We start from the raw sequence: 272,335 nt of genomic DNA on the forward strand, positions 1-272,335 counted from the left end.
ATAAATTTAGCTTTCAGCCCGGCTATGCCCAGGGGAACGACTTTCACAACTGAGGCAAACTTTATATTTCACTGGAAAGCACTTATCGCTTTCATGAGGTTTCCATAACTGTTACTTTTATCCTCAAATAACTATGCTATGCTATATCTCTATCAGTGTATTTATTTTTATATAAGCTTTTTTGTTTCCATACTATTTCTTTGTGTGGAGAAAATTTGTGCGTATGACACCGTTTCCAAAAGATTACAGCCTGCTTGATGAAACTTTGAGCGTTTTACAGGCAACTTAAAGACAAGTTGCAACTTAGCAAAACATTTAAGCCGCTTCCATTTTAAATTCTGACATCTCAAAACACTTTTTTTTATTCAATTGACCTTACAGATGTGACGTCAAATTCTTTATTGAGACAAAGCATGTATTGTTTTTTTTAAGGTGGCGTCATTCGCCATCTTTTATCAGGATGTAATGATTCCAACTTACCGCTAGGGGGAGATAGTCGTTAACCTCATCAGCGGAAGCTGCCGCTTCTGGTTTTGATTCGGAGGTTGTTGACATGCTGCGGGTAGACAGCTGGTCCACAGCATGACGGAGGAGCGCGGTGTGGATTTGAGCGGCGGTTTGGAGGATGTTCCTGTTTTATGTGAAGCTCTGACACGTCCGACATTCAAGGTAATGACACCCGAACCCTTTTCCGCAGATGAATACCCAAGATGGCTAACAGTAACTGAATTATTACTTTGAGGTAGGAAAAGGAAAGCGCAGAATTGCCGTTTTTCGCTCTCGGAAGTGTCGTAACCGGAACAAAATTGCTTACAACTTAACGTTTATAGCTGCTGTTGTGAACACTAAAATAGTTTTAATATTTGCTTGGTCTGTGAATGAAGTAGACATTTACTGAGTCCGGGGTATTTCTATTTTATTTTATTGTTGTTATTATTTTATATGAGTAATAAAGCATAATACCTTGTGGGTATTAGATTAAATGCCTTTTAAACTAACCATCTGCTCTGAGAAGCCTCGCCTCCATCAGCTGAAATGCCTTGTTTCACCAGCAGGTGTCAGTAAATCATCACTGCAAACATAACCTGTCTACAACTTGTAGCGAGTCAAACAATGCTTCCTGCTTCCTTTCTGCAACCTTAGTAGGAGGATGTAGACTGATTTATTATGCCCACAGGTAGGGTTACGTATTCTGTAAGCTGATTACAAATGAATGACAGTTATAGCTACCGATTATGTTAAATAGTGATGTATTGCAGATTTATTTCCTTTTTTATTTCCTGTTGCCTACAATCCCTAAAAGTGACCTCTGCACTTGTCTGAAAAAGCATGTGAAACATTAGCACACCTTTTGTTAAGAAATAAGCAGTAACATCTTTGAGCTATGAACTTGTTTGACTTATTCACTGACATGAAAATTCATAAATTTCATGAATTTTTATTTCTAGTTGCACTCTTTTTACACGTAGAGTGCCTTGCAGAAGTATTCAACCACAAACATCCACATATTTTACGCAACAGCCTATTACAAAGAAGCATGCTATTGTGGTACAGTTGTAGCATTGTAGCCTTGAAGCAAGAAAGTCCTGGGTTCAAATCCCGACCTTTCTGCGTAGAGTTTGTATGTTCTCCCTGTTCATGCAGGGGTTCTTCCCTGGTACTCCAGGGTAAAACATGACAGCTAGATTAATTGGACTCTCTAAACTTCCCTTACGTGTGTGTGTTTGTGTACGCATGGTTGTTTGCCCTGTGGTAGGCTAGTGACCTGTCCAGGGTGTACCCTGCCTCTCACCCAATGGCCACTGGTGATAAGCACAGAAGGATGTATCTTTTTCTACCCCTTTTACTTGTATACACCACATTGTGTTAATCACACAGAAATCCCTACAAAGCATAAGTTTATGGATGTAAAAATTCAGAAATTATTCAAGTCATATGGATATTTTTCCAATTTTTATTTTTTTTTATGAATCTGGTGCAGCTTCTGTAGTTTTCTGTTTTTCTCCAGTATTCCACAGATAACGTTCAGGGCCCAGGATGCTCCGTAGATCCAAGTGAAGTCACCCTTTCTGGTTGCTCCTGTATTTCCCATTCCTGCCACCCCGAGACCTGCTCTTGCCTTCAAACGTCCGGCAAGGCCTATGACGACACGGGCAGGCTGCTGAACCTCGACGGACCTGAATCCGACTACTCTTCCCCTGTGTTTGAGTGCAATGCCCTTTGTACCTGCAGCGACACCTGCTCTAACCGTGTGGTAGGGAGGGGGCTCCGGCTCAGGCTGGAGGTCTGCCGCACCAAGAGCAAGGGCTGGGGAGTACGAACGTCGGAAGAAATCCCTCGCGGGACGTTTGTGTGCGAATACGCAGGGGAGGTGATCTCTTTCGCAGAGGCTACACGCAGACAGCTCAGCCAGAGAGCCGAGGAGAACAACTACATCATCGCCGTCAGGGAGCACGCGGGGACGGGCTCCGTCACAGAGACGTTCGTGGACCCCGCTTGGGCGGGAAACGTGGGCCGCTTCCTCAACCACTCCTGCACACCCAACCTGTACATGCTTCCTGTTCGCGTTCACTCTGCCATACCGAGGCTGGCGCTGTTTGCCAGACGGGACATACATGCACAGGAGGAACTGACGTTTGACTACTCGGGAAGATATGGTGCCCAGAAGCCCGTAGAGGCTCTATCCAACGACGGACTGAAGAGGAAGCAGTGCCACTGTGGTTCTGTGAACTGCGCGCGCTTCCTTCCGCTCGATTTATCTATCCTCAGCTGAAATAAAGTTGTTTTTAACTCAACTGTAAAAAAAACCAAACAAACAAACAAAAAAAGTAGTTGGTCCATGATGAGTTTCCTTGAACCCTCGGTCAGTTCAGCAGCTCATTAAGACAAGACTGTAGAGCGCATCGGCAGTTTCCAGCACAATCGTTTGGATGAGTCATGGCTTCGCTCGTCACTGTTTCCTGTTTGGTTCCCTTCTGATTCTCCCCCTGTCTTAATGCTGCCTCCCACTCGCTGTAAAAACAGATCTGAATAAGATAAGGAATAATAATAATAATAATAAAAAAAGCTTTATTTATCTAAGGGAGTAAACCTGTTGTTATTTCAACCCATTTCACCTGTCATGGAATATTTATTTCCACAAATAAATATTGGTTGTGTCCCAACAGACTTGCAGTCTGTCTCCTTCCATTTTTCACACCACAAGAACTGGTGTTTAATAGGTTTCTTTAGACAGACACAAAGGCTTACACAAATTAGAAGGCAGAAATTCCTGTTAGCTGTAGATATTTATGTGTCTATTGGTTCAACATTTATCGTTGTGATGTGTATTTTCCCATTTCCTTCCATATTTTCTCTGCTTCTCGTGGTGCTCGATCACGAGAGGTGGGACCGTTGTTTTTGTTTTTTTTAAAGGACCGCGGGAGTGGGGGTACAAGTTTATATAGAAACCAACTTTATTCCCCCGGCAAAGGAGGGGCGAAGGTGTCCTACTTTAGCGTTAACGTGACCATTCTGAAATCAGGACCATCTCCTCTCAATCTGCCCCATTTCTAGTCTAGACCTGCTTTCATCTTATTAATATCCACATTTGGGTTAATTAGGATGGAGACCAAGTTTCATCCTGAAATGAGACCAGTGCTGCAGCCACATCGGGGTGGAGAGGAGGGTGGTGGCGGAGAGATGGCACTGAAAACCTTCTGTCGATCGGAGCGCTGTGGCGAGTTGACTGGATTCTGCAATTGTGGTGTCGACCTACAGTAAATTCCCTCCCATCTGAGTTTTATCTGGGACTAGTTTATCACGTTCTAGTTTATTTGAAGGTAACAAAAAGTACCTTGAGAATATTTTAGGGGTGCTTTCACACTTGGGTTATGCTTCAAGGCAATGACCCAAAGCACACAGACAAGTCCAACTCTTAATTAAAAGAAAATTTTAAGATTTCGGACCTTAAATTTTCTGCATGACCTTGATTACCAAAAATCCTCCAACGCAGCTGAAATGAAGCAGTTCTGTAAGGGAGACAGAGCCACAATTCCTCCACATCGTTGTGACAGGCTCATTGCCGCCAACAGGGTTGCTCAACAAGTCATTAGGTCTAAGGGCAATTACTTTTTCCTCGTAAGGCCCTCATGGAAACATTTGTGTGACAAAAAAGATGAATATGGAAGAAATATATGAGAGGAGTTGCATACAATTTGCAGCCAAGTCAAAGGTATTTGATAGGGTGCAATCAGAATAATCAGAAATGTTCAACCTTCATGTGGAGAAGTGTAGCTTGATGCTCTGGTCTTGTAGGAAAGTAGGGCAGGGAAATGGGAGAAAATTAACACTGAAACGTAAGTTCCAACTCCTAATTCAATCGTTGGATAATTCAGATCATTTTTAGCTCTTCTGTTCATTTGTATTTACTTATGAAGAAATGTCATTGGTGATAAACCTCATTCACCTGTAAATGAGGGATATTTCCTTTTGCCTTTGGATGAATTCAATTGAATATTTCAAACATCAGTGTAAGAAGAAAAGCTTTTTTTTTTTCTTTTTAATCCATGACTCATGTCATTCTTGAGTCAGATGTCCCTGGAATCCCCATGACAACCGGCGGTGTGTACAGGAGGTGATTTGGACAGAGACTGGCTGATTCGGGAGGCGCGCGAATGCCGATCTCAGATCTGCCCGGCAGAACGGCTGCAAACAAGAGCGGCTCCTCTCCAGCTCTGTCACCTAGCAACCGGCACTTAATCACAGGAGGTGAACTTCCCTGCAAAACTCCCTGTGTACCCCCCCCCCCTGCCCAAAATCCAACACGAGAATAAGGAAAATGAAATGTGTTCAGAGCAGGAGGGTGTTTTAGTCAGGATGTGATTGGATTTTGAGAGGCGCAGCGGTTCTGCTCTGGCCTTTGCTAAATATCATTTTCAATGAAAATGTTTTCATTGTTGGTACTCGGTGGAGTTGTCGTAATATAATCTTCTCATACCAAAAGTGACAGGTACTCACGTTTTGCTGTGTTCCCTTTAAACCACACTTACTGTGGTTTGAAAACCTGCCCAGAGCCTTTTAGTCATAAACCCTTGAACTTTTCCACACTTTTTTTCCAGATTGCAGCTACAACCTTTTGTGTCTTTTATTGAAATTTAATGAAATAGACCAACACATAGAAGTGCGTAATTGGGAAGTGGACAATTGTTTTCATGATTTGTTTTAAAAAAAAAAAAAAATCTGTGTGGTATGCATTTAAGTCAGTACAGCTGTATGTGTTCAACCAGTTTAAAGATTGAAATTGTTGTTCATTCTTCATAATACAAAGAACACAATGGACAACGCTGAGCATCCTCCTTATGAGACTTTTACACAACTATAATGTCTTTCAGTCAGAGACTTCATCAGACTTGCTGGAATACAGACTGCTACAGGAGATCTTTCCTGCCCAAAGACATAAGCATCAACTTTAACTTTCTCCACGACATTTTATACAGTGTGTTTTGTTTTGTTTTTATGATGCTGTTTGTTCACTGAAGTTCTCTTTACGAATCTTTAGAGTCTTCAGATTACAGCTGGATTTCGACTGACATGAAATTACACCAACTCTGTTCATTAATAAGGTGGCTTCTGTTGGTACCGGATTCAATTTAATAAATTATAAACCTAACTGAATTTGCTTGGAGCTGTAAGAACTGAAATCCAGGAATGGCCGCATTAAAAAAAAAAAGCAATTAATGCATCACATGAAATGATCGTATGGCTAAATATTAATTGATTGGGCTTAATCAAACTTTGCCACTATGTCTTTTCAAACTACGTTTCAAAGGGGTACAGATGACAAGATGCAGCTTGATTATGTGTCACATTGATAAAGGGCCCTGACTATTTCGGGGTGAGTGACCAGCGGAGAAATTACTACTTTCAGTCGATTTGTTCTAAACTGGAGCACGTCTCTGATGAGGGAGCAGATGTCCTTGCCTTGAATCCTGCAGCCAAATTAAAAAAAGAAAAAAAAAAACTGAAGGCTTATTTTCAGGGTCTCGGCTGGCGAAGACATTTTACACGTTCCAGTTGAAACATTTGCCCCACTTTTGTTGATTTATTTTAGTTTTTTTTTGGTCAGCTAATACAGAATCATCAGTCCATGAAGCACTCCACTGAATTTGTGTTTGGTTTTTTTCCCCCCCACGGGGTAAGCCGTAGAGCGCCGTGCCTCATCTCTGCTAAGAGAGGATGGTGTGAAAAGGGTTTCTCACACTGACTCCTCCCATCACAGATGTTAAGTTAAATTTGGCCCAGGACACCTGCACTGGGCCCAGCAGGAAGTTCTGGAGTGCAGGAGGCGCCCGCCTTCACAGGCTGCTTTTCACGCTGATCGTTTCTTCCACATGTGAGAGTTTATAGATACAGTGGTGTGAAGAAGTGGGTTTCACATTGTCAAAAAGATGTTAATACCGGACAAAAATGACCTGAGTTAAATATAAAATGCTGTTTTGAAATGATTATTTTAATTATTACAGGGGGGGGGGGGGGGGGGGGAGGGGTATCAATCGAAAACCAATCTGGTCCTTTGTGAAAATATAATCTCTCTCTCTCTCCCTATTTTGACACATGCTTCTTCAAATAATTGTTGTAATTCAGCTTGTCAGTTGGATTTAATGCCTGACTTTAACTTCAAAACTTTCTGAATCATTAAGAAATCATTGCATGTGCATTTCTACATGACCAAAAACGCTTTAGTTTCGCCGGGTGATGGGCAGGGATTTTCCTTTTTGGACGTTCTGGAATAGAGAGCAGAATTCAATACTTTCTCAAATTAAATCAAAGTCGTCCAGGCCCTGAACCAACCCAGACCATAACAACAAGCCCCATGTTTGACTTTTAAGATGTCCTTCTGGCTCTGTGGAGAGAAATCATCTTGTAATCTGGAAATTGTCATCTTGATTTATGTTTTCCTTGGTGAAGCACTTAGCCCCAAATTGCCTGCTGATCTGCATATTGGTGTCTGACTGTTTGAGTGCGATTGATGAATGTAGCTCTAGTGTAAAGTGCTTTAGTGGTCAGCATAACTACAAAAGCTCAATATAAATTCAGTCCGTTTACCATTTCATTAATGTTTAAGCCCTATGTTAGAAGTAATAGGATGCTTTAAAACTCTCCTCTGGATGCTATTTTTCCCATCATCTTTCTTATGAATAATGAGCCCTAATCTCAGCTGAGGGAAGGGAATGTTGATGTTCTGTTGCAGGAGTTATGATATGCTGGTGATATATGAGAAGGTTCACCATTGGTCCATGTTTTCTGTGGTTTCCAAACTGATGCATGTCATTGATTTTCTCACCCGTTCTTCAATTTCTTCAGATTGGAGGAGAATGTGGCTATTTAAGACGTTTTGCCGACTTCGTGTTGTCAGAATGGTTCTATTTAAGTTACTGTACTTCTTTTTTTATTTTTCCACAGGACTACGTGTAATCAGTTCTGGGTTCTGTTGGTGGAATTGGACCAAAATAATGTTCCCTTTTTTGGGTCTTGTGCAAATTTTGTTAATGTAAGTTCCTGGTTGTAAATTGAATATATGACTCTACAGTTAATTGTGTTTAGCCTAAAGTGACATTCTTCCATGTTGTCTTCCATGTTTTTTGTTTTAATAAAAATGTTAACATTTTTATTTATAGAAAAATTGTATAATTTTTTTTTAGAAAAATGTTTTAGTCTTAGTGGTGTAAATCATGTGGTATAAGAATAATGGAAGCATTCCTACAGCTAAATATGGGTTGTAGCTAAGCTATGCTAAAGTAAACTAAGCTGAGCTAAACTTAAGTTAGCTGAGCTAAGCTAAACTCAGCTAAATCATTAATCTGGCACAAACCAAACTGATTAAAACATTTGCCACTTTATGCTGTACATTGTATTTACCGCACTCCTGTTACCATTTGAGCTAACACATCACAGGGTAAGAAAATGTGTGAAATAAATACATAAAGTAGAACAGTGAAGTATTTTTAAAAATGTCAAAACAGACTAAATAGGGTAACAATGCTCCTAACTGCATGTAGTGAGAGAGCTTTCTTCTCACTGATCCTTTTGGATTATCTGTTGTTAAAGCAGCTTATCGAACTTGTTGGACTCCAGGTTAAACAGATGACTTAAGGCCACTGCCTCCACCTCAACAAAATCAGCTCCAACAACAAAACAAAAAAAAAATTTGTTTCTTGATGGGCAACAGTGTCAAAAAATTCCCACTCGTGTCTGCCGGCACACATCCGACACCTGTCCCCCCTATCCAGACACGCACACAGTCCCTCTTGGCATGATCTGTCACACTGATTATGCCGTAACCAAGGGGACGTGGTGAAGTGATCCTACGCTCTGCGGACATGTTTACGAGGAGGAGACGAGCTGAATTTGTCCATTTATGTAAACATCTGCGCCAGGAAATGAAGGAAAGGCGCGCACACCTGCAGCAATCACGTCACTAGAAAAAAACCTTCCCTCTCGAAACGCTCCGGCAAACGTCTGGCTTCAGCTTAAACGCAGCCAAATCCAACTTATTTTTCAAAGTTCTGCGATAAAAATCAGAAGGCCTAATTAGAATATCTCTGCAGCTGCTCTAATCAGACTATTTCCACTGGGAACATGGAGGCCATTAAACCAGCATAATTGTATTTTATTTTTAGAGAGGTACATCATGCTACCTCATGCTGGATTGTCTGATGCCATGAAGGCAAGAACATGTCCCTTTTTTTTAGGGACTCGGATATAAAACAAAGTAATTTCCCATTCATGGTGGTAAATCTGTTTCTTTTCCCTCTGCCTGTTTAGCAAAGATGATTAGGATTGGATGACAGTAAAGGACAATACAGCAGGTTGAATAGACTTTTCCTCCACAAAGTTTTAGGCTAGAGGGAATATCAGTTGACATATCTCACACTATTTGTGTGTGAGTGCGTAAATTGATGTTCGTCTAGATTGTATCTAAGGTGTGATGTCATGCTACTGAGGAAAGCTATGAGATCTAGTGTAAAAAAGTGTAATTTGTCTTTTACATCACTTTGAAAGATTTCATGTTCCTCAAGCAATAGAAAACTTTTATTTCCACAGCTTTTAACGTTTTCATAGTCCTTAAACTTTTCCAGTCAGATTGCATGGACAACGCCCAATTTCAAGTCTTCTCATGGATTCTCAGCTTGATTTTTTTTCTGGACTTTGACTAGTCCATTCTAACACTTAAACCACTTCTAGCTGAATGTTTTTGTCATTTTCCTGCCTATTTGTAAATGGTATAAATAATTACATACATATTGCAAAGGTATTTCTCCACAGCCGTCTGCCTAGCCACTCTGTCCCTGCTAAAGAAAAACATCCCCACATAATGATTCTGCCAACACCATGTTTCACCATGAGGATGTTGTGTTCAGTGTAACATCAGACCAGAGCAGCTACTTCCACATATCTGCTGTGTTCCCCCTGTGTAAAAACTTGAAATTAGTCCCCTTCTGACTTTCTTTGGACTTTTAAATTTTTTTTCCACTCTTTTTTTTTTTGAAGGAGCTTGAGGGAGTGCCGGCCTGATTGTTTTTCTGGTAACAGATTGTCCCATTAGAGCAGTGAATCTCCTTAGCTTCTCTGGCATTAACATGGGCCTCTTGATTGCTCCTCTTCTTGGCAGCCTCTCCGGTTAGGTGGACAGTCATGTTTGACAGGTTTCTTGTGTGCCATTATCTTTCTGTTTTGTGTTCATCGGTGTTCATGACACAGTTCATTCTCTAATGTTTTCCAAGAAACCTCTAAGGTTAGCCAGGTCATTGCCTTCCTACGCAACCTGCTCGGCCCTGCTCCCCCTTTAGTGCTCTGTGTGGCATTTTCCCCAGTGAACTCAATTTCTCCGGTTGAAATTCTACCGGTGAACAGAAGCAGAAGTTGTGAACGAAGACGTCGATTTTCTGCGCTGTTTCAGAATTGTAGTCTGCCTGTAGTTATAGCAATGACAGGAGAGGAAGCGATCGAAGCCGTCCAGTCTGCGTTGGCCACTCTTCCAAATATTGAATAAATTTTTGCATCCTCTGCATTTTGGCTCTGCACTTCTCTCTTTGCTGTTGGAGATGGTTGTTCACAGCGCAGGTAACTTCCGGTAAGCTTCATAGCGTCGTACTGGTGCATTACATACGCCATCGCTAAACATTAGCGATTGGGTGAAATTTAAAACTTCAACAGAGTCCACACCTCCAGGAAGCAATCGTTTCTCATTAGCCAAGAGTTTAGACGCTCTGAATGAAGCAAAGTGTAGAACAAGGGGCTGGTTTTTACCAGTCCACTCTAAGGTCTTCACAGTTATATTCATACTAAGACTTTATTTAGTGACATCAGAATGAAGAGTGGGGAAACTTTTGAAACTATAAATCATTGTCTTTCCACTTCACAATTACGTTCACCATTGTGTTGGTCAGATAAATTTCCACTAAGATCCATTGAAGTTTGTGGGTGTATCATCATGACCAGATGTGACGCGTTCAAGAGGTACAAAAGCTTTTGTAAAGCACTGTGATTCTTTCCTCCAGTTGTGTTTATTACATTTAAAGAAAGCCATGCTGCAAATAGGGAAGTAAAAGAAGTTCTACGAGTATGACAGCTTGGCTTATAATTGCTAATACATATGGTTTTTACCATACATATTGTCTACGTATGGCGTTTGCCCCAAATGCCATACGTTTGGGGCATGTCTTTAGTTTTTAGTTTTACAATTGCTCTCAGAGAACAACAGAACCCTCCATGTCACCTCTTAACAAGCTCAGACTTAATATAGAGTGTCCAGCGAATCATGATTCGGGCAATATTTACACAAAAAGATTAGCTTTGCACAAACTGGCCCACACTGAAAACCATCTATGCCTCAAAGATTCAACTGTTTTGCCCACACAGAGCTGCCAAGGGAAGGGCCTCGGCCCGCTAACTCTGGACCGTACGCGAGGATGACTCTCGGCCCGCTCTCCTACACAGATGGTTACAGCATTCTGTCATCCCACTGTCTCCTTAACGTCCTGAACATGCAGATGTGGCGTTGTTTGACGGAAGCAGCTTTCCGTGTCACTTTTATGTCAGACGACCACTCAGGACGCGCCGTTGCTGCCTCCCACTATGTTTGTGCTCATGTTCATGAGCCCTTGCGGTATAAAGGAAATCAATCCGTTTTCACACTCCTCTCCTCATATGAGGCGCCGCTTCTCTTTTACTCATGCTTCATGCTGGGAGACAGCAGACATCGGGTTATGGTGGGCCACTGGAATAAAACGCTGATCATAATACCCTGAGAGGAAAGACCACAACAGGCTCCTGGAACCTCAAACCAAGTTTCACATCTACACTATTGCTTTTATCAAACACAGCAGCAGCAATGTCCAGTTTTAATCCTCTTTTCTCTGTGTGGAAGCCTTATCGTCTGAGAAGTGTATCCATGACAACTGAGTACTAAATAATCTGTATTCAACTTCACTTCATGTCAGTTTGCGCCTAAGTCTGGAAATAAAAAAGGTTTGCGTGATATTATGACATTACACATCCCATTTAGAGCAACAGGTGTTGATGTGCAGAAACAAAGCATCTGTTTTCCAGCCTTCTTTCAACAACGGGAGGAGCATTATCTGTTTTTTTAATACAAAAGCTTGTTGGAAATATGGTTCCAATGTCCTCTACTGATCAATCCATTTTCTTTTTCTTTTTCAGACCCAGAGGGGAGTCTCGACTTACCAGCAGCGCAGATACTGGACAGGCCAACCACTGCTCACAAGCCCAAGACAGAAAAACTTAGCCCAGCTGTTACATTTAAGCAACTGATTAATGCAGTTGTTTGTTCTTGTACAACAGAATCCAAGAAACTATTTTTCTCAGGCATCAGTGCAACGCTGCAAAAAAAAAGAAAAGGAAAATCTTACCAAAAATTTTGTTGTTTAGTTTCTAGTGCAAATATCTTAGTACACTTGAAAAACTAACTTGTGACTTTTAAGCAAAAAATAGGAGCTTGTTTTAAGTCAATAATTTCTTGGTATGTAGCTTTTATTTAAAAAAAGAAGACGTTTTTTTTAACGTATTTGTTAAAACTGTCAATATGTTGTGACAGTATGTTATAAGACAGAATATCTGTGAAAAAAATCAAACACCTCCTTTCTGTGCTACTATTGCCGTCTGAAGAAATGCACCGCTATCGGTCAAAAATAACCAATCAAAGCCAGGAGGAAGTTCTTAGCGTTGTCAGTCATACTCCAGTTTGCAGGGCCCAATGTGCTAATGGCGGAGAAACAACTTACTCTCCAGAAAAACCATTTATCCACTCATTGGTGGCTATGCTAACTAGCCTCTGCATTCATGACAAGCTCTGCTGACGGGATGAAGCTATACCGCAGCACAGAGCAGTATGTGCACAAGTATGATTGACAGCACCAAGACCCTCCTGTGACCAAGCTGTGTATTTCTGTGTAAGTCAGATTATGTCACTTATAGCTAGCACTTTCTCATCAATATTAAGGAATTATTGACTGTGGATTCAACAAGAGACTGTGTTTTTGTAGGACATGGATACTGATGACTGATTATCTGGCATCACTGACAGTGTTGTTACCTGCATATTTATTGTTTTCCACTGGTTCATTCTGGCCCTGTGTTTTTATGTCTGCACCAGGAGACCTTTAAAACACACAGTGTCCACTACTGAAGGTTGTTCTGAACGGGAACACTTGGCAGGTATTAACATCTCAAAGAGAGTGCACAGTTAAAAAAAAAAAAAAAAAAAAAAAAAACATATGTGGAAGGTGGAAATAGGCCATCTTTTATGATCATGGTTACTTATCATTTTTCAAATACTCCATTCTTACCATCTCTCTGGATCCTGCAGCTAAGAAACTACATTAAGAGCTAATTAGTGGGTCTGATGAATGCAATTGAGCCCATTTGAGGGAGGAAAGTGCTTCTTTCTTCCCGGGTGCCACTCAATTTTCATTCATATTGTAATCATGGATGATTATGGATGATGAAGCTTTTATGCTATGTTTTATATATATATATATATACATATATATATATGTATATCTTGGTATTTTCACATACAGTTTATTGGTGTACTTCTGACTGTTTCAGTAGATTCCTGTTTCTTTTCGCGCTCCTCTAATTAAATATGCCACGCCTACTTTGGCTGAATGGTTTTTGACATTTAACAAGCAATCAATCAATCAATCAAATTTTATTTGTGTAGCACATTTCAGCAGCAAGGCATTTCAAAGTGCTTTACATCGTATCAAACACAGAAACACAATGCAACATAGAGTCAACAATCAAAACACGGCATGAAGTCAGGTTCCATCAATAAATTTGTAATTGATTACGTTTCAAATACAATCCTAGACAGGTGGGTTTTTAGTCGAGTTTGCATCCATAAAAGGTTTACCTGTTCCACTCCTACTGTGTTATATGGAACAAAATACCTACTGCTATTTTTATTCCCACTCACGCTCACAATGACACAGTTTAAAACGATGTAAACAGCATTTTAATGGGCTTCTGGCAAACAGCAAATAAATGTTTTTAAAAGGGCGGTAGGCTATTATGTATTTTCCAGGCACCTGATGCCATTTTATGGCTCAATCAATTAACTATGTCACCTTCAATTGTTATAAAAAATGCTGACTTAAAGGAAATTTGAATTTGATGTCGTAATTTAATACCTTGAAATTGGACCTCTGTCTCTTTAAGAAGCTCCTGCTCTTTCTGAAACTCCGCCTTCAGCTAATCGTCACAACAATGAAAGAATCAAGCAACACTCCAGGTATGTTTTTGGTGTGGGAATAACATAATAGCAGAATGTAAAGCTCAAAAAGGTCAATTTTACAAAATATTTCCCCTTTAAAATCAAATGTCTAATTACATATATTTTTTCAGAGTTATTCATTTATTAATTAAATATCTCTGAGGGTAACATAACTTACCTGATTCAGAAATCCATTCCTGACTGCCAGTGTCAGAGTCAGTGTTTCTGACAGGAATACTCCCTACACAATTGTCTTTATTTTGTCTCTTTCACACGCACAGCTTGAGTCCCTGTTCATGAGACGGTGGGCTTCTGGTTCTGACATTACATACATGGTATAAAGTCCACTGACACATCCACCTATCTAGGTATTTGAGACAAATTATGCTTTCTGTGTTTGCCGGCACACCTGCTAAAGATTTACAAGGATAAAATGTGTAGCTGCAGTGGGATCTCTACATGAATAGATTTTTAAAATGTCAAAAATTGTCAATTTGAGTACATTTGATTAATAATTAAAATAAATATGATAAGAAACAAGAAAATCTAAACTTTTTTTTTAATTTTTCCAAAAAAAAAACTTTTTTATCTAAACAGATTTAAGACAGTGTCAATAACTTTTCTGAGTTGAAAAGCGGCCATAAAGCTTCGGTTCAGAAATGTCAGAAGACCGAAGGGATTTTTGCAATGCCAAAATATTGTTTTGTCTCAAAGTGAAGCTTCAGATTAAGAACTACAGTACCCAGCAAGCTCTGCCGAATATAAATAGTAACTGAATGGGCGTTCCCGTGGTGACATGTGGAGGAGGTAAGAAGAGGATTGTTGCCGAGGACGCATTGAGCTGTCGGAGATAACGCCGCTCATGCGACTCTTGCCTACCTGGAGTTTCACTGCCATGGACTTAACCGAGGACAGCGCTGTGGAAATTATCCCGTGCTGACCCACTTCTCGCGTTTTTCTCTCGTTGTCCTCTGACGCCTTCTCTCATTCCTGCCAGGTATGAACTCCTTCTCTGTGTGTGTAGTTTTCCAGCTCGCGCATTGTTCATTTTTTTTTTTTTTCCCACAGAGATGACAGCATCCCTGTCGAGGAAGTAGCCCACGCGCTCATTTGTTTCTGTCGCTGGCTGCTGCTCGTGCGCTAAAACGGCATAAAAAAAATTAGCCGAGGGAAAAATGTACTCTGGCTTATGTTTATGTTTACCTGTCCGCGGTTTAACGTTATTCCCAGGCGCTTAAATGCACTCACGTTTACGTAGTTTTGTACGTAACAGAATGCAAAGTTTATATGTGTGTAGGAAGTTCAGTGGGCCGTCGGGATATGGGTTAATGTGACCTTTACCGTAAGACGTGCAGTTTCTGTTAACTGTTTACATGTTTTACGTGCTTTTAGTTTATTATATTGTGTAATGTGTCAGAGTTCTGTTTATTAACACAAAGCTATTCGTAATTTTAAATTGAAGCCGAGTTATTTTGACCAAAGAACACTGTTTAAATGAAACAGAATATTTTACCTGCATAACTACTGCTGGCTTTATGCTCGAAGCTTTCTGAGTGGTGACCCAAATTTAGGATGAACTGGTTTCACGCAGATGACAACAACACAGTTCACACAGAAAGTAGTTTTCTATTTCCCAGCTGTACTCCTGTAAGGGCTAATTTCTAACCCTTGAAGCTATTTTTGCTGGGTGTCAAACCTGACTGAGCAGTTTACTTCGTTTTAGCTTGAGGGTTTTAATGAAGCCTCTACCACTTTGTTCCTCCTCTTTTAGTTATTACTCTGTGAACGATGTCCAGTGCCTGTTTTAATACCTTGCAGCTTGTTTAAAAGCAAAGTAGATCTACCCCGTAGAGTTTCCAGCAGGTGGGTGTAAAATATATTTACTATGTCCCATTTTTGTTGCCTTGACCACTGTTTTGAATATAGTAGATGCCACGGAGAAACAAAAAACAAAAACATTTTCAGTAAAATTATTTTAACTAATGTAGAATTAATTCTGACTCAAAACAGCTGCTGTCTGAATTGTATATTTAGCTAAATTTTAGAAATGGTTTTAGCTTCTGATACCAAATTTGGGTTTTCTTGGGGGGGGGGGGGGGGGGTATTTCCATAAATTGTAAATTTATGGAAATCATTAATGTCTCCATAATTTTTTTTTTCTAATGGCTGCAGTAGTGTTTTTAAAAATCACTCAGAAATTCAAGGGATGCATCAAAACGTGTCTATACCTGCATTTGCATTTTACTAAAAAGGCATCAGACGTGCTATTTGTTGTTGTGTTTTTGAAGAAAAAAGTTTGGAACTATTCAGTTTAATGCGTTAAATGAACATGGGGTTAGGGGGAGTCATTCAGTCAAGAGTGTCTTGTCCTGGAAGATTGATTTGGTACATCAATATGTAATTATCATTATTTATTATTCCATGAGTGCTTGAAATAAATAAATAGTTTGTAAGTAATTGCACTCTTCACTGTACATTTAACATTTCTGATTTATTATTATTATTTTTTTTGTAGGTGAATTAACCCAGAGAGACCATGTCAGACAAAATGTCCAGTTTCCTCCATATAGGGGACATTTGTTCCCTGTATGCGGAGGGCTCCACCAGTGGATTTATCAGCACTCTGGGGTAAGAGCTTTCATTCATACATCACTACATCCACTTTCCACTTCCTTCATTTCACAAAGTACCTGTAAGGATTCCTCCAAAGATAAAACCTTAGGCAGTGTTGTGCACTGTCCATAGTAAAGCAACCACAGTGACACACGATGCGAGTAATAACACAAATACATTTTCATCTTTTTTCTGCGCTTGAATTACGTTTTGGTTAGCGACAGCTTCTCTTAACCAAAGAATTCACTCTAACCATTAAGTTAGTGTGCTTAAAATTCTGGTTATTTAAAATTACGTTGTAATTCTTTTTTGTAATGCCTCTTTTTCTTATTTTTGAGATTCGAGATTGGCTTGTTGCTGTGTTCCTTTTCGTCCCTTAGATTACTCTGTGTCTGAACGGCATTTAGGTAGGTAGTTGGCATCTCCCCTCCGCCCTAATTGTAGGCGCAGAGTTAAAAGTGCGTCTCATTATATGAAAATAGAACAAACTGTGTCATGCAATTACCGGTCAGAAGTAGCAACAAGGAGGAAGAGGGGAAGAGTGTGATTTCCAATATCTCTAGTTTCTTTCTTACTTCTTATCCAAATTTTTTTTGTCTCTAAAGTGCATTCTGCATCTATATTGTCCTCCTTCACCTTCTTAAGGAAAGACAGGCAGTCTGTTTTGTTTTTTTTCTTCCTGCTGTGTAGCAATTTTATTTGCCACTCAGAAGTGGCCGTGCCGTGGCCCTGTTGTTTGCAAGACCTCAGAAGCCACGCTCTTTCACAGTTTGGCGCTTTACAACAACCGCCATAGCAACAAACGTGTTCACAGCTTTGATGAGCGCTAACAAGACATCTCTCATTTGTTAAATTTACGTCCTCTGCTCTCGTGCTTGTGATCACCCACTGCTGCTGCGCCGTGTGTTTAAAGAGGAAAGCATGAAGGGCGTAGCTAAAAATAGCAGCATTGTTTCTGTATTCAATTTTGCTTGTGCTGTCAGAACTCTGAATGTGACCCCTGACAGACACCTGGATCCACCTGGTGCACTCCTGGCAGCCTAAGCTTTGATGCAGAAAGCAGAAGCAGCATTCTCCTTGACACAGGATAACAGGGAGTCTTGAAACACCTGTTCCCTTTTGGACCTTGGCCCATTATTGCATCATTTTGATCACACACAATGGATCCATTTGTTGATGATACGTAAATTCTTTCAGCATTACAGAAGTGGTCAATGGTCAGTGGGTTGCAAAAGGATGCAGCTTTTTGGAGTATGCTTAAAAATTCTTTTAATTGTATTTATCTACTAACTTATATAAAACAATTATTACGTCATGCTAAAATGTAGTTTAACAGTAAGCATTTTGCCACGTACAGTTCAAACCAAATATTTACATATAACGCATTAAAGTCTGGACTCTTGGCCACTGAGAAAAGATTGCTTCATGGAGGTGTGGATGCTGTTTAAGTTTAAAATTTTTCCCAGTAGCTAATGTTTGGCCATGACACATGTAATGCAGTGAGAAGAAAGTGCAGAGCCAAGCCAAATGGCTGTTGAAGCGAATGTAATATTTGGATTGCTAAACTACAAAAAGGCGCAGAAAATCAAGGTCATCGTTCGTAACTTCTCCTTCCGTTCGTGGATTGGACCGGTCGAAATTCTACCGGAGAAATTCAACTCAATGGAAAAATCCCAGACAGAGCACTGAAGGGAGGTGAGACTCGAGCAGAATTGCATCAGAAGGCAATGGCCAGGCTCGGTTGGTTAGCTTTGTAAAAAATATCCTGACAAGATCCGTCCTTCCATCCATCTGTTGTCTTTCAGTTATCCAAGATGGGGTCGTGGAAAACATATCCATCCCAGAATCTAAGAAAAATACCTTGTACAGACCCTGCACTGACATGGGCTCAAAGTCCTCTCAGAGAGGAAGAAGGCATGTACTCTCGGACAAAGACCAAAAGTTCTGTGGGGTGTTAAAATGGGTTGACCGTAATGACCGTCATTACATCGGTAGGAAAAAAAGAGGGAACCTTGTAAGCAGTCATCCTGACTGAAGTACTCAGGGCACTGCAACATGCTATAATGAATGTTTTGGTTCAGGATAGACTGGTAGAGTCCAGAAAACGGATGATGATGGCATCATGAGGACAGAACATTACCTTGACATATTAAAACAAAATTTCAAGTCACCACATGGCCAACACAAAATACAATCAGTAAACTCAACTCTTACTCCTGCTATGTTTTTATCCTACATTAACAGTCATTTGATCTGAAGTCCTACGCTAAAGATACCATGTTTACACTCATTTTGTCTATGACTCATGAGTACTTAGATTTGAAAAATATTTCAATGACGTTCCAGTTAATTGTGGGTGTACAAAACCTTCTGGAGTTCTGTGCTACTTCACTTTGTTACTTGTAAGTGGCCTGGTCAGAGGTGGATCCCATGACAAAGACCAAACTTTATTGTAAAGTTTGTAAAGTGCAAAAAACACTTGGTTTTTTAGGGAAAATCCAAATATCTGATATTCAAAAACATTCAAAAATAATCCAAACATTCTATAAAACTATTTTGGGAGCCGTCCACAGAGTCATAGACTGATTGTTAAAAGTCGGCTATACAAAATTCAGCCGCTCCCGGCAGGTGTGGCTGACAGTCTAAGACAATACATTAACACAAATTAGCAGGCCAATACCTGGAATCGGATCAGAACATCCCTACTTAGAAAAACAGCACAACACGGGGAGGTGGTTGCTAAGTAAGTAACTTTGGTGGGGAAAAAAGGCTTGGTTTTAAGGTTGGGCATTTATTGCATCGATTATGATTTATCATGATAAAATTCTTGTCAATCACCTTTTTATTCAACTGTAGCTGCGTTTCCATCACAAATGTAACTTGTTGATATTCTGCTAATGTCGAAAAAGCACAATTTCGCAATTGCGGTGTTTCCACGAAATAAGCACAATTAAAATCACACTTGAAAAAGTTTGTTCACATAAGTCATTGAAAAACATGCTGCGTCATCATCCTTCAACTACTTCCTGTCGTCGTCTTCTTCGTGGTTTGCGCCAGTGGCAACATCTGGTTGTTGATCATGTAACTCGTGTGATGTGAAAAAAGTTCTTCCATTGCAGTTTTGCTAAATAAACCAACTTCAATACAGCCAAAAAAAAAAAAAAAAAACATCTCAATATAGTGTAGGATCAATGACTAACATTGTGGTGCAAGACAACAGTTGCTCCAGTTTCTGCATGTTCATATGGATTTGCCTGTCAGCAGAACCTGTAAGACAGGAAGAGGCCTCACCATAGGCGTTCAGGATGCCTGAAGGATAAACTCCTCGTCTCCATTGGTAAAACTTTGATGTCTGGAACCAACTGAACCTTGGAGACTACTCAGAGTTATGTAGCAGCGAGAGGAGATTGTGCAGCTAAGCATGAAAATTATTAATTTATTCAGATTTATATGTAAAATAATTTTCATTCAACAGAAACACTAGTTTCTGATAGAAAGTGAGAGACACCTCCTAGGGGAAAAAAGTAGTGTCAGCTTTGCTTTTAATATATGTTTTATTAGAAAATTAAATTTAAAAAATTCTTCATAGAAATAGATTTTTTATTTTTTTATTTGGAATTTCGGGAATCTAAGCCTTCTTATATTTGCTGATCATTTTTGTTTTGGATGATTTCACTGGAATTTTGTTATGAAATACCAGTGAAATCATTATCCTTCCAAAATGCTCCTACAGCTTCCAACCAGAAGAAACATGCTGGGTAAAATTAAAATATTACATTAAACTTGCGCATGCCTGAGATATGACTAATTTTAGGCCTCAACTAAAGAAGTAATTTGAACACATAACCAAATTAGGTTTTATATACATGTATAGTTGATAGATTCGAAACACTTTCCTGCATCCTGCTTGCTGATAAGTTAATTTTTTATTTTTAAAGTGATTAAATCTGGCTTTCTATGCCCAGTGTGGCGGCAATTAAATACTGTATAAATACGTAAAAGATAGACAGAAATTAGTATTTGAGTTTGTCCTTTGTAAATATTTCCATTTGTGATGATGAGTCGGCAGTAAAGGATTTGAAAAGTAAAATTTAATTGGATCATAACATTAAATGTTTAATACAGCTCAGCAGCAGTTGTCTTGCATTTTTTCATTTTTTAGTCCTTACTTGGTTTCTTTTGGAAAAGGAACTAGACTGAAAACAACCCTTTGATGAAGCTGTCCTGAAACGTTGTGGTTTCAGGACATATTAAAAGATTAACTGTCAAAATTAAAACCTGAACCTGACTAAAGACAATTACAATTCTTACATTAAATAGAATCCATTTCACTTAAGTAGAAAAGCAACCAGCTGTGAATGTGAGCTCTCTTCATGAATTAATTCACATGGATTTGAATGGGGACATATATATATATTTATATTGATGTTATATTTATTCTACAGTGAGCCAGCATTTAGTTGAACCTGTCGAACGTTATTCTGCATCATAAAAACTGTTTAGTCATTCTGATTGTGACCTACGTGTTCCCATGCATTAAAAGCTGAATGTGTCGGCGCTCGTTTTATGAACCTGTCACATTCACTGTAAATGTCAGGCACTTAAAACACAAATTGCCAGTGGTAAATTTATTTTTCCAGTAATCTATCCGGTGCTGTTGACTGATGCAGCCTCTGAACTTCAAGAGTACAAATAAAAGTGCCATAAATATAAATCTTAATGATTAGAGATCATTCAGTCTCTAAAATTTAAAAGTGTACAAGGAAAAACTCTACTTTTCCACTAACATAGTGATTAAATTATGAGCTGTTAGTGAGTCTGTTTTTAATTTCTGGGGAGCTTTGCAACAATTATGATGCCATTATCAATATAATTGCGTTAAGTTGGGTGTGTCTTCATTGGATTTGACAGTATCATTACCCAACAGTCATGTGATATCTCTGTGGTTCTCAGATGCACAATTCTGTGCGGTTTCCAATAAGGAAGAGAGAAACTAATAGAATCCATCTCAACATTTGGTTTGGTCACTTAATGGGTTTTGAGTTGCCTTCTTTCTTTTGTTGGAGCTAGGAGAAAAGCAAGAAAAAAAGGATGCTATACATATTGTTACTTCACAGAATAGTTTACCCACTTAAGCCTGATAAATTTTCTGTTCACTGTTGTTGGTGAATTTTGATTTGCTTTTTTTTCCAGTTAATGCATCGTGATTAAAATATAGTCCTCATAAAGCACAGCTGTAGAAGCTCAAAACCTTTCCTAACAAATAACATTCATGCAGCAAAAATAATGTGCATCCCATCTCATTTGTAAAGGAAGTAATGCTAATTTAGAATAGACTAGAGACTTTGTTGTCACATAGAGAATGAAATGAAGCGCCATCAGCCAGTGCAACATGCATGTGATTAAAAAAAAAAAAGAAAATCTGCTGGGGAAAAAAAAACAATACAGAAATCCATATGATACATGCACTGATTTATTAAAAATAAGTAGACTTTAATGTTGTGTATGCTCTATGTCTTTGCCAGGTTTAAAGAAAACCAGCATTTTATACAATCTTGCCGGAGTGGCGGGGCGATACGGCTTAAAAGTAAAATCTGATATATATTTTCTTGTTTGAGTTCTGATTTTAATCAATTTTTTTCCTCACATTTTTTCTTAAAAAAAAAAAAAGTACAAATGACAGATAATATCTTTAAAAACTCTTTTATCTCAGTCACTCTTTTTGTGAGTTGACCTCGGTTCAAAGCCAAAATAAATAGAAGCTGTAAAACACGTTTGTCAAATAAACGTAGTTCTTAGATGGGGTAACAAAACCAAAATATTAGATTTAATCAAGAAAATTTTTAAATGTGTTGCCCATTGGATGTGCTGTGGTGGTCGCAGGTTCGATTCCCGGCCTGGCTACCTTTGCCGCATGTCTTCCCCTTCTCTCATTACCCACTTTCCTGGCAATAAACTATCAAATAAAGGCCACTAGAGTCAATAAAACCTTTAAAAATAAAAAAAATGTGTTGCCCAGCTCTACTTGCAGATTTCAGTGCCACTGAAACTAAACAAACTAACACCAAGCAGATTCTGATTTCTAGCTCTTCAACTACCCCGACCAGAAGAGACGTGTAGAAATAGACTTTGAGGATCCTCTGGGGTCGTAGCGATGTATTCTTTTGGCTTCTGTGTTTTGTCCTTCTGAATTGGTCCTCAGACTGGTGCTTTGGGAATTTGGCCAGGAAACTATTTCAGACTCCTGTCATATTATTTGACCCATTTCTTAGCAACTTTTGCATAACTTTAATGTGGTGCTGATATTGCGTAAATAATAATTCAATTCTTGCAGTGTTGCGGTCTATCGCTAATATTTGGTTATTGAAAAACATAAAAAGTGGTTAAAAGGTATTTTTAGCTTTATACCCTCACTCATTTTGAACTTGGAAAATATATTCACATTAATATCCGTGTGTTCAGGCTTGTGGACGACCGCTGTGTCGTACAACCAGATGCAGGGGACCTCAACAACCCACCCAAGAAATTCAGAGGTAAGGACAATTCATGTCTGAGTTTTTCATTGTTTAAGATTTACTGCCAGTTTTGTTTGCTCTATGATGACATTTGTTTGGTTTTTTTTGTTGTTTTTTTTAAAGGCATTCTGACGGATTTTATTTTCTTGTTTCTTTTCTTTTAGTTTTAGACTCATGCTGTTTTAAAAACGGACAAAGCAATCATTTAGAAACTCCACAAAAAGTATCCCTTTTACATTAGGACCGCTTAGATTTTTCAGGACGGCTTGAGTTCTCCGATAACCTCAGACGTGTTTAGAGCTGAAAAGCTGCATTGATCGATTCATGCTGGTTCGATAGTTATAGACCTTAAACCTCACATTCATGCTGTGAAGGTCCAGTATAACCTTTAGACCTTTGTTTTGTCAGAAAGCAGTCAGGCCCACTCTTAGTGTTTTTTTCATTTTGAAACCATAGTGACTTTCTAAAGGCTGTAATGTGATATTACCTGGTTTGAGATCTCCTGCCTTCAAATATATTGCTTGGATTAGAAGGGAAAGATTTGCTTTATACCTGCTTAGTTTATTAGAGAACCTCCTAAAAGTGTGTGGGTCATCCACCATGAAGTACTATGTATGTATGCTCATAACTGCACTCAGTTTTCATTGTTTTTATTTATTGTAAACTGAGCATTACTCTCTTTTGAGAGGGTTATGAGGGGAAATGAAGTGTTGGTTTGCACCAAAGTTAAAGTTTTTTCTATTTCTTTATGGCCTAAAGCACTATAGTTTCTCCTTGGCATATTAAAGATGAAGCAAATACTCATCTACTTTGTCCTTCTGCAAATTTCTGAGATTAAAAATTCATTTGCAACACACAGAATCAAGTTGAATATATCAATAAGAAACAGAAACATTTACTCTAACATTTGTCATTAAATGTCAACATATTTAACTGACTTGCATCATTAAATGTACCAAATTAATGATGTAAGTCATTAATTACATTACAGACATATTGAGCATGGTTATGAATGATTTCTGAAAGGATAAAGGAAATGTCAAAATGTTGGCTTTAAGTTTATTCCTATTCTGTCAGAATATTTGCTATCAGTAATCTAATCTTTATTGTTTTAGGGGCATCGTAATCTGGTGATTGGCCATGTTTTTTTCCCATCAATCGGTACCAATATGTTTCTTTCTGCTTATTCACCAGACATGTTTCAAAACTATCTGTGAAAGTTGAATAACTCTAAATGTAAAATTCTTTGGCAACTGATTTGGCTAATTATTTTTCATTCACTCCATAATTATATTCTTTTTCTGTTTTAAAATATATATGATTAGGATAGAGAAAGTGGACTTTGGGGCACTATCTCTGCTCATACATCTGCTGACTTTAACGAAGTCTCATCTTGCTGTTTTCATGTGGTTTGATGAAGTGCAAGGATAGCATTAGCATGTTTACTGTGTTTTGTTTTAAATACACCTCATTGGTATGGTGAATATGGTTTGGTTGTGTAAAATTTTCTGATTTGGTTAGAATGTCATAAACATAATGACTAATATTCCAGCTGTGGTTTTGCTCTTTCTCCAACACCTGGGGGTATCTGTGGATATCTGAGTGCAGCTGACCGCAGATTACATTGACACAGACAGACTGGCATTAACTACAGTCAATAATGCCTTTTTCCCCCAAACATTATTGTAATCTGTGTAAAGTGCTTTAATTCTATTGGGGCAAACCCAGATTTCACAAACAAAATAAAGTCGTGATTGTTATGAATTAGCCATATTGCAACAGGAAGTGTTGTAAGCTGAGCTTCGTCTGGGACTTTGGTCATTTAAAAGCGGTTTGATGGGGAACCAAATACAATACATCTGATAATATAAACATTATTTATGTTTTATGTTAATGAATTTGGAAAGAAGAGATATTGAACTCTGCTCAGAGGAATATTTGCTAAAGCTTTATTGACGAAATGATTTATTGTTTCATGAACTCTTTGACTAGTGATGAATTGGCAACTAAATTTAATTTTTTTAAAAACCAAGTTTGAGTAAAGTAATAAAGTTTACTTTAGGTGGCTAATAGAAGCTGTGGTCTCGAGATGGACCAATACTTGCCGGGAACTCTAAATGTGGCTCTCCTTATTTTTCTGATGCTTTTAGATGTTTCACATTTTAAATTTACTGAAGTTAGTTGTTTATTGTGGTCTGGTTGTGGTTTCTAACACGGTTATTTTCTGCTGCTCAGTGGTTGACGAGCACAGAGTGGCTGCTCATCGGAAGAAAGGCTTTTAGCTCACATGGATTTTTCCAGGAACTGAGACGGCTTCATCCTGCGTATCGGAGAGAAACACAAATCCTTCCCAGATTTCAGCTCTAATTTTGACCAATTCTGCACCAGAAAGTTTTTAACAAAATTATTATAATTTTTTTTAGATTCTTTAACTCAAGTTTAACTGAACGTGTGAGGATGGAGTCTCCGCCCCAGCAGGCTAGTGCCTGAATAATTTAGCCTGGTGTGCTACATGGCAATCTATGTATCTATGTATTATCTATGTATTAATTGTTTTTATCTTGTAACCAGGTTGCTATGTATTGCAAATTTTTTGCTCAGGTCCCTCTTGAAAATGAGATCTAGATCTCAACGGGGTTTACCTGATTAAATAAAGGAATATATATGGGGCAGCAAATCTAAACACAGTTGCACAGTCGAGTAGTGTGAAGTCAGTAATGTTTAAATAGAGGACAACAAAAAAACTTGTTTAATTTTAAACTATTTCAAACAAGTTAACCTGTTTTTAAGTAGGTTACTACATTAACTACTTCTTGTCAACGGTCTTGAATGTCCTGGTCAAATTAGGCAAGGCAAGTTTCGTTGCAAAGCACCTTTAATACACAAGACAATTTATGCATAACCTCCACAATGTGACACTAAATTAAACAGTGTAATTTAATAAACAATTGTAATATCTTTCCAATTTTATTTGAAACATGTTTGAGACTATGTGTTTAAGAGAGATTCATTCACGCTTGATACGTTTGGAAGAATACTTTAACAGACAAGACAAAAGTGGAGCTCTTTAGAAGGCGAGGAATCCTAAAAGACTAATTTCCAGAGATGCTCATTAGGTTTAGGAGGTAATTAGTTTTTCATAGCACTGCAAAGTCAGATTTATTATGTAAATGAAAAGTTTATTTCAGTAACTGTTCACTAATGACTTGCTGTTTAAAGTAACACCACTCATGAGTGTTTTCAGATCTTTGTTTCATTGAAATATGATTTCTGTTTACGGCTCATAAAAACACATTTCAGATTATAACATTACATCAGACCAACAAGCAAAACAATTTCTATTTTGAAGTGGTACTAGACTCATCACAACAAATATTCTAACTCCTTCGATAGCGTGTGCTGTGTAAGTTCATATCTGCTGGTCTCTATTGTTCATTAGACATTTTAAGGAATTTTTTGTTTTACTTGCATTTCAATGTGTTTTTGTAAGCACAAATTATTTAGCGTCTTGTACTGTCGGTTTAAATGGTAAATGTAGCATTAAGAAATGTTTTGTCTTATCAACACTTCAGGAGTTTGACACAATTTTTCCGATTCCATCCTGTGGAGATACATCTGTGAGCGATTAGTTAGGACTGGTCACTCGGTCACTACCTGGTCGCCGTTTCACAAGGCCTCTTCTTCCTAGTTAAAGATGCAGAGAAGTGACCTGCTCGCTTCTAACTGAGCTATTCAAATGATATTCAAAAGTGTGGTTTATCGCTACACTGCTGTAACTGCAGAGGCACACTGACTGAATTTCTCACTGTGTTGACCTACGGCACGCTTTAGTTACTGCATCATACTACACATAATAATAATTCATGTTTTGCAAATGTTGATCCTTGTCGCCAAATTGGTTTTTGGAAAAGCAGCTCGTTTACCTCAGCATTGCGAAGTAATTGTTAATCCGTCCACAAAAAAGCCCCATTGTGTCAGCCACCAGGGTTAATCAGAAGCGTTGTAACCGGCCTGCAGCCTCTTTGTGGAGTATTAACAGCACTTGAACGTTATATAAAAAGTCAGTTCTGCAGGGAGCGAAGTTCTTAATCTAGCTTGTCTCTGATTTGGGGGGCTAATGGATGAAATGATCAGTTCATGTTTTGTACATGCAGGTTGTATTTATTCTCAAAAGTACACAATAAACTGAGTATGAAATCAAACCATCCACATTATGAGCACAGTTCCTGTGCAGAAATATCACGGTTTCATAGCGTCATTGCAAAGATCAAGAAATGGAAAGAAATGTGAACTCTGAGAACATGCAGACTTGGGTGTTAATTGAAGACTGAATCGCAAGCAGAGAGCATAACTGCTCGCAACACATTTCAGGGTATTTTTGAATTTATTTCATAAAGGACCGGGCATATTAATTAACATGAGTACATTAAAACGACCATGTAAATATGCTAGATTTAGCCACAAAAGCTAATTTCTATCGGTAGTCCTCTGGCAGGTTGATGGTAAAAAGAAAAGAATATTGAAAATATTGTAATTCTGCTTCTTCATTCTGTGTTTGAAATATCCCTATTAGATGCAAAAGGCAATCCACAAGTTTCCTAATATCTAATGAGAAAATCACAACATGGTTAACTTTTAAAACTCATTGACCAGTTCATGTTCTAAACCCCCTTTTTGTTATTGCTGCACCTGTATGTTGCAATAACAAAAAGGAAACTGGGATGTAAAGCAAAAAGTGTATAAAGTGTTCACACCGAGGGCTGACAGTCTTTATTATTGATAGCTGATATCCATCGCTGCCTTATCTTTCCTCATTAAAAGTTGTGAATGACAAGTTCGGTTTTTCTCCTTGTCTGTTTTTGGCAGTCGATCGCACAGCATCCTATGACAATTTTTAAGGTGAAATTGACTAAATAAAAGCGATATTAGGCTATAGGTGTCTGCTCTTTAACAGGCTTTAAAGGAGCACATAGGTTGTTTTTACATCCGTCGTGGCGGAGCGGGCAGAGGTCTGAAGCGGTGACGTCACGTGCGAAGGGTCAATAGTATCTTTGGGGTTGATCCACCACTGGACTGTCATTGGTTTTTCTATTTTTTGTCTATTTTTATTAAGCAAATTTATTTTTGAAATGTCAAATTCTGCAATTGTGGAAATGCAGCTTTTGATGACAATGAGGTTGAAAGTCCAACAGGTGTTTTATCTTTAGTAGATCTGTTGTGTGAAGATTTTGCAGATGCATACTGTCTACATTTTGCAATTAACTTTTTAGTAAATACCTTTCTTCTGTAGTGGTAAGCCACGGTATTTTTCTGCGTTTAATAGCCATTATTGCCCATTTGCAGCGGACAAATGTTCTCCCAGTGCCCCGATTTCTTTTTTTGGGTCTTTGCCCTCCTCTTTCCTGCCCTGCTTCCTCCTCTCCAGGCTGTGTGATGGGTAATCCCCTCGACACTCTTTGCTTGCTTTTCTGAGTACGGTAGCCCAAATGCGTATTTTTATCTGTGTTATTTCTCAGTGGAGTTCTAGTTGACACTTGGAATGCAGTAGTTCATAATAAATATTTGAACGGATGAGTCAGTCTATCATTTTACAACTCACAAAGTTTTTTTTCTAGTTGTATCTTGTATATTTATCAAATCCGATCCAAATCAAGTTTGTGTTTAGGACAGACTGAGCAGAGTAAGTCACCCAAACATCTCCCTCTCTCCTTTGGAGCGGACACTGATGTATTTTGTTATAACGTGTTTGAAACCTTTCCCAAAAGAGTGAGGTGGGTGTCTTTTTATCAGAGGCACAAACCAGCCCAGATTGCTCCTGTGTAAGGAGCAGAGCACTTTCTATATTCTCTGCTCCTTAAAATAGCTGTGAACCTCACGCTGTCCATAAGACTGAATCCCCATTTCAGTCAGAGTTTTTCTTTTATGTTGTGCACATCAGGACTGGGCAATAAATTGATTTTATCAATTAACTAAATTTTCTGGTTTTGAACATTTAATTCTCTGAAAAATCTGGATTATTGTTTTTTTTCTCCATTTGAGTTTCCATAGTTCAGATTGTCAACCCTCTAAAGAGCTACCATCTGGTTTGACAAACATGTTTTACAGCTTCTTTTTTTATCCCTCTCCAACTTTCAACTCAGGTCAACTCTGAAAGATTGATTTCTTTTTTTAGACTATTTTCTGTCATTTGTCATTTTTTTAAGGAAAACAAATTAATTGTAAATCAATTGTCAAGTCTGCATAGGAAACGGTTGGCATAAAAGAGCTTGTTTTTTGTGGCTCAGTACTCTATTGCATGTAATATGCCAGTTTCCTGCTAAACTTTATCTGAACTCATGAACAAGAAACTTCACCTCCACCACTTGACTCAGCAGCTCCCTCCAAACTTGGAGTCAGTTCTGTTTCATGGCTGACATTGGTGCGTCTTTATTTCCATCCCTCCAGTCACTGTGCAGCATCAAAATCTGTCCTTACAGTTTAACAAAGACGTCTGGGCTGTAGTCGGGGCTACTGATTCTGATTTTTGCTGATACTGAATTAACAAAAAAAAAAACTATAACTGACTCTATCAGTTGTTGTTATGTATAATGTATTGTGACATACATTTTAATGTTCCAATGTTCTTCTTTTTTGTGAAAAACATTGAACAATACCTGTGAAACAATCCAGGCTTATTCGAACTGCTCATGAGGTTGGGCGGGTCCGTCAGTCTGCCCTCTCTCATGCCAGATGGAAATTGATTTAACTTGATTTAACTTATTGTTATCTTTGAATAAAATATTTTCAGAAGATTATATTCCATTAATGCAAGTCTAGGTTTGTTTGTTTTTTTTTCCTTGCATGGCCAACATTTATTCTTCAAACCTGCTGCTGGTGAAACAGAATTCCTGCCATTTCTTCATTCTCGTAACTCTCGTCTGTGAATCCCCACATATCCTTAAAGTTTTGTTATGAGCGAGACCGAGTAGAGGCCATTCCGCTTCTGAAAACGACTATTTTTAGTCTCAGTGTACCACTTTCCCCAAACTTGGCTGCGTTTGCCGAGGTCAGGACGCTGGGCATGAGTGCAGACTCTTACGATAAATTATGAAACGTGTGTCTTTCTGTTTGTGCTTTTAGACTGCCTTTTCAAGCTGTGTCCAATGAACAGATACTCGGCACAGAAACAGTTCTGGAAAGCGGCAAAGCCCGGCGGCAACAGCACAACGGACACGGTCCTGCTCAATAAACTTCACGTAAGATCTATTTCCATCCTCACAAACCATAATTGCAGTGTAACTACATGGGCGATTTCCGACAGTGCGTGTTTGTGATTCACTCCGTGTGCTCTGTCGTGACCTTCCAGCACGCCGCAGACCTCGAGAAGAAGCAGAATGAGTCTGAAAACCGCAAGCTGCTGGGAACAGTCATCCAGTATGGAAATGTGATTCAGGTGCGCTGCGGCCGACGAGATAAGGGGCTTTGCTGAAATGAACTGTGGCGCTGTGCGGCACGCTTATAGGATGCTGAGCGCTTGATAAAACTGACCAATAATCTGAAGAGTTTTAAATAATTGCCACAGAACAAAGAAGTCCTATAGGGTCACCGTTAAAAGGTCTTTTCCTTCGCTCATTGCTCATGAAGGTTTTGCATTCATGTGCGTTTATCTGAGAAACTTGCTGTGTAATGTGCATAAGGGAGATAGTGTGGGATGTCCTGGCTGCACATACCTTATATAATTCAACTGCTGCTTGGGAAATATACACTTAGAAGCTTGTTAGGCGAAAACCAGCTGTGACTAAAGTTCCCAAAGTAACCCCTTGAATTGTCAGTCTTGCATGACCTAAAAAAAAAAGACAACATCAAGCATCTCTGCTGTAAAGTTCATTTAAGTTGTCTCGATGGCCTCTGTTGCACCAGTTTTTCCACATTTTTCTCAAGCTGTGTAACATTTTTCACGTCTCTTGCCAGAGAAAGAGAGATTGAGTGGTCACGTCTCCTGTAACCGTATGACTTGTTGTGCCAACAGTTGCTGCACCTGAAAAGCAATAAATACCTGACGGTGAACAAGCGGCTACCTGCGCTGCTGGAGAAGAATGCCATGAGAGTGACTCTGGACTCGGCAGGGAACGAGGGATCCTGGTTCTACATCCAGCCGTTCTACAAGCTGAGATCCCTGGGAGACAGTGTGGGTAGCGCCGGGTGTGGGATTCCAGTTAATTATGCCCAGCAGAAGGAATCTAGCGTGTATTTTTAGACTTTACACGAAAACAGAAGTCACATGCACTCGCCACATCTGAGCCTCCAGTTCAGGCTCGGCGCCGTTTGTTTTGAAATGTTCAACTTGTCAAGAATGAGGAACTGCAGATAAACAATGATCTGTTCGTGAAAGCGAGTCTGTCTGGTTGGATCAGAAGCACTGTGTATCCAAAGTCTTTTCCGGTGTGTTTTTACAAGCTCAGATGAAAAGCTGGACGATGACGGGCTCTCGAGGCATCAAGATGAAGAACATAATTGATACAGAGCAAAGAAACTAGGCTGGTTTCACTAAATACACTGTGAAAATACAAAAAGAAAATGGTTGTTTTAGTGAAATAATCTGCCAGTGGTTATTAGAACTTTTTCATCTATATTAAAGAATTATATTCTTACAATTATGACTTAAAACATTCCCATAATTACTAAAAAGCTACTTGTAAATTAGCTTTGTCTTATTTCAAATGTACTAAAATATTTTCACTAGAAACTAGACCAAAAAAAACCACACACTTGGTAAGAGTTTGCGTTGTCGCAGCGTACAGTAAAACAGAATCTATTAATTACATCTCTCTTAATACCTATGCTGCTATAATCCGATGTACTGACCTGCGGTTTGATCCAGAGAGAGCTGCAGGAAATGAGACGCAGTGTGAGAATTCATTTCGAGTGCAGCCAATTTCCTCTGTGCTTGAAAAAAAGGAAACCACAGGCTGTAGATACGGATCCATTGAAGTTATGCTCATGTTGTCAACTTACAAACACAAAATGCAATGTATTTCATTGGGATTTGATATGATGGACCAACAGAAAACAGACCAAAATTATGAAGTGCAAAGAAAAGGATACATAAGATGTTTGTTTTCAGATACCATAAGACTTTTTCTTTGTAACAGGTCAAAACACACAGAGGAGACTCCAGACATGTGGGAGAAAGGTTCCCATTTGAGGGACAAATGGGAAAATAACATATATGCAAAATATGGCCAATACTGGAAAAGCCATTGTAGTTGAAAATATCTGAATATAAAGCAGCGGTTCCCCCCAAAACTCCTCTTATAAAGTCCTTTTCCAGTCAAAGTAGAAACTGAAGTCTAAGCAAGGATGTTTAGCAAAACTTGAAATTTGATAATCACAGGCATCCAGGTGGAAACTGAGGTGTCTTTGATTAAAAATGGATAATATGTACAAAATTAGAGTAATTTTCCAAGATAGTTGCATTTTTAACTGCAGCGATACTGATTAGACATACAAAAGGTTTGGTTCATGGTTTAAATTTTAAAAACTATACATCACTTTCATTTCTTTCCCCAGTTATATGCCACGTTATGTTGGTCTGCTATATAAAATATGAAAGTATGTTAAAGTTTGTGATGGCAACACAAACTCATTAGATGTGAGAAAGTCTCTGGTATGAATGAAAATGGCAGCTAGACACTTAGCTTAGCACACCTGTTCTGAGTTTGTCAAGATTTTCTTTTTTTTCTTGAAGCAGAAAACACACCCATTTTGTCTAGAGTGCTTATAAAAGCAACAAGTTATAAAAGAAAATAAATGGAGTTTTCTTGGTAATAGGTTATATAAAGCTACATTTGCGTAATGCTTTTTGAAGGGACGTCGGAGTGGCTCGGGTAAATGGAGCATACCTGAACGTAACCTCTGCTGCTCAAGCTGCGGTTTCTAATCGTGGCTAATGGGAGGTGATAGAGTTAAGCTGGCTGATTGGCTAATTAAGTTCCACCTAATTAATCCCTTTGGGAAGATTTGTCCTCCACACTTGATTCATCCTTTTAAAAGGACCAAGAGTCACCAGCCTTTCTTTCAGTCTGACCAGTGTCTTGGTCAGCAGCAACGACCGCAAAACCTCAAAATCTGTTTCTTTGAGAACATGCAGATTTACTCTCTGTGGCACAAATGTTTGACTTTTGAAATCAAATATTTAAAGACGGTTACTTTTTAAGGTGAATTCTTCCACCGCTTTGAAAAGTTGAGTTCAGCTTGTGGTGCATGTAAATAATCAAAGCTTTGGCTAAATCACTGTTTGTCATAAATTAATGCTTGAGGGTTTTGTATCTCATGTAGGTAAGAGACAAAAAGGGACTCTAGCTCCACCTAGTGTTCAAGAGATGGCATCTATAGTTAGAAACAAATCCAAGATTGTAGAGTTTTTATTTGATTTATAAAATTTAGGTCACTTTTGTAAAATGATTAATTTGTTTTTATCATATTTTAAGGTTTTCTATGTTTATCTCTTGCTTCTAAGCAGTGTGGTCTTCCTCTGTAAATTTGCGTTGCTCCTGCAGGTGGTGATCGGAGACAAAGTCGTCCTCAACCCTGTGAATGCAGGGCAACCTCTCCATGCCAGCAGCCACCAGCTAGTTGACAACCCGGGGTGTAACGAGGTACGACTGTTACTGCATTTATGGTAAAATGGAAACATTTGTAACAACTCTATAATACATGTGTTAGAATGGTCAGACATCATTTCTCTATGTGTTTTTTTTTTTGTTGCCCTTTTTCTTCAGGTTAATTCTGTAAATTGCAACACAAGCTGGAAAGTTGTTCTATTCATGAAATGGAGTGACAACCTGGAAACTATACTCAAGGGGGTAGGCACCGACACGATTACTTGATATTACTTGATTTCACAACAGTAAAAATTGACATTTACTTGATCATGTCCTATGGGCTTTTTTGTTTTTGTTTTGTTTTAGGGTGATGTTGTGCGGTTATTCCACGCAGAGCAGGAAAAGTTTCTAACTTGTGACGACCACAGGAAGAAGCAGTACGTTTTTCTCCGAACCACCGGTCGACAGTCGGCGACTTCGGCCACCAGCAGCAAAGCACTGTGGGAAGTGGAGGTTGGTGAAACGTGTTCCCAAAATACAATCCGTCCCCCTGTCAATTAAATGCTGATCCCTGGTACGGAAACAATGCTAGCTTTACTTTAAATGCCGTTTCTTTTCTCATCACCAGGTGGTGCACCATGACCCATGCAGAGGAGGCGCAGGCTATTGGAACAGTCTGTTCAGGTTTAAGCATCTGGCCACTGGGTGCTATTTGGCTGCAGAGGTGGGTGAGGTGTGTGTCGGTGGATTACACCCTTTTTTTTTCTTTACGGTTTACTAATTTAGACAAACATTAAATTTCTGAGCTGGCAACAATAATTTAACACCAAGAGACATCTAATTTACAGAGTTTTTCATGCACAACAAGAGCAACACAAAGTATTTTAGGGAAGATGAAAACAAAAGGTAATAAAAGAACATATGGAAATAATAATGCAAACAAGGAAATTATGTGGAAAATATCAGAATTGTTCAGATAACGGAGATAAGTGTTGTTTTTAAAGACTCTTGAAAAACAGGTCTGTTAATGAGGAGGAGACGCTAAAGGTCGACATGTAAATATATGATGCACAAATCCTAACATCCTTTAAAATATTATAAAGTCCTGATAAGTGTTGGTTTGATTGGTGTGTATTTTTATATGTTTGTGTTGTGTTTGAGTTTTACTGTAATCTTTACCAGGTGAATTTTGTCACCTTCTGAAAATAATAACCCAAGTCTGTTTTTGCCAAAAAAGAGGTGATGATTTTTTTTTTTTTTTTTTGGCAAACTTAACTTCTGGCAAAAAAAAAAATCAAAAATTATATCATCAGCATGACTTTATTGGAAAAGCTACATATGATTAGATCTGCTGTTTTGGCAAAGAAACGTCTACATGTTCTGCTATGATAAGCAACTAGCATCACCAAATACATATTATTGTTGTAGAGAGCCCAACATTTGGCTGATGCCAATTGTAGTTCCAACAATTCTTTGCAATGTTGTTGTGATCAGTAATTTTGCAAAAGCAATACATTTTAGATAGTTCTGCTTAAAGGGCATCAAAACCACCTTATATCTATTCTGAAATGTCCAGGAAGCAGCGATTTCAAAATTGCAGTTATTTGTGGTGTATATATGTGGTATATATTTTATTTAAAGAAAATAAGTACATCATTATCAAGTGAATGATTCATTGGATAATGTTTTTCAAATGGATTTTCCAGGTGAATCCAGACTTTGAGGAGGAGAGCGCTGAGCAGCGATCTTCTGTAAGTCAGATTTTCTCTCATTGTTGGAGCTTTGCCTCCGCTTCATTCTTGGGCTTTTTTAAAAAATCTGCTCTGGGTTTCTCTTTGCTGCTCTAGGTGGTGGACTTTACACCCTTCAATTTTCAGGTATTGTCACACCATCCATAGATGTTGTTTGGTTGCTATGTCAGTGTGAATTTGTGTGCATATGCATATAAATTAAAATCTGTACTCGAATCCAGATTCAGCAGAAAATCTCGTCATTTGCTTTGTGTGTGTCAGTAGCACCTGACTACCACAAGGTGTCTCTGTGTAATCATCTTAGTTGATGCACAGCAGTGCTGGTAGTTATTGAATAAGAATATATTTTGTTTTCTTTAAGAGCACAAATACAGCAGTTCAGCAAATTCCAGCGTCATCTTAGAGTAGAAGGCTTAAAAAACACAGGATGCTTGTAAATGTACATAAAATTACTTAGCAAATTTAAAGAGCTTCAGTATTTACATTTGCTCACTTGGCATGGTGATTTACCTTTATGGCTGAGTATTGTTGCCACTGATTCTTAACTCCTGTACAGGTTTGTGCAGGGGATCCTTTACTGTATTTTTATTTTTATTTTTAGCTGGATGCTGATAACGAGGCTCTACGAGGCCGCCTCCGCGCTCCACAGGAGAAAATCATGTACACCCTGGTCCCTGTACCCGACGGCATGGAGGTGTCCTCCATCTTTGAGTTGGACCCCACCACCCTAAGAGGAGGGGATTCAATGGTTCCCAGGTATGGCACGTAAACGAAACCTGGTCCAAACTGTGAATAAGTTCAAGCTTCTAAAATCCCCACGTCTGAAACGCGTGTTACAACCAGGACTGGGTGACCTGGCTTAAAACTTAAGACTCACATTTTTTCAATTTAAAATTTTAATCTATTTTCTTTCCCTCATGTTTTTTTTTCCTTTAAAGAAATACCAATGACAGAAAATATCTAAAAGAAAAAAAGAACAACAACTGGATTTTATTTCCCTCAGCGAGTTGACCCGAGTTCAAAGTGGAGATAAAAAGAAGTTGTAAAACATGTTTGTTATGAGTTAACATCCCTCTGGAAACAAAAGAAGTCCATTGGTGACAAACAATTCCAGATTTTAAAAAAATTAAATCTTCAAAAAAAAAAGAAAAATCAATTTATTGCCCTCACCTAGTTGCAAACATTTTACATAACAGCCAAGCTTGATTGTGAGAAATTATGTTATAACCAAATTTGGCATTTGAGGAGCAGCAGTATAAAACAAAATCTCGGGGGGACGGTGACCGAGACCTGTTTGTAATTTGCCATTATAAGACAGCAAATATGTAGAATCAAAAAATATTCGTATCTTAAATTGGCCCCATCAAGATCCAGACCTAAATCCAACTGCGAATCTTTAGGAAGACAAATAGTTTTTCATGGATCCTCTCCAACCAATCTGACTGAGCTGGAGCGATTTTCAAAGATGAATTAAAACAAATAAATACATCCGGTTTCCTAAATGTGCAAAACTGGTAGAGAGGAAACCTGAAAGACTTGCCGATGTAATCATCTGCTACTTGAGAGTGCTTAAACTTGGAGCAAAATCATTTTATAAAGGGATGAAAAATAAGCAAAATTCAAGACGCAAACTTTCTTATAGTCCTGAGCTCTACGACACATTTACTTTCAATGAAAACAGTACTGAAGGAATCTTAAAGTGCCGGGCAAAAAAAAAAACCTTGATGAATGACAACTATGTTGACGAAACACTGTCCCTTCATGAAGACCACAGTGATGTCAAACAACTAAATTTCAAAGAGGAAAAACATGAGTCAAGTGTTTTTGTGGAGGGGGAATTTAAAGCATCAGTCGAAACTAGTTTCTGTGGTATTGAGTTTAAAAGTGGGCAACTGTGGACACGGACCAGTTTTGTTATGTGCTGTCTGTTCTGACTGTGCGATCACTCTGTTTTGACTAAAAGCAAATCTTTTAAACACAAGAATGGTATTATAAAGACAAAACAGGAAATGTGTCAGGCTTGCCTAGATGAAAACAAGAAAGGGAGAAAACTCCCAGATTTCAAAATATCAACATAATTATTAATGTTTCTATGCAAGAATACAAACCACATATTATGTAACTTTTAGTGGGGATGTTTTGTAATCTGATCTGACCTTGAATTTCTGGTAGGTTTAATAGAACAAAGCTAATGGAAACCATTCAAATGGTGGGCATTAAGTAAAATTGACCTTTTTTTGTTTTTTGTTCTAAAGTTATTCCCTCATCAGAAACACACCTGCATGCTTCCGCTTCACAGAGCACACCTTTCCAACTCAGCTCCCCCACATTTGTAATAGAAACACAGTTATAGTTACTTGACTGTGCTACCAAACGGCACTATGTGCCTGGAAAATATATTACACCGCCCCTTTAAACAGCAATGTTCCTGCCTTTGTTGACTGCAGTCTTGTTGTCATCTGTGTTCAGGTTTTGCTTTTTTTATGACTTCTCTTTAACTGCATGGTATGAAGGATGAAACTTTAGTTCTGAAAGTGCAATGGTGTACTTATCCTTGTGAGATGAAAATAGAGGCTACACAGTTTGATTAGAGCCTTTACAATGTCATGCCCTTTGTGTGACTACCTGTCACTTTAACCTGATATAATCTTGCCTCTCAGACTTTAGCCAGGCCAGCTAATTAGCACCTGACAGAACTGGCACACAAAGGTTAGCTTGTTAGCCTCAGTTGCCAGTTACATAATCTTTGCTAAGAATGTGGCTACTATCTGCGTGGTGCGCCTGAGGCCAGGCTGATGACACAGACGGTCACACATGGGGCAGGCCGGGTGATGTTGCAGTGAAGCGAGCCTTTGGCGTAGAAGTTTAATACGTGCTTACAGGAGCAATAAGGCCACACAAGCCAACGCTAGCTAATCTCTACACATGCAACACAGTTCACCGGCAAGGCAATAAGGTTGCAACAGACACTGACTGATTATTATAGTCATTTGTTATTTATTAGGTGTGCCTTTTTATCACAAAACATTGTGCAATAAATCCTGTTGTTGTGCACTTTCCTCTCTGTTTTACTTGGCACTGTTTCAGGGAGCTGCTTCTTTTTGGTGTTTGTTTTATTGTCAGGTGCTGCATTTCATTGCTTTAGAGGTAGTCGAGCACTTGTAACAAGTCTCGAGTTGTCTTGATTGACAACTCAACAATTCATAAAGCTATCTAGAAGATACCTCTAGGCCTCTATATGTATGATTTACGAGTTGTCTCCTTCACACAAAAACAGGATGCTTAAATTTAGGTTTTGAAATCAAAGAGAGACCGTGGAAGGAGTTTGTTCCAACCCAATTAGTATATGAGTTCTGTTTTTAGATGTGGCTATCCACATAGACACAAACATGTGGAAGAACATTCTCTGGTCAGATGTTGCATGAATTGACATTAGGCCTTCAAAACAACATGCCGCCTTCAAATACCATCCCCAGCAATGACATGGGAGCTTGTCACAGTTGATGGGAGGATAAATATATCTAAACGCTGAACAATCCTAGAGGAAAACCTGATGAAGGCCACAAAATACTTGATTCTGGGGAGGAGGCTCAGCTTCCAGGAGGACGACCACAAACAAATCTATAGCATATAAAATATGTTATAGATCAAACCATATTTTCTGTGTTAGTGTGGTCCAGTCAAAGTCCAGACCTAAATTCAGTTGAGAAGATTTGAAATTGTTCAGACATACTCCACCCAAACTGACTGACTGACCTGTTTTTGCAAAGACGAATGAACAAAAACGTCAGATCTCTAGATTTTCAAAACTAGTAGAGGCCTACACTGCAAAAACACAAAATCTTACCAAGTATTTTTGGTCTAGTATCCAGAGCAAATATCATAAGACACTTGAAATGAGACAAAACTAACTTACAAGTAACTTTACAGCAAGATATAAGAGCTTGTTTTAGGTTAACAATTCCTTAAAATTAATAATAAAAAACTATTGGTTCCACTGACATTTTGCCATGTCATAAGGGAAACAATCTCCCAGTGGAACTAGGACTTATTTATCAATATTAATAAATTTGACTTAAACAAGCTCCCATATCTTGTTGAAAAGTTACTTTTAAGTTAGTTTTGTCTTATTTCAAGTGTACTTGTTCATATTTTGTGTTTCTTGTGGTGTACTGGAAAGGCGAAATTTCTTGGGAGATTGAAAACAAATAAATACTATGTTTTTGCCAAAATTTTGAAAAACATCTATTAATTCTGCTTTGTAATTATTCATTATTTTTTGTTGACTTAGAATCATTGTCCTTCTGGTGTTTTTTTTTTTTTCTTTCTTTCATTTTTTTTCTTAAACAACTCTCTTGACTTTCAGGAGTTCCTACGTCAGGCTTCGACACTTGTGCACCAACACGTGGGTTCATAGTACCAACCTCCCAATTGACAAGGAGGAGGAGAAACCCGTCATGCTACGGGTGAGGGGTTTGCCTACTGCCATCAGTTGACCAAGTGTAGCATTGGTCAGTCTTCTTTGACAGATGGACGTTTTGCTTCATTTTCCAGATTGGAACATCGGCCGTGAAAGAAGACAAGGAAGCGTTCGCCATAGTCCCGGTGCCACCATCAGAAGTGCGAGATTTAGACTTCGCCAACGATGCTAGTAAGGTGTTAGCTTCTATAGCCGGCAAGCTGGAAAAAGGAACCATTACGCAAAATGAAAGGAGGTATGCTTCTCAGTCCGCCTTACTGTGTCTGGTACTGTGTTATTTGAATTTATCATTCGTAAACATGGGAGTATGATTTAACAAAAATCTCCTCGAGTGAAATACTTTCATCTTCACTTTCCAGGTTTGTGACAAAGCTGCTAGAAGATCTAGTTTTCTTTGTGGTGGACATCCCCAACAGTGGGCAGGACGTATTAGAGATCATGGTCAATAAACCCAATAGGGAGAGACAAAAACTGATGAGAGAGCAGAACATCCTTAAACAGGTAGGCCTTTAACTCTGTAGACTTCATATTAACTGGCATAAGATTACCGCTTAACCAAACGTTTGAAAGCGACAGCTTATTGGTTTTCTTTCCAGATTTTCAAGCTTCTCCAAGCTCCTTTCACAGACAGCGGGGACGGTCCCATGCTACGACTGGAGGAGCTGGGAGATCAGCGCCACGCTCCGTTCAGGCACATTTGCCGGCTCTGTTACAGAGTTCTCCGCCATTCCCAACAGGATTACAGGAAGAACCAAGTAAGCTGCAAACTACTTCAATAAAAACTCAAAATCTTGATTTTTTTTGTTTTTGTTTTTGTCATAAGCAACACCGTTTTTATTCTGTTCGCAGGAATATATAGCCAAACAATTCCGCTTCATGCAGAAGCAGATTGGGTACGACGTTCTGGCAGAAGACACGATAACAGCTCTGCTCCATAACAACCGGAAGCTCCTGGAAAAACACATCACCGCTGCTGAGATTGACACCTTTGTCACTCTAGTGAGGAAAAATCGGGAACCGAGGTGATGTTTTCAGATGAGCCGAGTGCGATGAAAGCTGTTAATGTGACCAAGATTTGTTTGTAAGGTTTCTAAAATAATGTTATTGGCTATAAATATATTAACCGAGGAAAACCTGTCCAGTTGTTGTAATTCTTCCAGGTTTTGATCATGTTGAGTTTTGTTAAAGGGGCAGTATTATGTAAAATGTATCTTTTTGAGCTTTACATCATGTTATGAAGTATACCTGGAGTCTTGCCTTGATTTTTTTATTTTTTTTCATGCATTTTTGAGGAATACTTTAATCTCCCATGGCAACCAACTTTAGAGACGTAACTCCTCTTCAGACTTACAGTGTCCAAGCCCTCACTCTCCCATTTTCCCCCTCAGCTCCTTCAGACTAGCCAGCAGCAATTAGCAAACACCTGGTGGAGCTGTGGGTCTGCTGAGCTCATTATGGGAAACGGTTAATAGAGGAGCCATGTTGTGATGACTTCCTGAAGACGGAGTTTCAGAAAGAGCAGGAGTTTCTTAAAGAGACAGAGGCCCAATTTCAAGGCGTTAAATTACAAAGTCAAGTCATATTTAATATATGTAGCATTTTTATAATAAGTAAAGGTAACATAGTTACTTGCCTGTGCTATAAAATCATCCTGTGTGTCTGGGAAACACATAATGCTGCCCCTTTAACAAAATTTGAATGTATCTACGATGCATGGACTTTATTCCAGATATATACCCTAAAATTAAGATACATAAAATAAATCCATGTTTTGCAGCCTTAGCTTCTCCAGTACTTATAAAATAATCTGTTCACAGATTTCTGGACTACTTGTCAGATCTCTGTGTGTCCATGCACAAATCCATCCCAGTTACTCAGGAGCTCATCTGCAACGCAGTGCTGGACAGCAGCAACGCTGACATCCTCATTGAAACTAAGTAAGACACTCGTTTTAAGAAAGGGAGAGAATTGGAGGAGCAAACATGAGCACTAAAAGAATACGATTGCTTTTCTACTTGCCACCAGATTAGTGCTGTCCAGGTTTGAGATTGAGTCGACGGCAAATGGGGAGGATCCTGTAGAGGCGGAAGAGGTGGAGGAGGTCTGGTTGTTCTGGAAAGACAACTGCAAGGAGATCCACAGTAAGAGCGTTCGGGAGTTGGCCCAGGATGCAAAGGAGGGTCAGAAGGAGGACCAGGAAGTGGTCAGCTACTACAGGTGAGATGTCTTGCATGAAAAGACTATTAAAACATTAGAAGTGCCTTCAAAAAGTGATGATACTTCATGTAAGTTTCCACATTTTGTCATGTTACAGCAAAATACAATTTAGTTATTGGGAATTTTAGGTGACATGCGTCATTTTAAAGTAGAATGAAACGTATGAATGGTGTGGTGTGACTTTGCCTTCAGAAGTTGCCTCTTTAATAAATGGAGTCAAACTTTGTGGAATGTAAATTCAGTGTGATCTCTAAAGGTTCCTAGAAGTTGGAACATTAGAGGATAAACAATATCCCAAACTTGGAATATCTCTTGAACTCAGTCCATTATTTGAAAATTAGGAGACTATTAGGAGTTGCATTAATTACCAGGACATGACCATCTACATAAACTTACAGCAGAACTTTGATCAGCAAAGAGGCCTTTGGTAATTTTGAAGAAAGCCACGTAAATCCAGAACTCAGTTGGCAGAATCTGTTAACAGGACAAATATTAATACAGATTTTATGCCCATCATGTATCAAATCATTTATTGGATAAGTGTTACTCTCCCAGGTTTGATCCCTCTAACGCTCCCATCTCTCTCCATCCAGGTGCCAACTGAACCTCTTTGCTCGGATGTGTTTGGACCGCCAGTACTTGGCCATCAACAAGATCTCTGGTCAGCTTGATGTCGATTTGATCCTGCGCTGCATGTCCGACGAAGACCTGCCCTTTGACCTGCGGGCCTCTTTCTGCCGCCTGATGTTGCACATGCACGTGGACCGGGACCCTCAGGAGCAGGTCACGCCGGTCAAATATGCTCGTCTGTGGTCCGAGATTCCATCTAAAATCGCCATTGACGAGTGAGTGTCACTTCTGTGTACTTTTAATTGCTCGTGTCAGAGACATCTTCAAATGTCTCTGACACGAGTCATGGTCGTGTTAAACAGCTACGATAACGACGGGACCACTAGAGATGAGATCAAAGAGCGTTTCAGCCTCACCATGGATTTCGTTGAGACCTACCTGCGAGAGGTGGTGTCACAAAACATTCCCTTCTCCGACAAGGAGAAAAACAAGCTCACCTTTGAGGTAATTATTTTCTTTTGAGGTTTGTGAGCAGATGAGAGCTGAATAAATATGTTCAAACTTTATTATTTGCAGGTAGTAAACCTGGCCAGAAACCTCATATACTTTGGCTTCTACAACTTCAGTGACTTGCTACGCTTGACAAAGATCTTACTCAACATTTTAGACTGTGTACACGTCAGCACTGTTTTCCCCATCAACAAGATTGAGAAGGGGGATGAAAGCAAAGGTAAGCAGTTTGTTTCTGGAGCCCAACTTGTCCCATTTTACAACCTAAGATATTCCTTGTAGTAATACGAAAGAGACACAAAGCCAGTTTGTCTCAGATCGTCATTATTTGCTTTAGTTTGGATGTTGCTCTGTGTTCTTCAGGTGGTAGTAACGTAATGAAGTCTATTCATGGAGTGGGGGAGTTGATGACGCAGGTAGTGCTGCGAGGAGGGGGCTTACTGCCCACCACACCAACCCATCAGCCTGAAGGAGACGTGGTGAAAACGCAGACCGAACCCGAGAGAGAAGACATCATGGTCATGGACACAAAGCTCAAAATTATCGAGATCCTGCAGGTACGTGTCGGTGAAATGTCTAATTGTTCCGGAACAAATATTAGTTCGTGCTGTAACTTTTTTTCCCCCCTGTAGTTCATTTTAAATGTGCGGCTAGACTACAGGATTTCATGCCTGCTCTGCATTTTCAAACGCGAGTTTGACGAGAGCAACCCTCAAGGAGACAACGCTGTCAGTGCAAACGGAGGCAACAACATTACAACTCAGATGCCTGGTACAGAACCACATTATTTAACAAAGCAGATTTTTTATTTGATACTTTGATTTGTAGCGTTGGTAAAAGTGTCTTAACTCTGAACTGTAGGAAATCTTGACTTTGAGAACATTGAGGAACAAGCAGAAGGGATCTTTGGTGGAAGGTAACTCAGGATTCTCTGTATTTCCAGACTTTTGGGGGTGAAATCTCAAATGGAATGTTACAAAAAGATAAAGTTTTTCCATATTTTTGTTTTTCCCAAAGCGAGGAAAACACTCCTTTAGATCTGGACGATCACGGTGGTCGGACATTTCTGAGGGTCCTGTTGCATTTGACGATGCACGACTACCCGCCGCTTGTGTCTGGAGCGCTTCACCTGCTCTTCAGACACTTCAGCCAGAGGCAGGAAGTCCTCATGGCCTTCAAACAAGTAAACCATACCAGAGTTCACTTTTTTTGCTTCTCACAATACATTTCCAGGGTATTCTGTTGAGTTAATATGTTTAACATATCTTTAGAAGTTTGGGTTTTGCTGATAAAACGGGTTAAAATTGGCAACAATGCACATACAATTAATTTCACTAGATTTCAATTTGTATTTCTGAGTAGAATTACACAGAAATACACAAATTGGTGCCCAATGTTCACTGAATTTCTTAAAGATGCCTTAGTGAATCCAAATCTCACCAATTTTTAAAATATGATTACTCAACTAACAAAAATTATTTGTATCAATTTCAACATCTGGTTAGTGGTTCATGTTAAAACGAGATAAATAAGAGCTCATTTGTGAATAAAGCATGTAAACATTTAGCCCAATGAGGCACTAAATGTTAACTAGCAACAACTGCCTCAATGTTAATAAATGCTTGCTAGCAATCTTTTAGCATTAGCACTGTTGCTAAGCTAGCTGAATCTGAGCACAAAGTTAAACTCTGGCTCTAACACAGAAACCTTTTCAACCACAAATCTTTTGACAGTCCTTATCTTTAACAGAGTTGGTTTTTAAGTCATGATGCAAAACATTGGACTACACATATATCATTATTACTGACAGCAATCATGCAACAATTTGCAATAATAGTAGCCTGAATCTACTCCAACTGAACACCCATTCAGTAAGATGTTAACAACCAAATATTCTTCATTTTTATCCATATGTTATTTTATCCTAAATTAATTTTACAGTGCTTCCACTATGTATAGGTTCAGCTGCTTGTTACCAGTCAGGATGTTGAGAACTACAAGCAGATTAAGTCCGATCTGGACCAGCTGCGGTCTATTGTGGAGAAATCTGAACTCTGGGTTTACAAGAGGCAAGGAGAGGACGGGATGGATGGAGATGGCCCTTCAGAGTCTGACAACAAGAAGAAGGTTGCCTTAATATTTCCTAGGCTGCTCTCAGTATTCAACTATAAGATTTAATAGGATCCAAAAATATGACCAAGTAATTGTTTTTGTCTCCATACAGGGAGATTCTCCTGGTTCAGACAAGAAGTCAGAAAGCACCAGCAGCTACAACTACAGAGTTGTGAAAGAGGTGCACTTGTTTTTGTATTTTGATCAGCAAGTTTAAAAGGCATTTTATTCTAATCTAAGTCCCACTTTGTTTCCACCTTGCTTAGATCCTTGTACGTCTCAGTAAACTGTGTGTCCAGGAGGGCATCTCAGGGAAGAAGAGCAAGAAACAGCAGCAGAGGCTGCTGAGGAACATGGGAGCTCACAGCGTGGTGCTGGAGCTGCTACAAATCCCCTACGAGAAGGTTCAAAAAGTCTAACTCTCTAGTGAATTAAGTGAATACTCATAGCGGGATCTTGAAAGATTTGCATAATTTTTACTCAATCTGCATCCACGTCCTTTTCGTTTTTAGTAACTAATAACTACGTTTTTCGTTTTGACTCCAGGGTGAAGATGTTCGAATGCAGGACATTATGAAATTGGCTCATGAATTTCTGCAGAATTTCTGCGCTGGGAACCAGCAAAACCAGACTCTTCTCCATAAGCACATTAACTTATTCCTCAACCCAGGAGTGAGTGTCATCTGAGAGTTTCATTTTACACAGAAGATATTCTGGGAAAGCTGATTTTTTTTTCTTTTTTTCCACCCTTCTTTTCATCCTCTTAGATCCTTGAGGCTGTCACCATGCAGCACATCTTCATGAACAATTCGCAGCTGTGCAATGAAATCAACGAGCGTGTCGTTCAGCACTTTGTCCACTGCACCGAGACACACGGGCGACATGTTCAGTACCTTAAATTTCTTCAGACGATTGTTAAAGCTGACAACAAGTTCATAAAGAAGTGTCAGGACATTGTCATGGCAGAGGTAAGTCTGTGGAAATCGAGTCAATTTAGATTTTTGTTGTTTCTTTTTTTAATCCTCCTCATTTGGTGAATTGAATAAATTTCTACGGTCTACTGGAGTGGAAAATTGCCTTTGGCTCTGAAACATACAAGAAAAAAAAGGCAAAGAACTATAAAAAGGGATGCACTGATCCACTTTTTTCACGTCCGATAAAGATATCTGAGGTTTAGTGTTGGCCGATGCGGTACAGAAAAAGTGCTGAATTGACTTAAAACGTTTTGTTTAAACACAGATATAAATGTACTGAATTACAAATTTATTTGACAACTCTGCACCAATGCAGCACAGTTTAATACTCCAAAGTATTGTGAAGATAATCACAAGTTTGGTCAAACATGTAAAAACAGCACAACTTTAATTTGTTCAGACTGTAGTATTAGGAATACAGCAGCCAATAAGAAATAAATAATAACGAAACTGAAACTGACAAAAACAGTACGTTCACTACTTTGGTCAAATGTAAAAATAAATTGCAGCAAACCTTCTTTCAAACAGTTCAGAAAGTATAAATAGGAATTCTAAATATAAAATAAATAACAAAGCATGACGTCGCTCAGATCTCAAAGCATAGAATTAGACTGAATAGATCTACCCACATGCATCGGGAAGATTGTCACCGATACCCAATCTAGAATATTTTTTCAATATCAGGACCAACACAGATATTAACATCGGATTGGTGCATCTCTACTTTTTAATCTACTCTGATTCGTTTGACCCTTTCAGGCTGTTGCTGTAACTTATTTAACTGGTATACATCAGAAATGTGTGTAGATAGTTTGTACCAAACTAATTATCAGTAATTTGACATTTAAAAAATAAAAAAAAGTAATCAATATTGGTAAGAACAAAAGTGATGCTATCCAGGTAGTGATCTGATGTGGAATCTCAACCATCACCCCGTTCTTCTGCCCAGCTGGTGAACTCTGGCGAAGACGTCCTGGTCTTCTACAACGACCGTGCGTCCTTTCAGACCCTCGTCCAGATGATGCGGTCGGAGCGGGACCGGTTGGACGAGAACAGCCCTCTGATGTATCACATCCACCTGGTGGAGCTGCTGGCCGTCTGCACCGAGGGAAAGAACGTCTACACCGAGATAAAGTGCAACTCCTTGTTGCCCTTGGATGACATAGTGCGGGTCGTCACCCACGAAGACTGCATCCCAGAGGTGTGAGGGAAAAGATTTCTAATCATTCCCTCTGAAGAGCAGTTCAGTTAAACTAGCTGTATTCCGATTAGAAATGCGATGTCTAATTGTGGTTTCCAGTTGTAAAAGTTTGACCTACTGATAAAGATTTGAGTCAATTCCAGTTTCTCTTTAAGCCCTACGTTTAACAGCGTTGAAAGTTTTTCTTGTGAGCCGTTATTACCCATTTATTTTGAGAAGAGGGGCAACATCACATGGAATGTGAAAGTGGTTAAGTTTGTAGAACATCTGAAATGGATAATTACAGTTTTTTGTGGTTAGCATTACAGTTAACGGTCTCTGTGTGTTTCCTCGAGAACGTAGGTCTTTACCTTTTACTCTGAGATTAATAGAAGCCTGCCTACATCTCCAAATCCCAGAATTTTACTCAGCAGATTGAGATTAAAAGCTGAACAAAATTAAACAACTTGTTCAATCTTCCTGCTATAAGCTGAAGTTTTCAGTGGTGTCAGCTGGAAATTAGCTAAATGATCTGATGATAAAGTGACCCTAAACAGACAACCTGAATTATTTACTGACTTTAGTTTGGAACGTCTGGTTTGGTTCTTAACTGTATGGGGACTTTAGGATCATTCACGATTCATTTTCAGTTTAGAGGCTCACTGTTCATTGTGACATTAGTACCTGCTGTGTATGTAGCGGTGAGGTCTGATTAGAAGAGGTTGTCTGTGAGTGTGTGTGTGGGTGGTAGAGTGACTTACTGTTTGGTGTGAAAAGGAAGCGCAATTTCTGCTGTTTTTTGGTCAAATCTTCCAAAAAAGGCAAAAAATGTCATAAATTTCTTTTTGTGAAAGTTTTCTGAATATTTTTTAATGGAATCACTGGAAGGTTCACTCTGCTATAGTAGTAACCTGAATGATGCTTAGACGTATCATAGAAAATGCAGTTTCCTTTAACAGCTGCTTTGGCGGGTTCTGTTATTTAATCTTGAACTCCTTAGTAAAAGTGAAACCAACTCTCTGAGTTTCTTTATTTCAGCACTGAAGAGTTGTTGTGAGTGATTACACATGGTGCTTTTATGGAATAGAAGAAGAACGGATTCCTGAATCCCCCGTTGATGGGTCGACCTGAAAATTGCCAGATTTTCAGTGCAACTCTGGAGGGCACCAGCGAGATCCAGAGGCTCTCGCTGGATCTCGCTGCACTAAATGGGCACTTCATCCTGGATGAAATGCAGTTTTCTAGTTTGTTTTTTTCCTCTCATGTTTCTTCACCTGTGACCTTTGCTGTACATCTTTCCGGCTATGATATGAGAAGGTTCAAGGCTCAAATGCTGCCAAAGAGGGTCAGATTTTAATGTCTGACCCTCTTACATGTGACAGATAGGTTGTGTCTGGAGTCGCTTGCTTTTTGTAGAGATGTTTTTGCAGTTACTATTTCCATTGGTTTGTTTTTTTTTTAACTACAGTTTATGATAATTGTTTCAAAAGAGTTCAAGTGCATTGGAAGGAGGAGAAACATATGATTCAGTTGACATTTTGAACAATGAAACTGAGCTTATTTTTCATCTTGAGAATTAAAAAGGCCAATTCTCACTGCTGTGAAAGTAAAACCACAACACAGGCAACTGAAACAACTTTCTGAAGTCTTTTCTACGTTTTGCTCCTTCGCAGGGCCGTTGTGACTGGTTTTCTTTCCTGTTAGCGACCACTAATGTGTGTTTTTTACAACCACACTTGACGTACACTATAACCACACGTTCTGATGACTGTGCCTGCCAATTCACTCACATAAAAAGATAAAGTTTATCGAATTCCCCTAAAGTTCCTTTCTTGCGCAGTAACATACCCCCCCAAAATGAAATCTTATTTGTATAAATAAAGAGCTGTAGGCGCCTTTTATTCCGCTCTAAATATGCATTTTTTTTCCTCCATCAAGCATTTAATAAATTAGGCCACTAAGTCATGTCCTTTTAGGGATGAGTCATATCTAAATGTGTGATGAAAAATAATTATATATCTGTATGGCATTGCTTTCAGCAATCACTTGCTTTCTAGAAATCTCTTTTTCTTAATCTTCTTTATAAAAATCTTTGATTTATCCTGAAAGGTGAAGATTGCCTATATCAACTTCTTAAACCACTGCTATGTGGACACCGAGGTGGAGATGAAAGAGATTTACACATCCAACCACATGTGGAAGCTGTTCGAGAACTTCTTGGTGGACATTTGCAGGGTAAGCCAACAACTATTTGACATTGTTGAAACAATGAAAATAAACTTCTGGTAGATGTTTTTTTTTTAGGTCCGCAAAGCAATTGGTGCACGTTTGTTACCCGCCTCCTACATCCAGGAAGTTGGGTCCTGTTGCCTTGCCTCACGCTAATCTCTCTCCTGTGTGGTTTCTTAGGTGTGCAACAACACCAGCGACAGGAAGCATGCGGATACGATCCTGGAGCGTTACGTAACCGAGACGTCATGAGCATAGTCACGTGTTTCTTCAGCTCTCCTTTCTCTGACCAGAGCACCAGCCTGCAGGTAGTGGAAGCTAACACGACTGATTTCCGATTTACATAACACGAGCAGGCTTGCAGGTGTGTTTCTTAGGTTGTTGCATACAGTCAACAACTGTTGACTGCTGCAGTCAACAGTCAACAACCTTTCTCCAGCTTAAGAGAAAGTCTCCTTAAAGCTGCGGCATGCAACTTTTATATAGCGTTTTACATGTTTGTTAAAACCGTCACCAGGTCGTGACAATATTTTATGAGACAGATAAAATGTGAAAGATCCTCCCTGAGCTACTATTGCTGTCTGAAGAAGTACAACCAGTCAGAGCCAGGGGGAGGGTCTTAGTGCTGTCAATCAATCTTGTGTACTTACTAGTGACAGAGAAGCAACTTATTGTTACAGGAAACTGTTTGTCCGCCATCATCGGTGGCTATGCTAGCAAGCCTTAGCATTCACGACAGGCTTTGATTGCCACCGTAGCAGAAAGCATGGGGAGGTCACAAAGGGGAATGAGCAGCGCTACATGGAGAGTGATTGACAGGGCTAAGACCCTCCTCCTCCTCGTTGTGATTGGTTGTTTTCTTGTTAGCCCTGGGTGAAGGCATATTTTTTTCCACATTTTGTCTGTCTCCATACCTCACTGTTACAATATACTGACAGTTTCAACAAGTATGTAAAAAGATACTTTTAATAAAAGTTTCAAACTGCAGCTTTAAAACTGACCCACATCACCTGTGCTTTATTTCATTCAAGCTGACTTTTTCCCTTTACACAGATGGCTCGCCATATGTATGTAAGTAGAGATAACTTCCCACCATCGTCTCCAACCCCCTCCTCCACTCCCAAACTTTTGTTTGTGTTGCTGAGTCACTGGCTCTGAATGCTGAGAATTGTTCGCTGTAGTTTCAACTGTTCACTGCTTAGTCAGCACGTAGACGTCTTCCCAGATATGAATGTGAAACACGAGGTTATTGTGGGATGTGGCGTGTATATGAAACGTTGTTGCTATGTGGTGACCTCATAGTAATCCATGTCTGGAATTCTCATGAGTTTTCCTGGGAATCAAAGACTTAAAAATCCCCTGAAACTGTATTTTTTTGTGTGGGTGGGCGTGTGTGTGTGTGGGTGTGTGTGTGTGAAATGCTTTTGTCCCTACTGAATATCCTGATGTTTAATCTATGAGTCTGGATGTCTACCCTTGTAAAACTCAGAGCAGAGGTTTAGTGATACATGATGACACAGCAGCTACCTTTTTCTCCTGTGACAGGCAGCCATTCTTGGAAAGATAACGGAGGTATTTATTGTACAGTTGGGCAGCTGGCAGATAGACACCGTTTGTGCTGTCGGTAGGCGTATGTTGTACATGTCGTGTTGGGTAAGCGTGTGATTATCAACAGCTGGCCTGATGGACCTGAAATGTTTTGAGTTCATCCAAACAGAACCTCTGGTTGTGGATTAAAACAAAATAAGAGATGCACCAATCAAATATTAATGTCTTATTAATATCTGTGTCAGTCCTGATATTTTTTTAAAAATTGTAGATTGGGCACATTGTCACCAATAACCAATCTATTCAGTCTAATTCTATGCTTTGTGCTCTGAGTGATGTCATGCTTTCTTATAAATTTTACATTACATTTAAAAATCCTAACTGCACTTTCTGAACCATTTGAAAGAAGGTTTGTTGCAGTTTATTTTCACATGTTTGACCAACCTAGTTAATCTATTGTTTTTGTCAGTTACAGTTTCTTTATTTCACATTGGCTTCTGTACTCCTAATTAAACTGACTGAAAAAATTAAAGCTGTTGTTTTTACATGTTTGACCAAACTTGTGAAGCTGTTGGTGTGTGTAAGTGTGATTTAGAAGTGCAAAGTTATCAGATAAAATTTCAATCAAGTACATTAATATCTGCATTTAAAAAAAAAAAAAGAAACAAATGTTTTTAGTCAACTCAGCGCTGCTTTCCTGTATCGGATCGGTATCAGCCAATACTAAACCTCAAATATCGGTATCAGAAGGGGAAAAACGTGGATCGGTGCATCTTTAACAAAAAACTACTCATGTTCCCTAAAACCTTTTCATATTGTTTCATTACAACCACAACATTTTATTGTGGTTTTACAGCAACATAGATTAGGCCATAACTGTGAAGTGGAAGGAAGTACATGGTTTATATGACGCCTTTTTTTACAAATAACAATCTGAAAAGTGCGGTGGTGTTTACTTTTTTAAAACCAACTTTCGATGAAATTGGTCCTGAGAGTCTTCAAATCTGAAGATGAAACTTTTTGCGACATTTTCTGTCGACTCAGTCAGCCTGGATACAAGAGCACATGTGAACAACAATTTCAAGTCTTGCAACAGATTTGGATTTAGACCTGGGCTTTGACTGGACCAATTTAACACAGTTTCATCTAGGTCTGCAACATTTATAACCTTTTTTAAGCAAACTTATAAAAGGCCAAAAATGCCACACGACTTTTTGAATAAAGATATCTTAGAAATGTAGATAAATACCAACTTTAGAACATTTACTGTCATTTTTAAAGAACCCAAATTTTATCTCTATTTTTGGATCTCAAATAAAGATAAACTTAACATTTTCAAATAGAAAATGATGTGAAATAAAAAACAAGCTCATATTCTGACCCAATGACAAGGAAAACAAATCTGAAGTGTCATATTTTGAGGGACAAGACTAGTGAGTCTGCGTTGTTGTTCCAAATCCTCAAATACAAAAAAAATAGAGCTGTACTCCATTAGACAAACAACGTAATATTCTGTCATTAATATCAGCAATGTGGCATTGTAATAAAAATGTTAATTATTTGCCAAGTACCAGCATTTCCCTCCCTCTTTTCTTTCTGTTGTAAATTCATTATGCTTCTGTATGGAGTTAAATTTGGGCCATAAAGTTTGTTCAAACGAATAAAAGAATCTGAAACTGAAATTGTTTTTTCCAGTTTCAGATTTTGTTTGATGTTCAAAACTACTTTTCAGATTCAAGTTTTTCGATTTCAATCTGAAATCAGCAGATTTAAGTAAAAACAAGGATTTCTCCCATAAAAATACTTTTTCAGATTCTGAAAAGAAGATTGAACATAATTTTTTTTTAGTTTAAAGATTTTTATTCAGTTTCTATTTCTTTCCAGTTTCGCGTTCCTTTTTCCGCTTTCAAATCTTTTTCATTTAAATTTGCTTTTTCAGTTTCAAACTTTTTTATAAATAATTTCATAGATCTATAAAATTAGTTTTAAACTGAATAAAAGTTGGAAACTGAAAAAGAAAAAATTATTTTATAGGCCAATAAAATTATTTTTAAGCCCCAAAAAAAAAAAGTTTGAAATTGAAAAAAGTTTGAAGCTCTTCAAACTTTTTTTCAGCTTAAAAATATTTTTTCAGAACATTTATTTTCCTTTTGAACAAACGTATTGGCCCCAATTTATCTCCATACTTTTGCTCGACATAGCAGAAAAATTCACCTGACGCTGCTGGTCTTATGCAAAGCTGCTGGAAGGAAACAAATGAAAGCATTTAGTTATTACTTACGGTCTACATCTATCCTCTTCACATCCTCAGCTCTTCTTCTACTGACTGCTTAGCTGATTTCTGAACCCAATCAGAACGTCAATAAAAGAAAACAAGGATTACTTCCATATTCGATGCTTGCAAAGCTGCTCTCGACCTTCATCGCTCATGGATTTTCAGCCACTTCCCAACAGCTCCCATCCATAATAAACCAAATAAACTAAATGCAGAGTATTACCTACTAAGTCCCACCTGAGCTCCTTTAATTCCTCTCCTGCAAACCAAACGTTCTCACCGCAATCTGTGGAGTTTTCAAGAATCATTTTAAATCATTTTAAACTGTGTTCTCCACTGAGGCTCTTATTTTTCCCCCCCCTCATCTTTAGCTGTGCACAGGAAGTCAAGTTTAAGTTTTTACACTGACAGGAAATCCATCTTATTCCTGTGTTGGTAAAAACATACAGATGCAACTTTTTCAAACGCAATTGTGAGAAATTGGAGTCTCATTGTTCCCATAGTTCCTATTTTAAATGAGATTCACGTCGGCCTCGCCTCATCGATCCGGACTAAAGCCTCCCAGCCCTGCTTGTGCCGATACGGAGATAAAAGCCGACGTCTTCAGAGACGCAGCAGCTGGGATAGAAACCCGAGAAATAGATCGGCTACCACATCTGGAACAGACAGAGTCCCGGCCTTATATGCTTTACATCTAGACTGAAAATCATAATGAAATATGCAAGAAAAAAAATTCTTAATTACACTTTTACCATTAGAAAATACACATTTAATCAAAGTAAGGGAGAACAAGCAACACCTCAAACAGTTAGAGTTGAACAATTTAACTTATTGTTTTTTAAGAATTACCACAAAGAACTGTCTGGATAACAATACATCATTATTTAAGCTTCGTGCATTCATGCTCTGCATGTCTGTATTATATTCAGCAACACTTATTTACCACAGCATAGAAAAGTGGTAAGCAGTTTTATTTTAAGAGTAGCGTGTCAAAAAATGTCCCGATAAACATTTCTCTGATCCGACTGAAAATTCTCATAACTGCTGCAACATTTCAGTTCTCTGCTGTTTCTAACGTTTTCACTTCCTTATGTCGCCTCGGTTAAAACGAATCACACCTAATAACCATTCCATCTAAAACGAATCGTCTTTGATTTATCGCTTGAGTCATTACAGAGGAATGTGTTGAACTGTTTCTCAAAATCTGTCCATTCCACACGGTTCTTGTTCTTGTTTATATGGAACAAGGCTGCCAGGACTTGTCATTTCGGTGACACTGACACTTTCACCGATGCTAATATTTGCTTTTGAGGATCGTGTCATCCATTCTGAGCAAAACTCGGATGAATGAGTCGATTCGGAGTTTGTGCAGTGTGTGCTAATTGCTCTGGATGTTGTGCAAATGTTAACGGTGATGTGAGGAATCCATAAAAGTGGCTGGGAAATACTGTAAGTCTTCAGAACGTCTCTACTATGAAGTTTCATTTTATTTTAGATTAACAGACTTGAACACTGCTCAAAGCAAATCATCTTTGAAATGGGACAATTTTACTTTTTCAGATTGCACTGGCTGTTGTGTATTTGGGAGAAAAAAAAAACAAAATACTAACGTCACTTTTACACAGAAGTTCCCACCAGTCCCATTCATTTTGTTTTGCAGAAAATAACTCAAAACTGAGCCAATTTACTTTTGTCCTATTTTGTCTACATAATGTATGCTTGCATTACCGTATTTTCCGCACTATAAGGCGCACCTTCAATGAATGGCCTATTTTAAAACTTTTTTCATATTATATAAGGCGCACCGCATTATAAGGCGCATAGAATACACGCTACAGTAGAGGTTGGGGTTACGTTATGCATCCATTAGATGGAACTGCGCTAAAGGGAATGTCAACAAAATAGTCAGATAGGTCAGTCAAACTTTATTAATAGATTACAAACCAGCGTTCTGAAAACTCCGTTCATTCCCAAAATGAATAAACAGCTGCTTTATTATTTTCCCCGAGGTAAAGTCAGTGACGTGGTATTTTCGTGACACAGTTTATCTTTTAACAACAGCAAGTTATATATAGTGGAGGGGAACTTTTCCTCGATTCAATAAACACGTAAAAAACAGTCTGATACTGTTACGGTAAATCAAACGTTGTGCAATCGCAAATATATCCACTTCCGCACCATTGATTCGTTCATGTTAAGTTTCTCGCTGCTGCTCTATTTCCGTGTTCTACTGCGTGACTGATCGCCTTGAGCTTAAACTCTGCGTCGTAAGCGTGTCTCTAATAGGAGCCATTTTGGGGTCTTTACACAAAACCCAGTGTGCACCGCGCGCTTCTTCTTCTACGGGGGAAAATGAAGTTGGGGCTGCTTACCGTAGTTGCGAGACCTGTTATGGCTCAATATTGGTCCATATATAAGGTGCACCGGATTATAAGGCGCACTCACGGCTTTTGAGAAAATTGAACCTTTTTATGTGCGCCTTATAGTGCGGAAAATACGATACTTTATAAATGTGAATAAAAAGTATACCTGACTATACCTGTCAAAAAGGTGGGGCTTTTCTGCATGCAAAAAAAGCATTAAAAGCCTCATAATTTCTTTAACATTGACCCAGAGTTCAGTGTTGCACATTATCCAAAGAAAATGTCCAATCCCCATCATAAAAGTATGCAAATACTTTTACTCCAAGGGAAGCAAAAAGCTGTGAATGTGTGTGTAACGCACCTTTACAAAGCTCACAGCCATTGGAAATGAATCTGGATAGTTGCTGATTGTATGTTTCAAAATAAATAATAATAATAAAAAAGAATAAGCTGTACCCAGGCTTTGGGCCTGTACCGTTTAAGAAAGTGGCGAAACACAGAGAAGCATGGAAACGTAGCACACGTCTGTGATGTTAATCATCTGTATGATGCATAATAAATTGTTCGGCGGATTGTTCTGGTGTTTTCTCTCAGGGCCCAATTAAAGGAGTGCTGCGTATTGCCTGGAGCAAACTGCCAGGCTGAGTGTGTGTTCGGTCTCGGCGCTGACACGGACGCTCGAAGCTCGTTTTTACTGTATTTTTAGACGGAGCTCGTTCTGTAACCGGCGGTGGCTTTTCTCCAGCAGAAAGCGTTTTGTGTGTGAGCGTCAGTAAGACTGATCATCTAAACACACACAAAAAAAAACCAGCAGTAATAAGATTATTGAATATGATAACCACTCAGCTTCATTTGCTACGGGGGGACGTAGCTGCAATGGTAGCGAAAGTGAAAAGTTGACGGGACAAAAGCAGAGGAGATTTCTTGGCATCAGTCGGTTTCCAGGGCGATTATTAAAAACAACTCATTGTTACCGTGACTACTTCTGCGGGTGTACGCTCCGGGCGAGCACAGCAACATTTCGACATATCTCGGTTTGATTCACCGCTCTGTGCCTCTGACTTCTCCTCCTGCAACAAGAATGACATTTGAAGCAGGCTGGAAAAGGTCAGCCAACGAAACCCAAATGGGCCTCACCTTTATAGAGTTGCTCATTTGCTTCACAGCATGAAAGATAACAAGCGGGGAAACGTTTAGGTCGGCCTGGTATCTTATTAGAAAGTTCTGTGGGGGGGTTTATTCTGGAAAATACAAAGTGCTGTGAATTCAGTGAAGTCAAACATAAATAATAGGGATGTGCTGATGTGAAAACGTGGGCCTAAATCGATATCCAATATTGGTACCTTGACTAAAACGACCATACCGCTGACTTCACTGCTGGTTTGGTTAAACTTCCCACAGTCCTGCGCTGCATCACTATCGCTGTCACATGACCAACCTCCTCCAGACACAAACTGCAATAAGATGAAGATAAACATCGGCACAGTTTTATTTATTCGACCAACTTCAATCTGTTACAAAAAAAGGACTAATATCGTCGATATATCGTAAATCCTTAATAAATAAACTTAAAGTCTTGAACAACAGCAAAGGTCTGGAAAACTTCTCGAACCATTCAAAGATTTAGCAAACAGTCTGAGTTCCCACACAGACACGCAAACACTGTTTCAATTCATTGTGATATTTAGGTAAATGAGAAGTGAGCAAAAGTTTGAAAAGTAGGATTTTCTTTTCTTCTAGCTGTGTAGAGTCTCGCTCTGTTATACATTTCTATTTTTCCAAAGCTCGTCAGGAAGCTTGCCTTTGGGTGCTGGTGAACACCTCTGACTCCATGTGTAATTAGCTTGCATTACCTTGTGGTATGGATAAAAACGTTAACCCTGCAGTTAGCTGACAGCCAAACTAAACTTTCCAAAAGTGACATGAGGCGACTCCTGCAGCGTAGGCGAACGCTGAGTCCGTCCTGAACTGAACCCTGCTGTGTTCACCTACCTAGAGCTTCTAGTAATTTCCACGTCTGCCTCCCAGCTCCATTACACGGCTAATCCTTGTAGCAACCCCTCTGGTGTTTCCCTGGTCACCGCCGTCATTATATTTCTCGAAGTTGGCAAGGCAGATGAGGGAAAGCTTTGAAATTTCTTTTGTTCTCCTCTGTCCTCCTCAACACAAGTCTCCTCCCTGCAGCCTGGGAGAAGCATCACAGCCAATTTAAGGCCAAGTCCATCAGCGCGGCATCAGACGCAGCAGTGGGCAGTTGTTGATAATATCTGCAGAGAACGGGCTCTGATGGGCTTTGGGTTCCTTAACTCTCCAACCAATTGCAGCACAGCTTCAGAGTTCAGCATCGCAGTGTGTCTGTTGTCATCAAACTCCCAAGCATTCCTAACAAGTAAGCCTGTTGAAGTCCTCCAAAGACATTCCAAACAAGAGAATAAGTATCACTCTTGTCAGATGCAAGTACAATCTCACAATGTACCACAACCTAAATGGGGAGGCCATTAAAATATTGCAGAAATTATAAACCGTGAAATATTCTAATCCTAAAACATTCATGTGGATTTAAACCGTTTGATGATCTTAGTCCTTTTTGTGATCGTGGTGCCTATCTCCAGCAAACGTTTTGGGCGAGAGGTGGGGTACACCCTGGAATTTAGAGGGACCAATTAACCTCACAGTCATGATTTTGGACCGTGGGAGGAAGCCGGAGTACCCGGAAAGAAACCCACGCATGCACAGGGAGAACATGCAAACTCCATGCAGAAAGACCCCGGGCCGGGAATCGAACCCAGGATCTTGTTGCTGCAAGGCAACAGTGCTACCAACTGCGCCCCTAAAACCAAATCAGTTTGGATTATTTTGGAAACCCAGTTACATGCCAAAAATGGACTGATTCAGCCCAAGGTTAATTCAACACTAAAGGGTCAAGTTCTCAACCCAAATTTAAAGGTTAAATTGATTAATATTTAATTTTAAGGCTAGGTGGCTAAGCTAGGTGTGCTAAGTAGCTCTCCAGCTACTTAGCAAAACGGGGCTAATGTTATCTTAAGGGAACAAACTCATTGATTTTGTGTGAAGTTATTTTGGAAACCCAGTTATTTGCCAAATATGATCTGATTCAGTCCAGGGTTAATTTAACACAACAGGTTATCAACCCAAATTCAAATGTTAAATTGATTAATATCCAATTTTGAAGCTAGGTGGCTGAGGTAGCTGCTTAGAAAAAAAAGGGCTAATGTTATCTTAAGGGAACAAACTCTGACTTTGTGTGAAGTTCTTAACACAACCCACTGACAATAACAATTATACAACATATGTTACCATCTCCCCGTTTATGTTTCCATCCTATGGAAAAAATTCAGAGAAGTTTAGTTTTGTCTGACCTTCTAGCTTCAGGACTGCATTGTCCTCTCCTGGTTCAGTCACCGTTGCAGCATACAAGATCAAAAGGTATTTGCACGCTGGTCAGGTTAGTAGCCCCAGCAGACAATTTTATTGATGGAGAATGTTTTTAGTTATGCTGACTGGTTTGAATATTAAAGGAAAAAAAAGGAAAAAATACACTAGTGTCCCTGCATGTTTGGTTTACTGATACTTTTGTCTTTAAGGTCTCAAAGACTAAGTGTTAAAGTTTTAAATATCCTCAAAGATTTCTAATGTTTATGCATTACGTTCACCTAACCACAAATATTCCTGATTTTTATTTATTTTTTTAATCCTCTTGTTATTCCTTCTTATGTGGAGAGCACGCCCCCTCGTGTTCAACATACAGAGATGCAATCACTTTACCAGACTTTCCTGCAGCGATTTTCTTTTCCTGAAACTTTGAAAAAGAAAACTTTCTTTTTGTAACAATAGTAACTTTCTATTTAAATTTTTTCAATCGCGCAACGTGAACAACCAACAGTTACATTTAACAGTCAAATATTTCACTGAATGAATCTGAGGTTCATTTTCTGATATGAGTGAAAACAAATATGTATACTTTTTAATAATTTTGTATAATTACAAAAATAAGTAAAAAAAACAACAAACAGCTGTTTTCATGTCAGCCTCTTTTTCTCACCTTTTCTTAAAGCCAATCAGATTTGTTTCATCTATCGTTTTAACAATGTGTCACTTGTGCAAAACCAATTAGACTCTTTAAATAATAGTAATAATTTTATTCTCACATTGCATTATATCAATTATGTAAGTTTCCTTATTTTTTTATCTACAGTATTAAGAAGAAGTTACCAGTTCCTATTTATATTACTAAATTGTGTTTTCCTGAAATACTTTCCTTTGGACCATGTTATAACGGTAGAAGTTTCCTTATAGATTTATTTGTGCATTTATTGTGTATTCCCCGAGTTTTTAGGAATCAGACTTGATTTTTGATAAATTTAGCTTTCAGCCCGGCTATGCCCAGGGGAACGACTTTCACAACTGAGGCAAACTTTATATTTCACTGGAAAGCACTTATCCGCTTTCATGAGGTTTCCATAACGGTTACTTTTATCCTCAAATAACTATGCTATGCTATATCTCTATCAGTGTATTTATTTTTATATAAGCTTTTTTGTTCCCATACTATTTCTTTGTGTGGAGAAAATTTGTGCGTATGACACCGTTTCCAAAAGATTACAGCCTGCTTGATGAAACTTTGAGCGTTTTACAGGCAACTTAAAGACAAGTTGCAACTTAGCAAAACATTTAAACCGCTTCCATTTTAAATACGTGGTGTAGAATAAGATTCTGACATCTCAAAACACTTTTTTTATTCAATTGACCTTACAGATGTGACGTCAAAATTCTTTATTGAGACAAAGCATGTATTGTTTTTTTTAAGGTGGCGTCATTCGCCATCTCTTATCAGGATGTAATGATTCCAACTTACCGCTAGGGGGAGATAGTCGTTAACCTCATCAGCGGAAGCTGCCGCTTCTGGTTTTGATTCGGAGGTTGTTGACATGCTGCGGGTAGACAGCTGGTCCACAGCATGACGGAGGAGCGCAGTGTGGATTTGAGCGGCGGTTTGGAGGATGTTCCTGTTTTATGTGAAGCTCTGACACGTCCGACATTCAAGGTAATGACACCCGAGCCCTTTTCCGCAGATGAATACCCAAGATGGCTAACAGTAACTGAATTATTACTTTGAGGTAGGAAAAGGAAAGCGCAGAATTGCCGTTTTTCGCTCTCGGAAGTGTCGTAACCGGAACAAAATTGCTTACAACTTAACGTTTATAGCTGCTGCTGTGAACACTAAAATAGTTTTAATATTTGCTTGGTCTGTGAATGAAGTAGACAATTTCTGAGTCCGGGGTATTTCTATTTTATTTTATTGTTGTTATTATTTTATATGAGTAATAAAGCATAATACCTTGTGGGTATTAGATTAAATGCCTTTTAAACTGTAACCATCTGCTCTGAGAAGCCTCGCCTCCATCAGCTGAAATGCCTTGTTTCACCAGCAGGTGTCAGTAAATCATCACTGCAAACATAACCTGTCTACAACTTGTAGCGAGTCAAACAAGGACTGCCTTTCTGCAACCTTAGTAGGAGGATGTAGACTGATTTATTATGCCCACAGGTAGGGTTACGTATTCTGTAAGCTGATTACAAATGAATGACAGTTATAGCTACTGATTATGTTAAATAGTGATGTATTGCAGATTTATTTCCTTTTTTATTTCCTGTTGCCTACAATCCCTAAAAGTGACCTCTGCACTTGTCTGAAAAAGCATGTGAAACATTAGCACACCTTTTGTTAAGAAATAAGCAGTAACATCTTTGAGCTATGAACTTGTTTGACTTATTCACTGACATGAAAATTCATAAATTTCATGAATTTTTATTTCTAGTTGCACTCTTTTTACACGTAGAGTGCCTTGCAGAAGTATTCAACCACAAACATCCACATATTTTACGTAACAGCCTATTACAAAGAAGCATGTTATTGTGGTACAGTTGTAGCATTGTAGCCTTGAAGCAAGAAAGTCCTGGGTTCAAATCCCGACCTTTCTGCGTAGAGTTTGTATGTTCTCCCTGTGCATGCAGGGGTTCTTCCCTGGTACTCCAGGGTAAAACATGACAGCTAGATTAATTGGACTCTCTAAACTTCCCTTACGTGTGTGTGTCTGTGTGTGTGTTTGTGTACGCATGGTTGTTTGCCCTGTGGTAGGCTAGTGACCTGTCCAGGGTGTACCCTGCCTCTCATCCAATGGCCGCTGGTGATAAGCACAGAAGGATGTATCTTTTTCCACCCCTTTTACGTTTATACACCACATTGTGTTAATCACACAGAAATCCCTACAAAGCATAAGTTTATGGATGTAAAAATTCAGAAATTATTCAAGTCATATGGATATTTTTTCAATTTTTATTTTTTTTTATGAATCTGGTGCAGCTTCTGTAGTTTTCTGTTTTTCTCCAGTATTCCACAGATAACGTTCAGGGCCCAGGATGCTCCGTAGATCCAAGTGAAGTCACCCTTCCTGGTTGCTCCTGTATTTCCCATTCCTGCCACCCCGAGACCTGCTCTTGCCTTCAAACGTCTGGCAAGGCCTATGACGACACGGGCAGGCTGCTGAACCTCGACGGACCTGAATCCGACTACTCTTCCCCTGTGTTTGAGTGCAATGCCCTTTGTACCTGCAGCGACACCTGCTCTAACCGTGTGGTAGGGAGGGGGCTCCGGCTCAGGCTGGAGGTCTGCCGCACCAAGAGCAAGGGCTGGGGAGTACGAGCGTCGGAAGAAATCCCTCGCGGGATGTTTGTGTGCGAATACGCAGGGGAGGTGATCTCTTTCGCAGAGGCTACACGCAGACAGCTCAGCCAGACAGACGAGGAGAACAACTACATCATCGCCGTCAGGGAGCACGCGGGGACGGGCTCCGTCACAGAGACGTTCGTGGACCCCGCTCGGGCGGGAAACGTGGGCCGCTTCCTCAACCACTCCTGCACACCCAACCTGTACATGCTTCCTGTTCGCGTTCACTCTGCCATACCGAGGCTGGCGCTGTTCGCCGGACGGTGCATACACGCACAGGAGGAACTGACGTTTGACTACTCGGGAAGATATGGTGCCCAGAAGCCTGTAGAGGCTCTATCCAACGATGGACTGAAGAGGAAGCAGTGCCACTGTGGTTCCGTGAACTGCGCGCTCTTCCTTCCGCTCGATTTATCTATCCTCAGCTGAAATAAAGTTGTTTTTAACTCAACTGTAAAAAAAACAAACAAACAAAGAAAACAAACAAAAAGTAGTTGGTCCATGATGAGTTTCCTTGAACCCTCGGTCAGTTCAGCAGCTCATTAAGACAAGACTGTAGAGCGCATCGGCAGTTTCCAGCACAATCGTTTGGATGAGTCATGGCTTTGCTCGTCACTGTTTCCTGTTTGGTTCCCTTCTGATTCTCCCCCTGTCTTAATGCTGCCTCCCACTCGCTGTAAAAACAGATCTGAATAAGATAAGGAAGAATAATAATAATAATAAAAAAAGCTTTATTTATCTAAGGGAGTAAACCTGTTGTTATTTCAACCCATTTCACCTGTCATGGAATATTTATTTCCACAAATAAATATTGGTTGTGTCCCAACAGACTTGCAGTCTGTCTCCTTCCATTTTTCACACCACAAGGACTGGTGTTTAATAGGTTTCTTTAGACAGACACAAAGGCTTACACAAATTAGAAGGCAGAAATTCCTGTTAGCTGTAGATATTTATGTGTCTATTGGTTCAACATTTATCGTTGTGATGTGTATTTTCCCATTTCCTTCCATATTTTCTCTGCTTCTCGTGGTGCTCGATCACGAGAGGTGGGACCGTTGTTTTTGTTTTTTTTAAAGGAGTGGGGGTACAAGTTTATATAGAAACCAACTTTATTCCCCCGGCAAAGGAGGGGCGAAGGTGTCCTACTTTAGCGTTAACGTGACCATTCTGAAATCAGGACCATCTCCTCTCAATCTGCCCCACTTCTAGTCTAGACCTGCTTTCATCTTATTAATATCCACATTTGGGTTAATTAGGATGGAGACCAAGTTTCATCCTGAAATGAGACCAGTGCTGCAGCCACATCGGGGTGGAGAGGAGGGTGGTGGCGGAGAGATGGCACTGAAAACCTTCTGTCGATCGGAGCGCTGTGGCGAGTTGACTGGATTCTGCAATTGTGGTGTCGACCTACAGTAAATTCCCTCCCATCTGAGTTTTATCTGGGACTAGTTTATCACTTTCTAGTTTATTTGAAGGTAACAAAAAGTACCTTGAGAATATTTTAGGGGTGCTTTCACACTTGGGTTATGCCGCAAGGCAATGCCCCAAAGCACACAGACAAGTCCAACTCTTAATAGCTCTAAAAGAAAATTTTAAGATTTCGGACCTTACATTTTCTGCATGACCTTGATTATCAAAAATCCTCCAACGCAGCTGAAATGAAGCAGTTCTGTAAAGGAGACAGAGCCACAATTCCTCCACATCGTTGTGACAGGCTCATTGCCGCCAACAGGGTTGCTCAACAAGTCATTAGGTCTGAGGGCAATTACTTTTTCCACGTAAGGCCCTCATGGAAACATTTGTGTGACAAAAAAGATGAATATGGAAGAAATATATGAGAGGAGTTGCATACAATTTGCAGCCAAATCAAAGGTATTTGATAGGGTGCAATCAGAATAATCAGAAATGTTCAACGTTCATGTGGAGAAGTGTAGCTTGATGCTCTGGTCTTGTAGGAAAGTAGGGCAGGGAAATGGGAGAAAATTAACACTGAAACATAAGTTCCATCTCCTAATTCAATCGTTGGATAATTCAGATCATTTTTAGCTCTTCTGTTCATTTGTATTTACTTATAATGAAGAAATGTCATTGGTGATAAACCTCATTCACCTGTAAATGAGGGATATTTCCTTTTGCCTTTGGATGAATTCAATTGAATATTTCAAACATCAGTGTAAGAAGAAAAGCTTTTTTTTTTCCTTCTTAATCCATGACTCATGTCATTCTTGAGTCAGATGTCCCTGGAATCCCCATGACAACTGGCGGTGTGTACAGGAGGTGATTTGGACAGAGACTGGCTGATTCTGGAGGCGCGCGAATGCCGATCTCAGATCTGCCCGGCAGAACGGCTGCAAACAAGAGCGGCTCCTCTCCAGCTCTGTCACCTAGCAACCGGCACTTAATCACAGGAGGTGAACTTCCCTGCAAAACTCCCTGTGTCCCCCCCCCTGCCCAAAATCCAACACGAGAACAAGGAAAATGAAACGTGTTCAGAGCAGGAGGGTGTTGTAGTCAGGATGTGATTGGATTTTGAGAGGCGCAGCGGTTCTGCTCTGGCCTTTGCTAAATATCATTTTCAATGAAAATGTTTTCATTGTTGGTACTCGGTGGAGTTGTCGTAATATAATCTTCTCATACCAAAAGTGACAGGTACTCACGTTTTGCTGTGTTCCCTTTAAACCACACTTACTGTGGTTTGAAAACCTGCCCAGAGCCTTTTAGTCATAAACCCTTGAACTTTTCCACACTTTTTTTCCAGATTGCAGCTACAACCTTTTGTGTCTTTTATTGAAATTTAATGAAATAGACCAACACATAGAAGTGCGTAATTGGGAAGTGGACAATTGTTTTCATGATTTGTTTAAAAAAAAATAAATCTGTGTGGTATGCATTTAAGTCAGTACAGCTGTATGTGTTCAACCAGTTTAAAGATTGAAATTGTTGTTCATTCTTCATAATACAAAGAACACAACAACGCTGAGCATCCTCCTTATGAGACTTTTACACAACTATAATGTCTTCAGTCAGAGACTTCATCAGACTTGCTGGAATACAGACTGCTACAGGAGATCTTTCCTGCCCAAAGACATAAGCATCAACTTTAACTTTCTCCATGACGTTTTATACAGTGTGTTTTGTTTTGTTTTTATGATGCTGTTTGTTCACTGAAGTTCTCTTTACGAATCTTTACAGTCTTCAGATTACAGCTGGATTTCGACTGACATGAAATTACACCAACTCTGTTCATTAATAAGGTGGCTTCTGTTGGTACCGGATTCAATTTAATAAATTATAAACCTAACTGAATTTGCTTGGAGCTGTAAGAACTGAAATCCAGGAATGGCCGCATAAAAAAAAAAAAAAGCAATTAATGCATCACATGAAATGATCGTATGGCTAAATATTAATTGATTGGGCTTAATCAAACTTTGCCAGTATGTCTTTTCAAACTACGTTTCAAAGGGGTACAGATGACAAGATGCAGCTTGATTATGTGTCACATTGATAAAGGGCCCTGACTATTTCGGGGTGAGTGACCAGCGGAGAAATTACTACTTTCAGTCGATTTGTTCTAAACTGGAGCACGTCTCTGATGAGGGAGCAGATGTCCTTGCCTTGAATCCTGCAGCCAAATTAAAAAAAGAAAAAAAAAAAACTGAAGGCTTATTTTCAGGGTCTCGGCTGGCGAAGACATTTTACACGTTCCAGTTGAAACATTTGCCCCACTTTTGTTGATTTATTTTAGTTTTTTTTTGGTCAGCTAATACAGAATCATCAGTCCATGAAGCACTCCACTGAATTTGTGTTTGGGTTTTTTTCCCCCCCACGGGGTAAGCCGTAGAGCGCCGTGCCTCATCTCTGCTAAGAGAGGATGGTGTGAAAAGGGTTTCTCACACTGACTCCTCCCATCACAGATGTTAAGTTAAATTTGGCCCAGGACACCTGCACTGGGCCCAGCAGGAAGTTCTGGAGTGCAGGAGGCGCCCGCCTTCACAGGCTGCTTTTCACGCTGATCGTTTCTTCCACATGTGAGAGTTTAGATACAGTGGTGTGAAGAAGTGGGTTTCACATTGTCAAAAAGATGTTAATACCGGACAAAAATGACCTGAGTTAAATATAAAATGCTGTTTTGAAATGATTATTTTAATTATTACGTTGGGGGGGTATCAATCGAAAACCAATCTGGTCCTTTGTGAAAATATAATCTCTCTCTCTCTCTCTCCCTATTTTGACACATGCTTCTTCAAATAATTGTTGTAATTCAGCTTGTCAGTTGGATTTAATGCCTGACTTTAACTTCAAAACTTTCTGAATCATTAAGAAATCATTGCATGTGCATTTCTACATGACCAAAAACGCTTTAGTTTCGCCGGGTGATGGGCAGGGATTTTCCTTTTTGGACGTTCTGGAATAGAGAGCAGAATTCAATACTTTCTCAAATTAAATCAAGGTCGTCCAGGCCCTGAACCAACCCAGACCATAACAACAAGCCCCATGTTTGACTTTTAAGATGTCCTTCTGGCTCTGTGGAGAGAAATCATGTAATCTGGAAATTGTCATCTTGATTTATGTTTTCCTTGGTGAAGCACTTAGCCCCAAATTGCCTGCTGATCTGCATATTGGTGTCTGACTGTTTGAGTGCGATTGATGAATGTAGCTCTAGTGTAAAGTGCTTTAGTGGTCAGCATAACTACAAAAGTTCAATATAAATTCAGTCCGTTTACCATTTCATTAATGTTTAAGCCCTATGTTAGAAGTAATAGGATGCTTTAAAACTCTCCTCTGGATGCCATTTTCCCCATCATCTTTCTTATGAATAATGAGCCCTAATCTCAGCTGAGGGAAGGGAATGTTGATGTTCTGTTGCAGGAGTTATGATATGCCGGTGATTTATGAGAAGGTTCACCATTGGTCCATGTTTTCTGTGGTTTCCAAACTGATGCATGTCATTGATTTTCTCACCCGTTCTTCAATTTCTTCAGATTGGAGGAGAATGTGGCTATTTAAGACATTTTGCCGACTTCGTGTTGTCAGAATGGTTCTATTTAAGTTACTTCTTTTTTTATTTTTCCACAGGACTACGTGTAATCAGTTCTGGGTTCTGTTGGTGGAATTGGACCAAAATAATGTTCCCTTTTTTGGGTCTTGTGCAAATTTTGTTAATGTAAGTTCCTGGTTGTAAATTGAATATATGACTCTACAGTTAATTGTATTTAGCCTAAAGTGACATTCTTCCATGTTGTCTTCCATGTTTTTTGTTTTAATAAAAATGTTAAAATTTTTATTTATAGAAAAATTGTATAATTTTTTTTTAGAAAAATGTCTTAGTCTTAGTGGTGTAAATCATGTGGTATAAGAATAATGGAAGCATTCCTACAGCTAAATATGGGTTGTAGCTAAGCTATGCTAAAGTAAACTAAGCTGAGCTAAACTTAAGTTAGCTGAGCTAAGCTAAACTCAGCTAAATCATTAATCTGGCACACAGTTATTAAACCAAACTGATTAAAACATTTGCCACTTTATGCTGTACATTGTATTTACCGCACTCCTGTTACCATTTGAGCTAACACATCACAGGATAAGAAAATGTGTGAAATAAATACATAAAGTAGAACAGTGAAGTATTTTTAAAAATGTCAAAACAGACTAATTAAGGTAACAATGCACCTAACTGCATGTAGTGAGAGAGCTTTCTTCTCACTGATCCTTTTGGATTATCTGCTGTTAAAGCAGCTTATGGAACTTGTTGGACTCCAGGTTAAACAGATGACTTAAGGCCACTGCCTCCACCTCAACAAAATCAGCTCCAACAACAAAACAAAAAAAAAATTAGTTTCTTGATGGGCAACAGTGTCAAAAAATTCCCACTCGTGTCTGCCGGCACACATCCGACACCTGTCCCCCCTATCCAGACACGCACACAGTCCCTCTTGGCATGATCTGTCACACTGATTATGCCGTAACCAAGGGGACGTGGTGAAGTGATCCTACGCTCTGCGGACATGTTTACGAGGAGGAGACGAGCTGAATTTGTCCATTTATGTAAACATCTGCGCCAGGAAATGAAGGAAAGACGCGCACACCTGCAGCAATCATGTCACTAGAAAAAAACCTTCCCTCTCGAAACGCTCCGGCAAACGTCTGGCTTCAGCTTAAACGCAGCCAAATCCAACTTATTTTTCAAAGTTCTGCGATAAAAATCAGAAGGCCTAATTAGAATATCTCTGCAGCTGCTCTAATCAGACTATTTCCACTGGGAACATGGAGGCCATTAAACCAGCATAATTGTATTTTATTTTTAGAGAGGTACATCATGCTACCTCATGCTGGATTGTCTGATGCCATGAAGGCAAGAACATGTCCCTTTTTTTTTAGGGACTCGGATATAAAACAAAGTAATTTCCCATTCATGGTGGTAAATCTGTTTCTTTTCCCTCTGCCTGTTTAGCAAAGATGATTAGGATTGGATGACAGTAAAGGACAATACAGCAGGTTGAATAGACTTTTCCTCCACAAAGTTTTAGGCTTGAGGGAATATCAGTTGACATATCTCGCACTATTTGTGTGTGAGTGCGTAAATTGATGTTCGTCTAGATTGTATCTAAGGTGTGATGTCATGCTACTGAGGAAAGCTATGAGATCTAGTGTAAAAAAGTGTAATTTGTCTTTTACATCACTTTGAAAGATTTCATGTTCCTCAAGCAATAGAAAACTTTTATTTCCACAGCTTTTAACGTTTTCATAGTCCTTAAACTTTTCCAGTCAGATTGCATGGACAACGCCCAATTTCAAGTCTTCTCATGGATTCTCAGCTTGATTTTTTTTTTCTGGACTTTGACTAGTCCATTCTAACACTTAAACCACTTCTAGATGAATGTTTTTGTCATTTTCCTGCCTATTTGTAAATGGTATAAATAATTACATACATATTGCAAAGGTATTTCTCCACAGCCGTCTGCCTAGCCACTCTGTCCCTGCTAAAGAAAAGCATCCCCACATAATGATTCTGCCAACACCATGTTTCACCATGAGGATGTTGTGTTCAGTGTAACATCAGACCAGAGCAGCTACTTCCACATATCTGCTGTGTTCCCCCTGTGTAAAAACTTGAAATTAGTCCCATTCTGACTTTCTTTCGGCTTTGAAATTTTTTTTCCACTCTTTTTTTTTTTTTTTTTTTGAAGGAGCTTGAGGGAGTGCCGGCCTGATTGTTTTTCTGGTAACAGATTGTCCCATTAGAGCAGTGAATCTCCTTAGCTTCTCTGGCATTAAATATGGGCCTCTTGATTGCTCCTTTTCTTGGCAGCCTCTCCGGTTAGGTGGACAGTCATGTTTGACAGGTTTCTTGTGTGCCATTATCTTTCTGTTTTGTGTTCATCAGTGTTCATGACACAGTTCATTCTCTAATGTTTTCCAAGAAACCTCTAAGGTTAGCCAGGTCATTGCCTTCCTACGCAACCTGCTCGGCCCTGCTCCCCCTTTAGTGCTCTGTGTGGCATTTTCCCCAGTGAACTCAATTTCTCCGGTTGAAATTCTACCGGTGAACAGAAGCAGAAGTTGTGAACGAAGACGTCGATTTTCTGCGCTGTTTCAGAATTGTAGTCTGCCTGTAGTTATAGCAATGACAGGAGAGGAAGCGATCGAAGCCGTCCAGTCTGCGTTGGCCACTCTTCCAAATATTGAATAAATTTTTGCATCCTCTGCATTTTGACTCTGCACTTCTCTCTTTGCTGTTGGAGATGGTTGTTCACAGCGCAGGTAACTTCCGGTAAGCTTCATAGCGTCGTACTGGTGCATTACATACGCCATCTCTAAACATTAGCGATTGGGTGAAATTTAAAACTTCAACAGAGTCCACACCTCCAGGAAGCAATCGTTTCTCATTAGCCAAGAGTTTAGACGCTCTGAATGAAGCAAAGTGTAGAACAAGGGGCTGGTTTTTACCAGTCCACTCTAAGGTCTTCACAGTTATATTCATACTAAGACTTTATTTAGTGACATCAGAATGAAGACTGGGGAAACTTTTGAAACTATAAATCATTGTCTTTCCACTTCACAATTACGTTCACCATTGTGTTGGTCAGATAAATTTCCACTAAGATCCATTGAAGTTTGTGGGTGTATCATCATGACCAGATGTGACGCGTTCAAGAGGTACAAAAGCTTTTGTAAAGCACTGTGATTCTTTCCTCCAGTTGTGTTTATTACATTTAAAGAAAGCCATGCTGCAAATAGGAAAGTAAAAGAAGTTCTACGAGTATGACAGCTTGGCTTATAATTGCTAATACGTATGGTTTTTACCATACATATTGTCTACGTATGGCGTTTGCCCCAAATGCCATACGTTTGGGGCATGTCTTTAGTTTTTAGTTTTACAATTGCTCTCAGAGAACGACAGAACCCTCCATGTCACCTCTTAACAAGCTCAGACTTAATATAGAGTGTCCAGCGAATCATGATTCGGGCAATATTTACACAAAAAGATTAGCTTTGCACAAACTGGCCCACACTGAAAACCATCTATGCCTCAAAGATTCAACTGTTTTGCCCACACAGAGCTGCCAAGGGAAGGGCCTCGGCCCGCTAACTCTGGACCGTACGCGAGGATGACTCTCGGCCGGCTCTCCTACACAGATGGTTACAGCATTCTGTCATCCCACTGTCTCCTTAACGTCCTGAACATGCAGATGTGGCGTTGTTTGACGGAAGCAGCTTTCCGTGTCACTTTTATGTCAGACGACCACTCAGGACGCGCCGTTGCTGCCTCCCACTATGTTTGTGCTCATGTTCATGAGCCCTTGCGGTATAAAGGAAATCAATCCGTTTTCACACTCCTCTCCTCATATGAGGCGCTGCTTCTCTTTTACTCATGCTTCATGCTGGGAGACAGCAGACATCGGGTTATGGTGGGCCACTGGAATAAAACGCTGATCATAATACCCTGAGAGGAAAGACCACAACAGGCTCCTGGAACCTCAAACCAAGTTTCACATCTACACTATTGCTTTTATCAAACACAGCAGCAGCAATGTCCAGTTTTAATCCTCTTTTCTCTGTGTGGAAGCCTTATCGTCTGAGAAGTGTATCCATGACAACTGAGTACTAAATAATCTGTATTCAACTTCACTTCATGTCAGTTTGAGCCTAAGTCTGGAAATAAAAAAGGTTTGCGTGATATTATGACATTACACGTCCCATTTAGAGCAACAGGTGTTGATGTGCAGAAACAAAGCATCTGTTTTCCAGCCTTCTTTCAACAACGGGAGGAGCATTATCTGTTTTTTTAATACAAAAGCTTGTTGGAAATATGGTTCCGATGTCCTCTACTGATCAATCCATTTTCTTTTTCTTTTTCAGACCCAGAGGGGAGTCTAGACTTACCAGCAGCGCAGATACTGGACAGGCCAACCACTGCTCACAAGCCCAAGACAGAAAAACTTAGCCCAGCTGTTACATTTAAGCAACTGATTAATGCAGTTGTTTGTTCTTGTACAACAGAATCCAAGAAACTATTTTTCTCAGGCATCAGTGCAACGCTGCAAAAGGAAAAAATAGGAAAATCTTACCAAAAATGTTGTTGTTTAGTTTCTAGTGCAAATATCTTAGTACACTTGAAAAACTAACTTGTGACTTTTAAGCAAAAAATAGGAGCCTGTTTTAAGTCAATAATTTCTTGGTATGTAGTTTTTATTTAAAAAAAGAAGACGTTTTTTTTAACGTATTTGTTAAAACTGTCAATATGTTGTGACAGTATGTTATAAGACAGAATATCTGTGAAAAAAATCAAACACCTCCTTTCTGTGCTACTATTGCCGTCTGAAGAAATGCACCGCTATCGGTCAAAAATAACCAATCAAAGCCAGGAGGAAGTTCTTAGCGTTGTCAGTCATACTCCAGTTTGCAGGGCCCAATGTGCTAATGGCGGAGAAACAACTTACTCTCCAGAAAAACCATTTATCCACTCATTGGTGGCTATGCTAACTAGCCTCTGCATTCATGACAAGCTCTGCTGACGGGATGAAGCTATACCGCAGCACAGAGCAGTATGTGCACAAGTATGATTGACAGCACCAAGATCCTCCTGTGACCAAGCTGTGTATTTCTGTGTAAGTCAGATTATGTCACTTATAGCTAGCACTTTCTCATCAATATTAAGGAATTATTGACTGTGGATTCAACAAGAGACTGTGTTTTTGTAGGACATGGATACTGATGACTGATTATCTGGCATCACTGACAGTGTTGTTACCTGCATATTTATTGTTTTCCACTGGTTCATTCTGGCCCTGTGTTTTTATGTCTGCACCAGGAGACCTTTAAAACACACAGTGTCCACTACTGAAGGTTGTTCTGAACGGGAACACTTGGCAGGTATTAACATCTCAAAGAGAGTGCACAGTTAAACACAAAAACAAAAAAAAAAAACATATGTGGAAAGTGGAAATAGGCCATCTTTTATGATCATGGTTACTTATCATTTTTCAAATACTCCATTCTTACCATCTCTCTGGATCCTGCAGCTAAGAAACTACATTAAGAGCTAATTAGTGGGTCTGATGAATGCAATTGAGCCCATTTGAGGGAGGAAAGTGCTTCTTTCTTCCCGGGTGCCACTCAATTTTCATTCATATTGTAATCATGGATGATTATGGATGATGAAGCTTTTATGCTATGTTTTATATATATATATATATATATATATATATATATATATATATGTATATCTTGGTATTTTCACATACAGTTTATTGGTGTACTTCTGACTGTTTCAGTAGATTCCTGTTTCTTTTCGCGCTCCTCTAATTAAATATGCCACGCCTACTTTGGCTGAATGGTTTTTGACATTTAACAAGCAATCAATCAATCAATCAATCAAATTTTATTTGTGTAGCACATTTCAGCAGCAAGGCATTTCAAAGTGCTTTACATCGTATCAAACACAGAAACACAAAGCAACATAGAGTCAACAATCAAAACACGGCATGAAGTCAGGTGCCATCAATAAATTTGTAATTGATTACATTTCAAATACAATCCTAGACAGGTGGGTTTTTAGTCGAGTTTGCATCCATAAAAGGTTTACCGGTTCCACTCCTACTGTGTTATATGGAACAAAATACCTACTGCTATTTTTATTCCCACTCACGCTCACAATCACACAGTTTAAAACGATGTAAACAGCATTTTAATGGGCTTCTGGCAAACAGCAAATAAATGTTTTTAAAAGGGCGGTAGGCTATTATGTATTTTCCAGGCACCTGATGCCATTTTATGGCTCAATCAATTAACTATGTCACCTTCAATTGTTATAAAAAATGCTGACTTAAAGGAAATTTGAATTTGATGTCGTAATTTAATACCTTGAAATTGGACCTCTGTCTCTTTAAGAAGCTCCTGCTCTTTCTGAAACTCCGCCTTCAGCTAATCGTCACAACAATGAAAGAATCAAGCAACACTCCAGGTATGTTTTTGGCGTGGGAATAACATAATAGCAGAATGTAAAGCTCAAAAAGGTCAATTTTACAAAATATTTCCCCTTTAAAATCAAATGTCTAATTACATATATTTTTTCAGAGTTATTCATTTATTAATTAAATATCTCTGAGGGCAACATAACTTACCTGATTCAGAAATCCATTCCTGACTGCCAGTGTCTGAGTCAGTGTTTCTGACAGGAATACTCCCTACACAATTGTCTTTATTTTGTCTCTTTCACACGCACAGCTTGAGTCCCTGTTCATGAGACGGTGGGCTTCTGGTTCTGACATTACATACATGGTATAAAGTCCACTGACACATCCACCTATCTAGGTATTTGAGACAAATTATGCTTTCTGTGTTTGCCGGCACACCTGCTAAAGATTTACAAGGATAAAATGTGTAGCTGCAGTGGGATCTCTACATGAATAGATTTTTAAAATGTCAAAAATTGTCAATTTGAGTACATTTGATTAATAATTAAAATAAATATGATAAGAAACAAGAAAATCTAAACTTTTTTTTAAATTTTTCCAAAAAAAAACCTTTTTTATCTAAACAGATTTAAGACAGTGTCAATAACTTTTTTGAGTTGAAAAGCGGCCATAAAGCTTCGGTTCAGAAATGTCAGAAGACCGAAGGGATTTTTGCAATGCCAAAATATTGTTTTGTCTCAAAGTGAAGCTGCAGACTAAGAACTACAGTACCCAGCAAGCTCTGCCGAATATAAATAGTAACTGAATGGGCGTTCCCGTGGTGACATGTGGAGGAGGTAAGAAGAGGATTGTTGCCGAGGACGCATTGAGCTGTCGGAGATAACGCCGCTCATGCGACTCTTGCCTACCTGGAGTTTCACTGCCATGGACTTAACCGAGGACAGCGCTGTGGAAATTATCCCGTGCTGACCCACTTCTCGCGTTTTTCTCTCGTTGTCCTCTGACGCCTTCTCTCATTCCTGCCAGGTATGAACTCCTTCTCTGTGTGTGTAGTTTTCCAGCTCGCGCATTGTTCATATTTTTTTTTTTCCCACAGAGATGACAGCATCCCTGTCGAGGAAGTAGCCCACGCGCTCATTTGTTTCTGTCGCTGGCTGCTGCTCGTGCGCTAAAACGGCATAAAAAAAATTAGCCGAGGGAAAAATGTACTCTGGCTTATGTTTATGTTTACCTGTCCGCGGTTTAACGTTATTCCCAGGCGCTTAAATGCACTCACGTTTACGTAGTTTTGTACGTAACAGAATGCAAAGTTTATATGTGTGTAGGAAGTTCAGTGGGCCGTCGGGATATGGGTTAATGTGACCTTTACCGTAAGACGTGCAGTTTCTGTTAACTGTTTACATGTTTTACGTGCTTTTAGTTTATTATATTGTGTAATGTGTCAGAGTTCTGTTTATTAACACAAAGCTATTCGTAATTTTAAATTGAAGCCGAGTTATTTTTGACCAAAGAGCACTGTTTAAATGAAACAGAATATTTTACCTGCATAACTACTGCTGGCTGTATGCTCGAAGCTTTCTGAGTGGTGACCCAAATTTAGGATGAACTGGTTTCACGCAGATGACAATAACACAGTTCACACAGAAAGTAGTTTTCTATTTCCCAGCTGTACTCCTGTAAGGGCTAATTTCTAACCCTCGAAGCTATTTTTGCTGGGTGTCAAACCTGACTGAGCAGTTTACTTCGTTTTAGCTTGAGGGTTTTAATGAAGCCTCTACCACTTTGTTCCTCCTCTTTTAGTTATTACTCTGTGAACGATGTCCAGTGCCTGTTTTAATACCTTGCAGCTTGTTTAAAAGCAAAGTAGATCTACCCTGTAGAGTTTCCAGCAGGTGGGTGTAAAATATATTTACTATGTCCCATTTTTGTTGCCTTGACCACTGTTTTGAATATAGTAGATGCCACGGAGAAACAAAATACAAAAACATTTTCAGTAAAATTATTTTAACTAATGTAGAATTAATTCTGACTCAAAACAGCTGCTGTCTGAATTGTATATTTAGCTAAATTTTAGAAATGGTTTTAGCTTCTGATACCAAATTTGGGTTTTCTTGGGGGCGGGGGGGATTTCCATAAATTGTAAATTTATGGAAATCATTAATGTCTCCATAATTTTTTTTTTTCTAATGGCTGCAGTAGTGTTTTTAAAAATCACTCAGAAATTCAAGGGATGCATCAAAACGTGTCTATACCTGCATTTGCATTTTACTAAAAAGGCATCAGAGGTGCTATTTGTTGTTGTGTTTTTGAAGAAAAAAGTGTGGAACTATTCAGTTTAATGCGTTAAATGAACATGGGGTTAGGGGGAGTCATTCAGTCAAGAGTGTCTTGTCCTGGAAGATTGATTTGGTACATCAATATGTAATTATCATTATTTATTATTTCATGAGTGCTTGAAATAAATAAATAGTTTGTAAGTAATTGCACTCTTCACTGTACATTTAACATTTCTGATTTATTATTATTATTTTTTTTGTAGGTGAATTAACCCAGAGAGACCATGTCAGACAAAATGTCCAGTTTCCTCCATATAGGGGACATTTGTTCCCTGTATGCGGAGGGCTCCACCAGTGGATTTATCAGCACTCTGGGGTAAGAGCTTTCATTCACACATCACTACATCCACTTTCCACTTCCTTCATTTCACAAAGTACCTGTAAGGATTCCTCCAAAGATAAAACCTTAGGCAGTGTTGTGCACTGTCCATAGTAAAGCAACCACAGTGACACACGATGCGAGTAATAACACAAATACATTTTCATCTTTTTTCTGCGCTTGAATTACGTTTTGGTTAGCGACAGCTTCTCTTAACCAAAGAATTCACTCTAACCATTAAGTTAGTGTGCTTAAAATTCTGGTTATTTAAAATTATGTTGCAATTCTTCTTTGTAATGCCTCTTTTTCTTATTTTTGAGATTCGAGATTGGCTTGTTGCTGTGTTCCTTTTCGTCCCTTAGATTACTCTGTGTCTGAGCGGCATTTAGGTAGGTAGTTGGCATCTCCCCTCCGCCCTAATTGTAGGCGCAGAGTTAAAAGTGCGTCTCATTATATGAAAATAGAACAAACTGTGTCATGCAATTACCGGTCAGAAGTAGCAACAAGGAGGAAGAGGGGAAGAGTGTGATTTCCAATATCTCTAGTTTCTTTCTTACTTCTTATCCAAATTTTTTTTGTCTCTAAAGTGCATTCTGCATCTATATTGTCCTCCTTCACCTTCTTAAGGAAAGACAGGCAGTCTGTTTTGTTTTTTTTCTTCCTGCTGTGTAGCAATTTTATTTGCCACTCAGAAGTGGCCGTGCCGTGGCCCTGTTGTTTGCAAGACCTCAGAAGCCACGCTCTTTCACAGTTTGGCGCTTTACATCAACCGCCATAGCAACAAACGTGTTCACAGCTTTGATGAGCGCTAACAAGACATCTCTCATTTGTTAAATTTACGTCCTCTGCTCTCGTGCTTGTGATCACCCACTGCTGCTGCGCCGTGTGTTTAAAGAGGAAAGCATGAAGGGCGTAGCTAAAAATAGCAGCATTGTTTCTGTATTCAATTTTGCTTGTGCTGTCAGAACTCTGAATGTGACCCCTGACAGACACCTGGATCCACCTGGTGCACTCCTGGCGGCCTAAGCTTTGATGCAGAAAGCAGAAGCAGCATTCTCCTTGACACAGGATAACAGGGAGTCTTGAAACACCTGTTCCCTTTTGGACCTTGGCCCATTATTGCATCATTTTGATCACACACAATGGATCCATTTGTTGATGATACGTAAATTCTTTCAGCATTACAGAAGTGGTCAATGGTCAATGGGTTGCAAAAGGATGCAGCTTTTTGGAGTATCCTTAAAAATTCTTTTAATTGTATTTATCTACTAACTTATATAAAACAATTATTACGTCATGCTAAAATGTAGTTTAACAGTAAGCATTTTGCCACGTACAGTTCAAACCAAATATTTACATATAACGCATTAAAGTCTGGACTCTTGGCTACTGAGAAAAGATTGCTTCATGGAGGTGTGGATGCTGTTTAAGTTTAAAATTTTTCCCAGTAGCTAATGTTTGGCCATGACACATGTAATGCAGTGAGAAGAAAGTGCAGAGCCAAGCCAAATGGCTGTTGAAGCGAATTTAATATTTGGATTGCTAAACTACAAAAAGGCGCAGAAAATCAAGGTCATCGTTCGTAACTTCTCCTTCCGTTCGTGGATTCGACCGGTCGAAATTCTACCGGAGAAATTCAACTCAATGGAAAAATCCCAGACAGAGCACTGAAGGGAGGTGAGACTCGAGCAGAATTGCATCAGAAGGCAATGGCCAGGCTCGGTTGGTTAGCTTTGTAAAAAATATCCTGACAAGATCCGTCCTTCCATCCATCTGTTGTCTTTCAGTTATCCAAGATGGGGTCGTGGAAAACATATCCATCCCAGAATCTAAGAAAAATACCTTGTACAGACCCTGCACTGACATGGGCTCAAAGGCCTCTCAGAGAGGAAGAAGGCATGTACTCTCGGACAAAGACCAAAAGTTCTGTGGGGTGTTAAAATGGGTTGACCGTAATGACCATCATTACATCGGTAGGAAAAAAAGAGGGAATCTTGCAAGCAGTCATCCTGACTGAAGTACTCAGGGCGCTGCAACATGCTATAATGAATGTTTTGGTTCAGGATAGACTGGTAGAGTCCAGAAAACGGATGATGATGGCATCATGAGGACAGAACATTACCTTGACATATTAAAACAAAATTTCAAGTCACCACATGGCCAACACAAAATACAATCGTCTGTAAACTTAACTCTTACTCCTGCTATGTTTTTATCCTACATTAACAGTCATTTGATCTGAAGTCCTACTAAAGATACCATGTTTACACTCATTTTGTCTATGACTCATGAGTATTTAGATTTGTAACTTATTTCAATGACGTTCCAGTTAATTGTGGGTGTACAAAACCTTCTGGAGTTCTGTGCTGCTTCACTTTGTTACTTGTAAGTGGCCTGGTCAGAGGTGGATCCCATGACAAAGACCAAACTTTATTGTAAAGTTTGTAAAGTGCAAAAAACACTTGGTTTTTTTAGGGAAAATCCAGATATCTGATATTCAAAAACATTCAAAAATAATCCAAACATTCTATAAAACTATTTTGGGAGCCGTCCACAGAGTCATAGACTGATTGTTAAAAGTCGGCTATACAAAATTCAGCCGCTCCTGGCAGGTGTGGCTGACAGTCTATGACAATGCATTAACACAAATTAGCAGGCCAATACCTGGAATCGGATCAGAACATCCCTACTTAGAAAAACAGCACAACACGGGGAGGTAGTTGCTAAGTAAGTAACTTTGGTGGGGAAAAAAGGCTTGGTTTTAAGGTTGGGCATTTATTGCATCGTTTATGATTTATCGTGATAAAATTCTTGTCAATCACCTTTTTATTCAACTGTAGCTGCGTTTCCATCACAAATGTAACTTGTTGATATTCTGCTAATGTCGAAAAAGCACAATTTCGCAATTGCGGTGTTTCCACGAAATAAGCACAATTAAAATCACACTTGAAAAAGTTTGTTCACATGATAAGTCATTGAAAAACATGCTGCGTCATCATCCTTCAACTACTTCCTGTCGTCTTCTTCTTCGTGGTTTGCGCCACTGACAACATCTGGTTGTTGATCATGCAACTCGTGTGATGTGAAAAAAGTTCTTCCATTGCAGTTTTGCTAAGTAAACCAACTTCAATACAGCCAAAAAAAAAACAAAAACATCTCAATATAGTGTAGGATCAATGACTAACATTGTGGTGCAAGACAACAATTGCTCCAGTTTCTGCATGTTCATATGGATTTGCCTGTCAGCAGAACCTGTAAGACAGGAAGAGGCCTCACCATAGGCGTTCAGGATGCCTGAAGGATAAACTCGTCTCCATTGGAAAAACTTTGATGTCTGGAACCAACTGAACCTTGGAGACTACTCAGAGTTATGTAGCAGCAACAGGAGATTGTGCAGCTAAGCACGAAAATTATTAATTTATTCAGATTTATATGTAAAATAATTTTCATTCAACAGAAACACTAGTTTTTGATAGAAAGTGAGACACACCTCCTAGGGGAAAAAAGTAGTGTCAGCTTTGCTTTTAATATATGTTTTATTAGAAAATTACATTAAAAAAATTCTTCATAGAAATAGATTTTTTATTTGGAATTTCAGGAATCTAAGCCTTCTTATATTTGCTGATCATTTTTTTTGGATGATTTCACTGGAATTTTGTTATGAAATATCAGTGAAATCATTATCCTTCCAAAATGCCCCTACTGCTTCCAGCCAGAAGAAACATGCTGGGTAAAATTAAAATATTACATTAAACTTGCGCATGCCTGAGATATGACTAATTTTAGGCCTCAACTAAAGAAGTAATTTGAACACATAACCAAATTAGGTTTTATATACATGTATAGTTGATAGATTCGAAACACTTTCCTGCATCCTGCTTGCTGATAAGTTAATTTTTTATTTTTAAAGTGATTAAATCTGGCTTTCTATGCCCAGTGTGGTGGCAATTAAATACTGTATAAATACGTAAAAGATAGACAGAAATTAGTTTTTGAGTTTGTCCTTTGTAAATATTTCCATTTGTGATGATGAGTCGGCAGTAAAGGATTTGAAAAGTAAAATTTAATTGGATCATAACATTAAATGTTTAATACAGCTCAGCAGCAGTTGTCTTGCATTTTTTCATTTTTCAGTCCTTACTTGGTTTCTTTTGGAAAAGGAACTAGACTGAAAACAACCCTTTGATGAAGCTGTCCTGAAACGTTGTGGTTTCAGGACATATTAAAAGATTAACTGTCAAAATTAAAACCTGAACCTGACTAAAGACAATTACAATTCTTACATTAAATAGAATCCATTTCACTTAAGTAGAAAAGCAACCAGCTGTGAATGTGAGCTCTCTTCATGAATTAATTCACATGGATTTGAATGGGGACATATATATATTTATATTGATGTTATATTTATTCTACAGTGAGCCGGCATTTAGTTGAACCTGTCGAACGTTATTCTGCATCATAAAAACTGTTTAGTCATTCTGATTGTGACCTACGTGTTCCCATGCATTAAAAGCTGAATGTGTCGGCGCTCGTTTTATGAACCTGTCACATTCACTGTAAATGTCAGGCACTTAAAACACAAATTGCCAGTGGTAAATTTATTTTTCCAGTAATCTATCCGGTGCTGTTGACTGATGCAGCCTCTGAACTTCAAGAGTACAAATAAAAGTGCCATAAATATAAATCTTAATGATTAGAGATCATTCAGTCTCTAAAATTTAAAAGTGTACAAGGAAAAACTCTACTTTTCCACTAACATGGTGATTAAATTATGAGCTGTTAGTGAGTCTGTTTTTAATTTCTGGGGAGCTTTGCAACAATTATGATGCCATTATCAATATAATTGCGTTAAGTTGGGTGTGTCTTCATTGGATTTGACAGCATCATTACCCAACAGTCATGTGATATCTCTGTGGTTCTCAGATGCACAATTCTGTGCGGTTTCCAATAAGGAAGAGAGAAACTAATAGAATCCATCTCAACATTTGGTTTGGTCACTTAATGGGTTTTGAGTTGCCTTCTTTCTTTTTTTGGAGCTAGGAGAAAAGCAGGAAAAAAAGGATGTTATACATATTGTTACTTCACAGAATAGTTTACCCACCTAAGCCTGATAAATTTTCTGTTCACTTTTGTTGGTGAATTTTGATTTGCTTTTTTTTTTCCAGTTAATGCATCATGATTAAAATATAGTCCTCATAAAGCACAGCTGTAGAAGCTCAAAACCTTTCCTAACAAATAACATTCATGCAGCAAAAATAATGTGCATCCCATCTCATTTGTAAAGGAAGTAATGCTAATTTAGAATAGACTAGAGACTTTGTTGTCACATAGAGAATGAAATGAAGCGCCATCAGCCAGTGCAACATGCATGTGATTAAAAAAAAAAAAAGAAAATCTGCTGGGAAAAAAAACAATACAGAAATCCATATGATACATGCACTGATTTATTAAAAATAAGTAGACTTTAATGTTGTGTATGCTCTATGTCTTTGCCAGGTTTAAAGAAACCCAGCATTTTATACAATCTTGCCAGAGTGGCTGGGCGATACGGCTTAAAAGTAAAATCTGATATATATTTTCTTGTTTGAGTTCTGATTTTAATCAATTTTTTTCCTCACATTTTTTCTTAAAAAAAAAAAAAAGTACAAATGACAGATAATATCTTTAAAAACTCTTTTATCTCAGTCACTCTTTTTGTGAGTTGACCTCGGTTCAAAGCCAAAATAAATAGAAGCTGTAAAACACGTTTGTCAAATAAAGGTAGTTCTTAGATGGGGTAACAAAACCAAAATATTTGATTTAATCAAGAAAATTTTTAAATGTGTTGCCCATTGGACGTGCTGTGGTGGTCGCAGGTTCGATTCCCGGCCTGGCTACCTTTGCTTCATGTCTTCCCCTTCTCTCATTACCCACTTTCCTGGCAATAAACTATCAAATAAAGGCCACTAGAGTCAATAAAACCTTTAAAAATAAAAAAAATGTGTTGCCCAGCTCTACTTGCAGATTTCAGTGCCACTGAAACTAAACAAAGTAACACCAAGCAGATTCTGATTTCTAGCTCTTCAACTACCCCGACCAGAAGAGACGTGTAGAAATAGACTTTGAGGATCCTCTGGGGTCGTAGCGATGTATTCTTTTGGCTTCTGTGTTTTGTCCTTCTGAATTGGTCCTCAGACTGGTGCTTTGGGAATTTGGCCAGGAAACTATTTCAGACTCCTGTCATATTATTTGACCCATTTCTTAGCAACTTTTGCATAACTTTAATGTGGTGCTGATATTGCGTAAATAATAATTCAATTCTTGCAGTGTTGCGGTCTATCGCTAATATTTGGTTATTGAAAAACATAAAAAGTGGTTAAAAGGTATTTTTAGCTTTATACCCTCACTCATTTTGAACTTGGAAAATATGCTCACATTAATATCTGTGTCTTCAGGCTTGTGGACGACCGCTGTGTCGTACAACCAGATGCAGGGGACCTCAACAACCCACCCAAGAAATTCAGAGGTAAGGACAATTCATGTCTGAGTTTTTCATTGTTTAAGATTTACTGCCAGTTTTGTTTGCTCTATGATGACATTTGTTTGGTTTTTTTTGTTGTTTGTTTTAAAGGCATTCTGACGGATTTTATTTTCTTGTTTCTTTTCTTTTAGTTTTAGACTCATGCTGTTTTAAAAACGGACAAAGCAATCATTTAGAAACTCCACAAAAAGTATCCCTTTCACATTAGGACCGCTTAGATTTTTCAGGACGGCTTGAGTTCTCCGATAACCTCAGACGTGTTTAGAGCTGAAAAGCTGCATTGATCGATTCATGCTGGTTCGATAGTTATAGACCTTAAACCTCACATTCATGCTGTGAAGGTCCAGTATAACCTTTAGACCTTTGTTTTGTCAGAAAGCAGTCAGGCCCACTCTTAGTGTTTTTTTCATTTTGAAACCATAGTGACTTTCTAAAGGCTGTAATGTGATATTACCTGGTTTGAGATCTCCTGCCTTCAAATATATTGCTTGGATTAGAAGGGAAAGATTTGCTTTATACCTGCTTAGTTTATTAGAGAACCTCCTAAAAGTGTGTGGGTCATCCACAATAAAGTACTGTGTATGTATGCTCATAACTGCACTCAGTTTTCATTGTTTTTATTTATTGTAAACTGAGCATTACTCTCTTTTGAGAGGGTTATGAGGGGAAATGAAGTGTTGATTTGCACCAAAGTTAAAGTTTTTTCTATTTCTTTAAAGCACTATAGTTTCTCCTTGGCATATTAAAGATGAAGCAAATACTCATCTACTTTGTCCTTCTGCAAATTTCTGAGATTAAAAATTCATTTGCAACACACAGAATCAAGTTGAATATATCAATAAGAAACAGAAACATTTACTCTAACATTTGTCATTAAATGTCAACATATTTAACTGACTTGCATCATTAAATGTACCAAATTAATGATGTAAGTCATTAATTACATTACAGACATATTGAACATGGTTATGAATGATTTCTGAAAGGATAAAGGAAATGTCAAAATGTTGGCTTTAAGTTTATTCCTATTCTGTCAGAATATTTGCTATCAGTAATCTAATCTTTATTGTTTTAGGGGCATCGTAATCTGGTGATTGGCCATGTTTTTTTCCCATCAATCGGTACCAATATGTTCCTTTCTGCTTATTCACCAGACATGTTTCAAAACTATCTGTGAAAGTTGAATAACTCTAAATGTAAAATTCGTTGGCAACTGATTTGGCTAATTATTTTTCATTCACTCCATAATTATATACTTTTTCTGTTTTAAAATGTATATGATTAGGACAGAGAAAGTGGACTTTGGGGCACTATCTCTGCTCATACATCTGCTGACTTTAACGAAGTCTCATCTTGCTGTTTTCATGTGGTTTGATGAAGTGCAAGGATAGCATTAGCATGTTTACTGTGTTTTGTTTTAAATACACCTCATTGGTATGGTGAATATGGTTTGGTTGTGTAAAATTTTCTGATTTGGTTAGAATGTCATAAACATAGTGACTAATATTCCAGCTGTGGTTTTGCTCTTTCTCCAACACCTGGGGGTATCTGTGGATATCTGAGTGCAGCTGACCGCAGATTACATTGACACAGACAGACTGGCATTAACTACAGTCAATAATGCCTTTTTTCCCCAAACATTATTGTAATCTGTGTAAAGTGCTTTAATTCTATTGGGGCAAACCCAGATTTCACAAACAAAATAAAGTCGTGATTGTTATGAATTAGCCATATTGCAACAGGAAGTGTTGTAAGCTGAGCTTCGTCTGGGACTTTGGTCATTTAGAAGCGGTTTGATGGGGAACCAAATACAATACATCTGATAATATAGACATTATTTATGTTTTATGTTAATGAATTTGGAAAGAAGAGATATTGAACTCGGCTCAGAGGAATATTTGCTAAAGCTTTATTGACGAAATTATTTATTGTTTCATGAACTCTTTGACTAGTGATGAATTGGCAACTAAATTTAATTTAAAAAAACCAAGTTTGAGTAAAGTAATAAAGTTTACTTTAGGTGGCTAATAGAAGCTGTGGTCTCGAGACGGACCAATACTTGACGGGAACTCTAAATGTGGCTCTCCTTATTTTTCTGATGCTTTTAGATGTTTCACATTTTAAATTGACTGAAGTTAGTTGTTTATTGTGGTCTGGTTGTGGTTTCTAACATGGTTATTTTCTGCTGCTCAGTGGTTGACGAGCACAGAGTGGCTGCTCATCGGAAGAAAGGCTTTTAGCTCACATGGATTTTTCCAGGAACTGAGACGGCTTCATCCTGCGTATCGGAGAGAAACACAAATCCTTCCCAGATTTCAGCTCTAATTTTGACCAATTCTGCACCAGAAAGTTTTTAACAAAATTATTATAATTTTTTTTAGATTCTTTAACTAAAGTTTAACTGAACGTGTGAGGATGGAGTCTCCGCCCCAGCAGGCTAGTGCCTGAATAATTTAGCCTGGTGTGCTACATGGCAATCAGAAGGTAGCCTGTTTTTATGGGGCAGCAAATCTAAACACAGTTGCACAGTCGAGTCGTGTGAAGTCAGTAATGTTTAAATAGAGGACAACAAAAAAACTTGTTTAATTTTAAACGATTTCAAACAAGTTAACCTGTTTTTAAGTAGGTTACTACAGCAACTACTTCTTGTCAACGGTCTTGAATGTCCTGGTCAAATTAGGCAAGGCAAGTTTCATTGCAAAGCACCTTTAATACACAAGACAATTTAAAGTGATTTACAGCAGATCAAAGGAAAGGCAAAAAAAAAACCAACAACACTATTTTGACTAAAGTTGTGTTCATGCTAAATGCATAACCTCCACAATGTGACACTAAATTAAACAGTGTAATTCAATAAACAATTGTAATATCTTTCCAATTTTATTTGAAACATGTTTGAGACTATGTGTTTAAGAGAGATTCATTCACGCTTGATACGTTTGGAAGAATACTTTAACAGACAAGACAAAAGTGGAGCTCTTTAGAAGGCGAGGAATCCTAAAAGACTAATTTCCAGAGATGCTCATTAGGTTTAGGAGGTAATTAGTTTTTCATAGCACTACAAAGTCAGATTTATTATGTAAATGAAAAGTTTATTTCAGTAACTGTTCACTAATGACTTGCTGTTTAAAGTAACACCACTCATGAGTGTTTTCAGATCTTTGTTTCATTGAAATATGATTTCTGTTTACGGCTCATAAAAACACATTTCAGATTATAACATTACATCAGACCAACAAGCAAAACAATTTCTATTTTGAAGTGGTACTAGTCTCATCACAACAAATATTCTAACTCCTTCGATAGCGTGTGCTGTGTAAGTTCATATCTGCTGGTCTCTATTGTTCATTAGACATTTTAAAGAATTTTTTGTTTTACTTGCATTTCAATGTGTTTCTGTAAGCACAAATTATTTAGCATCTTGTACTGTCGCTTTAAATGGTAAATGTAGCATTAAGAAATGTTTTGTCTTATAAACACTTCAGGAATTTGACACAATTTTTCCGATTCCATCCTGTGGAGATACATCTGTGAGCGATTAGTTAGGACTGGTCACTTGGTCACTACCTGGTCGCCGTTTCACAAGGCCTCTTCTTCCTAGTTAAAGATGCAGAGAAGTGACCTGCTCGCTTCTAACTGAGCTATTCAAATGATATTCAAAAGTGTGGTTTATCGCTACACTGCTGTAACTGCAGAGGCACACTGACTGAATTTCTCACTGTGTTGACCTACGGCACGCTTTAGTTACTGCATCATAGTACACATAATAATAATTCATGTTTTGCAAATGTTGATCCTTGTCGCCAAATTGGTTTTCGGAAAAGCAGCTCGTTTACCTCAGCATTGTGAAATAATTGTTAATCCGTCCACAAAAAAGCCCCATTGTGTCAGCCACCAGAGTTAATCAGAAGCGTTGTAACCGGCCTGCAGCCTAACCTCTTTGTGGAGTATTAACAGCACTTGAACGTTATATAAAAAGTCAGTTCTGCAGGGAGCGAAGTTCTTAATCTAGCTTGTCTCTGATTTGGGGGGCTAATGGATGAAATGATCAGTTCATGTTTTGTACATGCAGGTTGTATTTATTCTCAAAAGTACACAATAAACTGGGTATGAAATCAAACCATCCACATTATGAGCACAGTTCCTGTGCAGAAATATCACGGTTTCATAGCGTCATTGCAAAGATCAAGAAATGGAAAGAAATGTGAACTCTGAGAACATGCAGACTTGGGTGTTAATTGAAGACTGAATCGCAAGCAGAGAGCATAACTGCTCGCAACACATTTGAGGGTATTTTTGAATTTATTTCATAAAGGACCGGGCATATTAATTAACATGAGTACATTAAAACAACCATGTAAATATGCTAGATTTAGCCACAAAAGCTAATTTCTATCGGTAGTCCTCTGGCAGGTTGATGGTAAAAAGAAAAGAATATTGAAAATATTGTAATTCTGCTTCTTCATTCTGTGTTTGAAAGATCCCTATTAGATGCAAAAGGCAATCCACAAGTTTCCTAATACCTAATGAGAAAATCACAACATGGTTAACTTTTAAAACTCATTGACCAGTTCATGTTCTAAACCCCCTTTTTGTTATTGCTGCACCTGTATGTTGCAATAACGAAAAGGAAACTGGGATGTAAAGCAAAAAGTGTATAAAGTGTTCACACCGAGGGCTGACAGTCTTTATTATTGATAGCTGATATCCATCGCTGCCTTATCTTTCCTCATTAAAAGTTGTGAATGACAAGTTCGGTTTGTCTCCTTGTCTGTTTTTGGCAGTCGATCGCACAGCATCCTATGACAATTTTTAAGGTGAAATTGACTAAATAAAAGCGATATTAGGCTATAGGTGTCTGCTCTTTGACAGGCTTTAAAGGAGCACATGGGTTGTTTTTACATCCGTCGTGGCGGAGCGGGCAGAGGTCTGAAGCGGTGACGTCACGTGCGAAGGGTCAATAATATCTTTGGGGTTGATCCACCACTGGACTGTAATTGTTTTTTCTATTTTTTTTTCTATTTTTATTAAGCAAATTTATTTTTGAAATGTCAAATTCTGCAATTGTGGAAATGCAGCTTTTGATGACAATGAGGTTGAAAGTCCAACAGGTGTTTTATCTTTAGTAGCTCTGTTGTGTGAAGATTTTTGCAGATGCATACTGTCTACATTTTGCAATTAACTTTTTAGTAAATACCTTTCTTCTGTAGTAGTAAGCCACGGTATTTTTCTGCGTTTAATAGCCATTATTGCCCATTTGCAGCGGACAAATGTTCTCCCAGTGCCCCGATTTCTTTTTTTGGGTCTTTGCCCTCCTCTTTCCTGCCCTGCTTCCTCCTCTCCAGGCTGTATGATGGGTAATCCCCTCGACACTCTTTGCTTGCTTTTCTGAGTACGGTAGCCCAAATGCGTATTTTTATCTCTGTTATTTCTCAGTGGAGTTCTAGTTGACACTTGGAATGCAGTAGTTCATAATAAATATTTGAACGGATGAGTCAGTCTATCATTTTACAACTGACAAAGTTTTTTTTCTAGTTGTATCTTGTATATTTATCAAATCCGATCCAAATCAAGTTTGTGTTTAGGACAGACTGAGCAGAGTAAGTCACCCAAACATCTCCCTCTCTCCTTTGGAGCGGACACTGATGTTATAACGTGTTTGAAACCTTTCCCAAAAGAGTGAGGTGGGTGTCTTTTTATCAGAGGCACAAACCAGCCCAGTTTGCTCCTGTGTAAGGAGCAGAGCACTTTCTATATTCTCTGCTCCTTAAAATAGCTGTGAACCTCACGCTGTCCATAAGACTGAATCCCCATTTCAGTCAGAGTTTTTCTTTTATGTTGTGCACATCAGGACTGGGCAATAAATTGATTTTATCAATTAACTAAATTTTCTGGTTTTGAACATTTAATTCTCTGAAAAATCTGGATTATTGTTTTTTTTCTCCATTTGAGTTTCCATAGTTCAGATTGTCAACCCTCCAATGAGCTACCATCTGGTTTGACAAACATGTTTTACAGCTTCTTTTTTTATCCCTCTCCAACTTTCAACTCAGGTCAACTCTGAAAGATTGATTTCTTTTTTTAGACTATTTTCTGTCATTTGTCATTTTTTTAAGGAAAACAAATTAATTGTAAATCAATTGTCAAGTCTGCATAGGAAACGGTTGGCATAAAAGAGCTTGTTTTTTGTGGCTCAGTACTCTATTGCATGTAATATGCCAGTTTCCTGCTAAACTTTATCTGAACTCATGAACAAGAAACTTCACCTCCACCACTTGACTCAGCAGCTCCCTCCAAACTTGGAGTCAGTTCTGTTTCATGGCTGACATTGGTGCGTCTTTATTTCCATCCCTCCAGTCACTATGCAGCATCAAAATCTGTCCTTACAGTTTAACAAAGACGTCTGGGCTGTAGTCAGGGCTACTGATTCTGATTTTTGCTGATACTGAATTAACAAAAAAAAAACTATAACTGACTCTATCAGTTGTTGTTATGTATAATGTATTGTGACATACAGTACATTTTAATGTTCCAATGTTCTTCTTTTTTGTGAAAAACATTGAACAATACCTGTGAAACAATCCAGGCTTATTCGAACTGCTCATGAGGTTGGGCGGGTCCGTCAGTCTGCCCTCTCTCATGCCAGATGGAAATTGATTTAACTTGATTTAACTTATTGTTATCTTTGAATAAAATATTTTCAGAAGATTATATTCCATTAATGCAAGTCTAGGTTTGTTTGTTTTTTTTCCTTGCATGGCCAACATTTATTCTTCAAACCTGCTGCTGGTGAAACAGAATTCCTGCCATTTCTTCATTCTCGTAACTCTCGTCTGTGAATCCCCACATATCCTTAAAGTTTTGTTATGAGCGAGACCGAGTAGAGGCCGCTTCTGAAAACGACTATTTTTAGTCTCAGTGTACCACTTTCCCCAAACTTGGCTGCGTTTGCCGAGGTCAGGACGCTGGGCATGAGTGCAGACTCTTACGATAAATTATGAAACGTGTGTCTTTCTGTTTGTGCTTTTAGACTGCCTTTTCAAGCTGTGTCCAATGAACAGATACTCGGCACAGAAACAGTTCTGGAAAGCGGCAAAGCCCGGCGGCAACAGCACAACGGACACGGTCCTGCTCAATAAACTTCACGTAAGATCTATTTCCATCCTCACAAACCATAATTGCAGTGTAACTACATGGGCGATTTCCGACAGTGCGTGTTTGTGATTCACTCCGTGTGCTCTGTCGTGACCTTCCAGCACGCCGCAGACCTCGAGAAGAAGCAGAATGAGTCTGAAAACCGCAAGCTGCTGGGAACAGTCATCCAGTATGGAAATGTGATTCAGGTGCGCTGCGGCCGACGAGATAAGGGGCTTTGCTGAAATGAACTGCGGCGCTGTGCGGCACGCTTATAGGATGCTGAGCGCTTGATAAAACTGACCAATAATCTGAAGAGTTTTAAATAATTGCCACAGAACAAAGAAGTCCTATAGGGTCACCGTTAAAAGGTCTTTTCCTTCGCTCAATGCTCATGAAGGTTTTGCATTCATGTGCGTTTATCTGAGAAACTTGCTGTGTAATGTGCATAAGGGAGATAGTGTGGGATGTCCTGGCTGCACATACCTTATATAATTCAACTGCTGCTTGGGAAATATACACTTAGAAGCTTGTTAGGCGAAAACCAGCTGTGACTAAAGTTCCCAAAGTAACCCCTTGAATTGTCAGTCTTGCATGACCTAAAAAAAAAAAAACGACAACATCAAGCATCTCTGCTGTAAAGTTCATTTAAGTTGTCTCGATGGCCTCTGTTGCACCAGTTTTTCCACATTTTTCTCAAGCTGTGTAACATTTTTCACGTCTCTCGCCAGAGAAAGAGAGATTGAGTGGTCACGTCTCCTGTAACCGTATGACTTGTTGTGCCAACAGTTGCTGCACCTGAAAAGCAATAAATACCTGACGGTGAACAAGCGGCTACCTGCGCTGCTGGAGAAGAATGCCATGAGAGTGACTCTGGACTCGGCAGGGAACGAGGGATCCTGGTTCTACATCCAGCCGTTCTACAAGCTGAGATCCCTGGGAGACAGTGTGGGTAGCGCCGGGTGTGGGATTCCAGTTAATTATGCCCAGCAGAAGGAATCTAGCGTGTATTTTTAGACTTTACACGAAAACAGAAGTCACATGCACTCGCCACATCTGAGCCTCCAGTTCAGGCTCGACGCCGTTTGTTTTGAAATGTTCAACTTGTCAAGAATGAGGAACTGCAGATAAACAATGATCTGTTCGTGAAAGCGAGTCTGTCTGGTTGGATCAGAAGCACTGTGTATCCAAAGTCTTTTCCGGTGTGTTTTTACAAGCTCAGATGAAAAGCTGGACGATGACGGGCTCTCGAGGCATCAAGATGAAGAACATAATTGATACAGAGCAAAGAAACTAGGCTGGTTTCACTAAAAACACTGTGAAAATACAAAAAGAAAATGGTTGTTTTAGTGAAATAATCTGCCAGTGGTTATTAGAACTTTTTCATCTATATTAAAGAATTATATTCTTACAATTATGACTTAAAACATTCCCATAATTACTAAAAAGCTACTTGTAAATTAGCTTTGTCTTATTTCAAATGTACTAAAATATTTTCACTAGAAACTAGACCAAAAAAAACCACACTTGGTAAGAGTTTGCGTTGTCGCAGCGTACAGTAAAACAGAATCTATTAATTACATCTCTCTTAATATCTATGCTGCTATAATCCGATGTACTGACCTGCGGTTTGATCCAGAGAGAGCTGCAGGAAATGAGACGCAGTGTGAGAATTCATTTCGAGTGCAGCCAATTTCCTCTGTGCTTGAAAAAAAGGAAACCACAGGCTGTAGATACGGATCCATTGAAGTTATGCTCATGTTGTCAACTTACAAACACAAAATGCAATGTATTTCATTGGGATTTGATATGATGGACCAACAGAAAACAGACCAAAATTGTGAAGTGTAAAGAAAAGGATACATAAGATGTTTGTTTTCAGATACCATAAGACTTTTTCTTTGTAACAGGTCAAAACACACAGAGGAGACTCCAAACATGTGGGAGAAAGGTTCCCATTTGAGGGACAAATGGGAAAATAACATATATGCAAAATATGACCCAATACTGGAAAAGCCATTGTAGTTGAAAATATCTGAATATAAAGCAGCGGTTCCCCCAAAACTCCTCTTATAAAGTCCTTTTCCAGTCAAAGTAGAAACTGAAGTCTAAGCAAGGATGTTTAGCAAAACTTGAAATTTGATAATCACAGGCATCCAGGTGGAAACTGAGGTGTCTTTGATTAAAAATGGATAATATGTACAAAATTAGAGTAATTTTCCAAGATAGTTGCATCTTTAACTGCAGCGATACTGGTTAGACATACAAAAGGTTTGGTTCATGGTTTAAATTTTAAAAACTATACATCACTTTCATTTCTTTCCCCAGTTATATGCCACGTTATGTTGGTCTGCTATATAAAATATGAAAGTATGTTAAAGTTTGTGATGGCAACACAAACTCATTAGATGTGAGAAAGTCTCTGGTATGAATGAAAATGGCAGCTAGACACTTAGCTTAGCACACCTGTTCTGAGTTTGTCAAGATTTTCTTTTTTTTCTTGAAGCAGAAAACACACCCATTTTGTCTAGAGTGCTTATAAAAGCAACAAGTTATAAAAGAAAATAAATGGAGTTTTCTTGGTAATAGCTTATATAAAGCTACATTTGCATAATGCTTTTTGAGGGGAAGTCGGAGTGGCTCGGGTAAATGGAGCATACCTGAACGTAACCTCTGCTGCTCAAGCTGCAGTTTCTAATCGTGGCTAATGGGAGGTGATAGAGTTAAGCTGGCTGATTGGCTAATTAAGTTCCACCTAATTAATCCCTTTGGGAAGATTTGTCCTCCACACTTGATTCATCCTTTTAAAAGGACCAAGAGTCACCAGCCTTTCTTTCAGTCTGACCAGTGTCTCGGTCAAGCAGCAACGACCGCAAAACCTCAAAATCTGTTTCTTTGAGAACATGCAGATTTACTCTCTGTGGCACAAATGTTTGACTTTTGAAATCAAATATTTAAAGACGGATACTTTTTAAGGTGAATTCTTGCACCGTGTTGAAAAGTTGAGTTCAGCTTGTGGTGCATGTAGATAATCAAAGCTTTGGCTAAATCACTGTTTGTCATAAATTAATGCTTGAGGGTTTTGTATCTCATGTAGGTAAGAGACAAAAAGGGACTCTAGCTCCACCTAGTGTTCAAGAGATGGCATCTATAGTTAGAAACAAATCCGAGCTTGTAGAGTTTTTATTTGATTTATAAAATTTAGGTCACTTTTGTAAAATGATTAATTTGTTTTTATCATATTTTAAGGTTTTCTATGTTTATCTCTTGCTTCTAAGCAGTGTGGTCTTCCTCTGTAAATTTGCGTTGCTCCTGCAGGTGGTGATCGGAGACAAAGTCGTCCTCAACCCTGTGAATGCAGGTCAACCTCTCCATGCCAGCAGCCACCAGCTAGTTGACAACCCGGGGTGTAACGAGGTACGACTGTTACTGCATTTATGGTAAAAGGGAAACATTTGTAACAACTCTATAATACATGTGTTAGAATGGTCAGACAGCATTTCTCTATGTGTTTTTTTTTTTTGTTGCCCTTTTTCTTCAGGTTAATTCTGTAAATTGCAACACAAGCTGGAAAGTTGTTCTATTCATGAAATGGAGTGACAACCTGGAAACTATACTCAAGGGGGTAGGCACCGACACGATTACTTGATATTACTTGATTTCACAACAGTAAAAATTGACATTTACTTGATCATGTCCTATGGGCTTTTTTGTTTTTGTTTTGTTTTAGGGTGATGTTGTGCGGTTATTCCACGCAGAGCAGGAAAAGTTTCTAACTTGTGACGACCACAGGAAGAAGCAGTACGTTTTTCTCCGAACCACCGGTCGACAGTCGGCGACTTCGGCCACCAGCAGCAAAGCACTGTGGGAAGTGGAGGTTGGTGAAACGTGTTCCCAAAATACAGTCCGTCCCCCTGTCAATTAAATGCTGATCCCTGGTACGGAAACGATGCTAGCTTTACTTTAAATGCCGTTTCTTTTCTCATCACCAGGTGGTGCACCATGACCCATGCAGAGGAGGCGCAGGCTATTGGAACAGTCTGTTCAGGTTTAAGCATCTGGCCACTGGGTGCTATTTGGCTGCAGAGGTGGGTGAGGTGTGTGTCGGTGGATTACACCCTTTTTTTTTTCTTTACGGTTTACTAATTTAGACAAACATTCAATTTCTGAGCTGGCAACAATAATTAAACGCCAAGAGACATCTAATTTACAGAGTTTTTCATGCACAACAAGAGCAACACAAAGTACTTTAGGGAAGATGAAAACAAAAGGTAATAAAAGAACATATGGAAATAATAATGCAAACAAGGAAATTATGTGGAAAATATCAGAATTGTTCAGATAACGGAGATAAGTGTTGTTTTTAAAGACTCTTGAAAAACAGGTCTGTTAATGAGGAGGAGACGCTAAAGGTGGACATGTAAATATATGATGCACAAATCCTAACATCCTTTAAAATATTATAAAGTCCTGATAAGTGTTGATTTGATTGGTGTGTATTTTTATATGTTTGTGTTGTGTTTGAGTTTTACTGTAATCTTTACCAGGTGAATTTTGTCACCTTCTGAAAATAATAACCCAAGTCTGTTTTTGCCAAAAAAGAGGTGATGATTTTTTTTTTTTTTTTTTTGGCAAACTTAACTTCTGGCAAAAAAAAAAATCAAAAATTATATCATCAGCATGACTTTATTGGAAAAGCTACATATGATTAGATCTGCTGTTTTGGCAAAGAAACGTCTACATGTTCTGCTATGATAAGCAACTAGCATCACCAAATACATATTATTGTTGCAGAGAGCCCAACATTTGGCTGATGTCAATTGTAGTTCCAACAATTCTCTGCAATGTTGTTGTGATCAGTAATTTTGCAAATGCAATACATTTTAGATAGTTCTGCTTAAAGGGCATCAAAACCACCTTATATCTATTCTGAAATGTCCAGGAAGCAGCGATTTCAAAATTGCAGTTATTTGTGGTGTATATATGTGGTATATATTTTATTTAAATAAAATAAGTACATCATTATCAAGTGAATGATTCATTGGATAATGTTTTTCAAATGGATTTTCCAGGTGAATCCAGACTTTGAGGAGGAGAGCGCTGAGCAGCGATCTTCTGTAAGTCCGATTTTCTCTCATTGTTGGAGCTTTGCCTCCGCTTCATTCTTGGGCTTTTTAAAAAATCTGCTCTGGGTTTCTCTTTGCTGCTGTAGGTGGTGGACTTTACACCCTTCAATTTTCAGGTATTGTCACACCATCCATAGATGTTGTTTGGTTGCTATGTCAGTGTGAATTTGTGTGCATATGCATATAAATTAAAATCCGTACTCGAATCCAGATTCAGCAGAAAATCTCGTCATTTGCTTTGTGTGTGTCAGTAGCACCTGACTACCACAAGGTGTCACTGTGTAATCATCTTAGTTGATGCACAGCAGTGCTGGTAGTTATTGAATAAGAATATATTTTGTTTTCTTTAAGAGCACAAATACAGCAGTTCAGCAAATTCCAGCGTCATCTTAGAGTAGAAGGCTTAAAAAACACAGGATGCTTGTAAATGTACATAAAATTACTTAGCAAATTTAAAGAGCTTCAGTATTTACATTTGCTCACTTGGCATGGTGATTTACCTTTATGGCTGAGTATTGTTGCCACTGATTCTTAACTCCTGTACAGGTTTGTGCAGGGGGTCCTTTACTGTATTTTTATTTTTATTTTTAGCTGGATGCTGATAACGAGGCTCTACGAGGCCGCCTCCGCGCTCCACAGGAGAAAATCATGTACACCCTGGTCCCTGTACCCGACGGCATGGAGGTGTCCTCCATCTTTGAGTTGGACCCCACCACCCTAAGAGGAGGGGATTCAATGGTTCCCAGGTATGGCACGTAAACGAAACCTGGTCCAAACTGTGAATGAGTTCAAGCTTCTAAAATCCCCCCGTCTGAAACGCGTGTTACAACCAGGACTGGGTGACCTGGCTTAAAACTTAAGACTCACATTTGTTCAATTTAAAATTTTAATCTATTTTCTTTCCCTCATGTTTTTTTTCCTTTAAAGAAATACCAATGACAGAAAATATCTAAAAGAAAAAAAGAACAACAACTGGATTTTATTTCCCTCAGCGAGTTGACCCGAATTCAAAGCGGAGATAAAATGAAGTTGTAAAACATGTTTGTCATAATTCTTGGGTGAGTTAACATCCCTGTGGAAACAAAAGAAGTCCATTGGTGACAAACAATTCCAGATTTTAAAAAAATTAAATCTTCAAAAAAAAAGAAAAATCAATTTATTGCCCTCACCTAGTTGCAAACATTTTACATAACAGCCAAGCTTGATTGTGAGAAATTATGTTTTAACCAAATTTGCCATTTGAGGAGCAGCAGTATAAAACAAAATCTCGGGGGGACGGTGACCGAGACCTGTTTGTAATTTGCCATTATAAGACAGCAAATATGTAGAATCAAAAAATATTCGTATCTTAAATTGGCCCCATCAAGATCCAGACCTAAATCCAACTGCGAATCTTTAGGAAGACAAATAGCTTTTCATGGATCTTCTCCAACCAATCTGACTGAGCTGGAGCGATTTTCAAAGATGAATTAAAACAAATAAATACATCCGGTTTCCTAAATGTGCAAAACTGGTAGAGAGGAAACCTGAAAGACTTGCCGATGTAATCATCTGCTACTTGAGAGTGCTTAAACTTGGAGCAAAATCATTTTATAAAGGGATGAAAAATAAGCAAAATTCAAGACGCAAACTTTCTTATAGTCCTGAGCTCTACGACACATTTACTTTCAATGAAAACAGTACTGAAGGAATCTTAAAGTGCCGGGCAAAAAAAAAAACCTTGATGAATGACAACTATGTTGACGAAGCACTGTCCCTTCATGAAGACCACAGTGATGTCAAACAACTAAATTTCAAAGAGGAAAAACATGAGTCAAGTGTTTTTGTGGAGGGGGAATTTAAAGCATCAGTCAAAACTAGTTTCTGTGGTATTGAGTTTAAAAGTGGGCAACTGTGGACACGGACCAGTTTTGTTATGTGCTGTCTGTTCTGACTGTGCGATCACTCTGTTTTGACTAAAAGCAAATCTTTTAAACACAAGAATGGTATTATAAAGACAAAACAGGAAATGTGTCAGGCTTGCCTAGATGAAAACAAGAAAGGGAGAAAACTCCCAGATTTCAAAATATCAACATAATTATTAATGTTTCTATGCAAGAATACAAACCACATATTATGTAACTTTTAGTGGGGATGTTTTGTAATCTGATCTGACCTTGAATTTCTGGTAGGTTTAATAGAACAAAGCTAATGGAAACCGTTCAAATGGTGGGCATTACGTAAAATTGACCTTTTTTTGTTTTTTGTTCTAAAGTTATTCCCTCATCAAAAACACACCTGCATGCTTCCGCTTCACAGAGCACACCTTTCCCACTCAGCTCCCCCACATTTGTAATAGAAACACAGTTATAGTTACTTGACTGTGCTACCAAACGGCACTATGTGCCTGGAAAATATATTACACCGCCCCTTTAAACAGCAATGTTCCTGCCTTTGTTGACTGCAGTCTTGTTGTCATCTGTGTTCAGGTTTTGCTTTTTTTATGACTTCTCTTTAACTGCATGGTATGAGGGATGAAACTTTAGTTCTGAAAGTGCAATGGTGTACTTATCCTTGCGAGATGAAAATAGAGGCTACACAGTTTGATTAGAGCCTTTACAATGTCATGCCCTTTATGTGACTACCTGTCACTTTAACCTGATATAATCTTGCCTCTCAGACTTTAGCCAGGCCAGCTAATTAGCACCTGACAGAACTGGCACACAAAGGTTAGCTTGTTAGCCTCAGTTGCCAGTTACATAATCTTTGCTAAGAATGTGGCTACTATCTGCGTGGTGCGCCTGAGGCCAGACTGATGACACAGACGGTCACACATGGGGCAGGCCGGGTGATGTTGCAGTGAAGCGAGCCTTTGACGTAGAAGTTTAATACGTGCTTACAGGAGCAATAAGGCCACACAAGCCAACGCTAGCTAATCTCTACACATGCAACACAGTTCACCGGGGAGACAATAAGGTTGCAACAGACACTGACTGATTATTATAGTCATTTGTTATTTATTAGGTGTGCCTTTTTATCACAAAACATTGTGCAATAAATCCTGTTGTTGTGCACTTTCCTCTCTGTTTTACTTGGCACTGTTTCAGGGAGCTGCTTCTTTTTGGTGTTTGTTTTATTGTCAGGTGCTGCATTTCATTGCTTTAGAGGTAGTCGAGCACTTGTAACAAGTCTCGAGTTGTCTTGATTGACAACTCAACAATTCATAAAGCTATCTAGAAGATACCTCTAGGCCTCTACATGTGTGATTTACGAGTTGTCTCCTTCACACAAAAACAGGATGCTTAAATTTAGGTTTTGAAATCAAAGAGAGACCGTGGAAGGAGTTTGTTCCAACCCAATTAGTATACGAGTTCTGTTTTTAGATGTGGCGATCCACATAGACACAAACATGTGGAAGAACATTCTCTGGTCAGATGTTGCATGAATTGACGTTAGGCCTTCAAAACAACATGCCGCCTTCAAATACCATCCCCAGCAATGACATGGGAGCTTGTCACAGTTGATGGGAGGATAAATATATCTAAACGCTGAACAATCCTAGAGGAAAACCTGATGAAGGCCACAAAATACTTGATTCTGGGGAGGAGGCTCAGCTTCCAGGAGGACGACCACAAACAAATCTATAGCATATAAAATATGTTATAGATCAAACCATATTTTCTGTGTTAGTGTGGTCCAGTCAAAGTCCAGACCTAAATTCAGTTGAGAAGATTTGAAATTGTTCAGACATACTCCACCCAAACTGACTGACTGACCTGTTTTTGCAAAGACGAATGAACAAAAACGTCAGATCTCTAGATTTTCAAAACTAGTAGAGGCCTACACTGCAAAAACACAAAATCTTACCAAGTATTTTTGGTCTAGTATCCAGAGCAAATATCATAAGACACTTGAAATGAGACAAAACTAACTTACAAGTAACTTTACAGCAAGATATAAGAGCTTGTTTTTTTTAGGTTAACAATTCCTTAAAATTAATAATAAAAAACTATTGGTTCCACTGACATTTTGCCATGTCATAAGGGAAACAATCTCCAAGGGGAACTAGAACTTATTTATCAATATTAATAAATTTGACTTAAACAAGCTCCCATATCTTGTTGAAAAGTTACTTTTAAGTTAGTTTTGTCTTATTTCAAGTGTACTTGTTCATATTTTGTGTTTCTTGTGGTGTACTGGAAAGGCGAAATGTCTTGGAGATTGAAAACAAATAAATACTATGTTTTTGCCAAAAGTTTTGAAAAACATCTACAGTATTAATTCTGCTTTGTAATTATTCATTATTTTTTGTTGACTTAGAATCATTGTCCTTCTGTTTTTTTTTTTTTCTTTCTTTCATTTTTTTTCTTAAACAACTCTCTTGACTTTCAGGAGTTCCTACGTCAGGCTTCGACACTTGTGCACCAACACGTGGGTTCATAGTACCAACCTCCCAATTGACAAGGAGGAGGAGAAACCCGTCATGCTACGGGTGAGGGGTTTGCCTACTGCCATCAGTTGACCAAGTGTGACATTGGTCAGTCTTCTTTGACAGATGGACGTTTTGCTTCATTTTCCAGATTGGAACATCGGCCGTGAAAGAAGACAAGGAAGCGTTCGCCATAGTCCCGGTTCCACCATCAGAAGTGCGAGATTTAGACTTCGCCAACGATGCTAGTAAGGTGTTAGCTTCTATAGCCGGAAAGCTGGAAAAAGGAACCATTACGCAAAATGAAAGGAGGTATGCTTCTCAGTCCGCCTCACTGTGTCTGGTACTGTGTTATTTAAATTTATCATTCGTAAACATGGGAGTATGATTTAACAAAAATCTCCTCGAGTGAAATACTTTCATCTTCACTTTCCAGGTTTGTGACAAAGCTGCTAGAAGATCTGGTTTTCTTTGTGGTGGACATCCCCAACAGTGGGCAGGACGTATTAGAGATCATGGTCAATAAACCCAATAGGGAGAGACAAAAACTGATGAGAGAGCAGAACATCCTTAAACAGGTAGGCCTTTAACTCTGTAGACTTCATATTAACTGGCATAAGATTACCGCTTAACCAAACGTTTGAAAACGACAACTTATTGGTTTTCTTTCCAGATTTTCAAGCTTCTCCAAGCTCCTTTCACAGACAGCGGGGACGGTCCCATGCTACGACTGGAGGAGCTGGGAGATCAGCGCCACGCTCCGTTCAGGCACATTTGCCGGCTCTGTTACAGAGTTCTCCGCCATTCCCAACAGGATTACAGGAAGAACCAAGTAAGCTGCAAACTACTTCAATAAAAACTTAAAATCTTGATTTTTTTGGGTTTTTTTGTTTTTGTCATAAGCAACACCGTTTTTATTCTGTTCGCAGGAATATATAGCCAAACAATTCCGCTTCATGCAGAAACAGATTGGGTACGACGTTCTGGCAGAAGACACGATAACAGCTCTGCTCCATAACAACCGGAAGCTCCTGGAAAAACACATCACCGCTGCTGAGATTGACACCTTTGTCACTCTAGTGAGGAAAAATCGGGAACCGAGGTGATGTTTTCAGATGAGCAGAGTGCGATGAAAGCTGTTAATGTGACCAAGATTTGTTTGTAAGGTTTCTAAAAGAATGTTATTGGCTATAAATATATTAACCGAGGAAAACCTGTCCAGTTGTTGTAATTCTTCCAGGTTTTGATCATGTTGAGTTTTGTTAAAGGGGCAGTATTATGTAAAATGTATCTTTTTGAGCTTTACATCATGTTATGAAGTATACCTGGAGTCTTGCCTTGATTTTTTTATTTTTTTTCATGCATTTTTGAGGAATCCTTTAATCTCCCATGGCAACCAACTTTAGAGACGTAACTCCTCTTCAGACTTGCAGTGTCCAAGCCCTCACTCCCCCATTTTCCCCCTCAGCTCCTTCAGACTAGCCAGCAGCAATTAGCAAACACCTGGTGGAGCTGAGGGTCTGCTGAGCTCATTATGGGAAACGGTTAATAGAGGAGCCATGTTGTGATGACTTCCTGAAGACGGAGTTTCAGAAAGAGCAGGAGTTTCTTAAAGAGACAGAGGCCCAATTTCAAGGCGTTAAATTACAAAGTCAAGTCATATTTAATATATGTAGCATTTTTATAATAAGTAAAGGTAACATAGTTACTTGCCTGTGCTATAAAATCATCCTGTGTGTCTGGGAAACACATAATGCTGCCCCTTTAACAAAATTTGAATGTATCTACGATGCATGGACTTTATTCCAGATATATACCCTAAAATTAAGATACATAAAATAAATCCATGTTTTGCAGCCTTAGCTTCTCCAATACTTATAAAATAATCTGTTCACAGATTTCTGGACTACTTGTCAGATCTCTGTGTGTCCATGCACAAATCCATCCCAGTTACTCAGGAGCTCATCTGCAACGCAGTGCTGGACAGCAGCAACGCTGACATCCTCATTGAAACTAAGTAAGACACTCGTTTTAAGAAAGGGAGAGAATTGGAGGAGCAAACATGAGCACTAAAAGAATACGATTGCTTTTCTACTTGCCACCAGATTAGTGCTGTCCAGGTTTGAGATTGAGTCGACGGCAAATGGGGAGGATCCTGTAGAGGCGGAAGAGGTGGAGGAGGTCTGGTTGTTCTGGAAAGACAACTGCAAGGAGGTCCACAGTAAGAGCGTTCGGGAGTTGGCCCAGGATGCAAAGGAGGGTCAGAAGGAGGACCAGGAAGTGGTCAGCTACTACAGGTGAGATGTCTTGCATGAAAAGACTATTAAAACATTAGAAGTGCCTTCAAAAAGTGATGATACTTCATGTAAATTTCCACATTTTGTCATGTTACAGCAAAATACAATTTAGTTATTGGGAATTTTAGGTGACATGCGTCATTTTAAAGTAGAATGAAACGTATGAATGGTGTGGTGTGACTTTGCCTTCAGAAGTTGCCTCTTTAATAAATGGAGTCAAACTTTGTGGAATGTAAATTCAATGTGATCTCTAAAGGTTCCTAGAAGTTGGAACATTAGAGGATAAACAATATCCCAAACTTGGAATATCTCTTGAACTCAGTCCATTATTTGAAAATTAGGAGACTATTAGGAGTTGCATTAATTACCAGGACATGACCATCTACATAAACTTACAGCAGAACTTTGATCAGCAAAGAGGCCTTTGGTAATTTTGAAGAAAGCCACGTAAATCCAGAACTCAGTTGGCAGAATCTGTTAACAGGACAAATATTAATACAGATTTTATGCCCATCATGTATCAAATCATTTATTGGATAAGTGTTACTCTCCCAGGTTTGATCCCTCTAACGCTCCCATCTCTCTCCATCCAGGTGCCAACTGAACCTCTTTGCTCGGATGTGTTTGGACCGCCAGTATTTGGCCATCAACAAGATCTCTGGTCAGCTTGATGTCGATTTGATCCTGCGCTGCATGTCCGACGAAGACCTGCCCTTTGACCTGCGGGCCTCTTTCTGCCGCCTGATGTTGCACATGCACGTGGACCGGGACCCTCAGGAGCAGGTCACGCCGGTCAAATATGCTCGTCTGTGGTCCGAGATTCCATCTAAAATCGCCATTGACGAGTGAGTGTCACTTCTGTGTACTTTTAATTGCTCGTGTCAGAGACATCTTCAAATGTCTCTGACACGAGTCATGGTCGTGTTAAACAGCTACGATAACGACGGGACCACTAGAGATGAGATCAAAGAGCGTTTCAGCCTCACCATGGATTTCGTTGAGACCTACCTGCGAGAGGTGGTGTCACAAAACATTCCCTTCTCTGACAAGGAGAAAAACAAGCTCACCTTTGAGGTAATTATTTTCTTTTGAGGTTTGTGAGCAGATGAGAGCTGAAAAAATATGTTCAAACTTTGTTATTTGCAGGTAGTAAACCTGGCCAGAAACCTCATATACTTTGGCTTCTACAACTTCAGTGACTTGCTACGCTTGACAAAGATCTTACTCAACATTTTAGACTGTGTACACGTCAGCACTGTTTTCCCCATCAACAAGATTGAGAAGGGGGATGAAAGCAAAGGTAAGCAGTTTGTTTCTGGAGCCCAACTTGTCCCATTTTACAACCTAAGATATTCCTTGTAGTAATACGAAAGAGACACAAAGCCAGTTTGTCTCAGATCGTCATTATTTGCTTTAGTTTGGATGTTGCCCTGTGTTCTTCAGGTGGTAGTAACGTAATGAAGTCTATTCATGGAGTGGGGGAGTTGATGACGCAGGTAGTGCTGCGAGGAGGGGGCTTACTGCCCACCACACCAACCCATCAGCCTGAAGGAGACGTGGTGAAAACGCAGACCGAACCCGAGAGAGAAGACATCATGGTCATGGACACAAAGCTCAAAATTATCGAGATCCTGCAGGTACGTGTCGGTGAAATGTCTAATTGTTCCGGAACAAATATTAGTTCGTGCTGTAACTTTTTTTCCCCCCTGTAGTTCATTTTAAATGTGCGGCTAGACTACAGGATTTCATGCCTGCTCTGCATTTTCAAACGCGAGTTTGACGAGAGCAACCCTCAAGGAGACAACGCTGTCAGTGCAAACGGAGGCAACAACATTACAACTCAGATGCCTGGTACAGAACCACATTATTTAACAAAGCAGATTTTTTATTTGATACTTTGATTTTTAGCGTTGGTAAAAGTGTCTTAACTCTGAACTGTAGGAAATCTTGACTTTGAGAACATTGAGGAACAAGCAGAAGGGATCTTTGGTGGAAGGTAACTCAGGATTCTCTGTATTTCCAGACTTTTTGGGGTGAAATCTCAAATGGAATGTTACAAAAAGATAAAGTTCTTCCATATTTTTGTTTTTCCCAAAGCGAGGAAAACACTCCTTTAGATCTGGACGATCACGGTGGTCGGACATTTCTGAGGGTCCTGTTGCATTTGACGATGCACGACTACCCGCCGCTTGTGTCTGGAGCGCTTCACCTGCTCTTCAGACACTTCAGCCAGAGGCAGGAAGTCCTCATGGCCTTCAAACAAGTAAACCATACCAGAGTTCACCTTTTTTGCTTCTCACAATACATTTCCAGGGTATTCTGTTGAGTTAATATGTTTAACATATCTTTAGAAGTTTGGGTTTTGCTGATAAAACGGGTTAAAATTGGCAACAATGCACATACAATTAATTTGACTAGATTTCAATTTGTATTTCTGAGTAGAATTACACAAAAATACACAAATTGGTGCCCAATGTTCACTGAATTTCTTAAAGATGCCTTAGTGAATCCAAATCTCACCAATTTTAAAATATGATTACTCAGCTAACAAAAATTATTTGTATCAATTTCAACATCTGGTTAGTGGTTCATGTTAAAACGAGATAAATAAGAGCTCATTTGTGAATAAAGCATGTAAACATTTAGCCCAATGAGGCGCTAAATGTTAACTAGCAACAACTGCCTCAATGTTAATAAATGCTTGCTAGCAATCTTTTAGCACTGTTGCTAAGCTAGCTGAATCTGAGCATAAAGTTAAACTCTGGCTCAAACACAGAAACCTTTTCAACCACAAATCTTCTGACAGTCCTTATTTTTAACTGAGTTGGTTTTTAAGTCATGATGCAAAACATTGGACTACACATATATCATTATTACTGACAGCAATCATGCAACAATTTGCAATAATAGTAGCCTGAATCTACTCCAACTGAACACCCATTCAGTAAGATGTTAACAACCAAATATTCTTCATTTTTATCCATATGTTATTTTATCCTAAATTAATTTTACAGTGCTTCCACTATGTATAGGTTCAGCTGCTTGTTACCAGTCAGGATGTCGAGAACTACAAGCAGATTAAGTCCGATCTGGACCAGCTGCGGTCTATTGTGGAGAAATCTGAACTCTGGGTTTACAAGAGGCAAGGAGAGGACGGGATGGATGGAGATGGCCCTTCAGAGTCTGACAACAAGAAGAAGGTTGCCTTAATATTTCCTAGGCTGCTCTCAGTATTCAACTATAAGATTTAATAGGATCCAAAAATATGACAAAGTAATTGTTTTTGTCTCCATACAGGGAGATTCTCCTGGTTCAGACAAGAAGTCAGAAAGCACCAGCAGCTACAACTACAGAGTTGTGAAAGAGGTGCACTTGTTTTTGTATTTTGATCAGCAAGTTTAAAAGGGATTTTATTCTAATCTAAGTCCCACTTTGTTTCCACCTTGCTTAGATCCTTGTACGTCTCAGTAAACTGTGTGTCCAGGAGGGCATCTCAGGGAAGAAGAGCAAGAAACAGCAGCAGAGGCTGCTGAGGAACATGGGAGCTCACAGCGTGGTGCTGGAGCTGCTACAAATCCCCTACGAGAAGGTTCAAAAAGTCTAACTCTCTAGTGAATTAAGTGAATACTCATAGCGGGATCTTGAAAGATTTGCATAATTTTTACTCAATCTGCATCCACCTCCTTTTCGTTTTTAGTAACTAATAACTACGTTTTTCGTTTTGACTCCAGGGTGAAGATGTTCGAATGCAGGACATCATGAAATTGGCTCATGAATTTCTGCAGAATTTCTGCGCTGGGAACCAGCAAAACCAGACTCTTCTCCATAAGCACATTAACTTATTCCTCAACCCAGGAGTGAGTGTCATCTGAGAGTTTCATTTTACACAGAAGATATTCTGGGAAAGCTGATTTTTTTTTCTTTTTTTCCACCCTTCTTTTCATCCTCTTAGATCCTTGAGGCTGTCACCATGCAGCACATCTTCATGAACAATTCGCAGCTGTGCAATGAAATCAACGAGCGTGTCGTTCAGCACTTTGTCCACTGCACCGAGACACACGGGCGACATGTTCAGTACCTTAAATTTCTTCAGACGATTGTTAAAGCTGACAACAAGTTCATAAAGAAGTGTCAGGACATTGTCATGGCAGAGGTAAGTCTGTGGAAATCGAGTCAATTTAGATTTTTGTTGTTTCTTTTTTTAATCCTCCTCATTTGGTGAATTGAATAAATTTCTACGGTCTACTGGAGTGGAAAATTGCCTTTGGCTCTGAAACATACAAGAAAAAAAAGGCAAAGAACTATAAAAAGGGATGCACTGATCCACTTTTTTCGCATCCGATAAAGATATCTGAGGTTTAGTGTTGGCCGATGCGGTACAGAAAAAGTGCTGAATTGACTTAAAACGTTTTGTTTAAACACAGATAGAAATGTACTGAATTACAAATTTATTTGACAACTCTGCACCAATGCAGCACAGTTTAATACTCCAAAGTATTGTGAAGATAATCACAAGTTTGGTCAAACATGTAAAAACAGCACAACTTTAATTTGTTCAGACTGTAGTATTAGGAATACAGCAGCCAATGAGAAATAAATAATAACGAAACTGAAACTGACAAAAACAGTACGTTCACTACTTTGGTCAAATGTAAAAATAAATTGCAGCAAACCTTCTTTCAAACAGTTCAGAAAGTATAAATAGGAATTCTAAATATAAAATAAATAACAAAGCATGACGTCGCTCAGAGCTCAAAGCATAGAATTAGACTGAATAGATCTACCCACATGCATCGGGAAGATTGTCACCGATACCCAATCTAGAATATTTTTTCAATATCAGGACCAACACAGATATTAACATCGGATTGGTGCATCTCTACTTTTTAATCTACTCTGATTCGTTTGACCCTTTCAGGCTGTTGCTGTAACTTATTTAACTGGTATACATCAGAAATGTGTGTAGATAGTTTGTACCAAACTAATTATCAGTAATTTGACATTTAAAAAATTAAAAAAAGTAATCAATATTGGTAAGAACAAAAGTGATGCTATCCAGGTAGTGATCTGATGTGGAATCTCAACCATCACCCCGTTCTTCTGCCCAGCTGGTGAACTCTGGCGAAGACGTCCTGGTCTTCTACAACGACCGTGCGTCCTTTCAGACCCTCGTCCAGATGATGCGGTCGGAGCGGGACCGGTTGGACGAGAACAGCCCTCTGATGTATCACATCCACCTGGTGGAGCTGCTGGCCGTCTGCACCGAGGGAAAGAACGTCTACACCGAGATAAAGTGCAACTCCTTGTTGCCCTTGGATGACATAGTGCGGGTCGTCACCCACGAAGACTGCATCCCAGAGGTGTGAGGGAAAAGATTTCTAATCATTCCCTCTCAAGAGCAGTTCAGTTAATCTAGCTGTATTCCGATTAGAAATGCGATGTCTAATTGTGGTTTCCAGTTGTTGTAAAAGTTTGACCTACTGATAAAGATTTGAGTCAATTCCAGTTTCTCTTTAAGCCCTACGTTTAACAGCGTTGAAAGTTTTTCTTGTGAGCCGTTATTACCCATTTATTTTGAGAAGAGGGGCAACATCACATGGAATGTGAAAGTGGTTAAGTTTGTAGAACATCTGAAATGGATAATTACAGTTTTTTGTGGTTAGCATTACAGTGAACGGTCTCTGTGTGTTTCCTCGAGAACGTAGGTCTTTACCTTTTACTCTGAGATTAATAGAAGCCTGCCTACATCTCCAAATCCCAGAATTTTACTCAGCAGATTGAGATTAAAAGCTGAACAAAATTAAACAACTTGTTCAATCTTCCTGCTATAAGCTGAAGTTTTCAGTGGTGTCAGCTGGAAATTAGCTAAATGATCTGATGATAAAGTGACCCTAAACAGACAACCTGAATTATTTACTGACTTTAGTTTGGAACGTCTGGTTTGGTTCTTAACTGTATGGGGACTTTAGGATCATTCACGATTCATTTTCAGTTTAGAGGCTCACTGTTCATTGTGACATTAGTACCTGCTGTGTATGTAGCGGTGAGGTCTGATTAGAAGAGGTTGTCTGTGAGTGTGTGTGTGGGTGGTAGAGTGACTTACTGTTTGGTGTGAAAAGGAAGTGCAATTTCTGCTGTTTTTTGGTCAAATCTTCCAAAAAAGGCAAAAAATGTCATAAATTTCTTTTTGTGAAAGTTTTCTGAATATGTTTTAATGGAATCACTGGAAGGTTCACTCTGCTGAACTCAGGAACCTGAATGATGCTTAGACGTATCATAGAAAATGCAGTTTCCTTTAACAGCTGCTTTGGCAGGTTCTGTTATTTAATCTTGAACTCCTTAGTAAAAGTGAAACCAACTCTCTGAGTTTCTTTATTTCAGCACTGAAGAGTTGTTGTGAGTGATTACACATGGTGCTTTTATGGAATAGAAGAAGAACGGATTCCTGAATCCCCCGTTAGTGGGTCGACCTGAAAATTGCCAGATTTTCAGTGCAACTCTGGAGGGTCTCCAGAGGCTCTCGCTGGATCTCGCTGCACTAAATGGACGCTTCATCCTGGATGAAATGCAGTTTTCTAGTTTGTTTTTTTCCTCTCATGTTTCTTCACCTGTGACCTTTGCTGTACATCTTTCCGGCTATGATATGAGAAGGTTCAAGGCTCAAATGCTGCCAAAGAGGGTCAGATTTTAATGTCTGACCCTCTTACATGTGACAGAAAGGTTGTGTCTGGAGTCGCTTGCTTTTTGTAGAGATGTTTTTGCAGTTACTATTTCCATTGGTTTGTTTTTTTTTAACTACAGTTTATGATGATTGTTTCAAAAGAGTTCAAGTGCATTAGAAGGAGGAGAAACATATGATTCAGTTGACATTTTGAACAATGAAACTGAGCTTATTTTTCATCTTGAGAATTAAAAAGGCCAATTCTCACTGCTGTGAAAGTAAAACCACAACACAGGCAACTGAAACAACTTTCTGAAGTCTTTTCTACGTTTTGCTCCTTCGCAGGGCCGTTGTGACTGGTTTTCTTTCCTGTTAGCGACCACTAATGTGTGTTTTTTACAACCACACTTGACGTACACTATAACCACACGTTCTGATGACTGTGCCTGCCAATTCACTCACATAAAAAGATAAAGTTTATCGAATTCCCCTAAAGTTCCTTTCTTGCGCAGTAACATACCCCCCAAAAATGAAATCTTATTTGTATAAATAAAGAGCTGTAGGCGCCTTTTATTCCGCTCTAAATATGCATTTTTTTCCCCCATCAAGCATTTAATAAATTAGGCCACTAAGTCATGTCCTTTTAGGGATGAGTCATATCTAAATGTGTGATGAAAAATAATTATATATCTGTATGGCATTGCTTTCAGCAATCACTTGCTTTCTAGAAATCTCTTTTTCTTAATCTTCTTTATAAAAATCTTTGATTTATCCTGAAAGGTGAAGATTGCCTATATCAACTTCTTAAACCACTGCTATGTGGACACCGAGGTGGAGATGAAAGAGATTTACACATCCAACCACATGTGGAAGCTGTTCGAGAACTTCTTGGTGGACATTTGCAGGGTAAGCCAACAACTATTTGACATTGTTGAAACAATGAAAATAAACTTCTGGTAGATGTTTTTTTTTAGGTCCGCAAAGCAATTGGTGCACGTTTGTTACCCGCCTCCTACATCCAGGAAGTTGGGTCCCGTTGCCTTGCCTCATGCTAATCTCTCTCCTGTGTGCTTTCTTAGGTGTGCAACAACACCAGCGACAGGAAGCATGCGGATACGATCCTGGAGCGTTACGTAACCGAGACCGTCATGAGCATAGTCACGTGTTTCTTCAGCTCTCCTTTCTCTGACCAGAGCACCAGCCTGCAGGTAGTGGAAGCTAACACGACTGATTTCCGATTTACATAACACGAGCAGGCTTGCAGGTGTGTTTCTTAGGTTGTTGCATACAGTCAACAACTGTTGACTGCATGCAGTCAACAGTCAACAACCTTTCTCCAGCTTTAAGGAGAAAGTCTCCTTAAAGCTGCGGCATGCAACTTTTATATAGCGTTTTACATGTTTGTTAAAACCGTCACCAGGTCGTGACAATATTTTATGAGACAGATAAAATGTGAAAAGATCCTCCCTGAGCTACTATTGCTGTCTGAAGAAGTACAACCAGTCAGAGCCAGGGGGAGGGTCTTAGTGCTGTCAATCAATCTTGTGTACTTACTAGTGACAGAGAAGCAACTTATTGTTACAGGAAACTGTTTGTCCGCCATCATCGGTGGCTATGCTAGCAAGCCTTAGCATTCACGACAGGCTTTGATTGCCACCGTAGCAGAAAGCATGGGGAGGTCACAAAGGGGAATGAGCAGCGCTACATGGAGAGTGATTGACAGGGCTAAGACCCTCCTCCTCCTCGTTGTGATTGGTTGTTTTCTTGTTAGCCCTGGGTGAAGGCATATTTTTTCCACATTTTGTCTGTCTCATACCTCACTGTTACAATATACTGACAGTTTCAACAAGTATGTAAAAAGATACTTTTTAATAAAAGTTTCAAACTGCAGCTTTAAAACTGACCCACATCACCTGTGCTTTATTTCATTCAAGCTGACTTTTTTCCCTTTACACAGATGGCTCGCCATATGTATGTAAGTAGAGATAACTTCCCACCATCGTCTCCAACCCCCTCCTCCACTCCCAAACTTTTGTTTGTGTTGCTGAGTCACTGGCTCTGAATGCTGAGAATTGTTCGCTGTAGTTTCAACTGTTCACTGCTTAGTCAGCACGTAGACGTCTTCCCAGATATGAATGTGAAACACGAGGTTATTGTGGGATGTGGCGTGTATATGAAACGTTGTTGCTATGTGGTGACCTCATAGTAATCCATGTCTGGAAGTTCTCATGAGTTTTCCTGGGAATCAAAGACTTAAAAATCCCCTGAAACTGTATTTTTTTGTGTGGGTGGGCGTGTGTGTGTGTGTGTGTGTGTGTGTGTGTGTGTGTGAAATGCTTTTGTCCCTACTGAATATCCTGATGTTTAATCTATGAGTCTGGATGTCTACCCTTGTAAAACTCAGAGCAGAGGTTTAGTGATACATGATGACACAGCAGCTACCTTTTTCTCCTGTGACAGGCAGCCATTCTTGGAAAGATAACGGAGGTATTTATTGTACAGTTGGGCAGCTGGCAGATAGACACCGTTTGTGCTGTCGGTAGGCGTATGTTGTACATGTCGTGTTGGGTAAGCGTGTGATTATCAACAGCTGGCCTGATGGACCTGAAATGTTTTGAGTTCATCCAAACAGAACCTCTGGTTGTGGATTAAAACAAAATAAGAGATGCACCAATCAAATATTAATGTCTTATTAATATCTGTGTCAGTCCTGATATTTTTTTAAAAATTGTAGATTGGGCACATTGTCACCAATAACCAATCTATTCAGTCTAATTCTATGCTTTGTGCTCTGAGTGATGTCATGCTTTCTTATAAATTTTACATTACATTTAAAAATCCTAACTGCACTTTCTGAACCATTTGAAAGAAGGTTTGTTGCAGTTTATTTTCACATGTTTGACCAACCTAGTTAATCTATTGTTTTTGTCAGTTACAGTTTCTTTATTTCACATTGGCTTCTGTACTCCTAATTAAACTGACTGAAAAAATTAAAGCTGTTGTTTTTACATGTTTGACCAAACTTGTGAAGCTGTTGGTGTGTGTAAGTGGGATTTAAAAGTGCAAAGTTATCAAAGAAAATTTCAATCAAGTACATTAATAACTGCATTTAAAAAAAAAAAAAAGAAACAAATGTTTTTAGTCAACTCAGCGCTGCTTTCCTGTATCGGATCGGTATCAGCCAATACTAAACCTCAAATATCGGTATCAGAAGGGGAAAAACGTGGATCGGTGCATCTTTAACAAAAAACTACTCATGTTCCCTAAAACCTTTTCATATTGTTTCATTACAACCACAACATTTTATTGTGGTTTTACAGCAACATAGATTAGGCCATAACTGTGAAGTGGAAGGAAGTACATGGTTTACATGACGCCTTTTTTACAAATAACAATCTGAAAAGTGCGGTGGTGTTTACTTTTTTAAAACCAACTTTCGATGAAATTGGTCCTGAGAGTCTTCAAATCTGAAGATGAAACTTTTTGCGACATTTTCTGTCGACTTCAGTCAGCCTGGATACAAGAGCACATGTGAACAACAAATTTCAAGTCTTGCAACAGATTTGGATTTAGACCTGGGCTTTGACTGGACCAATTTAACACACAGTTTCATCTAGGTCTGCAACATTTATAACCTTTTTTAAGCAAACTTATAAAAGGCCAAAAATGCCACATGACTTTTTGAATAAAGATATCTTAGAAATGTAGATAAATACCAACTTTAGAACATTTACTGTCATTTTTAAAGAACCCTAATTTTATCTCTATTTTTGGATCTCAAATAAAGATAAACTTAACATTTTCAAATAGAAAATGATGTGAAATAAAAAACAAGCTCATATTCTGACCCAATGACAAGGAAAACAAATCTGAAAGTGTCATTATTTTGTAGAAATTGAATCCAAATATTGTAAGGGGGGGAAAAAGAAAAACTGTTAAAGACCCAAATTTGTTATTATATCTGTATTTAAGACATTATCTGCTACTAATAATTTTTTAACCACAGTTAACTAAGAGTTATTGTGGAAGGTCCAAAGCATAAATTAGACAAAGCTGAACTCTAAACAACAGGTGACTTCTGAATACACGGAATTTTATTTAGGGTGTTCAGCATAAAGGGGGTTGGCAGATACAAACCACACTTTGTTAGACTTTGATATATATATATATAAAAAACTGTTATTTTCCTTCCACTTCACAACTATTCATTACCTTGTGTTGATCCATTGTTTAAAATGTCAATAAAACCCAATGACATCTTGAGGTAGTATTGTAAAGTTCCAGCGGTACGAACTCTTGTAGTACTTGCTAATTTTATTCTTCCTACTTGGATCTGTGCGTCTCCTGTTCTCATTCTGCCCTTGCGATGATTTCTTACATGAATTGATTTCATCTTTGCCTTACAGACTCGTCAGCCAGTGTTTGTACAACTGCTGCAGGGAGTGTTCAGGGTCTACCACTGCAACTGGCTGAACCCTGCCCAGAAGCACTCGGTGGAAGGGTGCATCAAGGTGCTTTCAGACGTGGGTGAGTAGCTAAACGCGACGCTCACGGCCGCTCTCCGCGTGAGACTCGTTAAAGTCGCCGCGTTCATCTGCCTTTCCCAGCCAAGAGCAGAGCGATCGCCATCCCGGTGGACCTCGACAGTCAGGTGAACAACTTGTTCGTCAAGCCCAATAATGTGGTACAGAAGACGCTCCTCAACTGGAAGCAGTCGGCTAAGAACACGTCCAGGCGAGAGTCGAGCCTTTGCGCCTCTAAAGACTACAGAAACATCATTGAAAAGCTGCAGGTTGGTAGCATAGCTTACATTTTGGACCTGAAATGTTGCCTAACAGCTCAGATGGAGAAAATGACACAAAGGAAACAACAAAAAAAGCATAAAAATAAAAGCAATTTGAAAACAACAGTGACACTGTTGTTTTCCACAACATTCAAAATATTGAATGTTGTGGACTTTTTTTTCTTTTTTTAGTCTAAAGATTTTTTTTTTAAATTTGTTTTATTTTCAAGCTGTTGGGGGTGCTGTGGTGGCATGAGGGTAAAGCACAACCCACCTAAGGAGGTGGGTTTTTCCTCTGGGCAAAAAGATACTTATAAACCGACATGCCACCATCGATTATGTTAAATATGGCAAGCTGTTTTACGTACGTGTACATATTAAACCTCAACTTTGTTGACACACGGGTAGAGAAGAAGTGGAGAGACTGTTTAGCCAATCTGAATGCAGAACACAATGCACGATGCAAATCCATGAAACAGCGAGACCGTGAAAGGTGAACTGCGAAATAGCGAGGGTTCACTGTACTTGGGGTGTCTCATTGACCTTTTAAGTTAAATTATCGCCTTGTTTCTTTTGACTCATAATTCCTCTTGTCCTGTCCTGGCATTGCAGAAAGAACAACACTTTCATTCTCAAAATATGGCTTTATCATGTTAATGGTTTTGAGAACCACAGTCGTATTTTTCTTGACTACATGTTTCCGCCTCTGCTTGAACCTGGAGCTCAAACATAGTAGAAAAAAACCCCAAAATCTCAGCCGACAGCCGCGGTTCGTGTTGAGTAGTCTGACTGGGCCACCTGTAAATAATTAAGACTTCAACGTTGGTACTTCCCAGGAGTGGCGTCATGCTTTTTGTAACTCTGTCTCCTAGACGGTTCTGTAGAAGTAGCCTGACGAGTCAGCCATAAAAATTGGGCTTTCAGTGATGGGAAAAGTTGCTACACCCAATTACTTTCAAAGCATGACTCAAAAATTCACTGGAAGTGTGCAAAAACAACAAAACAAACAAAAAAAACACAGTCGGTGACCTCCCTGGTTCAGGTCAGCTGTTATCCGGGACACACACAGGAAACTCTGTTTGGCTCAGGCATTCATTCTTTTCCTGATAAAGCAAACAGACCCTATCGTGACAGGAGGTCTGTACTGTTCTGTTATGATGCTCAGAGCAGACTCTGGTTAGTCACTGACCTCCTCCCAGACAGTACATTTCCTCTGGTTTTAATTGTCTTCACTTGATGCTACTCCCTTCTGTCATTTCCCAGCTGTACATTTAGTTTTTTTGGTTTTCCTACATCCTAATCAGACGGCTTGTTTAATAATGACCTAAACCTGCAGTTAGAATGATAAAACATTGAAGTTTTTGCTTTTGCAGGCTCCATGTACATAAAACTGTTGACTTGCAGTTTAGTTGTTACCAAAGTCATTTGTATACATATGAAATGTATTTTTGTTTAATTATTTGAAGCTTTTGGTTCAAAAGGTTGACTAAATTGTATTTGTATTTTTTTTAATTAATTTATCCATCTTTCATCAATTTATAGATTAAAAAAATCAATAGCATAGATTACATTATTTTCTTTAACTGCACATAATCTGTAGTGAATATAAAAGACCCTAGTTAATAGGCTGGGCCATATGGCTAAGAAATAAAATCTGATGTATTTTTTTTGTTTTTTTCATACCAGATCCAATTTCCATTTTTAATCTTTTTTTCTCATAGCCTTATTTTAAAAAAAGAAGAAAGAAATTACAAATGACAGGAAATATTTTCAAAAGTCTTTTATTTCAATCGTTCCGCCTGTCATTTGACAACAGAGTATTAGGGCCAGGCTACGAGATCTTTTGTTCATTTACGAGAAGATAGTCGTACTAAAAGAGTAGATGCAATTGTACCTGAAAAAAATGACGTAAAATGACAAAAAAGTCATTTTTAATGAGGCAAAAAGTTGCCTCAGAATTGCAGGTCTGACAGGACCAGCTCAGTCCAGCTAGTTCTTTCTTCCAAGCACTCCGTCATTTCAAAGTCCAGCTGCTGATAATACTTAATAATTTGGCACTGATGTGTTAAAAGATGAATTATTGATAAAGTATTATCTGTAAATCTGATACCAAAGTATAACATCACAACATGCACAACACTTCTGAATTAAATTTAGTTTTTTGTGTTGGAGTAATCCTAAAATTACTTAATTCTTCTAATATTATAACTTTACTCACATAATATAAAAAACAAAACAAACTGTGTTAGCCCGGCCCTAATATTCCATCACATGAATTGACCTGAATTCAAAGTCCAAATAAATAGGATCTGTAAAACAGGCTTGTTAGGCAAGATGGCCGCCCTGGGCGTGCTGACATCGCAAAGAACTATGAAAACACAAGGAGTGCATTGGTGAAAACATTGAAAGGTGTGCATATTAACTCTAACATATAGTGTCAAAAACCAGATTTAGTAACTTGCCATACATTAAAATGTAAAACCTTAATGATTAAAATTAGAATTTAGCTAAAAAAATTTTTTTTAAAAAGTCAACATGACGCTAAATCTTTAGACAGTCTTGTTTAATTCACTGTAGGTTCCTTTTCGATAACTTTCCTCTCGTGGCGTTACGGCCACTTTCTGCAGGACATCGTTTCCGCTCTGGAGGATCGACTCAGGCCGCTGGTCCAAGCCGAGCTCTCCGTCCTGGTGGACGTCCTCCATCGTCCCTGAGCTGCTCTTCCCCGAGAACACGGACGCTCGCAGGAAATGTGAAAGTGGAGGCTTCATATCAAAGTGAGCCTTCGAGTTCTGATAGAAGTTGTGCGTTTAGCGCATTTTGAATGTTTCGTTTTGCTGCATTGAACGGTTTTATCTACAGTAGTTCTGATTTTATTACACAACTCAATGAGATGATTTTTATGGGTAAGCAATGCAGCTTGCTAAGACTGAGTCATAGCTTGTATACAACCATAAACTGAAGTGTAATTCAGTTTAGATTATGTAATGTTTGTATTTTTGTCATTTGTCCAGCTGCACCAGCTTGTTGCACAACATCCCACATTAACAGAATGTTTGTAGGTTTTCCTTCTTTTTTGCTAAGTGACCAACTCAGAAAGTTGCTGATTTTTCTTTTAATGTAGTGTTAAGAAATCCAACTATGCACATTGTATTTATTCAGTTTAATTTCCTAATGTTCTATCTCAAGATGTTAGGAAATGAACATGTTGATTAAATTTACCCATCCAATCCCAAAAGCCTTTTTTGTCCTCTACTGCTAATTAAAACAGCATTAGAGCCACAAATATTACCTGACCTTCTGAAAAAAACGTCACCTTCGAATTTTTTTAATAAAAATCTGCAACAGGAAATTTGTTGAAATAAAACCTTCTTTCGAGGATGTATTTGCCATCAAACCAAAACAAGTTGCCAGTTTGGTGGGAGAGGATCCTGAAACCTAAAAGCTGTTCCTCTGATTCTACTGCTATAAACTCTGGGATGAAATGGTTGGGCGGGTTTGTCGGAGTGAAGGATTCTTGTACGGAGAACAATAAACAGTTTCATGCAAGTCTAAGCTTGGCCATTAAGAGCTTTGCATGCGATTAGAAGGATTTGGAATTAGAGTCTGAACTTCACAGGAGGAAAAAAATGGGTTTTCTTTCAGCAGTACCAGTCGGCGCTCAGCCTGACATTTTGAACCAAACGAAGGATTTTCCTGGAACTGTTAGCATAAATGGTGACCGTTGTGGCTCAGCCTGTATGGTATTTAATGTTTGGCCCAGTTTTCAACAACTGGAACAGAAGACACTTGGTGTTAGTAGTATTATGAAAGTGAATGATTTACTATAGAAGCCACTTTAGTATGTTAATTAAGAAAGAAGTCTTTAAATAAAAAAAGACATTCAAAGTAAAGCCAGACGTTGAAGCAAAGCCAACTCTCTGTATGTTTATATTCTGACTTTAATTGACAAACAAAGTTTTTAATTTTTACCATATCAAGATCCTGAATGTTCTCAAAGGACATTTAAACATTTAAAATACTTTAAAAATAAGAATAGACAACTGCATTTGCTAAGTATTTCTTCAAATCAAACAATATTGAACCTCATCTCACATTCATACGAAACGCTGCGATTTTTGTTTTACGATTGAAAGTTTTGCTGCCAGAATGAGGTGGGGGGTTTTTTTTAGGCCGTGTTGGAATTGGTTTATTTTTGCAAAACTGAAATGGAAAAACTTTTTTTTGCGTCACACGTGAGTCACTTGATCAACAACCGGATGTTGACACTGGAGCATGAAAAAGACATCAGGAAGGGATATGAGTATGATGGCGTGGCATATGTTTTAATGACTTATCGTGTGAATGAATGGATTTTAAACGTGTTTCTTATTTAATGGAAATGTGGAATATTGACAAAGTTTTGTGCTCATCTGTAACAGAAACGCAGCAATTAATAAAATAATATTTAAACACGCACACTAAGCCGGATTTGCTATAAACCTTTAAAAACATAATTATTTTTATTTGTGATTTGCTCAGCGGTATGAAACTAATCTTTCATTCCTTGCTGTTGTTGACATCACCCATACACACATTTCCTTTTTCAAATAACGTTTTTAAACCATTGATTTGGCCTCGCATTTTGTTTGCATTGAGTGTTGCTTCATTTGCTTGTCGTTGGTTTCACAGCTGGACACTCCAGGTCACACAATGTCGAAATGTTTCTGATTGTTTCTCCCGCTCTGTAACCAGGCTGATCAAACACACCAAGCAGCTCCTGGAAGAGAACGAGGAGCGTCTGTGCATCAAAGTGCTGCAGACGCTCAGGGAAATGATGACGAAAGATCGGGGCTACGGGGTGAAGGTACGCCAAGTGTTGTTTCTGTTCTGTCGGTTAACTAAAACGTTAAAATAAGACTAAAAGGTATGACTTCTTTCCATTTTTGTTTCACCAAGAGCTTGACAAGTGCACAGAAATGATTTTATTAACTTGTACAGAATACGTTTAAAATCTCTGCAACTGCTACAGTTTGGATATAACTCTAACTTTGTAGTTTGAATATTTTTTTTGGCAGTTGAGGGGATAAATTAGCACTAAAAATGGATTATATCCTACAAAAATAACTTGTGCTGGACAGCAAGACGACACACAGAGGATATGAATTAGCATTATTAACATTATTAACAACATGCTTGGTTCATATATCATTCATTTGCTGCTAAAGATCTCTGTACTAACACAGAGTAACTTTATACTAAGTTACTATACTAAGTACCGTATTTTCCTCACTAAAAACCTTTAATTTTCTCAAAAGCCGTGAGTGCGTCTTATAATCCGGTGCGCCTTATATATGGACCAATATTGAGCCACAACAGGTCTCGCAACTACGGTAAGCAGCCGCTGACTTCATTTTCCCCCATAGAAGAAGAAGCGCGCGGTGCACACTGGGTTTTGTGTAAAGACCCCAAAATGGCTCCTATTAAGAGACACGCTTACGACGCAGAGTTTAAGCTCAAGGCGATCAGTCACGCAGTAGAACACGGGAATAGAGCAGCAGCGAGAGAATTTAACATGAACGAATCAATGGTGCGGAAGTGGATATTCTGATTGTGATTGTTTGATTTACCGTAACAGTATCAGACTGTTTTTTACGTGTTTATTGAATCGAGGAAAAGTTCCCCTCCACTATATGTTACATCTTGCTGTTGTTAAAAGATAAACTGTGTCACGAAAATACCACGTCACTTACTTTACCTCGCGGAAAATAATAAAGCAGCTGTTTATTCATTTTGGGAATGAACGGAGTTTTCAGAACGCTGGTTTGTAATCTATTAATAAAGTTTGACTGACCTATCTGACTGTTTTGTTGACATTCCCTTTAGCGCAGTTCCATCTAATGGATGCATAACGTAACCCCAGCCTCTACTGTAGCGTCTATTCTATGTCGCCTTATAATGCGGAAAATACGGTACATAAAAATACTAAGTACATACTATGTTCTTATGCTAAGTACATAAAAATAGGATTTAGAGATTAGTCACTGGTTCTGAAGGAACTTTGTAATTTGATTTGGCAACTTTTTGATGATCACTTTATTAGGTTTTCTATTTTATGTAGCATTGCCCCTAAAAGTTTAATAACATAATAGACCTTTTGATGTTCTAATTTTGATCAGTTTGCACTTCATTTTGCACAAAGTCTCCAGTTTCTCCATATTTTTGGACAGACTGCAGGGAAACGGGTTGCTCTCATTACACAGATGATGCAAGGTAATTATGTCAGGTAGATTTAGGAGGTGACAAAACTGATGCAACCAGTTTGTCAGCTATGATCAACACAGTCCCGCCACCAAATGAGCCAAAATGCTGAAAATCAAGACTTTGTAATGTGACTTCCTCTTAACGCAGAGACAGATCTCTAAAGCATGAATCTGATCTCCTGGTTTGGGGATTAAGTTAGCCATTTGGCTTATATGAAGGACAACATTTTTAATTTGACATAACAGAAAAGGTTATGTTTAGTAGATAACTATCAAAATATATTATCACTTATTTCACACCCCTCAAGAAATTCTCAAGCTGCAAAAACACAAAATCTTACCAAGTAATTTTCGTCGGCTTTCTAATCCAAATACCTTAGTACATTTGAAATAAGACAAAACTAATTTACACATAACTGTACAGCAAGAGATATATGTTTTTAAGTCATTAATTCCTTAATATTGATGAACAAGCTATTTTTCCACTAGCATTATAATTATTATAGATTATTTCACTTATAACAAGACATTTTCCTCATGTTTTCCCAAGTACTTTTCCATCAATATTAAGGAGTTATTGACTTGAAACAAGCTCCTGTTTCTTGCTGAAAAGTTACTTGTAAGTTAGTTTTGTCTTATTTCAAGTGTAGTTATATATTTGCACTAGAAACTTGACCAAAAATACTCAGTAAGATTCTGTGTTTTTACAGCGTGCCCAAAATGTTTGGAAAAACTCTGCAAGAACAATTATTTCCTGAGTCTTTTTCTACGTTAATTAGTCATAGATGAGCTAATATCATCTACTAACTTGACATGTTTAAGTGCCTTCAGCACTTATTGGTGGCCGTGGTTACGATGTGTGAAAAGCCTTTAAATGTTTGTGTTTTATTGAAGACGCATGAGATCAAACTCACAAGAAAAGAGAAAAATCCAACCTTCAAGTACGTTTAACAGAGAATGTTTATTCTTTCAGTAAAATCAGGTTTATTGGATAAGTTGATTCAAGTTACTTTAAAAAAACAAAAAATTGAAGGATTTTATACAAAATTTTTTACACATTTTTGCCACAGGTGCCTATAATCGCGGAAGTCACCATATGGTTTCTTTTGTTAAAACGCTTTCCATGTGCACATGTGTGACGGGAGCTTCAACTCACTAACAAGCTCTACTAACTGTCTGCCTCCTATACTTTCTCTCTTGCAGCTGATTGCCTTTGATGATGAAATGGATGTGGCTGAGGTTGATCATTTTACTTACTATTGTGACGTTCATTGATCTGTCTCCCACTAACAAAATAGACATAATTGTCCTTTGATTAGACTTTTTGAGCTTCGCAATCCCATCTGCGACAGCGTCAGCCGCTCGGATCATCCCTCCTTGTTCCGTGTTTGCCTACATTATTAAGAGTCTAGTACATTATCGACCTTTTCTAGTTCAAATTATCCTACATGCTTGTCTGTCCTGCTTGCCCATGTGTAGCTACTTGGCGTATTTGAGTGTGCTATATGACCGATAGTGATTAGTTTTTTTTATGCTTGTGAAATATTCTGAATATTTATTGGAGAATATTGAAAGTTTTCCCATTGGTTCACTTAAGGGTTGCTATAGTTTGACGGATTTGCAATTTTGTGTATTGATATTAAAATCAAAAACATTTCTTGACTCATCAGCCAGTTGTAATATTCCCATGTTAAGATTCACATTAATCTTCCACTAAGCAAATTTAACCCCATTTCAGTCTCTTTTTTTTTTTTTTTTTGTACGCATCTAAATTTGAATTTTTCTTAGTTATTTTACATTTCAGGCACAAAATTCTCAACTTCACAATCTTTTCTAATTATTTGACCACTTATGGACAGTCGTTCATGGTGAAATCTTTAAATATGACAGAAAATAAAAAGGGAGCACCTAAAAGTAACGTACCCCGTGCTGAAGCAGTAATTCATCTACATCCATCTTCACACTAAACGCACACTAAGCGAACCAGGTGCACATCAAGAGTGACGGATCGTGTTTCACAAAATGTGCTTTGTTTCCTCGCGTTTACACCCCCCATGTTTTCCTGTGCAAAATATACAGAAAAATATAGAAAACGTAATGTGTAATTAATTCAAAACGTGTCTGCCTCCTAGACGTTAGTACAAATGGCAGCTTTAGAAATTGGATCGAAGCGGACGCTCTGCTCCTGCTGTTGTTGACGGCAAAGAAATGTACAATTTCAAGCCACCAACTGGTTTCTCCCGAATTCGTTAAATGCATCAAAACTGAAAGAACGCTCCGTCAAAGCGGTAGAATTTGTGTGACTCTTTGCAGTACCTGTCAAAACCACCTCAAAACATTGAGAAGTAGAAAAAAAAAGAAAAAAAAAGGTGTTCATACAAGAGACTGCTGAGTACGAGGGACTTGACGAAGACGCTAGGCGTGGAAATGGAACTTATTTAATGGAAAGGGTCTTTCCAGAGTTGCAGGAAGCTGCACGCTCTCAGTTTCTCTACTATGTTGCTGCTGTTTTGCTCTCCCTGCTTCCTTTTCCTTCCTTTTACTGGCTGTTTGGTGCTGAAGTGCTGGAAATCCCCACTTTCCAAAAAAGAAAAAAAAAGGCTCATCTCACAGAGCAGCGCTTTGTTTTGGCAGCTCTCTGCCCATTAGCGGTAACTCAAGAGTTCACTCATGCTTTCTTGCTCTCATCCTGCGCTAACTGCAAGATACACCGTCCCTGTACATGTTGCGTAATACGAGTGTTTAACCCGATGCTGCTCTCTGACCGACCATACCACATGCTCACACACACACACACACACACACCCCACGCCCACACACACACACACACACACACCCCAGCTTAGGCCCCTCCCAAACCCAAACATCAAGCCAGGAACCCCAGGAATCAGTGCAGCTGTTAGTTTCACTACTGTCTGACTGTCTGCCTCACACTTCTTGTAGCCGCTTGCCCAGTCCATGCACCAGATTTTGCATATTCAGCCAGAATGCTGGATGAATTGGAAGAGGCAGAGTAATTATGATTTTTTTGTTTTCCCCCTCAGCTTGCATTTAATTTTTCCTGCAATAATAACATGGTGACATCCTAGCCAGGGAGGAACCACCTAAAACCATCCTGATTTATTTCTTGGTTCTTTTAATGAACGTGTTTGGGCTTCACGTCAAGGTTGTAAAGTTGATGATTGATATTTTTTTTATTTATTTTTTCCTATGCTTGTGTGTGTTCTTTTTTTTTTTTAACATTCCTATTTATTTTTGCTTACCACAATTTAGACTCTCACAGATTTTCCAATGTCAATTTTACTTTTTTTTTCACTTTTGAAGTTTTCTAACATCTTTAACTCAACCATAGGTTCTTCAGTCTTTAAATTTATGTTCAAAAGTTCTACCTCTTTCCTAATGTACTGGGTTTTTAAGTTTTCTGCTTGCAGGCAATTCTTAAGTTTTGGGCAGCAGTTTTTCCTTTCAGTCAATGGGGGGAGCTCTAGATGTTTCATTACAATGTGCAGCCCCTGTCGTAGTTTCCTTAACCTGAGGCTGCTCAAATCTTAGCCTCAATCCAGCTCTCAAGCAGAAGTTACATAAGTGGCAACAATATTTTAACCCAGATTTCCCCCGTTTTTGTCTCTGGAATTTAAACTTATCAGTAATGTGGGATTCTCTGTCATGAAAAACATTAAAAGGGCTGCAGATGTAGGATGTTGAACCTTGATTTAAAACATTCTGGGTAGACTACAGAGGTGAGGATTTACTATACTAGATCAGTAGATACTTGAAAATTGCAGAATTAATTTATTTCCCTTATTTTAACATCGTATTGCTGAAGGCTTTAATGTTTCAAAAAGAAAAAAAATTGCTATTTCTGGCCCCTTAAAGAGATTCAAACGTCTTCTTTGCCACTCTGATTCTTTGCATCACTTTTTTTTCCACCACTACTTTTGAGACATTTCAGAGAGTTGCAGGAAACATGACGAGTAGATATGATGCTAAAAATCTAAGGAGGTCAAGTCGAAATGATGAGGCAATTTATTTGGGGTTTTTTTATAGCTAAAAGTGTCGCAGGTGCATTTTTGGGCAAGTAAAAGAGGCCAGATTACTCAAACGATGGACGTCCGCGCAACAGAAAAATGGAGAAGGCATTAAGCTCAGTCGCGCTGACAGAGTCTGAATGTGCCTTCAGTCGTTTGCATGATGCATGAAATTGTTTCTGTGGAAATGATTGACGCTAAAGAAGAGTTCAGGCAGGGAAATTCCTGTCCAGTTGCACAATTAATCACCTTAAAGCGGCACAACTGGGTTCTCAATGTTTACTTTTCCACATACCCAGCCTCCAAGTTGGCGTGTGTGTGTGCGGGGGTGGGTGTGTGTGTGTAAACTAATTCTGATCTTATTTGTGACTGAAATATCCCCCTCATGTAACTAGAGAAAGAGCCAGTGTCAGTCAAAGTGTCTCAGTTTCTTTAAATTAGAGTTGCACCTTTCATTAATTTAGTAAATTTCTGGTTCTGATTATAGCAGGTACCTTTTTCTCTCGAATAATGTAATATATGTTAAAAGAAGATGATTTAATGAAAAAAACAAAAGTTAAAGAGCGCTCTCTGAAAATGTACAATTGCAGTCAAGGTTATGGGAAAGATTCCTCTGTAGAAACAAAACCCACTTAAGAGAATGAAAACCATTTTCTTTACTGTTAAAAAAAATTAAACTCACTTCTTTTTTTCCTTTTTGCACACTTCAGAATCTAGTTATGGGCTATGTAACATTATATACATTCATTCAAAGTAGCTTAACGTTAGTGAGGAAAAAACCTCTGCTTTACTTTTTGGAGAGTTAGATTTTCTTAATCTCTTAATAATTTATTGGAAATGTGCAGACTTCTTTCTCTTATCCATTATTATTTACATTTGAATCAGAGGCAGGATAGAACCGATTGTGTGAGAGCGAACAGTCATCGTTACACAGCTCCGCAGTAAAACATGTTTCAAAGCAAAGACAAAATGACTCGGGTTGACATTTTAAGCTGTTTATTAGCTTTGCGCTCAGCATGATTAGCACAGTTTGCGTAACTAAAAACTCAGTCTCTGTATGTATCACCTGTGGAACATTTTCGCAATCTTGCAAAATGTGACAAAATATGAACACATCAAGAGGAGCAACCGTCCTCTAATACGCTAAACTTCAATTCTAAAGTCCCACTTCCTGTTGACGGCACCTGAAACAACAGCCGGACGTGTTTCTTGAAAATGATTTCCTCTCTAAAAGATTCTTACACCTTTTGAGCTTTTGGGAAATTTGCTTTGTTCTTCCGTCGGTAACAAGTTCCACACCGAAGAGTGTCGTTTGTGCAACTGTATCCCTGTTTGGTGCTAAATTAAAGTCGGTTTAAATAACTATTTAGGGACTTTAAAGTTTTTCTTATTAAAAAAAACAAAAACCGTTTTTTTTTTAATCAAAAAAAAAAAACTTTGAAAGTGGCTTATTTTATTTCCAGGTTTTAATTAATAATAATGTAGTCCAATTAGCGGTGAGCATTTATTGTAGCATTTATCATGTAACCCTTACACTAACCCTAACAATACATACATTTCTTATGATAAAAATTTAGACTTATTATTGTCACAATAAATTCCAAGAGATGTTATAAAGCTTCCAGAACTGTCCATATTGTCAGGATTGCTAGTTTCACTATTTATTTTCTCTGCTGTTTGATCAACGTCATCATAAAAATATATAAATAAGTTCGAAAATACAATTAAATGCAATTAGTGTTTGCATTTCAGTGATACAAATCGCACTTCGTGTCCTAAAGATGCAAATGGGAATGTTTTTCAAGACCAGCATTTGTGTCTACGACACACAGTTGCAGCCCTACAGTCTTCTACAGAAGAAGTAATGAGTAGGTATTGTAACTTTTATGGTTATCGTGATGATACCACAAAATATCGTGATAAAACTTTAAGTCCATGTCGTCCACCCCTACATGCAATAATATAATCTTTCTTCTTTTTTTGTTTGCATTCAGTTGAAAGCAAAACCCAAAATTAGAAGTTAATGTTTTTAATTCTTCCCTTTTCCTGTGATTGGTTTGTTGTTGTTTTGTTTTTGGTTTTTTTTGCTGAATATATCTGGAGATGTTTAAAATTAGATGACTTGTGTAACTCAGTTTTGCACGTTCTGAACATGATAGGCGAGGTTATCTGTGGTTATTTTCTTTGGTTTTTTTCATTTTTTTTTCTCTAGTTTCATCTCACCTTCTTTTGCCACCACTTTGCAAATTGCTCCTCCTTACTTTTTTGCTGTATCTGTACAAGAGCAACACATCGGTGCATAAATTGGTGCAGATTGCATGCATATCTTGTGTTTTGCTAATACTTGCAGTGTCATTGTTATGGATGGGCAGGAGGTTAAAAGGGAACCGGGTCACTAAACACACACTACCGTGTTGCACCGTAACCACAGTCAATGCGAAAAAGAAGACAAAGCATTTCCCCCCCCCGCCTTCACAGAGCTTCTGCTTTCTTGCCGCAACAGGTCAATGCTGCTTCTCATCTGTGTTTTCTCATCAGTAAAGCCATGAAAACGATGCAATGTTCCCTTCCACCCTTTGCTCCAAGTCATGCACATTGATTAAGTCCAGTCGTGCATGTTAGTGGATTATAGAAATCCGGTAGACTTGTATAGATATATTATGACGAGGGTTTGTTTTGTTTTCTTTAAAGAGGGTGCTGCACATTGAAGGCAAAAACAACACAAGAAAATTAACCCCTTCCCGCCTTAACTAACATCATCCTTTTATCTCCAATCAGCTGGCACCTCCGCCTGAACCCGAAGTCCCTGCAGAGGTGTGTTTTTAAAGACGACGCTGCCCGACGTTTCGGGTCATTCGTGATACACCGGTTCTATCCCATCACATTCGTGCTTGGTGTTTCACATCTCTTCATCTAAGCAGATCAGAATCCCTGCCCATTCTCGTGCGTTTTGTCTTTGAATTGCCCCCATCTACCCCTACGACTCCGCCTGAGTCACCCCGGGTCTTTGGTGTTTGGCCAAACTCCAGTTTCATGCCAGTTCAGTTGGGGTTTGGAATCATGGATGAGGGATTTTTCATGCCAAACTGTTGCAACAGTGTGTGTGAGTAACTCATATCACCTGCACATTTTATCTTGTTTTATGTTTACTCCCCTCAGGCAGCTTGGCATTCTGTCATGTAAATACTTTTATCTCGCTACTGTATCCGTTTCTAATGTTTGGGGGGAGGGGACAATGGAAGCGAGACAAATTGCCCCACGTCTCGCTGTGGGCATGAGATTGTGCCGAGCTTTTCACGAGTCAAATTTTGAGCTCGGACAGTGTGATATTTTCTAATGTTTGTGTGTCACGGGATGAAACACAAACTGCCCCTGTTAAAAATATTGCAGGTGCTGCTTGCTTGTAGAATGAATAGCTGTCCTCCCTTGCATGAAACCTCGCATGAGTTTGACTTAACCTCACATCTTCCCTGACACTACCACTTCCCTCTTAACTGCATGATCGAATCTGCACCCCGTTTCCTGCATGCTTGTAAAGTAACTAATTTGCACAGAATTAACGCACCTGTTTTGTTCTCTTAATTATTTTCCTCCCCGACCCCCCAGTTTTCCAAACTTTTCTTTTATTTACTTTTTTCTTATTTCAATGCTTTCTGCTTACTCACAACACCTTTAAGGAGCTTGATCCCAACCAGCCACTGAAGCAAGTGGAGGACCAGAGGAGGGTAGGTAAAGTGTTTTGCCGTGGTCTGGTCCAAGACTCCCATCCCTGTTTTGCCGTGCGACGGCAGCCGACTAACTGTTGCGAAGCGCTCACGGTCACGCTGCTTCCACAGCATGGCGCCCATTCACTCCGCTGACACTTCTTTTGAATGCAACATGTGAGGCAGATCAGCGGGAGAGGACATCACCCGCGGTTCTCAATCTTTTTTACAGATAAATGCAGTGGTTTTTACAAAGAATCCTTCAATGCTGCCACCGTGCTACTGTGTACTCCACCGATCCAGGAAAGAGCTGTGGGGGGGAAAGAGGCCTCATTGTGGTCTCATCTCTACAAGTCTGTCGTTTAAAATGTTGTAATTTCTTCATGTGCTAAGAAGGTGGTTAACTCTTCTCCAGAATAGCCATATATGGTGTAGATATATACTAAAATGACTCTTATTTTACTTTCTCTCAAGCCTATAAGTTACCATCTAATTAAGTTAACTGATCGACACTTACCTAGCGATACATATAACTTTGAAGAGTAATATTTATACAATCAGAGACGATTTCTCAACCCCCAGTGCCACATTCGCCTCGATGTTAGCTTCAGGTTAGTTTCTAGCTGCAATGTCAAGGTGAAGACTAAGTTTATAGCTTCATTCTGTCAAATAAAGGCTATTCGGGTGGCAGTGGGAAGAAAATGGAAAATCACTCAAGTTAGCTGTGACACCAGCAAATAAAAAAAACTTGAGAATGCATGCTATGATATCTGAGAGGCTAACTCTTGGCTAGCTGTTCAAGACAAGACGACATACTTCCAACCACTTTAGAAATGGACTGAGTCCACAAGCCCACATTCGCCTTGAGGTTAGCTTCTAGCTTCTAGCTAACCTCCAGGCCGAGCCAACAGCTACGTTTATAGCTTCATTCAGTCAAATGAAAGCCAAGTTGAAATGCTTTCAGGTGCCATTGGAGAAGAATGAATAATCACTCCAGATAACTGTGGAATTTTTATGCCAGCAAATTTAAAAAATAAACAAAAAATCTGAGGATACATGCAATGATATCTGAGAAGCTAACACTAAGCTAGCTGCTCAAGACAACCACTATAGAAATGGACTAAGCCTCCTGGTTCATATGCCCAGCCATTCTCATCAATTAGTTTGACAACTGACAATAATTTTCTATAATCTACTCAAACCTTATTTTGAGTTTTGAGTTGAGTCAAATAAATGTTATTTCCAACAGCAGGGAATTTATTTTGGTTTGGTCATTTTTTTGCTTACTTTCCTTACTTTGTAGGAGTAAACCAGCCCAAATTGTGATGTTTTCAAAAATAGACAGTATAATAAAAAAGTTTTAGAAAATAATGTACAATTAAATTGGATTATATGGAAGATTTGAGCATGTTCACTTACCAGATGGGTATGAAAGTGTTTTACAGCTACAAAATCTAAAAGGAACCATATGAAAGTGGAGTCAATAAACCCAGATCCTTCTTCACATTGATCATCTAAAGAGTAATGACAAAAATCTACCTATTGCTCATGCAATCCAAAAAAGAAAAGCTGTTTCTTGTGCTACCATTTGTTTTTAAAAGTTTTGTCTTGTGGGATTTTTAGTTAAATTTGTTGCCACATTGTTACAATAACTTGGACTGGAGTTAAATTGCTTCAACAGAATGTTTTTTTTTTTTAAATCCTAACGCCGAGTTTCTCCAACAGGGTGAGGCTTTGCGTCTAATTTTGGTCAACCGGTACTATGGCAACGTTAAACCTGGTCAGAGGAGAGAGAGCCTCACATCCTACAGCAACGGCCCACTCACGCCCGGAGCTCAAGGAAAATCACCCACACGTGAGTTAAACATTATGGGGGGGGGGATGAAAACTGATCAAGTGTGTGATGCGACAGGCACGTAGTGCAACTAATGAAGTTTTCAATGAACACGTAGATGTTTCTAGAACAGAAGTTTTCTTTTTTGTCTTGATCTGAAGCCATAATATGAGGTGTTGTATAAAGAGATTATTTTTTTTAGGCAATCTAAAGCTCGATTTGATTAGCAAAAGTGAAATGTGCAAATTCTCAAAGAGCTCATTAGAAGGGGAAGTTTAGTCAAGATGTTCCAATTACTTTATCATTTAAAAGTGCAATGCAAGTCTTGGTCTTTGTAATGCATTGATATGAATATGGAAGTGATATTTTAAAGGAATATCAATTGAATTTCTTATGAACTACCAATTTTGTTTTGGGTTTTTTTTAGCGCTATAACAGCTGTTGCAGTTGAGAGTGTTTGTTCTTCAAAACTGGCCTTCCCTGAGTAAATTTGAAAAAGAAATTAATTGAAAATTTGACGTCAAAGAGTTGTTTTGAGTTGTCGGAAACGGCAGTCAGCGCCCAGATTACACAGAAAAGACACAGATAACGCCGACACTTTCCTGTGGGTAGCAGGAACAGACTGTGGGTCGAGTCTGCCAATCAAGGTCACACATTTTCTTCACTTCACAAATCAGATTCTCAGACGAATAAACAGAACGCAAACGCATGGGAAACTGCCGTCCCCGAATAAGATATTTCGTATTGCATCATTTTGTCTGCAATGCATAGAGAAAACGGAGGACCTAATTCACACCAGTGACCTTGCGCTCCTTTTAAGCCTCCTCAAGGCTCTCTCCTTGGCCCGACGCTGGCCGTGTCGTTGCTAGGAGACCGGCGTTCCAAGCGCCATGCAGAACGGGACACGTTGTTGATTCAGTCGGCCTGCCCCGCTAGAGATGGCTCTGATGGGTGCCGTTATGTCACCGGTTCCTCCCTCTGCTGGCGGCAGCAGTGGGAATTAAAATGCCTCCGTGGATTAAAGGCACTTGTAGTGTTGTGGTTCGTGTGTGGCGTCTGAATGCATGAGTCACAGTCTGTAAACCTCCAACTCCAAATAGATCATTTAATTGCAACCTCCTCTAATAAAGCGACCACATGTTGCCTTATTTGTTTTGATCGTGCATTTATCTGGTTACTCCGTTCTTTTAACATGAGGAGGTTTTGTTTCTTTCTTTTAGTGCCTTGCGAGAATACTCACACTTTTTCCCATTTTGTGGCATTACAACCACAGATGTAGATGTTTTCATTTTGTTTAGCCAGATAAGTCGATCGAGAACAAATTCTCATTTTCAACAACGACCTGTTCAGAAAACATTTAAAAAATCACAACATAATGTCATAAAGCAGAAAACAGAAGAATAAAGTGAAACAGAGAAAAAAAATACAAAGATTCATACGGACTAACCGTATCATGATGCACTTAAGTCAACCATTTTTAAAAACAGTAACATTTATTACATTGATATCCCTAAAGTCAACTTACTGAGCGTTAGTGGTTTTTCCAAGTTGATCTAATCTTACGAGAACGTAAAGTGCAAGTATCGTTGGCCAGATTTTTGGCTATCATATAAAATCCAAATAAACCTATTTTATTTGGATTTTGCCTACATAAACTAGTAAATGATAATAAAATTGAGAATGAATGGTTAAAAAATGAGTTTTAAAAATGGAAATCTAAAGATGCATTTCTTAGCCTCCCCCTTTCAATGTAACAACTCTTCACATAGAGTAAATGCAGACATTTTGTGAAGGTCTCAAAGGTTTGTTGGAGAACATACGTGAAGAAATGGCACCATGAAGACAGAGGAGCAAGTTTATTTTCCCACTGTGAATTCTTTTGGTGGCAGAATCATGCTGTGGAAATCTTAACTTCAGCAAAGATAGGACAAGGAGGGTGGTCAGCGCTGATGGGATGATGGCTAAAGATGAAATACGGGGCAGTCCATCTATTCAGAGATGTTGTTCATCACATTTGCTGGGACTTTACCACATTATTCAAAGATAAATGGGAAAAGAATACATAAAAATTCAGTCTCTAGATGTGCAAAGCTTATTGAAACATAGTCCAAAATAAGTATTGACTGAGAGCTAATGAATGCCAATGTGTGCCACTCCCTTAAGATAATGTGCAATCAATAAAAAACATGTCTTCAGATTAATGACACTCTAGTAAAAGTGTAAAATATGAATATGTACGCAGTTGTGGTTCTTTCAGGAATGCTGCCCTGGGCAAGCTCCTCCTTCTTCTGCCCCCCCACCAATGCAAGAAATTGTTTGTTTTTGTTTTTTTATAGCAGAAACAGGTAATGCTGACCAGTACTCTAAAGCAAATAAGTGAAACTTACTCCACTACACATCCATTCAACTAGTTGTAAATTTGTTTAGGGGACAACTCACAGGATTTTTATTTATTTATTTATTTTTCTTTCTTGGGTGCCCCATCCATTTCTGATGCCGCCCTGGGCAACTGCCCATATGAAAAACTGCCACTGTATGTACGTTTTCAAATAATATTTGACAAAATGTTTTTAATGCACGTTTGAAAAACACTTTAATCTCCGATGCCAACCAACCAGGCATCCAAAACCTAGCACCGCCACTAAGCTCCTTCAGACTAGCCAGCAGCAATTAGTAAACACTGTTGAGCTCATTATATGAGCTACAATTCAGTGCATTGTTGGTAAAAACTTTGTTGAAGGGTTAATAGAGCCATGTTGTGATGACTTCTTGAAGGCGGAGTTTCAGAAATAGCAGGAGTTTTTAAAAAGCCAAAGGCCCAATTTTAAGGTGTTAAATCCTGAAGTAAATTTTTTAAGTCATACTTGATATACATGTATATATATCATTTTTTAACTTCTAAAGTTAACATACTTACACGATAGTGCCATTTTATACCACCATGTGCCTGGAAAATGAATAACACTTTAACATTGAAAAATTTAAATAATTCACATTTGTCAGTGAATGTTTTGCCAAGTTTCCAAAAAATAACATTTCCTGAGATAATTTGGTGAGATGTTTGTAACCGTGTTCTGCCCCTTAAACAAACGTTTCAGAATGTGGATTCTGATGGGTTTGACTTCTTCGCCTCCAGTGGTGAGCTCCGGCATCGGAGGTCGAGGGGAGCTGAGTCTGGCCGAGGTCCAGTGCCACCTCGACAAAGAAGGAGCCTCCGACCTGGTGATCGACCTCATCATGAACGCCACCAGCGACCGCATCTTCCAGGAGAGCATCCTGCTGGCCATCGCGCTGCTGGAGGGCGGAAACACAGTCATCCAGGTGAGCGCAGGTTACCGAGTTCGTGCTTACCCAGCCAACTCTCTGTGGGTGTGACGTTTCAGTCGGGTTTAGGAATTTGTATGTGTGTTTTGAGTACATGACTACTCGAAGCATTCCAATTGGTAAGGCATGATTAGAATCTGAACTCGGATATGTTGCTGCGCACACCTTTCAGGTTCAGGAAATCTCGTGGTCAATCTGCAGCGGTGTAGGAAAGTACCTGGACTTGTTTGTTTTTTTATTTTATTCACATTTTGTTTTGTGGTGGAGGAAAAAAAAAAGTCAAACACAAAAGCATGAACACGGGATTTCTGGGAAAGTTCCAAGCTGTGCAGACAAACGCATCATTGCTTCCCCGCGGCTCGCCAAGGGTTACCAAGGCAACCCTAACTCTCTGGGAGTCTCGCAGACGGAAGTTTTCAGGACAAGAGAGCCGCTGTTTGCAATGAAATCATTTCAGCGTCGCAGGATGTACTGCTGGCCTGCGCCGGTGTGTCTTTGCATGCTTCATGTGCGTGTTTGCGTGCTGCTCGTAAAACCATCTATCAGGGCGTTCTGGTTTGTGGTTTTGTGCAGTGTGTGTGATGTTGCCGGCTATCTTGCATAATGCACTCACCATTTGCATGTTGCTGTTACCTGACGAGGCCTGACTTCCTTAGGTGTACGCTGGCTTGACTCCCGGTTACATAAGCTGCAGCGCTGCCTGGAAGAGTGACGCCCAGAGCCTCGGGCCGCCTGGCATTCCTGCCAGAATCTTAACTGGGTCATGCTTTGCTGATGGGAAGAGGGCAGTGTGAAAGATCCAACCCACAGACTTGGTTTCAGCAGGTTCTGTGGTGCGACTTGAGAAAACGCCACTTCTTGTGGCCTGAGCTTAGACTTGCTTCTGTGAAACTTTAGGACTTGACTGTCAAGTGTTTTACATCATGAAAAATTACCAATTATGAAACAAACGATAAACATTATTTTGTCAAATGCCATAATCAAAATCATCAATACGCATCAAATATGTTGATCAATGTTCCAGTTACGACTAATCAAAGTCAACTCTAAGCAGGTGGGCTTTTAAACTTGATTTAAAGGAACTCAGTGTTTCAGCAGTTTTGCAGTTTTCTGGAAGTTTGTTCCTGATTAGTAGAGCATAGAAGCTGAATGCTGCTTCTCCATGTTTGGTTCTCTTGATGCAGAGCAGAACCAGAAGAACCTCAATACAATAACAGCAGATCTTTAATGTATTTTGGAGCCAAGTCATATATTAGAATTTGTTGTTGCCACGTGCAGCTCAAGAAATTATAATATCATCAAAAAAGTATTTTACTCATTTAATCTCAAATTAAAACTTTTTTTTTTTAGAAATTTGCTGAATTTTTGGTTTTGAAGATTTGATTTTTGGAATATGCAGTTTTTTGTTGTCCCCCCCCCCCCCCCCCCCCCCCCACCAATGCACTCCTTGTGTTTTCAAAATAAAGTAGCAATAAAGTAGCAAAACACTTCCACACGAAAAGTAAAAAAAAGTAAAATGAGGAATGCTGAGCGTCGTACTTTAGTATCAGTTTTACAAATGAGGAAGTATTTCATAGTTTAGCACATCAGCACCAAATTATTATCAGTAGCAGGACTTTGGATCGATTAAGCAAACGACTGAATCTGTTTCGAAGAAAACCACTCAGACTGAGCTGGTTATGTCAGATCTTGGTAACTATATAGAAGCTTTTTTTCTCGTTAAATCCACTTCTTTTTCTCTTAAAATGAAAACTTTCTATTGGTAGAATTGCACTTTTGTTCTGATCATTTTATGACTATATAACTTAGTCATATAGTCATAAAATTCACATCGCCTCACCCTAATAGTCCCAGAAGGAATGATTGAACAGAACCGCTAGAGGGACAATAAGATACATAAAAAACCTTCTCACCAGATACTTTTTGCTGCACACCACATATTATCTTGTGCACACCAGATAAAATCTCATGGGCGTGAGATGCTATGTGGTGCACACTAGTTAAGGGCCAGCATGGTTGGACAGAAGTCGAACGATGTCACGCAGCTGCGACAATGAGAACTCATTTTTCGCTTTTTTTTTTTCTCTGTATGATTGAAAAAAAAAAAGCCACTTTTGAAAATATTTTCCGTAATATCTTTTATTAGAAAACGAGGGGGAAAAAATCAATTTAAAATTGGAGATTTTTATTTTTAAGCCACATCGCCCAGCTTAACTGCTCACTGCTGATGAGTTTATGATCCTGAAGTCATTTTCCAGCATGTTGTGGGACCTGACCACATTTTCCTAAAGCACAAATTCCTCCTTTATTGACCATTAAATCACTATTAGACTTCCCAACAAACTCTGATCTGACCTCACAGATGAGGAATCTATGAGGTATTATGAGGAGAAGAAGCGAGAGAGGAGATTAGCTGAATGCTGAGCTCAGCAAAATCAGCCTGGCCACAATCTTGAAGCAGACTTTTATGCAAAACAACTAATTTTCTGTACAGCACATGGCATACTATTTTAGTAGAACATTTCTGAAGTAAGAAAAGTATATTTATTGGTCTTCAACAACATGAAAATTTTCTTAACGTGCACGTTAGATTATCAAGGAAGGTTTTATTTGAAGCAATGATTTGACAATCAAAAATAATCACCCACAAATGATTTACATGCACAGTACAGACCAAAAGTTTGGACACACCTTTCTAATTCAATGGGTTTTCTTTATTTTCATGACTATTTATAAGGCAAGAAATCCCACTTATTAACCGGACAGGGCACACCTATGAAGTGAAAACCATTTCAGGTGACTACCTCTTGAAGCTCATCAAGAAAATGCAGAGTGTGTGCAAAGCAGTAATCACAGCAAAAGGTTGCTACTTTGAAGAATCTAGAATATAAGGGGTATTTTCAGTTGTTTTACACTTTTTTTGTTTAGTGCATATTTCCACATGTGTTATTCATAATTTTGATGCCTTCAGCGTGAATCTACAATGTCAATAGTCATGAAAATAAAGGAAACTCATTGAATTAAAAGGTGTGTCCAAACTTTTGGTCTGTACTGTATATTAAAAGATGTCTTGCAGAAAAGTTCAGCATTTTGTTTAACTAAAAAAATGCACCAAAGTTATGTGCGGACATGAAATTAACTGATATTTTCATGAACAACATCGTGCTACAATTGAGCTTTGTATAAATATTATTTGCGATCCAGAGTAAAATAAAAACTTTATGTATCACCAGATTGTCGCATTTTCCTGTCTTGCACAACTGGTTGCATGCCCCGCTTTCAGCACAGAGGGGCCCATTGTTGCCTGAATGGAAAAACAGCAGAAAAACACAGATTTATGCAAGCGATCTGGTCGTTTGTTTTCAGGGCAATACCGGAGTTGTAAACAAGCCAACAAGCGAAGTGGGGGGAAAAAATAACTCTGTTTATGACAACTGATTGCTACGGTTTCTTCCTCGTCTGTGTTCCTGTGTGCAGAACATGCTGGATTTTATGGTCGATTTTATTGAGAAGCAGAAAACACAATAAGCATTAATAAAACGATGACGTAATCTATCTCTGTTACACACCGACAGAGTAGATGTAAAAAAAAAAGAATAAAGCTTAAATTGGGAGCTTGAGTTCAGGTTGAAATGAGCCAGAATTAAGCTTGTGAAATGTGACCAGCTGGGATTTAACCGGTAAAGGTTGAAGGCATGTCACTGGAACTTGACTAACTGGATTTTGAGCGTACAATCCAGGTGCGTTACAGGGAAGCAGCAAAAATTATTAACTTGTGTGCTTGTGTGAACAAGGCCAGCGTTCAGACGGTGAGAAATTGAAGGCGAGGCAGGAAATATTTTCATTAGACAGTTTCATGCTATGGTCGCAAAGACGAACCCCCAACCCCACCCCCACTCCTCAGCCTTTAACAAGTCAACCGCTCAAGCCACCACATCCTGTGACAAAATGTGTTAGAATCACAGAACCGGCGAGTTTCAGCAGCATGTTTGGTGATAATAGAGCGCCGCTCGTGACGCTCCGCCCACTTCACACCTGCTTGCCAACTCTGCTCCGGTTGTTTGCTTCGGAGGGGTGACGGATTGACTTCAGCCAAGCGTGTCGCCGCTGCAGTTCTCACCAAAAAAACAGAAATCACGCTGAGACAGGAAGAAAGTGTCTCGGGGCCGTTCTTCAAAGGAATTTGTGACAGCTGCTGAGAATCACCATGACAGATGGGCCGTTAGCGAGCGCTGCTCCTCATAATGTTGTGATTTGTAGGGTACGTGTAATTAGCTTTTATCGCTGGAAGGAAATGGCAGCGACTAACATCTATAACTTGAGACTAAACTGTTAAAATGAGGATAACGAGCATCTGAAATGCATCCGCCCAGTATTTAGCAACAAATGACATCATTAGCTGTTGATTAAAACCACTCCTCACGAAGAAAACAAGCAAACCGGCTCTCGATTTATTCATTCCTCTTTGATTTTACTTGCCTGACAATCTGTCACTTGCTTTTTTCTTTATTTCATAATTGAAATGTATCACAATTTCGAAAGTATCTACATTTGATATTCGTACACAACATTGTTTATTACAACTGGTTGCTATGGTTTCTTCTTCATCTTTGTTCCTGCGGTTAGAACATGCTGCACAAATGTTTCAAATGGTCGATTAAGAAGCAAAAAACACAATAAACTTCATAGTTTGTTCATGTATCTTGAACAAACCCTTTACTTTAATTGTGGGGACAAAAAAATGAAGAAAAGAAAATGTGGAATCATTTTAACAGACGTCAGCATTGTGATATTTCAGCAATAAATATTGAAATTAGATGTTTTCTTGATGGTATGCAACTCTACCTCCAACCATCCGTTACCTTCCACTTATCTGTGGTCGGATCGTAGAGGCAGCAGCCTGGGCAGAGGCCCAGACTTCCCTCCCCTGCCCCAGCTGCTTTGGCCGGCTCTTCCGGGGAAAATCAATGATGAATCAAGCAGTAAATGTTACATTTTGTCAAATGCCATCATCAAACTGATACAGCAAATACACATCAAATGTAATGATCACTTTTCCACTTTCTGCTACTCAAAGGCAGCTCTAAATGCTTTTTGGCCTTGATTTAAAGGAACTCAGTGTTTCAGCAGTTTTGCAGTTTTCAGATTAGTAGAACATGGAAACTGAACGCTGCATCTGCTTGTTTGGTTCTGGTTTGGGGATGCACTGCAGACCAGAACCAGAAGACCTTCGGCATCTGTTGATGCAACAACAGCTCTTTGAAATACTTCTGTTGGTTTATAAATCACTGATTGGCTTTGAGCCAAAATACATGAAAGTCTATTCTGTGAGCTACAGGGTTTCCGTTCCTGACTTTTCTCTGCCTGAAGGCTCTTCCATACTTCATTCGAAGGGTTGAAACTGACTGCCATTGACGTCGGCACTTAGTGAAAATTATTTCTCTTGCAACTACCCGTTTTTTGTATCTGCAGGTGACATAAAAGCTTTTCAGAGGCAAATGTTTATCAGACACGGTGAGAAATTACGTACACTTGTAAGATTCTTCACAAAATGCCTACAGAAATTGCTAAGTGGCTAAAAACTCTTAGAAATTGTAAAGCCATTGTCCACGGAGAAGGCTGTCTGCAGAAAGGTGTGGCACTCTTGTTCTGTTAGCTGTATTGTTTGGGGCTTTACGCATACTGAAGCCAGAGAGGTACCCCGAGGTGGTCTGTGTGAACATCCTGTAGCCATGTGACCATGTGTCAGCTCCAGGTAAAGTATGGAAGAACCTTTACAGGAAAGGCCTGTTCTCTTGTCTTCCCTATTTGAAGAGCGGCTAAGATAAAGGGCCATAAAATCTGAATTACTGATTAAGAGTTTCAAAATAATCAGATCACATTATAAAGGTAAAGTCTCAGTACACATCAAATTCCATTACCATTCCTAAAGATGCATCCTGTCAATCCATACAAGCATGTGCCTACACTGTGTAGGTATGAGATTATTTAATGAGAGCCTGTTTCTATTATTAGACTAATGAAGTATATCATCTCTGCTCCTCATTGCATAAAGAACAGCTTTTCAACACTTTCTCAATGCATGAGATCCCTGAAACTCATAGGAGCAAACAGGTGTCGCCAATGTTACTCGAGAGGCTTGTTGTGGCACGCAGCTATCCCTTTCCAGACTCATCCCCCTCCCTCAAGTTCACGGCTCGGCCACCTCTTGGAAAGCTTTAAAAAGATTCTGCAAAGTGAGTTTCCAGGCATCAACACCGTCAACATGCCAGCTCTCCTTTTGCCACAACACATCCAAGGATTGCTCCTTTTCAGATGTTACACTTTAAGGAAGTTTGCTTATTTCTGGCCGGCTTGTTGTGCTTACTTCATACTTCCCTGACTTTGATTGGCTAGTTGCCTGTACATATTTCTGAGAAGACGCTTTAAACAATCGGTAAAATGTGGCTGTCTTGTGACCGCTTCGAGGAGTAGCTCTCAGTGGATGGGTAGCTGGGCGGTGGCAGAGTATCCAAGCTTTGCTACCCAATAGGAACAGAGATGGCTTTGTCACTCACTGAGGTGTCAGGCTGCCGAGGCGGATAAAACCAGATAGCTGATGGTATAAACAGGCCTTACATAACTGGCTCGTGTTGAGGCCAGGAGCCAGAGTGGCATCTGACAGGAAGCGGAGAGAAAAGTAGACGCGCTAAATAATCAGAGAGAAGGTCCCCGCTGTGCCTCCCATGTTGATCCCGCAGATTAGGAGAGAGAGTGGCGAGTCGGTCTGAGCTTACATGACCAGCAACAGCAGGAGCTGCACAGCTCCCGGCGGCCTTAATGGCTCTGTAGTGATACACAAAGAGGGTTAATCTTCCCTGTAGAGAAAGCTCAGGCTAATTGGCTGACTGACAGCTTATTTTAAGAATGACTCAACAGGCACTAGGGAGAAGCACGTGCTGAACACATTGTCTAGAGAGGTTAATCACGTTGGAAGCGGAGGCCTTTTTCTTTTGAATTTGTTCATTACCTGTCACATGATGTCTTGATGTGCTATGCAAGAAAGTAATTTGTAACTTTGCAGTGCTCTGTGCAGGTTTTCAGCATATTTAATAGTTCAGTGCGGTGAATGTGGATCTAGACTGTTGTGTTGTAGCTCCGAGTATCTTTTCAGGGTTGTTGTGCTGCTTCAAGGTGAACCCGTGTCTCATTGTTAAGTCTTTTTACAGGGTGTATTGCGCAATTGCCCTGTGTTTTGCTAAGTCATTCTTTCCATAAATTCTGACCAAACTTGTTGATGCTTTATTTCAACGATTGCTTTCTTCTTGCCACTCTGAAGTGACTCACGGTTCTCTAGAGTGCGGGACTAACACTCTTCCCATAGACAAACTGATGGATCTCTGCTGATGCGGCTAACTCTGGAGGAGCTGCAAAAATTTGTACATTTTTGTTGTACATATACAATGACTGTTTTACTAATTTGTAGGACTCCGTAAAATATCGGCATTGACATCTGCATTGGCCAATATTAGTAATTTTTTTTAACATATCGGTGTCGGCCCGATAAATAAAAACGGGATATTAATATTAACAACCGATATTTATTTGCATCTTGTTGCGGTTTTGTTTTATGGGGATAGAGGAGAAGGTTGGTCATGTGGTTTTTGTTTGGTCATGTGACAGTGATGGCAATTCAGCACAGGATTGTGGGTAGATTGAGTAGCTGTGGTGATGTCAGCTGTGTTTGGTTTTGTTTTTTTTCCAAGGTGTCACGGTTGGTGAAATATATAGAATATATACAATGTCGATAAATATCAGTCATCTACCATAACACCAATGTTGGATACTGATATTGGCCCAAATTTTCATATTGGTGCATCCAATATAAAATATGAACGTGCATTCAAGGATTTTTAAATTTGAATTGAATCCGTCTGTAAATGTGTATTGGTCTTCCGATATAAAATCCTGTCGAAAAAGACACTGAGGTTTCTGGTTGTAACGTAAAAGTTAAAGCAGTATGAATACTTTTGTTTGGCACTTTATCCACTGGACACAGAAAAAAGCTGTGAAACTGAACTTGCATTTAAATCAATTAACTTTTTAAACCGTGCAGTTATTTTACAGTTATAAGCAAGGCAGTTCATTCTTGTGTATAAATTTATGCCAACGTTAAAATCAATTTGTAACTCCATCCTTGAACTGCAACTTAATAAGTGAATTAGACCAGTCTGAGCAAGCTTCTGCTGGTTACCATGCGGCGATAGTCATCAGCAGATTCACTTTGGTTAAAAACAAATTATGTTTGATATCCACCCGAAGTCGGACCAAACGGGGCCCCGATACAAAATTTGTACGCCATTCCTTTTGCCCCGGGGGCAGAATACGATTGCCGAGTGTTGGCGGAATGAATGCCTTCACGTTGGTGAAGAAATTGAGTTTTTATGGACGCGGTCATGAGTTCTGTTTTTAATACGCTGAATCCTGGAGCTGTTGTTTTTCTGTTTTTTGGAGTTTTCCTTCCTTAAAAAAAAAAAAAAAGGCTGGTTGTTAATCAGATTGCTATCACTAAATGTCCCAGAAACAAGCAAGAATGGTTGCTTAAAGGAAGAGGAGAAAAACATTTTAACATATGAAGGGGAACCGTTTTCCTCAGGACTTGCCATGCCCACGCCGCATGCCTGCACTCAATGGCCGGCCCTGTTCGCTGTTATCAAAGATTCCCTGTGCTGATATGATACTTCAGCTGTGTGTTTCATTGTTTAGACATTTCCCCTATCTCAGACAAGTAATTTAGTTAGTCTGAACCTGGAAAGAGTCTTATGCAAGAGGCTTTCTAAACTGCCCCAGAATCTCTACGTGATAAGTCCTGCTTACATCAACCCCGGGCCCCACCTCCCTTCCTACTTTCGGACTCTTTTCCTCTCACACCACACGTTCCCTTCGTGCCATTCTGGCAATGAAAGTAGGGCAGGGTTTTCCTCTCTCTCTGTTTCTCTCTCTCTCCCCTGCATCTGGCCCTCCTCAGCTCGCCCTCTGTGGGCTGATGTAACAGTGTTTAGAGCTGAGGTGCTGTGTGCCCTCACTGTAACCACTCAGCTGATTACATGTCTTACGTAAAGGGGGAAGAGGAAGGGGGTGGGATTGTTGCAAGGAAAATGGGGCAGAACAGACGAGTGGGTTGCAGAAAAAAATAAAACGTACAACGCTGTCACACAAGATTACAGTCTGTGTACTCACACTAAGTGTAGAACATTTGATTCCTTCTCATTTCTTCGGCCAACTTTCCCCACTTACCAAAGTAATTACATCTGGGGAACGTCCATTAGGGTCTAGCCCAGTTTGTGTTTGAAGCCGCTAGCCTCGTGTTCAAAGCATGCTCGCTTTTGAGGTGTGTGCGTGTGCAGCACGTGGACGAGTTGTGGGACTGGTGGCACGCCTGAGAAGCCTTTAGTAGTCGGCTGCAGGCTAATCCCAGATCTCGTCTTGGGTTCTGCTATCGATGGAGAGAGCAGCTCATAGACGTCAACACCCAGCATTGTCCGCAACATGCCACAAATACGTCGCTGGCCAAGGGGTCAGAGGGCACACAGGGTAATGTCAGGTCAGGTGAGCGAGGAGGAGTGCTAAGCTTGTTTTCCTGTGAAAGGACTCTTATATAACCATGTCTTACCAAACAACTGACTCACAGCTTTGCCACAGAAGCAATAAGACAATAAAAAGAGTCATCTGCAAGAAATAACAAGGGAAGTCGTATTCAGTAGAGTATTATCCAGTAACTCAGCTCATTAAGTGAAGCACACTGTGTAGATTGATTCCACAGAGACCGGTGTGTTCAAACCTTTACTTTTGTTAATTATGATGATTTTCTGTTTACAGCTCATGAAAACACAACATTAATGATTAGAGTATTACATCAGACCAATAACTAGGCCTGCTATGTTAACATAATTTGCTTGACAATAAATTGTCCCGGTTATAGTCGCAATTAATAATAATGTAGTTGTTTTGAGACCATTTTCAAATAATACTGTATATTTATGATTGTATTATAATGCAACGTCACCCTCTCAAACGGCAGTAAACTTTCATTTTGTAAAGAACTTTTATGACTGGAACTGGAAGATATTTCAAATATCCAAAATTAAAGACAACAACCAAAAACAATACATAAACAGGAATAAAACACACACACACACACACACACAACCAAGTCATAAATAAAATGTATCATAAATAAATCATCAGAATGGAAATGATCAAACTCATTTAAATGTATCTTGGGATTAACTGCTTATAGCGACGGACTTACTTATAACATTCATTTTTATTACAGAAATGTGTTGACAAATGAAAAGCATGCTTTGTCTGCTCAAAAATGGTCATTGTTAAATATACTTTTAATCTGACTAAAGAGCCTCACTGGAGCTCATTAAATGTATTAAGTAGACCTGGATATTGTCACTTTAAAGGAAGTCAAACAGAAATATTGTTTTAATAAACAGGATTATTTCAAGTCCTGCATAATACACTGATGAGTGTAATAGATGGCATTAGGTTGTTGTATTTTGTATAAAAAGAATAAGTCATTAACGATGTAGAGGATAAGTAGTATTACATTTTATTCTAGTCAAATAGGCCAGAGTTTATAGATGAATTGAAATCAAATCCACCTATTGTCAATTCATTGTAAAGCAAATGCATCATATACAAAAGGAAAATCTCTTACTAGGTGAATCAGTGCATAATTGCAGTGATGTTGTACAGAAACTTAGCACAGGTTCATCATTCTAACAGCTTGTGGCAGGAAGCTGTGTTGCAATATAGAGGCTCTGCCTTCGAAGGTTTACAAAGTAGATAAATACTTAATAAATCTTCAGCAAAGTTTTTGTACAAAATTTTCTTTAGGCTAAACTAGTCCATATATAATGTGGTTTTTCTAATTCCAAGGTGCCAATAAAGCACTGAAAATGCCCCCCTTTTGTGTGTTTCACAAACTGAATAAACAAAGTAAATCTAAGAAGTGTTTTAGAAAATCTGTATATCAATTCGTTTAATATCTGTATATCTGTGTAATCAATTTGTGGTTTGACAAAAAGAGTTAGATTTTTCTAGAGATAACCAAATGCTGTCCTAAAACCAAAACAATGGTGAAACAGCCTTTTAATTGAACGCTAATACGCAGCTGCGAAGCAAATATTAGCTTTAGCATTGGTAGCTGCAAACAGTTAGCAAGACATAATATTTACATAGCTATAAATCTTTTGTATCTTATCAGTCACAGTGCTACTGCATTAGTCTAAGATATGTGTGCGAAGTTTAAAGCAGACATTTTCGAAGCTAATATTTAGTATTCCAGTGCTAAATATTAGCTTCAAATGTAATATACAAAGCTAATATTTAGCACTGTAATGCTAAATAGTAGCTTCAAAGAATTTCACTTTTTCAGCTGCTGGATAGCTCTTCAAAATACAGACCTCATTTAGAGAAGAACTATAACATATCTTTCTTTTTGTTTGTAATTCTGAAAACAAAGAGACTCATGTTGAATTCCACTGATGTCCTTATTTAGGGGTAGCAATTATTGTGCAGGGAAAAAAGCTAACTAAAGTTTTTAAAAATTGCCTTTTTCTCTGCTTCGCTTGTTCTCCCAGAGGTCTTTTTATAATCGTTTAACTGGAGACAACAAGTCAGAAAAATTCTTCAAGGTTTTTTATGAGCGCATGAAGCTGGCCCAGCAGGAGATTAAAGCCACTGTGACGGTCAACACCAGCGACCTGGGGAGCAAGAAGAAGGACGAGGAACCGCCAGACAAAGATATGCCAACACGGAAGAAAGGTGAGGAAACTTTAAGGAGTTTGAAATATCATCAAATTAGGATTTGAAGAGGCTATGAAAGGAAACATTGGCTCTAAAACTCGAAGCAAATGTGAATCCCTGATGCAAAAAAAATGGTCAGTTTTCTTTGTAGCACTTTATTTCATCTGACTAAATATGTATAATGTTGCTATAATTGTGTACTACAAAATGTTTAACAGCAGCAATAATGAGGCAGATCTTGAGTACAGTACGATTTTACTGGAGTACAGCAATATTTAGGTTGTTTTATGAATACCATACTGCTTGTCGAATGAGGAATCTCATTTCCATGATTGTCTCTATTTGACTCACTTTTTCTATAATTTTGGTTAGTGAAAGATGTGCCGGTGGTTGCGATGGTGACCGAGGAGGTGAAGGAGCAGCTGGTGGAGGCCTCCGGCGTCACAAAGAAGGCCTACACCACCTACCGTCGCGAGGCGGAGGCCGAAGAGCACCAGGCGGCCGCCGCCGACGGCGCCCCCGTTCCGACCGCCGACAAGAGCCAAGACGAAGGCGAGATGAGTGTCATCATCACCATCATGCAGCCCATCCTACGCCTCATGCAGCTGCTCTGCGAGAACCACAACAGAGACCTGCAGGTCAGCCGGCGTCAGTTGGCGTGCATAAACGGTTCCCCCGACCTCTCATGAGTCGACAGCAGGCCTTCCTTAACCCGGCGCTTTGAAACTCAACCATCGCGCTCGGTTATACAGAAACGAAACCGCGTTGAAAATAGTTACCGGTTGCAGAACTTCCTGATGCTGCTGTTTCCATATCTTTAATGTCTTGGTCTGGTTTCACTATGATGGTGTGTATTTGTAAGCTCCTGCAGCCCAGACAGAACACTTCCTTCACGCACAGATTCTGTTTACTCTCTAAACTGGGACGGGTATTTTTAAAACGGGGTGTCTGGATGACCCGGTTTCACCGCCATCTCCTCCCAAAAGGCGTAAGATATTAAAACATCCTTTTGTAAAACAGTGCTCTAGAAAGTATGCAAACCATTTAAACTATTGAATTTTGTGTCACTTTAAACTCCCAAACTTAAGTGTTCATGATTGAGATATTATGTGACAGACCAACACAAATAAGTGCATAGCTGAAAAGTATAAGGAAAAGGATGCATATTTTTCACCTTTGTGAAGTTTGCCATGCATTCAACCCCATTTGCTCTAGTAACTCTAAATAAAATCCAGTACAACCCGTTGTATTAACAGGGTGAATTTAGAAAGTCTTACATTTCTATGTCTAAAATTAAGGCTTAAATGTCTCAAATTCATTTTTAAAAAAGAGCCAGTTATTGCTTCCACTGCTTTTTTATATTACGCACTTATATAAAAAAGTAGCTGCGACGAAGTGCTGTACAGATAATAAACATTCACAATATGGAAAGAACAAAAGACAACAATAGAAACGGTTAAATGCAATAGTGTAAGTAAGAGCAAAACTTTCATTGTGTGTTAAAAGCCAATGAATAAAAATGTATCTTAAAAAGTCTTAAGAGTGGACAATAAAGTTAGTCTTAAATACATTCATCACAGGTCTTAAAGTTTGTCTTGGCAGGACACTTGAAAGTAGTCGGTAGCAAAGATTAATGAGTAAATACTTAAAATATTTTAAACAATAATCTAAGGGGGCTGTATATAAATACACATTACAAGTTTTGTAAGAAAAAGAAGTGATTATTTTTCCTTCTGATCCTCAGTTATTATGTTCTTGTTATTTTTTTACTATTACATAAAATCCTGCACTGAAATTTGTGGTTATATGAGAAAATATTTAAAAACTAAAGAGGTATAAATTATTTTTCAAGATATTGTTTTATTTACTCTCATGAGGGCACAAACCTTACTTGAGGTAATTTCCATACGCCCTGCTTTAGAGAGAATTAGCCTATTAATATTTTCCCACTTTTTCTTGTCATTCTCCAGAACTTCTTGCGCAATCAGAACAACAAAAACAACTATAATCTGGTGTGTGAGACTCTTCAGTTCCTGGACTGCATCTGTGGCAGCACCACCGGGGGACTGGGGCTGCTGGGACTCTACATCAACGAGAAGAACGTCGGACTGATCAACCAGACTGTGGAGAGCCTGACTGAGTACTGCCAGGGCCCGTGTCACGAGAACCAGGTGATAAATCTCCTCTGAACACTCCTTGTGCAAGAAGAGTTACGGTTTGACGTCAACATTACAATGCTTACCATTTGTATCAAGTTCTAGGTGTGTGGGGGTTTTTTTTATTATCATTTTAAGGGATAATTGTGAAAATGTAGTTATGATTGGTTCTTTTCAAGTAGCTCTGTCATAACATTCTGGTCAAGTCTGAACCTGGTCACTGAATAAAGCCAGTGGCTGTATGAAGTGATTTCAGTTCCCCTAGACGGTGCTGGAAAGGGGATTGCCAAACTAAAAACAGCTCTCCATTTAAATCCTTTAACAAGGAAAACACTGAGATAAGTGTTTGGCTGCGTAACGCTGTCACCAGCAGTATTTCAGTCCTGAATGGAAGCGGCTATGCTGACACAAATGATTTGTTTGCTACAAACCATGAAGATTCGAAAGAAGCAAAACAAGTAAAAGTCGTTGGGGTCGGGTTAGTCATTGACCTGCTTCAAGTCATGTGAGTCCTTAGGCTCACATGAGGGAGCACTTAAATATCTTGTTCGTTCTTCTGGCTAAATTAATAATCCCTGAATCTTATTAAAACCGTGCAGAAGTAAACCTACATGTGCCATTGTGACTTCTGAGTACAATTAAAAGTTATCCATATCTGACTTCCTGCTTGTGGCCTTCGTTTAGTTGAAAGTTCCTCTGGATTTTTCTGTATTTACTTCCATCCATCCTCCACCAATTCTGTCTAGCTTACTTGTACGTTGCTGCCACCGTCATGTTTCATTGTGATGTCGGTGTGATGTGCAGTACTTCAAGCATAGTGTTTAGCTTAGCATGGTGTAGGCGATAAAAGGTTCACTTTAGTTTCATGTGGCCAGAAGATCTTCCTCCACGCTTTCTACGACCCCCACAATGTTCTTTTACTGAAAATCCTTTTTATGTCCTTACTTAATGATTTTGTAACAGTGACATTAAAATTAGTTGGTATTAGTATTGGTTTTTACTATTTTCTTTTCCTTAGTGAAAATATTTAACGAATGACAACATGGATGTGTTTTTATTAAACTTTTGGTACATTGTGTCTCTCTGGAATAAAGACGGGTTAAAACTCATCTCACAAACTACCTGCTCCCAAAAGTTGATGAGTCTTCACATCCCAACCACACCACTGTGGTTTCATGTTCAGCGTTGCTCCTGTTACAGCTGTCCTCATGACTCTTAACCCTCTGATGCATGAATTATGATCCTTTGTGTCAGAATTTTTTTTCCATTTTTTAAAATTCTTTTCTTAAGGCATAAAAAAGGTAGGAACATTTTTTTGTAAAAATAATTTTTTTTTATTTTTTTATTTTTATGTGATCAATTGTAATTTAGTCCAAATACAAAGTTGTTATTTGAAAAATACATCAGTAGTATTGTTCCTTAGGGGTTATCTGATGTCACAATATTTTTTTTACTTGCAAGAGTCGTCTACAGTAGAAGGAGGGACCGGGTCGGTACTCATGCTTTTTTGTCTGTCGGCCATATTGTATTTAACAAAAATAATTTCTTGCATTTGCAGCTGATGGCCAGTAGTTCATGGTATATTTTATGATGCATTAGTGTCCACTTCAGTGGTCTGTGTGCATTTATAACATAAAAATCCACAGGAAGCACAAGAAAATGGCTTTTAGATAGCTGTCCACTGTAGTGACCACTATGCATGAAAGGGTTAAGCCCATGGAAATTATTAGGGAATATAAAATCAAGACTTTGAGTAAATTCCAAGCAGAGGAATTTGTGTTTTGCTTTGCAGTGCAACCATGCAAACATTTTGAAATACTTTTGTTTAGAACCCTGCTTCACTTTGAGGTTATGCAGAGCTTCTCTAAGTGTCCTGACACAGCATTTCCTTTGAGTTGAGATCTGGACTTTGTCTTGTAGTAGCACATATAGACGCTTACATTTTGTTCTGTAATAATTCAATACTCTGAGGATTTAATAGTGGAGTCAATGACTGCAGCTTTAGTTGGTCCTGTAACTGCAGACCAACCTTGAGTCCCCCCTCCCCCATCGGTCATTGTCTTATGCATTGTTCATCAGCTTCAGACATTATCTTCATTATCTCCAGACATTATCTTCATTATCTTCAGACAGCTCCTCTGTGGTTTGATCTGTTTCGTGTTTTAGAACTGTTGTGGTTTGCTTAGATGAAATGTGCAACCCAAAACCCCGTTAGGCCAATGCTCCCCTGCTTCAAGTTCATACTTGATGTATAATGTTTAAATGGTTTTAGATTTTAAAAATCTGTGTAATTTCTAAAAAATAAAAAAAAAATTATTTTGCTTTCCAGAACTGCATCGCCACTCATGAGTGCAATGGCATTGATATCATCATTGCTCTCATTCTCAACGACATCAACCCGCTGGGTAAGAAGAGGATGGACCTTGTTCTGGAGCTCAAAGTGAGTGGTCTTTGGTCAATTTAATGGTTTTCAACAGAGAATTTGTGATTTGCTAGTTTATTTCCTTATTGCCAGGCAGATGGTCTAATTTCTACATGCAGCCACAACATATGCCAAAAAAGACAATAAGAATCATATTTGTTCATTTGCACAGAAATATGTATTGCTCTAGCAGAGGTGACAAATAAAGAAAATGTGTGTAAAAACAAAAATTGTGCAATGTCAGCTCAAAAATAATACATCACTCGGTTTGTCTTGGAGCAATTGGGGTTGAATCCAAAAGGGTGTATAGAAAATTGAAAAGTGTTCAAAGTAAATGTATTAGTATTTCCATACAGTACCATAACTAAATAAATCGGTGATTAAACTTGGATTCTTATACCCCTGTCATATTATCACATTTATAGATTCAGGAATTTTGGTTTTTGTACAAAGATTTGCTAGTTAAAATCGATTATTGATCACGATGGCCCTCTTATTCATCTATAATTTAGCATATTGTCACCTTCCTAAAATAATGACCTAAAATGACTTGGCCATTATTTTAGGAAGGTGACAATATGTAATTTGATAGCCACAGACTCTTTTTGCAAGTCTAGCATGTGATAAATACAACAAGCACTACTGAAATGCTTTAGCAATAAAAACATTAATCTCATGCTTTGCTATGCAGACCCTTTGTCTGCGCTAATGAAGATAACTCACTTCTTCAATCTGAATTCTTCAAATGGTTCCATCTGACAATAGTTTGATCTGCTTTTTGATCAATTCACCAAATAGTTTTTTAACCAGTTGGGGGAATCCCATAGACTCAGAGTCTGATAAAAATAAAAAACAAAATGATAAAGCAACCGGTTATAAAAAGAAAAACAATGTGGCAGAATGACGTAAAACACTGTCCATTTCACACCTTTGCATAGCAAGCAACAGGCACACTAAAAAATTATACTTTATTTCATCATGTATTTATGATGAAACCTGTTTTCCAACACGTCAACAAATGCATCAGGACAGGAAAGGGTGTGAGAGCGTCTTTATCTTCAGTTAAACATTTTACAACATCTTATCTGGCTGTTGTTGTAAAGTCTTCAAGAAAACTTGCCTGTAAGATAAAGTAGTAAAATATACTGTTACAGTATATTTACAGTCCTGCAATAATACCTCTTGCAGGACTGGTTCCATATAATACTGGCACATGAAACATTTTTCAAAATATCTACTACTTTTTCATTCACTAATTTCTTCCACAGAACAATGCCTCTAAGCTGCTTCTTGCAATTATGGAGAGTCGCCATGACAGCGAGAACGCTGAGAGGATTCTGTACAACATGAGGCCCAAAGAGCTGGTGAGCATAAGCCGCGCATAAAATCATCAAACATTGTTAATTTCGTGTTCTTCTGACCTTGCGGGGTCTTGCAGGTGGAAGTTATCAAAAAAGCCTACATGCAGGGTGAGATAGAGGTGGAGGAGCCTGAGGAGGGCGAAGATGGAGAGGAGGAACATTCTGCGTCTCCGCGGAACGTGGGACACAATATTTACATTCTGGCACATCAAGTAAGCCCCCAAAAGAGAACCCCTCCCCTCTGAATTCTCACACATGCTTAAAATACTCAACAACGACTTTTTTAATGTGTCATTTCCTGTTACTGATTGAGAAACACATATGGATGCAAGCGGACCGGAGACCGCTCCAAAAGCAGGTGGCTGACAATAGCGCAGAGCATTCTGGGTCAATAGAGCCAAAATAATAGAGTCCAGAGGTACAGGGAGAAAATGACTCATGGTCTTTTATCAGAGACAAAAAGGAAGTCCTACAACCGCTAAACTCTGACGCTACTTCATTTTTTGTTTACATTTTGTAAAGAAAGAAGTGGCGCTCAGTGTCTTCTTTGGACATTGACATGTCAATTCCTTCAGTAGTTCTGGATGCAATGCCACCACAGGTGAGAAGGTGAACAGGTTTTTCAATTAGTTTGGATCCTTTGACAAAGAGCAGTGTGAAAGCGAACGCCATCAGCTGAAAGTGTAGCAAATGATGCAATTTTAGTTCCCAGTCGAACCGAGTGAACTGGACTATCAGGTGTGAAAACTCCCTTAGTCTGACAGTATTCAAGCTGAGACTATGAGCTTAATCAAGTTTACAACAACTCCTTAATACAGAAAGAGCCCTGCCCTTATTCTTTACAACAGCTTCTTGATGTAGACTGTCAAGACACAAAAGATTATGTAGACTCATTGAACTTAACTCCAACAAACAGCTATTTGTAGTGCAACACCTTTGAATAAACGGCAGCTACGCCTTTCTGAGGTCTTCACAAATAATGGAAGAGCTAATTATCTGTGCCTGGTCTGTTTCAGTTGGCGCGTCACAACAAGGAACTGCAGGCCATGCTGAAGCCTGGGGGGACGTACGGAGAGGGTGACGAGGCGCTGGAGTTCTACGCCAAACACACGGCTCAGATCGAGGTCAGCCGTTTAGCCGCCGTGCCTCGGCCAAGCAGAGCTGCTTATGGTGGAGTTTTATATATTTGCTGCTGTCATCTCTGGCAGTCTGGTGCGCTTTGGTGAAGAGATCACGCGAGGTGTGTCGTAAAAGGGTTTTTGTTTTAATTTTTTAGCACAATTATTAGGTTTAATCACAGCAGGATGCCAAAAACCTTTGGAATGCTCGCTCATTTCCTGGTGCGGCCTCGTAAGCAGAAGGAATGCAGATTGGTAACACCGATTTGTGCTTAAGTTGTCGGTGGAGTTTTTTTCTTTGCAGAGAGTTCCAATGTTTTACCAACACAGCGAAAGACTGTATCGAACACCCAGTTAAAAGAACTTAGATCTAATTGTTGCATGAAGCTGACTGTCGTGGTTGTATTCAGATCGTACGTCTGGATCGCACCATGGAGCAGATAGTGTTTCCGGTCCCCAACATCTGCGAGTTCCTCACACAAGAGTCCAAACTGCGAGTGTACTACACCACCGAGCGGGACGAGCAGGGCAGCAAGATAAATGACTTTTTCCTGCGCTCTGAGGATCTCTTCAACGAGATGAACTGGCAGAAGAAGCTGCGAGGTACTCAGGAGGCCACCGGTAACACAAACACCGTACCCTGTGCGTTTCTCTTCTCTACCTTTTTTTATATCCTACTGCATAGTTTGCACTCCTTCCTTGTGCATCTCTCCAGGCCATTATGGGAAATAAAATTTAAAAAAAAAAAGCATGAACAAGATTTTTTGAATACTCGGGGATTTTTTTTTAAAATTTTTTTTTAAACTTGTGACCTGACTGGATTTCCCAGAACATTTTCTTCTTCCTTGATACTCAGATGATCACATCACAAGCACTTGAACTATATATTGTGAACCTTTCTTTGAAATGACAAAAATACTGTAGATAAATCACAAGCTAAAACGTAAACAAAAGTGATTCTAGCCTAATAAATTCTATATCTGTTGATACTTATATAAAATATTGAAACATACAGGTGTGAAAAAATCATTAAAACATTTCTAAAAGCTTTTTCTGAGTTCACTGACTTTGGCATCAGGGGAGGAAAACTTAAAAACAGTTGATCAGTTAAAATCCTTATGAAAATATTGAATCACCTCTGTTATTTACTGTTAAAAACACTGTAATAAATCATAGCTGTGAAACAATTGGTTTTCAGTTGACTATACTATAACAAAACAAAGATGTAAAAATTGAAAAAATCTAAAACTTTTTGTGGTTTTTATTTGGAAATACTAACATCAGGACAATTGATCAATTCTGATTGAAAAAGAAAAAAGTTCAAAATCTTTCCTGAAGCAGTACTGCGAAAGTGTGAATAGTCAAATCATTGTTTGGCTGAAAGGGCTTGCAGAGAATTTATGGTTTGTTACTTATTTGTTGTTAGACAAGGAAAAATGGCGCAAACAAAAAAAGCTTCAATTTATAACTATAGAAATGCTTTAAAGCTTTTAAGTGATGGTTTGAGAGAACAGTCAGTCTGCTTGGTCTGAATTTCAAAGGAAAAAAACAAAATGAAAACATTATAAAAAGAAATGATTTGAACATCTTGGGGAAACAATTCAAAGTGTAAGAAATCATTTGAAGGAAATAGGATTTACATGATGAAATAAAAATGAAATGTGATTAATAGCGAAACAGGTAGTTCCACAGAGTTAAAGAGAAGCAGTCATGGACAGGGATTTTTTTTTTTCTTTTTCATGCACTGCATAAAACGTCTGGAAAATTGGTTTTGCCCTGTAAAACATTAAAAGATGGCCATGTGAAGAAAACACATAGTCATTGATGATATTGGGTTATATGTCGATGAAAGTAGAGGTAGTGGTTAAAACGTCAAGAAGTGAGCACTCTTTAGCTGTTGTCGCTCACTCAGAGGTGGATTTATCAGGTTGAAGTTTCAATTTATAACCAACATTAATGCCCCAATACTTTGTTCTTTTTCATTTTTTCTATAAAAGATGAGAAAATAATTTACAAAAACTCAAGCTGACACTGCTGCTTAAGAAAGAGTGAATATGAAAGCTCACGACATTTTTATACATTTAAGCTAATTTTCATAAGACTACAACATTTAGATATCTAATAAAGTAATTATATGTCCTATTTGCAATAATGTTTTTCTTTTAATAATTTGTTTCCCCACAAATACCACAACTCAATAAATGTCCAGTCAGAGCAAATATTCTGTTGTTGATTGGAGGTTGTGATGCAGTACTTCCTGTTTTGGTTTTTTTGTTGTTGTTTTTTGACAAAATTCTGAATTGAATTAAATTTGTCATACTATATATATAAAAAAGATTAACTCCTTTTGTCATGAAACCTGGAGGGATGCAACAGGAAATGCCAAGTAAACCTTTATAGAGTTAATAAACTCTATAAAGAGTTTATTAACTCTTTATAGAACAACGTATGTTGTTGTTGTTTTTTATTAAACTGTAATGAATATTTAGCATTAAACAAATTCAAGCTAAACATGATGCATCAAGAATCATTGCACAAGCTTTGCTACTCGTAACAAGTTGGTGAATTTTAAGTTGCAGTGGACAGTTAACACACTATTGAATTCAACTTTGGGTTTTACGTGTGGTATCTAGGGTTGATACAATTGGATACGTGTTTGAGTGTTTTCTCTTCTTTCATGGTCACCTGAAAACAAACGGCCTTTCTGACAGGATTTGGCTTATCCGGGTCCTTTGAGTGTGCTCAGTTTAATGGGAATCTTATGACCTCTTTCCTTTTCTTGCCAGTTGGAGTGATCAGAACCACTAATTGTCACTGAGTCTGGAGACAAGTCAAAGCAGCGTATTTAACGTTTCAGTGTAAAGCTACATATAGAAACTAAACCAGAGCAGAAAGAACATAATGAAAATAAACAAAAAAAATGTAGGTTTCCTTTTCAGGTCGGGACATGTTCCTGTTGACCTCTGATTGATTCGGTTCTCAGACGTCGCTTTGTTTACGCTTCTCTCTGTATTGAGGAACTTGTTCTGGCTTGTCCCATGGTCAGCCGTGTAGGAGTGTTGCTGGTCTGCAGTGTGAAAGCATGTGAGAAACCACCTTCTGTTTCCTCTACGAGTGAATCAGCACACCATGAGATTGTGCTCTTTCCGCTGGTGCAAACCACTTGACATGAATATAGTGCCTTCAGCTGCCAGTTCTGCTTTTCTGCAGAAAAACTGGGCCCAAAATAGTGTTGACCCACGATACTGATCTCCTGACCAAGAGCAGGGTATAGGTTGTGACTAATAACCACTTTGGTGCAAAATGCCATCATGCCATCTGGTTGTGTTCCAAACTGAATTTCCTAAAGTTCAGATTGTTTTGTTTGGGTTAATATTTGAGGTTTAGAAAATAGAAGAATTGCAGTTCAGGCTGTACATTTTGGCACTTGAGGTCAGGATGAGGAGCACTCCTGTTTGGGTGTAAACATTAATCTTCTTGGCAATTTTATTAAATAAGTTGTACTTTGTTGAGGATGTTTGCATGCTGCTGTGTTTTCTATTGATGAAATTACTCAAAATTGTGAAAATCTTATTCCAGCTCAGCCCATCCTTTACTGGTGCTCCAGGAACATGTCCTTCTGGAGCAGCATCTCCTTCAACCTGGCCGTGCTCATGAACCTCCTTGTGGCCTTCTTCTACCCTCTGGAAGGTTTCCGTGGAGGTCAGTCAACTTTTGCTTTATTACGCCAGAAGTGCTGATACCTAACAAACCTCATTGTTTTATTGAATTTTTAAAACTCCATTGTTTTATTGAGGTTTATGTCCTGGTGGAAGGTGAACCTTTGCTGAATTCTCAATTCTTGTTGAAGAAAAGCAACGAGCCCTGCATGGTTTGTGGCAAACCACCAACAGAACTTTTTATGGCTGTCTTATGGTCATTTTTCCCCATAAAAGTCAGATTGATGGAGTTGACAAGCAATAGTTACCCTCAGAGTTACCATGGGCCACTTTTATGATCATTGATGTGCTTGGTTGGCATTTCAGTTGAAGTAGATGGTCTTCCATTGGTGTTGATTCTCAGTTAGTTGGGATATGGTTGGTAGTAATTTATAAACTTTAGTTTGAATTGGAAAAGTGACCCTAATAGTGTTATTGGGAAGAATACCTTAAGAGTGGTGCAGATGTATGAGGAGATTAAGATTACTGGAACCATCTTCATTTCAGCATTAGATGGATATAGTCCAGGCATCATAAGCACCTGCTGCTCCCAACAATAAAACACCCAAACACAAAGTCTGGTATATACAGGCTAGTGCAGTGAGGAACATTCAGACCTCTACATTGGAGAAAGTAAACAGTGATGAGGGATGACCCAAAACGAAAGAGCCAACTCTTTTAGTCAAGAATCAGTGGTTCATTTAAATCTCGAGGGTGAGGAACACAAGTCTTTGTCAACACTCGTATGAAGACTGCAATCTTCACAAAACAGAATGCAGATGGCTTGAGAGGTGTGACAGAAGCTGTCTATGTTAAATAAGTAAAACCACCAAAAAAACAGAGGATGTGGCCTCAGATCTCATCTTGCTAACACCTACTCTGCAGCCCTGACTTGTTCCATGAGGCAATTTTACTCCAAATCACAGCGGGGGACATGTGACCAAAACAAATTGTTGTTAGGTACGTGTTTGCGTTGTCAGGCAATTATGACCCAGACATTGAGCTGAATAGAGGGTCGTGGGGCCAGTGACATGCGTATCCCACATGCCCCACGACGGATCTTAATGGCCCTAAAAGTGATTGTTCTGATTACATGTTATAAGCCTATTACTTCCATGTTTAGAACCTGCTGGTGGAGAGTTGAAATGTCTTCAAGCAACAAGAAAAGTCTGGTCGCCTTCTAGATGTGCATGTTCAGTGTGCAACTAGAATTGTCCTCAATGAATTGATTACAGAGTCAATAAAACCTTAAGAACAAAAGATGTTCATCAAAATCTCTTTCTTGTAATGTATTGAACAGATTTTTATGTTTTCATTGATGGAGCTCATGTAGCCTTTTGATAATAACCACATGGCGGTATATTTGAATGCCGCTTTGAAGAGGTATTCTTTACTTTTTGTGTGACCGGGACGTTTACAGCCATCGGCCGAGCGAGGTTACACATCAAGATGCTTACACCACAAGGCTGCTTTTTATTCCATCTCATCAACCTTTTCTTCTATGGAGAGCAACAGATTGTTTCTCAAAGCACCGCTTGTGATCTGCAAGCATCTGTTTGGTACCCTGTGGTTAACACAATGAGTGTGACAACTAGATTACAACACAGGAACTTGAAATGGCACAAGCAATAACTGCTGAGGTCAGGGGTGGAGCAGAACACTGACAATATGGAGCACAAGGTGGGAGTTTTTCAAGCAGCTCCCATGGGGTTTATACCATCAGCACCATGGCAGGTGATGCTTTAGATTGACTTTTTTAAGTTTTACATTTCATTTAATGTTTGTAGAACTCATGACAGTGATACATGTACACTGTGTCAAATTCTCAGACTTTCACAGAGCTGTCTGTGCTCCTGAATGCTTGTGGTTTGGGTGCAGCTTCACACTTCTCTAGCTTTACCACAGGCAATGAAGTGATGAGCATGTTCTCCAGTCAGAAGATATGGATGTCAGACTGCTAGCTTGTTTCAAGAAGACCCACTTAATATTTCCCTTGACCTGTTTCCAGTTATGTATATGTTTCTGCTTAAAGATGCAATATGTAACTTTTATTTGAAAAAAGTGTATTTTATACATATTTGTTAAAACTGTCATAATGTCCTGACTGTTTAACATGAGTCAGATAATCTGTGAAAAGCTATTTGGTTAACTATGTAAACTAGTTCATTATACAAGTTCGGAAAATGCTTACAAACAAATAGTGAAACAAGGGGCTTTAAAATATGCTTCATACAAAAAAACATTTTAAAAAATCAAGCAATTCTAGAGAGATTTTAGGGTTAAAGTTTGTGTCTTACTGCAAGTGGGGCCCCAAATCAAAGTCAGTTTAAAGGCCCTAGATAATCTTTGACCGGCTCTGTAAAGCCTCTCTGAGGATTCTGCTGTCAACGGAAATCAGAAAAATGCCATTTTGCCTAAATACAACGCATACTTTTGCAAAGAAGCCATACTCCTTCAATGTTTGTCAGGAAAATGGACGACCAGAGCACTTTCTAAAGCAACACTGTTTTTGAAACAATGAGTCATATTTTGATATTTCAGGTTACGTGTTATTTTTAAACCGGGCGATCTGGTCAGATGACACAATACAGCCTCCTCTGTTTGAAAAGTTAAACATCATACGCAATGCGAACCAAACGCCACGTACGCAGAGATAAACTAGATAATTGACTCTGCTCCTACACTATTATTACCTCTAGTCTCGCAGGTTATGTCTCACTGCTTTGAAAAATAGATTTAAGTAGCCTCGCGGGTCATAAGGTCCAGCAGATTACTTCAGAAAAAGTATTTTAAGTGAAACGGAGTTGTCTGAGTGCTGGCAGTTCTGCAAGACAGGCAATTCTTCGCAAACAAAGGGAGTAAGTGACAGATCCGAGCATGTTTTTACATGTAGTTTCAGTTTTCCGTTTCTTCTGGTTTCTCCTCTTTTTTTATTTTTTTTATTCCCTCCCCCCCCTCTCTGGCCCTCTTCGAGGACGGCGCTTGTGGAGATGTGAAAAGCCGCCAGTCATTAGGGCCTCTTTTGTTTGAAGGCAAAGAGAAGACGCACATTGTTTGCATAAACTTTCAATTGTTCTGGCTGGGGTCAAATGGCGAGGTCCCCTTTTGTTTGTACTTCCTCAGTTATAGAGACCAAAAAAAAAAAGAAAAAAAAAAGATTGTTTTGCTTAGCTTTAGAAACCTCATGTGGTTTTCAGTTTTAAAGGATCTTCTGAGAGCTCCGAGTCAATCTAGGACAAAAGCTTGTATCTGTTAACTGATGGTGGCCTCAATTTGTGGCTAGTTATATCAAGTATTAAAACCAAAGTTAATAGACTGACCTGAAAATGAACACAAGATTTAAAAAAAATCTCCCCAAATTGTGTTGTGGCATTTATTTTTGATGATTTCTCAGACAAACAAACTTTACACTTTACCAAAAATTTATATGGGGGTTGTACATTTCTTACAATATTAAAATAGTTTCTTAAAATGGCATACATTTAGACATATCATCACATGGTTTGATGCTTGGACTCTTGTCAGCTACAAATCTAAACACTTTATAAACAAACTTAATATAGAAAACCTATTTTTTTTAACACAGTTCTGTTGTGAAGGTAACTATTAATAAGGAGTGCTGCAGAAATGTGGCAGTGCAGATGCAAACGTAGCGACACCTCAAGCTTTTCACTGTAAAGAGACCAAAAAAAAAAGTACAAGTGTAGAGCAAAGGTCAGTGTGTTTCAGTGTTGCTAAACTTTATTATATTGATCTGGTGAAGACTACTTCTGCGGGTATCTAAACACAGCTTCGTGTCTGAAACATTTCCTGTCGCAGTTGCACCAGCAGTTTAACCAGCGTGAACCAAGTAACCTGTAACAACCTCACATGTGATAAAACACGACCCTGAGCTGTTTCCGTCCTAGGAAAGTCATGACTATTATTGCGAACAACTTACTAAAATTTTTAAGATGAGAAAAATTGTCACTTCAGTTGCATTTTCTCACTTATGGTGGCCCAATCTAAAATATTGAAGAAAGCAATTAGTTTTTTAAAATTTAGCTGCAGTTTATTTTTAAACCTTTTCTACCTTAAACGTAGACTGAACAGAGGAGAATAATCGGTTTTCAATATGCAAGGTAAAGATAACTTTCTTGCAAGCCTTGAAGTGTTTTATTGATATTTCATGTGAAAGAGTGGAAGACTAATAATACAGGTTAAAAGTTTGTTGGAGAACAACAAAGTTGTGGAGAAGCTGAAGCAGGGTTAGGTTGCTGTTTGTTGCAAGGTTGTCGTTGGTGGCAGCAAAAGACTTGGGGAAATATATAGCGCATAAAAACAACATATGTCGCCCAAAGTGCTGTACAATTCAAGGAAACAACAAGAACAAGAAAAATATATAAAAATCTAAGACTAAAACAAAATACAAATATACTCCTTGACTGTCATCACAGCTAAACAAAAAAAGGGGAAAATTGGTACTTAATGGTTTTTGGGAAAATGCTGCAACTGAAATTAACTATATCTTGGTTTTGATTCATATCATTGTTTTTTCTTGGTATTTTACTTCCAATTTTATGCTAGTTTTTCTTAAACTAATTTTATTTCTTGTATCATTTAAGTATTTATCTATGATGAAAGTGCTGGGAAGCACTTTGTTTAGCTGAGGTTGTTTTAAATGTGCTACATAAATAAACTTGATAGAAGAAACTCGCTCTGTTTGAATCAAACGCAAAAGAAGAAAAAATGGGTCTTGAGAAAAGATTTAAAAACCTTGACAGGCTTAACTCTTAACATACAGTAAGAGTTAAATGAAATCGTTTAGATCAAAGCATATTCAGTTTGTTGGAATGGCTCAGATGAGGTCTAGCCTTTAATGAAGAAATTATTTTTTTTTAAAGTTGGTCTCTAGATGTTCAAAAGTAGTTAAGCAATGCAAATCCCTAAAACCTGGCAGTTTAAAGTGGGAATATAAAGTGTTGACTCAGGGCGGCAGAGTGTCGCACTGTTTAGTTTTTAAAAAATATTCACTGATGCCGAAAAACCACCTCATCCTAGTTTTATCAAAAATCGTGAGCTTTTTTTCAAAATTGCCATGTTTCCATTAACCAATTTTTTTTTTTACATATTCTCAATTTGTGCAATTTTACGACCAATGGACTGATCTAGATGGGGAAAGTGAGGCAAGTGGGTGGTTCAATTTTCTACAATTTACTGGCATTCTTAATGTCAACACTTGTTCATTTAGATTTTTTTTTAATTTATTGAGTAATGAAGAATCCCTAAAAATGTGGGAACACTGCCGTTTTCAGCTGTGCCTACCCAAGTCAAGTCTACTCAACAAACATAAGCCTTGTCCTATTATTATGCTTGACTTTCCAATGCAAATGAGAATTAACATGGGTGTTTTGTGGTTTCTGTAGCCATTGTGGGTTGTGACTACATGAAAAGTGTAGAGAACAGGATGCTTGTACGTCAGCACTACACATAAAATCAGCGTTGGAAGTCTTCATATACCGTTCTTTTAAAATAAAATATGAATGGAGGAGGAACTAGGTGCAGCAATTCCTTTGGCCGAGCAAATGCTTCAGATTTGATTGTATAACTCTCCTTAATCCTTGTTTACGCTTTTAAATCCTGCGGCTGCCTGATCAAACAAACTCGAGCTTGGCCTTACACGAGTCGGCTGTGACTACATCGGCCCTTTGAGAAAACGCATGGAGACGGCAAAGTGTTTGATGAAAGAGGCTTTGGAAAGATTGTCGAAGGTGCTGGTGTGGCGTTATAGCCCGTGTCTGAAGATCCTTCAAAAGCAGAAAGGGAGATAAGCAGCCTGGTGTGTTACTCTGTCTGTATCGAGCGTTTTGAGCTCCGACGCAACAAAGCCGTACCTAGAACCGTCGCTGATAACTTTGGCTGCTACAGCGTCTATTTTTATCCAGCAGAGGGTTATGTAACGCATACCTGACGAGTGTTGTAGACGCTGGAGATGATTAGGGAGGTCCACTTGGTGCCTTAGACAAAAAAGAATGTGACTAATCTCCTTTTGTAATGTGTGCTTTGTGAGGAATGGGAATCCCATTAACAAAGCCACCCAGTCTGTCAGCTGCATGCTGATCAGGACTCATGCGATAATAAAGCTCCACGCACCATGTAGAGTTAAAGCAAAACATATGTGGGCATCCAAAAGGTATGGGTAGGAGTTGGATGTTGTTCCTGTTAATTCATTATTCCTGTTGTTCATTATTAATATAACTTACTGTAGCAGTAAATCAATTAAAAAAGGTAAACCTTCCTATGTAACAATATTATCGCATATTGCAATGATTTCTGGGGCAATTTATATTTGTTATTGCGACAGACCTAGCCTTCCACATAACACTTGGCTCTGAAAGGTTTGGGGCATTTATCTGATGGAGGAAATTACAAATTCTTCCAGATGTTAATAAACGTTGGGACTCAGTTCTGCCCTCATTATTGTCTGTTTTCTCTCTTTTGTCATCATTTCATCTTTATTATTGTATTCATTGTTCTGTTAGAACTTTTGACAATCTCATCGTATAATGTGGGATGTATTTAGCTGTAAGAGAAGAAATAGTTATCATCTGTTTAAGAGAGAAAAAAACTAGTATTTGTAATAACAGCTGTGACTTTAAGTGAACTGACTGAATGGATTTTTTTTCTTCTGCCTTTCTCTAATCAAATCCTTTTGTTTTTTTTCCTTCAGGGACCCTGGAGCCCCACCTGTCTGCTCTGTTATGGATGGCCATGCTGGTGTCGCTGGCCATCGTCATCGTGTTGCCTCAGCCTCATGGAATCAGGGCGCTGATTGCGTCCACCATCCTGCGCCTGATCTTCTCTGTAGGCCTGGAGCCCACGCTGCTCCTGCTGGGCGGGTTTAATGTAAGTCTGCATCAGCATGTTTACGAAAGCGGATGTTTTCTGGTTGCGATTCTGATGTTTTTCTGAGTTTACAAGAGGTGTTTGTTGATTTTCCCAGCTGTGTAACAAGGTGATCTTCCTAATGAGTTTCGTTGGGAACCGAGGAACCTTCACGCGCGGATACATGGCCATGGTCATGGACGTGGAGTTCCTGTACCACCTGCTCTACCTGATTATCTGCTCGCTGGGGGTCTTCGTCCACGTCTTCTTCTACAGCTTGCTGGTATTTGGTGGCACACGCAAATCACATTAGCTCAATAATATTAATAGTGCTAAAGACAAGTAAAGGAAACAAAAAGAGTCCCCTTTTTTTCTGTGTGTTTCGCAAAGATGCCATACACTCATTTGTAAACTTTCATCTTTTTCAGCTCTTTGATCTTGTTTACCGAGAAGAGACCTTACTGAACGTGATAAAGAGTGTCACCCGGAACGGACGCTCCATAGTTCTGACGGCCGTGTTGGCCCTCATCCTCGTCTACCTCTTCTCGATTGTGGGATACATCTTCTTCAAGGACGACTTCATTTTGGCCGTCGACAGGATACCCAACAAAACTCTCGGTATGCTAAAGTCTTGGCTGGAGGCATGAAAGTGTTTCTTGCCCTTCTTGACCCAAGTACTCATGGAATGATTTTCATCATTATCAAAACGCCTTAAATGAAGAAATATCAGTATAGCCAAGATGTATGATCAAAATTTCTTTACATTTTTGTCAAAATCCTCTTCTCCTACAAGCTTTACAATGTTGGTTTTGTTACCAACACTGCCTTAATAAAGTATTCACACCTTAAACTTTTTCAACCATAAACTTCAATGTCTGTGGGATTTTATGCGATATACCAATATAAAGTAGTTTGTGATTACGAAAGGGAAGGTACGTAATATTTGGTTTTATTTAGATTTTTCAGAAGAAATCTAAAAGGTGGACTTCCCCATTTTCATTCTGGTGAAATCCGGTCCAGTTGATTGCCTTTAGAAATCACCTCACCATTACATCTGTAGATAATTTCATCTCAGTATAAATTCAGCTGTTCTGTGAAGACCTCAGATGTTTGTTAGAGAACATTAATGTACAAAGCAGCATCACGAAGCCTAAGGAACACAGCAGACAGGTTAAAGATAAAGTGAATTTTGATGAATGTTTAGGACATAAAACAATGTCCAACTGACAGAGCCCATACGGGCTTTGTGATATTAGAAGAAAAAAGGCTAAATACACACTTGTAGCTACAATGTATTGGTGTAGAATGAGCCACATTGGCGTGTTAGAATGCTTCACTCATAGTCCTGATCTTAATCCACGCAAAGATCTGTGGCAGGTCTTCTGCAGCAGAAGGTTGATCTACAAATGATTGACCTTGGTACAGAATACCAAACTCTCACCACACTATTCAGATTTTTCTTTGTTAAAACCTTGTATCATTTTCCCTTCATTTCACATTAACAACCACTTTTAGAATTGTGAAGTCGAGGTCTGTCACTTCAACCAAAATAAAATATATTGCAGTTTGTGGTTGAGACGTGACAAAATGTCAAAAAATAAATAAATTAATTAATTAAGGCACCTCAGTACGTCTGCAATGCACTTGAATGCATTGTGCAAATGTATATGCGTGTGACTCTTTGTGCGCGTGCATAATCATGCACGTTCTGTTGCTGAACAGAACATGGAGCCAGCATGATTGGAGAGTTCTTCTCGGGCAGAGCGTGCCAGAAGGAAAACGGAGAAAACTGCTCGACAGAAGCCGTCATGGATGGTACGTTGACGAAAGTATGAACATGTTGGAGGGAGGATGTTAAAGTTCAAGGCTTCTGTTAGGTCTGAAGCCACGTATTGGTGCATGCATGAGACTCCAGGCTGTTGGTGTGCGACTGTGCTTGTGGCTTGTATGTTTGTTTTAAGACGGCTCTGCGTTTTCCTGAGTCACCAAGATCAGCACAGCTGAACAAATCACGAGATTTAGTCAGACTGAGCCACCTGGTGAAATGTCAGGGGGTTTGGACCCCTCGTGCTGCGGGAGAGGGGTTGACGAGCCTAAGAGCCGATACTCGGGCCTGAGGTGAAAAGGTCAAGGATTAAAAACCATCAGGTACAAATGGATTGAACGACCCATCCAGTGATGGCACAGAAAGCCTCCAACTCCAAACAATAAATCTTTGGAAGCGACTAATCTTGATGGGAAAAACCACCATTCAATCGTGAACACATTCAGCAGCTTAAAACCGATCAGTCAGCCATATCCAATCCCCAAATTGCTTGACCCCCGACCTCGTCTAAGCTTCCAAAACCCTTCATCACTGTTCAAGTATGGGATAGTTTTTGTCGCTAATTGGAGAAAATCCTATACTTAAAGTTCTCACAGCTTCTTTAGCAAGCCAGCTCTAAAAGTATGGAATTGGTGATCCATTATTTATTTCTTCTGACTTCAACGAAGTTATGCGGCGTCAAGATATAAAAATAAATAATTTAGGCAACGTTGTTATATGCCACAACACAACACAGCTCACTGAAAGGATTGCACAGTGGTTTGCCTTACCTGTGTCATTGTATGACGTTACTAAACGCGAGCTTGTTTTTGAGAAAAAGTTTAAAGATTTTTGCTCATTTAGCTGCATCTGTTTCCAGAAATTCCCTCTTTTACTTCTCTGTGCCACTGTCATTCTTTCTACTTTCCATCTTTTGAACAATACTGACCGAGAGCATTGACGTGTTGCGCCAGGATGCGTCTCTGGCAAGAAAAAAAAAGAGGGAGGGGGGAAACAGCCGGTGGAGGACTGTTGTGACTTTATGCTCTAGAACAGAGCATAATCTATCTTTATGTTTATGTAACATATAACAAAAGACTGACATGATGCAGTTACGATCCAGCAGCATTTGCTTAGTTTTGAATTCAAAGCAAAATAGTGTCCAAGCAATGGCCAAGCCACCTAGTGGTTACAGTCATTACAACATATGCTGCTTTTCAACACAATACACCACCGCTAAAGCGGACGTTGCCCACAGGACAGCAGCGTACATGATCAACCCCATGCCATGATTGCACACAGGCCTGATTTAAATAATTATAATAAAATTACTCAGTGAATATGATTTCAAATGTAACTGAGTAAAATACTTTGCTCAAAACGTACTAAAGTAAAAAGTTCAGGTTTTGTAAACTTCTTCAAAAAGAACAAAGTACAGACAAATAGTATTAATTACAGTAACAAGAGTAAACGTAGCTGGTTACTTTCCGCTCATAAACTTGTAACTGGAATTGGCTGACCTTCAGCTTTATCTTCTGTGATGGGGACGAAGCAGTTGTAACCTCAGAAATTTTACATGTTTTTTCACCTGCTGGTAGGTCCCGGTGACAACAAAGAGGTCAGCTATTCAAAGAATGTTCTTTTAATATGTTATCTGAGATAATCTCCCATTCAAGATGCTAAAGACAGTATAAAATCCTCACTTTGCTGTCATTTTTGTCTGTTTCAAAATTGTAAAACCAGTTACAACTTTCTCACACCCTTATGTAATGTCCACTTGGCTTCCAATAACATTTGTGACTGTTCACGCTCTTCTTACATTTTCTCACGTTTTAATTGTACTTTAAGAGAAATCTGCAGTTATCCGTGGGTCAGAGCTAGAAAATCGTTCACATATCAGAGTAATGAATCCAGTGTGGTTCCAGTTTTGCTCAAAATGACCCTAACCCTATCTGTGTTTCGAGATTTATTGATTAAAAAAAAATGTATCTCCTCCAGCAGAGCAACTTTGGCATTTTGCCGCAGACGGTAGTGTCTAAAAATGTAACATTTTCTTTCTCTTTGTAGCTGCTGTTGCTGTCCAGCCGTCAGTGGTGATTGAGGACAAGGAGCGAACATGTGACTCCTTACTCATGTGCATTGTCACAGTACTGAGTCACGGCCTGAGGAGTGGAGGAGGTGTTGGGGACGTCCTGCGCAAGCCATCCAAGGAGGTACGGAGTAAACAAACATGGCAACAAAGAGATCATTCGGAGGTTTCTGAGCGCGCGATCAAATAAAGGTTTACGTGAGACCACAAATGTATATATTTTTTAGCTCATTTTTTGTCACATTGCTTTCTTTTCAAACAGAAAACAGCAGCACACATGACGTGAATTCTTGCCCGTTTTCCCGCCTCGCAACCAGATTGAATTAAGTTAAATTGAATTTAAGTAATTGGAGAAAAGTGAGAGGTCTTAAAAGTTGGATTTATGATCTAACAAGACCATCAAGCTGTTCATTTTGCCCATCTACAAAAAGCATGTAATAAATCTGACCCAGTAAGTGCACATTGACCAGTTTATTTCCTGAGAAATGGTGTAAGGACTGCCCTGTGCATAACGAAGCTCTGTCTGACTGAGAGAAGCGCGCCGCTGAAAGGTCAAAGCGGCCGCAGTGAAGACTCTTGTAACGTCCAGTATTCCAGAAATGACAATAAAGTTATCTCATGAGGGAGGAAGACAGGCTTGTATCACAGAATGCCTTAGATCTTCAGTCTAACGTAAAGAATGAGGGAGTGAACTCAAAATGAGATAAACTTAGATGAGATTTTTTTTTTCCATGACAAAAAAACCCATCAGGACAGAGGCCTATTTTCACTGAAGCACATTTATGATTAATATTATGCTATATAATTACAGCATAATGGCAACAATGTATCTATTAAATATTTTTGTTTTAACCCTGAAATGAGGAATGCTTTTTTTTCATTACCTTAATACATATTTGAAACACACAGGTTGACCGTGAAAAGCCAGCTTGCTGTGGTTTTTTTGGACATGTTGAAAAATTCAACATGAGCGCTACGTGTAGCTGCTACACATGTACAAAACTGCCACAGAAACAACTTACCTGTTTCTAAAATATTGCAGTAACGCCCTGCAATAGTCTATTTCATGCTATGCTATACATACTATGTTGGCATGCCCAATGCTTGAAACTGAAAGTAAAACTGACAGCAGATCCTATTTTTAAATTAAGGACCTTTGTTAGTGCTGCAGTATGTAACTTCTATAAAAAAACAAGTTGTTTTTTTACAAATTTGTTAAAATTAGAATTATGTTGTGACATAAAGAAAGATCATCTATAAAAAAATAATCAAGCTTCTGTGCCTCCTCTCAGTTCTCCCAGTACTAACTGCAGAAACTACTCAGTCAGAAACTACCAATCAGGAGAAAGGGTTTAACGCTGTCGATCACTCTCATGCTCACCCCCTCTCGCTTACTGTCTGCTGGTTTACCACAACCTGCTACAAATGCTGAAGCTAATTAGCACAGCCACCGACGACAGTAGATAGACGGTTTTCCTGTAACGGCAAGTTGTTTTTCCACCATTAGCACATTTAGCAGTGTACAAGAGGTTGATTGACAGCACTAAAACCCTCCCCCTGGTTCTGATTGGCTGTTTTGACCAGAATTAGTTCATTTTTGCAGATTGTAATTGTAGCGCGGGAAGGAGGACCTCAATTTTATTTTATTTTTTAATAGATCATCTGCCTCATATAATACTGTCACAACATGGCAACAGTTTTAATAAATAAGCACCTTTAAAGGTGCAGTCTCATGCAGAGAGCCTTCTGTCAGTCTCCTGTGTTCATTTCGTTCATGATTTATTCCTAACCCTAACCCACCCAGAGGTAGTTTACAAATTCCAGTGTATTCTAGTGGAGACATAGTGGTTGGATGCAACAGTAGATAAAAATTAATCTTGTGATATTTCAAAGCTTTTCAAAGAAATACCACAGCAAATGTGCTCTACAATCAAAGTTAAAGGCAGTCCAACAAAATATTAGTGTGTCCTTTTTTTCTTTGGGCCAGGCAGTGTATATGCATACATTTCTCACTGGTTTTTCAGTTCTCTGTTTATTTTCTCTCTTTCAACAGTTGTAGAAGCAGACTTCTCAGGTGTTATCTTGTACAATCTTTCTTCTTCCTCTCCTCTATTTTTATGCCTTTGTTTCATATCTAACTTTCTTCCCCACCTTTTTCCATCTGTGTCCATTTCATTTAAAATAAACAAGCAATTTCTAACAAAGTATAATTATATATGTGTATGTATGTGCGTATATATATATATATATATATATATATTTTTTTTTTATAGCATTGATTTTCTTTCTCAGAAGGTCAGTTGATTCCATAAATATGGGCAAAACAATGAGATGATGAAATCACAACAAAACTAATGGACCAGAAAAAATCTTAACTCACTTCCTTACATTTAGACCCACATAGCAAGAATTTCAATTTTTTAAATAATTTTTGGCACTAGTGGCCTTTATTCAACAATACTCCCTAAAGGAAGGGGGGTACAGATGTAGAGGACGTTTGTTGAGGTCTGTAACCTCTGTATACGGGGCGCCCACTCTATCCACTGCACCACTTGACGCCCCATAGCAAGAATTTATCAGCATGTCGATGACCAAAGCAAACAAGAAGAGGCTTAGAGGCGATCTTTGATGCAGTCTCGCCACCACCTTGACCTCCTTTGTACTCATACAGCACACCTCACTGCTGTCCAACAGTCTCATTCACATCCTTTACCAATCTAACATACTTCCCTGCCACTCCAGACCTCCTCATCCAATACCACAGTTTCTCTGTCGACTCCCTGTCGTACGCTTTGGCCTTCTCTGTACTTCTCCATCGGCATCCTCAAAGCAAAAATTACATCTGTAGTACTCTTTCTTGGCATGACACCTCTCTTCTGCTCACAAATGCTAACCTAAGACTACATTCCACTGCTCTTGACTCTGTATCTTTATTCCTTTTCCTTTCAGATGAGTGAGAGGATGCCTTTCCTCAGGCATACTCTGACTCTTCAAGATCTTGTGGAATAACCAAGTTAAAAACTCTACCTCCACCTCTCTTAGACACTTCCACACCTCCACCAGTGTGTCATCAGGACCAACTTCCTTTCCCCTCTTCATCCTCTTCAACCTTTCCTCACGTCAACCTTACAAATCTTATCTACTTCTACTCTACATTTTCCTCAGTCATCAAAGTACTGGTCAGCACGTTTCCATTCCCATCCTTAGTCACCCTCATTTACTGCACGTCTTTCTATCTCTCTGCCTCGGCAGATAGAAACAACTCATTCTCTCCCTTCTTATTGTCTGACCTAGCATCATATACCCTGTTTGACGTTTTGCCACGTTTACCTTTAGTCCACTTCTCAGTCCTCTTTGTCTCACTTCTTTTTGGCTAGCTTCTGTCTATGTATATGCTTCTGGACTTTTCCATTCCACCACCACGTCTCCTTCTCTACTTTATTCCCTCCAGATGACATACCAAGTATCCTCCCACCTGTCTCCCTTATCAGATTAGCTGTAGCTGTCCAGTCATCTGGGAGCAACTCCTGACCAAGAACATGTCTCAACTCCTCCCTAAAAAACCCACAACATTCTCCTTTTTTTTTCCAGTTTCCACCACCTGGGCCTCTGTTCTGCCTACTTTCTGAAATTTAACGGAAATTCATTGTAAAAACTGAGAAAATATTTCCACTGAGAGTGAAATCAGCTCAAAGCTCATGGTGCTTCACTTGTTTTCTTCCCCGTCTCCCTCAGGAACCCTTGTTTGCAGCCAGAGTCATCTACGACCTGCTTTTCTTCTTCATGGTCATCATCATTGTCCTCAACCTTATCTTTGGTGTCATCATCGATACATTTGCTGACTTGAGGAGCGAAAAGCAGAAGAAAGAGGAAATCCTAAAGACAACATGTTTCATTTGTGGTGGGTAAAAAAATTTTTATTTTTTAAATCAGTGTAATTGGAAAATAAATGTTGGGTTTCCCTTGTTTTTGTTTCTGCAGCCAGTTTTCTGACGAGACTTTACTTTCGGTGGTTTAGGGATATTATTGCTGCCTTTTTTTGTTATCTCTTTTTACAATCATCGCCTTATAAAAGTTGTTATTGCTGCAAAACAAGCAAACAAAACAAACGGATGTCTTTCTGTTCCAGTTGCGTCAAAGTTTCAATCGATACCTGACTTGTTGCATGAAGCTTTAGTCGAGCGGAAGGTGTAAGCTTTATGGCTCTCAGTCAAAATTAATACAAGTCATGCGAGTGGTCTGCCCTGAGTGTGAGCGTGCCACTGCTCTGCAGCAGATTCACATCAGGGCTGCTTGCAAAATGGGGGCTGTTTTTTCTCTGGAAAAAAAAAAAAACCCTACGCCTCCTCTTCCCAGAATGAATGTTTAGTCACGGAAGGTGCTGCTGTGGAGGAGGAGTGTTTCTTCCTGTTGCCATATGAGGCTTGACCACGTTCAACTGTACACACGCTGCAGTCACTGGCCCAGACAGTCATTTGTTGACATTTTGTAGTGAATAATCCCTGCTCCTTGGGCTGGGCGACACTGTGAAGCCTTCTTTTTTTGTAAATAGAATCCAAGAACACGAGTGGATTACTGGGATTTATTGCAACAGAAAACATAAAAAACAAAAAAAAGTCTTTCTCACCTCTGACGTTTTTTCTGTCCATTCCCCGCATGACCCTGTTTCCTCTTATTTTCTCAGTCGCCCCCACGCACAATTATGTCATCCTCTAATAGGGCGTAATTCTTCACTTCTTTCACAAGAATTGAGAAGAAACGTGTGTAATGTTTATTTTGGGTGTGGGCGTGGGTGTGTGCGTGTGTGTGGTGGTCTTGCATTCTTTCCTTTTTAGGTCTGGAGAGAGATAAGTTCGACAATAAGACGGTTACTTTTGAAGAACACATCAAGGTGGAGCACAACATGTGGCACTACTTATTCTTCATTGTCCTGGTGAAGGTGAAGGACTCCACCGAGTTCACGGGGCCCGAAAGCTACGTGGCTGAAATGATCCGGGTAAGGATGTTGTCCTGCACAAACAGATCTTCCACACAAAAACCACCATTAGTTTTTGTTTTTTGTTTATTTGTTTTTTTGGGTCGTCCTCATTAATTTTTTTTTTTTTTTTAGGTAAATTGTAGAACAATTTGAGAAACTTCATGTACAGTCACAAACATTTTTCTGATTTATTCACAAAGTCCTGGATTTTTTTTTTTTATTATTGTTTGAGGAGTAACCATAACTTTTTTTTTTAGTACATTCCCAGTGTTGGCAAAAAAAAACAACTTTATCAACCATTGTTTGGGTTTTTGTTTTTTTTCCATTTAATTCATTTACAGATTAAAATGAACATATCACATGTTAACACAAATCAAAGTTTTAAATGAAAAAGAGTAGCTTGGAAAAAAAACAAATCTTAAAAACCCTCAAGTCAATTTATCTTACAATGAGCAGCCACCTGTATAGATACATCTTTAAGCACAAAACAAGCAATGTTTTGCAATGTCTTTATTATTATAAAGATAATAACAATAAAGAAAAAGACATTATCATCGTAATGATACTGCACTCTGTTGAATCAATATAATTCATTATACCTAAAATGAATATTATATTTTATTTGTTTCATAAAAGTAAAAATAGATCTTTTCTCTTTGGTTTCATTTGACACAGATTTGTTCCATAAACAGATCATTTTGATAAACTATAAAAGTAATAATACTGATAATAATAATAATAATACTGATAATAATAATAATAATGTGTGATCCCTGGCATTTTATTTTCAGGCGTTATTTTCCATTGCATGTATTCCTTTCTCCACAACGCACCAACAAAATCCCGATAAAATGCAACAACCTTGTGCTTGTGGCGAGGCGTTGTATACTTGTTTTTTTTGTTGGTTTTTTTTGCATCGTGTATCTTTAAAGCCACGGCGCCTCATATTTTCAAACACTAAAAATAGACGACAGTGGAACTTTGCCCTTAAGAGTAAGAACCAAGAAAGATTCATTTCGATTGTCGCAACCGAGTCGTAAACCTTTAGAAAACATTTCAACTGCCAAAGGAAAGCCCCACTTTGTGAAGTGGTTGCTTCATTGACGCACTCGCGCTGCTGTCAGCTTCTGACTGTTTCTTATTAGATTTAGCCCACTCTCTTCCCCTTTTTCTCTTGATCTGCTGCAGTCTTGTGAGGAACCACCTGATTTTAGGATACCCCTCCCCCCCTCCCTCCCACCACCGCCACCATCACTTCCCTCTCATTAACTCTGCACCATGTTGAGCCAAACTCGGATTGTCAAGCGTGCGTTTTGAAGAGCGGCTTTCGGGCTTAGCGGAGAAGACCCGTTGATCTGTCAGGTGACCCGTTCTTCCTGTGTAGAGGAATGAGAACCAGAACTACATTGCACATGTTTTTTATATTTTTCTTAATAAACAGACATATTGTTGGAAGAAACCCCAGAGAGAGATTCTGAAGTATTTTAGTTAAATACACTTTTTCCGTTAAATAAGTTTAAAAAAAAAAAAAAACTACTTCCAAATATTGCAGATATCAGTAAGTAAAATGTTGTCTGCAGACGAACGGTTTAACCCGCCCAGTTAACGGTTTCAGCTCTCCTGCTGCAAGACGTCTTTAGAAAAAACAACTTTACTACGTTTATCTGGGTGGTTTGTAGATAGAAACAATATGAGACATAGAGTGCACACATGAACATGTAATTTGCTTTGAATGTTTGAATAAAGCTGCAGATCTTGGTATTTAAATTAAAAGTGTTTAAAATCACACTCTTGAGCTTTAGAAATTATGGTTTCCTATTCATTTCTTGTTGTTTTTTTTATTACCTCTGTAGTCGAAAGCAGATAAACGTTCACTATACAAAGACACTTTTTTGTCTTTTTTCCAGACAAAGCATTACTTTTGGTTTTACTAACTAAATAAAAGTAATGCTAGCTAATTTTTTATTTTATTTATTTTTGCAACTTTCCTGAATAATAATAATTATTGCTATTCTTGTTCCTACTATTATTCATTAGGAGTGCACCAGTACATCGGCCCCAATTTCCTTAATTTTGGGAGCTCAGTGATCGGCTGATACTTCCGATCTCATCTACCTCAGCGAAGGTCTAAAGATCAACCACTGTCCTCTTCTGCTCTCCTGGGGGAGAGGTTTGACTGTTAGCCCCGCCCACCAGGTCATTTCCTCACATTTCCAGTTAACAATAGTCACCCCACTTTTGCAAGCTCAGCAACTGTCTTGCTATATGTAGCAGCAACAAAATCTACGTCAGCCAAAATCTGAATCGGCAGGTCAGGCTTTTTAAAGATCGGTATTCGGAGATCGGAAAACTGCAGTCTTTGCACCAGTGTTGTTAATATTGTCTCCAAAGTCTGAATTTACGCACATGTCCTTAGTTGCATTGCGACTAAACGGTATAAGTTGGGTGAAGTGCTTTGGGAATCCTTCCATAAGAGTCTTACTATAGCTTGCTGGAGTTCCTCATGACTGAACTGGAGTAAATGAGTCAGGTGTGTGTGTGGCTGTCTGCCTCACACACACCTTTTCATTCTGTCCACAAATTTTTCTAGGGAGGTGGGATCAGGACGTCTACTAGATATTAACTGTGGCATGCCTACAGTCACTGTGCAAACTCTTTGATGATGTTTCAGTATTTCCTCCTGTTCTTTTCTTATGGTGCCGTCTGTTTTGTGATGTGCACCAAAGCTTCCTGTAACAAAACACTCCCACAAAATGACCCTTTTGCCCTTCAGTACTTCACGGTAGGGATTATGTTACCTAGCTCTAAGCTTCCCACTTTGTCCTTCAAATCTATCAACGGTTTTTCTTCAGCATCATATCACACAAGTTTTCAAAGTTAGCATCCGTGCAATTCAAACTGAACTCTCTCTGTTTCTGTAATTTAAGAAATATTAGTAATCCTGTCTGGTTTTTAAAAAAATAGCTCCCAATTCTCAACCGCTTATGCCTTTGAACACAGATATATAATATAAAATGTAATTTTTTCTTAATGAATCATTTTAAATGAACATGCCGAAACATATTGTCCATCTACTTCTCAGAATCAGGTAGATGTTTTTGTCGAGGATTTCTCGGCTTTCTGTGAAAACAACGAGCTTGATATGAAATTATCAAAACACGACTTTATATTAATGCTTAGCGCTACGGCTAACTTTAATCAAAGGAAGTGTTGGGAGTCACCCACACCCTGAATGGCTACATGCATAACCACATTAGCTAGGCATTTGGCATGCTCTGCAAAAACTTTCCAGAAGACTTTTATTTCCCCCCACGCAACAATAAATCATGCAATAAACTGCCGCACCCCAAGCCCCACAAAAAAAAAAAAAACGTATGTTTAATATTTTAAAAGACAAACAAAAACCTTAATCTGGTTAAAAGAAAAATTTGCATTCAGTATGTGACCAGAAACCAAATATTTTTTTTTTTTTTTTGTAATTTCTCCATATTAATTTTTCTTTTGCTCCCTTTTAAAAAAAAAAAAAAAATACATCTATACCTATCTGTATAATAGTCACATTCACCAGAAATGTGTTAGACAAGGCAGCCTTTTTCAATCTGTACAGCCTCTCTCCCACCGCGTTTCGCTTTTTTTGATGTGACTGTAAGGTGGAAGAAGCGATAAAACAGAAGGGGGTGTACAAGGCAAACTACTCTAACAATGACTGGGACTGACGTCAATGACGAAGGGCTCTGGGTGAAATGTCACATCTAAGATGTAAAAAGATGATGCATGGTTCACACTCATTGCTCTAATTCTTATTTTGTCTGACACCGAAAGACGCCTCTGCTCCTTTGAGGTGCTTCCCAATGTCTGGTCGTAACAATAAAGCAAAAAATCTTCCTGTTCTTAAAGGTGTAAAAAAGAAAAATGGAAGGGAAAACAATCAGTCTAGTTCTTTTTTTTCCCTTTTTTTCCAGACTTGTAATTTCTGTTTTGTTTTGTTTTTGTTTTTTGGTTTTGTTTTGTTTTGGACATATTTGAATATTTGCAGGTTGAGTGGGCTGCGTCAGGTGTCTCTGTGGCATGACTGTGACGTTTTCTGTTGCTGTTTTAACCACACAGCATCCTGTTTCTCAGTGATGACTCGTGCGGTTTTAATAATGAAAAATGTGCTTCCTTCATTTCCACTGAACCTGTGTGTTGTAGAGTCTTAATTTGTGCCTGCACTTATCAGTTTACTGGAAGCGCTTTCATTTATAAACACTGGAAATGGAAAGACAAGTTGAACTGCAGGTGACAAAGTCGTCAAACGTGATGGGTTTTTTTTTGTTTTGTTTTGTTTTTTTGAGTGGGAAGTAAATGGGGGGGGCGTCAACTCAAGCAGAATTCAAAAGGCATTAATGACCTTTGTCATAGTTTAGATTGTTTGAGTTTTATTTTTGTGTCTAAATTCTGTGTTAGACCTCTAAAATCACTTAAAAAATGAAAAACAAAACGTGTGTGCTTTTAGTCAGAAAAATTGATTGAATTGACAGATTTTTGGTTTGGCTGCATGTAATACTGAAGCAACACATATTTGGCTAAAACTTTGGCGTTTAGTTTTTAGTGAAAATACTAAAGGAAGTTTTAAGGATGCACAGTAAAATGTGCAACTCAAAGTGATTGTACAACAGGCATGCATTGTTTTTGTGTTATTTATGAAGAACTGGTGGGAGAAAAATGGCAAAAACGGATTCGGAAGTGGCTAAGTTAACCTTTTGGTATAGGGAATTTGAACATTTCTGTAATATCCCTTTGCCGTGCCACATCTTATTTAAATGGAGGCTAATGGTTGAAGTGATATATTCATTCATGAGACAAAACAATGAACAACTTTGGGTTTGTGGGAATATTTATCGCAGTACTTTGGGGAAAATTGAACAGTTCAATTTCTTTGTGTTTTCTTAAAAAGAGTAAGGCTTTCACAAATCAGAAACCCATGTTTTAAAGAATCTCTACAAGTGTAGGTTTCACCAGTCCATATGTTGTGTTTTTCTCTAATGAGAACAAAAATGCACTGTTAAATCATTCAGATGCTTTAAATAATTTTAGATTTTGGACTAGAGGTGGGCTTTATACCAAAACCTGCCAGGGTATGACTAATTGTCGACTTAACTATATTGACTCTTAAAAGATGTAATGACTGTTTAAGAGCAACAGCTCGTCAGTAGCGTGAACTTACACACGTCAAGATCTGTGTATTTGCTCGGTTTGCTTCCCTCTTCGGCATTCACCAACAAAAGAAAGTGAATTTCATGACATTCCACAGCCTTGAAAAGAAGCCCCAGTGAAAATCAAAAAGAGGATTTGAATTAACGTGAAGCTCTTGCCAAGTGAAGAACGACGTTCCTGAGGCTGTCAATGTCTCAGGAATTTTAGGTGCAGCAGTATAAAAAGAGCATCTCCTCCAAAGTACCTGACACAACAAATTTGTGCCTCAAATTTTTATTTGATGCAGACATTTGGCGGCTATATGCAGCCGCCAACTTTGTAAATGTTTTGGCAGCATCATAGAATTCGAAAGGTACAGTTAAAGCTGGAGGGATATAAAATCCCCTTAGTGAAGAGGAGAGAGCTTGTGACATGCGCTACTATGGTTTTAGCGCCCCACCTCAACTCTTTCTAAACTTCAGTCAGTAGTTTTCCAGGGTTCCTGAAGATCTTATTCTTATCTAATCACAGCAGAGAAACTGCATCTAAAAGTCCCATTTTAAGAAACAAGAAAAGAAGAAATCCAGCAAAGATTTGACACAGAATTAGAGAAAGACAGGACCCTCCAGTTCTACTTTGTGACTAGATTCAGACGAAACATTTCACATGTCAGGAACTACCCTGCTGATGCCAAGATACTTTTTTTTGTCTCTCAGACTTGTTGTCCTCCTGATTTATCTTAAAAACAACAGGAACAAAGGGTGTTAGAGACATGCTGCTAGTAAAACAAGGAGGTCAAAAGTTCTAATTTACAGTTGATTCTTTGCCAGGTTGTTATACATAAATTCAACAATTCAGTAACTATTCATTACTCAATAACTCAGTAATGAATAGATACTTACTTATACATAAGTAACTATTAATTACTTATGAATAGCTGTTTAGTAAGTAATTATTCATAATTACTTATTCATAAGTAATGAATATATATTCATTACTTATGAATAACTATTAATAAGTAAGTTTAAGAAGCTTCACAAACAAAAACGTCTAAAAGTGGTCAAAGATTAGAACAAGGGTGGCAAAAGCAACCATATCTATGAAAGACTTTCAGAAAGAAAGAACTATTAATCACAACTACTTTAAAATGTTACACAACAGCCTCTGATCTTGGAAGAAAAATTGACCCTATAAAAAGGGGGATGGATTCATGATTCTTTTTCACAAATAACATTTATACTTTTTTTTAACACTACTAAAGACTCCTTCACATTTTCCCATTTTAATCTCAAAGCATGCGAGACACCTGAACCTTACCAGATCAGATTACATAACATCACATAATCCTGAGATGCTGGTTATAATCTAAGATAGCTCCCCCAGGACAGATTACAGCAAGTAATGAGATTAGTTGCCATACCTACGCAGATGATGCACAGATTTTACGTTACAATGTCAATGTCAGGTGACCACAGACCCGGAGAAGATACTCAGAACAAATCAGTGCATGGATGTGACGTAAATTTCTTCAGTTGAATAGAAATAAAACTGGAGTTATTATCTGTGGACCTAAAGAGGAACGATCAATACGGCTAGAAACTACTGATCAGGACAGAAACCTTGAGTGATGGACTCAAACCTGAACCTTTGGAGACGCATAAAGACAATTGCAAAGTGAGTCTTCTACCACCAAGAGAACATTTCTATAATTAAAGGAATAATTTCCAAACAAGATCTAGGTCCACGCGTTTGTCTTCAGTTGCACTGATCACTGCAATGGTGTTTTCACAAGTCTGCCTAAAAAGAAACAAACTCTTCTTCTCATATTCTCACTAAACTCACTAAAACCAGGGGCATAGAGCACAAGACCCCAGTCCTAAAGTCCTCCCACTGGTTCTCTTTAACTCAGAGAACAGATTTTAAAATACTGCTAGTTTATAATTCCCTGAATTGTTTAGCATCAAAAGATTTGTTACTGTGGTATTAACCTTCATGACTTGTCTGAAATTGTCTTTGATTAATAATTGAAAATTGGCTAATTCTGGTCTGAATCACAACTTTATCACTTCTCTTTATTCTGCCACTGTAATGTAATGTTTCATTTTTATTTGCTTTGTTTGCCAATTGCCTGTTTCCATCGTGTAAAGCACTTTGAACTGCCTTGTTGCTGAAATGTGCATCTTAACTCAAATAGATGTAGCGTTTTAAAACCATTTAAAAACCTGAATGGGGTTTTTTTTTTTTTTTTGGACTATTTCCTAAATTTGCTTCTCTTTAGACACAGGATGATGATGCAAAAACTTAAAAGGGTAGCAGAACAGAATGCAAGGCGTGTTCATTTTTAAGAGTAACTTCTCCTCACAGTGGATTGATTGTATGTGGTGGTAAACTGGCAGGAAACTGCAAACAGACAAGAGCCAAAACCTCCATATTATGGTTCTTGGCAAAACTCTAAATTGTTCAGATGTCTGAGATAAATAAAAGAAAGTCATGCAAAAGAAAAAAAAAAGCTGTTTAAAAAGCTAATCATTTGAAGCTTGTGTCCAATTTAAGCACTAAATCCTACTTTCATCACAGCAGTCTCCAAAATATCAAACCTCTTAAGCAAAATTCTTTAAAATGGGATTTATTTTTAAATCAGGCACAACTGATAAAACCAACCAAAAGCTTCATTATCTGCATGAGACAGAAACGCATAAAATACCTCAAAGTGTTTGCAGTGTTGACAGTGAAATAGTTTGAATTAAACATGGGTGTCTCAGCTAGCTGGGTAGCGGGCCAGCTAGCTGTCCACCATGTCATCTGTGGTTGCTGGTGGGCTTTAGGATGTGAAGGTCACTGCTTAGTGGGAGACACAAGTCATCCAGTGTTTCCACAGCTCTATTCAACACACCCACCTTTAATTTTTAAGTGGTCTCGTATTCAGACAACTGTAGGTTCAGAGCTAAAGACAGAAGCTAGTTGAGTGGGATTGTGGGTTAGAGTGGGATTGTGATTCAAGTCGTTGCCACTAGGCAGCTCATGTTTATCGATGAGTGAAATGATTAGGGGCTTAACTTTCATCTGTGTTCTATTTGAGTAAAAGAGATTATATACTCTCTAAAAACAACACCAGAGTTTTCTTTTGTTATTATTACAAAAGAAACACGACGAGTTTCACTTACTTTTTGTGCATCTAAATTATTTTCCTCATGTAATTTACTCATCAAAAGTGGCGACGATGGACTCAGCCGTCCCGTGCTCTTCCGCATGCTGACTGGGTGGGGTGCAGGCCAAGTAGGTAAACACAACCTCTGTCTCTTTGCATTCAGGAAGTGGAACATTGTCGCAGTCGTCCTCTCGTTGTTTCAGAATGACTGCGAGCTATTCATTATCTTAGTGTTGTGTGATTCCCCTCTGCCTGCCGTCTGACCCAGGGCTGGTTTTGTGGTAAGCACGGCCACCTCACTTGCCCCGCTGTCTCCAAATCAACCACTGAAACCCAGGGACTTTTTCAGCCGCTTTGTTTTGCTCTGCACCGTTCCAACCCAGTGACCACAGCAGCTGTACGCTGCGTCTTCTCCTTGGGTTGGTGCACCTTCGTGCTTTTCTGACTGGGGAGTCGCGAAGGTGAGATGCGTCGTTGTGTATGAGGAAATAAAAATAAGTGTTTTCACACGATTTGCCTATTTTTAAGAGAAGCGGGTTTCAAGTGTCATGAGGAAATAGAAGTGTGAAAAAATGTATACAAGTGCAACAATATTAGAGTAGTGGCTGTTGGTCACATCTGGGTTTTTTTTATTAGTTTTTTTTTTCCATTTAGAACCTATGCAACTTTAAAAGTACAGAAATCACCTCATAAATTATCTTCCTGACTGGAAATTGTGTTCAAATTTTCCTAATAGTAATAATTACATTTATGTTGATCTGGGATTCATTCTGAAATAAATCCAGGAGAAAGGTCAAGCTTTATAAAAACTGGCAGCTAAATTCTGATTGGAGCTTCTCTCTGAACTCGAGGTTTGGCAATAAATGAATGAAGGTATCATTGAATATGTAATTTATTTCTGCACTTCAATTCAAAATATTTATTTTACACCTACAGTGCAAATGTATTCGTAACTCTTGCAGATTTAAATTTAAACCTAATTTTATTTCTACCATCAAAAAGAAAACAAGACTATGTAAATCCAAGTATTAATTGATTTTTTTTTTTTTTTTTACCCCCGGTTTTTACATACATTTTATTTTTTTTAAATATTTAAATTATTTCTACCTTTCGCTTTATTCAAGGGGAAAATCTTCATTATCATTTCAGCAATCCAACTCATACTAATTGACCAGCTTTTTTTGTGTTTCCATGTTGCTTGTCGGTAATGAGCTCCAACTCTTCTGGGGAACCTCTTTGCCATCACACTAATCTTTAGCGCCGTCCACAGATTCAAGGATGGACTCTGGCTGGGTTCCTCCAGAAACAACAAAGTGACTCCCAGTCAAAAGAAACTTGAAAATCAGCCAGCGGTATGAATAATTGCGGGGCTTACCTGTAAATCCGTCACACAGACAGTGGTGTACGCATTTCAAGAAATTCAAATTTTGGTTTCTCCAAAAACTATTAAAGCCAATAGGAAAAAAAACAAAAGTGTTTTGTGGCGAGCACTTCTAACTTGATGGTTGTCCTGCAGAAGGTCATTAACACTCTACACAATTACCGTAAGACAAAAAAAAAAAAACGTTTAGTACTAAAGTCGCTGGCTGTTCAGAGAGCTTCATCTACACAGATCAATGGAAAGTTAAGTGAAAGAAAAAAGTAGGCGTGAGACTTGCACAGGAAGTTGGGATAACTGCAGCCGTTGATTACTTTTTTTTTAATGGTACTATGAAAGTTTTTCATTTAAAAAATTTTTGTCAATGTGTCATGTTCATTTTAAACATGAATGAAATAAACAATTAAATGAATGTGACAAAGTAATTTTATGAAAAACATTTTTGTTTTTTTTTCAATTGTGCAAGTTTAAGTTATCTAAGCTAGCATATGTAAATGGTTACAATGTTAGTACTTTGTGTAATACACATAGTATCTGTATGACTAACTTTTGGATTTAATTACTGACAAAAAACAACTTTTCACTCATCAACTAGATTCCTTTTTTCAAAATGCAACTGTCTAAACTTAATCCTTCAACAGCCAGCTTTCTCCAAGTTAAACTTCTCCTTTTCATTTGGAAAAGTAAAATGTTTTTTCTAGAAAATAATAATTTTTTTTTTTAAAAACCGTTGATGAACTGACCTCAGATCGAGCTAACATGCTTTGTGGTTTTTGCTTGCACTTGTGTGCCAGAAGTGATGTCAAAGGTCTCAGTCACGACACACCGTAGTCCCTTCTGAGGAAACTTCACACCAGGCTGTATTTTGGAAAGTCATATTCTAAGCCTTCACACGTCTTCAAAAGAAAAAAGTGCCATCACCATTATACAGCTGCAGCTCGGCTCTCGCTGCCCAGAAACGGCAGCTCTCGATTTCGAAGCGCGCCGAAGCAGCTCGTTATCTGAGAGTCTTCACTCTGGCTGATAAGAACGCTCAAAGTGCTTTGCGTTGATCTCAGTGCTGCATGAATGAGGAAATCTTCTGCAGTCTATTGTAAGCGTATCAGACTTTATTTTGTGTGTTGGAAGAAAAGAAAAAGAAAAAAAAACAAAAACGACTAACATATCACCCCTGAGTGAACTGCCTGTTTTGAGTGATTTCAAGAATGTCTAAGTATCCCATGTGATTCTAATACGGAAAGTCCCATCGTGAGTAGTTTGATTGAAATCACTGCGCCCACAGTCAAAAGCAATTAAACCGAGTCTGAGAAGACGGGTCCAAATCAAACGGGACAAACAAAATCGTTCAACAGAACCTATTTTGACTTATTCGATGAATCGAATTATAACATGAAAGATGTTACTTCCTAGAAAATAAACCTCTCACAGGAAGGGGGAAAGAAAATCCCACAGAGATGGTGTTTTCTAGTTCTGGTGCAGTATTAACCATGCTGTGTTTTTTTTTTTTTTTTTTTTGTTTCGTACTAACCAGGAGCACAACTTGGACTGGTTTCCTCGGATGCGGGCCATGTCTCTGGTGAGCAGCGACGCCGACGGAGAGCAGAATGAGATCCGAAACCTGCAGGAGAAGCTGGAGTCCACCATGAAGCTGGTGACCAACCTGTCGGGGCAGCTCACCGAGCTCAAAGAGCAGGTTGGTGGGTGGGGGGGGGGAACGAAGCGATCTCATTCGCTCCGTCATGGAGAAAACATTAGAAGTGAGACATCTTTACTGACAAATTCAGACACCTCATGTTGCTCTTAGTTTGTTGCAACTTGTTGCCCTTTACAGAGCTTCGTAAATGCCAGTGAGTCATAGTTCGCAGCACAGCTTGTGAGCTTTTCAATCTCATTGTGTTTTAATTCCCAACAGCTTAGCTGTGTTTTTTTTTTTTTTAGCAATTTAAATAATATTTTGGAGTTGGATTGAATCTATTGTTATATTAACTGAAGGAAGTTGCTGTTCCAAACTGTTCTTTCTACTTATGATGGCAAAGAACTCTTAAATCTTCAAAACTATATACTTTGTATTCACATGTTGTTCTTCGACAGAGAAAAAACGCTTTGCTGAGTCTGCATATAAACAGGACTGTGGTTGCACAATTGCTGCAATCTGCTGCTTCTAGTAAACAGAATTGTAAAATTGTCCTTACCCTTGAAATGAGAACTATCTATGAGGAAGTGAATGTTTCTGAGACATTTTGACCCAGACAGGGGGAAATGATTATCGTGTTACTGAAAGCTGCGAAGGACACACAAACATTGGTCACATTTCACCCCGGATTCAACATCTTTACAGGCTGGTTTTGATTTATGTTTGATGATAATGACTCAATTTTCTAAAGAAAAGACTTGAATTCCATTTATTTACACATTAAATATATAGGTTAGTTACATAAGGTTTGGTTTTAAAACTTAGGTAAAGTTTAAAACCAAACTTTACCTAAAAAGTTCAGGTAAAGTTTTTAGGTTTAAAAAAAAAAAAAAAACTTTACCTAAAAACTCAGGTAAAGTGACTAACTTGGTTTTTTTTTAGCTTTTTTGCCAAAAAAAAAAGTCTAAACTTCAGAGGATAGCAGATGTTTATTGTCGCAGTGAAAGCTACACTGCCACTTCCAAATGTTTCATGGTGTCTAGAAGGCTCTACAATAAATTATTGCAGAGCAGCAAGAGTTGCAAGCAAAACTGGGCACAAAATTTCCAAAACTTTGGAGAGAGAAGAAGTTATTAGAGATGTCAACGAGGATTATTGTAGCTCAGCTGGCCTCTACTGGAGTTCAAGTGGCAAGGAAGACGGTTGGGAGAGCTTTTCATTGTGGAGGACTTTGAGGCCAATGTCCATTGCTGAGACATCGATATATCAATATATGACTAAAGTTTGTCCGGGAATATCTGGAAAATGATGACTTGTTTTGGGAGTGTTTGGTCTGAGGAGACTAAACTTGAGTTCTTTGGACACACAGAGGTTTTTGTGTGGAGAAGGAAGTGATGGACCTTCAATCCTAAAAACACAGTTCCCACTGAAAAACATAGTGGCCAGGGCATCAGGTTGTGTGTCCAGGGCATCAGGTTGTGGGGCCATTTTGCTGCTCCAGTCACTGGGAACCTTTAATCGTGTTCATCGAACCATGAAAACATTTTGGAGAGTAATTTGGAGAAACCTGCAGCAAGTCACGTTTTTGGCCGTCGCTGGGTCTTTAACAAGATAATGACCCAAAGCATACCTTCTAGTCAGTCACAAACCTTTTGAGGGACATTGAGATCAGGGTCCTAGAGGATCCCTCAGAGATCCCAGTTCTCAATCTGCGGCGGTCAGTGTTTATGCTCATAGACCACAGAATCTAGATGAGCTGGATCAACGTACCATGAAAAAGTTGGCCCGTCTACCTCAAGAGTCATGTGCCAAGAGAAGAAGAACTACAGGAAGAAAGTGAAGTCATTTATAAGACAGAGAGGCCACACTGTTGACTATTGAATGTCAAAAGGGGTAATAATCTAGGCCTTTTCGGTTTTCTTGTTATATTTTCGGCGCATCAGTAAAATACACAGATCAAACTTTGTGGAGTCATTTTTTTCCTGAAGCCATACAAATATAAACAGTCTTTGTTACGGTCATTTCCATGGAAATATAAAGAGTTTTGTGTGATTTCATCAGGGGGGCTAATATTCCTGGCCTTTGCTGTAGTTGTCGCACATGTGGCGCCAACAGTTGCCATCATGTTTGCCATAAAAGTCAATGAGTTTTTACATAGCTGTGGAGGAATTTTGGCCCGACTTTATTTGTAGAATTGTTCCAATTCAGTCACAGCCAAAGGTCGTGCTACACCATCTCAGTCAGATTTAAGTCCAGATTTATCTGAACACTCCACTTTTTTTAGAATAGAATGTACTTTATTGTACCTCAGGGGAAATTTGTCATGGACTCAAGGGTGTATACTGCATAGTAGTAGTATACACCAAACAAACATTAAATATTGTTTAATAGACGGCTAGAAATGTAAACTACATGCACAGCAGTTTAAATACAACAAAACACCAAAGTTATTGCACACCTTGCAGGCCTCAACATAATATCCTTTTAAAACATGAATTCAAAATTTTGATGGAGGTCTGTTCAAAAGAGTATTTAAAATTGTCTAACATACACTGATAGCTTGAACACTCTCCCTAGGTTCCCTAGTTTATGGAGTAGACTCAAACCATCACCATGATTGGTTGTTGGTATGATGTTCCTCTTCTGAAATGCTGTTTTACTCCAGATGGAACAAGATGCACACTTTTCCAAAAAGTTTCACTTTTGTGTCATCATTGCACAGAATATATCTCCAAAGTTTTTGGGGCTCATCAAGTTACTTTTCGGTAAACGTGAGATTGATTTTTTTTTTTTTTTTTTCCATAGCGTTGGCCTTGGAACCCTCCAATCAATGCCACTCTTGCTCTGTCACTTTATCGTTGAAGAATCGCTAACATTGATCTTAGGTGAAGCAAGCGAGATCTGTGGTTCTTACGATCTTGTTCATTGTTACTTTGTAAATTCCTGAATGAATGGTTCCTCAGGAAAGGCGCCAGAAAGTGGTGTTTGCCTGTTAACCACATTTGCGGTGTTTTTCTGGCTAACCTTGGCAGTAGCTTAAAGGACACTATGATTCAGTTACTGTAACATTAAGGGTTATGAAAGTCATGTAGATGAAGTAGCTCTTTCAATTAAATCATTTAAAAACTGCTTTTTTTGTATTCACTGAGTCTAATTTTGATATTAAGTTTGCCTGAAGATCTGAAACATTAGCTGTGAGGAAGAAAACGGAAGAAGTCTGTAGAGGTGCAAATACTTTTTCACAGCTTTGTATGTGTAAAGTGAATGAACTTCCATGCCAGAACTGCAAAAGCACCATCACAACAATCAGGGAAATTATTCTACATTGAGTAGTTCTCCATTAATTTCTGTACTACTTTCATTCCATTATTTTTAAAAACTGTACCTTGCTAACACTTAACTTTAACCTCTGAAATATACAAAATGTGGCTTTTTTTTTTTTATAAACTTCACTGTGATTAAGTAATGCCAAGGAAAATTGGCTTTATAATATTAAGGCTTCTCCTCTGTTAGCTGAGCTAAACTATCCACTTTATGAGCCTTGACAATATCCTCCTCAAGCCATTCCTTTCCTAAGCAGAGCTATATCCGTTGAAACACTCATTGCAGGACCACTTTGTCTTTTCACTATTAATACGATAGTGTTTCAGTGCCGTGCCGTATTTCACAACCTTATGTTAATTAAAGTTATTTCTGAGCAGAAAGGACCTTCCGATTCCAGCTGCTGCAAAGGTTACCACTAGTGTTATGAGTCGGGCTTTGCTTGATCTCTGAAATTCTAATCAACTCGGTTTCAGTATCTGTCGCTCGTATTGTGCTGCTGTCGTCAGACGAGCCGGCAGGGTGGATGACGAAGCTGGCAGGATTTCAGAAGAATCGGTTTCAGTTGCGCTGCGCGTTGCATTTGTGTGCCGCAGATGTTAGTTTCTGCAAAGTGGTATGGAAAACTGTACCATCAACGACGGTAGTTCAGGGAAGCTCGAGCTGAAGATGATGATCATACTAGCAAAAGTGACCTAGCAAAAAAAAAAAAAAAAAAAAAAAAACAACTCATCTCTCTATGATCTTCAGATGACAGAGCAGAGGAAGCAGAAGCAGCGGATTGGCCTGCTGGGACACCCTCAGCACTTGAACGTCAACCCCCAGCAGCCTGCGTAGGGTCCGACTGCCGACGGAGTCCGGGGAGCCGCTCGGCGTCTGGAAAGGAAGCCGTCGGCTCCTAGAACTAAGGTTTCACGATAATGTATGCAGCACTGAGTGTGAAAGTACCTTACAGACGGTAGGGAAACGCTGTAACATAGATAGCTATAAGGCGATGTGTAGCTCTACCCCACGCAAAGTGTTACTCCAGACAGTAACACACGCCCACCTCAATCTGTTCTGTTCAATCTGTGCCAAATGTTGTTTTTTTTTTTTTTCTTTCTGAAGAAAGAATTTGGATTTCTCAACAACGGCCTTTAAAGGTTCAATTGGAAACACGATAGAATTGTTTTGTTTTTTTTTAATTTATTTATTTAAAAGTTTTCTATTTATATTCCTAACACTGAGCAGTATTTATTATCTTATTCGTTTGTATGTTGTGCAATATATGAACTTAAATATGCAACCAAACGGTGTGTAGATTTAAGTTTTAAAACTTAATTTAAATCCACTGGGGAGTGGTTTAGCCTGTTCTTTGTCTTTTAGACAGTTAAGCTGTTATTCATCTGTATTTACACATAAACTCAGATAAAATAATAATAAGTTGGGCTTCATAATATTACTTTTCTTTTAGTTTGTCAAAATGTGCATACTGTTTTGAGTGGCTTCTACACTCAGTAGATAAGATATTGTGTGAGAGCAATATAAACTAATAGATTACTTCCATTATGTGGTCAAATATTTGTGTTAAGTTATTTTATGGGGGAGTAGCTTTATGATTTAACGGGGTTACAAACAGCCATCTGAAACGTGTGTGTGCTGTTAGAGGGTTGCTCAGGAGTCATGTAGTTTCTACAGTAATAATTACCACTGGTGTATTCTGACATGTGGCCGCTGCTTCTGCGGGAACTCTGTTCTGTTAGTTTGACGTTTTAGTTCCTCCCATGTTAGGAATGTACCTTTCGTTTTCGACGAGGGACGACTTTGTGTATATAAAGTTTGTTGCTTTGACTTTGCTTTTGTATAGAAAATTAAGATGGACAAAAAAATATATATATAACTGTTACAAAATGTTAAGGGTAAACAAAGCAAAGCATTGTCAATTTGTACATAGAGGTAGAATTATTTATTAAAATTGTAATTATCCTTTAATTGTGCTGTCCTTCTTTGTTTCATGTACAGAGTGCTGAATGCAACAATTCGTGATGTTTTTTTGGATGGGATGACGTATTGATACATTTTTACATTTTTATGTTACTGGTCACCTTAGTAGACATTTTTAAAAAATCACTTTAAAGGTAATATGTAGAATATAATTAGACAAAATACTTGAATGAGCACCAATTGTCAGTTTGCATCTAGTTTGGACTCGTATTGTAAATATGTCACTGTAAGTATACAGACACAAACAGACATTTCTGGGGGGGGTTGATTTTCGTCCCACATCATGAATTATTTCAGGAAAGCCGTGGATGTCAACTAAAAATTCCCATCAGTTTTCTGACACACTTTACATTCAGCAGATGTAAAGTGTGTTAATGCATTGGAGCATTTGGATAGTCCAATCAATTTACCCAGGTTATATCCATTTATTATGGGTCAATAAAAAAAAGCAGCAAAAAGGTGAATTAATGAATTAATTTAAAATGGGACAATGTGCAACATGCATTAACCACTGGAGGAGAGATGCACCAGGTTATAGCTACAAATACTCATTTCCACGTGTCGCCCCCAAAACACAGTATTATTAAAAATCAACACAATAGTACAAAACATGCGGACTAATAATCACACCATACAGGCCATGATAAGAACAATATAAAAACAAGTCAAACAGTCTCATCTAAACACAGACTAGGGTGTAAATATTCAGTTATTTTCAGCATATGCTATATAATAGGTCATATGTCAGTCATAGCTATAATATGAGCTAGAAGCATTTAAACAAACAACTTCTAAATTATTATTTATTCCACATTTAAAGTCTAAAAATCAGATAGCATTAAATGTTACTTTATTATAGATGTCGCAATTAATGTGTCGACATAGGAGCAGAAAAATGCTTTCATTTTTTTAAGTATAAATAGTGTTCTTAGTGAATGAGGAGTAAGATTCACTATTTAGTGAGGTAAAATGTGAGCCTGCGTTGCCCTGGTAATGTTAACAAAAGCTTGAATATATCCGCCTGAAACATTTCCTGCTCTGCTCTGATGACGATCAGAAAATGCTGCTGAATTTGTTGCCCGTTTCCCGCTTCCCCGCTCGCAACTCGGCCGACTCCGATGTTTTGAAGCCCTTTCTAAATATAGCCAAGTCTGCTTCGGGTTGTCGCCGAGTGGGACCGACTGACCGGTCGGCCACTCTCGGCTGTCTGCGAGCCTTACGTCAGCGGCAAGGGATCCTGTGTGCCGAGACCATGAGGAGCTCAACGTGACGGGCTGATTTAATCAACACAGCGGCGGCTTTGAAAAAAAAAAAAAAGAAGGAGGGGGAAAAAAAAAAAACACGCAGCTATAACAAACTGCAGCCAGCGTGTCACCCTGCCGCAGGTGCACGTGCCAAGCAACAATCGGGTACGGTATGAAATTTCACGCGTGACATTTTGGCTGCCTCCAGAAAGACCAAAGTGATTTATGTTGTAACCACCATAAAATTAAAATACGTTCCAGTCTCATGGAAGAACGTTCTGTCAATAAAATGATTTTTTTTTTTTTTTTTACATCCTATTTGGTAAAAAAAAAAAAAAAAATAGTTATCAAATTATTCTTTTGTGTTTACTATGTTTAACTCAGACTGCGGTTTTTTTTCGTAACAACAAAGCGGCTAAAGTTATATTTTGCTTACTGTCCCCGTTTCTGTTGTAACAACAAGCTCACGAGCCTGTTGCCACGCTAATACTGGCGCTATTTTTTCTATAATAACCAGCTGTTCTTTAGTTAGCTGTGCATCTGGTGAGGCTGCTTTGGTTTTATGTCTGAACGTGTAACATAAACAGCGGAATATCCGCAGTTTTGGGGGGTAAATATTTCACCTCATGTCGGCGGGGGAAACTGTTGCTCCACTTTCTGTTGATGTAAACACGCCTAGGCTCTGAAAAAAAAAAAAAAGAAAAAAGAAAAACTCAGGAGGAGCGTGGAGCTCCACGGGACTCAGCCCGGAGTACTACAGCCAGAGGTGGGGCTACAGCAATCCGTTTAAACATTTAATAACGGCGGAAGAGTTGCATTTTATTTTTGTGATGTACTTTTTCAAATATTTGGTTAAATTACTGGTAAACAATGTTTTTTTTTAAAAGCTAAGATTACCACACTACTGACTCGTATAACCAATCTGGCTGTAAAGTTTCTACACCTAAACGTGAGGATTTTAAGATATCTTTAACTAATTTGATGAAATTGTATTTTGCGCCAGAAATGATGCCGTGTTGTATGGCATCCATTTTAATTTTGACTTGGAGATGATCTAAAATTTCAAATGGTTATCTGAATGGCCGTTGTAAAATCTGCGTGAGCAATTCTCTCGTTATTGTTTTGTCAAAAAAATAATATTTCTAACCCTGGATATAAAGATGAGCACTTATATACTTGGTAAAAAAAAAAAAACGAGCAGTGACAGACAGAATTTATAAGCATTGCGGTATCTAGACTAGCTAATTGTCGACAATTCAACCATTATCGATACTAAGGAAACTGAGATCCATTTGTGCATCTCTTGTTTAAAATCCAAAGGGTGGTCAGACCTGAACATGATAACTCTACTCTGAAGATCATTTAATGCGAATATTGATGATGTTAAAACATCATCATCATCATCATCATCATCTCATCCTCTTAAAAAAAACAACATAATTAGACAACAGGACACTGAATATGAACTTGTCAAATCTCGACTTCAGCATTCAGCACTGATTGGACATTATTTAAGACGGTTTGCGGACCATTTTATTCGTGTAAAGACAAAAAAATATATATATATGTATATTTAAAATCTCATCTGCTGCTCGTGAACTCGGGTACGTTGCACCGAACTGAACATTACCGCAAACTACAAATGGGTTGATTAAATACACAAACGGCTTGCCATGCAGGGCTCCTCTCCTGGCGGCACGAAGCGGGGAGGGGGTGGAGGATGCTGGGAGGGCGAGGAGTTGAAAGCGCCGTCCAACACGTGAGGCTCATGTGACGGAGGAGAGGCAGTTTTTCTCTTAGGGAGAGAGAGAGAGAGAGAGAGAGAGACGTGCCTGCAGTCACAGGGTTTATTTAACACGTAGCCACCAACCCACCCAGCTCTCACACATCGCGCGGGGCGTGGAGCTTCCCTCCGCATACTAACGAGCCCCGACCTCAGGGTGACAGCACTCTAAACTGAGACCAGCTTCAGCAGGATCACACAGGAGGAGGCGTGCTACTGCTTTTTCTGTTGTGTTATTCTTGACTTTGTTTTTGTTTTAAGGAGCGAGCGCTTTTCAGGTTTTGTTTTTTCGCCCGTCAATAAAGCGACATGGAGCGGATTACAAGTGCGCAACCACCTCCTTATGTTCCGAAACACGCACCAATGGACATACCTGACATGCGCCGGTAAATATGCGATGCGTTTTCGAAACCTGAGCCTTCTGTTGTTCTCTGTGAAACCCTTAAATCTCAAATGTGATTTTTTTTTTTTATTATTCCTTTCCTTTTGCAGACTAGAATATCCTATTTATATGTGCAAAAGCAGGAGGGGTGTGAAGGGCAGAGATGAATGCAAGGTAAATTTCAGTTCAAAATGAAAAAAATAAATAAATAATTTAGTTTGATTTCCGGGTCTTAAATATTACTGACAACATTTTAACTTTGTCCAGGAGACTTACAAGTTGCCACACAGACTGATCGAAAAGAAAAGACGGGACAGAATAAATGAATGCATTGCCCAGTTGAAGGACCTGTTGCCAGAACATCTGAAGCTTACAGTGAGTAATGTGTTGTTTTAGCCCGAGAGACTGAAATCCTATTGATTGCATCAAATGTTGGCTTTAATTTTATTTTATTTTATTTTTTTTTTTTTTTGAAAAGCTATAGAAAAATACATGAGCTACATTTAAAAATGACATGTTTAGCAAATTTAAAAACAGTTTAAATTCCCGATTAGCATGTTGTAGAGTTTAAGATTTAATCTTGTAAGGAATCATCCTTGTGTGCATAGTTTGCGTAGTTTCCCCCGGTGTTGGCCGCTGGCCCTCTGTTCAGCTGCAGAATGTGTTACATAAGGAAGATCAACATGCTTATCGAAGGTCTTCCTGTTTTAGACGCTGGGTCATCTGGAGAAAGCCGTGGTGCTGGAACTCACACTGAAGCATGTGAAAACTCTGAGCGCCGTCCTGGAGCAACAGCAGCAGAAAATAATGGCGCTCCAGAAAGACCTGCAGATCGGTAAGTTGGATTTCTAATGGCCATGCCTTCAGTTGGGATCCTTAACAAATGGCTTTTCTTTGAGAATTTGAAGGACAAGTGTGTTTTTTTAAAAGCTAAAGTCTTAAAGAAATTGAGTTTCATTTTGATTGTGTTCATTCAGGTGATAACGTGGGAGACGGTGCCGAGACCAGTGAGGAGATGTTCCGCTCTGGCTTTCACCTCTGTGCCAGAGAAGTCCTCCATTACCTGGCGAGTCAAGAGACCACCAGGGATCTGACCCCCTCACACGTCATCAGTCACATCCAGAAGGTGGCGGCTGAAGTTCTCCACAACGGAAGCAGCCCTCAACCCGACAGGTCCTCCGCCCGAGAGTCTGATGAGGCAAAGAGGCCAGTCGGGGAGCCGTCGGCGTCGCCCGAGGCCCCGGCTAGGAACTGCGTCCCGGTCATCCAACGGACTTTCCACCACGGGACGGGGGAGCAGAGTGGCAGCGATACGGACACTGACAGCGGCTACGGGGGAGAACACGACAAGCCTAAAGCCCAGTGGTCAGAAAACGAGAGGGAGGGCGAGACAAAGCCTCCTGCGTCGGAGCGGATGGTCGGTGTCGTCAAGCAGGAGGGCGACCAGCCCCGGGCAAAGAGGTTAAGAGTGGACTCGGAGGATGAGATGCTCTCCTTTCACCCAGCGGGAGCTCCGGGCAGTTATGTAAACGTCTCCCCCAACCAGCCCCCTTTTTGCCTCCCCTTCTACCTCATCCCCCCATCGACGGCGGCAGCCGCGACATACCTCCCGATGCTGGAAAAATGCTGGTACCCCGGCGGCATGCCCATCATGTACCCGGGCCTGCCCTCGGAGCCGTTGCCCTCGTCTCTGTTGATGTCTCCGAGGGCGGGGTCTCCGGTGGCCCACCGCATCCCAATGGATTCCCCCACTCTCCACAAAGCTTTAAGGCAGGTCTCTCCTTTGAACTTGGAAGCCATAGACTGAGCAGATGGTTCACCTATCAGCTTTGCCCCACTGAATGTTGAACCAAAGGTTACAGTGTTGACCGTCCTTGGAAACTTGGCCCCTCAGAGCAGAACCCTTTAAGGTCAACATTGTCAGACATTGACCCTCGGACTATTTTTGAGGCTCATGTTAAAGACTCTGTACAACCCCTTCAACACTGTGAAGACGGCCATCTTAAAGAGCGCACAAGAGATTTCAAAGGTTTATACTTTTTTTTTGACTCCAGAAATGATGAATGTCAGAGGAAACCCCAGAATGTACTCTATATTCCTCCTTTTATTTCTTGTCCCAAAACAATTTGGACCTGTGTTGTTGTTGTTGTTCACCACCCCTGTAATGAATGTAAGGATGTATAAAGAAGAAAATAATAATAAAATCTCCTGTGAATGCTGCTGTAGATCGGCAAATGTCAGGTTCTACCCTCAGTGTTTGCCACCCCCAGGGACAGCAACAAGCCATTTTAACCAAAAAAAAACCACAAAACAACCAGCATGTCTGGGTCCTGACCTCCCAGATCTAACTTCTCTCACGTCTGTTTGTGCCGCCACTGAAAACGAATGCAGGAATTCATGAAGTACAGAGAATTCAGGGTGTTGACCCGCCGTCGCCTGTACCAGGTGCATCACCTAATCTGTGACTCACGGCTATTTTTGTTTGATTACTTTTTTTCTTTCTTTTTTTTTTAATCGCATCCAGATGGAGCTCCTGTGAAGTAACGTTTCGGTTTTGCTTTTCTCTTTGTACATCTCTATTTTTGATACAAGACCCGCAGAGTGGGGTTTTTTTTTTGTGTGTGTGTGTGTGTGTGTGTAGCTGTCGCAGGAAGGATGAGGCAGCAAGTTTGTAGACGTGCATCTGAAGCTCCTGTTCCCGCCTTCTTCACTCGTTTAACCCAAACACCACGATGACTGGAGTTGCAAACAAATTCGATGCTTGTCTTTAGCGAGAAAGCTTGAATGTAAAGTTCCCAAAAACATCTAGTTTTGTATAGAAAGAGGTACTTTAATTGGTTTTATTTTGACATTGTAACAAAAGGCTGTACATATTTTGTATATAAAGTATTATTGATATATATATATATATATTAAAGTAATAATAAAGCTTTTGGTCCTTCTGCGGAGTCTGTGTTTGACCGCCTGTTTGGCTTCAACGTGTTGCAGCCAGCCGCCCTGACAACTCCTCAGCACACCTCTTACATAACACTTACATAACACACAAAGCTGCACAGTCTCTGTAAATCAATAGCACGTCTTAGATTACAGGCCGGGACCTGATTCTAAAGGCTTTCGGGGGGGGGGGAATGATATTACGAGTTAGTTTTACTTCTTAAAAAGCTGACTGTTGTTCATAACAGTCGCTTTTCACACTCGTAGAAAAGTGGAGACGGCCATTAGTGGAAACAAATCCTCCCTGGTTGGGGCAGCTTGATATTTAGTGATAAGTCTCCATTCATCTTAATCTCTTTTTCTTTTTTTACGGTTGGCAACGTAAGCCTAGTTAAAAGTAAGCGTGGAAAATCATAAGGTCCCTCCATCACGAGGCCCCTCCCATCGCACCTCTCTGAGATGCGCGGAAGTTTCTTCTTCTTTTCCTAATCACAACAAAAGTTTGTCCCTCGAGCTGCAGATCAGTGAGATGATCTCAGCTGCCTTCTCTTAGTGGTAGGTCCCACAAACCAAAACATGCGACGCGAGCGCCACCATGTGGAAGTTGGGCTTCACGCTGCTTTCCCGTTGTCGAATCAGAGGACCCCGTGTGTAAAAATCAGCTTTCGACGTCCAGTGATTTGATAATGCACCTAATGAGCAAAACCATCTTGTTTTGGACATTGTGTGTGTAAACTGGGCTCCGACGCAGTCTGAAAAAGTTTTGAAGTTGCTTTTTATCAGCGGGAAAAACAAAAATGAGATGGAATTTTTTTTTTTTTGATCTTGCAGAATCTCTACCTCCTATTTTCTAAAGCACAAAAGTCTGTTTCCACGTTAATTTTGATTAATTTGGCACGCTTTACTTTGCTGAGCCACACCTTGATTTTAAGATTTTCACTATCACCATTTTTTTTTTTTTTTTGACTTACTGACTGAATGCAGACCAGTAACAGATGAAAAACAACTTTGCCATCTTGCTTCCTGTTTATTCTCTTGACAACTTTGAAGGGATCTGATTCTTGAATTAAATCTAAACTGCCAAATGAAGCAGTAAAGCCACTGTGGCCGTCCATTTTTGTTTATACCTGCTCATATGAATTCAAATCCACAACTGTCTTGCGCAAGGCAACAGCGCTACCAAACGGACCATTGTCCAACCATAGTTGAATTTCCTATGTTTTAATATATTACAAATAAAATAAAGATTCCAATATTCACAAACTGTGCTTTGACCGGCCTCCATACTTATTTAAAATATCCAAGAGTTAAAAGGTTTAGAAATGCAGCTGATCTAATTTGGTCCAGCTGTTAAAGAGCAGTAAATCTATAGCACAGACTAAAAACATGTATTCCTTTGTGTAAACTACAGATAAGACGAGAGAACTACTCAAACGGGTTTAGTGTTGATACGTTTAGCGCAGGGGTCTCAAACTCCAGGCCTCAAGGGCCACTGTCCTGCAGTTTTTAGATGTGCCACAGGTACAAAACACTGGAATGAAATGGCTTAATGACCTCCTCCTTGTGTAGAGGCCTGCTAATGACCTAATGAATCTATTCAGGTGTGGTGCAGCAGAGGCACATCTAAAGGTTGCAAGGCCAGGACTGGAGTTAAGCGTAACCGCTCAATGCAAAAGAAATAAAATAAAATAAAAAATGCTGAACCCCCCTGACCACCAGAACAGGCGAGTCTGGGAAAGCTTGGAATTTCAGAATAAAAATGTTCGGAGTAGCTAAAGTGGAATGAAAACTTTCTACGCTAGCTACTCGTCCAGCTAAAGTAGCTACTTTAACGTAGAAAACTCTTAGCTGCTGCACATTTTGTACAGTTTGAGCTTTATTAAGGTTTTACTTTGATGTCTTTACATTTCTACACTCGAAGCCCGTTTTCCAGCTGCTTCAGGACAATATTTTTCAACCAAATCTCACAGTGAATAATGCGATGTGGTGTTAGCCGTATGTCGTATTTAAAATTGGCTTCCAGCGAGCTAGACAGTACTGCAATCTTTTACAGCTTCCTGCTCAACATTTTTTTGTTATTTCTGACATAGGTTTAAAGTTTTTGTCATTTTAGGAATCTGCGACTTGTGTCTTCACTTTCTGCTCCGTCTTTACCTTGAAATAAACCGGTGTGCTGCTTTACATGTTTGAACCTGTGATAGACCAGTGACTTGGTTAGCATCCATGCTAGTCAGACTGGACTGCAAGTGTAATCCTGTGACTACTGGCGGAATCAATCCAGTGCCTCGCAAAGGTAATTACGCCACTTGTGGGTAGCAACAGTGTTGCCGTAAAGCACATGGATGCGGAAAAGCTCAAGGTGTATGAATAAGTTTAATGAGTAAAGAGAGAGTGTATGGAACGAGATTAAATATTGGCTTCTTCTGCCCCCAAGTGGCCGAGTGTTGCTAAAACAAAAAACGGGGAAAAATATTCCCCTTTTTTTTGAGCCAACAATATTTAAGTAAATATTAAATATTTACTTAAGTGGACCCTTGAGTGGACACTCAGTAGTTCAAATCCCTTTCTCAGATTTTTTTTTTTTCTTGGTGATCCGATTTATAACTCAAATGTAATAAAATAAGACAATCTGATTAAGGTGGCAAAGCCCTGGAGTTAAAAATGAAATATTAGGCAGTTGGAGGAAAAACTCAACTGGGTTTCATGGTCTTTTAGAAGAATGTGGTAGCAATAATTTGATAACAATTTGTTTCAGAATTACTGAATAACAAATTCTCCTCTTTTTTCCCCCTTTCATGTAGTTTATTCCGATAATTTTATAAACTATGTAAGTAGGTAAAGAGTAAAGAATGACCAAAGCATACAAAGGTTCAATAACTAGCAGTGCTTTGTCAAAGTAATAACACCCTTTTAACTTTTTATCACATTATTTAACCTATCAGAAGTTTCCCAAACCATGATATCACGACCCATTGTTTAAAGAGAACTTAATTATTTTTTATGCAAACTTCTGATTCTGAAGACATTAATAAATAGATCTTTGACATGTTCTCTCTCTCTCTCTCTCTCTCATTATTGTGGCATTTAGAAAATAAAACTCAATAAAACGGCAAAGCACTTTTTACGCCCCGGCAGTCGAACCATAAACTTTCAGAAGGGCCCAATCAAAGTCGAGACCTCAGTCCAATTAAGAACTTCTGGCAGCGCCTGAAAACAGAAGTTCACAAATAATTCTCCGTCATATTCTGACTGAGCATGTTCCATTTTGCTAACAGAAATGTGGAGAAATTTGAGTCTCTTCAAAGCTGGGAGACAAACCTTAAAATAATTCTGCAGTCGTAAAAGCAGGAAATATAACAAAATGTATACTTTTGAAAAAAAAATGTAAAAACTATGTTAAAAAAATGTAAACTTTATAATTGAGTTGGTCTATGACACGTGCTGTGGGTTTTTTTATCCATTTTTTTTTTATTAGCATGCACAGATTCTATTATAGCCATTAAAGTTTGTAGTTGTAATGTACCAACAAAACAAAGTTTGATACCGTTCTAACATACAGCGTTAAAACAGGGCAGCATTTCACAATATTAAACAGAACTCAAGTACATTCAGTGAAGTGTGAAACTGACAGCCTGTGGTTAGCCTGTAGCTGGTCTGCTAGTAGCAATAGTCCATTATGTCCCATAATGAGGGACACACTGCTCCTGCATCCGCTAGTGTAGTTATGTGTGGATATAGAAGGGAGGCTTTTTATTATTTAACTCTAATATAACATCAAACTTCTGACCTTTGGTGTTTTTTGTGGACCTTCTTTTGAATTATTTTTGCTAAAAGCTAGGACAGAATTTGGACAAAGTTTATGTCAGGACCTTGGGTTGTTGAGTTTTATTCATTTCTGTGTCCCTCAGTTACTTTTCTTTGATTAGATCATCCGTGTTTCTGTTTTACTTATTTTAGTTCAGTCCCTCTTCTCAGTCCTTAGTTATGTTTATTTCTTGTTAATGGGGTATCTTTTATTTTCTTTCTTGTCTCTAGTTATTCCTTGTTACTCCAGTTTAATTATGTTTCTTAGGTCTAGTTATTCTTTAGTGTTAGATTCGTGTCCTTGTGTACTAACACAGTACTAACACAGGGATCAAGGTTTTGTGTCCTCAGGTTTTGGGGGCCCTAGAAAAGTTCTATCACCTTTTTCAATCAATCAGGTTTTTGAAAACACTTTGAAAACATTTTCCATATATCCATAGAACAACATAAAGCTGAAATCAATGCAAAGCATTTAATTTGGGTAGATTTTTTTTGTGTAAGCAATCCACCTTATTCCTAGTCCCAATGAGGCTTTTGCGTGATTTTTGGGTTCGACTTCTGCCACAAACCGGAACCGCCATTTGTTTACATGTTAGCAACTCAATAACCGGTTTTCGACAGAGTTTTTAGGCTATGAAATATGTAGGAGCGCCAGCTATCAAAGCTTAAATGTGACAATATTGGTTTACTGCAACCTACAGCTGTTGCCGGGAGGGATGGCAACTTGAAGAAATAGCTGCATTACTTCAAGTCACACTAAGCATATGAAGCATATGTATGGAAGAAGTTCTCATGCTCTTTAAGGGCCATCATCATTCTGGGGAGGACAGAGCTGCAGACACACACTCTTCTGTTTCTGAATCTGTTGTGGGTAAAATGTGTTTTTCCTCTAAACCCTCCACTAGAAACAAAAATATAAGATCCTTATTTCAGAAGAACATTGCTACTACACCTTATGTGACCCACTACTGGAGACAGTTTTTGTTTCTGATATCAAATGGTCAACGGTTTGGACTCTGCCCTCCAAATACTTCGTTAGGAACAAACCTTGTGATGTGTGCTTCAAACTTCTCCACTGGTGCTACCCTGCAAAACAAAACCTGCACCAGGATATAGACCGTAGCTGCTCTTTCTGTAATTTGGACAATGAGACAATAGTCCACTTATTCTGGAGGTGACCCTTCGCTGTCTCATTCTGGACAGACTTTGTTTATCATATTCAATCTCATATTCTCAATAGTTTTTCACTTTTATACACAGATGTACTTTTTGGTTTCTACAATGTCTGTCCTGCTTATAAGAATCATTTTTATGTAATTAATCTATTGTTAATTCTAGTTAAATTTCATATTCATAAATGCAAATTTTCTGGCAAAAAGCCTCTATTTGATCTGTTTTTATCTGAATTACAACACTATGCAGTGTCTATATGGACCTCTACCAATCCCAGGGCTGTGGGGAATCTGGAAGCCCTGAAATTCATTGGTTGTATTCCCTGAAGCGCTGTCTTGTGTTTGTTTCTGTTTTGGCTCCTTGTGTTACGCTTTCTGTTGTTTTTTTTCCTTGTATCCCCTGGCACTTTGTTTTTCTCATTTTCCCCTTTTGTATACATTGTATTAACATTTTGATGCAATAAAAAAAAAAAAAAAAGATTCAGGTTTTCTTCCGTTGGCTTTTACCCACACAATGAAATGAGCACACATAAAGCATTTGGGGTTTTCTCTTCAAGTTTAGAATTTTTAGCCAAATTCTTTTTTTTTTTTATCTGTCGATAGGCAATAAAAACTACCGCTTTTGTTTTGGGAGCCGTTCAAAACACACTGCAGCCACAAACTTAACATGGTCTGATTACAGACTGCTTGACTCCTTCTTGCTTCTGATGTCAGCGCCTGTGTTTTGTTGCCATGTTTTTATATTTTCATACGGACTATATCAGCACAAGCTAACAATGCACAACAATATGCCTTTAACATAACACTAGCAACATGTTCACCTAAGGAACTTCTGAAAGAACCACAAGTAAACAGTTTGTTGCTATGGATATTACTAAATTTTATATGCAAGGAGGCTATGTTGAATTTTGAGGTCAGAGTGGGTCAAAATGCTTGAACTTTTGCATATTGCTTTTATCCAAATTACAGTTCAGGATCATTTTAGAGGCTTTTACTTTAAGGTTTCTGTTGTAGAGAATTACTTTGTGATATATTTTCATGTAATGTTGAAAGGAAATTGTCTTCTTGAGTATCATTATTAGATCAATTGTTGATGCGAGAGGTAATTTTGGTAGGCCAGCCATTCTGAGTAGTTCACCACTATTCTGATTGTTTTACATGTGTAGATAATGTTTGCTGAAATCCCAAAGCCCCCCAAAATGTCTCTTTTGATATTTCTAGACTTTACTCCTGTTCTCTGATCTTATATTTTCTTAGGTTGTTGTATATATGTCAGTTTCTGACATCTTTAACCTTCTTTATGTTGTCAGACCAGATTCTATTGGTTATTCGTATCAGATTTCTTTGTGTGCAGGGCAATCTTACAAAAAAGGCTAAATGATTTTACAGAAGGGCGCTAATATTTTCACATAAGTTGGTGATTTAAATATTTTTTTTTCATAAAGCAGGAAATCGTCTTTTGAAAACCGCTCTATTATTAATTTGGGTTCATCTTTACGTGGTGTTTCTGTTGTTGTTTTATTAACTGACACTTTAAGTCGACTCGTGTGGCAAAAAAACGTAGAGAAGGAATACTTAATCGCGTACTTATTTTATTTTGAAAAGCTTTTAGCGGAAGTGACTTTTTTTGTTGTTTATGCCTTATATAAGTCTGGTTTGTTTTCTCCGAGTGTTTCTTCTTCCGCTGACTGCAGCAGACCAGGATGTTCCGGACCGCGGAGCTGCTGCTGCTGCTGCTCGGACTCTGCGGCTCCCTGCGGGCTCAGCTTCCTTCTCCTCCCACGGTTGTCATCAACCTGGACGAAGAACCGGAGCAGCGATGGTTGGTCCTCAAAAAAGTCTTTGACGTTGACTTCCTGAGCAAAGCCGCGGCAGAAATCATCGAGTGAGTCTCGTTTACGGCATTTGTTCAGCGTATTTTGGTAGTTCGGCTCTGCCTAACAAAGTTTAATACAGTGGGGTTTTTTTTTTACAAGCTAAGTTGCTAAGTGATGTTCACAGACCAGCTGGGCTAAGTTTAAATGAGAACTCGTGTTCAGGTAATTAATGAAGTATTAGGACTTTATTATGACACCTGTGTTACGGATGCAGATAGCAAAAAAATGCCATCTGCATCAAAACATCTTGTTCTGTTTTGAACAATCAGGTTCAATGAATCCCAAGATGTGTTTTTTCACAGAGGTTTTGCTCAGCCAAAAGTTTTTGTAGTTGTGATTTTTTATGATCTTGTGTGGGGAAATTCTGTGCAAATTCCATATCCAGTAGCATTACACGACTGAACAATGGGGTTCAACTTGTAAGTTTGGAGGAAGAAACTAAATAAAAGTGAACATTTTTACATTAGAGATGTGCTATTACAATGCTGGGTCTTACTGGTGTAATAAAGGTAAAGGTCATTTTATTTATATAGCACGTTTTCAGCAACAAGGCAATACGCAGTGCTTTACAGGAATTAAAAGGAAATACAAACAAAATAACAAACCAGAGGAAAGAGCAAAAGAAGAAAAAGCTAATAATGCCGATCCAAAGTAAATAAACTAGATTATAAAGATGAGTAACCACTCATCTGAACCACAAACCATTTTTTTAATGTTTACAGTAACAATAAATATTTTTCGAAAGAAAAAAAAAATCTGTTCTTATCAGTTTAATATCTGATACGTCCCCTACCCGGGGACCATATATTAAATTGATTTTTGGAGCAGGGAGATGGAATAGGGGCTTGCTCCGTCCACTCCACGCATCGACCTGGTATTGCAGTACCTCCAGGACCGGTGCACCCCCTCAGGCTGTTATATGGAAACTGATCAGTGGATTAGGAGGTGATGCATTTCTGACTACAACATTTTACTTTCTACATATTTTCCTGATCACCACCATGTGCAGCTGCTTTATTGGCTGTTTTATATTAACCTTTAAAATGCCAGAGTTTAATAAGTTTAGATTTTAGACTATTAGTGAGGAGAACCTGCAGAGACGAACAGGAGCATAAACTGCAATGAAACTACTGGATTCTAAAAACTCACATTTCAAATGTGAACCGAACATGAGCGCAGTCATGTTTCTGGCTGCACTACTCCCCCAGAGCCACAGAGGGCGCTGCTGTTCACAATACAGCAGAGCCTGGAGAGAACTGCTTCTTCTGAGGAAAGGTTGGGTTTATTGATGCCTCTAAGGCAGGGGCGTCAAACTCCAGGCCTGCAAAAACCCTGGAGTGAAACGGTTTGGTTTCCTGGATCAGTTCTCCGGAGCCTCAGTGACGTCATTATTCTGTTCAGGTTCTGCAGCAGAGTTACTGTGTATCATCTCTTTGTGATGAATAATTAATCTGTAATTCTAAATATTAAATAATCTCACTAGAAGGCATTGTACCAGATAATTTTTTTATGTTTACTTCATCAACTCTTCAGTCATTTCTTTCTACTTGAGTGAAAATATTGAAGCAAAGTTTCTCAGACTGAAAACTCTCCAGACCAACATGAATGTTCCTCAATAACCGACCAGCACTGATAACAAATAAAATCTTTTAATGTCAGTTCTGTTTATATATCCAGATTACAGACAGATAAATACAACAACAACAACATCCACTTCCTGTTTTCATTCAAGTAAAACAAACACTTCAGTGCTTTCTGAGCCGTTGGAAGATTTCTAATTGAACAGCGTGGAAGTTCACTGGAAGAGAGATACCATCATGCAGGTCAGAATATTGCAGAGAACTTTGGCTTAAAACAACAACGATCGTTTAAGTAGCAGGTCTGAACGCAGCACAACGTCCTTGGTGTGTGCAGACCGGCCGATCAGGGCCGGTTACATTCAGCAGTCAGACGAAGAGAACGTGACTGGAACCAACTCCACTCCCACAGGTCAGAGGTCAACAGAAAGCTTCGTCCAACCTGCTCCTCTATGGAATGCTTTTATTTTTGAAACATCCACTGCTTTCTGCTTTCTGGCCTCACGACCTGACATGTTCAGTGAACAACTCGATATCGGTTAACGAGCTCTTCCTCTATTGCTAAACTCCACCCATTTATTATTTCAGTATAAAAATATCGCTAACAGGTTTCTAAATCACCTGGGAAGCCCCGCCCACTGACCCCTGAACTCTACAGGATGGAATCAGGAAACGAAGAGCTTCTGCTCAGACGGCCGACACGATCAGATCGACTAAAAAAAAAAAAAAAATGCATAGAACAAAATATATACAGCAAAGTTGCACATAATGTAATATACTCTAGCATTATGAACTCTACAGTAAGTGCAGTATTAGATGTTGTATACGTTTACAATTTTCTTTTCTCTAATGTCTAAACATGCTTACAGTACCAAAACCCGTAGAATTTTTTAGTCTCTTCATCTTTTTTCCTAAACAAAAACACTTTTGTACTATTTGCTCATTAAGTGTTGTGAAGCTGGGGCTGTTCACCTTACAGACTAAACCTCTGGAGCCCGAGGCTGTTTTTTTTTTAAAGTCACATTTGAACTGTTGAGCTGCTCCTTATCCCTCTACTGCTTCCCTCAATCTTTGATGCTATTGGCTGTAATTATGAGAGAAAGATGTTTTGGATTTCAACTGAAACCTGAAGCTGTCACAGTTTTTCCTGGCTTCCCAATAAGTTATACAGCGGATTACCATCGATTCTGCGGAGCCTTACTCCAAATTATTTATGCAAAATCATGGATTGTTTGCATAGACAATATCTAAAATATTCAACAGAAATGTAGCTTGAGAAACTGAAACACATAGGCACAATGCCACTTGACATTCTATTGGCAGTCAATTTGGGAGTACAATTTATTTTCCTTGGCACTGATTGGCTGTATTCCCAAGGGCGGAAATGAGGAAGACTGTAGATGTTAGCTTCTGAGGTATTTCTGTACTAAGGTGCATTTGGTGTTAGAACTATTAAAATAAGCAATATTTTAATAGTTTTTTTAAGAAAAATTTTCTAAAAAAATATATTTAGGGGAAGTGTGGAGTATTTGCAGATTTTAGGGGTGTGTGTGTGTGTGTGTGTGTGTGTGTGTGTGTGTGTGTTTCAGCAGTTGTAAATTGTGTTTGGATGAGTAACATGATGTTACACCCTAGAGGTGCGAGCTCCCTCGCACCTCTAGGGGGCGTCCACGAGCACCAAGCTAGCGTGAAAAAAACATACACGTAGAATATCAAAAACAGAAAATACAAACTAACTACTATTACACATGGAAAATGATTTCTGTGTTATTTTAATAGTTGATATACAAAAAAGTTAACATTTTCCTGCTGTTGGCTTTTGTCAGTGTTGGGAGATTATAAGATATCAAACCTGTTTGTTGTAAAATCGGTGTTTATTATCGGATGTTAATTTCAAATAGTTAAAATAATATGGCACACTTTATTACCACTCTGCACTTCAAAATCCAAATCTTTTTTTTTAGTTGGCTATTATACCACTGGTATGATGTAAGCTAATTACAAATGACACCAGTGATGGTTGGCATGTTACATACATAGAGTACCTCAGACATGACAAACATTCAACACACCAACATGTCAACATCTGAGTCACTCCGTTTATGTTTGATTATGATCATGGTTACAGTAACTTCCACTGTGTTTTTTTTTCTATGTATTTATTCATTGATTTTTTGCTTCTACAGATCAACGGTTCCAAAATGGGTGCATCACGCAGCGATCCCGATTGTGAAGTCCCTGGAAAAATACATTCCTCCGCCGTACGCCGGCGAAATCCGCGGCATGGCCTCCGTCCTGGGAGGGAACCTGTCTGACGCCATCATTCTTAACTTTGCCTATGAATTCACTGCGTATGTACAGTTCCAATAATATGTCTTTATTTGTAAATGAACAAAGCCAGCTTGTAGTATGTGGACAGATAGGCCATTAAAGCCGAGGAGTACAGTACTAACAAAGACCGACTTTCCGCTTTCATAGATTTTGCACCAGCATCGTGGCTGAAGATAAAAATGGGAACGTGTTTCACGGGAGGAATCTCGACTACCCTCATCCTGTTCTGAGAAATATGACCATGAATTTAGTTTTCCAGAAGAATGGAAAGGTACAATATGGACTCAAAGTGAAAGAACATGGTAGCTGTTCAAAGGAATTTATACAAAATGTTCATATATCCACAGGCTCTTTTTCTTCTAGCAGTTTTTGTTTGTGTGCAATTTCTGAATGTTCAGAATGTTTTTTTTATGCTTCCATGTTTATATTGGAAGTAGAGCCGACTTCACACTGTGTGTGTTGAGTTCTACTTGTTTAACACAAAGAGAACGTTACCATGGAACTGACATTTGAAACTGTCTGCAGAGTTTTCTAATAGCGATTAGCAAAGTTATACTCTGTACTAAAATCAGTCCGACACTCATAAAAATGCTGTAATTTAAACGTTTGCCCAGTGGAAGGGGAAACTGTGATTCTCCTTTATTGATACTTTTAGGCGGTGTTCTACGGAACATCATTTGCCGGTTATGTCGGCTTGTGGACGGGAATGAGTCCCAACAAGTTCACTATATCCGGCGATCAGCGAGGTGAGACAATCTCACGGTCGGAACAATCTCATGCATTTCATTTTATTTTTTTCCCCGTTCTTAACATTTGTTTCCCGGTTCACCAGGGACTGAGCACTGGTGGAACTGGTGGAAGAACGTTGTGTCCGCGTTCCTGTTTCACAGGTCGCCGGTCAGCTGGCTCGTGAGGGAGGTGAGTCCGTTTTTTACGGGAAAGCGGTGAGGAAATGTGCCGTTTTCAGCTTGAGGAAGTGAAACGAATCGTGTGTGACTCATTTAGACCCTGGAGGAGGCCGAGGACTTCCTGGACGCTGTCATGCGTCTGTCCAAAACCCCCCTCATCACCGGGGTGTACTACATCGTGGGCGGGGTGCGAGCTGGGGAGGGAGTCGTCATCACCAGAGACCGAAAGGGTCCCGCTGACATCTGGCCCCTGGAGCCTTTAAATGGAGGGTGAGGAGAATCTGCAGGGGGGGTTGGGTCGATGGGATTGAAGGAAGGTGTAACCTTTCCTTGTTTGTTTAGATGGTACAGAGTGGAGACGAACTTTGACCATTGGCTTCCTCCTCCTAAAAAAGACCATCGGAGGTCAGTCATCTCACATGATGATGATCCGTAATGTTTGCTAACTGATTAAGCTGCGGTTATGTGATCGCATCTTAGGGAAACGGCAAACAAGGCTCTCATCGCTACCGGTCAAGACCACATCAACATGGACAAACTTTATCAGGCAAGTAGGGTCTAGTCAATACCTAAGGTATTCATTAAAGTACCTCATAAACACTAACCACAATAGGTTTTATTGAGATTTTATGTGATAGAACATTCTTCTGCTTCCTCTGTCCCAGTAACACGCATTTAAGTCTAAGCAGATTTCCCCAGTTTTAATTGAGGGCACTCCTTAGACCATCTTGTTCTGCACTTAATGCACTTCAAGTGTGACTGTAAAATATAGTGAAAAGTCCATAATGATGAGACGTTAGGTTTAGGTGATGCTAGTTGTAGTGAGAGTCTCTTCACATTTCAGAATGGGACACATTGTGAGGGTCTGATAATGATAAGTGAGTCTTGTCCTGCAGGTCTTGTCACTGCATCCCGTCTGCAACAGGTAAGACGCTTGTTTACTGCTGTCTTTAATCTGTTAGCATCTAGAAATCACCTGAGTGTTGTTGCTCTGCTCACATGGAGCCGTACTGTGCAGAGCAGTGTTACTTCCTGTTTTTCAGCAGACGCCAAATTATCGACGTGCTATTTATCACGTTTTGCACATTTCTCATGTGAACCATCCAGACTTTTCCAGAAGTCTTGGTCCTTTATGGTTATTCTGAAATATACCACACCGCAGTTCACTATGAGGTTCTAGCAGAAGTAGAAAGTAAGGGAAGGAGAGAAAGATGGAAAGAAGAAAGGACACAAGGAAAGGTATGAGAAGAAGCTTAAATGTTGTACCAACCTCACAAGGTGGCATCAAAATTGTTGGGAATCAGAACTCGCGTCAATGCTTGTCTTATGGAATGATTAATAATTCTAATCAATAACTTGTTATTAATCAAATTAGTAATCCAATTCTTTAGTTTAAGCAGGACAACAACTCCAGCAACTCCGGAGTCATAAGCCAAACTTAGTCTCTCGTGAAAGCAGTGGTGGTTTCTGATATGGGCGACATGGGCACCTGCCCAGGGTGGCATTTTGTGGGGCGCAGCATGAGCAGGAAACGGAGAAGAGACTGGCCGAGAGAGAGACAACAAATTCTAGGAGCGCTGGAACAAATAGAAGAAAGGAAAGATACATGGAGGGGGATAAAGGCAAGGGAAGAAGGGCAACAAAGCAAAGAATGAAAGACCAGGAATGTTAGGAGAAAATGAGCTGAAGGACACAAGGAAGAAATGGATGTAGACAACATGGAAGGAGGGACATAAAGGGTACAACCTGGAATTGGTAGTAAGGTCTAAATATGCAAATACTTTTCCTTATTCTTATTTTTTTCCATATTTATCCTGATATGGGTAATACATTATTTTCATGACTTTGTAGGAACCCTGGCAGCTGAGTTTTGGACCTTTTTACAAAGTCCTCACACATATTTGAACTGTAACTTCTTTTTAATTCCATCTCATTTGACAGTGTCCTCTGCCGTCTGTCTTAAATCCTCACAGAATTACAGTTTATACCACAGTTATGAGTGCAGCATCGCCTGGGAATTACACCACATTCGTCAGACCACAGGTATGGAAGTGATAACGGTCGATGGAAAATGATCAGAATAATTCACTCACTCATCTACATCTGACCATCTTTTTTTTTAGGGCTGCTCCAATACCGGCTGATCTGGCTGAGTGTGAAGGACACAAACACAATTCTGCTGCTCACTTCCTGATACGTAGAAGTGAGACAGAGGAGGTTTGACTTCTTCTTTTTTTCTTTTCTTTTTTTTTTAGGATGGAACTGCCTTTAAAGAAAGAACATTTAATCTTGTCGCTGCCTTACCCAGCTAGCTTGCTACTGGTGCATTTTGAATCACTCTCAACGCTACTGTTGAGAGTGATTCAATTACTAACAGTAATTAGTTTTTAACTAATTACTGTTAGTCATTAGTTTTTAACTAATTACTGTTCTAATTAGTTAAAAACAGTAGGAGAGAAAAATGCTGGAATGTGAAATTTTGTCAATAGTCGCTCATCTTTTTCTTTTATCTTCTAAAAAACAAAATCAACGGAGAAAATTGAAGAAACGGTTCTTTAATTGCCTGAAGGTGGGTTAAAATAACTCAGTTTGTCTAATGAGACTTTTAATGAAAAACAGCTGAATTGAATTGTGGGTAGACATGAGCTAACCAAACACACAGTTTGACATCGGGCTCATTTATCCAACAAGTGTTTTCACCTTATCTCACAGAAAAAGCTTGACCTTAAACTAAAGCCACTGTAATCTACTATCAGGATCCAGAGCTATATAAATAATGATGGTCTCCAATTACTCACACCGTTACATTTATCCAGCAATAAAATAACAAAACAAAAAAAAAACTGGAGTTCTTTAGGAAGTGCACATACAACTGAATGTCTTATGCAAATTGTGTAAATAATGTGATTTTGCTGATGCTTTTTAAAGTCATACAAATGTTTTAATAGATTTTTAGGGATTTCTTCATATATGTCGATTATTTTTTGTGCGTTTGCAATAAAGCTTTAATCCATAATGTGAAACGTTTCAAAAAGAAAAAGTAGATTGGAATTATTTAATAACTGATTGTGAGAACACATTTTCATTGCTGTGTTGCGCCACATCATCATGGATGTCAGTTTGGTTGGAAATCACTTACTGTTGTTAATAAAACCTTGCCTTATTCACCACAATTGTCATTGTTTATATAAATTCAAATGTAGTTGAATTTATATATATATATATATATATATATATATATATATATATATATATATACGGTATATAAGGTGTTATAAAGAGGAAATGGGAAGTCCGACCTCTCTTCTCCTCTCCATAAAGTGTCTTTGAACTATTCCATAGTTGCAACACAACCAGTAGCTTCGGTTTGGACTTTAACGTTAGTAAAAGGGCAACAGTGATTTTAACATGCAACTGAAGAGGAATCGAGCGTTAAGTTTTGTTTGGTGAAAGATCGATAAGAGCTGAGGGGAATGAGGATGCTGAACCACCAGAGGAACAATTCTCTGAAACGATTCAAACTGCAGACTCTTGAGTTCAGGGGAAACCCAAGTCAATCATTAACACGAATTTTCTCCAAATGTGGAAGCAAATATTTACACATAGACATAAAAAAAAAAAACACAAGGATTTTTTTTTATTGTCTTATATTAAATCTGAATTAAAGTTTCCTATTTTAGGCCAGTTGAGATTAGCAGAATTGTTTTCACTTGTTTAATGCAGAAGTAAAAAGAGAAATCATTTTATTTCTTTAGATTCACAAGCCTCCACATTTCTGAAGAATTCAGAGAGGGAATACTGTAATCAATATTTCTGATAAAAATAGAAAAAAAAACCCCACAGAGCAACAAGAACGTCACAGAATGATCTGACAAACTAAAAGATATTTAAGCTCACATGGTGACTGCAGAACAAGAGAGATGTGGCTTATTAGTAACAGACAAATGAGGGAAAGCAGAGAGCTGGAGATAAACTGAGGGAAAGGCTGAAAGGAACCAACACAGAGAACCACAAAAAACAGAAAAGCGTACAAATGGAAACGGGAAACAATCCAACAGCAGATCCAAAAGGTGACGTAGAAACTCAGAATAAGAGGTGGCGAGGAGAACACGTACATCCAGGAAAGACCGGTTCCTAAATAAGAGCTTTCAAAGGAAGGCATAACATGAAGACTGAAATGCACATCCCAACCTAAATACGAGGAGGAATCTAAAAGGTGAACTGAAAATGAACAGCAAATGGTGACAAAGACACAAATCAAAACACAAGACAGCTAAAGAAAAAGGAGACAAAGTTCAGATCATGACGCTTCACACAGAAGCAGTTAGGTGATTCTAAATCGGTAGAAAAATATTCACTTTCCACCTCAGTCCAGTAGGGAGGACATGATGCTCAGAGTCTGTGCCCAGGGGCAGTACTGTGTAGTATTATGTATTTTCCAGGAACATTGTGGAATTTTATAGTACAATCAAGTGGCTATATTTACCACTATAGCCTACTAGCTGACTGTCCTTCTAGTCAGCTAGTAGGCCAGTCATGGCTGCCTTATAAAAATGTGGTACTTTTTTCTTTTAAAAAGTTTTTTTTTAAAAATACTTTTGTACAAAGCTTTTTAAACTATTTCCATTTATTCTTTTGTAATTTGATGAATTGAAATTGGGCTGCTGTTTCTTTAAGAAGCTCCTGCTCTTTCCAGCACGGCGCCTACAGCATGTCATCACAACAATGTGCCTCATTATGCCGTTTACAAGTGCACTAAGGGGCACTTAGAGCACTTGTAGTTAGCAAGATTCCTATCTGAGTAAAGTAACCAAACATGTACCAAGCTGTTTTGCAACACTGCCATCTACAGGCTCACTTGTGTCGCTGCTAATACATGTAGAAGTTGTTTTTTCTTGTATGCTCAGCCTTACTAGATCAGTTTTTAGCGCCTGCTCTGTTTTATCTCACAAATGTGAATATCTAACAGGGAAGGAGCACACTTCCTTCCGCAGGCGGCGTTATATTCTTGGAATTTATCTTTCTGTTCTTTCCAAAAGTCTATTTTCTCAATGAGAACACTCTCCAGCAAGACACTGATTGTACAAGGCAGATAGTCACCAGATAAGGACATATTTGTTTTCTGGTTTATCACGCAAATATATAAAAAGAAGTGCAAATGGCCTTGTCCCAGAAAAGCTAAAAGATCAAATATCTTCCACTGAACCATATGCAAAATGAGGAAACACCAGTCAAGTTACACAAATATCCTGTGGAATGATGCTGAGGACAGTGAGAGTGAGTCAGCCAGTAGGACAGTCATGGCTGCCTTCAAGTGACGGCCATGACTGTCGTGTGAATAGATCTTCCTCTGTTCGCGATAGACAAAGATCTACAGAAATAATAATGCTAAAAAAAAAACACTCGTCAGAAATGTTCTGGAAAAACTCAGAAAATCATTTTCTGAGTTTCAAAAGTTGAAAATTTCTCAGACATTTGGTAGAAGAAAACAAGGACATTTCTGTTTGAAAAGTCGAAAGTTTTGCTTCAAATTTTTTGACCTTAATCTCAGAAATTTTCTAGACAAAACATTTAATTGAAAAATTTCAACTTTTCAAACTGAGAATTTTTTAAAAGAAAATTCTGAGGTCAATCTGAAAATGTCTGTTGTTAAGTAAAGTGTTACAAAATTTACAGTTGAAGGGTTTGCCTTTTTCTCCTTTTGTCAGAATCACAACAAACTTGTCTATGCTCTCTAGCTGTACAGAAATGACTTGTAAATGATTGCAGTAAACTCGGAGACAAACCGGTGCCTACAGTGCAGAGTGTACTCATTTTTTTCAGCCACCTCACTGCTGCTCGCTTTCACGTAGGTGTATTATTCCTTAACTGTTTTATATTTTTAAAGCTGGATGTTTCTGAAGCACATCTGCTCCCTTGTCAACTTTATGCTGACATGCACAAGGCAGATCATATTTAAATGTGTTTCTAGCTTCCTGTAAAAAAAATAAAATAAAATAAAATAAAAAATCCAGATATTTTAATTCATTTTAAATCAGATCTGGGGAGTGGTATCATTAGAATTACCTTTGTGTAAATCCGATTATCATGTTTCAGAAAATAAAAGCACCTAGTTGAAAAATCTAAAACATTCCTAAAGTACATATTAAATCTAAGAACTGAAAAAAAAAACATGGACGTTCCTAAATGAATGTTACGCTCTGCAAATATGGATCAAGCATTTCTTACACCTCACCATGAAAACCTCTTGGCAGATATCAACCCTGACCCAAAGAGTTTGCGCATCTTAACCCGCGTCTCTATTTTATTATGAAAACCTGTTAAAGGAAGGCGGTTTGGTTTGTTGCTGCGTTTCATTATCAGCTTAAAGCTGCCAGTCTCGTTCTGTGTCAGGCAGCTCATTCCTCTGACTGACAGCTCGCAGTCATGATGCTGTGGAGTTCAGCGTTGCTGGTTCTGCTCGGACCCTCTGGGCCTCTGTGGGCTCAGCGGCCGCCTACAGTGTTCGTCGATCTGGACCTGAGTCCGGAACAGCGATGGGAGCATCTTCAGGAAGCTTTTAATACAGATTTAATGAAAAAAGCTGCACAGATCCTCATTAGGTAAGTCCTTTTATGTTTGTGTATAAGTAAAAGTCACATATTTACGCATGTAGACACCAGTTTGGAATAAATAAAAAAAAGTGGGCTTAAAATGTTAAACACACAGACTGAGAGAATGTAAGCAACACCTAAGCATTCAAAAGAAAGTTTTCAGCTCAGTTTAATATTTTAGTTTCCATAAACACCTTTGTAGAACAGAGAGGTAAAGATGTAGATTTATATATAATTTTTTTTCTACTATATTTATTATGCCAGGAAATATTCTATAAATGGAGCGGGCTATTTTGTTCCCTTTGTTACACAAGTTACTATTTGTGTTAAATTATTCCAAGCTTCTTTGGATGTCCTACAGGACACCGTTTTATCTTAATGGTGTGAGATTTGTTGACACGTAATCACTCTGAAAGGACATCAAACTGTGTCAAACTTTTCGGAAATCTTGGTAACTCATCGGATAAAACATCAGAAATGTGACCTTGACTGTAGTGTGTGTGGCCTTTTGGGAGACGTCAGAACAAGAAAAAGTTTCCCGTGGCTGGTTTGAACTTAAACGCTGCATCGCTTGAAGAAGAAAGAGTCAACATATTACTTCTTATGGATTCTTCTCTAGCCCACAAACTGGGTCACAATTTTTTGATCCAAGTTAAAGCTTCTCCATCTTGGTTCTAACAGCAAATGACTTCAGGTTATAGGTGGGACCTAGCACTTTTTGTCTGTGGGTTGTGGACTACCAAAAATATTTGGTAGAAATGGCTACCTGGTGTCTTCCCTCTCAAACGGTCTTGGTCTTGTCTAGAATTTGGACGTGCTGGACTTATCAAAGTCAGCTGCAACATGCATTTGAAACAGCAAATTGGTGTGAAAGTCTTGGTTTTTACTTTGAAATTCTCAATGCTGCTACCTGTGTCCCAAGGATGCAAAATCTAGACGGATAAACATTTTCTAGTGTACATCTATGGATTTTCTTTCCCCTGTTTGTACAATGCAGAAAAAAGACTGCTTAGTGAAGTCCTCCATGTCCAACCGGTGCCTCTGCTCGCTCTGCCTGCAGCTAATGCTACGCCAGTTTGCAATTAGCAGGGTGCTGAGTCATTTGTGCTTGTAGAAAACTTCAACCTTCATCATTGTTTCAAATGTGACAATAAATAAATAAGTGTGTACTAGCAACAGACAGATTATTATTCAATTATCATTATTATTATTCAAAATTTATTGAACTTATTTTATGAAAAGAAAATTCTGTGTCCATTGGTAGGCCTTCACCCTTAGACACGGAGACAATATCTTCTATTATCCATATGTAAACAATAACCACGATGCTTTTTATCTATGTCAATAGTTCACAGGTTCCAAACTGGCTGCACAAGGCAACTAGTCCTATTTTGATGTCCCTGGAAAAACACATTCCCCAGCCGTACGCTGGGGAAATCCGTGGAATAGCCAGCATGATGAAAATGAACCTCGCCGATGTCGTCATCCTCAACTTTGCGTATGAATTTACTGCGTACGTAAGGTTTCATGTCTGTTCATATAGTTGTGATACATCCAGGACTCAAATGTTCACGTCTAAGCAGGAATGAAAGCAACATGTCAGAAAGCTCATGAGGCTCATCCACCGTTTCCATCCGCAGTTACTGCACAAGCATCGTGGCTCAGGACGAGAACGGGAACATCTACCACGGCAGGAATTTTGATTTCCCACATTCAGTTCTGAGGAATCTAACCATGAATGTTGTCTTCTTCAAAAACGGGGAGGTATGATATGCGTTTATACTCATTAAGCAACAGAACTGTTAAAGGAGCCATGTTGATCATAAAGTAATCTCCCGATTTTGAGTTACCACAATGTCAAATTCATATCAGCATTGAAAATACTGAAGTGGTGGTTTAGCTTTTCAGGAAGGTTCTGAAAATCACAACCCCAGTTTAAAAGTGTCTTATCTCAAAGAAAAAGTTTTACAAACAAGCAAGTCAGAGAGTATGCTTCAACCCAATTAATTGTCAAACAAATTTGGCTTTGCAAAAAATCTAAAGTGGATCAGATGCAGTCCCAACAATTAAATACTTGGTTTATTACACTTTATTAAATTGTGCCTCTCTATTGATATTATTGGCCAAAGTTTTAAAGGCTAATTTTATCTTAACTGGCTTTCTGGTGTGGAATAATGGCAGTAACATAACCAACTGACATTAACATTATTATGCATTGTTTCTTATGTCATCCTAAGATGTTCAGTGATGTCAGTGAATCATGGTGGCCTGTGAAAAATGTTGAGGCTCCTTCTAGTATGTTCTCTAACCAACAAACTTAGTCACAACTTTTGTTTGCTTACCCAACATTTGTCTCAACAGCATTAAACCAGCATTATGGTTAAAGAAATAACTCAGATATTTTTGTGTATAAAAATTTATAGCTTGTTAGTCATTTTTGTGAATGATAAAATTGTCTGTTTGTTACAAAGTTAGCTCCTCAACCATCAAATGAATACTATAACTTTTTAGCTAGAGTTGAAGCTAAGTATCCCTAGCTTCAATGTTCATGACATTGTCATGGACATTGATAATGTCCATCATTATCATGGATAATGTCCATTATCATGGACATTATGATAATGGACTTCTCTGTCTCTTCTTTAATCCAGCAGTTCCTGGCACAATGTTTGGTGAAAACTAGCTAAAAAAAATGTCTTAAAGGCTGTGGTGGATAAGCAATAAGCTAATCATGTCCTGTTTATTTCTCTTGTTGGAAAACAAGAAAAAGCTAGCACGGTAGTTGTGCTCATATTCATGTTGCATTCATTTTCACAGAAATTATTACCTAAGTTATCGTTAACTATGAGTTTGCGTACTGTATTGGTGAGCAGTACCTTGCTGTTAGCTTACTAGACGACAGCAGGCTAGTCTTCAAAACACAGTTGGCTAAATGACCTCATTTAGCACCTGAAGCTGGATGAGTGACACATAGTAACATATTTGTATGGATATTAAATTATAGCTGGTGAACTAAAATGCTTGTGTGATTCTTTCGTTGATGCAACTTTCTAGCCAGCGTACTTTGGAACGTCACTAGCCGGTTATGTGGGGCTATGGACCGGAATGAGTCCATACAAGTTCACTGTGTCTGGCAACCAGCGAGGTAAGACTGTTGACAGTAGCTGCGTTGCCATTACAAATGTGTGTAAATCTTTTCTGCTAATGTTGAAAAACCTTAGCAACACTGCAATTTCGCATGTGCAGTGTTTCCATTAAATAAGAATTGAAATTAAAATCACATAAATAAGCTTGTTCACTTGGTAAGTCATGGAATAGCAATGACGGAAGTAAATAGTTACATAAAATATACGGTGTTCATAATTCAGCCATGGCGCTAGTGCTCACCAAGACGTCACCGTCTTCTTCAGGAATTGGAGTGACAGACTCCCTATACTTGGGAGCGGCTACGTAGGCGGCGTTTTGGGGAAAATGTAGCCTGTGATTTTACAGAAGAGCTATGGATTCAACATGTTCGTATGACACACAACTTTTTATGAGCTGTGCGATTCTAGGAGAGCTCTGGTGGAGCCAGTGGCACATTGTTTGAAAAAAAAAAAAATCATCCTCCTACTACTTCCGGTCGTCGCCTTCGACATTTCATCAGTAGCAACATCCGGCTTTTGGTCATGTGACTCGTGATGCGAAAATAGTGTCTCCACTGTAGTTTTGTAAAATTCATAAATTTCAATATGGCTGAAAAACAGCCATATTGAAATCGTCCTTCCTTGTCATGTATCAAAAAGCATGAGGTTTTTTTTTAATTGCGTTTAATCGTGTTTCCATTAAGCATACTTATCTTCGTAACTTCAATTTGCGCAATTCTATAATTAATTGAAACGCATTTACTGTCGACACCGTGTCACGCCTGTTCATCCCTAAACTTATTTTTCATTCCTAAGAAACGCAGGTTTGGTCAAACTGGTGGAAGAATGTTGTGTCTGCCGTCTTTGTCCACAGCTTCCCGGTCAGCTGGCTTGTTAGGGTGGTGAGTAAATTACAGAATATTGCGGGATAAGAAAAGCGGCATGACATCACGTCGAAATCAAATTGTTGGTGTGGTACTCATGCAGACCCTGGAGGAGGCCAAAGACTTTGAGGACGCAGTCACACGTCTGTCCAAAACCCCCCTCATCACCGGGGTGTACTACATCGTGGGCGGGGTGCGAGCGGGAGAGGGGGTCGTCATCACCAGAGACCGAAAGGGCCTCGCTGACATCTGGCCCCTGGAGCCTTTAAATGGAGGGTGAGGAGAGTCTGGTGAGAGTCGGAGCACCAATGAAGCAACATGTAACCCTTCCTCGTTTGCTTAGATGGTACAGAGTGCAGACGAACTTTGACCACTGGCTTCCTCCTCCTAAAAGAGTCAATCGAAGGTTAGTCGTCTCACAGAGTGATGACACATCCATAATGTTTGGTTTCTATTCTTACACTGCTGTCACGTGATCACTTCTTAGGGATGTAGTCATGAAGAAACTGGATGCCGTGGGCCAAAATCGCATACGTATGGATAAACTTTACCAGGCAAGTAGTGAAGAGGTCATGCAAGTCACAGCTCATTTTATGAATATGTGGATTAATATAATAATGGAGCACTTTTCTCCAGGTTCTGTCTCTGCCTCGTGTGTGCCTCAGGTGAGGGTGAAATGATTATTATTTTTATTCCTGTCGTCTTTTGTTACCCAGCAGTTGTTGTTGCTAAAGTGGTGAAGAACCACACAAACCAGCAACAGCCATCAACCTATGTACGACTGTTTGTGCCTCGATAGCTTTTTCAAATTTGGTCACAATATAAACACAACATTCATTTGTCTATTAACAGAATTGTTCTGACATTTGAATAAAAAGCAGTTAATTTAAAACCGGTGAATGCTGGTCATGCATTCCACAAATCTATAGAAATAGTGGGGAAAAAGAGAGCTATACCTTAGAAGACTGAATTGCAATAAAAAGTGATTTTGCATTCAACTTATTTAGGTTGAATATGAATGCACTCTGCATTTGTCATGACATATCTGTAAATAAAACCTGAAACCTCTGCATTATGCAATACTTTGTGTTGTCTACACCTAGAATCTTAATAGAAAAGCTTGAAGTTTGTGGTTGCAATATGAAAAACCTGTAAAAATGTTTAAGGCGTATCCATACCCGTGTTTCAGTCATATTTTAATGTCTATAAACGCATCCTTAAACATCTTGTTAGATGTGTGACAGTGTATCTATATGTTTTTGATCAAACCATCAGAACTACAATCTACACAACAATCATGAGTGCAGCAACCCCGTGGGAGTACACTGCAGTTCTCAGACAGAAGGTATTGCAATTACATCTAAAATGTTATTGAAAATGGTTGGCATTATTCCACACAACTCAGGCTATTTTTCTCTCTCTCTCTCTAAAGGGCTGCCCGAAGAAGACCAAGTGAAGTGACCAAAAAGGAGCAGGGAGTGATGAGTGAATGTTTGAAAATAAAATTAATACAACTCTTACAGAGACAACTGGCTTTATCCCAAAAGACCAATTAAAAAAAAAAAAAAGTAAAAACAATTAGTGAATGTTGTGGTTTCTTTTTATTTTTCCCCTTCGGCATGAATGTAATGTTTGATTAAAAAAAAAAAAAATTGGTTGCCACCATTAGATGGCAGCATAGAGGGGCGGTTTGGTAAGAACGTGAGGCGAAGAAGAAGCGGGAGCGGACGCCCGTCGGTGGGTCACCTGATATGACAAAGCAGTAGTTAGCGGCTTTCTTCCAGACGGCAACAGACTGCGGTTACTGACTCCTCCAAGATGCTGGCCCTCATTAACAGACTGTTAGACTGGTTCCGGTCGCTGTTTTGGAAAGAAGAGATGGAGCTCACGTTAGTCGGACTTCAGTACTCTGGAAAAACCACATTTGTCAACGTGATTGCTGTAAGTAGCCAGCGTTAGCGAAGACGCATAAAGTGGGCCCAGGCTACTACCTGGGAGAGGGCGAAGGTGTCTAAAACAATACATCTTTTTTTGCAACTTCTAGGACGGGGGGGAACAGATTTGCAAGAAAAGATGCTTTTGGTAGTGTTTGCGTGAGACGAAGCGCAGGAGGAGTAACTCTTTGAAACAGCTGGTGTTGGAGAATGACGAAGTTCTCGGTATGACTGTGTGCTTACTAATACACCGGGTCATGTGACGGCGCTGTCACAGCTTTGTAGCGGCTCCCAGTGTGTCCACAACACCGGTCTGGGCTCATGGCTGAAAACAGGCCGTTTATGTTTGCTCTGGAGTGACCGGGGCTAAAGTTGACAACCATAAGTTTTTAGGTTCTTCTTGAGAAAAAAAAAAAAAAAGAAGACTCTACGCTCATTTAGTGCCGGGTGTTTCTTGAGTTTTTGTTAGCACCTGTTTATATTCTCCACCGAGAAATGCTGCTCACCTCACCCACTGTCACAGTTCTGGCCAGCTACTCTCCAATGCAGTTGGACCTGTTTAGTAATCCTTAGGAATTAGAGGAAAGGCTAAACGAGTTTGAAGAAATGGTGTGAGGCAATAGTCACGCAATTAAGGGTTATTCAGCTGCTTAGGCGTACCAACCAGACTTTCCTGCAAAATTAATCAAAAAATAATGTGACATATTCCCAGTCACCTATAGAAAAACATGTCATTGTCAGCCCCCCGCCCCCCTCCACATGTCTCTGACGTCACACCAGCTGATCAGAGTTGTTTTCAGTACTCCATTTTCTATTTTTCGAATTATTGTGGTTTCCAGCTGAATTATTTTTATGCTTCTATTCAAATGCATCCCTCATAAATGTTTACTGCATTGTCTTAGCCGGGCTGTTTTGACCCAAGTTCAAGACGAGCTTCACTTCACTTATTTAATCTACTGTGATTAGACTCTTTTCAGAATGTACTGTCATGTTGTATAAGCTGAAAACAAAACAAAAATATTAGATTTTTAGGCCAGTTAACATTATGACAGGCTACCAAGGTTTTAAAGTTTCTTAACCTGTAGACTAGATTAGTGCACTGCCTACCAGCTGCCTGAAAGAATGCTAATAATACACTTTTCTTTTTCTTTTTTTGCTTACAAGAATGGAGAAAAGTGTAAAAAATATTTCTGATTGCAAAAATAGAAAAAAAAAAAACAAAACATAGGCAGCGACAGGTGTGGAAACTATCCACTCATCACAAAGGTAGCTTCTAGCTGCATGTTAAGTAGTTGACTGCAGGCTAGCGACCGGAACTGATTCATAGTTATCCATCCGACACCAGCTTATTAGACTTGTCACTGTGTGAAGAGAAGGACAACAAAAATCTTTAATATTTGGTGCAATAAGTTTAAAAAGTATTATTACATTTAATTATGTGTAGGGGTGCACCAGCAAACAGCCGCAGCTTTCTTAAGATTGTCTGATGCTTGCATGGGAAACAATGAGTTTTCAGACAAAAAAATAAATAAAAATCTATATCTGCCAAAATTAGAATGTTAAAATCTTTCTAAAAATCGGTGATCGGTCAGAAATCTGCAATTGGTGCAACTCTAATTCTGATTATAATGGTAAAAATGAATAGTTTATGCTACTTTAGCAACATCAAGGATAATTGTTGTTTTTCTGATTGGGGGGGGGGGGAGGGGGGAGTAAATTCTCTACATATTGTGCATATCAGTGCTATTCTGGCTCATTTAGATTATAGCCTGAGCTTGTTTAAATTGGCACTGGTTTATCCAGTTCACTTAATACCTCAAAAACATATTATAATATTCATAAGTGAGTAAAATGACGCGAGTCTGTTTGTAGAACTACTTTTCCCTGCAGGCTTGGGTCAGTTTGACAACAATACTTGTCTTCCGTTCTCTCTGCTCGCCCTCAGACTTTCTGAGCCGTTTGTACCACAAGACAAAAAGACGGTCTCAGCATAAAGCTCGCTTTATAAAAACGTTCAGATGATGGAAGACGTGTCCATAAAACGTTAAAAATATAGATTTCTTTTTTTCCCCCCTCACTCAGTCCTGCATACTCACTGGGTTTTAGCCAAGCATCTGGTTTTGTAACTTCTCATAAATGTGTTTAAACTAGAATGTACAGAAACAAAACGTTGAGGAGGCGTTCCTTCCCAGACCAATGACATCACACCAGCCGTCATACCACGGTGATTAGTGGAGGTAAAACGTTTCCCAAAGCAGCTGGGGGGAAATTATGTCCATCGATTAGAAACTATTACTGATCTAATTCATATCCACAATCCTGCTCACTCATCGATTTTAGATCAAATGGCACCATGACGACTTGCTCAGAGATGCAAGTCATCCACTTTTTCTCTAACATATTGTGCTTTTTTTTCTCTCTCTCTCTCTCATGCAGTCTGGTCAGTTCAGTGAAGACATGATTCCCACAGTCGGTTTCAACATGCGGAAAGTCACTAAAGGCAACGTAACAATAAAGGTAAGCCAGTAAACATGGGGCCAATTTCTGTTTTCCTAAAGATTTGGGCTTTTGATTTTAAGTTGGAAATATGAAACAAATTCTACTGTGAGCACAACAACAAACTAAATGTGCAGTATTTTAATAAAGCACAAGAAAGCAGTCTTGATTGTTGTAGGTGAGGATGTGAGTCACACCAAATTGGTGCACCTTTCTGTGCTTTAGCGCAAAAGTCACTGGATGTTTTTGGTCTTGTTTACGATGAGATTAAAAGACAACAAAATAAGAGTTTTCTGTAGCCCTGTGACAATAAATCAATTAATCGCTTGATAAATTAGGCCTGGCTCAATGATTTCCATTTGCATGACTTATTGTTCTTCTCTCTTCTCGCTTTCTACCAAAAACCGGATGACAAAAGTCTTTATTTTGTCTTTGGTCTCAGCTAGCTCTTTTTAGGAAGGACAGTTTTGTTTACAGAGGCTTCAAAATTCATTTTACTTGTTGTTTTGGTTGTTTTTTTTATTTATTTATTTATTTAGGGCATTTTCCAGTTCCGGTGTTAAATGTTCATTAGAATTTAACATTTGATTTTTGAGAATGTGTTCTTGTATTATTGTAAATGGACTGAAAATCATTTCCAAATCCAACAGATAGAGTTTGGAAGCTCAAGAGGTTAAAACGAAGCAACTTTACTGGAATATGTTCAGCCTTCCTGGTAGTCACCCACAATCTTGATTTCTTAATCTAATCCTGAATGAACAACAAAAAACTGTTTATTTTATTTTAGTTTTATAAATGCATTCTTACGTCTCTGCAGTTCCTCTGACTTTCTTTACGGTTTACGCGTTCACCGACTGGAAAAATGTGTTTTTACTTGAGTTTCTGACCAGCGGGTTACTGTTCTGTCTCAGTGAAGCTGAAAATCGTGAGATTCTGCATACAGCAAGAATTCTCAGGATGCCTCCAGATGACCTCCCAACGTACAGAGCAGCAACCGGCTCATACAGAGCAAACGTTTGGTGTTGACTTTGTGCTCTGACGTTTCAGATATGGGACATAGGCGGACAGCCCCGCTTCAGGAGCATGTGGGAGCGCTACTGTCGAGGGGTCAACGCTATCGTGTAAGCTACCGCCGTTCTGCTAGAACGCCAGGCAAAAGTTCAGCAGGAACATTTCATAATGTCTCGGTTTTGTTCCTTCAGTTACATGGTGGATGCAGCAGACAGAGAGAAAATAGAAGGTTCCAGAAACGAATTACACAACCTTTTAGAGAAACCACAACTACAAGGAATTCCTGTGAGAAACGTCTGATCTTCGGAGTAAAACATGACGTTAGCCTCATCACAAAGGGGTTCTGATAAAACTTCCTTTTCCTTTCTCCAGGTTTTAGTCCTCGGTAACAAGCGGGACTTACCCAACGCACTTGATGAGAAGCAGCTCATTGAAAAAATGTGAGGAATGCTTATTTTATTTAGTTACTGTGGCTCTAAAGCACTCGACAACATGTCACATGTTGTGTTCTGAAGTTAACGTCCGTCTGTTCTTTTGCTTTCCTGTTGACTCCTTATTAAACGTACCGTCCTGATCTATGCAGGAACCTTTCCGCCATTCAGGACCGGGAGATCTGCTGCTACTCTGTGTCCTGCAAAGAGAAAGACAACATAGGTAAATATCAGAGGGATGTTTGTCTGGTCAAAGTTGAAAGCCAGACGTGAATCTTAACATTCAGTTGTGTTGGTCAGTGGGACTAAAGAAAAATGACATTGTTTTGTAGGGGTGCACTGACTGCAGTTTTTTGGCCGACTTTTGATTTTACTCAAAAAGTGTTTGCTTATAAGGTCTTCTCTTGATATATTTTCTGCAGTTCAGTAGTTTGTCTTTACGTATATAAAGATTAAACTAGATGTAGTCTAAATGTGACCTAATAACATCTCTGTCCATAAATAGTCAGTGGGGCTAAAGCAATAAAGAAATCATTTTTGAGCAGTTTGCACCAATCACTATTTTTTTTCTTCTTTTTTTTTTTGCAGATTCTGATTCCAACTAATACCAATTTGAATTTTTTTTGGGTTACCTTTATTTTGCTTGAAGTTTTTGTTTATAAAGCCTTTTCTTGACCTAGTTTCTGCAGGTTTATCTTTACATTTATAATAATGGTGTACTTTTAAATCGGCCCCAGTTTGCTTAAGTTTAGGAAATCATCGATTGGCCGACATTTGCATGTGAAATCAATATTATCTACCTCTGCAGAGGTAGATAATATTTTTATTTTTAAAGATCAGAAAACTGCAGTCGGTGCACCCCTAATTTTTGTTTGTTTTTTTCTGCATTGGCATGTTTCTGTTAAGTGAATTTTGTTTCCGTAATTCCAATTTGCACAGTTTTAAGCTCAGTAGAAACGCAGCTATTGACTCAAAACATTGTCTTCTCTTAGTAATGCCAATAACTAAACCATCAATATGTTTCCCTTTGACCTCAGATATCACACTGCAGTGGCTCATCCAGCATTCAAAGTCACGAAGAAGCTGAAAAATCAATCCGCCTGCCCTCCTCCCCCACCCAAACACCACCTCTGCCCTGTCGCAGCGCTGGCCTCGGCCCCCACACCACACACCCTTCGGTCCAGGGTCGTCAACAGTCACCCTTTGCACTGCCTCTGTGAAGTAATCCAGCTCTCTTTGCTCACTACCGCCCCCTTGTACACTACCGTAGATGTGTATCTTCCTGTACAGCACTACCCCCCCCCCACTTCCCTACACACACACACCAAACACCATCCGACAGACCTTGTCAGGAGGTTTCTTCCTCTCATTAATGATGTCCAGGAAGCTAACGGTATTACAGCGTGCTGTTCCCCCCCACTCCCAAACATCAACCGCCTACTCTGTTCCTCATCAACATTCAGTGCGTACGCGGCATTTAGTGATTGTATCTTTGAGCAGTTATTTGCCAAAACGACAACGGTTGCCTATTCCTTTTGTCTTTGTTTTTTTTTTAAATCCAGATCTTTTGCGACGTTGAAAAAACATTCTTCATTTGCTTGGCATTTGAAAGCGTCTCCTACTCGGGTGTCTTAAATTCAAGTTTACACGTAACTTTTAAATCTCGTTAAAAGGTTAAGGGTTTTCGGTGTGCAAGATTTCCCGAGACCAAATTTTAAGTGCCTTTGACTGCGAAAAGTGTCCCAATCAGACGGTTAGAAGACTCCTATCTTAAGAGCACCTATAGACAATCTCGTTTTAAGCTCCCCATAAATCACGTAAGCGCGTCACGATGTCTGACGACGAAGAACGGAGGAGAAGATGCTACTTTTCTCATGCTTGCCCTAGGCGTCTGAAAGCCTTTTTGAGTTATGTCTGTAGCGTGGAAAGCTGGGACAGATTGATGGGAGTGTTTTTACGCAAAGAGCCGGGCCGCGGCGCAAGTCCAATCAGGTGTCTCTCTCAAGGTGAGTAGGGTTCAGCTAACAGAAAGCCAGTGTTAAGGCGAGGTTCTCCCTCGTTTGAGTCACCTCTGTTCAAATTAAACGATTTTCATTTTCACGGGTTTGCTTTTTATTAACAAGACTAATCGGTCTAACCACTATCGTCCTGGTTGATGTATCTCAATCAGTTTTTTTTTTCCTCCTTATGCTTAAATCTCTGGAATCATGTCCCTGCAGGATGCCACTATAGCCACGCCCACATCACTCTTATTTTCTCTCATGTAGTCCATGCGTCCATTGTTGGGACCACAGCAGCAGCAGTGAGGGAGGAGGGAGCTGTTCATTTGGCTCAACTTGCAGAAAGCTTTTTGTTACCTGTGAAATAAATATAGCCTATTTGCATTATTTGTACCTGCATGTGCTGGGCTTGCTCACACTCATTGGTAGACTTTGTAAATAAGACGTTAGCATTTTTATTCGAATAAATGCTCCTGTAGATGTCATGCATTATCTCCCTGTGATTGCCAATAAATTTTGTTTTTATTTATAAGGATTTCCGACATGTGCTGTCTTTTGTGAAAAGAGTCATTTTGCTGTTTCGCCACTAGATGGCAGCAGAGGGCTTTGGAACGGAAATGGAGAGGCAAGCGGCCATGAAGCTAATATATGGAATATTTTTGAAAGTGATTTTTGAAGCAAAATGAAAGCAGTCGCTGAAAGGGCGTGGCTTGTTTGCAGTTTTCAAGACAAAGAGAGAAGACAGTTACATGAACATTTTCTGCTGTATCACTGATGAGTTCTTCCACTTCCATTTGTTCTAACTATTCATTGCAACACATTGAATCATGTTGTACATGTCATTTTTACTCGCTGTTCAAATGTTCTTTTCTTTTTTTACATTTTTTTTTTTTTTTTTACTTTGACAGGAAAGTCGTCTGATTGTAATGTACGTCACATATCGGGGTGTCAAGGAAAATGCCAAAAACACACGAGATTCTTTTTTTCTTGTTCTTCAATATTCAGTGTTTTTTTTAATTTTTTATTATTTCTTAAACAACAACCCTATTTTCTGATTTTCTTTCTCCTGACGTTTGCTCAAAGACATATTTTTGCTGATTTAGTTTCTTGCGTGCCCCATTAACTTCCTGTAGCAATTGATAAACATTACTGAGTTTTTTTTTTTTTTGTAATCAAAAAGTAGTGCGTAATTGTGCAGTGCAAGAAAATTAACAACAGAAGCTTGACGTGAGACTAGGCCATTGCGCAAATGAATATTATGTTTTGATCTGCATTTTAATCATTATTTTAATAATCTGAATTTGACCAATGAGACACCCCTTCGGCCTGTCCAGATTTTCTTTATTTGCATCTCAACCATACATTTGTTTACATATTGATTCTACTGGCACCTTTTCAATATTTTTTTTTTTTTTTTTTTTAAGAAATGCACTACCTTGATAAAAGAGAATGGAGCTCAAATAAAAAAATAATTTGTTACATGCAATTTAATTACCAATAAGTTTGTGAAAACTTCATTTACTGACATTTAACATGGCAACTTGATAAACTTAATATATTTTTTATACTGACCTTAAATTCCATGCGGATACACACTGTCTAGTAATTAGACTATTTCAAAAGGCAACTTATACCCTTAGACTTTATTTAGATGTGTCAATGTAACACAGGCTGAGTGCACGTTTCAAATTTTGATTTGTTAAAAAATGTTTTGTTTTATTGTTGTCCCATTTCACAGAAACGCACTGTTTTGTGATGATCTGTCAAATTAAATCCCAATGATTTCAAATGCAGAGACGTTCCAGGCGTGTGGATACTGAACAAGCAGAAACGGTACCAATAGTTCTAACCCCCATCCAAACACGTAGTGCTTTATTGTAAAAAAAAAAAAAAAAAAAAAATGTGTCAATGTACTCAAGTGTGTTTTCCAACTGGGGGCCAATAACTAGAGTCCTTTCCAGGTGGTGTTGGTTCAACAGGAACACTGTTATTAATCTCATTTCTTAAACATGGCGTCAAATGAACATCTGCAGGCGTTGGTTGTATCCGTGTTGGTAGGTGGAAGGTGTGGACAGACGTGGGTGTTGCCTGATGAAACCCACAGAATGCAGCATCGCTCCAGAATTATTACTGGCTTCTTTAATGTGGCTTACAGCTGGAGCAAAAAGCCTAGAGGCTGAACAGTACTTAGAGATTTATTCAGAGAAGAGGTCATAGAGGTGGCCTAAAGGTGTGACATATAGTTTCATTCATTATGTAATGATGCATTTAGTAGTCAACTACATAATGAGCCATCACCAAAATGATAAGATTCCTCCTCAAAGTGGAGCATTAGGCGCTCCATCAGAGATGATCTTTCTCTTTGATGAATCTTCTCTGTCAAATCGTGATGGATGTGCTAAGAAGGGTGTAGCTCAGCTGTCAACAAGTCTGTTCTCAGCAGTATAATCAGGAACATCAACCCCACCTGACCAAGAGCTCTCAGACAGTAACAAATATTGGCCTGTCTAAAGTCAGACTTGTGCTTTTTAAAACAGCAGTAAAGTCAGAAGCCACGAAGACTAAATCAGATTCACCTTTATCCTTAATGGCACAATTTTATTTTCTTATTGTGCTTAAAATGTCCAGCCACAGGGGTGTGCCCACTTCAAAATGACTGGACCTGGAAATAAGCAATAGAAAACTGACAGCCTTTTGTTATTTTGGAGAGTTTGTGGCGTCCCAAAGGTCACGGAGAGCCTGCTGGCATTCAGTTTGGTGAAAGAAGTCCAACTTGACAAATCTGCTTAAACGAGCACCATAAAACTGAAATAGAAAAGCCTTCCATAATTTCTTTTCAACCAGAAACTCACCACGTTGTTAATTATCAAAAGCGTGCGCCTGCTCTGTTGACTGAACTGCCTCCATCAAGGCTAAAGCACTTCCACTTCCTTCCTCTCCCTCCCCACTTGGCTGTGTCACCATAAACAGTTTTTATTTCTTCCAAACATGCCTGCAATAATATTTACCTCCAGCACTGAGACTTTCGGGTCGAAGTGTTTACACTGCACACTCGCAACACAGCTACGCAGCATTTCACTGGATCCCTATAAGACGAGAACATGCATCTTGCGATTGCGTTGGTGAGTTGGTGCAGGTTTAAAAATCCTGACGAGAAGACAATCGATGCAATTGTTGAAGAATCGGTCCCGATACGTCTTGTTTTGTTCTCACAAAGTAGAGAACACATTTGGGTTTTTTTTTTCCTCTGCTTTTTAAAAGTGAAGAGAAATCATTCAATTCCAAAATACTTTATTGATACTCAAGAGAAATCTAAATCTTTAGGTCTGTCCAGTTTAGAGTTAAATTAAGAGTTAAACTAAATATGGGCTAAATAGCTAAATTTGAACTAAAAGTTAGTCAATTTCCGTTAAATAGATCAAAATAGCCCTTCAGTACCAAAAAGGAATCCAGTGTCACTGATTTCAGATGTGTGCAACTTGTTTTCTTACAATGCTTACGTTGCGTTCCAGTACTCAACCAGGACACCTTCTGAAACGGAATTTCCTATTGGGGAACTGGGAGGAAGTCCAACTACCCCAAGTTATGACTTATAAGGGAGACTTCACATTTCAATATGGCTGCTCCTCGCATCAACAGCAGTAAGATGTGATGGAAACATATTTATTTTACAAGACACACATGTAAAAGTCCTTCTAAAATCAATGTTACATGTACAGTCACCAACTATAAAGCTAAATTAAAAGTGGCGTTTGCTTATGGAAAGTAGAGCTTAAAATGACATTTGAAAGAGTGTTTGGAAATAATATCTACGGGCTTCATCATGTTGAAATTCCGACTTCTTAACTAGAATAACTAGAAACTTCGGGTTTGATGTCAAACCCACTTCCCAGGTAACTGGAATGCAGCATAACACTGTGTCAACCCATGCAAATAAGAAAGAAAACACACTGTGGTCCCACTTGTGCCACCCCCTGATAGAATGGCGCCCTGAGCATTCTGGTCGCTGAGCCATTTTGACCACATTAATAAATACCGCATACTTCATGAGACTTTAAAATCCAAATTTAATAAGTGATTTCCCCCCCCCCCCGTTCATTTATCCAGAGATCTAAAAGACTTGTTTTGTGTGTTTTTTGATGACAGAAACTGATGTTATTCAGAGTTGTTAAAAGTGCAGATTTGGGGTTAGGTGTTTTGGAGAACTGGGATTGACAGGCATCTGCAAGCACTTCATTCAGTTCCCCTGCGCAGACCTTAATTTGGCACTAATCGCCGTGCGGAATGCCACATGATTCATTCGCGGCCGCATGGCACATATCATCATTCCTCAGCGCTCTACACCCTGTTAAAGACAGATGGTTACAAGCAAACACGCCCTGTAATGATCCAGTGTAACGGGGCTCTGTAGACGTCGTCCCTCCACTTTGCAGCTTTATGGCGGCCATTAACTGTCGTTTATGATATTGAGTTAAATGAGTTCTTAATTTAACCATGTTTAAGCTTAGTCTTGTTAAAAACGTTCATGTTTGGACTTCGATTTTGGAACGAAGTAGCAGTCATTGTGGATTGATAATCCAAAATTGATTAAACAATCAATTTTAATACTACCTTTAACCTTTTCGTTAAAGGTAGTATTTAAAAAAAAATCCAATTATTTTTTTTTCATCCAAAAAAAGTGGACATTATAAATTAATTTTTATAACTCATTATGTTTACAAAGTATGAGCTTTGCTGAGATTTTATTTGATAGACAAACACAAAGCAGTGCATTATACAGTACAGACCAAAAGTTTGGACACACCTTTTAATTCAATGAGTTTCCTTTATTTTCATGACTATTGACATTGTAGATTCACACTGAAGGCATCAAAACTATGAATAACACATGTGGAAATATGCACTAAACAAAAAAGTGTAAAACAACTAAAAATACCCCTTATATTCTAGTTTCTTCAAAGTAGCAACCTTTTGCTGTGATTACTGCTTTGCACACACTCTGCATTTTCTTGATGAGCTTCAAGAGGTAGTCACCTGAAATGGTTTTCACTTCATAGCTGAGCCCTGTCAGGTTAATAAGTGGGATTTTTTGCCTTATAAATAGTCATGAAAATAAAGAAAACCCATTGAATTAGAAAGTGTGTCCAAACTTTTGGTCTGTACTGTATGTGCCTGTTTTACCCATCGTACAGTTGAGTCAAAAATTAGTGGAATTCACCCATTGGTGCAGTGATCAGGCTAACTACTATTATTAAAAGCTAATGACAGTATACATAATCTATATTCAATGTTTGCCATTAGTGTCAGTGGTTACTTGCTCTGAGGTTCCATGCTGATGCATGATGAAAGAAGCATGGAACTATAAATGTGTGTTAATTTAAAGTTACTTAAGCTATGGGAGAGATCAATACAATGCTAATACTATGCAGTTAGTGATACAGGCAAAAAAAACAACTTTTCAGCAGTTCTTTTTAACTGACTTTCTAATTTTTCAAAGTTTTGCGTTTGTTCTTCTGTCTTTGTTTGGGCAAACAGATGGACAACCCCGAAATGGTTAAATGCGTTTAAAATCGAAAAGCCAACGTTTCCCGAAGGGATTCTGTTTTCGAGGCCGCTGCTGTTCGCCTAGGCGCAGAACAAGAAAAGTTATTTCCGCCTGGCTGTAATCCACAACTTTCTCCTCTCTCCTGTGATTGTGGGAGTGCAGAAAAGCTGCTGAGACCTCCAGAATGCAGCGTTTCCATTCCCACTGGGTGAGAGTAATCTTACAGGCCCACTCTGTTATCCGGTGGCCCCTCAGATAGTCGGCTCCCGTGTGAACGCTTTCACACTCTCACCTACCCGGTGCGGCTCTCCTCCTCAGATTCCATTAAAAAAAAAAAAAAAAAAATCAAAACTTTAGCTCCTGGGGTTCTGATCAAATAGAGTAGTTATTACATTTTTTTTTCCTTCATTTTGATTCCCTCCCCCCACCCATATGCCTCCTATTTACATATAGATTGGGTATTTATCAGTCTGCATTTTACAGCAGATTCACTGTAGTCCTCTTTATTAAACCATGATGGATTTATGTATATTTAATGAAGAGTTGATGTCGAGGGTGTAATTCTTTGAACAAGGGAGTGTACATGCGATGTGAGCTGAATAATAAAGCATGTGCACTACTGAACTTCAAACCTTTGCGAAAATCTTTGGGGTGTCCGCCATTATCATTTGCACCTCTGTTTTAAGTGGTTACATATGAACATGTTCTCCTTAGGAATCCATGGCATAATCATCACTATCTTTATCCTGCTGTAAGATGAGATACACAATCATAAGTGTTTGTAGCACATATAGGGCAGTTTTAGTTCAAGTCTTAATGGGGTCTTTGGCCATCTTTACTGCCAAAAACATTCTTTTGCAGTGAAAAGAAAAACACTCACAAGTCTTTTCTTTTACGCTTCTTCTGCTATATTTATAACTTTAACTGTGTAGTTCTAAGCGGAGAGGGGACAAATGATCTCACCACGGAGCTCATTTTCACCCTCGGGCCTTCGCAGACGGGTTACTCGTTTCTAAATGGAGTGGAAGCTAGCGAGGTGGAAGCTAACGGTCAAAAGCGCATGCGCGTTTCAAGGACGTGTTAAAATCCCAACGCCATCTAGTGGCCTGACATGACAACTACAGGAGATTCATGATGGCGGCCTCGTCAAAAACGTGAAACTTTTCCACAACCAATATCCGAAAATGCTGGTAGGTTCCTGGCAGCGGTCTTGTGTAAACGTAGCCTTATACACCGTTTGGTGCCTTAGAATAACTGAACACAGCGACTCTTGGCCTGTTTCAAACAATCCATATAGCTGGATGAAAAAGATTTTTTTTTTGCACCTGTTTCTTGGTTACCTAAGCTAGCATCAATCAAACAAGGCATATCTTGCTGTAAACCTGAAATATCATTAAATATCAATAGTTTCTTTTTGCACCCAAGCTAAGGCTGCTCAATTTTGAAAAAATAAAATAAAAATCACAATCACAAATATGTCAGTCCTAAAACTGACAATAGCAAATTTAGTTTAAAAGCATTTTGTAGTAAAAAAAAAAAAACCCTAAAAAGTTCATCTGCAAATTAGTATGTGAGGGGAAATAATTGTAATACTAATTATTTGTATTTGCTTTGTTTTAGTAATTGTTTGGAGCCAAAATTGAAAAACACATTTGATTAGTTTCACAGCCCCCCTTGGAGTAATTTAAATTTGACAAGTAACATTCATTTGCAATTATTAATTAAGGAAACAATTATACCATTCAGATTATTTAGTGTAGAAGATTGCATCTTTGAAACGTGGCCAGTCTGACATTGAAAGCTTTTCTAAATTGTAATGTTGAAAAAGTTGCACTAAATTTGAAATGGTCTCATGTATTTGTGTTGCAGATGGACCTGAAGGAGGACTTAAGGCAGAAAACAATTTAAAGTTGGCGCAGCTTTGTAGGCGACCATTGTTGCTAATATTGGGGAATTGACATAGCTTAAGTTCCATGGCTCTAAGACAGTGGTCTCAAATTACTGTAACTTTTAGATTTCTCTTTGCTTCAGCACACCTGGCTCCAGTGTTACCTCATTAGCAGAGTTCTGTAGAGCTGGACTGCATGCTAGTGAGACATGGTTTAGTGTTTGAAATCAAGTGTAGGAAAAGGGACACATCTGAAAGTTGCAGGTCACTGGCCCTCGAGGACAGCAGTTTGAGACTGCTGCTCTGAGATATGTGCCATTCAGTTCTAAAGTGGGCGAATATGATCTAGAACATCAGAAGACTACTTCTTCTGAAATTCCGAGTATGTGATGTACATACTCCGATGTACGTCACACGGCGGAGGTCGAGATTAAGGTGGACGTTCACCGGACGCATCTGCACAAAGGTAAGTAGCTTATATGCCACGACTAATGGTGACGTACTTCCATTTAAATTTACAAAATTTCAGCCGCGTACGTTTTCTTGTTGTTGCATAGTAACCTGCTAGGCAGGAAACAGTGGTCACATTGAACTGTTTTGTGTCCGACGTTGAGCTGATAAGCTTGAGAGTCGGCGCAAACAGTTTTAAGGACGCGCAGCAGCTAGACTGCCACTTGGGCTGCTGCCCTGGTGCAGAAGAAACTGGGTGAGGTGCCCACCTAGTTTATTGAACTTGCTAGCATCCATTTGGATTGTGGGGAAATGACAGCATTTGTCACGAAAATTGAATGCAATAGGTACGCTGGACTATGAAATCTCAACCGTCCGCAGACAATGCGTGCATAGTCAGTGCGGTTCACAGAGTATGCACAGTAGACCTGAGTGTGTAGGAACCTTAAGAGTTTTCTACTGAATTTGGTATCTGTTTTCATGTGGCCTGCTATCTGCTTTGAAGAGGCATGTGAACCCTGACAGCCCACAATGACCAGAGTCTTTGTGGGCTCTTCTGGACCACTCCCCTTACATCCGTGGTTCAGTGTGTAATAATTAATTTTTCATCACTGTTTGAGAATTTCTGGCTAATTTCCCATCTCAAATTTAGCAGCACTGAAACTGATATTAGCCAATTTCGAGGAATGCTTGTTGCAGGGTGTTAACAACTCAACACCTAACTAATGCACATATTTTCTGAATAACGTTTCCCGCAAAGCTTTTCTTCACATTGAACTTCTCGCCTGCACGGCTAGAGAACGTTATTAGCTCCTTTTTGTTACCTTGCAGCATCAGGTATGAGTGTGTTAAAAGGATTATGAAAGGGCCATGTGAGTCCTTTTATTCTTCAGTCACCATAGTTTCAGACTGACAATGGCTGAAAGCCTCAAGGTTATGAATGAGCTTCTGATAGGATAAATGGTGCAACACAAGCTGGAATGCAGGAGAAAAGTGATTGTGTCAAAATAGTGGAAGAAGAACTGGGGGAAAAAAAGATTTTACTGTAATTTCTTCTGTTTGTTTTGAGCTGTTATAGTCAATCAGATGGAATCGGTTTTGCTCAACACTTAATACTCAAATAAATATACAATATTTCCTTTAGGGCTCTCTCTAAACACTGATTCCGGCTCCCTGAAGGAGCTAAAGCTCATGCCTGCCGCCTGCCCATAAGCAAAAAGGGCCTTGATGAGACTTTGGACTCAGTTCAAGGAGTCGGACAGACGCTCCTTCAGGCCAGATGAAGTGGAAAAGCGGTGACAGCTGGATACGGACCAGGTGAGCTGCCTTTGATATCAGCACAGTCACTGGGCTGCAGGTACAATTTGCAGACAGCATCAGGCTGAAGGTAGAGGAGTCTTTATCTCTGTCTGATCCCCTGCCAGGGCAACTCTCCCACAGCCCAATATGACACAAGGTGATTGAATATTCATTACAGTTTCATGCCTGGGCAGCAGTGCTGGATATAGTGAAGAGGCCTCAGCATCAAGAGTCAGCCACTGATGTCCCTAGATAATCCCACTTGCTTGTATTTGGATTCTGTTCTCTTCCTTTGGCTTTTTCTCCTTCTGTGTTGCATTCTATAGCCTTATGTTTTTACCTCAGAACAAATGTACTTTATCCTTGCTCATAGAATAAAAGTAGTAGCTGTACCTGTGGCTTTATGCTACATTGTAACCCACAAGCATTGGAATTTAGCTAATGAGAAGCAGCTGGAAAACAAGCCTTTCAGAGTGCAGCAGATATTTGAATATTTCATAGAAATCTTTCACATGCAGATTCCAGAACCTCACGTGGCACAGATGTTCCCCAGAGCTTGCATTTTTGAAAAGAAAAAGAAACACCAAAATCCATAACTTCTGAATAATTCAAGATGGCCACCATGATCATCAAGGAAAACTTATTTTTACACAAAATTTTCCAACATTTATCACAAAGGAACACTTTTGGTGTCAAATCATAGTTTATATATTTTCTTGATATTGTTTCCTTTTTCTGCTGGACATTTTTCAAAAAATGGCCACCATAGTCATAATGGAGAGTATATGTTTGTGCCAAAATCAGCAGTAGTTATTGTCAGTGGTGAACACATCTAACCACTAATTGGCTAGACAAGCATCTTAGCTGTGGTAATTCTAATCAGCTAAACATAAAATAAATTAGCAGAGGCTAAGGCTAAACCACAAAACACCTAAAAAAAATTAGCAGAAGCTAACACTGAACACAAAAAAAATTACGGGAAGCTAACACTAAACCGCTAAACAGGTAAAAGAAAATTGTGGAAGGTAACGCTAACCATGAAAACGACTAACTCTGTGTCACTTACCTTAATCTCCTTCCACTTGACGACAGATATACGCATACGGCAAAGTGTGCAAGTCTACATATTGTTGCTTTAAAGTTACATGAATAGGATAACTACAGTCAAAAACATATGATACAACATAAAGTTAATCAAAGTCCTGAAAATGGATAACATGTTATGGCAATAATTGGTCAAAAAAGCCCCAAAATGGGGGGCATCTTCAAAAATGGGCGTCATTCTGAAATTTAAGTAGCAAAATAATTGAAACCTGCTCAGCTTTCAATACAACAAGCAGCAAACAACAGTATACTCTATATTTGTGGAGCTTGATTTCTCTTCCTCTGAAGCATTTCCACCCTGTTTTCTGACGAGGTTAGACTGACACACTTTCTGCATTGTGTGTCCCATTTGTTACAGTTCTGGCTGTGTTGTGTTGTCAGTGAGACAGTTCCAAGGCAAACGTTCCCCTGCGTAATTCCTTTGCCATGTTTTGTGTGAAGGATTGCCTTTTCAGCCACCTCGACGTGTTATGGTGTAATTAAAGAAGTGTTTGAACATGATCTGATGAAGGAAGGTGTTTGGGTACACAGAATAGGCGGAGATGAGGCATGGCAATCGTAGCTGAAGAAAGGGTTGCATTCTTGGACAAAGACTGTCCTTCACACTCACCACGCTGCCAAGTTTAAAAAAAAAAAAGAGTTAAATCTTAAAGCTTGATTAGAGGGTGCAGAGTACACACGCCTTAATGCAGAAATTCCTTCCATAAAGCAGGATGATGAAGCAACGCAGGAATGCTATTGTTTTTTAATGCTCTTAATGCTGTTTGACTCTTAAATCAAGACTAGTTGCTATTTCTGGCTGAGATTGATCCTGTGTCATAGAGCCAGGCTACAGTCCTCTCTGAAGGTGACACTTTATGGAGGCATGTGGTAAACAGTAACCTGGTATTTCCAAGCAACCCAAGGAAAAAAAAAAACATTCAAAGGTATTATATCTAACAGAGACGTAATAGCTTTTCACCCCTCCTACAGCATTTACACAACTGCCACTGAAATATTGCAGCACTGACAAGATAGTGCCACTTAATCTCATGCAACAGGATGCAAAGTGTCTGCCTGATGAAGACTCTCTGCATACATATTAAATCTACTTTCTCCTAAAGTCAGTGAATTATTATTTGACCACTTGGCTCATAAAGCGTTGAAATTTCATTCCATTGTTGGTAAGTTAATAGTTAAACATGAAAAAAAGAATTTTAACCCCCCCCCAAAAAGTTAGATGTGACGTAATGGCAAAGGCAACATACCTCATCCTGACAAACATTGTATTCCACACTCCTGATCCCAATACCCACAAACTATTCAGCCTGGGAGGAGATTAAAAGGGGAAAGATATGCTTCAGAAATGTGACAGGACTTGACTTTCCACAGAATCTCCTTCAAACCCTCATGCTTTGACAGAAATAGTACACATTTTTCAATACACTAGCATACATAGGACACAACTTGACAACATCTTTAACATTTGTTGACACATTGTGACAGCAGATTTATCAAACTGCACTAATTGCTTTAACATTTTGAAATGTTTCGTACTGTTGAAGAATGTTTGCTTGGCTCATCTAACAAAAGAATCTCTGTAACCACTAAGACCTGATGCCATTTAATTTTTGGTCCCCAATTGAACCAAGTCTACCAGACTATCAGGTGTGAAAATACTCTTAGAAGAAGCTGTCATTAAAAGGTCTTGCAACAGCGCTTGTTGTTCTGTGCAGGATGTAGTCTAATGGTTTGTATCGGACTAAACATATAACTTAGAAGATTTTTAGATTAAATTGCTATGGTTCTACCACTAGATTGGTCACTGGTTGAGTCTGATTGGACAGGACTAAAAAGAAGAGGTACAAATGAATTGGGTTGCTTGTAATGTTCCACTTATACTCAGGACAACACTGAATAAACGCAGGAGGGAAATTTATATTTGTTCTTGTGCTGTGGGTTCTACTTTCTTAAGCTTGACACAGTGACCGGTACCTTGGAGAAAGAAAACAGAGATGAGATGAAGAAGACGGAGCGACAAGAGTTGCTCATAAAAGACGAGCTATAAAAATAAATTTCGGTGAAAATGTTTGCACACTATAATGACAAGTACAACATTGTTCTTCCCTCAAAGCAGGCTGCCTTTTGTACCTGAAATATTGTCACCAGTTGCATGCACGCATCTTTTCAAAATCAAAGTTCGAGCTCTCGTTCCCCCTCCCCTCCTCTTGGCACTTGCATTGTCAGCGCTGACATGTGGAATGTGATATGTGACATTTGCAGTCTTCCACGGCGAATTGTTTTCTCATTACGGTATGAAGGTTGTCTGGAGCTGCCCGGTTGTCAGCCACCGTGGTGGTCCCTTTGGCTATAAAAGAAGTTGTGTGGCAGCCATTGTCAACAACCTTCTTCACCCTTTATATTCAGAGACATGGCACCTCTACCTCTCAACAGGGCGGCACTTCACACACTCCCACTAACACCAATGCACGGCTTCTCCAATGGGTCTGCGGTCATCTTTGTTTGTTGCCACCGCTGCCTCTCAAGAGCAATAGCTTCCATTGCATTCCTGCCAGAGTTGGTCATTAGGGTGCTTCCACTTTGGCGGGCGAACACGGGAGAGCTTTCTGTCTCCGGCCTGATGGATGGCCTGTCTGACTTTATCTGAGCAGGACGGACTGGGGCCAAGAGATTGTCACTGCTGACTGCTTTATCAGGGCCTGACTTATAGAGCTGTCATCCTCTTAGAGTAAGGTTCCCAGGCACTTCGTCCAGCCATTCCCCCCTCCTGTCCATCATGCTTCCTCCTCGAGACCTTGCCCTGCATGATTGCCTGCTGGACTCTGCTGATGCCGGCCTTCCCCTTAGCCCCCCGGGGACACGTTAACAAAACTGTCCGCTGTGTTTAACAGTCCCATTGTAAGAGCCTCTTTTCCAGAGACAGTCCAGACTTATTGCTCATTGACTTGTCTTACATGGTGCCTTCCAAAACGATAATACAGTAAACTTTTTAAAAAAATAAACCAGTTTAAATCCAGCTATTCTGTGAAGACCTCAGAGCTTGGAAAACATTGGTGAAGAAACAGCATCACACAGACCAGGTGACACCTCAGACAGGTCAGAGATCAAGCTGGGAATACCTCACCGAGTTGCATGTAATCATCATGTGAAAGACGGAAAGAGTGTGATACACTAAACCGGGCGTGGCCATTGTTTTCCTATTCAATTTTTTAATTGCGACCAACTCTCATTTCCCTTCAGTGCTCCATCTGGGATCTCTCCCATTGAGCTTGATTTCTATGGTTGAAGGAGACCTATAGAGCTGTCACATATGAGGACGATGTCAATTTTAGGATTGTAGTCTGCCTATGTAGGGGTTGTAGTATAGCAATGGCAGACTACAATAAAATACATTCCAATTCATGGTAGGTACATGACAACATAAGAAAGAGATCAAAGGATTTGAGTACTTTTGCAAGGCGCTGTGTGAAACAACACAAGGAGCAACATCTAATCTTTACATTCTACATGTGAAGATCTGGATATCTGGTACAAGAGTGGCTTGGTAAGACACTGTCACTTCAACGGATGCAGTCTTACAACACATCTGAAAAAAACAAGAAATTATAAATGTTTTTTTTTCATAATCCAAACCTTGCAGGAAAGCCAATTGCACTGCAGTTTCTCAGACGTTCTCTCACGCGCTACGTCCATGTTTGAGCTTGCCATGAAACAACAAGAGTCCTTCCTTCCTTACTTTCACCTCAAAGACCCATTGGAGAGGTTGGGGGAACGCCAAGGAAAGTCTGTGGGCCTCTTTCACATTCTGGTGTGTTCTTTCAAACAGGGCAGCCTTTGCTTAGCTGTGCGCCAAGAGCCTGTTAAAAAGTACAAACATTCAACAAGTGTTTAGTTTTCTTATTAAAGATGTAGCCAAACTTGTATAGACTTGATGTGGTGTGTGAGTCATACTGCTGCTATTGATTTGTTTCTATAGGATCAAGTCGGACGTGTTAGTTAAGCCAGATATTTACAGACATTCTGCAAAGAGATGGACATTAAATTTGACTAAATCTTTCATGTTTTAGGTCAGTTGGGTTTGCAAAAATTAATTCTTTTAACCACGTCCACAATAATGACAGGTAAAAGCTTTTATTTTTTTTGTTTTGGTTTTTGCTTTCTTCAATTTCAGAATTTTACATACGTGTTAGTGTTTGGTACAAATAACTTTTAAACATTATGACTTGGGTCAGATGTTTTGATTTGCTTCTCATAAAGAAATTTTGGCCTATTGCTCCAGACAGAACTGATGAAACCGAATCAGATCCGAATGTTGCCCGATTCTTGCGCACATTCCCAGCTCCTCCCAAACATTTTCTATAAGATTGAAATCGGGACTTTGACCCCGCCCCCCCAAAAGCTCGACTTTGTTGTTCTTAAAGCACTTTGTGATTGATTTGGCACCGACAGTCATTGTCCATTTGGAAGATTCAGTTGCAAACAAAACCTCAAACTCCTGGCCAATGTCTTTAAGATGTTGCTTCAACATTCTCTCTTAATGTTCTGTCCTCACGATGCCATCTGTTTTATGAAGTGTACCAATCTCACAACAGCAACACAGCTCCACCTCCTGTACCTCGCTGCTAGAATTGCTGTTCTGAAAGTTTCCACTTTGCGCCTCCAAGTGCATCAATGTGCATTATGGCCAAACCCCTCTATTTTAATTTCATCAAACCACAGGAAATCTCGGCAAACATTAAAGTCGTTGTCCCCGAGTGTATTTTCAAATCTGTAATTTGACTTATGTATCTTCTGGAATAATGGCTACTTCCTCACTGAGTGGCCTTTCAGTCCATGTCGGTACAGTACTTAACTCCCTTGATAATTGTTTTTCCCAGTTTTAGCCAACATGTCTACAAGCTCTTTTGCTTTTTCGTGGGTTTGAGCCACACATTTCACACCAACCATCAGATCTGGCACACAGAATCTGTTTGCTAAGTTGTGTTATGGTTCCATGTTCCCATGACATATTATTGTTTGAACAGATGAATGTGACGCCCAAGAATGAAGCCACAATTTCCTTCTTATTATTTTGCCTAACTTAGAAGGAAGTAGTGTTTATTTAGCATACCAGCCATTTTAGCTTTCCCAGATTAACTAAATGTATTGGATGTAGCCTTTGTTTGTAAACTTCCGAATTTAGAAAGAAAAAAAAAAATCTTTCTTGTTGTTCTGGAATTTGGAAAATACAATCTTTATAATCTGAACAGAATTAAAGTAGGAAATGTTTTGTCATTCTATTGTTATTGTATGCAAATATCTGGCTTACTTAGTCTGTGTGGTGGTTGTTTTGTTTTGTTGTGATGAGTTTTCTCTAAGAGAAGAAACATAACTATATTTGATGATCAAAACTAGAATGTTAATCAGACAAAGTCACACAAATGAACCACAGATTTCCAGATGTTGGACATGAGGAACATAAAAAGTCCTTTTACTTTACTTCAGGTTCCTGGCACGGACGTGATAAGTTCTACATGTGCTTGCTATAACCTACATTACATTTATATTGTGAAGACCTTTGACATGTAATAAATGTAATATGCTATGCGATATGTAAACTTCCACCGTTAAGCTCTTTGTTTTTGTTCGTACCGCTGTGGCTGAAACAGGAATAAAGTAGACGAGTGATGATAATCATTACATAAACACTTACAGTCATGTTACATCTGCAAAAACAGACAGATATCTTCCATAGTACTGGGAAGACTGTCACGTTGACCTGTGTGATGTTGTGTCATCCTCTTACCCTGACAGTTCATCCAGTGCGTTCCCTCTCCTGCATTCTGCTTTATGTTATGTGCAGAAACATCCACAAAACTAGAAACATATGATTGAAGGAATTCATAATTCAAAACAGCTTAAATATGCTGCTTGGTAATATGTAGTTATTTCTGAAAAACCACTCAGGGAAAAGCTAAAACATTTTAGTTTTTCTTCTTTTGTTTTCTGTTCTTACTTTGTGTTTTCCTCAGTTTTATTGGGCTGCCATGCAGACATATAGTCAAACTATATTTTTATTTAATCAGGGAGATAAACCACAGGGACATCACAACTAATTGAATATCTGCATGCTGTGAATAGTGCAGAGACATATTTTTTCTTACTAGAACTCATTTTTGCTTTTAAATATAGAGGTGGGCACACTTGAGCTAATCAGCTAATCGGCTAATAGCATAAGCAAAATGTTTTGATAGCACTTTAGCATTTTTGCTAACTTTGAAAACGTTTAGTGCGCTTAGCTTCCCCTGAACTTTTGTTTCCAGATAAATTCTAAACGCTTATTTACGTGGATGCTTTGTAAACTTTCAGGATGGTAAAGTTTGAAAAACTACGGCCTGTAGAGCACATGTCGTTCCATTGAGACATGATGGATATTGACATAGTGGAATTTAGCACATTAGCTTCAGCTAAATACCATATTGGTATATTAGCATTAGCAGAACTAATGTTTATAATTATTAGTGTTTTTGAGTTGGTGGAAGTGACTTTTTAGCTAACTGAGAGCTAGCTAAAGGATCAGTTCTGCACCAAATCACTTCACGTATCCAGACGTATCCAATGCTGCCAAATCTGGCATCTGATTGATATGTTGTTGTAGTTATTGCAGTACAGTCACATGACCTTTTCAACACACTCAGTCTCCTCTCATTCCCGCCAGTCCCTCTAAGTGCCTGATTTGTCATAGTGTGTATTTACGAACAAAGATGAAAAAGCGTTTCTCACCGTTTCCGCTCTTGTTTCATAGCTAAACCATGACCTGTTAAGCTTGATATACAGGGCTAAAATATATATATTTTTTTTACTATGACCAATCATCACTAACAGGGCTTTTGTAATAAATCTCCTGAGAATGGGGAGCAGAATGGAGCCAATGTGTCAATGAGAGTCATTCCAGTTGAGCTTGAGTTTTTCCTGTCGCCCCTCTCTTAAACCCTGCTCTCTGTCTAACCTGAATCATATCCCTTTAATACTGTGTAATCGCTGAAGGAGGTGGGGAGAGGGGTGGATTTATGTCCTCTCCTCCTGAGTAGGGGGCCAGGGATACTTGGGTAGAGTGAGGAAAAGCTCCTGGAAGAAGGAATGGTCATTTTGTGTCAGAAAATAAAATGTGGGATGTATATTTCTCCCCAAAGTTTTTATAGACTACTCAGGAACTTTATATTACCAAAGACGGAGTGGGGAAAGAAAAGCAGAAAATGTGCCTTGCCAGAGAACACTCTTTTAATTCTAAAATTGAACGTTTTTGGAGTTAGCCTGGTAAATATTTGAACGCGTGGCCAACACAGACTGGATGGCTTCGTTCACTTCTTCCGCTGCTGTTGCTAAAACTACGGGCAGACTACAAATCTAAAACAGTGCAGATCATCATCATCATCATCGTTCATAACTTCTCCTTCTGTTTGCTGATGGGCCATTTGAAATCCAATAAGATTGCTAAATACTCCCTCATAAAACTCGACCTTAGGGTTTCTAAACATTTTTATATGCCAAAATTCAATATATTATTGTTCATACATGTATAGGATAGGAAAACTAGCATGGAAGAAAACTGACTGGCTTATAACTGGGAATGTTTACAGTGAAACATAAATAAGGTGCGACTAATCTAATTGAATACATTGCAGCTGAGTTAAGAACGGAGGGGTAGAAGTAACTAAATAACACAAAAGTGAAAGCTACAAGGTAAATAAGAACTAAGAATTTCGAAACAGGATACAGGGAACCATGTATTCACTCTATAATTGAGAAAAATAATAACATAAAATGATGTAAATGCTGAACCAAATATGGTGAAGAACAACAGTAAATGAGCTGGTGTTAGCCTTATAAACAGAAAAAAAGCTGACTCATCAAAAAGTGAAGATGGTCTGATTCCTTTGGGACAATTTAAATGTCTTTTAAAGGGAAAGCGTTATGTAAAATCAACTTTCTTGAGCGTTACGTCGTGTTATATTATTCCCTCATCTAAACCATAACCGGAGTGTTGCCTTTCCTGCGTGTTTGAGAAATCCTTTAATCTCCCGTGGCAACCATTCAGCTGTGCACAAGGCCTGGGTGAACCCAGCACTGCCTTCGAGGACGAAGCTCCTCCTAGGGACTGAAGTTTCCAAGCTTCCGAGCTTCTGTCTTGCAGAACAGCCCGTCCCCTTTATCGCCTCCACTTCGCTCCTTCAGACTAGCCAGCCACAATTAGCAAACACTTGCTGGAACTGCACATCAGCAGAGCTCATTGTAGGAGCTACTTCTCAGTGCAACACTGGTAAAAATGTTGTTAAAGGGTTAATAGAGGAGCCATGTTGTGATGACTTCCTTATGGCGGAGTTTCAGAAAGAGTAAGAGTTGGAGACCCAATTTCAAGGTTTTCAAGGAAGCAAAATTTCTTTAAGTCATATTTGGTATATATAACATTTTGATAACAAATGAAGGCAACAGTTATGATTTGATTATGCTAAAAAAAAAAATGGCACTAAGTGCCTAGAAAATATCTAACACTTTCCTTCTAAGACAAAAAGAGAAATCGTCTTATGAGACTTGCTGTTGTTTTTAGCTCATTTTATCAGCTATTTATTTTCAATTACTTAATTTGTTGTTTTCTTGCTGTGTTTGTAATTTTGTTTTTGTTTGATCAAAACAAGTCTTGGCTCTTAATGAGACAAACTGTTATTGATAAAGGTTAAAAAAAACAAAAAAACATTCATGACCATTTGACATTTGTGTCGAAATTGTGTTGAGAAGTCGTAATCAGCACTGAAAGGCATAAACCGTCCACAGTCCCATGAAACCACTTTCTCCGGAGAGCGTTTCATTTCCTCCGGAGGCGTTCGCGTTAAGTCGTCCCGTCCGCCGTGAACAGTTCCACCGACGCCGATGAGACGTTTCGTCGTCCCGTTCTTTGATCAAGCCAGCCTCGGCTTTCTCACAGGATCAAATGAAGCACTTAAACTAATCCGGAGCAGTCGGCTGAGCTTGTGGCCGGGAGAATGTTTCGTGTAATGTCAGCTGACAGCGCGCATACATCACCGGCGAGCACATTGCTGGACTGCTGGACCCGTAACATTAACCGGGACGTTGTACGTATCGGCTCTCTACGGTGTTCCCCTGTGAAATCCAAACCTGCAGCTCTTAGGTTTCTCTCCACGAAGGGGATGGATAGAAGGACTGTCCTGCTGAGCCAGGAAACTTAATTAACTGTGGATAATTCATGAGCTCGTAATGTCTTCAATGGAATAACAGCTAAACCGTCACAAGAGGCAGTAATTAGTCACTGAACTTTATTCATCTTACCTCATTGTAGGGTTTTAAATTACTCCAGGTGGTTTAAGTTATGATTTTTGCCTCATTTAGTCCTGCTTCTTGATGGAAATTGTAAATTAATATGATGATCTTTATTAATTTCTCTGTTATCTTTGTAACGTATAAAACCAAGTGAAATATTTCAGTGGATATTTACCTTTTTATGATGACCTTATTAAACCAGGAAAGACTCGCTGAAATTTAAGGGGACAGTGTTATGTAAAATCCACATCGTTGGGCTTTACGTCATGTTAAGCTCATGTGCTATTTGTGCTTTAAAGGATGAAGCACAAATATTACAAGAGTAAACTTGTAAATCAAATCAAATCATATTGTTACAAAAATAGTCGAAAGAATATGGTCAATACTTTGACAATAATGCCAAAATAATACAAGAATAAAGTCATAATATTCCAACTTTATTCTGGTAATGTTACAACTTTCTTCTCGTAATTTATTCATATATATACTTACTTGCTTGTTGAAATGCCTGTTCAAAGTTAAGGAGGAAATGCAATAGATTGAAAGAAATCCTGGGCAGCCTTTACAGGTGAACATAACTTTATTTAACCAAAAATAACAGCTTGAACATTGAACTCAATTCCCATTATCTCACGATTTTCTGCTTTGTAGTCTTAATCATTGCATTTATTTTCTAGAGAGAGAAGCTAGTATATGGTTCTGCCAGAAGGAGCATTAGAATCACATAGAAAAAAAACAAGTACGGTATTTTTAATTCCCTAAAGCAAACTCCCAAGATTCCTCCGTCTCCGACTCCATCTTGCCTTTGCGGTTACACGTCTGACCACAGATCTGAGCCAAGCGCCAGAGGTGCGCTCTTCCAGGGGAAATGTCCCCACAGGCGTTTTATTCAGGCCTGCCTGGAGTCCTTTGTTGCCCTGGGGGAGCTGTAAATGTGTTCTCACCATGCGCACTTAGGGTTCAGTTATTAGGGAACGGCCTGGCCACAGAGCGAGCCACCTGTTCACCATCTGATCCCGGATGACGGCTCCTGCTCTCCCCAAGGGCCGCTCTAACACGGCCGCCACAAACACACCAGAACAAGACAGGTAACAGCTTGTTGTTCCTATAAAAACTGGTCTAACTTTACATGGTGGAGGGCTGTAATATGTTAAAATGACTTATATTTTATCCCCACTGTAGTTTAGAAAATCTGATTTCACCACAATAAATTTCATCGTTTTACCCACCAGAGTCTCAGAAGGCACATATGTCATATTGTTTTAATGCAACATCTTGTAATACTGCGTTGATTTTTATTGCAGAACATTTGTCGATGAGCAATCAGACATGTTGAAAGTGGATTTATTGTGGGGGGAAAAAGTCACTCTTTTTCTGTGCTGGATATGATTCAGTTTCATTTAGTCTACGTCGAATTTCAGAGAAATAATGTAATCAAGCGGAAAATCGGTCTAAAAGCACAAAAATACATTTGGTTTCAGTTTGTGCAATAAAAGAAAAATAACTGTTTGGGTTTACCTTGGTCCATCAAAATTCAATAACATTACAACCAACACCTAAGTCTGTCTCAATAAATCAATTAATCGCATGATAAATCAAGAGACTGAGTTAGTTTTAATTCATTGTTTTTCTCTTTTCTCTCTCTTTCTAACAAAAAGTGGATGACAAAACTCTTCATTCTGGTGCTAATCTAGTTCTTATTTCTTTTGAAGGGCAATTTTGTTTACAGAAACTTTTGAATTAATTCGATTTTTTGTTTTTGTTTTTGTTGTTTTGTTTTATTTATTTTGGATATTTAAAATGTCTTCCAGTTCCAGTGTCAAATGCTCATTAGAATCTAAAGTTTATTGATCTTTAAGAATATGTTCTTGCCTTATTACGTCATTATTATCATATTACTTGGAAATGGTCTCAAAACAACAATGTTATCATTTATCGCAAGAACTTCTGGGACAGTTTATCGTCCAGCAAATGCAATTATTTACTTAGAACAAGCTCCTAGATCTTGCTGAAAAGTTACTTGTAAGTTAGTTTTGTCTTGTTTCAAGTGTATGAAGATATTTGCACCAGTAACTAGAGCAAATCTACTTGGTAAGATTAAGTGTTTTTGACAGAGTGCAGGTTGACTCTGTTGTAAGAGGAGCTGAATGGGACAGTGATGTTGAAATGACAGAACTGAGGCTCCAGCTTCATGCTTTCTGCTCACCTGTAAAGAAAAGGTGCACCTTGTTCATGTAGTAGCACCTTCCCCCACTGAGTGCTCTCTGCTAAGTTTGCCTGCCTGGATTCCTAATTTTTCTTTTTCCTCAACAGCAGCATCAATTTCTGTCACATTAATTTCACGTAAAAAAAAATACCTGCAAATTGTTTTGGATGTGTATTTTTTTTTTGCTGTCGTTTGTTTTTCCAACCATAATTCATTTGACTTTAACAAAGAACCAATCTACGTGTTTTCAAAAGACGGAGAGGTACTTGATCTTTCTGTCGTCGCCCGCTGCTGTCCGCGCATATTTTAGGAAAACGTTATAAAAGAGGAAATGAGAGATTTTCTGAACCATCACACCTTCTTCTGTTATTCTGTCTTCACCTCAGCGGCGTTCGCCAGGTCTTCGTTACCGGCGGGTCGTCGGCTCTGACAGCCGTTCCCGACATTTTAACACTGACTAAAATGCTTAATTTCCATTAGTTTAGTTCCTTTCGGTTAGACGGTTTTAAAAAAAAATCAAATGAAACACAGGGTAGGTGTGGGGAGAGAAAAGGGTGAAGTCCCATCTCAAGCCAAGTTTAACTCCAGTGCAGCTGTTGGTGGAGACCTTTCTTTATAGCTGATTACCTCATCATAACCGGGTTATGAAAATATCATCACTTGGTATGCGTGAGCTTGTATGAACAGGGAGAACTCGGAGCTAAATCGGGCGGAGTGAGATCGATTGTAAAAGTTGCACAGTAGCAGAAACACGCTGCTGCGTTTGGATTTTCAGCTAATTTTGTGTCTGTTAATATTTCTTTTCCTTATGTTGCAAGTAAACACAACAGTTAATGGGGACGTTTTTTTCCCCTCTTTAAAATCTTCACTTCTCCTTCATATGATGTCACTTTATGATGTCTTTTTTTTTCATGCTTCTTGTTTTGTTTTTCTAAAAGTGGTTGCCTTGCGCCAAAAGCAGCTTGTCTAGTTGATACATAGTCTATAGAAGAGGCCCTACCTGCTTTGTATGGAGGCAATTAGCCCCAAAATTGCTAATTGCAATTGTAATGCTAATCTAAAGTTTATTGATCTTTAAGAATATGTTCTTGCCTTATTATGTAATTATTATTCTATTACTTGAAAATGGTCTCAACACACTGAGAAGATCTTTCAAGATGATCCTTTCTAACTGCTGTCATAGGAAATTGTAGCTCTTAAAAAGCCAGAAATAATTATATTTTGACAGATTTAACATTTCCCCTTTCTACAGAACGTTCCTCTAAAAGTAACAAAATCTTGTAGTTGTGTCGGTTTTGATGGTCGGCTTGCACATATAAGCCGTTCCACTGGATTCTGGTGTTGCTTTAATCCGTGGTGACATGACCTGCTTGGGACACGCAGATGTAAAAGTTGACCTTTCAAAGTCAAACAGAGCCAAGATCTTATAATTCATGTTTGCTGTTGTGATGGAGTGAAGCTAAAGAGAATCAGCTCCAAGACAAAAGAAAGCAACATTTCAAATAGCTAGACGTCCATAAACAAACTGAGGTTTTTGTGTTCCTTATTTAATTTTTTTTAAATTTTTATATTTTCATGATTAGTAGTTGATGTACAAAATCCATTTGCACCCCTGTATAAGAGTGCAGTTAAAGCAGCAACAGGGCAAAATTATATCAACGTTTACCTTTATCGCTATTTTCTGTTCCTCTTTAAAATATTGCATTCAATTTCTCAATTTTTTGTAACATATATGTTTGGATTTCAGAGTCAAAATGACACAGAAGTCCAAACTATTTAAAAAATATATGTTTTTGTTAAAGCTTTTTTTTTTAAGAGATGGTTTAGAGAACAATCCTGAGCAGGTGTTATGATCCTGTGCTGTTTAGTCTTTTTTTCTTTTTTCAGGTATTTCCTCTTCTGATTATGTCCTTATTTTATGTTTTCTTACATTTTGCCATTTTTACACAGTTCCTCCTTAATCCAGCAGTCACAGTAGGGATGATAATATATGCTTGAAGGATTTAAAACGTCCCATCTTTGCAGTTGATGTGTAGCATTGGCTCAGGTCTTTTTTTTTTTCTTCTGAGGTCAATAGAATCATTATGGACCTCAAAGTAAAACTCACACATTCCAAGTACTCTAAATTATTATTTTTTGTTTATTTATTAATTTTTTTCAACAGGATGGGGTTGGCACCATGCCCTCAGAGTGAAGAGGTCCTCCTTTTCAACGCCCACATAAACAACAGGAGCAGGCGCATGGCCTTGCAGCCAAAGTGGAGCATAAATTGGACAGAGGTTGTGATCTGGGGCCCAGACGTCCGTCAGACAGCAGGGACCGAATGCATCTGCAAGCAGAGCGGTGAGTAAAAGACTCCTATCAAGTCAATATTTTTCTTTCAAAGAGGTAAAAACACCTTTTTTTGTAAATCAGAGAAACCATATTAAACTTTTTTTTAAATCTGCTTAACTTGCCCGGATTATATAAGAACAATACAATATGTAAGATTTTTTTTTAAAAATAATAATTGAACTATAAGAAAAGTTGACTTTTTTCTTTCCAATGTTATCAGAAAACTAATCTAATTATCTTTTAATTACAGTAATTTTATTAATAAGAATGAAGCTTAAACATCCCAATTAATTGGTAATTTATTTCCTCATTAGTTTTGGTGCACCAAAGGCTAAAACACATTAAAAGGTACATTAATTTATTTTTTTTACAGATGGTGGTTTTGCATTGTACATGCTCATGAAGTGATATCTTCCAATTTTTGATGACAAACTGTCAGAAGCAAAAAGTATCCTGTTTTTTATTACAGCCTTCATGAAGCCCTAGAGATGTTTTAATTTTCAGGTGAAGTCATGAGATTTTGCAAAATGGAGGTTTTTCTGCTACATACGTACTTGTCCACATCTACTTAGTGAGATTTTTAAAAGCCCTCCACACAGTTAAAATTTCTAAACCCTAATGGCAAAATTTCTGTACACTGGAAATGTTGGCCGTAGTATAAATGTAGTGTAGACTCAGTTACCCACAATCTTAATTGGATTTTGAGGTTTAAAAACTGAGCTCCATTAGAAACTCAAGAAGGTAAGAACTTGTAACAAAAATATTAAAGGAGCCATTAGCTACAATTGTTCTGAGAGGATTTTGTTTTTGCCTAGCTTTTGGGTTCTTCTTTTAAACGTTGCGTTTCTAAATGTTGACATTATACGATGATGTTGACATGGATACGATGTAAGTAATGTCATGTATGGCTGTTTTGAGGCAGATTTCTTTCAAAACTGACAATAAAATACCTTGAGTAGCATAACTGTTGCAGCTGTTAGCTTGGTTAGCCAAAGTAGCTCTGTTGTAGCTCAAAACGTAACTAAAAATCACACATACTCATAAAATTTCACACATAATATAAAAATCATTCTTTTAGTTCAATTTAGTTTAATTTTTGCTTAAATTGTGCTCTCATTTTCTAATACCTTAAAACATTTACAAGTTAATCAAGCTAGCAAGGGTGTGCTAAAGAAGATATAAAATGTTCCTCGCTTCAGAGCGATGTATGCATGTGGAGATTCGTGTAAGCTTTAAAATACCTGAAAACCACACACATCTTACTCATGAGGATGAAATGGAAGGGGGGGGGGAAAAAAGCTCAGCGAAGGGACAGAGTCCATTAGCAAATACCTGAATGAATTACCTGCATTTAACCCGGCTGAAACAGAACCTCTTATCTTTGAGCTGCGAGCCTCGTATATCTTAAAGTCATGCAGCTGATGAAATGTCTCAGTGCAGCTCTTCAAGAAATATGAGCCAATAACCGTTAGAGGTCCCACGTACTTCAGCCACAGTAGCCGCTGAACAAAAGTGGGAGACGTGACCCTGGGGCTCCGACTCGACATTCTTACCGTTAAGCGCGTGCTTACTGTACATTCATCATTTGGCACCGGGGGCTTTATCGGCACTTCAGAGTTGTATTACAAGCCAGAGGCGCCTTGTTGTTTGACTTTCCCTGTGCGGGGACTCGCGGTGCATCCTGCCTTCGGGCGAACGTAGACGTGATTGTCACCGACTTTGTGAAAGCCAGACATGACGCTGTGCGGCCGACGCAGAAGAGTCTTCAAGCAATATCTGAGAGTATTTGAACCCCTTTTGGTGTAGCTGTTTATATTTATCAGGTTGGGACAATGAGTAGATCACCAGTGTCTCACTGACTTTTGTTGCGCCATTGTAATACAATCTAAATTGGATCCAGCATCTTTCAGATCTACTTATCCAACTACTCAAAATGTTACTCATCACAATAAGACAAAACAGATGGATATCAGGGTTTGTTCTTTTTCTTTTAGTGATCCCATCGCGGTAAGAACTGATTGCAGCACTCTGTTTTGTTCAGTTTTCCCTTAAGTCTGGATTACTAAGAGGAAGAATTTTGTTTTTCATCTTTTAGGATGATATGAGGTAGGAAACGCTGTGATGTTTTTGTCTACTGGAGTAGAACTTTCTTTTTTCATCTCTTGTCAGACAAGTTCTGTTCCTTAAACTACTGTAGATGCATATTCCTCTTTTTCTCCCAACACGTTAGATATTTAAGAAGAGAAGTTTTCAATTACATGTCTGAAGGGATGATCTCTATCTACATCTATCTAAAAAATTGTAAGATTCGCACCGTCTACAAAACAAATGAAATTCAATCTGTGACGGTGTTGCCTGTGTGGTGATGGCAACATAATACACTCTACCAGAGGGTGGCACCAAACATAAGGCTCATGAACAAAATAATTGGTCAGATCATGAGCAGAAGAAGAAAAACTAACACTTTTTTTTTTTTTTTTTTTTTTGCTACTTACCGGTACGTCGGTTTATTTTGATAGAGGGTTTGGGTTTAGTACATGTGACGTGAAATCCTGCCATGACGGTGTCCAGATATTTGTGATACAGTCCAATTAAAGTCCAGGAGACAAAGCATATAACATGAAATGTAAAAATATCAGGAATTTTGGGATTCTTAGAAATTCTCCCAAAAAAAAAAAAAAAAGACATTTCTGAGTTTCAAAACTCAAAACATTTTAAACTTTTTAAGACTGAAATTTCTACGTTTTTTCCCAGAAAATTTCAGGGGTTTTTTTTCTTCCCAATTTTTGATTTTCTGCGGTTTCAATTTGACTTCAGTGAAATTATTGGGCATTCTATAAACTGATTTTTCTATTGATATTGATCACGTGTCTATCACATTGTATATGATTATTGATTTATTAGCCAACCTTGGTTGCTATATTGCACAGCTCTAAATACTTTTATTGTGTGGTCTGAAATTAGTCACTCTATTTGCAGCTGTTTAAAGCGAGAAAACGATTACATTTTTTTTGTTGGTCTACAGTACATGTAACAAAGTCTGTTTTGTGAGGACTTTTCCTCTAATGAGTCACTGCAATTGTCCTTTTATTGAGCCTGAAGCTGGCAACGAAGAGGGATTGTTTCTTCTAGGCTCGTGCCAGGCATGAGCACCTCTGGGTCATTTTAGAGGCTTCTCTCAGAAATGTAAGCATGCACCGTCTTGCACATACCCAAAGACACCTGCATGCACGCAGGCTGGGAGAAAGCTTGTTCTTTTCTTTTTTTCCTTTTTCCTGCACTTCTTTGGCACACATGCTTTAGTTCTAATTGTGTTCACTCTGAGGAGTTAATTAGGCTTGTCAAGCGGGACTAAAACATGACGGGGGAGGAGAGGAGTACCAAAGAAGTCTGACTTTTTCAAAATGTCAAGCTGTTTCAGCCACACCTAAACTTTGATAACAAGCATCGTTGTTCAGTTCCCTTTGAGGCTTAATTTGAAGTTCACAAATATAGAACATTAGTGGTATAATGGAGCAGCAGGGATTATGAATGCTGGATTTAACCCCTGGGTTTGCTTTTTTTCCACTTAATCTGCTTATTGGATCTTGGTGAGAAAAGGAATTATAGTTTCTGAACACATAAAATATCAAAAGGAGAAAATTAAGTCCTCCATCACCTCTTCCACACTCCTGCTGGTTGGCTAATGAACAACGATTCATTAGGAGTCTTGACGTTTTCCGCAGACGGCCATTTTAAATAAAAACCATCTTGAATATAAACAGCACTGCAATGCATCCAACTTGTTCTCTGACATCTACAGTCCTGTTTCTCTCACTCTTTGTTGTTGTTTTTTATATGTATTGCTCTTTATGTTCACATTTGATTCAGGGGCTGCACACTTGACCTGTAAACTCTCAGGCTGCATTCACACCTGGCCTGTTTAGTCTGCTTTAATCAAACTCTAGTCTGTTTGCCTGGAGAGTTGTTTGTCGAGGTGTGAATGTGGAATCAAGCTCCAATACAAACTCCGGTCCGCCTAAAAATCTTGGTCTCTGTTCTGCTGAAGTAAACGCTGGCGATTCGAAGGCATATGTGAATGCCAAGTGAACCAGAAGGCTCCAAAAGCAGGAAGTGAACAAGGGTATTCTGGGTAAATTTAACCAAAGCAAGAATGTAGCGTTAGCAGGATAAGTGGCTTGTAGTCTTTTGCCAAAGAGAAATCTTAAAATTCGACGCCAGTCCATTTCTGCTTACATCTTGTGAAGAAGGAAGTTGCGCTGAGTCTTGTCTTTAGAGGTTTCCGTGTTGCTTCCTTCAGTGGTTTTTGGTGCTGGTGCGCCACCACAGGTGAGGGGGGTGAACAGATTCACAGTCTCACTTTTTGAGGTGGTCTCAATCCGCTTCCAGATCAACTCTGGTGTGAATACAGAACGGCCTCGATCCGAACCAACTACAGCAAATTTTGTTTTTGGACTTCATGAGCCACCAGTGCTGGGGATTATGGGGGGAAAAAAAAGATTGATCTACATTGTTGCTAACGCTGCCACTGCATCTACTGAAATCAGACCTGGTCTGCTCAGTAAAAGGGGGTTTAATGTAAACCCACAACACAGATTATATAATATCTATAAAAAGATTTGAAGAATCATTTTGTGTGTCAAACGTTTTAGTGTAACTTGCATACATTTTCTTTGCATGCACAAGAGCATTTGAAATCAATCTCTAATTTGGCTTTAGGCTTTAAAGCATGAAAAACTGCTTTCTTCAAAAGAATATCTATGCTTAAAGTTTATTAACCAGACCTTTGCAGTCAGATAGGATGGTACCTCCTCTCATTGCTTTTACTTCTTTTCCAGAAAATGCTTGGAGTACATTATCCACGCCAGGACTCATAATTGCTTTTCATAAGCAGAGGAGCCAACACTGCTTATACATCATCTGATATTGTTGCGCCAAAGGTTAGATGAATTTACAAGCGTCGTTAACAATCACTGCAACTTATTAGTCTGCCCTTTGGAGGGGGCTGGCTCTGTCATCCCTCCGTTCGACTTGGGAACAAAAAAATGACACCACAGCCACGTGGAAGTCATCAGCGTGGCGCTGCAGCGTGACCAAAAGCTCTCCAAACATCCTTTTATTTGTTGTTGTACAATTTTAGAGATGGAGGAAACACAGGCGATGTGATGACAGTCAGAAAACATGCCGGACAAGTTGTCCTTCTAGTCTTTTACGTCAGCAAACTTAAAGTTACAGTATTGTGTATTTCCCAGGCATGTAGTGCCATTTTATAGCACAATCAAGTAACTGTTTCCTTCAGTTTTCCTAAAAATGCTGTATGTATCTAATATGAATTTAAAAAATTTGACTTTATAATTTAACCTCTTGAAGTTTTGTTTCTCTCTTTAAAAAATGCCTGGTCTTTCTGAAGCTCTGCCTTCAGGAAGTCATCACATTGTTGCCCCTCTATTAACCCTTTAACATTTTTACCAGTGTTGCACAGAGAAGCAGCTCAAATAATAAACTCAGCAGATATGCAGTTCCACCAGCGGTTTGCTAACTTTTGCTGGCTATTCTGAAGGAGCTGCATGGGGGATGTGAGCTCTGTCAAGCTTGGAAACTGCAGCTCGGAGGAGGAGCTTTGTCGTCAAAGGCGGAGCTAGATCCACTTGAGTGTTTTGCACAGTTGAATGGTTGCCACGGGAGATTAAAAGGATTTCTCAAACGTGTTTCAGAAATGTTTCGCGTGAACGAATCGAAGTAACACTCCAGGTATGTTTTTGATGATGGAATAAAATGACATCATGGAAAACTCAAGTTTTTACATTTTACTGCCCCTTTAAGATCTTTGTTATTCAAATCTTTTTGTATATCAGCAGTTCAAATGCAGAAACATCTATGCGGATGAAGATTTTCTTGCTTTTTTTTTTTTTAATTATTATTTATTTTTACCAAGACACTATTTTAGATAAAAATGCAGAACAAATGCAAAATAAAAGTATTCATATGCACATTTTGTCATGTTAGAGGTGCCACTGGTTTAATTGAATTTTGTGTCATAATAGAAAATGGAGCATATTAAGAAAATGGAAGGGAAAAATAACTTTTTGAAAATATATATATTAATCTGCAAGTGTGGTGTATTCCCTTAATTAATGGTTCAACAAGTGGCAGCATCAAACTGGTATAGTGGAGCTGAGAGTGGGAACAAATCCTGGCGAGAAAAAAAGTTGATTACGATCGACTCCTAAAGCATAGATGAAAAACTTATCCCCCCCACCAAATCCCTCTGAGAATGAGGCACGTTAAGAACATTCGTGTTCAATGGCTTCATTTTTCTTTTGACTGTCAGCATGTTTGGATCCGTGGAAATGTGTTGGCTCTTCAGAAAATGGCCACAATTAGAGACTGATTTATCAAAGCGTTCCCCAATCAAGTCATGGCAGAGGTAACTGAACGTACCCCCGTCCGAACTTAATGATCCACCTCACTGTTCAGCCGGCGTGACTTCATCCTGATGAGAGAAGCATGGTATATAGGAGTGCCCGCTAATGGGCGTTGTTGGTGATTATGGATGATTGACAGGCAACCAGGTTAATCCAGCTTTGCGGGGGAATGTTGCTGGAAGCTGTTTTGGTGTTCTGGTACGTCCACGTCCTGAACACATGTGGTTTCCAGATGTGGCTGTTGCGATGGATGCCGCCAGACGCGTGTGAAGCAAAACCACAACCGCAGCGGTTGGTCACATACTCGATGTGTGTTTTGTTGGGCCGATGTACACGAGCACAGCCCAACCGATGGCGCAACAGCAGCGAGCTCACTGTTTTTATTCATGCTGTCTGATTCTCCTTTTGGGCTAGGTGAGATTTATTGTATGGGCGTTGTTTAATGAGTTGGTGGTTAAAAGAAGTTTGAACATCTACTGGAAGCAGTGGTGGGATGTAGCAAAGAACAGGCACTTTGTCACTAGTCAAGTACATTTTTATGCTTCTGTACTTGAGTAGAGTACAGAAGCAAGTGAGTACTTTAAACTTTTCCTCCACTACAGTTTACATTAAGGGTCTGTACTTTCTGCTCTACTCCATTTCTATAATGTTGCATTACATGTTACAGTAACGTCACATTGCATTTTTGCCCTATTAGTTTGAAAGTAATCAGACTTATTCAAGTTAACTGTTTCAAAAATCAACTTTGAAAAAAAAATGGTGTCTGGGAAATTAAAATATTGTTCACTATTGACCCGTTACCAGGCTGAATATGAAATATTTTTTAACTGTAGCGTGACAAACTGGAGCTGAATTGTCAGTAGAGATGACCAGTGCTTATTCCTTTGTCAGGTTTGTCTAATTATGTCACTTTTTTTGCAGACAACTTTTACTTAAATGCATTTACTGCAATTAAATTTCAAATTAGAAGGAAAAACTTAACACAAGATCTACTGTTTTTGGGGTTATTTTGACATTCGTGATTTAATACTACGTGCAAATCTTCAGAGCGATTAGATCAAACTGTTAGACATAGGAAAATGCCCTCTTTGGTTTCTTTCCAAAAGAAAATCAAATTGCAAACACACACAAAATAAAATCCTAAAATAAGACAGGGGAAGCAACTAGGGCTGTAACGATTCCTCAAATGATCCGAGTAGCTCAATTATTAAAATTCCTCAAGGCAAATGATCTGCCTTCACTATTGCGCACTATGACTTTACGTTGGCGCCTTATGAGTTGTTGATGAATGCTCAGTTCTAGCAGCATAAAGTACAATTTTCAAACTCCGTCCGAGACATTCAGGGGGGATTTTATCGTTTTTCAGGCGACCGAAGGGCATCCTTCAAATGACTGCTGCCTGGTGGCTGGATCAGAGTGAATGGTGGCAAAGTGTGCGGCGGGTGTATTTGTACAGGTGGAGCAGAGACTCATGCAGGTATAGATGGAACACAGCGGGCTGTTGAAGGTGATGCTTATCATAAGTGTACCTTTGCGAACAAACCGGAAAATAAATTCACTAGCACCCTGGTTGCAACAAATGGCTGGCGGATTGAATTGTGGCAGTCAAGATGCCAAATCCCGTTGCTGACATGCACACAAAACTATAAATTGCTGGGCAAAGTGAGAGTTCATTTACATTGACTGAAGATGAATAAATAAACAAAAACTACAGTATGAACATTTTTAAAGTGCCTTTGTGAGCCTGCTGCTTTATTATTAAAGATGACATATTTTCATATTTGTATGTGATTTTTGTCCAGGTTAACTTAAAAAGTGAGCTATAATTGAAGCTCGTTAATTTTCTTGACTACAGAAAATTAACCTGTTAGTGATGCACAAATACGAAAATTTGGTGCCGATGTTATCTGATATTAATATTGCTGTTATGACAGTATTTAGCAACATGTTATTGTATAAACTTTTTTTTATTTACTTAATCTGAGGAGTTGATTACTTAATTACTAAAAGTACCGCATTTTGCTAACCAGAAATCCAGTTCCTAAATCACATGGTACGACTGATTTGCAAAGCTTCGAACGTCACCACCTGCATCAACACAAGCTTTCGCCAATATAAGATGCATAAAAATATTTAAAATGTCTGGCCAAAAATTATTTAGCTCTTGTTTAAATGAGTGAAACCTTTTGTTAAATGGATTGCTCTCACGCACAGTGTGACATCACCCTTGCTTCTTAAATTGAGACGGCTCATGGCAGGATGGCTAGTAAAAAAAATATCGATCGCTGTTTTTATATATACAGTATATATTTTTTTTAACAAAAATTAGAATTTATCTGATTAATTATAGAGAAATCATAATTGGCCAACATTGGAAGGTGATCCAAGTTTCACGAAAAACGGTTTGGCTCACTTTTGGCAGAATTCAAGGACGGACATTAAAACTAATAACCTTACTATCAGGCGATAGTACAAAATAACTCTGAACTTTTAAATACTTTGTTTGTGTAGACATTCAGTCACCCAAGTCAGAGTAACTGTAAATACTTAAACAGAAGGCATCTGGACTACTTGCCAAACTCTTTCTTTAAAGCAACAAGCCAGAAAGGAACAGCTGGTTTATATTTTGTGTTTTGCAACTCCAAAAGCCTGGACATGTTTGTGAATGAACACTGAGATAAAAACACACACATACACACACTGAAACGTAAAGCCTAAAGGAAAACAAGTGTCTCCAGACAGCATTGTAAAATTAGGAAACTGTTTTAAAAATAAGTCTTATGTGTGTAACTACAACACACACATCTTTTGTAGTCTTAAATTTTCCTTATATTTCTCTGCTGCAGTGATTATTGTTTTTTTGTCAATGAAGTCAGCATCCACCCTTACACAAACTCAAAAAGTACTACATCGTGCCATGTTCTCATTTACAAACGTTCTGCCAAAAGGGTATGCATCATTGCAAGTAAGAACCAAAGCTAAAGTGTGTGGTTAGGCATGAGGTTTGGCTTTAGAACCTCATGCCTAACCACGAGGCATGAGACATGATCATAGGCATGTTGGCACTGCCTATGATCATATGGTCTTAGTTATGTTTTTCCAAATGGTTAGTAGTCTCAGAAGAGACCTGTCCTGAATCCGGTTCCAAAACCACTCAATTGAAAAAATATGAGCTCCATTTAATGTATTACCTGTGGTGTGCCACAAACACATTCCCACTATGAGTTTGTGAACTGAGGGTAGTAGTATTTAGTGATGTTTAAACCTAACCAGACAGAATGAATTGAATAAAAGGAAGTTTTAAATAATAATAAAAAATACTTCTGACTAAAACAAGTGTTAAGCCCTGTTTTGTTTGGTTCAGTTGTTTGTAATCCAAATGTAACTCTGAACCATCCTCCACATGTGTATCGGTGCATCCTAGTATGAGAGAGAGGAGTGCATACACCTCTGATCTTGACAGACGTCCCCAGGGAACAAGTTCACATCTCTATTCCTGAAAACTTTATGAACAGAGCTAGACGGTGGGATATTCTTCAAAGGACGGCTGAGAAAATCCAAAACCCATCTGGGCGGAGTCCTTCATCAATATCACATGAGGATCTCGCTGGGTTTCCTCTTATGAAGCAGACTAGTGGAGGGGGATGTTTTTCCCACCGAAGCTTTGACTTGTAGAAGGTTTGGGTTTTTAAGTTGTGGAAATGTGGTGGTGGAAAGCATGGCTGGAAGAGTAGGTGTTGACGGGATGACTTGTAATGGTTCGATCACAGCTGGAACTCTTTCGATAAGTAGTCAATTCAGATTTAAGTATAAAGCAGATGTTGACCAAATAGTTGTTCAAGGAGTAAAATTTCATAATAGAATGAAATACAGATACCCAAATGATCCGTCAGATCTCAGTGATGTAGTGGGACAATTTAGAGTTGAGGATTTTAAGCAAATCTCTGAAACACACAGGCAGGTAGTGGAACAATGACAGAGTTGAAGTATTGTGCATGCTTCACATGCTTGTTAAACGTCAATCTGCAGTATATTGGACCAGCTGGGGTTGTTGACCGTACTACCTCAATAAGGTCCAAGCAGGATAGAAGACATAGGAAGCATTCACACCAGCATTGTTTAGTCCCAACTAGAGTTCATTTGCCTTGAAAGTCCGGTTAGTTAGGGGAGATGTGAATGTGCAATTGAACTCTGATGCGGACCAAAAAAGAAGCAAACTCTTGTCCGCCTAAAAGCCTAGTTGGTTTGGTTGAAGTGAACTCTAGTGCGGTTCAAATGCATATGTGAACGCCAAGCGGACCACAGACTGCTCCAAAAGCAGGAGATTACTGTAACGCAGGGCATTCTGGGTAAATGCAATCAAAACAAATGTGTCTAAGGATGTCTTCATAATACAACTTGGTAAATTCCAAGATGCTACTTATTGCTGCAGTTTTGCAACTGCAAGCCCTAGGATTTTCTTTTTCTTTTTTTTTTTTGCATCTCTCACAATTCTCACTCTTTTCCCTCATTGTGGCAGAAAAAGCTTGGGTTTTCATAAAGACTACTGGCATTCTCTTGCGCAATGGGTTTTATGTGGTAGACCAATACAAGGTAGCACAGAACTGTGAAGGGGAAAAAAATCAAAAGATGGGCTTCCTTTTCTTTATGGGGAAAAAATCTGAAATGTGTGGATGTCATGAAAATAAGTATTTTTTTTGAGTATTTCACTTGAGTGAAGTTGCTCCCCTCCCCAACTTCTTCAAATTAAACAAAATAAAGCGCCAAACATTTGTGCGGCTATCATTTAAAAAATTTTTTGGTAGAACTGTTGATACCAATTTTGTTTTTCAAAAGGTGGTGGTGAGGGGAATTTCAAATCTCCAACTTCCAAGTACAGTACTAGTTTAGTCATCTATGACACTTTTGCCCTTACTCCGGTTACACAGTTTGACAATTCTTCTTCCCTTGTGCTCTCCCTCCTTCTAGTCAGAACTTCATAGGTTGAGTATTTATCCTCATTCAGGATGAAACACACCTTCCCAGGAAGCAGATCCAGCAAATGGTAGCAGCAGGGGTGTGGAGAGAAAACCCTGTGGTCCAGTTTCCTATAGCCCTCAAACTGTCTGGACAGGAAGTCACAAAAAACCTCATATCCTGGTAATTTAAAAAGACGTATCTGACCTTCAGTCAGTTGAAGCATGTTTATTTCCAGTGGTTATGGGCATCTTTACTTTTTAAAAATCCTTGAGATTTGTGATCTCTGGTTGTTTTATGCTTCCTAAAAATATAGATATTTAATCTTATACATTTGTGAAACCAAGCATTTTTCTCACTCTTTGTGTAGACTAAACATTTGTTATTGTGTAGGAACAGTAGGGGGTGGGGGCTCCTCACATTTTTTGTTTCAATACTATGAAAACATTCCTTTGGGGAACAGGTCATGTCTACAAGCAAGACGGACCAGCATTTCATTTTCTGCATCGTTGTCGTTTGTAATGTTTTCCAATGTAGTTTTGCTCTCGTCTCTGGACAAGTTGCTTTAACAGATACACGTTGTTCTAAAATCCTGTCATAGAAAACATGGTGTCTGTTTTTCCAAAGCTCATCTGAACATGAATCTTCTTAATGTAAAACATGTTTCCACAATGCGACGGTCTGTCCCATCATTGCCAAGCTGAGAGACGTGGACAGTCAGTTTGAACATACAACTTGTTTTTTTTCCTCCACCGTAAAGTTTGAAGTGGCAGTTCTGGATGTAATGTTATGCCACAGAGCTGTGAAAACTTTCCTATGGTTACGTCTTCCCACTCGGCATCAAGAGTTCCACAGTTTCAGCGCCATCTGAAAGACTGGAGGTCACAACAGTCATTCTAAGTTTCCCACCCTAACTTTTTATACTCTGAAATGCCCAGCAAGTCTGAACTCATTCAGGACTGTAACTTTCATGAATTTTGTTTCTACATACATGATCTGTTATCAGCACCTGTTTTAAGTGATGGTATTGGGGTTTAACCTTTTTTATAATAGTAAATGCGTTTCAAGCTTAAGACAGTAAGGCAAGACCATCGAAGGTGCGGCCTTTGATTCACGACTGAACTAGTCTTGAAACATTCCAAAAAGTTTATGTATGATTAAAATATGCTGCCTTTCATGAGAAATGGCCAAAATCACCATCTGCCTGAACCGGCTGATAGAAAAGCTGTTTTATTGCCCCATTCAAGTTTTTGAAGTCTGTACAAACCAGCTGTTGGGTTAGGGTTAGGAAAGGGTTAGGCAGCTGTGTGTAAAACCTCTTATTCTAGATGATCAATGGCTAGATTTGCATGACATTCAAAGAAGTCAGGTGTAGAAATCACACAGCTTACTTTGTGCACCATGACCTGGAATCAGTTCCTTTCAGAACCCGTTTCGTCTCTTATTTTCCGTCCATCAGCGGCCTTAGCCCCCACCTGTGTGTCTGTCAGCAGTCTGACCTCCCCTTTTAAACAAAGACCTGCGTTGTTTGACAGAACTCCCATAGAGCACAACTTTGATTCATCCTTATCTCGTTCGTTCACCTTGTTCTCCTTCAGCCACTTTGCAAGAGGCCGTCGCCAGAAGAAGGTCGTTGCTTAGCAGAGGGTTCAATGGGCCTTTGTTGACATTGATGAAAATCACAACAAATCTCTCATTATCAGAATGCAGCAGTGCAGTCCAGTAGTTTGGCTCCCATGGGCAAAACATTTTAGCAGGGTGACCTGGAACTGCCACTGTTCAGGGGACGACACAGAGAGCAAAACCTTATTCCTATCATTTAGGCGGTGGTTAGTTCGCGTGAGTTCTTTTAAGTCTTCTTGCTTCAGAACACTTCCTGCCATAAATGTTACGCTCCAGCACGCGCATTGTCAAGAAGGAGATTAAGCATGTTAATGATAACAGCACCTGACTGCTGGCTATACGTGACAGTAAACAGTCTTAGCCCAGCATTGCCTCTATGAAGCGACAGGGAAGTTCAAGTGCATTGGTCCTGTTGTGGGTGCCCTGGGCTTGGTATGTGCAGAATGTATAAGGAGGTGTCTAAGATCTGTGCTGTGACTTGACCTCACTCTGGGTCCCATCTGGGGGTCTGCTGGCTTGAGACAAGCATGCAAGGCAGGGGCAGGATCATGTCGCCTGGAAGGAAATAAGAGGCAAGGCTACCCAATCCCTGCTAACCTCTGTTGCTTTACGCTGTCACTCAGAATGACCCCATAGAGCCTGATTATAACTTATATGTCCGTCAAAGGGGCCCCATTGGAAATCCTGAATGAAAGGAGCGAGACTGCTGGTTATAAAAAGTGAGCATTTCCTTTCCTAATTTGACTTGGACAAATTTACTGGCGCTCTTGCTGCAGACATGCACAAAGCCTTCAACTAAATTTATCCTTTGAATTAATGAAGCAAGGATGTATGTTAACCTTTCTCTTTGTAGATATGTTTCTAATGGGCCTGTTAACAAGAAGTTCAAACCGTATGCCCACAACACACAAATAAATCAATAAATCAGGTTATTTGTAGTAAAGGAATAAGTGTTGATCAAATAAATAAAAGAAACCACAAAATGGCACAGAGCCAAGAGAGCAGCTGAAATTGCAGGACTTGGAAAACATTCATGGTCCATATCAGTGGAAATGTATATAAGTTGGTTTAGTTCTAATTTAAAAGTCCTAGTACAACAAGTTATGCATTCAACAGCCATGGCCATTCAAAAACGCCTGGGTGGACCTAGCTCCGCCTTTGGATGCACCTCTTCCTTGGAGATTCAGTTTTCAAGTGTCACAGAACAGCCCTCCCCTGCGACTCCCCCATTCAGCTCCTAAAGACTAGCCACTAGCAATTAGCAAACACCTGGTGGAAGATCAGCTGAGCTCATAATACGAGCTACTTTTCAGTGCACGGTTGGCAAAAATGTTCTTAAAAGATTAATAGAGGAGTGATGTTGTGAGCAGGGGCTTTTAAAGCGACAGAGGCCCAATTTCAATGTGTTAAATTAGGAAGTAAAATTTTCAAATTTATAACATTTTTATTACAACTGAAGTTAACATAGCTGAGCTTGACCAGAACACTTTCTCAAAACTTGTTTGGGTCACCTAGAAAACTGCTGCTGTGACATGTGTCCAACTCATATTTCTATAGTAGAATTACCCACCTCAAGTTGAGCCCAGAGCTTACTGCAAGTTTGTCAAGCTGAAATTCTTTGTTTTTTAGACAATGGGTCTCTGATTATAGTTAGGAATAGAACAAAGCCTCATTATTGACTGATAATTGCTGCTGGGACATTTTGTTTGCTGTGACTTGTGTTCGTTGACTGATTAGCTGAAACAAACTTTGGTGGAGAAATTTGTGTCAGCTGGTGGCTGCAACAGATTTCAGGAAACAAAACTGAACTGTGACAGCTGAGGTCATTTCCAACTTTATTTATTTATTTTTAATAAACCTCCAAGTAATGACTATCTATATTGTAATAATGTTAGTGATCTAGGTTTGTCCCTCGAACTTTTTCAACCACAAACTGTAATTGGGATTTGAAGATTTGAAGTGACAGATCAACCAAACCTAGTGCATAATTGTGAAGTAGAAAGGAAATGATTGTTTGAAATAAAAATATGAAAATTGTTGCATTGACTTGGAATATAAATGCAACCGCAACTGCAGATATTTTTGGGGTAGCTATGTCTGTACCGGCTTTGCACATCTAGACACTAACATGTTGGCTTGATTTCAGTCAGATAGGATGGAGACGGTCTGTGAGCGTCAATTTTTCAGTCTTGCTACAGACTCCAAATTGGATTTAGGTGTGGACTTTTACTGTCCACACATTTCCAAGACATTGATATGCCTCAAGGTTTCCCCAGAAAACTTGCTTAGCCTGGTGTTCCAACAGTCCGTCGTGTTTTTGAGTTAAAAAAAATGTTTAGTTAACAGAAAATGTGGAAATATCACTTGATAATTATGTGTTATTGAAAGATTGGGGGATTAATATCGGAACACCTACTAAAGAAAGCCTTAAAAAATTCAAACATTTTAAAAAGACTTTAATAAATAAGCAATACTTAGCCTGGTGGGGGCACAAGTAAAGCCTGGTGGCCTGCCAGGCTTATAATACACTGGGGGAAACTCTGTGCCTTAATATCAACCATTACATTGTAGCTCTGGTTGTGGATGACTTGACTCTGAAAATATGACTTCTCAAGATATTTTATTCTTGTAATATGACTTTATTTCTGAGTTTATTCTCATTTTATGGATTTATTCTCAGTATTTTATGACTTTATTTTCATTTTTTCTTTGCACGACTCTAATACTCTGCTATAAACATGTGACCATGTTTGTCTCTAAAAAAAATAAATCCATCACCGTGGCACTTTTAAAAAGGTCAACAGCATGTAAATCAATACCGTGCAGTAATAAGGGCATGTCCATTTAACTAAATACAGCTCAGATGTAAAGGAATAATAAACCTTCAAATATGGGGTGCTGAACTTTGTACCCAGGCTGTAATGCCCGATTAAAGTAAGCGAGCAGCAACTGAGGTGATTCAGTTCTCCACAACGAGTTCAGTTGAAGAAACTTGTGCATGATGAACGTCCTGCAGGGCGTTTCATTTTTAAAGCTCCTTTATTGCTTTAAAAATGACAAAGGAGTAAAGGTGGCGCAGAGGTGACATGAATAACCATAGGTCTAGCTGTAGGTCAATGAACATTGAGACATTAGCCCTTCACCCCCTCGCAGCACAGCCGTGGCCACTTGACCCCCATAAAATTGATGAACAGCGTCTCCACAAATCCTGACTCATGTTTAACATGGCGAGAGCTGGAGAGGTGAGACTTTGACCCTACAACTGTTGCTTATCCACGCGCTGACAAAGCTTCAGCTCTTCCTTTAAATCAGCGTTTAAAAGCTCCCCATTGTCATGTCAGTCCGTCATCAAGGAGCTCGGTCTACGTATCTGCGCAGACCGAGCTATTGCTCAACAGACTACCGGGGGGCCGGGACCGTTTCATGGAGTTCACTGTAAAGCAATACCACAAACCCGGGGGGGCATTTACTCTGCTTGTGATTTTAATGGAAACGAAGGAGGGAGGAACCCCCCACATTCAATTTCCAAGTCCTGCAATTCATCACCCAACAACTTTTTTGTCCTTTCCCGCAAAAGACGTATTGGTGTCTGCTAACAATGACTTTTATAGGTTATACTGTACTTTGCAGGCTGTTCATTTCTTTCTGCAGTGTACTGCTTCATGTTTCACACTTTAAAGTCTGCCATGTATCCGGTAAGCCTTGATGCATGTCTGCCAACAAAATGGCAATACCAACAGTAAACATGTCGTACTTTACAAGACAGGAACAGAACACTCAAGCTGTCAAGTTTCTGGTGTGTGTTTTTTGAGGATGTGCGAGGACTCTTCCCTGAACAGCGGATCTCTGCTGGAGGGTGTGGCTTTTCCTGGTGTACTGCACACCTGGTGGCAGTTGTCTAATCAGTCTTTGGTGATTTAAGGAGCATTTGGACAACCAGACTGTGTCCGATGGTCAACCTTTTTTGTTGGCTAGAGTTTTGATTTCATCGTGAATCTTCGTCCTCTTAGTTAAAATGATTCATGTTCTTCAAGCTTTCATTTGTGCTGACTCTGTTCAGAGTTCTTCAATCTAATGTTTTACCAGCCCACTACAAGCAGGAAAACTCTAAAAACACACTCTCACAGAACGCCAACACATCGCCTGGATTTCCTCTTCAATGTTGGCCTTCAACCATTATGTAGACCCTCTTCCGATTCATCGTTTCACACTGAAGCTTCATCTTCAACCCCAATCATTTTGAGCTTGAAGATGAAGGAATTTAATAGGAATTTAGCCCAGTAATGGACTGATCAGACTTTTTGGGGGTCGGAAAAAATTGGGTCGTTCAGACTGCCATGAAAAAGTCGGGTATGGTCAAAAAAAGTGAGTTCTGACTCTTGACATGCAAGGTATCAAAATTAAGCATCTCGCTATCCCCAGATAAAACTAAGAACTTGGACATAACATCAAAAATCGGACTTGGGTCCCATTCACCTGCTTTGTGGACGTAGCCTACATGCTAAAAGCTAAAACACTCTTTAGATTCCTTGCGAAAGCACTCGTACTCCTTGATTCTTTTCAACTTTTATCAACTTACAACTACAAATGACAATGTTTTTGCTTTTTTGTTTTTGCTGGGGGGTGGAGGTGTTTTAATATGACGGGCCAGTTCAAGGCACTGGAAGCCCTTGCTGTACATTTTGTCAGATTTGCTTTCAAATCTTAAAATTAATGCAAATTTTCTGCCACAATGTAGAAAATATTTCTCCATCTATTCAAAATATTTTATGTGCTTATTTTTGTATAGGTTTGGGCTACAGGATGCAAACACTTCTGTTGAAATCCTCCATCATCCACTTCTTAATTGGCATTTTTTACTTTAATTGCAAAGTAACTTGAAACCAAGCAGCTTACCCAATAAAGACATGCATTCCCACCCTTACCTGATCCAGCAAGCAAGCGGCGCTAATGGAGGTGGGCTCATTACCTTGGTACCATGCCAGAGCTCATAAAAACACACATTCACTGCAGCTGTGGGAGGCTGCTCAGCTCACTTACACAAGAATTATTCATGCTGGGGGTGTGCAGTGGGCTGGTAGCTGCAGTTTGGGGTTTTAACTGTCAGGCCGATGAGGCGTCCAAACTTTTACTTTATTAGTCCTTGGTGCCAGGGGCCCCTGCTCACGCCAGTGTGGGAAAGGAGCGATCATTAGGTCAGGAGGTTTTTACAGGGCATTGCCAAAAGCAGGTAGAAGTGGAAGGAACACTTCACTTCTACCTGTGTATATAGGTATACAAAGGTATACAAAGGTATACCTATATACCTGTGTATATAGTCAGTGTGTCTATCAGTGTATATACATAATTTCTCAATCAAAAGCTCAGTTATTCTCCCCTTTGTCGCATTGCGCAACAGATGCTATAGACTACTTTTGCACTCTATCGAACTCTAATATGAGCCGAAAAGCCAACTCTGGTCCGCCTTAAAACTCAAGTCTTGGTTCGGTCAAAGTGAAGTCTGACACGGCTTGCATGCATATGCGGATGCAAGCTTACCAGAGACCGCACCAAAAGCAGGAAGTGAATTGTAGTGCATCATATTCCGGGTAAATGCAACCAAAATAAACACTCGAGTTTAGCGCTAGCAGGAGAAATAACTCGTAGTACATCAAAACAAGAACGAAATCCTATAAACGATTAAAATCTCACACCACTCCATTTTTGTCTGTTATATGAAGAAGAAAGTTGTGTTCAGTGTCTTGTTCAGAGGTTTTTGTAATTTCTTTCAGTGTTTCTTGGTGCTGTGCCACCACAGGCAAGGGGGGGAGCAGGAAAAAAGAGCAGGCAGGGTCTACTGGGTAGTTAATGAGTGAGCATGGGGCTCTTGAGTGATAAGCCTGGTGGATCAGGGCTCTCCAGGGTCTCCCTTTGGGCCAGATAAGAGTAGCTCTTGCTTCTTATCCTTGACCCAGTCACTAAAACCATGTGAGGAGGACTTGGCAGTACTCTCTCTCAAAAAAAGACAGCACCGGTTGGTGGGTTGGTGTCTGACTGACTCTGCCTGTGGTAAAGGATCCCACTGAACCGGGAGCCAGTGCAGGCCTCCTAAGCTATAAGGCCACATGCATCGCGCTGCACTTATTAGTTTTAACTTCTTCCTCCTGCTTCCTTTATTTTCTCAACAGATCGTTGTGGAATCAAACTCATGATGTTTATATTTATGCTTTCATGATGTAGAACACTTTGAACTGCAACCTATTTTAACCAATGAACTTGATCAAACAAGTTAAACTATGTAATTGTACTATAATAATCAGACTAACACAGCTTTATATCGCTTGGTTTTCTCTGTATTGTATGTGCGGTATGAGATGTGCCACCGAAGACCGAACCGACCATCAAGCAAAAAATTATGGAACGAATTTCAGATGGGGCTGGGGCCGCAAATCTAAACCAAAGGATAGACTTGCTTAAAGAAAGTCGAAATGATTTCTGAATCCTTGAATGCTTTTAGTGAAACCAGTAATCCTGCGGTCTTTGCAAGAGGACAACAAAAAATTGGAATAATCCCATTATCTCACCACTTCGGACTATTAGCCCTGGAAGATCATCTTCCAGTCTTTAAAAAAATTGTTTAAAGTTTGATTTACAGGGGAAACAGGACATCTTCCTGGTATGGCCGAGGGGCTTAGTCTAAATCCTAGCAGGCGTCCCACCTTCCGGTAGTCTTTTATGTCCCACATGCTCACTCTGTCAAACCTCATCATTTGACTGGGCACCAACACACACTGTGTGCCCAGCACAGTCAGTTATGTTTCCAGAGCAGAGCATGAAAAAGCCTTTAGCGGGACATGTGTGTGTGTGCACCTGTTGGCGTTTTAATGCTCTCTCTGTCTCCTATCCAGTGTGTGTTTGTGTTCTCTGGTCGAACAAGCAGATTCAAGAAGGCTGGAATCCTCATGTCGTAAGATACGTTTTGATATTTTTTCACCAGCTGATGTTGATTGGAGTTTCAGCAACCAATCTCTTCTTATAGTTGCTGATGCGGTAATGTTTTGCAAAAATAAAAAGTTCCAGTCTTGGTCTTACCTGACCTGAGCACCTGCTTCTGCGTCTGTGCCGTGTCGCCTCCATTCACTGCTTTTGCCTAACTGAAAATTTGGCAAAAGCAAATTTGCCTTCCTCTAATTAATACCGCTAAACACACATCGAAGGTTGTCTCAAAATCAACAATGTGTGTGTGGGGGGGAGGGGAGAAAAATCCAAAGAGCACGAATACTTACGCAAGGCTTATGCAAGTTTTGAGCTCATCTGTGTTGCATCACGGCATACATCTGGGACCGGAGGCTCGAGGTGAGCAGATGGAACCCGAGACCGCGTATACGTTCCCATGAGTCCAGGATGAGCCTCGTCTCGCCGCACGCTGCCGCAGCCCAAACCGCAGCAGATGTTTCTGAGCGCACATTTGTAAATATTTACCCTGCTGAGGAGCGCGTGAAGCTGAGGGAGGCGGCTGACAGAGCCGCAGATCTTGGCCTCTGAGTTTGCCTAGTCTCTTAGATTGTGTTAAAAAGGCTCCATGTGCAAATGGATATAAAGAATATCTTAAGGGTGGCTTCATATTTGGATCCATCTATATATTTTAGTTCCAAGGGATACACTGAATAAATACAATAAGTATTTAAGTCTCGCTTATGTTTGCAGAGAAATGTGTTAAAACGTTTTGGTTAAGACTGCCATGAACAGACGGAATTAAAAAGGTCGACATTATGGAAGATTTTGCAAAAAAAATTTAAGATGGATATTTTGAATCTAAATGTAAACCAATAACTAGATTTGTAATGGAATATTGACACCTCTCCTTGCTTGTATGACTATCTTTTCAGTTTTTCTTAGTTTCTTTCCTGTGTTTATTAATGCTAGTTTCATTGTCATTTGAGATGCACCAATACGATATTAATATCTGTATCTGCGCTTTGTGCTGTGAGTGACGTCGTGCTTTATTTATTTTACATTATATTTGGAATACATTTGGAGTTTCCTTCTTCTGTTTCTTTATCTAGTTCACTGTTGCACTCCTAACTGCACGGACTAAATGAATTAAAGTTGTTGTTTTACCTGTTTGACCAACCTTGTGAAACTTTTGGTGTATTTTATTGTGCTTCACTGGTACCGATGACTCTAATTCAGTACAGTATCTCTGTTTTTTTTTTTTTTTAAGTTTTAAGTCAATTCATCAGTTTCCGCATCGTATCGGTATCCGCTGATACAAAACCTCAGATATCAGTATCGAAAGAGAAAAAAGTGGATCGGTGCGTCCTCATCTGTAATCATTTGTGATTTGCAAATTGACCTGATTGCTTAATATTAGCTTTTTTTTTACGGGGTTATGGTGTATGTGAGGGAAATGCATTTTTGAATGTTTTTTTTTTTTTGTCTTGCATCTGTAGTTTCTAGAAGAATTGTGCAAAATTCTAAACAGTATAAAAAATATTGTGTTTAAAATGTAGTACTGTATAAATGTGTAAAAAAAAAGCAAACCTTTACTTATATTTGTATAGGACATTACATGGAAAATACATAAGTTCAAAAAGGCTCTGTGCACATTTTATGGTTTCCTGTAATTAACATTTCAAAGCTTTTTTGAGACATGAGTTTGAAATACAGTAATATAAATGTAAAAATGTTGATTGAAACTGCTTTTTTTTTTCCCCTCCAAATGCATGGCAGAGAAAAAAAAAGTACTCAGTTTAGGAAATATCTTTTTTCTTTTTTTAACTTCTCCCGTGAGATTCAGCTGAAATTATGTGATCTAATAGCAACAAATCGGCAGAGGAAGAGGAAGACGAAGGAATTACCTTCAAGTCTGATTCGAAGCACCGACCTGCTGCCAAGCCCTATCCCTGGAGTAAGGAGCAAAAAATGTGCCTCGCTGCACTCAACTTCCCTCCACCTAATGAAGATAAAACAGGCCTGCTGCTCTACAGGCTGTCTGGATGCAAGCCATTACTGCAGCTAATTGGTAATTACCAGATTAATCAGCAAAACAAGCAACTTTCAACAAGTTCCAGTTAAAAAAAAAAAAAAAAAAGCAGAGTTTTTTTTTTTAGTCTGCTGGAGTTTTAGATGAAACCGCATTAGCGCTAAAACAAGCCAAGCGTCTGTATTTGACTTTAATGAGACATGAATCTCATTTCCATGAAGGGCGCGCTGCACGCCTCAGGAATGTCGGGAGCCTTTTTCTGAAGGAGCCTGCATGCTGTTCGACAGGAAGTTGCATGTAGGGCTCGCGCAGCTGCCGGAGACTCCTCGGCTACCGGCGGGAAGCTCCAGAGGAGAATATAAAACATTAAATATGTATTACCTGAATGATTACAGAAGCATGCGGGACTAGGGAGCGGAGTGATCCTTTCGTGTTGCAGTAACAGCCCGTCTAAGTTGGTCTCATTAGCGCCGTTCCCACAGCTCGGTGTGGGCTAACAAGATAGCCGACATTCAGCCTCTAATTAGCTCCTTTGGTACCCCTCCGCTCCCGTTCTCAGAGCTCAGCATCCGACTTCGCTGTAGTAGTCTTGCTTTGTCGGGCGTAGGGCGAGAGTTATCGATTGCTGCTTTCATGATAAATTCCCTTTGTGCGATGGAAGCCAGTTAGCGAGGAATGGGCAGACCTTTCTCTCAGAGAAAAGGTTTTTGGTGCAGCGTAAGAAATTTATTCTGGCTTCCTTCAAATTAGGAAAATAATGAAACATTGTGTAGTTGTTGACCAGCATGAGTCGAAAGCTCATGACTGAAGGGAGGAGGTTAAATTGTTCGAGGGCCAACAAATAATCCTTTAAAATGCACCACAAATCATGAACTGCATCACTTTGAAACGGTGCCTAGAAAGTTCTTCACATCTATTGAACTTTTTCCATTTTTGACACAACTGTCAGAATAGCTTGAGTTTTTTTTTCTCTTTTTTTATTTGATGGATGGTTTTCTAATTTTTATAGATATCTGAAAAATCTCCATTTATGTTCAATCTCACTATGTAAATACTTTGCATAAAGATTTTTTTTTTTTTTTTTTAGGATGCACATCTAAAATATTGCCTTAATAATTCAATATTTTGAAGTTTATGAAGATACAGCTGTTTCATCATGTTCTGTCTGCTCTTTCGGTAGATTCTCTCACTTGAGCTGTGAATCTTTGCAGGTCTCTTGGCTGCCTGCTCTGGATACGTTTCTCTTTGTGTGGCCCTTTAGTCTTTGTGGATGGCTAAGCATTAGGTTTGCCTACTTTTTACATTTTTTTGAGTAGTGTTTAAGATGGTTCAGGATGCATTCTTGCCAGGCCTTTTTTTTTTTGTCAAACTCTACTTTGTTTGTCTTAAAAGCGCTGTTCCTTTGCGGAGGTGTGAATGCACAATTGAACTCTGATACGGACCAAAAAAGCAAACTCTGGTCCACCTAAAAAGCTAGATCTCGATTCGATTAAAATGAACGCTGGGCTGTTTACATTTGTATCCATTCGAATGGCACCAGAAACGACTCCAAAAGCAGGAAGCGCATTATAGTGCGTAGCTTTCTGTAATGCCAAAGACAAAAGAGAAATCCTACAACCGCTAAAATCTGGCACTACTCCATTTTTGTTTACATTTTGCGAAGAAGGAAGTTGCGCTCATGTCGTCTGCTCAGGTTTTCGTGTCATTTCCTTCCTGCAGCTCCACCACAGGCGAGGAGGGTGAACAGGTTTTCCTATTAACTTGGATCTTTTGACAGTGCAGTGTGAAGGAGAACCGCACCAAGTGAAAATGTAACAAATGGCGTAATCTTGGCTCCCAATCGAACCGAGTCTACCGGACTACCAGATGTCTTTTTAACATCAACCAAAAAAAACTAATGAACTCCATTGCAAGTTAGTGGTTGTAAAGTGAGAAAATGTGGAGAAGTTATAAATATGCGTGTGAGTTGCTCCTGATCAATGAAATGACTGGTCCCAGTGAGCCAAACAATCGTTGGCAAGTTGCATTTGATGCAGGAGTGTGCCCAGGGAAGGCTGGCAGCCCACCGGCGGGAGAGTGAATGACGAGGGCAGAGGAAGGTTGAGAGACTGGAGGTCGTGAACAACTCTGAGTGAGCAACTCTTCCACCCCGAGTGTTGGGTGTCCCTCCACAACATGCCAGCATTTATTTAGCACTAGGCAACAAGTTGAAGGGAAATTTAATCTCCTTGCGGGCA

The 272,335-nt window shown here is 39.0% G+C and overlaps 6 protein-coding genes, 1 long non-coding RNA gene and 3 pseudogenes across 11 annotated transcripts; all 10 read left to right on the forward strand.

Annotated features, from left to right (window-relative positions):
• Window positions 1–538: 538 nt before the first annotated feature.
• Window positions 539–6,035, forward strand: LOC116711098 (histone-lysine N-methyltransferase SETMAR-like). Of its 3 annotated transcripts, none has more exons than XM_032550474.1 (2): window positions 539–669; window positions 2,009–3,168. In XM_032550474.1, the coding sequence occupies exons 1-2, from the start codon at window positions 583–585 to the stop codon at window positions 2,771–2,773; spliced, it is 852 nt and encodes a 283-aa protein (XP_032406365.1). In that variant the 5' UTR covers window positions 539–582; the 3' UTR covers window positions 2,774–3,168. The 3 variants fall into 3 exon arrangements, 1 of the variants encoding a protein (XP_032406365.1); XR_004337160.1 differs by lacking the exon at window positions 2,009–3,168 and adding an exon at window positions 4,569–6,035 and having other exon boundaries at window positions 576–669; XR_004337161.1 differs by lacking the exon at window positions 2,009–3,168 and adding an exon at window positions 4,573–6,035 and having other exon boundaries at window positions 601–669.
• An 8,521-nt stretch (window positions 6,036–14,556) lies between these two features.
• LOC116711089 (inositol 1,4,5-trisphosphate receptor type 1-like) lies at window positions 14,557–49,873 on the forward strand (annotated as a pseudogene).
• A 10,730-nt stretch (window positions 49,874–60,603) lies between these two features.
• On the forward strand, window positions 60,604–65,335 carry LOC116711148 (histone-lysine N-methyltransferase SETMAR-like). Of its 2 annotated transcripts, none has more exons than XM_032550536.1 (2): window positions 60,604–60,762; window positions 62,110–63,275. In XM_032550536.1, exons 1-2 carry the CDS (start codon window positions 60,676–60,678, stop codon window positions 62,872–62,874), a joined length of 852 nt encoding a protein of 283 aa, XP_032406427.1. In that variant the 5' UTR covers window positions 60,604–60,675; the 3' UTR covers window positions 62,875–63,275. The 2 variants fall into 2 exon arrangements, 1 of the variants encoding a protein (XP_032406427.1); XR_004337170.1 differs by lacking the exon at window positions 62,110–63,275 and adding an exon at window positions 64,676–65,335 and having other exon boundaries at window positions 60,624–60,762.
• Window positions 65,336–66,982: 1,647 nt separating this feature from the next.
• Window positions 66,983–71,989, forward strand: LOC116711150 (uncharacterized). The gene is made up of 2 exons (XR_004337171.1): window positions 66,983–67,609; window positions 71,803–71,989. It is a non-coding gene; the product is annotated as an uncharacterized LOC116711150 (long non-coding RNA).
• Window positions 71,990–74,681: 2,692 nt separating this feature from the next.
• LOC116711194 (inositol 1,4,5-trisphosphate receptor type 1-like) lies at window positions 74,682–187,490 on the forward strand (annotated as a pseudogene).
• Window positions 187,491–190,551: 3,061 nt separating this feature from the next.
• LOC116711195 (class E basic helix-loop-helix protein 40-like) lies at window positions 190,552–193,252 on the forward strand. Its single transcript, XM_032550592.1, has 5 exons — window positions 190,552–190,915; window positions 191,022–191,085; window positions 191,179–191,286; window positions 191,623–191,746; window positions 191,889–193,252. The coding sequence occupies exons 1-5, from the start codon at window positions 190,839–190,841 to the stop codon at window positions 192,716–192,718; spliced, it is 1,203 nt and encodes a 400-aa protein (XP_032406483.1). The 5' UTR covers window positions 190,552–190,838; the 3' UTR covers window positions 192,719–193,252.
• A 7,224-nt stretch (window positions 193,253–200,476) lies between these two features.
• On the forward strand, window positions 200,477–208,682 carry LOC116710885 (N-acylethanolamine-hydrolyzing acid amidase-like). Its single transcript, XM_032550171.1, has 11 exons — window positions 200,477–200,706; window positions 204,462–204,626; window positions 204,754–204,877; window positions 205,262–205,352; window positions 205,439–205,524; window positions 205,612–205,784; window positions 205,857–205,919; window positions 205,995–206,061; window positions 206,411–206,439; window positions 207,488–207,557; window positions 207,638–208,682. The coding sequence occupies exons 1-11, from the start codon at window positions 200,525–200,527 to the stop codon at window positions 207,656–207,658; spliced, it is 1,071 nt and encodes a 356-aa protein (XP_032406062.1). The 5' UTR covers window positions 200,477–200,524; the 3' UTR covers window positions 207,659–208,682.
• Window positions 201,430–201,606, forward strand: LOC116711271 (uncharacterized; annotated as a pseudogene).
• Window positions 208,683–210,489: 1,807 nt separating the features above from the next.
• On the forward strand, window positions 210,490–217,671 carry LOC116709961 (N-acylethanolamine-hydrolyzing acid amidase-like). Of its 2 annotated transcripts, XM_032548726.1 has the most exons (11): window positions 210,490–212,116; window positions 213,456–213,620; window positions 213,748–213,871; window positions 215,162–215,252; window positions 216,049–216,134; window positions 216,220–216,392; window positions 216,460–216,522; window positions 216,604–216,670; window positions 216,753–216,781; window positions 217,392–217,461; window positions 217,549–217,671. In XM_032548726.1, the coding sequence occupies exons 1-11, from the start codon at window positions 211,941–211,943 to the stop codon at window positions 217,570–217,572; spliced, it is 1,068 nt and encodes a 355-aa protein (XP_032404617.1). In that variant the 5' UTR covers window positions 210,490–211,940; the 3' UTR covers window positions 217,573–217,671. The 2 variants fall into 2 exon arrangements, with proteins under 2 accessions (XP_032404617.1, XP_032404616.1); XM_032548725.1 differs by having other exon boundaries at window positions 210,490–213,620; window positions 217,561–217,671.
• Window positions 217,672–217,839: 168 nt separating this feature from the next.
• Window positions 217,840–224,523, forward strand: LOC116710893 (ADP-ribosylation factor-like protein 8B). Its single transcript, XM_032550186.1, has 7 exons — window positions 217,840–218,057; window positions 220,487–220,567; window positions 221,594–221,667; window positions 221,749–221,842; window positions 221,930–221,997; window positions 222,141–222,211; window positions 223,026–224,523. Exons 1-7 carry the CDS (start codon window positions 217,935–217,937, stop codon window positions 223,073–223,075), a joined length of 561 nt encoding a protein of 186 aa, XP_032406077.1. The 5' UTR covers window positions 217,840–217,934; the 3' UTR covers window positions 223,076–224,523.
• The last annotated feature ends 47,812 nt before the right edge of the window (window positions 224,524–272,335 follow it).

Source organism: Xiphophorus hellerii, chromosome 20, assembly GCF_003331165.1.
Source record: "Xiphophorus hellerii strain 12219 chromosome 20, Xiphophorus_hellerii-4.1, whole genome shotgun sequence".
Classification (NCBI taxonomy): domain Eukaryota; kingdom Metazoa; phylum Chordata; class Actinopteri; order Cyprinodontiformes; family Poeciliidae; genus Xiphophorus; species Xiphophorus hellerii.

What these genes read in the sequence shown, in the direction of transcription:
- LOC116711098 (XM_032550474.1), top strand. Translation starts at nt 583, where the DNA reads ATGACGGAGGAGCGCGGTGTGGATTTGAGCGGCGGTTTGGAGGATGTT. An exon ending in TGACACGTCCGACATTCAAG is followed by an intron (nt 670 to 2,008) that starts GTAATGACACCC and finishes GTTTTTCTCCAG; the next exon opens with TATTCCACAGATAACGTTCA.
- LOC116711148 (XM_032550536.1), top strand. Translation starts at nt 60,676, where the DNA reads ATGACGGAGGAGCGCAGTGTGGATTTGAGCGGCGGTTTGGAGGATGTT. An exon ending in TGACACGTCCGACATTCAAG is followed by an intron (nt 60,763 to 62,109) that starts GTAATGACACCC and finishes GTTTTTCTCCAG; the next exon opens with TATTCCACAGATAACGTTCA.
- LOC116711195 (XM_032550592.1), top strand. Translation starts at nt 190,839, where the DNA reads ATGGAGCGGATTACAAGTGCGCAACCACCTCCTTATGTTCCGAAACAC. An exon ending in AGGGCAGAGATGAATGCAAG is followed by an intron (nt 191,086 to 191,178) that starts GTAAATTTCAGT and finishes AACTTTGTCCAG; the next exon opens with GAGACTTACAAGTTGCCACA. An exon ending in CCAGAAAGACCTGCAGATCG is followed by an intron (nt 191,747 to 191,888) that starts GTAAGTTGGATT and finishes GTGTTCATTCAG; the next exon opens with GTGATAACGTGGGAGACGGT.
- LOC116710885 (XM_032550171.1), top strand. Translation starts at nt 200,525, where the DNA reads ATGTTCCGGACCGCGGAGCTGCTGCTGCTGCTGCTCGGACTCTGCGGC. An exon ending in TATATCCGGCGATCAGCGAG is followed by an intron (nt 205,353 to 205,438) that starts GTGAGACAATCT and finishes CCGGTTCACCAG; the next exon opens with GGACTGAGCACTGGTGGAAC. An exon ending in ACATGGACAAACTTTATCAG is followed by an intron (nt 206,062 to 206,410) that starts GCAAGTAGGGTC and finishes CTTGTCCTGCAG; the next exon opens with GTCTTGTCACTGCATCCCGT.
- LOC116709961 (XM_032548726.1), top strand. Translation starts at nt 211,941, where the DNA reads ATGATGCTGTGGAGTTCAGCGTTGCTGGTTCTGCTCGGACCCTCTGGG. An exon ending in CTGGAGCCTTTAAATGGAGG is followed by an intron (nt 216,393 to 216,459) that starts GTGAGGAGAGTC and finishes TCGTTTGCTTAG; the next exon opens with ATGGTACAGAGTGCAGACGA. An exon ending in CCTAAAAGAGTCAATCGAAG is followed by an intron (nt 216,523 to 216,603) that starts GTTAGTCGTCTC and finishes ATCACTTCTTAG; the next exon opens with GGATGTAGTCATGAAGAAAC.
- LOC116710893 (XM_032550186.1), top strand. Translation starts at nt 217,935, where the DNA reads ATGCTGGCCCTCATTAACAGACTGTTAGACTGGTTCCGGTCGCTGTTT. An exon ending in AAGGCAACGTAACAATAAAG is followed by an intron (nt 220,568 to 221,593) that starts GTAAGCCAGTAA and finishes CTGACGTTTCAG; the next exon opens with ATATGGGACATAGGCGGACA. An exon ending in CAAAGAGAAAGACAACATAG is followed by an intron (nt 222,212 to 223,025) that starts GTAAATATCAGA and finishes CTTTGACCTCAG; the next exon opens with ATATCACACTGCAGTGGCTC.